Below are 288,358 nucleotides of genomic sequence, written 5' to 3'. Positions count from 1 at the left end.
CTGCCACATGTCTGCTCTGTGACCTTGGGCAAGTTACTTAACTTCTCTGTGACTCAGTTACCTCATCAGAAAAATGGGGATTAAGACAGTGAGCCCCATGTGGGACAGGGACTGTGTCCAACCTGAATATCTTGTATCTACCCCAGCGCTTATAACAATCCTTGGCACATAGTAAGTGCTTAACAAATACCACAGTTATCTTTATTACTGGGTGCAGAGTACTGTGCTAAGCTCTTGGGAGAGTACAATACAACAGAGTTGATGGACATGTTCTTGGCCCATAATGAACTTACAGTCTATAGATCGCTTGTCCTTGGTGTATCCAGCCCATTACAGTGTTCTGCACACAGTAAGCACTTAATAAAGGCAAATTATTACTGCTACTATTACTACTGCTGCTGTTAGATGATAAATGCCAACATTCACTTCTAAGGAGGACCTTGGCATTTCCAGTGCCATCTGGGCCCCAAACTCCTAGACAGCCTGCCAGGGATCTGAAAGGAGGAGATGGAAGCTAGGAGTTCCCAGCCCAGCTATGGGATGAAGGCCTGGTGGTAGACTCCTGTAGCTTCACCCCCCACCATAGCTCTTGGAGCTCTGGAATGAGGAGGTGAGGTCAGAAAAGCTCCACGGCCTACTACCTGATACTGTTTGGGAATGTGCTGCTAGGTGCCCATCGACCACTAGAGGGCCCCAGTCCCAGAGACAATACTTTGGGATTGGGACAACAGAGCCTGTCTCCTCTCCTGGAGATGTGCAATCTAATAATAATGATGGCATGTGTTAAGCACTTACTATGTGCCAAGCACTGTTCTAAGTGCTGGGGTAGATACAAGGTTATGAGGTTGTCCCACGTGGGGCTCACAGTCTTAATCCCCATTTTACAGATGAGGTAACTGAGGCACAGAGAAATGAAATGACTTGCCCAAAGTCACACAGCTGGCAAGTGGAGGAGATGAGATTCGAACCCATGACCTCTGACTCTCAAGCCTGGGCTCTTTCCACTAAGCCATGCTGCTTCTCTATGACCTGGAGTGGAAGGATCTCTTGAACATCTTGAGTCTCTTCGGAAACCAAAATGCCATGTCACAATTTGCAACTCTCTGCCTTCCAACTGACCGTTCCTAACTGAATAGCAAGTTTCCCTTCCATCCACCACCATCTGGTTCACCTCCAGCCGACCATTCCAAAAGTAGCTCCGTCCCTTTTCCCCATTGGAAGATGTGCAGAGTTTGCAGTAAAAGTATAGTGAGCTCTGGCAGAGGAGGGTAGTCAACAGAGGATGTACAGGAAGGGGGTGATGGGAAATAGGAGTTTAGATTTTTCAGCTCTGGGACTCCCAAAGTTGACCTTGCAGCTTCCCTCCTTACCCACTCTCCCCCCAGCAACCCCTGCACTGAATGGTGTTACTCCGAGGAAGGCACAAGATTGGGTCTGAAAGGACATGCACTCCAGAGAGAGAAAAACTAACTTTGGGGTCAGAACAACAGAAGAACTTGGTTTTGAATGGGTGCCACTACTGAGCACCGATGTTCTCAGCATCAGTCTGCTCTTTGTGCTAGGAGAAGAGAAGACCCATTCTCTCCTTCTGCCCCTTTCTCTCTCTCCACAGTGAAGCAATGTGACTTCTAAGATCAAGACATCTGCTGGGTACATTTCCCCATTTGCACCTGCCCCTCATTTTAAGCGTGTGATGGAAAAGTCTTCTGAGGATGGATAATCTTGGAAGGGCTCTTTAGAAGGGCTGTTCCACCCGCTCTGGCCACAACAGCAAATCTCTGGAGTCAGCCAGGGAACAAGCAATGCTGTTTTGCTGAGCAATCAGGAAGTTGGTGAGAGACCCAAATCCAGCTGCTGGGAAAAAAAAAGTCTGCCTCACTACAGGCCTTCACAAGTGTACTGTCCAGCTGACAAGGTCACCTCGTGGGTGGTCAGAGACAAGGGCCTGCCAAGATGCTTCGGAAGTGCAATGCTGTCTTTGGGAGCCCAACTCAGACCCCACAAACAGTTTATACCCAGAGAACTAGTGGTTTATGGAAATAGGTGCCCTCTGCCCTGCCCTCAAGACCTAATTTTAGACTCTTTGGGTCTCTCAAAGTGTAAAGTGGAAGAGAAGGTTTACATACGAGTTAGGAAATGTGTGGGTTTGGGGCCCATCTGTGGCACTGGAATTACATTCTTGTGTGACACAACAACCAAAAAATTCAAACACACAGTAATTTCTCGGCCAGGATTCAATTCTGCTTTTTACCAAACTTCTTTGAAACAATGCGTGCAAAGTCTTGTCCCCCAGAAGTGGTTTTAAGAAAGAATGGGTTGTTTCTCTTTGTCAAATGGAACAACTCTTTCCATTCTGGTTGGTGTTCCCCATCTCCTGAGGTTCCTGCCTGGGCTGCATGAAGCTGCCTCCTTGAGGCATGCTGGGATTATCAGAAACACGATCTGACCAGGGTGAGGTTCATTATTCCAACTCCCCACTGAGATCTGCCACCTTCCCCCTCCTAAGACTAGCAACTCCATGGTAATCGCTTTCCTCCTCAGCTGTTCACATTTACTGAGCACTTTTCCCTGTGTTTACCTCTTTCCTGTCTCTTTTCTAGCCTCCCTACCCTTGGCACTGCTCTCTCCGGGCAATCACAAATGCAGCAATATTAAGGTGACCATTTTTCAGGGAAGCTCAAAGTGGGTCAGGAGGTGGAGCTTCTATGGGAGGGGCCCAAAGGCAGGAAAAGAATTGAGAAGACAAAAAGTGGAAGTTGGAGATCACAGAGAAAAATACAAAGAGAGAAAGAAAGTAGGGGGTGGACAGATTGAAGGAGAGAGGTGGAAAAGCAAGCAGAGAGGAGTAGAGTGAGGAACAAGGGCAATGGACAATGAAAATACACACCCATGAGCAAACACATACGTACACACACAGCAACATTCATCCGATCCCTGTTACTTCTTCCATTCATTCATTCATTCATTCAATCGTATTTATTGAGCACTTACTGTGTGCAGAGCACTGTACTAAGCGCTCGGGAAGTACAAATCGGCAACATACAGACACGGTCCCTACCCAACAATGGGCTCACAGTCTAGAAGGGGGAGACAGAAAACAAAACAAAATAAGTAGACAGGTGTCAATACCATCAGAATAAATAGAATTATAGCTATATACACATCATTAATAAAATAGAGTAATAAATATGTACAAATATACACAAGTGCTGTGGGGAGGGGGGGGGTTAGGGTAGAGGGAGGGAGGGGGTCAATGGGGAGGGGAGGAGGAGGAGAGGAAAAGGGGGGCTCAGTCTGGGAAGGCTTCCTGGAGGAGATGAGCTCTCGGTAGGGCTTTGAAGGGAGGAAGAGAGCTAGTTTGGCGGATGTGTGGAGGGAGGGCATTCCAGGCCAGAGGCAGAGTGTGGGCCAAGGGTCGATGGCAGGACAGGTGAGAAGGAGGCTCAGTGAGGAGGTTAGCAGCAGAGGACTGGTGTTTTCAGGCTGGGCTGTAGAAGGAGAGAAGGGAGGTGAGGTAGGAGGGGGCGAGGTGATGAAGAGCTTTGAAGCCGAGAGTGAGGAGTTTTTGCTTCATGCGAAGGCCGCAGATTCCATGGCTTGCTTGGGCTACAGTTGCCAACTCTGGCTGCTTCAGGGCTGTTCCCAGAATGACTGCCCTGATGCAGCTCTGGCCATGCTAGAAACTTCCAGGAAATAGTACAGAAGCATCCAGGTCTGTCATGGAGGAGGAGAAATCAAGGCAGCATATCCTCCACTCCCTCTGCTCTTGCCTCCTGCTCCCATCACCACCAAGATATTCGCATCCCTTACCACTACCCCAGCAGAAAATGGGACTTTATGGAGTCCTGGTAGCCATTTTGGGGGCTGGCAGGATGGGATCACATAATTTAAGCCATCCTCTTCTTTGGCCATAGTCAATGCCTTCCCCACTTAATTCATTACCTTCCTAATTAATGACAAGCTCCTTACTTTCTGCTTCTAAACCTTTTACAGGTTTCTCCAAAGTACATAACTTCCCTGCCTATTCCCATCAACCAATCAGTCAATAATGGTATTTATTAAGAGTTTACCATGTGCAGAGCATTGCACTAAGCACTTGGGGGAGTGCAATAATAATAATAATTGTGGCATTTGTTAAGCTCTTATTATGTCCCAGGCACTGTACTAAGCACTGGGGTGGATACGAGCAAATTGGTTTGGACACAATCCCTGTCCAACATGGGGCTCACAGTCTTAATCCCCATTTTACAGATGAGGGAACTGAGGCACAGAGAAATGAAGTGACTTGCCCAAGGTCACAGCAGATAAGTGGCAGAGCAGGGATTAGAAGCCAGGTCCTTCTGACTCTCAGGCCCGTGCTCTATCCACTAGGCCACGCTGCTTCCTACAGAGTTGGTAGATGTGCTCCCTGCCCACTATGAGCTTACAGTCTAGAGGTGGAGCTCACTTCTGCCAGGCCTGCTCTGCCTAGATGAATGTATTCAAAGCTCCCTTGTTGGGATCTTTCTACTCAAGACTAAGGGCCTTCTTTCACACTGCCTTCACACATCTCCCACATCTCTATATGCCAAGCACCTTGTCTTCTTTTTTCAAAATCTTCAAGTCCCACTCCTCTCTCTTCTTGACTTTAGTCAGCACCAACATCAATGGTATTGACCGAGTGCTTCTGTGTGCTTGAGGGAACACACTGAAGAATTAAGTTTAAGATGTCATTCCCACCTTGAGCAAATTCATTGCCCATTGCACGTGAAGAAGGTACTACCTTTGGGTCCCTGTGTGACTGAAAAGAGCAATGTCGGATGTACGGTCTCAACCACACTGTATTCACAGAAAGAATGTCCCCTTCTTTGCTGTGAAGATTAAGGCACAGATTCTTCTACTACGTTTGCTTTGACTATGGGTTTAGACAGCCTAGGGTGGGTTTTTGTTTTTTGGTTTGGGTGGATGGGAGGTAGGCGGTTATGGTATTTGTTAAGCTCTTACTGTGTCCCCGGCACTGTACTCAGTAAGCACTGGGGTAGGTACAAATTAATTAGAAGTTAAGTGACTTTCCCAAGGCCACACAACAGACAAGTGACAGAGTCGAGATTAGAATTCAAGTCATCCAACTCCCAAGCCCATGCTCTTTCCACTAGGCCATGCTGCTTCTCTCTCCTTCTGTCTCCTTCTCTATCCTGATGATATCCTTCCCCTGTTATGACATGGGGGTGAGGGGTGGAGGAAGAGAGCAGTAGGGTGGGGTATGAACCATCCCCTCGGAACCAGACTGATATGAAACCCAAATTTTATCTCAGTGGTTCCTTTTCCCTTTGTTTTCCTTTTTCCTCCACCTCCCGTTTGAGTAACCTGACAAATTCCAAATCAGTGGAAGGCTTCGCTGGTAACCAGGAATCAATAAAAATCAGTGAGCATGGCCAGACTGTATCCTTGCAATAGGTCAGTCAACCGACCCTTCTATTCAGTCCAGTGAACCGAACCAGGTTAGGTGCCATTCAAAGCTATTCAATTATTGGTGAGCTGGCTCAAAGGGCCACATGGGAGGGGCTGTTATTAGTCAGAAGTATCAAGGGTTTTTTTTTTTTTCAAGGCTGGGGGTCACTGCTGAAGTTAATCAGGCCCTGAGGTGATCAGTGGTGGATTTATCCCCTTGTACCTTTGGTTGTATTTCAGTAATAAGATGGGAAGCTGGTGGGGAACTTAACACTAGGGTTAATACACTCAGCCAGCTGGAACTAACATAGCCATACCAATTGCATCTGATTCTATAGACCTCAGGGCAGCTTCCTGTGAAACTGCCCTTGCTTTTGTCCAAGGCAGGTTAGAGGTATCCTGCCTGAGTACAAAAGGCAGAGAAAGAGCTTTACTCTTCCCTTTGGATCCACATGAAATGATAGTATTATTTAGCACTTATCAGGTCATCAGGTAGGACACAGTTCCTGCAACACAAGGGTTCACAATTTATCTCATCCCTGTTACCCAGAGACCCAAAGAGGTTACGGTACCTGTCTAAGTTCATGAAGCAGGCTAGTGGCAGAGCTGGGGCTAGAACCCGGGATTCCATATTCTTTCCACTAGACCACACTACCGATAATCATCATATCACTACCAGCTTCAGCATCAGCATCCACAATGTGCAGAGCACTGCTGTAGGCACTAGGGGATTGTAAGAGAAATGTAAGACAAGATAATGTCCTCGAGGAGCTTTCAATATAATGAGAAAATGAGTAGACATAAATTGATGAATATATGCTACTTAAAATATCATGAGAGTAAATATTTAAAAAGTGAATAAGTGGTAACTAAGTTATTATTATTAATAATGATAATGTTGGCATTTGTTAAGTTCTTAGTATGTGCCAAGCATTGTTCTAAGTCCTGGGGTAGATACAAGGTAATCAGGTTGTCCCACGTGGGGCTTACAATCTTCATCCCCATTTTACAGATGAGGTAATGGAGGCACAGAGAAGTAACTAGACTTGCCCAAGGTCACACAGCTGACAAGTGTGGAGAGAAGCAGCGTGGCTAAGTGGAGAGAGCATGGGCTTGGGAGTCAGAGGTCATGGGTTCAAATCCTGGCTCCACCACTTGTCAGCTGTGTAACTTTGGGCAAGCCACTTGACTTCTCTGTGCCTCAGTTCCCTCATCTGTAAAATGGGGATTAAGACTGTGAGCCCCACGTGGGACAACCTGATCACCTTGTATCCTCCCCAGCACTTAAAACAGTGCTTTGCACATAGGAAACGCTTAACAAATGCCATCATTATTATTATTATGTGGCAGAGCCAGGATTAGAACCTATGACCTCTGACTCCCAAACTCTTTCCACTAAGCTAAGTTAAGCTGTTAAATGGTGAAAATGCTAAGGAGCTCATTGTGGGCAGGTAATGTGTCCACCAACTCTGATATATTGTACTCTCCCAAGGACTTTGTACATGCTCTGCACATAGTAAGCACTTAATAAATAAGGTTGATTGAGGCAGAGGGGACGGTGTGACTTAAAAGTCGGGTTGATTCCTTGGGTAACACCTCCAGGAGGAATGACTTTGTAGAAGGGCTTCAATGTGGTGGAGAGGGCATGTGTGATTTGGCACATCTGAGAAGGGAAAGTGTTCCAGGAGTAATGGGTCAGAGGTAGGAGAATGACAACTAAGGGATGGTTCGGAGATCTGCTTAGGAGGAACAGAGAATTCCTCCAGGAATTAGTTATCCCTTGACTAAACTATTTCAGCCTTGTTCTCTTTATTGTGTCTTTTTGGTTTTCAATTCCCCCCCTTCATCCTGAGGAAGACAGATTCCTTGGGTGAGGAGGAGGGAAGTGTGGCTACTTAGCATTAGGTTTTTTTTTTATGGAAATTGAATCATTTGAATCAAAACCCAGAGAAAATAAACAGCTGAGAAACACAAAATTACTTAAACACTTAGCCTTGGTTTTCAGCTAATAACGAAGAAACAGAACAAAAAGCCCCCTTAACCTAGAAATTTAGATATAAACCAGCCAGCCTGTTTTAGGTGAAATGATCCAATCACAAGGATTGTATTCAAACTAATTAGCCCAGCATCCAGCAGGAAAGCAAAATCATTTGTTTAAACAATAACTTTACAAAAAAACAACTACTTTCAGATGACTGGAAGGGTTTTTTACTCCCTTTATTGTCAGTGACCCACTCTCAGTGCTTTCACACATCGACTAGCTCACCCAGCAGCCGCCTGCTGTTGGCACTCTCTCGTTGAATTCTCATTGAGTTTGTGGTGCATCTCTCCAAGCTCCGGGAATATCTTGAGTGAGGTTTTCCTGGCTGGTTTTCTGAGATCGACTAGATCTCAACTGCCAAAACAAAGAGCAGAACTGAGGCAATTATCTGAATAAGTCAGGCAAGAAAACCTCTTTTCTTGCCTGAATTACCCAGGTCACTGGGGAAAAAGTAAATGTCCTCTCGATTCAGGTCATTGCTGTAATTTTCCTTTTTTTCTTTGGTTGTGGAGACCCTGCCTCAGTAGATGATCTCTATGGAATATGTGCCAAAATGGTTAGTATTTGTGGTTGGAAAAGCAGGCCAAAAAAATAAACGAAGTGAATATGAAGACTAGGGAAAACACTTATGTGTAGAGGATGTTATTAATAACTCATTTTGGTCTCCCTGAAATTTGGCCCTCCTATCTCTACAAAGTGCTTTATTTGTTAGCATCAGAACAAAAGGAAATGAGTTTTAGGATTGAACATAACGAAGGGTTTCCTGAGAGTGAAGGTTGTCACACCCTGGAATGGATGAGTTCTCCTTCTCTGAAAGTCTTCAAACTCAGAGAGAGTTTGGTCTAGAATTCTCTGAACTGTGAAGAATACCAATATATCACCCACCCACCCCCAACCCCCACCCCACCAAGAACACTCACCCATTCAGGATTACTAGAGGAAAAGGGAGGAAAAGGGATGCTCAGTGGGGAGAGACTTGGGTTAGCAGCACTCTGATTTCCCTGTGATAGACTGGGTTTTGTGGGTCTTTAGAGGGCAGGGATGGGAAATGTCCCCAAATGAGCTCTGCTCCTATTTACAGCCTGTGTGATGAACAGATTTATTGGTCTGCTTGTATAGGAACTCTGGCAGAATTCCCAAGATCCTGAATTCAGAGATTAATTCTACACAGCAGACCCATCTGAGCACTGTGAACTCCCCCAAAGTCCGGGATATTTCAGTTCCTCTAACTGTTTCCACTCTTACATAATCCTTTCTCTTCTTCCTCCTGGCAGAATACATTCCTCTTCACTTTTTTCCCCCATCCCTAGCATTTTTAGGAGTTTCCTGAGTGTGTTTGTGTCTGAGCTTTTGTGTGGTGTGATGGGGAGGAGTCCCAAACACACATACACAGTCTCCTGATCATCACAAGGCACACTTTTTGTTTGATTTTGGCAGGAACAAAGGGACTAAAAAGATTCAAAGTTGCTCCAGTGTCAGGGACCATTCCTCTCCAGACAAGATGGTGAATTGAACCAGATGACTTCCACCATGTTTAATTTGAACAGGAGCTATTTTTTTGCAAGGAGGAGGTCTGAAAATCAGTTCATTCAGGAGAATCTTCTGGGATCTATTTACACTTTTCATTTCTATTGGAGCAGTATTATTGTGGTGAGATTAGCACATTGTTTTCAACCCCTGAGCCATTTAAATATAGCAGCAGGAAAAAGAAGTTTGTGGAGAGCGGAGTCCACCCCTGCAGCTCTAAAACAATCAGAAACAGGAAAAAGTCATCAAGAGGGAGTTTCAATGAGTTATAGAGCCATTGTTTACTAGGGAGGCCTGAAAAGCTGAAGCCCAAATTTCCAGACCTCTTTGACCCTGCACTGCCTCTTGGTGGCAAAATATTTGCCTGAAGTTACGTCAAGACAACACAATATGTGTAGCTGAAGGCCAAAAAAAAAAGTGGAGAAAAATACTGGAAATTCCCTGTGTCTGAACATTCGAGAGGCTTTTCTTGAAAAACAAGAAAGTAAACAGCAGCTGTATTTACACACACACAGATTCAAGCACCACTCTTGAAAACACGAGTTGCAGGGTTTATCTGGCAGAGAAACCCAAAAACATATTTCTAAACCTTTGTTTTGATCTTCCATTTTCCCAAAGAATAACTATAAAAGATGCAGTTTAACCTGGGATGATGAAAAAATTAAAGGCCCGGCCCAGTGGCAGCGATTTATTTGCTCCACAATTCCAGCTGGGCTACTGTCATTCACAGTGGGCTACAAAAGCCGAAGTGTACTGGGCAGTGAATTTCTGGGGATCTGGTGCTGTGAAATAGTCTGAGGGTAATTGGATCCGAATAGAACATACAAGCTCAAAGTGAGTGATTTTCTCAGTGCTCCTGAAACCATGCTCAGAACTTTTGAGAAAAAGGCATCATCCACTCCATACTTCAACTTCGTACTTCACATTTGAGAAGCAGCATAGCCTAGTGGAAGGAGACTGGGCCTGGGAGTCAGAGGGTCTGGGTATTAATCCCAGCTCCGCCACTTGTCTGCTGTGTGATCTTAGTCAGGTCACTTCACTTCTCTGTGCCTTAGTTCCCTCTTCTGTATAAGGAGGATTCAATATCTGTTCTCCTTCCTTCTTAGACTGTGAGCCCCATGTGGGACCTGATGATCTTGTATCTTCCCCAGTGCTTAGTACAGTGCTTGGCACATAGTAAGTGCTTAACAAATACTACAGTCATTATTATTATTATATTTATTCATGTCTACCACGGGCAGATGCATCATTCCTAGTCACACAGGTACGACATGGCAGAGCTGGGATTGGAACCCAGGTCCTCTGACTCTCAGGCCCCCACTCTTTCCACTAAGCCATAATCTTTTACAGATTTTACAGATGAGGAAATTGAGGCCCAGGAAACTTGTCCAAGGTCAACCAGCTGGCAAGTGGTGGAACCAGGATTAGAATCCAGGTCCTCTTGATGCCCAACCCTCCTTATAAATCACATTATGATCTTGGATAGAGAATTTGAAGGAGAATCTCTGGAAGCTTCCCTGTATTACTGTTACAACATTGACCTAACAGGTGGGAAGAAGAGATCCTGAACATCCTCCTTCACTCAGTTTACCTGCTGAAGTATGAAATGAGAAGCCAGAGAGAGCTCAAACAGACAGAAACTCGTCCTTGAGATAAGCTAGCTCCAAGAGGCAACAATGACTGTTGTTCCTGGGTTCTTATGCCTCATACAGGAATTACTCTGATATCATGGAGCTACTTGCAGCAAAGCAAGGTAGCGGAGCCTCACAAGTCGGCCATGAGAGATGTTTATCAAAACCTACATTGTGAACTATGGAACAAACTAGAGCACGGGTCTGGGAGTCAGAGGACTGGGTTCTAATCCCTGCTCCACCACTTGCCTTCATTCATTCATTCAACCATATTTATTGAGCATTTACTGTGTGCAAAGTACGGTACTTAGCGCTTGGGAGAGTACAATATGACAATAAACAGGCACATTTCCTGCCCACAGTCTAGAGGGGGAGACAGATATTAATATGAATATACAAACAAATAAATAAATAATTTACAGATACGCACATACCTGCTAGGTGACCTTGGGTAAGTCACTTCACTTCCCTGCTTCAGTTTCCTCATTTGCAAAATGGGGATTCAATGCCTGTTCTCTTACCAAATTAGATTTGGGATCTAATTACCTTGAATCTACCCCAGAACTTAGTACAGGGCTTGGCACATAGTAAGCACTTCACAATCATTGTTATTATTATTATTATTTAGAAGTGTGTGTGTAACAAGTGGTGGGATGCCAAGGCTGAAGGGATCAAAGCACTGTAGTTCAAAACCAAAATCCAGGAACTCTCTGCCTCTCTGCAGCCTGTGTATGGACCCCCTCAACCCCCAACATACATTCTACCACTGCACCACTGAAGTGATTGTACTCTCCCAAGTGGTTAGTACAGTGCTTTGCACACAGTAAGCACTCAATTAATATGACTGAATGAATGAATTCCACTTTCATCCCATCCAAAGGAGAAATCTTAAAGAGCTGAAACCAACTCTTCAGTGAGTTCCTTAATACCTCGTCCACTATTGAAGATGACAGCTCTTTGTAGAATAGTTTGCCTGCCTAAATTTGAAGAGTTGGCTCTTGCCCCAACATTTGATGAAGTCACAAGATGATCAGAACCAAGAAGAATAGTAAAATTCCTAGATCTGATCGCTTATCAGCTGAGATCCACAAGCAAGGAGTCAGGTTGCTTTGTGATTTGCTAAAGCCCTTCTTCGACATAATGGAACATCGAGGAAATGCCACAGAATTTCAAAGTCACCATCGCTTTCAAGAAGAAAGAGGAATGAGCTGACTTGGGAGCTCATTACTGTCCATTTCTGGCATTATCCTAGCCAGCATCCTCCTGAACTTCCTCCATCTAGACTGTAAGGTCCTTGTGGGCAGGGAATGTGTTATATTTTACTCTCCCAAGTGCTCAGTACAGTGCTCTGCACACAGTAAGCACTCGATAAATATGATAAAATATGATCGATTGAATGGTTGACTATTGGAAAGTATCGTTAACCACATGCTCCCAGAATGGCTTTCAGACCATAGCTGAGCATGTCAGAAACAAGAGAAACACAGGGAACACAATCAAGACCTCTTTTGGAATAATTTAACACCATCATTTGACCTGGACTCTGGCAACTTCTGAAAAAATTTGGCTGCCCTGAAGAGTTTATTAAGATCCTAAAGAGATCTCATGATGACATGGCTGGCCACTTCAGAATCGAAGGGACTTTGCCGATCCCCATCACTAATTCAGGACATTCTCATTCCTCCTCCCAAATCATGACTTGTAAAATTGTTTTCTCATATCTCCATGACTCCTTGGTGACCTCTGATCACCTCTACCCTCGAATCCATACCCAATCCCAACAACACCCCCTCTTCTTAGTTGTAATAGTAGTAATAGTATTTGCTGAACACCTACTGTGTGTAATGTACTGTACTATGCTCTTGGGAAGTGCAAAACACAGAAGCTACATATTCCCTGACCACAAGGGGCTTCTATTTTAGTAGGAGAGACAGATGTAAAAAATATTTACAAATAGAGTAATCAAAGTAAGTAAAAGTGGGGTAATCAAAACTGACTCAATTCAGGGTGTAGCATAAGTATTTTTTAAATAATGACTCTACACCACTGATGCATATTCTGCTTGCTGTCCATTATAACTCAATTTGTGACCCAATGGATGAGTGGCTTACAGTTTGAGTAAGCATAAGTGAGCTTAATAATTCATTTATGACTGTTGCTTATTTCTTTGTAAAAACAAATCTATGTCTAGACTAGGATATGCAGATTCTGGAGTTCTCCACTAGAGTTTACAGAAATCCTCCTTATGCTTCCAACTTCTAGATGGAAAAATCACAAAAACAATCAGACTCTTGGGGGCCAGCTTTTCATTTTGAGTGTAGGGGGTGAAGAAGACGGGAGTGTTTTGAGGGAAAATATGGTCTTGGAGGTGAAACTTCTGCCCTGTCTCTCAGAAGAGACACAAAAAGCTACTGTCTTGGTTCTGGATCCTGGGGGGACATTTAAGGCTCCCAAGTAGGCCCTGGAGTTGGTGGGATTACATAAAGACCCCAGCTAAGCCTAGAAGCTTTGTGAGGACTTGAAGATCTCTGACCTGGCCTGACCTAAGAGCATGATGAAAGCAAGACCCTCTTTGGCACCAGAGTCTAGAGTGGGGAGGACAAAACCTTACTCCAGTCCCAGAGGCAAACTGAAAATGGAGCAACCATCTAGAAGCAGCATGGCCTAGTGTAAAAAGCATAGGCCTGGGAGCCAAAGGAGCTCGGTTCTAAAATTGGCTCTGCCAATTGTCTGGGCAAGACACTTAACTCTCTGTGCTTCAGTGCCACACTCAGTGCCCCTCTCTGTACCTCCACCCCTCAAGAACCTCCAGTGTTTGCCCATCCACCTCCGCATCAAAAAGAAACTCCTCACCATTGGCTTTAAAGCACTCCATCACTTTGCCCCCTCCTACCTCAACTCACTACTGTCCTACTACAACCCAGCCCACACATTTTGCTCCTCTAATGCTAACCTTCTCACCATACCTCAATCTAATCTATCTGACCACCAACCTCTCACCCACATCCTACCTCTGGCCTGGAATGCCCTCCCTCTTCGTATCCGACAGATAATTTACACCCCCCAGATTCAAAGCTTTATTGACGGCATATCTCCTCCAAGAGGCCTTCCCTGACTAAACCCTTCTTTCCTCTTCTCCCACTCCCTTCTGTGTCACCCTGATTTGTTCTCTTTATGCATCCCCCTCACCAACCCCACAACACTTATGTACATATCTGTAGTTTATTTATATTACTGTCTGCCTCCCCCTCTAGACTGTAAGCTCACTGTGGCCAGGGAATGTGTCTGTTATATTGCTATACTGTACTCTCCCAAGTGGTTAGTACAGTTCTATGCACAGAGTAAGCTCTCAATAAATATCATTTACTAAATGACTCAGTTTCCTCATCTGTAAAGTGGAGATTCAATGCCTGTTCCCCCTCCTATTTAGACCATGAGCCCCATGTGGGACAGGGGCTATGCCCTACCTGATTATGTTGTATCTGTCCCAGGGCTTAGTGCAGTGCTTGGCACATAGCTTAACAAATGACATCATTATTATTTATTTTTAAGTTCCATTTCTGGCTTTCCTTCATCCCTTTTCGAGGAGCTACAACCACCGGCTCTAGAAGCTGGGTGAATTAAGGTCCTACAGTCCCAATTCCAGGCAGGGGTTGGTGGGGGGTGATTACCTGCCCTGTTCCCCTGGAGTTGATGCCCTTGACTACTCAATCTACTTAGATGGAGTCATAGTAATAACAATAATAATAATAATAATAATAATGTTGGTATTTGTTAAGTGCTTACTATGTGCCAAGCACTGTTCTAAGCGCTGGAGTAGATACAAGATAATCAGGTTGTCCCACGTGGGGCTCACAGTCTTCATCCCCATTTTACAGATGAGGTAACTGAGGCACAGAGAAATTAAGTGACTTGCCCAAGGTCACACATCTGACAAGTGGCAGGGGCGGGATTAGAACCCTTGACCTCTGACTCCCAAGCCCATGCTCTTTCCACTAAGCCACGCTGCTTCTACCCCACCTATCCTATTGATTCTTCTTATTGGGGCCTCAAATAATGCTGGTATCTCTTTAAAGATATATTCAGAATGAAAGCAAATTCTCAGGACTCCTTTTCATTAAAGCAACACAAGAATTAGCAGGCAAAATAACAAGGCTTAATTGCTCAATAGCACCAGGCCAATGTTTAGGATACAATCGCTCTGATGATCAACCAGACACTCCTGCAGCCAAGGATTGAACATTTTTCATTCTGACAGCTTCAAAAAACAGCAACAAGATCAAATCCAAAAGTGATGAATGCTGCCTTTTTTGAATCCAGATATCTCCCACTGAGCTGAAAGATCTCTGGCAAGGCAAATTCAGATCTGAAATGCTCATACCCTTCTGAAGCAAATTTCCCCATGCTTAAGTTGCCCCAGTTATCTGGGCAGTGTTACTCAGTGCCCATGAAACTGGAGAAAAGTAAAAATGGAGGGCCGAAGTATCGGCAAAGAGAACATATGTCCAGAGAACAGAGAGCATTAAAAAAAATCTCCGAAGAAAAGCCCCAATGTTGCACCTGCTAATAGAGGTTGAATTGAAAAAAAAATTCGAGCCACTGATTGTTCCTGAAGTAACACACAAAGGAGTGTGTGTTTTAAACAGTTGATTGTATCAAATCAACCTTCATTAAAAGGCAAATGGACACTGATAACAAGGCCCTGGTCCTAGCAAATAATATTAGCTTGCCAAAGAAACTGACTTGAGGGAATATTTTTTCCAGCCTTGCAGATTTGTAGGAAAAACTACTCTTCTCTTCCTAAATCTGTACCAGTGCACACCTGGAAACCCAGAGACACCTGAACATACTGACTTCCAAACTCTACTATTTAAGAATGTCCTTTTCCAGCTTTTCTTTTCTCTTCTTCCCCTTACCTGTGAATCATTTTGTGTCTATCTTTCCCATTGGATTGTAAACTCCTTAAGGGCAGGTATCTTCTACCATTACTGAACAATCCAAACATTTAGACCAGAGCTCTGTGCATGGCAGGCACTCAGAAAGTATTATTGATTGATTGTATGTTCATACTAATAAATAATAGTGGGATTTGTTAAGCACTTTCTATGTGTCGAACCTTGTACTAAGTGCTGGGTCCCACATGGGGCTCACAACCTATGTAGGAGAGAGAACAGGTAGTGAATCCCTGTTTTGCAGATGAGGGAAGTGAGGCCCAGAGAGGTTAAGTGACTTGCCTGAGGTCACACAGGAGTTAGGTGGCAGAGGCAGGAATAAACTCTGACTCCCAGGTCCGTGCTTTTTCCATTAGGCCATGCTGCTTCTCTATGATCATTAAATCATTTTCATATCACTCACTGATTTGGAGCCAAGTGGTCCAAAAACTATATTGCTTTACAGTCCCTCCCTTCTCCTCTCCCTATTCTGCATACTCAGAAATGGGAGCCCTGTGTGCTGATGGATATTCTTTTCATGTAGTGAAATTAAATTTTGACAACTCACCATTGAGAACTTCCCCAATCAGACTATTGTTCATTTCTAAACATTGCTACTCTCCCAGAACTCTTCGAGAAGCAGTTCTGGCCCGTGGAAAGAGTGTGGGCCTGGGAGACAGAGGACCTGGTCTTCTAGCACCAGCTCCACCATGTGCCTGCTCTGTGACTTTGGGGAAGTCAGTTAACTTCTCTGTGCCTCAGTTACCTCTTCTGTAAATTAGGGATTAAGACTGCGAGCCCTATGTGGGACAAGGACTGTCCAACCTGATTATCTTGTCTCCAGCACTCCAGCACTGATTATCTCCAGCACTTAGTACAGTACTTGGCATATAGTAAGTGCTCAATGAATACTATTAAAAGAAAAAAATACAGGTTGAAGTAGAAGATCTTCATTCTCCTCAAAATGACTCAGGGCAATTATTCTGACTTATTCCCCCCCCCTGCCCAGAGACTTTATCCATGTTTTCATGGCAGGTGAAGGGATTTCTGAGGCTCTGTTCTGGAGTAATTTCAAACAAGGGAGGTAGAGTCTAAAAATAGGCCTAGATCCAGCTCGCCCGTTCCTAAAGTTCAATTATGAGATTCGGGGAAAGAAAAGTAGTAATTAAACATGACTCAAAGCAGTAATGACCAATATTATTATAATATAAAATGGGATAATGGGAGACTAATAACACTCTTGTGAATGCCTTTCCACTCAATCACTTTCTCTGGCATTTTCTAGTTTTGACATGAAACACCAGTTCATCTTTCAGAAAAGGCAGAGGAAAATCTCACTGTGTCCTTTCATGTACTTTCGTCTTCAAAGTGGGAAGGCTAGAGAAAGAGAATGATTAAAATTTTTAGGTCTTCCTAAATTAACTAATTTGGGGATTGTTTCTTGTTATCTTTAAAGCAACATGCCCATCCTGGGGCAAAAAGAAGAAAACCCTCTCCCATTGTCCTGCTCCGAAACAGGGCCAGCAAGGTAAACAACTGCATCAAGACATGGCAGAAGTAGCCGAATGGTGGGGCGGGTGGTTAACAATTTGAAAGAGCCCAGTCTTCTTCTGCCGTGGCAGCATCAATGTTCACAGGGACCTGCTGTATTGGAGCAATGGGGGCAGGTCAGGGGTCTCCCCAGAGAAACACTTTTGGTTTGAAGGGTCAAAAGGGCTTCCACCTGACATTATAACATTATGTCCTACATAACACTGCTCACACACATCGTAACTTGACGATAGTGTCTGGAAAAGGAATGAGGAGTAAATGTGTCCCTGCCTTGGGCAGCCAAATGTCTGAAGCTGGCTATGCCCTTATATTGTAATAATAATAATAATAATAATAATAATAATAATAATAATAATAATAACGGTATTTGTTAAGCATTTACTATGTGCCAGGCACTGTACTAAGAGCTGGGGTGGATACAAGCAAATCGAGTTGGACACGGTCCCCGTCCCATGTGGGGTTCACAGCCTCAATCCCCATTTTACAGATGAGGTAACTGAGGCACAGAGAAGTGAAGTGACTTGCCCAAGGTCACACAGCAGACAAGCAGAAGAGCTGGGATTAGAACCCATGACCTTCTGACTCCGAGGCTCATGCGCTATCCACTATGTCGTGATACTTCTCTATATAATATTCATTTACTTCTGCAGGCCACTCCCGGCTTCACAGTGCCTCTCCTGGCACCCTAGTGACTTGCTTCTGCTCTGGACTGAAGAGACAGCTGCTGTTCCTTTATGAAGTTTCTGGGTTCTATGAACCTCTCTGTATGCAATCCCCTCATGCCAGAAACTCAGAAGAGAAGCAGCAACTCTTTTAACAGTGAGCCAGGTTACTGCTGAAGACAGGGAGAGGGCAGCCTCAGCTACATCTTCCTCTTGCTGTTGCTAGTTTCCAAGGGTAAAATCAATTTTTTTAGCATTTATTAAGGGCTTACTATGTGCAAAGCACTGTTGTAAGCACTGGGGAGGTTACAAGGTGATCAGATTGTCCCACATGGAGCTCACAGCCTTAATCCCCATTTTACAGATGAGGTAACTGAGGCACGGAGAAGTGAAGTGACTTGCCCAAAGTCACACAGCTGACAATTGGTGGAGGCTGGATTTGAACCCATGACCTCTGACTCCAAAGCCCATGCGTGTGTATATGTGAGAAAGAAAGAGAGAAAATGTGTGTGTGTGTGTGTGTGCGCGTGTGTGTGTGTGATGAAGGATGTGTGTGCCATTCTTTTTCTGACTGTGTCTGAGACTCTGTGTTTGTCTCTTTCTCCTGTAGTTACAGGTGCCAACTCCATGGTAGGGCATAGGGGCCATTGCTGCCATGGATTTGGCACTGTGGGGTTGGCACTATGAGTTCACCCCCATGGCCTTTTGGGCTAGCTCGTCCTGCCTGTCGGAGCCGGAAAAGGACCGAAGGTGAAGGACATGATGGCTCTACTCCCTGCCTTCCACCAGTGAGGTGTGACCCCTGGCCCGGGGACCCGTGGGGGTGAGCCGCCCACTTGACCATCCGCTCCCATGGCAGCAGCAAGTGATAGTGGCGTCGGGAGTGGGCCAGCTGAAGTAGGAGCCACCCTGCATGTGTGTGTATGTGTGTTTGGCGTGGGGTGGGGGGGCATTTCCCGGAGATGTGGGGGAGGTCCAGAGAATGCTGTTGCTGTTCTTGGGGTGTCCTCCAGGACTGGAGGCTAGCCGGTCTCTCCAAGAGCAACACCATCTCCCTGTCTTGTCCCACCCCCTCCGGGTGGCACGGGGGTCCGGCGCACCAGGGAAAGACCCATAGTTGCAGCGTAGGGTCACTTCTGCAGCAGCCGGGGCCACAAAGCCACGCGGCCAAGTAGTACTTGGGCTCCTCAGTTGGACACCTGCACTGTGCTGGCTCCTGCCACATCCCCTGGGGCAGATGGCTTCTCCCTGAGGAAATTTGATAAGTTTAACCTGTCTGACCTAGAAACTGTTCAACAAACTGAGACATGATGTAACAGAAAAAGCCAAGCTCTTAAATAAATGAAAAGGGCAATTATTTGAATAATGCAGTCCGAAAAAACAGCTTAACCACAGTGATACAGATAATTGTCAGTTCTCTTCTTCATTTTTCCAGGGTGTGTGGATGTATATGCTCCCCCAAAGAAACTGCATTCAGAATTGGTGGCAAATTTTTGAATGAATACTAATATTTCAGTTATTATCAATTAATGATATTTGTATGCAGCATGTGAGTCTCTCGTGGAACAGGGAGTGTGTTCGATCTGATTATCTTGTATCTACCCCAGCGCTTAGTACAGTGCTTGGCACAAAGTAAGTATTTAACAAATACCACAGCTATTATTATGATTAGTATCCAGGTCTGTTGTAACCACTGGACAATGGCTTAGGTGCAACTATCCTCAAGATAATAATAATAATAATAATAATAATAATAATAATAATAATAACAATAATAATAATGGCATTTATTAAGTGCTTACTATGTGCTTAATAGTAAGCTTACTATGTGCTGTTCTAACTGCTGGGGAGGTTACAAGGTGATCAGGTTGTCCTATGGGGGACTCACAGTCTTAATCCTCATTTTACAGATGAGGTAACTGAGGCCCAGAGAAGTTAAGTGACTTGCCCAAAGTCACACAGCTGACAATTGGTGGAGCCGGCATTTGAACCCATGACCTCTGACTCCAAAGCCTGTGCTGTTTCCACTGAGCCACGCTGCCTCTCAGGGGTACCTATCATATTTTTCAGGGGAATCCACGGTGATCAATCCAAAAGCATCTCACTCTAATCCCTCCCCCTTGCCCTGTGCTCTTAGTTTCTGGGCTAAAAATGCAGAATTCTGAGCCACAGACACACACACTCCAAGGACCTAGGAAACTCTGCAGGTGTCCATCGCCAAGGAATCAGAGACTTAAACAAAGCCTTTGAGTTTAGGATAATGTAGGCAAATTATCATGATTTTTTTCAGCTTATAATAATAATAATAATGATGGCATTTGTTAAGCGCTTACTATGTGCAGAGCACTGTTCTAAGCGCTGGTGGGGATACAAGGTGATCAAGTTGTCCCACGTGGGGCTCACAGTCTTAATCCCCATTTTACAGATGAGGTAACTGAGGCTCAGAGAAGTTAAGTGACTTGCCCAAGGTCACACAGCAGACATGTGGCGGAGTTGGGATTCGAACCCATGACCTCTGACTCCAAAGCCCGTGCTCTTTCCACTGAGCCACGCTGCTTATGAGGATATTAGGTCTAGATTTTCCAGAACACTTGCTAACACAGACTTTGAAAAGCTAGCACACACCTTCAGCTCAATTCTACCTTGAACCCAATACAACCCTGGTAGTAAGGTAGCTCCTCTGAGAGGAGCCGAAACTCAGACGATTAGAAAACCATTTATTGCCCAGCTGCCATGTTGTTGAATACAGATGGTGAGATATATTTTTTTTGTATTGGTTTGTGTCTTCTGCAGGTCAGGTGAGTGTGTGTGGCAAGCTCATCTGCAATTTGGGTGAGTAAACCTTACCCCTTGCTGCACTTTTGTAATGCTACCTGCAGTGCCTGGTGATTTCTTATCTTCCCTTTGACCATCAGCCCAGTTATCACATTTGTGACTGTTGTAAACCGATTCTCACTCATCTCCCTCCTATTTAGACTGTGAGCCCCATGCAGCACAGGGACTGTCTCCCACTAATTGACTTGAATTTATTCCAGTGCTTAGAGCAGTGTCTGAAACATAGTAAGTAATTAACAAGTACCATAAAATAAACAATAGAATGATGTTAGAATCTTGATGGGCTCTTTTTCAGAAGGTGTTACCAGAGCCCAAATCTACTGGTGGGGTCAAATATAGAGCTTTTGATATTATTCTATGAATTTCTACTGCATCAAAAACCACGTCAGCTGAGCCCCACTGTGGTCTGAAGCTGTATTATGATTCTGGGAGGGCATACTTAACAATGTTCTTCTGTAATCAGTCTAAGAGGACTCTGGCTACCATCTTGCCAGAAATGGAGAACAGTGAGCTCTCGTGACAGTTTTCACACTTAACTCTCTCTCCCCATTTTTTCTGCTGTTGGTGAAGCTGCCACTCTTGAAGTCCCATGGCACTGCCTTAAAGTTGCATATGTTGAGGAAGAGGTCTTGAAGGGAACTTATGGCACATCCCCACTTTGATGGTAATATAATAATTGTGGTATTTGTTAAGTGCTTACTCTGAGTCAGAGAAGTGCAGTGAGTTGCCCAGGGTCACACAGCAGACAAATGACAGAGCAGGGATTAGAACCCAGGTCCTTCTGACTCCTAGGCCCATACTCTATCCACTAGACCATGCTGCTTCTCGGTACAGCTCAGCTGGTAGGTCATTTGACCTAGGAGCTTTGCCGCTCTCTCCCTGTGCAGTGGCAACTTCATTTTAATGATCTGCAGCCAAGTGGAAGCGGCTACGGTGCCCAACCCAGGGTGGGCTAGCTGAGCCAGTGTCGCTGTTGCTCAGACAGTAGCAGCAGCAGAAAACGGTGACTCCAACCCTGCATGGCGGGAGCCAGGAAGTGGCTCTGCAAATCGGCCACTTGACATTTGCAGACTTATCTAAACAGCTTTTAAAACCAGGTCAGGGGTAAGAGGATTCTCCAACCCGACCCTGGTGCTCAGCAAGGATAAGAGGAACCTTATCAGGTTCCAGAACCAGCTGAGGAGCTGCAACCTGTTGGCAAAGAGCAAAACACAGAGCTGCCACCCTTGGTCCCCCATCCAGGCTCCTTCTGGCTGTGAGTGGAACAGGATATGCTAGTTTCCACTGTCCACCGTCCCTAAAAGGATAGAGCCACAGCTAATTACTTCCCTCCTGCAGAAGCAATCCCATGGGGGCAATGCCCTTCACTTGCCTCCATGAAGTTGGTGCTGTTGTCATAGAAGTGCTTAGAACAGTACTTGGCACGTAATAAGCGCTTAACAAATACCATTGTTGTTGTAGAATTTCCTTGTTCCTTTCACAGTCTCCCACATGTTCCAGGGTTCTGCATCAGAATGGAGAAACCGAACACTTTCATTCTGGTGACGGTGAGAGTTTTGACAGAGGCAAGGTGCTAGAAACCTGTTGGGACAAACCAACCTACTGATAGATTGCCCTACTCTGGAGGGCTTCCTCGAGAATGTATTTTGGTAAACAGAAACGTCCAGAGATCAGAGAATTATTTGCTACCAATAATGCTACAAATGAAGGGGCAGAATATGTCTTACACAGAACCCTGGGGAAAACATACACATTGGGCCCCCCGCACCTAGACACTGGAGAGCATATGCTTGAAAGGAGAGATGCCGAATCAAGGGATTCATTCATTCATTCATTCAATCATATTTATTGAGTACTTACTGTATGCAGAGCACGGTTCTAAGCACTTGGGAAGTACAAGTTGGCAACAAAAGGGACGGGGGTTAGGGCAGTGGGGAGAAGGAGATGAAGGGAGAAAAATAAAGACTCAGGTACTTCTGGCACTTGTAGTCCTGGGCCTAACTGCCAGTGAACACGTTCTAAGTCCCAGGATGACAAGTTCCAGAAATAGCTAAGTTTTAAGCAGCACGCAAATTAGTACTCCCGTGACCTTTTGTAGGGATTTCATTTTTCTAAACCACTTTCACAATAACATCCCTGTGTGGTGGAGAGAAGCAGAAATGATTATGTCCATTTTACAATTAAGGAAAACTGAAGCATAGAGAGGTTAAGTGACTTGCTGGAGGTTCACATGGCAGCCAGGTCTCCTGTCTCCCAAACCTGAACTTTTTCTTCTCGACCAGGCTACCTTCAGATACTCTCAGAAACATGGAAAAAATATATTTCACGGCAGGAGTATCAAAGGGCTGTGACTAGTCCCTCCACAAGGAAAGAATCTGCCTATCGGGATGAATGAGTCCCCTCAAGATCCTCTCCCCTTATAAAAGTGGTACTCCCTCTCTGCAAGCACTTGCTTTTTCTGGGCCATCTAAATTGATAATCTAATGAGCTAATGACCACACCATTGTCTTGATGGACTATCTAGGATGAAAAGCTCTTTCAGCATTATTTTTGATGCTCAGTTTTAAAAGAAATCTATGTCATCTTTACTGTTTTTACGACCGGAGAACTCGAATATTTATTATCTTCCCAGCTCAACAGTCCAACAGTATCATCTCTGATCAGCCTCGGCCTCCCTGGATATCCATCAAATAAAGCTATCACTAAGACTCGTGGGTGAAGATGAGGATAGTCGCAGAATGGTGTCTGTAATTTACATTGTTTAAGAGAAATGACAGTGCAGCACTGACTACCAAACAGGCTGTAGGAAGTTGGAGTTGGGAGACCCCTTGCTGAAACCTGTCCATCCAGGATTATTTCCCTAGTTCTGATATATGCCATCCTGAGAATTCCCGTGGTTCTGAAGTGAATTACTCCTGCCATCTTAATAATGAAGCTGGTGGGTGGGCCTCATTAATTTAAACACTGGACAAAAAGTAGTGCTGAAATAAGACCAGTAATTTGCTTTCTTTAATTGCAAAAAATTGCTTTCTATAATGACTTCATATATAGGCAGAGTGCATGAGCATGAAGATCTGGGCCCTTTAGGGATGCACACACACATTATACATTTGCATATTATTTATATGTATACATGTGTATATATATATATATATATGTATATATATCAAAATAATAGAATAGTCATTCTCTGGGGTGCAACTCAATGGCTTCAGACTGACAGACTGCTATGTGTCTTCCTGGACTTGGCTTCAAAGCTCTCCATCACCTTGCCCCCTCCTACCTCACCTCCCTTATCTCCTACAGCCCTCCCTGTACACTCTGCTCCTCTGCCGCTAACCTCCTCACTGTGCCTTGTTCTTGCCTGTTCCACTGTCGTCCCCTGGCCCACATCCTACCTCTGGCCTGGAATGCTCTCCATCCACACATCCGCCAAACTAGCTCTCTTCCTCCCTTCAAAGCCCTACTCCAGGAGGCCTTCCCAGACTGAGTCCCCCCTTTTCCTCTGCTCCTCCTCCCCTCCCCATCACCCCCACTCCCTCCCTCTGCCCTACCCCCTTCCCCTTCCCACAGCACTTGTGTTTCTTTGTACATATTTATTACTCTGTGTATTTTATTAATGATGTGAACATATCTATAATTCTATTTGTCTATTTTGATGGTATTGACACCTGTCTACTTGTTTCGTTTTGTTGTCTGTCTCCCCCTTCTATAATAATAATAATGATGGCATTTATTAAGCACTTACTATGTGCAAAGCACTGTAGACTGTGAGCCCATTGTTGGGTAGGGATTGTCTCTATCTGTTGCCAAATTCCAAGTGCTTAGTACAGTGCTCTGCACACAGTAAGCACTCAGTAAATATGATTGAATGACTGAATGACTGAAATTGGCTGTGTAAATGGGATCTTATCAGTGTGTCCTCACTGTACCCTAAGGGAGAAGATCCCAGAACCAAGTCGGGTCAGGACCAGGGCCAAGGAGGTAGTTACACCCCTGAGAAGTTCCTCCTGCCACTGCTGCCAACAGCTCTTCCAGGGAGCCCTGCCTTGCAACAGAAAATGGTGAGAGCAGTGCTGACTAAGTAGGGGAGACATACAAGAGCAGGGAGGGTCCCAGCTGGAGGAAAATGGTGGAAGCAGAGAGGAACCTTAGGAAGGAGAGGCAGCTCAGAGAAAGAGGCAGCCAAGCTGGGACACAAGGGAAGAAAAGGGGGACAGTGCAGCTGAGAGAAAATGGTGGGAGAAAGGGACAGTCCAGCTGAAGCAGGGCAGGTGGAATTGAGCAAGGGCTGGCCCAGCAAGGGAGGATAGCGGGGTCCACATATTCAATTTGGGTGGTGATCAGCTAGGTCTGCTAGGATATATCAATCAAGTCATCAAAATAGCATTCCCAGGAAAAAGAGGTCAGACTTTTCAATCAGTCTTTTTAAAGAAAAATCACCTCAATAGAGCTTTATAAAGTGAACATGATGTTACCTTGGTTGCTATGGTTGTCAACAACGTATGTGTTGAAAAGGTAGAACACAGATGGAAATTTCTTCTGCTATACAACTACTTCTGTTGCCTGGCCAGCAGAATATAGCATACTGAGCTGTGAATCCCAGGGAAGAGAAATGGTCAGCCAGATTCATATGGTCTTAGTTATGCTGGGAGAAACTGACAGGAAAAGAAGGGGTGCCTAGTAGCTTTCAACCCCTCATAGCATTCAAATGATGTAACAAGAATCCAGTAAAGTTCCCAGAGTAAATCATTTCTCATTTCCTCCTGGTCCTTGTAAGGGTTTAAGGGTAAAGACAAAATGAAGCAGCCTGGAGTAGTGGACAGAGCACAGCCCTGGGAGTCAGAAGGTTCTAATCCCAGCTCCGCCACTTGTCTGCCGTGTGGCCTTGGGCAAGTCACTTCCCTTCCCTGGGCCTTAGTTCCCTCATCTGGACAATGGGAATTGAGACTGTGAGCCCACATGGGACATGGACTGTGTCCAACACAATTTATTTGTCTCCACCCCAATGCTAAGTACAGTGCCTGGCACATATTAAGTGCTTAACAAATTATTATTATTATTGTTATTAAAATGCTTGGCCTGCAGGGGCAATGTGACATAGCAGAGAATGCCAGAGAGGCAAATGACAATGCCAAATCCCTGTAGCTTTCTATCTTTCTCTACCCGCCACCTTTTCCCCACCCTTGACACACACCAACCAATGATCTACAGAGGTTGGATACAGTCTGGTCAAGAGCCACACTGGTAAAGCCAATCTCAAAATACCTGGCAAGGTCTGAGAAGATGGGTCAGCTTCCAGACTGAACCACCCCAGCTTGGACTCATCCTCTGGGAGAAGAGAAAGAGCATCATCCTGGCACCTTAACAGGCAATGTGTGTGGTTACAGAACTAAGAAATGCCTGCCTCTACTTCTAGTCAGTCATTAAAAATACATGAAAAATGCATGAAAAATACAGTTTCTTAGAGAAGTGTAGTGACTTGCCCAAGGTCACATAGCAGACAAGCAGTGGAGCCAGAATTAGGACCTTCTGACTCCCAGACCCATGCTCTATCCACTACTCCAGGCTGCTTCCTTTTGTCTTTACCTTTAAACCCTTACAGGGACCAGGAAGGAATGAGAAATGATTTACTCTGGTAACTTGACTGGATTTGTGTTAACTAATTTAACTCCTGATCGTCAGTCACTATTCTGGTCTACACTATTCCCCTACATTCCATGGAAACTGCCCTCTCAAAGGTCACCAATGACCTCCTGCTTGCCAAATCCAATGGCTCATACTCTATCCTAATCCTCCTCGACCTCTCATCTGCCTTCAACACTGTGGACCACCCCCTTCTCCTCAACATGCTATCCAACCTTGGCTTCACAGACTCCGTCCTCTCCTGGTTCTCCTCTTATCTCTCTGGTCATTCATTCTCAGTCTCTTTTGCAGGCTCCTCCTCCTCCTCCCATCCCCTTACTGTGGGGGTTCCTCAAGGTTCAGTTCTTGGTCCCCTTCTGTTCTCTATCTACACTCACTCCCTTGGTGACCTCATTCGCTCCCATGGCTTCAATTATCATCTCTACGCTGATGACACCCAAATCTACATCTCTGCCCCTGCTCTCTCCCCCTCCCTCCAGGCTCGCAGATCCTCCTGCCTTCAGGACATCTCCATCTGGATGTCTGCCCGCCACCTAAAACTCAACATGTCCAAGACTGAACTCCTTGTCTTCCCTCCCAAACCCTGCACTCTCCCTGACTTTCCCATCACTGTTGACGGCACTACCATCCTTCCCATCTCACAGGCCCACAAACTTGGTGTCATCCTCGACTCTGCTCTCTCGTTCACCCCTCACATCCAAGCCATCACCAAAACCTGCCGGTCTCAGCTCCGCAACATTGCCAAGATCCGCCCTTTCCTCTCCATCCAAACCGCTACCCTGCTCGTTCAAGCTCTCATCCTATCCCATCTGGACTACTGTATCAGCCTCCTCTCTGATCTCCCATCCTCGTGTCTCTCCCCACTTCAATCCATACTTCACGCCGCTGCCCGGATTGTCTTTGTCCAGAAACGCTCTGGGCATGTTACTCCCCTCCTCAAAAATCTCCAGTGGCTACCAATCAATCTGCACATCAGGCAGAAACTCCTCACCCTAGGCTTCAAGGCTCTCCATCACCTCGCCCCCTCCTACCTCACCTCCCTTCTCTCCTTCTACAGCCCAGCCCGCACCCTCGGTTCCTCTGCCGCTAATCTCCTCACCGTGCCTCATTCTCGCCTGTCCCGCTGTCGGCCCCCGGCCCACGTCATCCCCCTGGCCTGGAGTGCCCTCTCTCCCAACATCCGCCAAGCTAGCTCTCTTCCTCCCTTCAAGGCCCTACTGAGAGCTCACCTCCTCCAGGAGGCCTTCCCAGACTGAGCCCCCTCCTTCCTCTCCCCCTCGTCTCCCTCTCATTCCCCCGTCTTACCTCCTTCCCTTCCCCACAGCACCTGTATATATGTATATATGTTTGTACATATTTATTACTCTATTCATTTATTTATTTTACTTGTGCATATCTATTCTATTTATTTTATTTTGTTAATACGTTTGGTTTTGTTCCTGTCTCCCCCTTCTAGACTGTGAGCCCACTGTTGGGTAGGGACCGTCTCTATATGTTGCCAACTTGTACTTCCCAAGCACTTAGTACAGTGCTCTGCACACAGTAAGCGCTCAATAAATGCGATTGATTGATTGGTCCAGCCCTTTGTGGCATACACCCTTGTCCACCAACAAGAATAAGAGTAACTGGAGCTTTTTATTGTGTTTTTTTTTCCAAAGGTCTCAAGGTTCAGGATGGCAGTTCAGGACCACTAATTCAGTTTGCAGCAAATACAGGGTGGATAACAACACTTACCAATCCAGTTAAGATTCCAAAAATAATCCTAAAGACAGAAGTGGGGCAGTCTGCTTTGACCCTCTCTGAACCTACAAGCATGTAGTGTCCCAGGAAGCACTAAGTAGCACAGAAAGACTCCGCTTTTCATGTAAAACACGAGCTGGTTTCATTTTCCTAACTAACGCTAAGTGTTGTATAAATTGCCATCAATAAAGATTTGACAGAGAGAGCTTCATCCAGATTATCTCCATTAAAGACAGTGAAGATGAAAGTCAGAGGCACAAGTAAGTGGCCAGGAAAGAGAACAGAGGACAGTTTTATGGACACCGTGAATTACCGGAGTGAGAAATCACATTTGTCACTTACACTGGGAAAGTTAACTCTCGCTTATTAGCACTAAATGTTTATTATTCACATTGATCATTGGGAGCCGGCAGGCCACCTCACCATTGCATACTTTTTTAGTCAAATGGTTATTGTATTACTGACAGCCTGGTTTATTTAGAACCATCCACACAGAAAAGCAGCTCAGTGTCCATGGATTAAAACAATATACACTGGCAGCATGCCATTTTTAGGGTAAATGCTCATTTTAAACTGTGAGCCCTATGTGGGACAGGGACTGTGTCCAACCTGATTAATTTGTATCTACTCCAGTGCTTAGAACAGTGTTTAGCAAATTCCATAATCATCATCTAGGGTTACAGAGAAACACAAGTCATAGAATTTAGCCCCCCCCCCCCAACATTTACATTACTATCATATATAATCCAAAAAGGCCTCTCATCTTTAGGAGGTTATGTGGCTAGGCAAGGGGGCTAAAGACCTGGAGTCTTGACATAGAGCTTACAATCTAGTGTGGGAGACAGATCCTAAAATAAATTACAGGTAGGAGAAAGCAATAGAGTGTACAGATACATACGTAAATGTTATGGTAGAGAGAGGCAGGGTGAGTACCTAAGTGTTTAGTGGGTGAGGACTAAAATGTAGAGATGATCCAGTGGTGTGGAAAATAGGGTGGGGGAGATGAGAGATTGGTTAGAGAAGGAGAAGTGATTTGAATAGGGCTTTGGGAAGGGGAGAGTTGTTGCCCAGCAGATGTGAAGGAGGAGGGAGTTCCAGGCGGGAGAGGAGGGCATGAGCAAGAGGTCAACAGCAGGTGAGGCAAGAACATGGGACTGTGAGTAGGTTGGTGTTAGAGGAACGAAGCATATGGACTAGGTTGCAGTGGGAGAGGAGTGAGGAGAAGTAGGAGAAGAGAGCTGAGTACCTTAAATCTGATGGTCCGGAGTTTCTGCTGGATGTTCAAAGGAATGGTCAACGATTGATTGATTAATTGATTGACCCATTGGAAGAATTTGAGGAGAGGGGAGGCTGAGCAGCTTTTTTGGAAAAATGATCCGGAAAGCAGAGTGAAGTATGGACCGGAGAGGGGAAAGGCTGGAGGCAGGAAGTAAGGAGCAGTGTGTATTAATGAATTTCCCTCCTTCCTCTCCTCCTCCCCCCACCCCCGCCTTACCTCCTTCCCTTCCCCACAGCACCTGTATATATGTATATATGTTTGTACGTATTTATTACTCTATTTATTTATTTTACTTGTACATATCTATTCTATTAATTTTATTTTGTTAATATGTTTTGTTTTGTTCTCTGTCTCCCCTTTCTAGACTGTGAGCCCACTGTTGGGTAGGGACCGTCTCTATATGTTGCCAACTTGTACTTCCCAATTGCTTAGTACAGTGCTCTGCACACAGTAAGCGCTCAATAAATATGATTGATTGATTGATTGATTGAATGGATCATCCAGGAGCATCCAAAATGTATGCTCCTGTTTACTCCAGGCATCATTCATTCATTCAGTCGTATTTATTGAGTGCTTACTGTGTGCAGAACACTGTACTAAGCGCATCACTTTTCCATGGGTTCCATTCATGCACATTTTCTCCCCAAACCTCTATGATCCTTCATAGAACAACTCTTGGTCTATGACAAGACTGGTCATAGTGTGACAAGCACTTGGACCAGTGTGGTGGCAGTTGGAATGGAGAGAGGAAAGGGGCATCTCTGAGGAAATGAATCAGGGTTTTCAGAAACCCACCTAACATGGCCTTTCCTCCAGTTCTCCATGAATCCAGTTCTCCATGAATCATAGAACAACTCTATGAAGGATCATAGAAGCAGCATGGCTCAGTGAAAAGAGCACGGGCTTTGGAGTCATGGGTTCATATCCCGGCTCCACCAACTGTCAGCTGTGTGACTTTGGGCAAGTCACCTAACTTCTCTGTGCCTCAGTTACCTCATTTGTAAAATAGGGATTAAGGCTGTGAGCCCCACGAGGGACAACCTGATCACCTTATAACCTCCCCAGTGCTTAGGACAGTGCTTTGCACATAGTAAGCATTTAATAAATGCCATTATTATTATTATTATTAACTCTTGGTGGACACAATTTCCCTGAAGGAGCCTCATTTCCCATTCTTCAGGTGGCCCAAATTCAATCCCAGTGATGTTTGAAGCCCAACCACTAAACTCTTAGTAATTTTGTTTTTAGGAAAGATTTTGGAAGACAGAAAAATCTTAGAAGGAAAAGATTATTCAAACCCAATGCCAAACCCCAAATCCTAAACTCATGATTCAAACTGCGTTCAGTCTGGGGTTTCAAAATGAAACTCTCAGAGAGTACTATCTAGAGGAGCAGCATGGCGCAGTGGATAGAGCATGGGCCTGGGAGTCAGAAGGTCTTGGGTTCTAATCCCGCCTCTGCCACTTGTCTGTTGTGTGGCCTTAGGCAAGTCACTTCACTTCTCTGTGCCTCAGTTCCCTTATCTATTAAATGGGGATTAAGACTGTGAGCCCCACATGGGACAGGGACTGTGTCCAATCTGATTTGCTTGTATCCACCCCACCGCTCAGTACAGTGTCTGGCATATAGTAAGCACTTAACAAATACCATTATTACTATTATTGTTTTTAGCGAATAAGGCCTCAGGTAAGCAAAACCAGAAGAATATTGGCAGAAACTCATTGTGGGCAGGGAATGTGTCTATCGACTCTGTTGCATTTTACTCTCCCAAGCACTCAGTACAGTGCTCTGCACACAGTAAGTGCTCAGCAAATACCATTAATTTCTTTGAAACAAAATTCCTAGGGGCTATTCCTCTCCCACAGTTATATGGCCTATCACTTTCTGTAGCTTACGCAGTGACCGACTACATTGACTGCCAATGACTGTAGAAATCAAATTAAATAGCACCAAATAATCCTATGGAAAAAGAAACCTATTAGATAATGTCCTTGGGAAATAATTATAGTTTCAATCTAAAGCCCAGTGAGGCAGAATCATCTCACTTTTAGGACTTAGAGGTCAAGAAACCCGGGATGGGTCGACTGAGAGGCCTCTAAGAGCTCACCCCCAGGGACCTCTAGCAGCTACTCTTGCCCACTGGAGAGGGTTTTTTCCATCCTCTCGCAATTCCAGGTGTGCGGCTGGAATGGGGCCTCCTGACCAAGGGAAGGATCTACAAAAGCAGGACAATAGGTGAGGTAATCTTTGATGATAATTTTCTTGGACCAGTGACCAGGCCATGGTGGTAAGGTGAGTGATCAGCTGACTTTTTAGAAATGCTGATCTAATGGACAGAATGTTGGACTGGGGGAAGAGACTGCCCAGACTCTGCCAAGGGCTCGCTGCAAAGTTACTTGACAGCTCAGTTTCATCACTAAATGTGAACAAAGTGCTCTACTCACAACAAGTGCTCAAGAAATACCACCGATTGATCGGTGGATTGATTGATTGATCATCACCGAAATGGCATTCATAACACCTACCACTTCCCGACCCCTCTTGTGGGTCTTTTTTAAAGAGATTTCCATGAGCTTAAAGGATAATATGTAACAGGAACACGATTCCTTGAAATGGATCTTGGTCTCTGGTGGCAGCAGCGGCGAGGACACACTGGGAAAGGTTAATGTGTGTTTAAATATTCTTCTCCCAAACAGAACATTTAAACACACATTTAGCTTCCTTCCTCCATCTCCCCTTTACTGCTAAGTTGGGCAGTGGGCAGGCAGCAGAGGATGGGAGGCTGTTCAAGCCTGCACAAATTCAGCTGGATTTAGGCCAGCTGTGTGCTGGCCAGATCTGGCCTCCAAGTCCAGAACCAATAAGCTGGGCCTGGCCAATGCAGGACTCTCTGTGGCATTAAATGTTATTTAAACCTTCCTAAATGCTTAATGCACTTCTGAAACATGACCGTACCTCCCAGGGGTCAGGATCTCTCAAGGGCTTTTTCTTTGGAGAAAGCCACCACATCATCATGTCAATCATGACAGGACCCCCAGGAGAAGTTACACGCTTAAGACTGTGAGCCCCATGTGGGAAAGGGACTGGGACTGTGTCCAATCTGATTTGCTTCTATCTACCCCAGCGTTTAGTAAAGTGCCTGGCACAGAGTAAGCACTTAAAAAATACCACAATTATTACACACGCACACTTCTATAAACACTCCGAGTCTGATCCAGACCATAAGTAATCTCTGGAGGGGGAGGAAGAAATTTTAAGCAGCCAAACAATAAATAAAAAGAACTGATTTCCTTTCAAGGTGAAGAAAAACATGTTTTGCAGTGGCTCAAGAGTATAAGCACAAGGATGGAAAAAATAACCAAGGTAAAAGTCACAACCACCCCACGCTTTCCTTGTTACTCCAGATCGTCTACCATTGTGGTGTACAGTGAGGAAGCTGAGAGCTGATAGAGCAAAACATGTTTTCCCTTTTTGCAGGACATCTGTAGGAACTGTTTGAATCAATTATTGGAAAACATGAAAATAAAATAAACTTTAGTCTCCACTAAAACACTACCCCCTTTTTTCTGAGAAAGAAGAAGGGCAAAGTTGAAATGCTTTGCTTTTTCCCTTTGTGAGTTTCAGGCTCAGAATACTTCATATTAAAGCAGTGTGCTTTATTGACTAACCTTCCAAAAGCCCGGGGAAGCAGATGAGAGGGCAAGAATTATTCTCCTTTATTAATTTCCACCCAGGCACAGAGAGGTTAAGTGACTTGCCCAAGATCACACAGAGAGTCAGTAGCCATCAAGCAAGAGGGTAATCAATGTGCTATTTGTTAAGTGCTTATTGTGTGCCCAAACACAGTAATAAACATTGAGGTAGATACAGTACAATCCGATCAGATACAGTCTCTGTCCCCCATAGGGCTCACTGTCTAAAAGAATCTTTAATGCTCAGAATCATGCCTACTGAACTCTGCCTCCGAAGGGAAAATTGGGGAGGTTTCTAATACTTTCATCCATTTTCAGAGGGACTGATTGGCTCACAAAAGGCTGTGGAGCTCACCCTGGTGTTCCACTGCTTTGAAATATCCTTGTAAGAATCAGACAATTTACTCGGTTTGTAGGCATTGTACACCTTATAAATGCCCCCAGAGCACTGTAAATCAGTGACAATCTGAGACCCAAGACCCTGTCCAAGATTTTTATCTCCCCTAGGAGGCCTTCCCTGAGTAATCTCTAACTTCCTCACTTTGTAACCAACCCCCAAATTTCACTTCTGCACCACCTAAACACTAAAGCTCCCACAGTCCTGGTAGCGCTTATATATACGCCTCATATACTCTACTTCTCCCCCTAACTATAATTTAAGTATATGTCTCCCTCCCCCACTAGATTGGAAGCTCTTTGAGAGCAGAGATCCTGTCTACAAAGCATATTGTAGTGAACTCTCCAAAGCACTTAGTACAGTGCCTGGCACATAGTAAGTGCTTAACAAATACCACAGCTATAATAATAATAATTATTATTATTATTACAGTACTCTGTAATAATCATAATAGCAATAACAATTGTAGTATTTGTTTAGCTCTTACTATGTGCCATGTGTCTCACTCATGCTCATGTAGCCGCAATTAAATGTTAGCTGAAGCTCAGTTTACTGAGCCTATTTCAGCATTTCAACCTGATTGACAAGACAGCTCAGACTTTTCCACCTCCATCATCTCCGCCCCTGCACCTTGCTGCCACTCTGGATGACCCCAGGAAAGACCCCAGAATCCATCAGTGTGGCAGGAAAGAAGGACCTTTAGACATCATTACTAATCATGAATACTCCCAGGCAAATTGAAATATTCACAAGAAAGCTAGACCATAGCCATGCTACCCTATCTTCGCAGCCCAATCTAAATTCTCAGATGAACCGTGCAGAACAGTGACAAACAACAAAAAAAAAATTACAAGTTTCCAATCCCCCGTCAGTTGAATTGAAAATGAGTCTGGAAATAACCATGATTATTAAGCACCAGATGGGATCTGTTTAGCTCCTTTTCATTTTTTTTTTTCAAAATGCTAGGCAACATGCTGCTGTGCGTCACTAGACAGTTCACCTGTTGCAGTACAATAGCAGAATTACTTGGTCAAAATCACTGCCACATTGCAATCTTCTCCTAAACCATTCCATATATGATCAAAGCTCCTTTCAGACCCTGTCTCACTGAACAAGTTTCACAGATAGTATGTGGCGGAGGTTTGAGAAAACATCAGTTGAATTTGACCTGTGTTCACAATTAGACCAAAAGAGATGCCATTTTCTCATTTTCAGGGGGTTCGCCACCCCAGTTTCCCACTTTATCCCATTAGTGCCTATCTGGTCTTGAAAGGTTTTCATAGAGAAGGCTTTCACATTACCCTCCACATATATCCGCAAGAGTATGATTACCCTGACTCAGGTGAAGTCTTCTCTGATCCATAATTTCTCACTAGAATGGTAAACTGCAGTCAACCTCTCCCCTGGTTGTGGGACCTTACTGTGCCTAAATCCTAAAGACACCTAGAACTCATCATTCTGTCTATAAATTATGGCCTAAGCAGCAGCAAAATCGATGGCAGAGCACGTGTGAAGAATTGGCCAGTGTGTGAAGTGGGCAAATTAAGTCAACCTCTCTGAGGCTCAACTCCTCCATTTGCAAACTGGAGAAAATACCAGCCAATTCTCCCTTGCTTCATAAGGTTGGAGTGTGACTATTTATAGGGGAAAACAAAATACTTGAGCTTTAGGATTTTGGCAGCGGGGATGGTATGTACAAAATGTGATATATGCAAAATATTAAAAAAAGGAAGTGGGCTAATTTGAGAAGATAAGAATCAATATCAGATTAATTAAAAATGTAAAATGCTTTTGTGGCTGCTTTTCATTTTTGTACTACACTTCTGATACTAACTAAATAACATTTGTGCAGGGTCAGGGCAGTATCACATGAAGGGCTGAGATAATAATAGTACTAATAATCATAATAATGGCAATAATTAATCTATCAATGGCATTCAATGAGCACTTACTGTGTACAGATCACTGTACTGAACACTTGGGAAATAACAATATAATAAAGAACAAGGAGCTCACAGTCCACAGGGGGAGAACGGCATTAAAATAAATTACAGTTAAATAGAGGATGAGGATATTTAAATAAGTGCTGTGGGGCTGGGATGAGTACAGAAGTGCTCAAGGAGTACATAGTTGAGTCCATATTCAACACAGAAGGGAGAGCGGATGGGGAAATTAGGGGTTAGTCAGTAATAATAATTCAGTGGCATTGAATAAGCGCATATTATGTGCTAAGCTCTGCAGTGGATACAAGGCTATTCATTTATTCATTCAATCGTATTTATTGAGCACTTACTGTGTGCAGAGCACTGTACTAAGCGCTTGGGAAGTACAAATCAGCAACATATAGAGATGGTCCCTAACCAACAATGGGCTCATATTGGACACAGTCCCTGCCCCACACGGGGCTCCTAATCTATCTTGGGATCACTTTGGAAGAAGAATACAATGGAATCACCAGATTCAGGTCAGTCAGTAAGAATAGGTGTTTCTGATGGGGAGGCTGTCTTCTAAGCAATGCTCACAGGTTTCTGAGCTGAGAGAGGGGCAAATATGTGAGAGAGCAGCACTGCTTATAGTTTCAAAGGCCATAGAAGGGAGAGAAGAGGAGGGTAATAATTATAATGATGGTATTTGTTAAGCACTTACTAGGTGCCAAGCACTGTTCTAAGCACTGGGATAGATACAAGGTAATCAGGTTGTCCTATGTGGGTCTCACAGACTTAATCCCCATTTTACATATGAGGTAACTGAGGCACAGAGAAGTTAAGTGACTTTCCCAAAATCACGCAGCTGATAAGTGGCGGAGCCAGGATTAGAACCCATGACCTCTGGCTCCCAAGCCCGGGATCTTTCCACTAAGCCATGAGCTGGTCAATGGTCCAATTTTATAATTGACAGTCCAATTTCCAGCCGGTCTAGCCCAGGTCCACTTCTGATATGACACCGGACACCATTAAGTCCATTATTTTTATTTTAAATACCTCAGTTCCTGCTGCTTGGAAGTAGCACTCACATTCAAGGGCCCTGGGAGGGGATCATAAAAACTCTGGAGTAAGTAGTAGTAGAAATAGTAGAAGTAATAGGACCATTAGGTCTTAACTGTGTGCAGAACACTGTATTAAAAGCTGGGAAAGAATACACAGGTGGGAAGTTAGTCCCTCTCCCTCAGGGAACTTACAATCAAAGAATGTAAGTTAGAAAGAGGGGTCTGGAGATAGAAACAACAAGGGATGATGAAACAATAAAACATCAGAACAGAATAAAACACAAGGATAAATATACAAAGTAGAAACAAAAATCAGTAGGATGCCATTGCTGAAGGAGAAGAATTTCAGGCTCCTAGTGTCTCAGAGCCCCAAGCACACAGCCACAGCAGCCACCAGTCTTAATAAAAATTTTGGTATTTGTAGATATACAAATGTACAGCCAAGCACTGTAGATATGAGATAAACAGGTCCCACATGGGGCTCACAGCCTAAGTAGGAGGAAGAACAAGTATTGAATCTCTATTTTGCAGATGAGGGAACTGAGGAACAGAGATGTTGTGTCCTTCCCAAGATCAGACAGCAGACAAGTGGTATAGCTGGGATTAGAACCCAGGTCCTCTGGTACCCAGGCCCATGCTCTTTCCATTCATTAGGCCATGCTGCTTCAATCAATCACATATATTGAGCACTTACTGTGCGCAAGGCACTGTACTAAGGGCTTGGGAGACTACAGAACAACAATATAACACACGTATTCTCTACCCACAATGAGTTTACAGTCATTAATGAGGAGACAGACATTAATATAAATAAATAAATATGGACATTCATTCGTTCATTCATTCAATCATATTTATTGAACGCTTACTGTGTGCAGAGCACTTTACTAAGCGCTTGGGAAGTACAAGTTGGCAACATATAGAGACAGTCCCTACCCAACAGTGGGCTCACAGTCTAGAAGGGGGAGACAGACAACAAAACAAAACATATTAACAAAATAAAATAGAATAGTAAATATGTACAAGTAAAATAGAGTAATAAATCTGTACAAACATATATACAGGTACTGTGGGGAGGGGAAGGAGGTAGGGTGGGGGGATGGGGGAGGGAGAGGAAGGAGGGAGCTCAGTCTGGGAAGGCCTCCTGGAGGAGGTGAGCTCTCAGTAGGGCTTTGAAGGGAGAAAGAGAGCTAACTTGGCGGATGTGTGGAGGGAGGGCATTCCAGGCCAGGGGGAGAATGTGGGCCGGGGTTCGATGGCGGGACAGCCGAGAATGAGGCACAGTGAGGAGGTTAGTGGCAGAGGAGTGGAGGGTGTGGGCTGGGCTGTAGAAGGAAAGAAGGGAGGTGAGGTGGGAGGGGGCGAGGTGATGGAGAGCCTTGAAGCCGAGCGTGAGGAGTTATTGCCTGATGCGTAGCTTGATTGGTAGCCACTGGAGATTTTTGAGGAGGGGAGTCACATGCCCAGAGCATTTCTGCACAGAGATGATCTGGGCATTCATTCAATCATATTTCAATCATATTTATTGAGCGCTTACTGTGTGCAGAGCACTGTACTAAGCACTGTACGGGCAGCAGCGTGAAGTACAGATTGAAGTGGGGAGAGACAGGAGGATGGGAGATCAGAGAGGAGGCTGATGCAGTAAATCAGTCATGAGAGGATGAGAGATTGAACCAACAGGGTAGCGGTTTGGATGGAGAGGAAAGGGCAGATCTTGGCAATGTTGCGGAGGTGAGACCGGCAGTTTTTGGTGACGGATTGGATATGAGGGGTGAACGAGAGAGCAGAGTTGAGGATGACACCAAGGTTGCGGGCTTGTGAGGCGGGAAGGATGGTAGTGCCGTCTACAGTGATGGGAAAGTCAGGAAGAGGGCAGGGTTTGGGAGGGAAGATAAGGAGTTCAGTCTTGGACATATAGAGTTTTAGGTGGTGGGCAGACATCCAGATGGAGATGTCTTGAAGGCAGGAGGAGACACGAGCCTGAAGGGAGGGAGAGAGAGCAGGGGCAGAGATGTAGGTTTGGGTGTCATCAGTGTAGAGATGATAGTTGAAGCTGTGGGAGCGAATGAGTTCACCAAGGGAGTGAGTGTAGATAGAGAACAGAAGGGGACCAAGAACTGACCTTTGAGGAACCCCTACAGTAAGGGGATGGGAGGGGGAGGAGGAGCCCGCAAAAGAGACTGAGAATGAACAGCCGGAGAGAAAAGAGGAGAACCAGGAGAGGACAGAGTCTGTGAAGCCAAGGTTGGATAGCGTGTTGAGGAGAAGGGGGTGGTCCACAGTGTTGAAGGCAGCCGAGAGGTTGAGGAGGATTCGGATAGAGTAGGAGCCATTGGATTTGGCAAGCAGGGGGTCATTGGTGACCTTTGAGAGGGCAGTTTCAGTGGAATGTAGGAGACGGAAGCCAGATTGGAGGGGGTCGAGGAGAGAGTTGGTGTTGAGGAATTCAAGACAGCGCGTGTAGATGACTCGTTCAAGGAGTTTGGAAAGGAATGGTAGGAGGGAGATATGGCAATAACTAGAAGGGGAGGTGGGGTCAAGAGAGGGTTTTTTTTAGGATGGGGGAGACGTGGGCATGTTTGAAGGCAGAGGGGAAGGAACCAGTGGAGAGTGAGTGGTTGAAGATGGAAGTTAAGGAGGGGAGGAGGGACGGGGCGAGAGATTTCATAAGATGAGACATGCACATAAGTGCTGTGGGGTGAGAGGGGTGAGTGCTTCTCCACAAAACCCCAGGAAAACTTGGGCTTGGCAGAGGCCTCATGTTCTCTCCAGGGTAGTAGAAGGCAGGACAGGATGGAGGCTCCACGGTGGTGCAGAGGAGAGAAGGTGCCAGTTCCCAGGGAGGCAATACGGTGGTCTGTGGCCCTTGGTGGTGACAGAAGGTGGTTACCAGTTACTTCGCTCAGCCATGGCGGAGAGGGTTTGAGAGCAATCAGGAAGTGCAGAGGTCAGAGCCCCCACTAGTGATACATTCTAAGGTTCTTCATCATGATAGCTTGCTTAACCTGCACAATGCATATAATGTGACAATAGGTCTGTTCTGTCCATCAGCAAAGGGGCATATGGTGTCTGAGCACCATCAGTGTCCACATTAGAGAAGGGACAAGTGGAACACGTGAAACTCCTGGGAGATCAAGGAGACACCTGTGAGAAGACATTAAAGCCCACTTTTCTCTTCTTTCCCTTCTGTATTCAAGCACCTCCTGAAGGCTGTTCTCCTGGCTATCCATTGCTCTCCAACACCACTCTTCATCCTCCCCACTTCAAAATCCTGCTCAAAACAGACCTCGGCCATGAAGTCTTCTCAGATTAATCCCACCCGCTTTCATCACATGAAGCAGCATGGCATAACGGATAGAGCACGGGCCGGGGAGTCAGAAGGTCATGGGTTCTAAACCCAGCTCTGCCACTTTTCTGTTGTGTGACCTTGGGCAAGTTGCTTCACTTCTCTGGATGTCAGTTACCTCATCTGTAAAATGGGGCTTGAGACTGTGAGCCCCACATAGTACAGGAACTGTATCCAACCCGATTAGCTTGTATCAATCCCAATGCTCAGTACTTGCTTGCCTGGCAAATAGTAAGCGTCTATCAAATACCACAAAAATACCGCAATCACTCCTGTCACTCCCATCTTCCTTCTTCTTTCCTCCTCCCTAAATAGGTCTGGGTCTACCACTGAGCGATTGTAGTTGGTAGTAAATATATGTATAATGTTCAATATTTGCAAATATGTGTCTATACTACTCTCCCCTATCCCCCTGAAAATTGTGTCTTCTGCTTCCTCTGCAATTCCCTCCAGGACCTAATAGTATTCTGTACCCAGTAGACACTCAGTACATGTAGGTGTCTGACTCCATTCGGGTAATCAATCAATGGCATTTATTGAATTCTTACTATGTGCAGAGCACTACCGAGCACTTGACAGAGTATAATACAGCAGAATTAGCAGACATGTCCCCTGCCCCTAATGGGTCTACAGTCTAGAGGACTGTATTAATCCCCATAACAGGTAACTCCTGAAGGACCTGCCCAGTGGCAGGACAATTTTATTTCAGATTTTGTTTTCTCTTGCTTCTCACTCAAACACTGGGAGGTCAGAAATACTGTTCCCTGCTTCAGTACAGGCTGTAAATTATCAGTAAATTATCAGTTTGGCTAAGGGCAATACTGGGTTCTGGAAGTAAGTTTGCCTTGGAATCACTCTGCTCCCACTACCCATACAAACTTTTTATTTCACCTCTTGTTATCAGAATACAAGCCTTTCCCCTTTCTGAGGAAATAGAGAGTGCTACCTTGGTTTATATGTCTAAAAACTGCCATGCCCTGAATTGCAATGACTTCCACAAAGAGATGGGGAAATTGGAAAGCCCTGCCACTGTGAGTCAGAACTGTACAGGGTTGGTGAAAAGTGATTTCATAAGCAGATACATGAGCAGGACAAAAACTAACTTTACATTTGGAGGGCCTGTAGAACTTTAAATCTGGGGCCTCCTTTACCTTACATTCTTGTGAGAAAAGGTGAGAGCAGGCTTTTGAAGCCCCATTTTACAGATGGGGAAACTGGGCATTTAAAAGATTAATCCTAGTTAATTGAATCATCTCTCCCTAACTCCTAGACCAACATTCTAGGTGGAACACGTTGTCTCCACATCTAACATTTTTCATGATGCAGACTGATCAATACCATCTCTCTAAAATAGGGCTTGGCAACCGTTGCCCAGTGCAAGGGTGGGATCCAGCTTGATTCACTTGGGCTTTGTGGTATTCTTGGTTTCTGAGCCGTTTGGCAAAGGGTCCACCCTGGTCTACCTTGATGAACTGCAGGAGAGACAGTGGAGAAGAACAACCCTGTTCCCTCCCTCCTCACCTCCCCACTTCTCCCCAGTCAGAAATAGGATCTGGAATTCCCACCGTACCTCTCTCGGCTACTGAAAATGCTTGCTGTCATTCACCTTCCCTCTCTTTCAACATCTCACCCATCCACTGGATTCTTCCATTCTGTCAAATTTGCCCAAGTTTCCCTCATACTTTAAACACGATCCCTTGACTCAGCACACCCTCCAGCTATGGCACCATTTCTCATTCTCTCTCTTCTGTGTAAACTCCTAGAGCAGGCTGGTAAACATATGATGCCTTCGCTATCTCTCTGCTGAATCTCTTCTCAACCCCCTTAAAATCTGGATTTTCCCCTCCTGATTGAGGCCATACTGACTAAGGTCTTAAATGACATACGTCAGGTGAAATTTAATGCCACTTCTCTTGTCCTTGAGTTGTCTGCCACTTTCAACATGGTCAACCATCCTCTCCTCTTAGGAACTTTCTCTGGTCTTGGTTTTACAGGCACAGTATTCTGGTTCTCTTCCCTCTGATTTTTCCTTCACAGTCCCCTTTTCTGCCTCTCTGTCCTCTCTAAGGGAATTTGGCAGGTTTAGGGTCCCCTACTCACCTCACTTTACCAGCCACTCTCTTAGGCAGCTCATCTACTAGAGAAGCAGCATGGCTCAGTGGAAAGAGCCCGGGCTTGGGAGTCAGAGGTCATGGGTTCTAATCCCAGCTCCACCACCTGTCTGCTGTGTGACCTTGGGCAAGTCACTTGACATCTCTGAGCCTCAGTTACCTCATCTGTAAAATGGGGATTAAGACTGTGAGCCCCACGTGGCACAATCTCATCACCTTGTATCCCCCCAGCGCTGAGAACAGTGCTTTGCACATAGTAAGTGCTTAACAAATGCCATTATTATTATTATTATCTACTCAAATGGTTTCAACTACAGCACTACCTCACACAGACTCCCAAATTCTGATATCCAACCCTGAACTTTCTCCTGCTCTACAATCTCATATTTCTTCCTGCCTTCAAGACAGTTCTATTTTTATGAGTCACTGGTCTCTGAAAGTTAATATGTCCAAAACTAAACTCCTCATCTTCCCTCCTTCCTAAACCTTCTCTTCTCCCTAACTTTCCCATCAAAAACCTCCACTGATTCTCCGTTGTTTTTCATATAAAACGAAACCTCCTGACCATCAAGCTTCTCCTATCTGCTCTACTCTCCTTTTACACCCCACCTTGTGCTCTTCCTTTTTTTAACAGCATTTTTTAAGAGCTTACTATGTGACCAGGCACTGTATTAAGCACTGGGGTAGGTACAAGTTAATCAGTTTGGACACAGTCCATGTTCCACCTGGGACTCACAGCTTATCCCCATTTTATAGATGAGGTAACTGAGGCACAGAGAGGTTAAGTGACTCACATAAAGTCACAAAGAAGACAAGTAGCAGAGCTGGGGTTAGAACCCAGGTCCTCTGACTCCCTGGCCCGTGTTCTCTCCACTAGGCTATGCTGCTTCTTTTCAAACTAACCTCACAACTGACCCATACTCTGGATTCTACCATCACCCATCCATTGCTTATGTCCTTTCCCCTGCCTCGAGTCAATCAGCCAATCAGTGGTACTTACTGAGTGCATACTATGGGCAGATCACTGTACTAAGCTCTTGGTAGAATACAATCCTTCCCCTGTCCTGGAATGCCCTCCCTCCACACATCCACCAAGCTAGCTCTCTTCTTCCCTTCAAAGCCCTACTGAGAGCTCACCTCTTCCAGGAGGCCTTCCCAGACTGAGCCCCCTTTTTCCTCTCCTCCTCTCCACCCCCCCCACCCTACCTCCTTCCCCTCCCCACAGCACTTGTATATATTTGTACATATTTATTACTCTATTCATTTTACTTGTACATATTTACTATTCTATTTATTTTGTTAATGATGTGCATGTAGCTACAATTCTATTTGTTCTGATGATTTTGACACCTGTCTACATGTTTTGTTTTGTTGTCTATCTCCCGCTTCTAGACTGTGAACCCGTTGTTGGGTAGGGACCATCTCTATATGTTGCCGACTTGTACTTCCCAAGCACTTAGTACAGTGCTCTGCACACAGTAAGCGCTCAATAAATATGATCGAATAAATGAATGAATACAATAGAAGTGGCCTGCAGTTTCTGTTTTTTGCATCAACCTCTGATTTTACCTTTGGTAAAGAAGCGGTCCCCTGAGGGACAGGGAATACATGTAATTCCCACCTCTATATGCTTTTCCAGTGAGTGCTGTGCACAGAGTAAGCACTTTATAACTACTATGACTACTACCAGTACTACTCCTACTGGAAAATGTGGTATTTCCACATTCTTTAAGTTATATACTATAAATTATTTACTCATATTAATGTCCCTCTTCCCCTCTAGACCATAAACTCATTAAGGGCAGGTAACATATCAGTTAATTCTGTCGAATTGTGCTCTCCCAAGTGCTTAAGACAGTGCTCTGCACATAGTAAGCACTCAAAAAATAACATTGATTGATTATTACAGGTGCATATATGCTATAACTTTATACTGTGGTCAAATTATGACTTTGGCTTTGCTATCTTTTTACAATATTTGTGAAGTGCTTACTATGTGGCAGGCACTGTATTAAACACTAGGGAAGATACAAGATAATGAGATTTGGCACAGTCCACATCCCATGTGAAGTTCACAGTCTTAATCCTCATTTTACAGATCTATCCTTGTCCTCTATCACAGTAGAGGACAAGAGGAAAAACTTTTCAAAAATAAATTAATTAGTTTAATATGGGTATATGCATTTATATGAGGAGAGGGGAGAAAGGGGAAAAAGAGAACCCATGCTTGTTGATTGCTTCAGTAATATGGGGTTAAGTCTGTCAGACTCCTGCTTGTAAATTTAAACACTTATAGAAATGAAATGGGGCCTAATAAGAAAACTTAATTAAATAGCTTGGCTTCTTTCTCTTTGCATCAATCACTCAGGTGGGCAGCATCCCCTCTGCCCCAAGATTACATACCCACAATAAATATTAAGCCATAGCATCAAGTCACATTGATTATTCTCTTTCTCCTCCTACTTTGCTAGAGTCCCTTCCTGAGAAACTCACCTAAACCCTGCAGCTTTTCCCCTGGACTGGGAGAGTGGGTTGTGCACAATGGGAACTGATCCCCAGAACATCAGTGGAAGCCATAGGAATGGCTGAAGGGTAAACAGCCTTTTGGTTTCCTTGGCCCCTCCTCCTACCGGCTGGCCAGAAATCCAACACAGATGCTCTGGATTCTTGATTGGGAGGCCAACAGCATCAAGCCTATCAAACATTAAAGTTTAGTCCAGGAGCTCAGCCGTTCAGACCTTAGGGTTTTAAGGAATAAAAGAGAGGAGCAGGACTGGGGGGAGGGAACAACCAGTGGATGGGAGACATTGAGGTAAAGTGGGACACTGAAGGGAAGAAGAATGAAAAAGGCAATGGGAAGAGGAAGGGTGTAAAAGCAAAAACCAATCTCTGGGTTTATGTCTGGCTCCTGATTTTTTCTGTTAAGAGCTCTTTGGGTGCTGACTAAGTGTCTGTGGGTTGTGTTCTTCTGAGCACTCACTGAGTGCAATGCATTGTACTAAGTGCTTGAAAAACAATAATGTATTGCTGAGAGGAAAAACAAGGTCCTTGGCCTGAATTAACTATACTGGCTACTCTGGCTAGATGGCTTATCGTCTCATTTTGCCTATGCAGCCGATAGCAGACTCCCACACAAATTATCTGTGTAATTATGACCCCAAATCATACTTGAATTGCATCTATGTATTTCAGGACCAAAGAGCCCATGTACCTAACATGCTATCTAGATAATTGAGGCTTAAATGTATTTGTATTTGCCCACTCTCTGTGCACTCAAGAAATAATTTTTGATGATGATGGTGCAGATCTTGTGACTTGAGTTATCCAGAGAATTTGCATGGACAGAAACAGCAACAGCCACAACTTCAGCACACAGAAATATCAAGGCAGTTTGTCTTCATTCTGGTAGCAAACAAATGTCTACCTCTGATGCATTCATGAAGGAATTTGTTTACTGATGTATTGAAAAAGAGATCACACCTCCAATAAAGTGAGACCATCAATGCTGTGCTGGTGTTTTCATCTCTCACCTTGATCAATGTTAATATGATTTCATTATTGATGCCCTGCTGCAATTTGAAAATTACTAAGGAAAGGGTGGATTATGAATCGACATCCTTGGAATTCTCCACGGCCTACAATCTGCTACTCACTTGCCCTTCAACTATACCAGGCTGCCTTGCCCAGTGGAATTGCCTTTCCTCTGACAATCACCTGTAGAGTTCACTCTGCCCCTGAAAAGGGCCCATTAGAGAAAGCAGCTTGGACTTTCATTTTACTGGCATTTTTAATAGTAGTAGTAGATTTATTACTATGTGCAGAGCACTGTACTAAGCACTGGGGAAGAATGCACAGGTGAGAATTAAAAATTGAGAAGCAGCATGGCATAGTGGATAGAGCATGGGCTTGGTGGTCAGAAGGATGAAGGTTCTATTCCCAACTCTGTTACTTGTCTGCTGTGTGACCTTGAGCAAGTCACTTAACTTCAGTGCTTAGAACAATGGTTTGCACATAGTAAGCGCTTAACATTATTTTTTTATCTGTGCCTCTATTACTTCATCAGTAAAATGAAGATTAAGTCTGTGAACCCCATGTGGGACATGGACTGTGTCTAACCTGATTGTTTTGTATCTACCCCAACACTTGGTACAGTGTCTGGCACACAGTAAGCACTTAACAAATGCCATTAAATTTTTTTAAAAAAATTAGACATGGTCCCTGGTCCATAGGGGTGTTCACAGTCTAAAGAACTAAATTTTGAGAATGACTTATCCTCCCTTCAATCCCAACCCCTGCTAGGTTGGTCGGTAGCCTTGTTTTGCCTTGGGAGGAAACTGAATACAAATGTTAAGTGATTTATCCCAAGTCAGCAGTGGAATCTGGATTCAAATTCCCCACTTCCATTTTCCAATTCATACTTTCTCAGCTAGGCCAGGATTCCTCCACTGATGAAATTGAAAAACAAAAGTCAGCAGTAAAAATGGATTTCTTTGGTGGGGAAGAAGGAGTGCTTCTAGACTGTAATCTCACTGTGGGCAGGGAAAATGTCTACCAACTCTGTTATATTTGTACTCTCTCAAGTGCTTAGTACAGTGCTCTGCACACTGTAAATTCTCAATAAATATGATTGATTGATTGAGTCCCTGATTTCTTTGTAGAAAAATAAAATTAGCATGAGCTGTTTTTTCAAGGAGTGCTTTTTTTAACAGCAGTGAAAGGAATAGGGTTTAGGGGCTTTGATAAGAAGGTAGAAAGCAAACATGCTTAGAGGGGAAGAAGAGGAAATTGTCTTGGGGAGTGGAATCAGAGATAGTATGGTTAGGGGATGAGACAAGTCTGGCAAGTTTAAATACCAACCTTTTAACTAAGTCATGATTAAGAAGGTAGAGTTTCTTACATATGAAGAAAATGTCATCTAGTGGAACTAGTGTGAGCAAGGGATTCAGCAGACCTGGGTCCTACTCCTAGCAGTGTTACTGTCCTGCTCTGTAATCTTGAGTGAGTCATATCTACGTGTATGTCCACTTTATTTATTTTTTGTGGACTTCTTGTGGGCAGGGAAGGTGTCATTTTGTTACTCTGTACTTCCCAAGCATCTAGTACAGTGCACTATAGGACACTCAGTAAATGCTGCTACTACTACTTAACCACATTGTGCCTCATTCTCCCAATCTGTGAAATGGGGATAAAAATCATACCAACCACTTCCTAAATCACAGGGATGATGGGAGTATAAATGCAGTCAATAATGTGAAAGCTTTTGTTTCAAAAAGTTCAAATCCCTATATCAGTTAAAAGTAGTAATTTATACTCTTCTTACTCTGGGCATTGTCTGTAACTACCAGAGGCTAAGAACACTGAATGACAAGATAAAATAGCTTAGCTTTGTCTAAGACCAAGAGAAAGGCCAGGAGAGGCAAGCATACTTTAAAATAAGGAGTTCAAAAATTAAGTATATATATATATATATATATATATATATATATATATATATATAAAACTATGGCTCAGTGGAAGAGTTGTGATGGAAATGAGAATGCAAAGAAATGCAGTTCTGTCCTCTGCATTCAATTTCAGATTCCTTATAAAGTTAACCCACCAGTTCAAGGACCCTGGAGAGAAACCCATCAGGTAAGTGTTTTAAGACCCAGAGAAATCAAATCCTAAAGGACCCTGTTTAGAGTCATCCAATGCCCACCAGGACAAAGTTTGTAAAAATTGCCCCGAAGCAGAATGAACCCATCCACAATTCTACTCAAATTGGGCAGGAAAAAAATATTGATGTGGCAAAGCATTTTAGCTATCTGGTTGATAACTCTGTGTGGTTTTTGGAAAGATAACAAATACATACAAGAAGCCCATTGCAGCCTTAAGGTTGAAATAAGGGGCTCTGACTGGACCTCTAATGGCAGTCAAGGGTTAAACTAGTCCTCTTTGTCTAGCAGTTGCTGAGGCAACCGTTCCTGTACTTCAGGAAGCAGGGAGAGCAGTTTCCTGTTTTGAAGAAGGTTTAAGAACTATTTTCCTCCAATCAGACAGCAGATGTATGAACAGGAAATGAAGAGCAGGACTCGCTGCCCCTCTTAGTTGCTCAACAATTGTAATCCATTAAGGCGAAGTGCACAAAGCTGAACCATTTCTAGTTATGTGCATTACATAACTCAGAGAAGGACTTGCTGTGGGAATGAGACCCCAGAAACGAGGAAAACTAGACCAAGACACACACACACACACACACACACACACACTCTCTCTATCTCTCACTCTCTCTCTCTCTCTCACTCCCCCCCCCCCCCCCGGCCCCTGTCCAGGAGATAGGAGGAAGTGCATGTACCTTCTTGTTTCCTGCTTAGTAAAGCCCAAGAGCTTTAGAGTTCTTCCAAAATATAAGATAAGGTACCAGCATCCCTAGTTTTGTAGAAGTCTAGCCACAGCCAACTCTTCACTCTCAAATATTTTTGATAATGCCAAGGATAATGAAAAAACATAGAAAACCCAAAAACATGATTCAAGCTATGAGCAAAATGAAATGACTCATATCCTTTCCTCTTCTTACTCACTCTTCGGAGGAGTGGAATGGCTAAAAGCAAAAGAGGCCTGGATAAACCACAGAAGTAGGTAATTTGACCCCTGAATATTTGAGAGTTGACTTCAGCAAAATGCTGAAGATAGACTACCTTCTATGTTAGCTAACATAAATGCCAGCAGTTTTTCTTGCGACGAATTCTAGACCGTGAGCCCCTTGTTGGGTAGGGACTGTCTCCTTATGTTGCCAACTTGTACTTCCCAAGCGCTTAGTACAGTGCTCTGCACACAGTAAGTGCTCAATAAATACAATTGAATGAATGAATTTCCTCTTCAGCAACCATAACTAGTGAAGAATTCTAGTGGGGGTCTTGTTTTCAACACAAAACAAAACATGAAAATGAAATGAGAAGGCATCATTCAATAACATTAGGGGTAAGAGTTGGATTTTAGAATTGCTACACTGGGGAACAAAACAGAAACTGTGTGTGGATGGTGAGTGAGAATATAACTGGTTTAGTGTTACAGTTTTTCTTTTAGTCAGCTTGCATAAAAAGACTCAGGAAAAAAAAGACAACAGTTGAATAAGCAGACCCCAATTCCTGAGGAGGGGGTGAGGATTCAGTTCCTTCAGAACTTTGACTAAAATTTACTCGCATACCATTAGCTTAGAGATATGTCTCTAGCAGAAAACTTCAGTGACTTTAAGTGTCATTTATTAAGGGCAGGTAAGGACACTCAACTACATGTTCTTTGACTTGCCTGTCCACATTTGGTATGTAGAATGCTCTTTGTCAAGCTTGAAGTTTGCTTAGAAACTGAAACAGGGAATGGATTTTCTGGGAACTCATCAAGTACTTTTCTTTCACGCTTCCCTGAAATCCTATTTAGGAAGCACCTCTTCATTATTATTTAAAAATAATTTATTTTCAGGTTGCAATATTATCAGACGTGGGTCAGAGAGGCCGAGGCAGCCATTGAAAGCTGTCTGATGTTGGCAAGATTGACTCGCCGATAGATAAAGTTCATAAACAGGGGTGCACTGCACCAACACTGAGTTTCATTGAGCTGAGAGGCTAACTCTATTACATTCAATTGAAAGATAAGCCCACAATCCTGGATAAAGTCAAAGCAATAATTCACTATTCTATCCATTCAGAATAATCTATGGCTTTGAGAATTGAAGGGGTCAGAGGTCTGAGCAGTGGATTCAATATGCAACCCTATCGTTAAAACAAGAAATGCATTGTTTAGGGTAAAAGCTCCAGTTGGGCAGGAATGTCGAGAAAGTAGAAAAAATCAAATGGAAAGTAGCCTGTGGAAGTAGGCCTAAACTTCACCAGCTCGTCAAGGAGGGACTTAAGAGGGGTAAAAGGGACAATTAAGACAGTCTCAAGTGATCAATGGAGGAATCTCGAACATCATTAAAACAGCAAGTTGGACAAATAGTCCATAGACACATTCAAGAGACTTAAAGCTCCAGCATATTTTATGACTAAAAGCGGCAAACTTACTGAAATGCTCACGTAGACAGAATTTTATTTTAAGTTGGAGCCTATTCCAGTGCTACTCTGCTTACTACTTGCTCAATTACTGCATCAGCCTCCTCTCTGATCTCCCGTCCTCCTGTCTCTCCCCACTTCAGTCTATACTTCACTCTGCTGCCTGGATTATCTTTGTACAGAAACGCTCTGGGTATGTCACTCCCCTCCTCAAAAATCTCCAGTAGTTGCCTGTCAACCTAAGAATCAAGCAAAAACTCCTCACCCTTGGTTTCAAGGCCCTCCATCCCTCGCTCCCTCCTACCTCACCTCCCTTCTCTCCTTCTACAGCCCATCTCGCACCCTCTGCTCCTCTGCCGCTAACCTCCTCACAGTGCCTCATTCTCGCCTGTCCCGCCGTCGACCCCCGGCCCACATCCTTCCCCTGGCCTGGAATGCCCTCCCTCCACACATCCACCAAACTAGCTCTCTTCCTCCCTTCGAAGCCCTACTGAGAGCTCACCACCTCCAGGAGGCCTTCCCAGATTGAGCCCCCCTTTTCCTCTCCTCCTCCCCATCCCACCCGCCCTACCTCCTTCCCCTCCCCACAGCACTTGTATATATTTGTACAGATTTATTACTCTATTTATTTTACTTGTACATATTTACTATTCTATTTTGTTAATCATGTGCATATAGCTACAATTCAATTTATTCTGATGATTTTGACACCTGTCTACATATTTTGTTTTGTTGCCTGTCTCCCCCTTCTAGACTGTGAGCCCGTTGTTGGGTAGAGACCGTCTCTATATGTTGCTGACTTGTACTTCCCAAGTGCTTAGTACATAGTAAGCACTCAGTAAATATGATTGACTGAATGAATGAACAAATTCATTCATGTCTGGAGGGCAAAAGGAAAAAAATACAAACAAATTTCAACAACTTTTGTGCTTCTTATTTGCATGTTGTCATAAAATTCCAAATGCTTTTCACTGTTTCCCTTATAGGTAATTACACCCCAGATTGATGATAAAATGACTGTAAGTCATTTGCTTATTGTGAGCATTCAGAGCTCTTAAGGAGGCCACTGCAATATTTCCATGGGGGTTTCTGAGAATAGTGTACTAATTGTCCATTAAGGGGAACTTCTGATTCAAGAATTAAACTGCTAAAGAATAAAATCATTGGTAAACTCATCGTGTCTGGCATGCAGTTGGGGTTTGGATTATGTTTTAACTTGATATGAACAGCTCTGATTTGTCGGTCACCTATTGACTCTACTGAGTTCAGTGCTCAGGTTTCTGCAGGAGTCTAAGTGCTATATATAATCGTTAATGGGATGTGTATTTTTCGTCAAGCCTGGGCCTGGGGCTCTCTGACCCCCATGTGTGTAGAAGCCATAGATGGGTAGGAAAGCTTAGGGCTTGTGGGGTAGGCTGGTGAGCATGGGAATGGGTAGGCCACTGACTCACAGTTGGCCACCAAGGGCCTGTCAGCCTCTAGACCACATGGCCCAAATGCCAGAACTCCCTGTCCCCAAATCACAGAACCCCTAGGTAAACTGAAAAAGGTGGCAATGACCAGGGCTACACTACTTGAACAGCCTGTGTCAACTGCAGACATGTGATTCTAGTCATTATGCATTTGTGTATGTTTTTCATCTCTTTACAAATTATACAGCTTTGAGAGTGGAATACTCATCTGTCATTTCGATGGGACAAAGCCATGTGATAATTACCCAGTTAACATGTGACCTCCCAAACCCACGCCAATCATTGTTTTGGGGTTTTCAGAATAGCCTGTCAAAAGACCAAGTCCTGGGATATCCTGTCCTCTCTATAGACCCCTAATAGAGTTCATGCACATATTTAGTTATATCTGTCTTTCATTTTCAGTGCTTGACACTACTGATGGTGGGAAGCTATCCATGCATGCAGGATAATTGAAAAGAACCAGAGTGACCAACCCTTCTTTCCAGTTTCTTGCTGCCTTAATGGTTTGTACTCATTTAGATCCTGTCTCTGTTTTCAAGCCTACTTCTAGGTATCCTGTGAAGCTTTTTGCTCAAGGACAGCAACTCCTTTCTCTATTTCTGCCCATCAGGCTGGCCTATCTGTTGCAGTCCACTGTTATGTCATACTGTTCAAAGCTTTGCTTCACTATATCTTCAAATCACTTCAAATCACTTCTACCTTTCCTTTCCTTCTAGTGTTTGCCCCCTTTCAATTCACCACACAACAGATGCTTGGAGATATTATACTCATCTGTAAGCTCCTGGTGGGCAGGAATCCAGGAATCACATCCAACAACTCTACTGTGCTCTCCTAAGCACTTAGTACAGTGCTCTGCACACAGTAAGCACTCAATAAATACCACTGATTGATTAATTAATTGATTAATCCAGTTTTCTCTCCTGCCTCACCCAATAAAACTGCTGTTGTTTGTGAGCATTGGCTCCATGCTCGTGAGCTAACTGGGCTCCAGGGCCTCATAATTGGTAATTTTGTCCTGCTATTTGATGTTCAACAGTGTGTTCTAGTGGAAATTGCATAGATCTCGGGGGGCAGTCAGAGGACCTGGGTTCTAATCCCAGCTCTGTCACTGGCCTACTTATGTGACCTTGGACAAGTCACTTAATTGCTCTGTGCTTTAGTTTTCCCATCTGACAAATGGAGAGTCAGTACCTGTTCTCTTTCTCCCTTACACTGTGGGACAGGGACTATGTCTGGCTATCTTTCATCTTCCTCGGTGCTTAGTACAGTGCTTGGCCCATGGTAAAGATTTAAAAATGGGCCCATTGGGTAGGGATTGTCTCTATTTGTTGCCAAATTGTACTTTCCAAGCACTTAGTACAGTGCTCTGCACACAGTAAGCACTCAATAAATACGATTGAATGAAAACTACCACTATTATTAATAATGATAATAGTAATAATAATAATAATAATAGGTGCTGCTTGTGAAACTGCTCCAGACGTTATAGTAGATCTAAGTCACCCAGCTATAAAGAAAGTAGTTGTATGCCTCAACTGTTTTATACACTTTCAACTTGGCATGATGCTTGATAAATCATTGTTATCCTACCTTGTCTGCCCACACACTCACATGCACATATCTCCTTGCCCCAGTCCCAACTCAGGTCACCTTTATCCAGGTCCTGCCATTTCTGTTTCTAAGGATTATGAGCCCAAACCAGGAGAAATTTGAAATGGGCAAAGGGGTTGGTAGTGTCAGGGTCTTGCTAGGGGCAGCAAAGGAAAGGGTTGGGTTGCAGGAATGAACCATAGAAACATATGCAATGCCTTTATTGGATTAGACAATTAGTCCATCCAGCTCACTATTCTTCTCCTACATTCAAATATGATATTTAGGGGAACTGTGCAATGTTTGTCCTTCTTAATATCAACCATATTGTTTAGGAGGTGTACCATTGAACTGCCCTCATTTCCCCCTTCTGCATCCCTTATGTTCTCTTAGCAGCCTATTTTAAATTGGTCATCCATGATTTATCCAAATCCCTCTTGAACCTATTGATATGTTTTTGTTTGCACAATTTCCTGAGGTAACACATTACATATGTTTACACCACTGTGTGAAGAAGGCTTACTTTTGTTTGATTTAAACCTACCACACTCAAGTTTCAGTGAATGTCCTCTTGTTCTGGTGCTGTGAGATTTGTGAACAATTCTAGGTTCACCCTGTCCAAACCCATCATGATTTTGTAAAATTCACCATGTTCCCTCTCAGGCTGCATCTTTCCAGATCCAAGAGCACTTACTCTAGCAGTCTCTCCTCATAAAGATGCTTTTCTATTTCCCTTCTCATCTTGCTTGCCTATCTCTCAGTTCCTTCTCTAGTCTATTATGTCCGTCCTAAACTGCATGCCCTGATTCTTTCTTATGGTATTTGTTGAATGCTTACTATGTGCCAGGAATTGTTCTAAGATATGCATGCAACTATGAGCATAAGCTGATTTTATATAGATACGAAACTGCTTTTTGTTTTGTTTTCTATCTCTTTCCAGATGATGTCCAAATATCTGGGTCCTTTTTCAAGCTTGCAGTATGTTGACCTGATGATATAAAAGATAAAACCTCCCTACCATGGCAGGGTGAAGATAAGTGGCCGCCCAACACCTTCCCGCTCCCCTGTTACAGGAATGAAATCCCCGCTGCCTGGAAGACACTTTACAGCTGCCATTCCCTGGGACATGTCAGGGTGGGAAGGAAGTTGCAGCTTGCCTTATTTAGAACACTGGGGTTCTTATGGCAGTGGCTGTCACGACTGTTCGGTTTTTTGCTTCACCTTTCTTGTGTGTCTGTCACCGACCCCCCAGCCTCCGCCCCCGCCTCTTATTTTTAAGATTGTAAACCCTTTAATAACAATTGTGGCATTTGTTAAGTGCCTATTATATGCCAAGCGCTGTACTAAGTGCCGGGGTAGATGCAAGATCATCAGGTCCCACATTGGGCTCGCAGTCTAAGTAGAAGGGCGAACAGGACCAAGGACCTTGTCCATTTTTAATCTGTATATTTTTTCCTAGCAGTTAGTACAGGGCTTTGAGAAGCAGCATGGCTCAGTGGAAAGAGCCTGGGCTTTGGAGTCAGAGGTCATGGGTTCAAATCCCAGCTCTGCCAATTGTCAGCTGTGTGACTTTGGGCAAGTCACTTCACTTCTCTGGGCCTCAGTTACCTCATCTGTAAAATGGGGTTGAAGACTGTGAGCCCCCCGTGGGACAACCTGATCACCCTGTAACCTCCCCAGCGCTTAGAACAGTGCTTTGCACATAGTAAGCACTTAACAAATACCAACATTATTATTATTATAAGCACTTGATGAATACTATTACTTAACATCTCTGTACACAGTAAGCACTCAATAAATACAACTAATTGATTAACTTCAAAATCTCTTTCCTGAGTTGAGACTGATAGCTCTGAGCCCATCATGGATTTGGAATTTGGATTATTTCACCTTAGGTGAATTATTTTGCACTTGCTCACATTGAAGCTTATCTGCCATTTTCAGCACACTCACTTAACTTTATGAGGTTTTCCTGGAGTTTATCCCTATCTTTATGGCATTTCACCACCCAGGAGACCTCAGTGTCATCTGCAAACTTCAACTCCCTCTTGCAGAGTATTTACAAAGATTTAAAAACAAACAAAAACAGGTTCTTGCAAAGATCCCTGGGGATCACCCCTATTTACACTTCTCCATCCTGAAAAATGGGCACTAGATTCAGTCCCCACCCAGAAAAGAGTTTCTTTGCTTGCAAGGAAATGTAGCCCAAACTACAGGAAACTGGCCCCCTTTGCTTCACTGGTTAATGTGGTCCAAACTCCTGCAATTCTTTAGCCCCCTTTCCAACAAGAGATTGCCCATAAGATACTGATTAATCATTTGGTAATAAAACACCTCCTCAACATACCAGGATTCTCTTACCTGGGATCCTACAGAAAAGCAGCATGGCTTCGTGGAAAGATCCTGGGCTGTGGAGTCAGAGGTCATGGGTTCAAATCTCAGCTCTGCCAACTGTCAGCTGTGTGACTTTGGGCAAGTCACTTAACTTCTCTGGGCCTCAGTTATCTCACCTGTAAAATGGGTATTAAGACTGTGAGCCCCTCGTGGGACAATCTGATCACCTTGTAACCTCCCCAGCACTTAAAACAGTGCTTTGCACTTAGTAAGTGCTTAATAAATGCCATCATCATTATTATTATTACAGCATTATGGCATCGGATCAGACTTTTTCATTAATTCATTCAATATTTATTGAGCGCTTACTGTGTGCAGAGCACTGTACTAAGCACTTGGAAAGTACAATTCAGCAACAATAGAGAGAATCCCTGCTCACAACAGGCTCACAGTCTAGAAAAGGGGGAGACAGACATCAAAACAAGTATACAGGCATCAATATAAATAAATAGAATTATAGATATATGCATATTATTAATATAATAAGTACATATATACACAAGTGCTGTGGGGGCATAGAGCAAAGGGAGCGAGTCGAGGTGATGGGGCGGGGAGGGGGAGCAGAGGAAAAGGGGGGCTTAGTCTGGGAAGGCCTGGAGGAGGTGTGCCTTCAGTAGGGCTTTGAAGAGCAGGGGCGGACTTTTTGAGACTGAAGAGGCAGTGTGGGATCCCCCAAGAAGCAAGTGGTATGGCCACCCCTGATAGCTGGTACCAAGACAGAGCAGTTTGCCTTGCAAACCAGTCTCTACAACCACACAGCCCCCAGCCTAGAGCGTCTAGAGTACGTGCTCCACCAGGCTGGCTTGTTAGAGAGAACTAGGGGCCATATGGTGGAGGATGGCCACTTTGGCTGAGATGATGGGCATGTGCGTGTGTAGGAGTGGCTTCTTGGCTCATGGCCAGATAGGCCACAAAGTGCAGACTTTAGGACCATGTTGTCTGTCAAAACAGCCAGTAATAGTGGCTTTCCATGTGCCAAGCGCCAGAGTAGATAAAAGACCATCAGGTCTGACACAACTCAATCAATCAATCAGTGGTATTTATTGAGCACTTACTGTGTGCAGAGCATTGTACTAAGCATTTGGGAGAGGGCAATATAACAGAGTTGGTAGACATCTTCTCCGCCCACAACCTGTCCCACATGGGGCTCACAGGCTAAGTGGCAGGGGGTAGTAAAAATTGAATCCTCTTTCTTGGATGAGGAAAGGGAGGCACAGGGGAGTAAAGCAATTTGCCCAATGTGACCTAACAGGCAAATGGCAGAAACAGGTTTAGGACCCAAGCCTCTGACTCTCAGTCCTGGGCTATTTTCACTATATCTCACAGGGCTAAGGAACTGAAGGAAAAAGGAGTTTGGACTACGGCTCCCAACAAGCAAAGAGGCAGATTTTCTGTAGTTTGCCTACTATTCCCTAAGAGTAAAGGGGCTGTTTCCTGGGCGGGGTCAGGCTCTATTTCCTGGAGAGGGATTGCCTCTCAGAGCCCCCTTGGAGGGTTCCTGCGTGAGGTTGCTCCAGCCTCTTCTCTGCTGTCTGGAGAGACACAACTGCCTGGTAAGCCCATTTACCATCTTGTGAATGCTTTGTTGGGAATTGGGTGATATCAAGCAAATAAGGCTTTGGGCTTCTCTCTAAGAAACTTTTCTAAGTCTGATCAATACACCAATTCCTCTCGAGTTGGGTTACTGATACTTGTATAAGATATTTTAACAAGATCACCTGAATCCAACAGCCCATCAGTTCCCTTAGCACTTACACGCTATCTGTTTGTCTTTTATTGATTTATTTACTTCCTTTTGTTTGCGTCATTTATATCTACACTCTGTCTCATTTATCTGCTGTATGTTTGGTGATTTATGACTGTTTGTCTCCCCGTTAGACTGTAAGCTCTTCAAGAGCAGGAACCTTGGTCTTTTACTTTTGTGTAAGAGTCAGTGGTGGGTTTTTTTGTTTTTGATTTTATTTTTTTTTGGCACCAGCAGGGCCGGGTGAAATAGCCAAATTAATAATTGAATGTACTGATGAATATACATAGTGCTGCAGAGGGATATGAATACATGAATGCTATGTTGGATATATGCATAAAGTCTGTGTTCCTAAGCACCACTAATACTTTTACAATGATGAGGCTTGGGGCTAAATGGAAAACTTGGTTGCTCGTGTATACTAGAGGTTTGTGCCGTAGTGTGTCTTTGTAGGGTTGTTCAAGAGGAGAACACCTAACTGATTTCTTTTAAAAGTATAACTGAAGTGCTTGAAACAAATGAGTTGCTGAATCAAACTGTACCTTAAATTAGCAGGGAACATGTCTACCAACTCTGTTGTATTCTTCCAAGCACTTAGTACAGGGCTCTGCACACAGTAAGCACTCTATTAATGATTGTTAATCAATCTTTTTTTACTTTATTAGTTTTGTTTATTTGTTATTATTTTAATAATATAGGCCACAACAACTTGCTTCCAAGTTCTCACTCTAACTAAAAAAATAAGCATTTTGCCCAAGAGGAGAGGCCTGTTTATGAACCAACCCCATCCCTGGGTTTAGGAACAAATATGTGCGAAATTGTGGGTATGACCCAGAGATTGGGTAGGATAGAATATCTGGGAAATTTGTGTGACAGAAATGGGGTGTGTCAGGGATGGTGTGTGAGTGAAGTGTTTATGTGCATGAAAGGTAGTATGAGTCTGCCACTAAGCCTGTTTCCATAAACAAAGGTACACTGCTTCACACCCTAATTTGCAGTAGGGTGTGCAGCTGTACACTACACACCCTAATTTACTGCAGCTGGACTTACCATCAAGTACAGAATCTTCACCATGCATGATTGATTTACTGTATCAGCCTCCTTGCTGACCTCCCGGCCCCCTGTCTCTCCCCACTCTAGTCCATGCTATACTCTGCTGCCCAGTTCATTTTTCTACAAAAGCATTCAGGATGTGTTTTTCCCATGGCTCAAGAACCCCCAGTGGTTGCCCATCCACCTCCGCAACAAACAGAAACTCCTTACCATTGACTTTGAGGTCCTCAATCACCTTGCCCCCTCCTACCTCAACCCCCTACTCTCCTACTACAACCCAGCCCGCACACTTCGCTCCTCTAATGCTAACTTTCTCACTGTACCTCCGTATCGTCTATCTCACCACTAACCTCTCGCCCTCATCCTGCCTCTGACCTGGAACCCCCTCCCTCCTCATATCCGACAATTACTCTCCCCCTACCCAAAGCCTTATTGAACACACATCTCCTCCAAGAGGCTTTCCCTGGCTAAGCCTGCCTTTCTTCTTGTCCCACTCCCTTCTGTGTCACCCTGACTTGCTCCCTTTATCTCCCACCCTGCCCCACAGCACTTATGTACATGGCTGTAATGTATTCATTTATATTAATGTCTGTCTCCCTCTCTAGACTGTGAGCTCAGTGTGGGCAGGGAATGTGTCTGTTATGTTGTTTTGTTGTCCCCTCCCAAGTGCTTAGTACAGTGTTCTGCACACAGTAAGCGCTCAACAAATACGATTGACTTGACTGACAATTGGGGAGGTCGGGTCTGAGTGTCAGTGTAAAAGAAAGGGAAAAATGAAAAAGAAGTTAATCTCCACCTCCTGATCATGGCATCCCAACAGGCACCTTAGTATTCATGTGTACAGTAAATCTGTTTAATCCATTCAATTATTTACTATTTTTTGCTTGCCCACATCCTGCCTTTGGCCTGGAATAACCTCCCTCTTCATATATGACAGATGATTACTCTCTCCACCTTCAAAACCTTATTAAAAGTAAATCTCCTCTGAGGCCTTCCCTGATTAAGCCCTCATTTCCTCTTCTCCCTCTCCCTCCTGTATTGCCCTTGCACTTGGATTTGCACCCTTTATTCACCCTTCCCTCAGCCCCACAGTGTTTATGTACAAATCCATGATTTATTTATTATTTGTAATTATCAGGGGCCAGGGAACGTTTCTGCCAACCCTGTTATATAGTAATAATAATAATAATGGCATTTATTAAGTGCTTACTATGTGCAAAGCACTGTTATAAGTGCTGGGGAGGTTACACGGTGATCAGGTTGTCCCATGGGGGCTCACAGTCTTAATCCCCATTTTACAGATGAGGTAACTTGAGGCCCAGAGAAGTTAAGTGATTTGCCCAAAGTCACACAGCTGACAATTGGCAGAGCTGGGATTTGAACCCATGACCTCTGACTCCAAAGCCCGTGCTTTCCACTGAGCCATGCTGCTTGTACTCTACCAAGTGCTTAGTACAGTGCTCTGCACACAGTATGTGCTCAATAATTGTGATTGATTACTTATTTTTATTTTACTATTGTTCCCATTTGAAGTATGCAGTTCATGTTTCTCTCCTCCATTGGATTGTAAAATAGAGGGTGGAGACATAGTAATTGTAGTATTTGTTATGCACTTACTATGTGCCAAGCCCTATATTAAGCACTGGGGTAGGGTCAGACACAGTCCCTGTCCCACATGGGGTTCACATTTTAAGGGGGAGGGAGAACAGGTATTCCATCTCCCATTTTACAGTCAAGGAAACCAAGGCACAGAAGTTGTCCAAGGCCACCAGCGAAAAATTACAGAATTTGGGATTAGAACCCAGGTCCTCTACCTCCCAGGCCCATGCTCTTGCCGCTAGACCATGTCACTTATTATTTTGTCTTGTAGAGAAGCAGTGTGGCCTAGTGGATAGAGCATGGGCCTGGGAGTAGAAGGACCTGGGTTCTGATCCCGTCTCTGCCCCTTGTCTGCTGTGTGACTTTGGGCAAATCACTTAACTTCTCTGGGCCTCAGTTCTCCTGTTTGCCCTCCTTTTGGATTGGGACCCCCAGTTGGGACAGGGATTGGGTCCAAACCAATTATCTTATATCAACCCCAGTGCTTAGAATAGTGCCTGGCACATAGTAAGCACATAACAAGTACCACAATTATTGTCACTATTATTATTATTGTACTTCTGTTGTACATTCCCAAGCGCTGTGCTCTGCACAATCACTGTAGTTAATCAAAAGTACTGATGAAGACCATGACATGAAAGGAAAGAGGTGAGAACAATGTCATAAATAAGAAAAAAATCCTGCACTTATGACTGGAGGCAGCTAATAATAATAATAATAATGGCATTTAAGCACTTACTATGTGCATAGCACTGTTCTAAGCACTGGGGGGATACAAGGTGATCAGGTTGTCCCACGTGGGGCTCACAGTCTTAATCCCCATTTTACAGATGAGGTAATTGAGGCACAGAGAAGTTAAGTGACTTGCCCAAAGTCACACAGCTGACAAGTGGCAGAGCTGGGATTTGAACCCATGAACTCTGACTCCCAAGCCCGGGCTCTTTCCACTGAGCCACGCTGCTTCTCAACTTCACAATTAAAAGTCAAAGGGGAGGCAAACACAGAGGAAAGTCTACACTGTAACGTTACTCCTACCTCACAGGGATGTTTTTACATTACTCCCTACCAGTCAGATGTAGAGGTCATGAGCATCAGGCACACAGCCAATCTCCACATTGTCCCCCAGTTCATGGGGAAGCACACTAAAAGTACCTGGTTTTTGGCATAATGCTTTTATGTTTCCTAAGTGCTAACATCCCTGTGAGATAGAGGCAAGTATCATTATCCCTGTTTTACAGATGAAGAAACTGAGGCACAGTGACTTGCCCAAGGTCATAGAGCAGGCTAGTGGCAGAACTGGGACTAGAATCTCCTGACTCTCAGGCTTTACACACTTTCCACTTAATCATGCTGCCTCAAGTCCAAGCTGGAGACTGTGTGTAGAGAATACATTCCTCTGCTACGGTGAAATGTGTGATATCCCAAACCCATGCTGAGAAACGGAGTCTAGCAAGGATAAGGAATAATAGTAATGATTGACTGTGGTATTTGTTGAGCACAGTTCATGTGCCAAGCCATGAACTAAGTTCTGGGGTAGATACAAGATCATTAGGTTCCACAAGGGGCTCACAGTCTTAGTAGGAGGGATTGATTCACCATTTTGCAGATGAGGGAACCAAGAACCAGAGAAGTTAGGTGACTGGCCTAGGGTCACACAGCAGACAAATGGCAGAACTGGGATTAGAACCCTGTCCTCTGACTCCCAGGCCCATGCTCTTTTCATTAGGCCACATTGCTTCTTGTGAAGTTAGAGAAGTTAGGCTGAATCCTGCTTAGAGGGTAACTAAAACATTAAAACCGAAAAGACAATTGAAGTAATCTTTTCCCTTAGCTTTGTTTTTTGATTTACAGAAACAAACCAGTCATGGATCTCAGAAAGAAAAGTAGTTTGGTTGTATTTCTCAGTTAGTTTTATTAGACCTTCTACTCAAATCTCCTTGGATGAAATCAAATGTCCATGCAGTAAGTGCTCCAGGGAAATGTGATGCTGATGATAATGTTTTTAAAAATTATTTGGTCCCCTCTTCACAGCCTACACATTTACCTGTGTCAGGGAATTTCTGCAAAATGGGAAACATGGGTTCCAACAGTTGCCACGAAAGCCCTGGGATTCACCCTGGGAGTCAGAAGGTCATGGGTTCTAATCCTGGCTCTGCCACTTGCCTGCTTTGTGGCCTTGGGCAAGTCACTTCAGTTTTCTGTGCCTCAGCTACTTCATCTGTTAAATGAGGATTAAGACTGTGAACCCATGTGGGACAGGAACTGTGTCCAACCCGATTTGCTTGTATCCACCCCAGCGTTTAGTACAGTGCTTGGCACATAGTAAGTGCTTAATGCCATTTTGTACTTGTGGGAGAGTGTGTGGCTAAACTCAAGATGAATAAAAAAAAATCCCAGTTTGGGCACCTACTTTTTTTTTTAATGGTACCTATTAAGTGCTTATTGTGTGCAAAGCACTGTACTAAGCACTGGGGTAGATGCATGACAATCAGGTTGGATTCAGTCCCTGTCCCACGTGGGACTCGTAACCTAAGTAGGAGGAAGGAGGATTTAATCCCCATTTTACAGATGAGGAAACTGAGCCCAGTGAAGTGACTTGCCCGAGGTCATGCAGTGGCAAGTGGCCGAGCTGGGATTGGAATCCAGGTCCCTCTGACTCCCAGGCCCGTGCCCTTGCCACTAGACCATGTTGCTTCCCGATGTACTGGTACCAGTCTATGACTCGTCTGAGCCTCATTTGGTTCAGCGACTTAATTACCGCGGGAGGCTGGCGGGGGGTGGATGGTGGCGTGAGTGTGGTGGAGGAGGAGTTTAGCCTTCAGAATAGGGAGAGATCTCCCCTGCTAAAGTTCCTAGTAGAGGTGGGCAGGTAGAGTGGCCAAGTTATTTGCATCTTCAGGGAGCATGGAAGGAGGTGGGCCCAGACCCACTGGACCTCACTGAGTGATCAAACCTTCAGACCAGGATCCCCCAGTGTATGGTTAGATCGATCATTGGTATTTATTGAACACTTATTATGTGCAGAGCATTGTACTAAGTGCTTGGGAGAGTACAGTGTAATAGAGTAGGTAGATGTGATTCCCTAGATGTGATTCCTGCTCACAAGGATTTTAGTCTACGGCCTGCAGATCCTCTGCAGTTCCGTTCTACTCTTCCCTTGACCTATGTCTTCCATTTTGGGATAATGTTGTCGTCGTCCCCAACCCAGAAAAAGGACAGGCTTGGTAGTCACATACTACTGATGTGTCCATGCATGGAGGGAGGCAGAAAGGACAGAATTACATTGGGGCAAGTGGGAAACTGCCTCAAGGTTCATGATAAGTTGTTTCTCCCATGCTGTCATGTAATCCCCAACAATCACACCAGTGAGTGGACTCCCCCAGCCCATTTGCCCTGAGTACAAGGTTGGAAAACTCAGGTCTTATGTCTTCTAGGCATATAATTCACAGTTTGGAGGTCCATCAAAGACATGCTCAAAGAAAAATTATTCAAAGTGTTGTTCATTCACTCAATCATATTTGAGTGCTTACTGTGTGCAGAGCACTGTACTAAGCGCTTGAAGTACAAATCAGCAATATATAGAGACGGTCCCTACCCAACAGTGGGTTCACATTCTAGAAGGGGGAGACAGACAACAAAACAAAACAAGTAGACAGGTGTCAATACTGTTGTTGTTGTTTTAGGGTATTTTTAAAGCAGTTACTACAGGTCAAGCACTGTTTTAAGCACTGGGTAAATACAGGTTAATCAGTCCAGATACAGTCCCTGGCCCACATGGGCCTCACAGTCTAAGTGGGAGGGAGAGCAGATACTTAATTCCCATTTTGCAGTGGAGAAAACTGCAAAAGGTACAGAGAAATTAAGTGACTTGCCCAAGATCACACAGCCGGCAAGTGGTAGAGCTGGGATTGGAACCCAGGTCCTCTGGCTCCCCAGGCCCATGCTTTATTCACTAGGCCATACTGCTTCTGTTCTGCTTCTGTTCACACTGCTCTCAAGGAGTTTGAAACCAAACAAGGACTTCTTAAACTGCTCATGAATTCAATCATGGTCTCTCCTTCAGGCATGTGCTGGTTTATTATTGTAAGGTGGCCTATAAATTGGTCACTGATGGTACATAATAATTATAATAATAGTACTCATTAAGCATTTATTATGTGCCATGCACTGTTGTAAGCACTGGGGTAGATACTAGTCAATCAGGTTGGACACAGTCCCTGACCCACATGGAGTTCACACTCTTAATCCCCATTTTACAGATGAGGTAACTGAGGCCCAGAGAAGTTGTGACTTGCCCAAAGTCCCACAGCAGACATGTGGCAGAGGCAGCATTAGAACCCAAGTCCTTCTAACTCCAAGACCTGTGCTCTATTCCAGATACCCCTTTGCCAATCGCCCCCACTAAAATATTCTGCACACAGAAAAGTACTCAATAAATACCATTGATTGACATATTCAGTCAGAGGGCAGAGCAGCTGAAAACCAGACCGTTTGGTATAATAACAATCAGCCACCCTCGTTACCAATAAATGCTATGCCAAACACAATGGCTATGTATTTCAATACCATTGCTTACGAAGCATGGGGTTGAATTGAACAGCTTTTTGGCTCCTCATGCAACCTAGGGGTGGCTTATTTTAGTAGAGTTGCTCGCAAGGGGCTAATCGATTCCTTTTTCAAAAAAAAAGCAGGAAGGAGGTTGAAAATTAGAACAAAATGGGTTTTGCTGAACAAAATCCATAGCTTTAAGTCTGGGCCCGGCAGCCTGCCTCCAAGTTTCTGCTTTCAAGTTTAAGAAATAATTTTTTTGCCACTAGGAGACAATCTGTTTTTGGCTTGCTTGAAGAAACTTGGAGAGAGACCCATTTCTGAGCTGTCCCCACCCTGGCTCGACTCTCTACGGCAGCAACCACAACAACAAAAGGAAAACAAAAGATTTCCACGACGACTCACTGAAATGGCTCATACATTGGTTCTTCAGGTGTGGAACAAAGACCCGTGCCCAGGCTGCCCGTCGTTTCAGCTGGCAGTTCCCTTCTTGTGATTTTTGTGGCTTAGCTATAGCCATGCCCCGAAGGGAAAAAATACATTTAAAAAAAGGCTCCTTCAAAACCCAGATGATTTGAACCAGCCTGCACCTCAACCATCAGCTTTCAATTATGAATTAATCCCCCCTCTGGGTGTCTAACCCCAGTAGGGATTTGACATCCTACAGGGAAGATGCCTTCCTTGATCTCTAAGCGTTTGCAATCTCTCCAGACCTTCGGGCCATAGTTTGGGCAGAATGCAATTGCAGGAACACCCCAAGAAAGGAATATTGCTCTTGAATGAATAAAACATGCAACACAAAGAAATTGGATCAATAAAATGATTAAGCTGACTCTGTATCAATTAGTTGGCAAAAATCAATAGGGTAAAGCCCTTTTTAAATGAGTAGGCACAGGAGGCAGTGTGAGCTAGTGGGTAGAGCAATAGATTAAGCGGCAAAGGGGTCCTTAGATCTGGCTCCACTGCTGACTCATAACTTTCCAAGCAAAGGTACAATTTTTCCAACATTAAAGAGCCATAAATAGTATTGACCTCTCATGCAGGGGTGTGACAAGAAGCAAGGAAATAATACCTTTTAAGTGCTTTAAAATCTTCCATTGAAAGGTATTCTAATCAAGAAGAAAGTGTTATTACTGAATTATAAATACCTGCTACAAAAAAAGCAGACTTACCACAGGCCCTTAGCTTTAATGCCTACTTGAATGCAGTTTCTCTTTATGTGTGTTTGAATCCTGCCGTTTCTTGCCACCTTTAATTCGTTGAAAATTGCCAAGCATATTTTGACCTCAGCTACAGTCCAGCTCAGTATTTCTGAATAGGGGGAAAATTAAGTTATCTTCTTTTAAATATAAACATGGTTGTAGAGCAAATTATGCGGCACATTTCCATGTTTCACAACACATTGTTACACCATCTCAGGACTGTTATATCTGTCTCCCAGAAAAAAAAAATCTTTATTCAATTTTGTATCAGATTTTCTAAAGGAGAATGCCAAGGAGTCGGAATCATCATTTTACTGCACACACCTTTGCACGTTGGTTCAGATACAATGAAATGAATTTGCTTTTCCACTTGTTTTTGTGTTCTTTTTCAATAGACTCTATTTAGCATTGAAGTCCAAATCAGAAGTCTGTGCAAAGGGTTTTTGAATGCCCCTTTTCTCTCCCTCCCCTCCTCTACTCTTTATATCCCACAGTGACTGGTAATGACATTTGTTATTAGTCTGTCAGTCAGTCAAGAAGTACTGTATTAACTGAATGCCCACAGGGCACCCAGCCCTGAACTAGACTCTAGGGGGACACTTTAAAAAGAGACCCACAGCAACTATCTTTTGCTCCAGATAGGTCAGGGGAACTCGATCGGATCGTGGTGACCACAATGTTTTAGACCAAATGATAAACTAGCTGTAAACAAATCACTGGGACCTGGTGGCATCCACCTAAGATTTCAGAAGGGAAGCTGCAGAAGTCTTGGTGAGAGTGTGTATGTTAGTACAGTGCTCTGCACACAGAAAGCGCTCAATAAATACCGTTGACTGATTATATCCTTCTAGACTGTAAGATCGTTGTAGGCAGGGAATGTGTCTACCAACTCTGTTGTACTCTCAACCCACATATCCAATCCATCACCAAATCCAGTCAGTTTCACTTTCACAGCATCACTAAAATCCACCCTTTCCTCTCCATCCAAACTGCTACCATGTTAGTACAGTCACTCATCCTAACCCACCTGGATTACTGCATCAGCCTCCTTTCTGATCTCCCAACCTCCTGCCTCTCCCCACTCTAGTCCATACTTCACTCCGCTGCCCAGATTATCTTTCTACAGAAACGTTCAGGCCATGTCACCTGCCTCCTCAGAAATCTCCAGTGGTTGCCTATCCACCTCCGTATCAAACAAAAACTCCTCACCATTGGCTTTTAAAGCACTCAATCACCTCGCTTCTCTCCTTCTACAAGCCAGCCTGCACACTTTGTTCCTCTGGTGCTAACCTTCTCACTGTGCCCATGTCTTATGTTGCCAATTTGTACTTCCCAAGCACTTAGTACAGTGCTCTGCACACAGTAAGCGCTCAATAAATATGATTGATGATGATGTCTTACCTCCGGCCTGGAACGCCCTCTCTTCTCAAATCCGCCAGACTCTTCCCCCCACTTCAAAGCCTTACTGAAGGCACATTTCTTCCAAGAGGCCTTCCCATACTGAACCCCACTTTTCCTCATCTCCCACTCCCTTCCGTTTCACCCTGACTTGCTCCCTTTGCTCTCCCCTTGCCACCCAACAGCACTTATGTATAGAGCTGAATTTTATTTAGATTGATGTCTGTTTATTTATATTGATGTCTGTTCCCCCCACCCCCCTAGACAGTGAGTTTATGGGAAGGGATTGTATCTCTATTGCTGTATTGTACTTTCCTAAGCGCTTAGTACAGTGCTCTGCACACAGTAAGCAGTTAAATAGAGAAGCAGCGTGGCTCAGTGGAAAGAGCCTGGGCTTGGGAGCCAGAGGTCATGGGTTCTAATCCCGGCTCCGCCACTTGTCAGCTGTGTGACTTTGGGCAAGTCACTTAACTTTCTGGGCCTCAGTTGCCTCATCTGTAAAATGGGGATTAAGACTGTGAGCCCCATGTGGAACAACCTGATCACCTTGTATCCCCCCCAGCACTTAAAACAGTGCTTCACACACAGTAAGCGCTTAACAAATGCCATTATTATTATTAAATACAATTGAAGTGCTTAGTATAGTGCTCTGCACACAGTAAGTGCTCAACAAATGCCATTGATTGGTTCATTGATTATATCCCGACTGCCATTTCAACATATTAGTGCCACCTAAGCTCTTAAGAGCTTACAACCCTCTCACCCCATGGCCATAGCACTTAATGTACAGATCTTTATACTCTGCTACTCCCTCCTATTTGTAGTTTATTTTAGTGCTGCCTCCCCTGCTACATCTTAAGGTCCTTGAGAGCAAGGATCACAACAGCTAACTTTTTTTTATACTCTCCAAAACACTCTGCACACACTGAGTACTTGATAAACCCTATTGATTGATCAACCAAACTGGATTTGGTGACAGATTGGATATGTGGTTTGAGAGTACAATACAACAGAGTTGGTAGACACATTCCCTGCCTAGATGTACAGGAGTCCATGTGGATTATCAGTGTGGCTCCCGTCTATTAAAAGGTTTCCAGGGAGAAGTGGTGTAATTTAATGGAAAGAGTACAGGCCTGGGAGTCAGACGATCTGGGTTCTAATTCCGTTCTGCCACTTCAATTCAATTGTATTTATTGAGTGATTACTGTGTGCAAAGCACTGTACTTAGCACTTGGGAGAGTACAATATAACATCAGACACATTCCCTGCCCATAATGAGCTCACGGTCCACAGGGGGAGACAGATATTAATGTAAATAGATACATAAATTACAGACATATACATATGTGCTGTAGGGAAGGGAGGAAAGATGAATGAGGCAGCAAGTATGAGCAATGCAGAAGGGAGTAGGAGAAGAGAAGATGGGTCAGTCAGGGAAGGTGTCCTGGAGGAGATGTGCCTTCAATAAGGATTTGAAGTGGGAGAGAGCAATTCTCAGTCTATGAGGGAGGGCATTCCAGGCCAGAGATAGGATGTGGGCAAAAGGTTGGCGGCGAGGTAGCACCAGAGGAACGAAGTGTGCTGGCTGGGTTGAAGTAGGAGAGTAGCTAGGTGAAGTAGGAGAGGGAAAGGTGATTAAATGCTTTAAAGCCAATGGTGAGGAGTTTTTTTGCTTGATGTGGAGGTTCATTCATTCATTCAATTGTATTTATTGAGCGCTTACTGTGTGTGGAGCACTGTACTAAGCGCTTGGAAGGTACAATTTGGCAATATATAGAGATAGTCCCTACCCAACAATGAGCTCAGTCTTGAAGGGGGAGACAGACAGCAAAACAAAACAAGTAGACAGGTATCAATGCCATCAAAATAAATAGAATTATAGATATATACACATCATTAATAAAATAGAGTAATAAATATGTAAAGATATGCACAAGTGCTGTGGGGAGGTGAAGGGGGTAGAGCAGAGGGAGGGAGGGGAGCGATGGGGAGGGGAGGAGGAGCAGAGGATAAGGGGGGGAGGGGCTCAGTTTGGGTAGGTCTCCTGGAGGCAGTGAGCTCTCAGTAGGGCTTTGAAGGGAGGAAGAGAGCTGGTTTGGCGGATGTGTGGAGGGAGGGCATTCCAGGCCAGAGGTAGGACATGGGCCGGGGGTCGATGGCGGGACAGGTGAGAACGAGGCCTAGTTAGGAGGTTAGCAGCAGAGGAGTGGAGGGTGTGGGCTGGGTTGTAGAAGGAGAGAAGGGAGGTAAGGTAGGAGGGGGTGAGGCGATGGAGAGCTTTGAAGCTGAGAGTGAGGAGTTTTTGCTTCATTCGAATGTTGATAGGCAACCACTGGAGATTTTTGAGGAGGGGAGTGACATGCCTAGAACGTTTCTGTACAAAGATAATCCAGGCAGCAGAGTGAAGTATAGACTGAAGCGGGGAGAGACAGAAGGATGGGAGATCAGAAAGGAGGCTGATGCAGTAATCCAGTCGGGTTAAAATGAGAGATTGAGCCAGCAAAGTAGCAGTTTGGGTGGAGAGGAAAGGGCAGATCTTGGAGATGTTGTGGAGGTGAGAACGGGATGGGCAACCCCTGTAGTTTCCTGAGGAGTAGGGGAAAATGGTCTGAATGTTTTTGAAGGAAAAACCTGTCTGCAGTGTGACCCTGGGCAAGTCACAGAGAAGCAGCGTGGCTCATTGGAAAGAGCACGGGCTTTGGAGTCAGAGGTCGTGGGTTCGAATCCTGGCTTCATCACATGTCTGCTGTGTGACCTTGGGCAAGTCACTTAACTTCTCGGAGCCTCAGTTACCTCATCTGTAAAATGGTGATGATGACTGTGAGCCCCACATGGGACAACCTTGTATCCCCCCAGTGCTTAGAACAGTGCTTTGCACATAGTAAGCGCTTAACAAATGCCAAAAAAAAGTCACAACTTCTCTGGACTTCAGTTACCTTATCTGTAAAACGGGGATTAAATATCCCTTCTCCCTCCAGGGACTGTGTCTGATCTGATTGTACTGTATCTACTCCAGCACTTAGAGCAGTACTTGGCATGGAATAAGCGCTTAACAAATTCCATTATTATTTGAGGTGATTCTGGGAATTCTAGTCTGATAAACCTCACTTTTAAAACTGGAAAATTAGAAGAATCAATAATTAATCATATGATCAGTGAATGCTTAAGAAAACCCAAGCTGTTAAGGAAAAGACAATGGGGTTTCTCTAAGGGGAAGCCATGCCTTGGTAATCGGTTGGTGTTCTTTGAAGGGGTCAACAAGCATAAGGAGAGAGGGGAACTAGTGGCTATAATCTGTTTAGATTTTCAAAAGATCTTTGACAAGATTCCATACCAAAGACCTTTTACCAAAAAGAGCAGCCATAGGATTGAAGGGAATATTTTCATGAATAGAGAACTGGCTCTAAGATGGGAATCAAAAGGCAGGAATAGGGTGACCAATTGTTCAATTTTGTACTGAAGAGTCTAATTTTCAACTGGTCTTCCCCTTGCTGATATAGTAGTGGATGTCTCTATGTTCAGTATTTTTATTTTTAAGGACCTCTTTATGCCTCAGGTCATGGTGGTGAGCCCCACAGCTCAGAAGCAGCACCTGTGTTTAAAAGAGATCCAGAAGGGGAACAAAATGGCACTGGAGCAATGGGGGGATGGTCAAAGTTGGTCATTCAGCAGTATTTATTGAGCACTTACTGCATGCAGAGCACTGTACTATGCACTTGGGAGAGTATGATATAACAATAGACACATTCCCTGCCCACAGTGAATGCCCACAGTCTAGAGGGGGAGAAAGTCCGAGGTCCATCTGAGCAACTCTGTAGGTTTTCTGAACTTCTGCAAAAACATTTTTGTATATGTCCTTTTGATATCATTACATTGTTCTTTTGTAATGTCAGTTATGTTGAGATAATAATAATGGTGTTTGTTAAGCACCTACTATGTGTTATGCACTGTTATAAGCGCAGGGGCAGATACAAGTTAATCAGGCCAGTTGCAGCCCCTTTCCCACAGGGGCTCAATCAATCATATTTATTGAATGCTTACTGTGTGCAGAGCACTGTACTTAGTGCTTGGGAGAGAACAAGCTTACAGCCTAGAGATCTAGTAGGAGGGTCCCTTTTACAGATGAGGTAACTGAAGCACAGAGAAGTTAAGTGACTTTCCTAAGCTCACACAGCAGACAAGTTGCAGAGCCAGGATTGGAACCCAGGTTATCTGACTCCCAGGCCCATGTTCTTTCCACTAGACCACACTGCTTCTCAGTAGCATAGGGTGGTCAGAAGAGTGCCCAATTTCTTTAATGCCGTCATTGGCTACCCTTTGCAGGAATGACCATCCACCTTTCGGGATGGAGAAGTGGAAATGTTGGGGATCCCCAGGGACCAAATCTTGGGCTGGTTTTTCTTAACCTCTTCATAAATGATGCAGAAGAGAGTGTGTTCAGTGAAAACTCAAAATTTGTAGATGACACTAAGCTCTCCAGGTGGTGATAGTAAGGACAGACTCCAGGAAGACCTGTAAAGCTGAGTCAGATAAGCCTCCAGATGAGCAAGTGCAAAGTAGTGCACTTGGGGAAAAAATAACCTGAATTACAAAGACATGATGATGGGATCAAAACTATCACTCATGACTCAGGAAAGAGATCTCAGAGTCATTGTTGACTGTTCTTTTACATCATTGATTCCATATTTGGCAGCTGCCAAAAAGGCCAATCAAAGGGGGGTCATTATTAGGGAAGGTATAAGAAAAATTAAAACAAAAGATATAGTTTTGCCACTCTATTAAACATGGTCAACCACAAAGATGCAATGATAGGCAACCAGGATGAGGATAGAATGGAAAGATTAGTATTCTCCCATCTGGCAAGATGCAACCTGAGAGACAATACGATTGAAGCCTATCAATTTACCAATGGCATTTATTAATCAAGTAATTGTATTTACTGAGCGTTTACTATTGTGCAGAGCACTGTACTAAATTCATTCATTCAATTGTATTTATTGAGCACTTACTGTGTGAGCTCTTACTGTGTGCAGAGCACTGTACTAAGCACTTGGAAAGTACAATTCAACAATAAATAGACATAATCCCTGCCCTCACCGTGTTTACAGTCTGGGGGGGGTGGGGTGGGGAGAAAGACATCAAAACAAGTAAAAAGGCATCAATATAAATAAATAGAATTATAGATATATACATAAGTGCTGTGTGGCAGGGAGAGAGGGGAAGAGCAAAGGGAGCGAGTCTAGGTGATGGAAGGGAGGGGGAGCTGAGGAAAAGGGGAGCTTAGTCTGGGAAGGCCTCTTGGAGGAGGTGCACCTTCAGTAGGACTTTGAAGAGGGGAAGAGTGATTGGCAGATTTGAGGAGGGAGGGTGTTCCAGTTCAGAGGTAGGTCGTGGGCCAGGGGTTGACAGCGGGACAGGCGAGATTGAGGCACAGTGAGAAGGTTAGTACCAGAGGACCGGAGTGTGCAGGCTGGGATGGAGAAGGAGAGAAGGGAGGTGAGGTAGGAGGGGACAAGGTGATGGAGAGCTTTGAAGCCAACAGTGAGGAGTTTTTCTTTCATGCAAAGGTTGATAGGCAACCACTGGAGATTTTTGAGGAGCGGAGTGACATGCCCTGAACGTATCTGTAGAAAGATAATCTGGGCGGCAGAGTGAAGTATGGACTGAAGTGGGGAGAGGCAGGAGGTTGGGAGATCAGAAAGGAGGCTGATGCAGAAATCCAGTCGGGATAGGATGAGTGATTGTACTAACGTGGTAGCAGTTTCAATGGAGAGGAAAGGGATCTTGGTGATGTGGTGAAGGTGAGACTGGCAGGATTTGGTGACAGACAGGCTATGCAGGGTGAATGAGAGAGTGGTGTCAAGGATGACACCAAGGTTATGGGCTTGTGAGACGGGAAGGGTGGTTGTGCCACCACAATGATGGGAAGGTTCGGGAGAGGACACGGTTTGGGAGGGAAGATAAGGAACTCTGTCTTCGACATGTTGAGTTTTAGGTGGCGGGAGGACATCCAAGTAGAGATGTCCTGAAGGCAGGAGGAGATGCGAGCCTGGAAGGAGGGAGAGAGATCAGGGGAAGAGATATAGATTTGGGTGTCATCCGCCCAATCCTCCACAATACTGTTTGGAAGAGTACAATATAACAGAGTTGGTAATAATAATCATAAATAATAATGGCATTTATTAAGTGCTTACTAGACTGTGAGCCCACCTTCTAGACTGTGAGCCCACTGATGGGTAGGGACTGTCTCTATATGTTGCCAACTTGTACTTCCCAAGCGCTTAGTACAGTGCTCTGCACACAGTAAGTGCTCAATAAATACGATTGATTGATTGATTGCAAAGCACTGTTCTAAGTGCTGGGGAGGTTTCAAGGTGATCAGGTTGTCCCAAGGGGGCTCACAGTCTTCATCCCCATTTTACAGATGAGGGAACTGAGGCCCAGAGAAGCAGCGTGGCTCGGTGGAAAGAGCCCGGGCTTTGGAATCAGAGGTCATGGGTTCAAATCCCTGCTCTGCCAATTGTCAGCTGGGTGACATTGGGCAAGTCACTTCACTTCTCTGCACCTGAGTTACCTCGTCTGTAAAGTGGGGATGAAGACTGAGCCCCCCGTGGGACAACCTGATCACCTTGTAACTTCCCCAGTGCTTAGAACAGTGCTTTGCCCATAGTAAGCGCTTAATAAATGCCATTAAAAAAAATTTTAAAAAAGCGACTTGCCCAAAGTCACACAGCTGACAAGTGGTGGAGCCAAGATTTGAACCCATGACCTTTGACTCCAAAGGTCATGCTCTTTCCATTGAGCCATGCTGCTTCTCTGGTAGACACGTTCCTGCCCACAATGAACTTGCAGTCTAAAGGAGATGGACATTAATATAAATAAATAATGGATTTGTGCAGATGACACGGTCTCTTCTGCTGCTCTCTCCAGTGGAGGCCTCTTCTTCTCCCACTCCCCCAGACTCACCGGAAAAGGAGGGGGTGTCGGTTTCCTTCTTGCCCTCCAGTGTCGCTTTCACACTATCCCTCCGCCCCCTTCCCTTTCCTTCCCTTCCTTTGAAGCCCACATTATTCACCTCTACCACCCCCTCCAGATTCTTGTAGCCATCATCTACCGCCCCCATGGCCCCACCTCCAAGTTCTTTAACGATTTTGACCCCTTCCTCACCTTCCTTCTCTCCTTTTCCATGCCCACTCTGATCCTCGGAGACTTCAACATCCACATGGATATCCCTGGTGACTCCTCTGCCGCCCGCCTTCTATCTCTCCTTGATGCTGCCAACCTCTTGCTCCACCCCACCTCGCCCACTCACCAACTTGGTCATAACCTCGACCTCATCATCTCCTACCACTGCACTGTGTCCACCCTCACCAACTCTGAAATCCCTCTCTCTGATCATAATCTTCTCACCTGCCTCCTCACTCACACTCCTTTCCCCTGTAAATCTATATTACTCCCTCACAGAGATCTCCACTCTCTTGACCCCATCCATCTTTCTGAGCGTCTCACACCCCACCTCGCCTCCCTCTCCTCTCTACTCAACTTTGATGATCAGATTACTGCTCTCAACTCTACCCTTTCTACTCACTCGCTCCCCTTTCCCTTCACTGCTCTCGTACCACTAACCCACAGCCCTGGATCACCGCCACTGTCCGCCTCCTTCGCTCTTATGCTCGAGCTGCCGAACGCTGCTGGCAAAAGTCTAAACACCATGCCAACCTCGTTCACTTCAAGTTTATCCTTTCCTGCCTTAACTCAGCCCTCTCCTCTGCCAGACAAAACTATTTCTCCTCCCTTATTGACACCCATGCCCATCATCCCCGTCAGCTCTTCCGTACATTCAACTCCCTTCTCAAGCCCCCGGTTTCTCCCCCTCCTCCTTCCCTCACCCCCAACGATCTGGCCTCCTACTTCATTAATAAAATTAAATCCATCAGGTCTGACCTCCCCAAAGTCACTCCCCCCACTTCTCCAACCCCCCGACTCTCAACACTCTCCACTACTCTCCCATCCTTCCCAGCGGTATTCTCAGAGGGGCTCTCCTCCCTCCTCTCAAGTGCTACTCCGGCCACCTGTGCTTCTGACCCCATTCCCTCTCATCTCATGAAATCTCTCGCTCCGTCCCTTCCCTCCTTAACTTCCATCTTCAACCGCTCACTCTCCACTGGTTCCTTCACCTCTGCCTTCAAACATGCCCATGTCTCTCCCATCCTAAAAAAACCCTCTCTGGACCCCACCTCACCTTCTAGTTATCGCCCCATCTCCCTCCTACCATTCCTTTCCAAACTCCTTGAACGAGTCATCTACACGCGCTGCCTCGAATTCCTCAACACCAACTCTCTCCTCGATCCCCTCCAGTCTGGCTTCCGTCCCCTACATTCTATGGAAACTGCCCTCTCAAAGGTCACCAGTGACCTCCTGCTTGCCAAATCCAATGGCTCATACTCTATCCTAATCCTCCTCGACCTCTCAGCTGCCTTCGACACTGTGAACCACCCCCTTCTCCTCAACACACTATCCAACCTTGGCTTCACTGACTCCGTCCTCTCCTGGTTCTCCTCTCATCTCTCCGGTCATTCATTCTCAGTCTCTTTTGCAGGCTCCTCCTCCTCCTCCCATCCCCTTACTGTGGGGGTTCCTCAAAGTTCAGTTCTTGGTCCCCTTCTGTTCTCGATCTACACTCACTCCCTTGGTGACCTCATTCACTCCCACGGCTTCAACTATCATCTCTATGCTGATGACACCCAAATCTACATCTCTGCCCCTGCTCTCTCCCCCTCCCTCCAGGCTCGCATCTCCTCCTGCCTTCAGGACGTCTCCATCTGGATGTCTGCCCACCACCTAAAACTCAACATGTCCAGAACTGAACTCCTTGTCTTCCCTCCCAAACCCTGCCCTCTCCCTGACTTTCCCATCACTGTTGATGGCACTACCATCCTTCCCATCTCACAAGCCCGCAACCTTGGTGTCATCCTCGACTCTGCTCTCTCGTTCACCCCTCACATCCAAGCCATCACCAAAAACTGCTGGTCTCACCTCTGCAATATTGCCAAGATCCGCCCTTTCCTCTCCATCCAAACCGCTACCCTGCTCGTTCAAGCTCTCACCCTAGGCCGTCTGGACTACTGTATCAGCCTTCTCTCCGATCTCCCATCCTCTTGTCTCTCCCCACTTCAATCCATACTTCACGCCGCTGCCCAGATTGTCTTTGTCCAGAAACGCTCTGGGCATGTTACTCCCCTCCTCAAAAATCTCCAGTGGCTACCAATCAACCTACGCATCAGGCAGAAACTCCTCACCCTTGGCTTCAAGGCTCTCCATCACTTCACCCCCTCCTACCTCTCCTCCCTTCTCTCCTTCTACAGCCCAGCCCGCACCCTCCTCTCCTCTGCCGCTACTCTCCTCATTGTGCCTCGTTCTCGCCTATCCCGCCGTCGACCCCCGGCCCATGTCGTCCCCCTGGCCTGGAATGCCCTCTCTCCCCACATCCGCCAAGCTCTTCCTCCCTTCAAGGCCCTACTGAGAGCTCACCTCCTCCAGGAGGCCTTCCCAGACTGAGCCCCCTCCTTCCTCTCCCCCTCCTCCCCTTCTCCATCCCCCCCAGCCTTACCTCCTTCCCTTCCCCACAGCACCTGTATATATGTATATATGTTTGCACGTATTTCTTACTCTATTTATTTTACTTGTACATATCTATTCTATTTTGTTAATATGTTTGGTTTTGTTCTCTGTCTTCCCCTTCTAGACTGTGAGCCCACTGTTGGTTAGGGACTGTCTCTATATGTTGCCAACTTGTACTTCCCAAGCGCTTAGTACAGTGCTCTGCACACAGTAAGTGCTCAATAAATACGATTGATTGGTTGATTGTACGTATTTATTCTATTTATTTTATTTTGTTAATATGTTTTGTTTTGTTCTCTGTCTCCCCCTTCTAGACTGTGAGCCCACTGTTGGGTAGGGACCATCTCTATATGTTGCCGACTTGTACTTCCCAAGTGCTTAGTACAGTGCTCTGCACACAGTAAGCACTCAATAAATACGATTGATTGATTGATTGTTAAGTGCTGAGTGCTGAGGCTGCAAATACAAGTTCAAGGTGACAGAAGGGAGTTGGAGAAAAGGAAATGAGGAGATTAGTTGAGGAAGTTATCTTGAAGGAGATGTGCTTTTAATAAGGTTTTGAAGGTGGGGAGAGTAGTCATCAATTATTGAGCATTCATTATGTGTGGAGCACTGTACTAAGCACTTGGGAGAGTACAGTTCAACAGAATTGGTATACATGCTCACAGAATGGTGGACACATTCCATGCTCACGTAATCGTGAAGGGTGTGGACAGAGAGCAAACCTGGAATTGTTCATTAAATCTCACAGCACCAGGATGAGAGGACAGCTGTTAAAATTTGAGGTTATTTTCCCATCAAATGAAACCCTTTTTCACACAGATAGTGGTAAGCATTTGAAATTTACCACAAAAAAGATGGGCAGGCCAAACCTGTTAGTTGGTTCAAGAAAGGCTTGGGTAGATCCATGGTTGAGCAGTCCATAATGGGTTACTAGAGGAAAGTTAGAGCTGTAGAAAGGAAGACTTAGGGATAGGGCTCATCCCTAGACACCCTTAACATAAGGAAGCTGCTTTTGCTTATGGACAGAAAAATAACTGGCTAATGGAGAGAATCCAGGAGGCAGTTGAAGAAAAGATTTTCTCTTTTCCATGTTCCACAGGGTGTGTTGCTAGCACTATACTGGACCCAGAAAGAAGAACAAGATACAATAAGCTTGTGTTCTTGGGGGAAAGGAATCACTTCTTATACTTTAAACGCAGGGGTAATGTAAAACTTCATTTTAACCAGTTTCAACTCCACTGCCTTTACAAGTAGCAAAATCGACAGGTTTGAGTCACCTCCTCTTCCCGCCTCTCCTACCTGCCAAAAGAGCTTGGGGACTGATTGGCGGAAGGGGAAGAAGGCAAGAGCCTGTTTGTCTGTTCTTTTATTTCTCCGTCCTGAATCATTTGTGATCTGGGTTTGGCTTTCTTTACTGTTAAACTCTAGCAGGGACATCACAAACATTTGCTCCATATGCCTGGGCTCTCCATCCTGGATACCATTCCTACCCAACCTTTTATTTAATCACAGTAATTTAATCAAGTGGTGTCTAAAAGCAATAGCTCCTGTACTCTGTGCTAGAGGCTTTTTTAAGTGGTAAGAGAAATGGAAGAAAAACAAGTGAAATCACGATGGCAAGAGGAAGAGTGGAGAAAGAATGAGAGGCATCAACGTTTCAACATGTAGGTGAAAAATGCACTATTCTTGGGACTGAACAATGAGTGTACTTTGGATTTGAGGAATTTAAACTAGGGTACAGAATATGATCTAATCTTCTTACAAAAACGTTCAGAACATGTCACCCCCCCCAAAAAAAAAATCTCCAGTGGTTGCCCATCAACCTCCATATCATCATCATCATCATCAATCGTATTTATTGAGTGCTTACTGTGTGCAGAGCACTGTACTAAGCGCTTGGGAAGTACAAATTGGCAACATATAGAGACAGTCCCTACCCAACAGTGGGCTCACAGTCTAAAAGAGGGAGACAAAACCAAACATACTAACAAAATAAAATAAATAGAATAGATATGTACAAGTAAAATAAATAAATACATAAATAGAGTAATAAATTTGTACAAACATATATGCATATATACAGGTGCTGTGGGAAAGGGAAGAGGTAAGATGGGGGATGGAGAGGGAGACGAGGGGGAGGGGAAGGAAGGGGCTCAGTCTGGGAAGGCCTCCTGGAGGAGGTGAGCTCTCAGTAGGGCCTTGAAGGGAGGAAGAGAGCCAGCTTGGCGGATGGGCAGAGGGAGGGCATTCCAGGCCCGGGGGATGACATGGGCCGGGGGTCAATGGCGGGACAGGCGAGAGCGAGGTACGGTGAGGAGATTAGCGGCAGAGGAGCGGAGGGTGCGGGGTGGGCTGTAGAAGGAGAGAAGGGAGGTGAGGTAGGAGGGGGCGAGGTGATGGAGAGCCTTGAAAGCCAGGGTGAGGAGTTTCTGCCTGATGCGCAGATTGAGTGGTAGCCACTGGAGATTTTTGGAGACTTTTTCCATATCAAACAAAAACTCCTCACCATTGGCTTTAAAGTACTCCATCACCTCACCCCCTCCTACCTCACCGTGCTTCTCTCCTTCTATGACTCAGCCTGCATACTTTGCTCCTCTAGTGCTAACCTTCTCACTGTGCCTAGATCTTGCCCATCTCGCTGCCGCCCTGGCCTGCATCCTGCCCCTTGTCCATAATGCTCTCCCTCATATCCGACAATTACTCTCCTGCCCCGCCTCCCTGCCCCCCCCCCCCCAGCCCCAAGCCTTATTGAAGGCACATCTTTTCCAAGAGGCATTCCCTGACTAAGCCCTCCTTTCTTCTTCTCCCAGTCCTTTATGCATTACCCTTGCTTGCTCCCTTTGTTCATCCCCAGCCCAGCTCCACAGCACTTATGTACATATCTGTAGTGTATTTATGTATATTAATGTCTGTCTCCCTCTCTAGACTGTGAGTATGTTGTGGGCAGGGAATGTGTCTGTTATATCAAGAAGCAGTGTGGCTCAGTGGAAAGAGCATGGGCTTTGGAGTCAGAGGTCATGGGTTCAAATCCCAGCTCCACCACTTGTCAGCTGTGACTTTGAGCAAGTCACTTCACTTCTCTGTGCCTGTTACCTCATCTGTAAAATGGGGATGAAGACTGTGAGCCCCACCTGGGACAACCTGATCACCTTGTATCCTCCCCAGCACTTAGAACAGTGCTTTGCATGTGGAAAGCACTTAATAAATGCCATTATTATTATTATTGTTATTGTTTCACTGTACTCTCCCAAGTGCTTAGTACAGTGCTCTGCCTACAGTAAGTGCTTACTACAGTTGAATGAATGATTGTCATAACCTGCAGAATCTGGAGTATGCTTAGTGCATAATCTATTCTACGTTTGATGTATATGTAAATATATATTTTATATTATATCTGGACTTCTCAAATATTCATCGGTATGCCTCTGTGATAGACTGGGTTTCTGATATTTGTGGATATTTGATATATGGATGTTTGATCTTCTGTAATCTGAAATGGGTAAAAGAGATGAAAAGCACTTTATACTATGCAAATAATAGCCACCCCCCGCCCATCTGCTATAGCTTCTATAAAGGAAAATTGCCCTCTAAAGGGGATATCTTCCATCCCCCTATCAGGAAGAATGGAACAAATAGTAGTAGTAGTATTTATTAAGTTCTTACTGTGTGCAAAACGTTGTATAAGCTCTGGGAAAGACTGCATGGGTGAGAATTAGACAGGGCCTCTGGTCTTCCGGGGCCTTACAATGGAAGAAGATAGATGACGATGTTATTTTTGAGGTACTTTGGGTTTTCTGTTATGTGCTAGACATTTACGGCAGTTTCAGTCTCAGAGATTTCGTTGCCTGCGGGGCAAATGCTGCTGGGCCAAAACTCCTGGCTTAGAGGGTGCTGATGGCAGGTTTATGCAGGCAGGCAGGCGTCAGGCAGATCCTCCCAGGGCTGGGTACAGGCGACTCAGGAGGGGGAGCACTTTCTTTAGGAAGGGAAACCAGGCAGCACGTGCCCTGCCGCTTTGAATTCCGAAGTGTTGTCTTCTCTTACCTTTCAACCTTTGGTTTGGCTATTCGCTCATTGTTTCTCGTCTTTTTATGCCAGCCCGGGGGTGGGAGGAGAGAGGAGAGCTACTGCGACCTCTGCCTGTCCGAGCCCCAAACTTCCCCATCCCTGTCCCCGGGTCCCTCACCTCTACTGGCCAAAAAGGTAGATGCACAAATCTGTGTCTATCTCTTTAAATCTCCCCGTGCTCAGCGAGCACCATTCACAATTTGCGGGCGTGTGTTAATTCCCAGAGAGGGAGTGTGAGTGGAAGGGGGGGGGGCGGGCGGGGGCTTGGGGGATATAAGAGAGCAGCGACTGTCCCTTTAAATCTCGGCTTGCTTGGCTGCCGCTAGCCCCCTTTGGTTTTCCCTGCTGACTTCAATCCCTGACTGAGCAAAAAAGGGCTTCCTCTGCAGGAAAGGAAGGGAAATGTCTGGGAGCCGGGAGGAGGAGGAAAGCCGGGGCCACCAGAGCTCGGCGATCAGAGGGGGACGTGGGGAGCTGACCGCAACTCTGCGCTAGAATCGGGCTTGGGGAAGGAGCATAGGTTCAAGTAGTCACCTCCACAGCCAATGAGTCCCTGCTGACCACCCCCCCCCCACAACCCGCGCAACCTCTTGCGCGCACAACTGCCTCCTACATCCACCGCCCCCCCCCCCTTGATTCACACTCAACTTATCGTCCCCCACCCTGGCCCCGCTGGCTCGGGGGTGCCTTCCTTGGCTGGCCTGGGATCCAGAGGGTGTATTTGTGCGTGTATGTGTATGCGCGCGAGTGTGTGTGTGTGTGTGTGTGTGTGTGTGTGTGTGTGTGTGTGTTGGGGGGGGATTGAGAGAGCTGGAGAGCGAGCTTTCTAGCAAGAGAGAAGATCCAGTAGGACGATGATCTGAAAAGAGGGCGCGAGTCCAGAGGAGAGTTGTGTATCCGCTCTTTGGAAGATGAACAACGCAGGTAGGTGTGTCCGGAGGTCAGGGGCGCGTAGCTGGAGGGAAAAGGTGGGTAGAAAGGAAGGAGGGAACGGACCTGGCGAAGGGAAGCTGCCGTGCGGCTGCCTCTGGGGCAGAGCCGGGCGAGTGAAGTTGCAGTTACATCTTCCCCCAAACCCCGTTTTTGTAGTAAAACTGGTCTGTGGCTCCCGGGGAGAAAGGGGAGAAGGAGCCCCCCGGCCCCAGTCCAGGAGACTAGGAATCCAGCGAGCGGGGCGGCGCGGGGTTGCGGGGTGCTCTTGGGGAGGAAAGCATCCCGCGTGGGGGGAGAGACGGGAGCCGGGGAACTTTTCAGTTTCGAGAGATCAAGGAGAAGGGAGCGGCAGGGTAGGAGAAATGTAGCCCGAGGAGGGTAGGGATGAGACATCTTAAACCGCCGCTTTAAACCAACATAAAAAGATAAATAAACAAGCCCGGCCCCAGGGAGGGGCTGTCCAAGCGGAGCAACTGGTGAGCTTCGGAGACGAGCCGGAAAGTTGACATCCCGGTTTCCTGGGGATTTAGGGGGTTTGGGCGCGCCCGGACAGAGGTAGAGCCATCGGACCCTAACAGCGGGACGTCCAGCCCGGGGGGAAAGAGGAAGTTGGGGGCTGCTGCTCCCGGAGCGCCCCTCCAATGTAGTACCCGCTGGCACTGCGGGCTCCGGATCGCCCAGCCCGGTTTGGCGGCTGCAGTTTATTTTGCGGTTTGATTTAGAGCGGATTTGCGGTCTCGGTTTGGAGCGCGGAGTTGGATGGTGGGGAGGTGGGTGGGGAAAGCGGGTGCTCCAGCTCTGCCCCCTCTGGGACTGGTCGTGGAGTTGGCTAAATATAAAGACAGCCGGAGCCCGCGATTGGGGCTTTGGGGCGGAATACCGACAATCAATGAATCTGAGCTATCCCTAGCTCATTTGTTACAGGCGGAAGATTTACGAGTTCATCGGTGTCGAACAACCGATGTTTGCCAAGGTGTGCGTCCCACCACCACTTTTTAAAGGGCGGATTTTTAAGTGCCAGATAGAGAAGGGCTTGTGTGTCACACGGATTCAGTGCTTCTCCTATCCTCGAAGCCTGACTGCGGGGGTCCCGCCGCCCGGAGTCGGTGCTCAAAATGAACCTGGCCGGCAGGGGGCAGCAGCGCCACCCCTCGGGAAGGAGGTGCATGGGGTGGGGGTGGGGGGCGCGGGACTCACCCTAGGGAATAAAAATCAGAGCCCCCGTCATTCCCTTACCACCTCTTCCCTTATCCTGCTCCCCCATCCTGCACCCTATCCCCTCTCCCACCACCCCTCCATCCTCACCTGCTGCCTCCCAGGCCGCACCGAGTGCTGGAACTCGGGCCTTTCCCTCAGCAGCGCTCCATGCTCACCCCCCAACCTTGGTGCAACTCTTCCCATTGACTACCGCAAGGAATGACATATTAGAATTTTATTCAGTAACATTTCTGCTACCTCCCATCCTGCTGTTTTTGGCTTTGGGCCCCTTTTGTCTCTCTTCTGGTGACTTCATGCGAAAGGGACACAGTTGCAGTTCAACAACCAGGACCCCACACATTGGCCCTGAAACCACGCCTCAACCCCTTATTTTTCAGGGATATGGATGGGTCCACAGCCCCTTGGAGCTTGGGCAGGGCCAAGACCCTAAAGGGTTTCCTCCCGACCTCTCTTACCCCACTGGAAGAGGCCTCACACCTTAAGACTATCTTGTTGCTTTATTTCTCTCAAACCTAAATGTCCTCACTTGCCGATGCCCCCCTGAAGTTCTCACCTAGAGGCATTAATGATTTTGCAGCAGTTACCGTTAAATCACTCCTCGTGTCTCCATCACCTTTAAGGTTTATTCCCTAAAAAAAGTGAAAAATATACCTTTTTAAAAAAAATAATGAGTAAATATTCACTATTCTAAACTGCACATCACTCAAGGAACAGGAAGCCTCCATTTTCTCTATCTTGGAACCGTATCCTGCTGCTGCCATTTTTTTTTTTTCCTTTAATGCAAAAAAACTCACATTGTCTGCATTGGGAGCTTAATGCAGGCTGATGGCAAAAAGCAGGACTGAGCCCAGAGATTATGACAAAAGAAAGGTTGCTGGAGTTTAAGGGCTGGGGGCTTGGGTGTTTTCAGGATCAGTCGGAAGAGGGTTTAGTTTACCTCCGTGTATTGGAATATCCCCTTTGTCATTATATACTATGTGTTCCAATAACACGGGGTTCATGCATCCTTCTGAATATTTCTGGGGCTCGGGGGGAGAGGAAAGAGGGCAACTTAATTAGCACCATTTCTCAAAGAAGCTCTACATCAAAAGGTCTGGCTCATGACCCTGCAACAGAAACCAGATCCCCGAATTCGGGTCTTCCATTTAAACCAAGGGGCATATTCTGCCCTGTTAGCAACATGATGGGTCCATTTTTTTTCTTTTCCATGGTAAAACTCAGTTTAAAACAATGGTGAGAGAGTTTCCAGCTTTCCCCTCATGTTCATTTGTGGAGCAGCTCAGATAATGGGCCACATGCATGTGGAGTTCCCTTCTGTAAGACCATGGGAGGGGTATGCCAAAGTTACTCACCGGTTGAGGGTATTGACTAGTAATACTGACCAGACTGTGGCAGTAAATGGACAGTGGTCAAGGACACCACAGCAGTCATTCATTCATTCATTCAATCATTTATTGAGTGCTCACTGTGTGCAGAACACTCTACTAAGCGTCCCCAAGATTGTCCCCAAGATTGTCTTGGGGACAATCATAGTAACAATTTCTTAGAAATACTAAATTAAAACTCATTAAAGTTGCATTAAGTATTTTTCATATTTTATGTTCACTCTAGAACAATGATTGGGTTAATTATGTCTTAGTTATAGGACTTATGTCTCGCTTGAACTTATAGTCTCCTAATAATGAAAGCTCAATGAAAATCATATTGAAAGATGAAGGGAAGAATAATTCATTTTTAACATTTGAGTGTGTGAGTTTTGTGGGACCTAGAGTTGTGATACATTGCAGTTAATTCCAATTCTGAACTTTTACTGCAAGTAGTTTGGGACTTGATATTATTTCTTTCATGCATTTTGCATTTCTTTCAACTTGAGAAAAGCAGTGAGTTCCGACAATTCTTGAGACTCGATTTAAATGGGGACTTTGTGAGGGGGACTGAACCAATGGTGTGACAGATGAGATATGGCGAAGGTGGGAGAGCAAGGGTTGGGTGGGGGGGGATATAGGTAAAATGGTGCAACCTATAGGTCTAGGTGACCACATGTCCCACATTAGGCAGGACAGTCTTTTAATTTGGGGAGGAGAGGTCCATCCCTACCACCCAACAATCCCCTGGTGGAGCCCATTAAGTCCTATTTTCAGTCAGAGGCATGGGAGGGGACCCAGCAACTATAGTGGCAACACCGAAGGGCCAGGAAGATGGAAGAGTAGAGAAAGAGGTCTCTCAACCTCATTTTCCTCTTCCTCTCCAGCACCAACCATCAACCACTGTTGCCTCCACTGCCAAACTGCAGATAAACTAGCCCTTTCCTGGCTGTAGCTTAGCGGTTTCTGGCACCACTGCTGTGATGTGTTTCCGGCTATACCAGAAAGCTCCAGAATTCAGGATCCTTTTCCAGGTCACCACTGCCACTCCCATGTGTTCAGAGGGGAGGGGCGCAAGTCCAAACAATTGCTCTTGCCACACCCTGTAAGAACAAAGTTAAGCAGCTCAAGAGGGAAGTTGTGGGAGCCGGGCTGCACCACAGGTACAATTCCCAGTTGGGAAGGATGGCTTAGGAATTGTGTCCTATCTGGTTATCTTGTATCCACCCCAGCACTTAGCACGGTGCTTGGCTAACATTAAAAACGGAATAAATGCTTACTGGGAAGCAGTGGAAAAGAGCACGGGCCTGAAGGTCAGAGGACCTGGGTTCTAATTTTACCCCTGCCACTTGTCTCTGAACTTGGGCAAATCACTTAACTTCTCTGTGCCTCAGTTACCTCATCTGTAAAATGGGGATTGAGACTGTGAGTCCCTCATGGGACAGGGACAGTGTCCAACCTGATTTGCTTGTATCTTCCCCTGCACTTAGTAGAGTGCCTGGTACATAGTAAGCATTTAACAAATACCATAATTATTATTGTTATTATTAGCTTGTACCTATTCCAGCACTTAGTACAGACATATAGTAAGTGCTTAAAAAATACAATCAATCAATCAATACACAAAATACTCAAGAAGCCTCACCTCTACAATCTCCATCCAGTGGTCTGGAATCCTGGGAATTTGCCCGACTTGCTGGCTGGAGTTGATTCAGTCCTGGAAAATATTATCCCCATTTGATAGATGGGCAAACAGGAACAAGGAGTTCATTACTCAAAGTAGCCAAAATGAGACAGCGAACAGTAATGTGTCAAGACCAGCCCAACTGTCCACTGATTCCAGCAATATCTTAGAATTATGCATGATATGAAACTAACAGTGAGGTTCTGCTTGAGGGGAGAAAAAAAGCAGAGCTGAGACAAAAAGTGAAACAGCTATGTTTTTGAGGCAACTTCCAGGGTGGTTAGAGCAGAGAAGGCCTATGAGGGAGAGGAACTCTCCTTAATCAACCATACAAATCCCTGAGTATTTGCTAACTCCTAGGACCACCTTGGAGATTCAGATTAGCCTGAGGGCAGCCAGAATTGTGGGCAGGGGTCAGCAAACAACTCCATTGTAGTTGGGGGCAGGTGTGGTCAGGGAATGCCTCCCCAGTCCAACTGTCAACAAGGGAGCACCTCTAGCTTCTAGTCGTGCTTCCCTGATATTTGGTGGCCACTTCTGGGTTTTTCATCTCATAAAATGTGCAGAAACATGGAGAAGATTCACCCTTAGAGATGATTGATGGGTCAGAGATCAGTTCCTTGAGAAGAGCTGGGGGTTTTCAGACTGGAGAAAAGAGGGCTGAGTGTGGACTCAGCGGTGTTCTTCAGTATGTGCAGGGTTATTACAAGAAAGAGTCCATCTGCACTTAACACTGAATCAGAGGAAGTGGGCTTAGCCTTCAGAAATAATTTAGATCTGATATCAAGCCCTGGTGGATTTTTCCATTTATCCAATGAAGTCCATGGTATAGGATGATGATAATAATAATAATAATTAATTGTGGTACTTGTTAAGCACTTACTATTTGCTAAGCACTGTTCTAAGTGCTGGGATAGATACAAGATAATCAGGTTGGACATAGTTCCTGTCCCACATGGGGCTTACGGTCTTAATTCCCATTTTACACATGAGGGAACTGAGGCACAGAGAAGTGAAGCGACTTACCCGAGGTCACACAGCAGACGTGTGGCAGAGCTGGGATTAGAACCCAGGACCTTCTTATTCCTAGGTGCGTGCTCTATCCACTAGGCCACACTACAGGAGGGGGCAAATGTTGTTAACTTTGCCCTGGACTGTTTCATGGCCTACTTGGTAGAACGCAGGACTGGGAGTCAGGAGACTTAGGTTCTAGTCCCAGCTCGACTGCTGGCTTGCTATGGGACTTTGGGAAAGTCATTTCACCTTTCTGGGCCTCAGTTCCCTCATCTGTAAAATGGGGAGAAGGTAGATTGTGGGCCCTCCCCTTCTAGACAAGACTGTAAGCTCATTGCAGGAAGGTAATAGGTCTACCAACTCTTTTGTACTGTATTCTCCCAAGCGTTTAATATAGTGCTATTCACACCATAACAGCTCAACAAATGTCATTGATTGACAGTAGTTGTATCTGACTTTATAATCTGTATCCACCCCCAACACTTAGCACATAGTGTTTAATAAGTACTGTAATTATCATTGCCAAATTGTACTTTCCAAGCGCATAGTACGGTGCTCTGCCCACAGTAAGTGCTCAATAAATGCGATTGATTGAATGAACAAATGAATGATCAGGATTTTTTTGTTATCTTGGCCTGCGGCTGCACCTGAGTACACTGCACTCAAGGGAGCTATAGACTGTATGCACTCCTCACCCTCTGCTCTCATGCAGTCAATCAATCCATAGTATTGATTGACCACCTTTGTATGCAGAGCATGTACTTGGGAACATACAGTAAAAATAGAAGACCTGGTCTCTGCCCTCAGAGATCTTAGTTTAATGAGGGAAATAGGTTTACAAATGGTACAGATAGAGTAGGAGGAAAGATAACTTAACTGTAGTGCAGAGGTTTATCTATCTAGTGTGCATATATATATAGATAGATATAGAGATGTGTGAGTGTGTGTGTTTGTGCTGAGGATGTCTACCTAGACATAATTTCTAAGAGTGGTTTTTGGAATGACGTGACCGAGGGTGGAGGCCACTAATTAGAGGCCGCTAATTACAGAAAGCTCCTTGGAGGAGGTAGGACGAAGGTCTGCTTACCTAGAAATGGCAGGAGCATAGTCTTCTGCTGCTCAGAGGCAGAACATCCTGATGGCAAGGGCTGTTAAATACTAGAATGGGTCTCCAAAAGAGAATGAAGAATCTCCTTCCCAGCAGTCTGGGTAGGCCCTACAGGGGTCTCTGGAGACTGTGTCATTCTGCCTGAAGGCTGGAAGATCAACTACAGCTTTATAATGTCATTCTGACACTCCCTGGCTGATGGCCATTTGACCACTTGCCCAAGGCCAGGAACATTTTCACTGCCAGGTGGAAGGGAGGGTGGGCTTCAACAGCATTGTAAGCTGCTAAGCGTTTTGTACTTCTTCCCAAATCAGTGTGCAGTGTGCAGGTTCAGCAGAGTGGTTAGGTGCCCATTCTGAATTTGATTAATGCAGCAGGACCTCAAGGGACCTTTGGAAGGGCAGGCCTTGACAAGTCTATTCTTAGTATCTCTGGTTTGGCTGTGGCCTGAGCTTCCATGAGCCCAGTTCAATAGGTCATTCTGGGAGCTGTAGTTGTTGAGTCAGCCTTCTGGTCAGCTGGGATTTTCTATCTGCATCACTGATGGTGTTGAAAATGCAAATATTTTCCTTTCGCCCTTGTCTAGCCAGAGGGCACTGTTTTAGAATCAAGAACTTCAATCCTTGCCTTGGCACTGCCATTGACTCACTCTTTGACCTTGGCTAATGTACTTGAGTGCTCAGTTTCCCCATCTAACAATGACCCACCTCTCTGCCTCACCTCTCAGGGATGCTTTGAGCTCCTCAGAATAAGGGTGCCAGATTTCACATTCAATTCTCATTTCGACTTTCATATTTTTAGGGGCCCGTAAGCTCAGGTTTTTGGGATTCGGGAACATAGTGGTGATTTAACATACTTTTGCCCTTGCAGAATCGTAGAACGGAATTTATATGCCCTTCAAAACATGCCCTTGTTTTTCCACAGCTGAGTTTGGGAAGCCTGAAATTAGTACCCTGACACTGTTCTTTTATCTTGTGAAATAATAACTCAGACACCTAGCTAACCTTTCCTTACAAGCACATCACCATCAGATCAATAAGACAACTTTTCTGTGAAAAATGGGTGTAAAGGAAGGATGGGGGAGTTTATGAGATGACACCCATTTTTCATGGCCCTATATTTCCACTTGTCTTGCCATCCACGAAAGGCTATCTGTTAAACACAGATGAAAAATGAGGTTTCCCCCCTCAGAATAATTTTACACAAATGGTTAATATCTGACATTGCATGCCTGAAGCTAATATAAAGTAACCCATAGTGCAGGATTCTCCTGACCCTGAATCCCGCCTGCCAGGTTGTGCTGGGAACGATCCTCATTCATTGCCTTTTGAAAGGACTTTGAATCCTTCTTGTTTTAAAGTTTTCTTTAGTTGCTATTCTACACAGTCATAAGACAAGCCCAACAGGTTTCTTCCTAGTACAGGCATTCCTCACTTTAAGATGTTTTGAGTTAAAGTGAATGGCACTTTCAAAGTTTCTGAATTTACATCCTGTTTCATCTTGACAATACATTGGTTTTGATTTTATAACACTAGCCTCCTTTATGGTTTTTAGCTCTGGGGATGTGGGCAGTAGAGGGAGGCTCCTGGGAGCTACAGAAAAATTAGAGAATAATTTCAAAGCTGCAATAGAGAAGGGAAGGAAAAGGAGGGAAAGTTTAGAAATGGCAGGAGGGGCAGGCAAAGTGGGAGAAACTGAGGGGCAGGAGTTGTGAGGAGATTATCTGATCACTAGGCTGAGCCACCAGGGAAGGGGAAAGGAAGGACATGTGTCTATTTTGTTTGCTTTTAAACATTCCCCTATCCTAAAAAAAACCTCTCTTGACCCCACAGCTCCCTGCAGTTATCGTCCCATCTCCCTCTTTCCATTCCTCTCCAAACTCCTTGAGCGAGCTGTCTACACCCGCCACCTCAAGTTCCTCTCCTCCAAGTCTCTCCTTAACCCTCTCCAGTTTGGCTTCCGTCCCCTTCACTCCACAAAATCCACACTCTCAAAGGTCACCAGTGATCTCCATCTTACCAAATCCAACAGCCTCTACTCCATCCTAATTCTCCTCGACCTCTCTGCTGCCTTTACCACTCCCTTCTGGAGGCATTATCCAACCTCGGCTTCACTGACACTGTCCTCTCCTGGTCCTCCTCCTATCTTTCTGGCATCTCATTTTCAATCTCTTTTGCAAGCTCTTCCTCTGCCTCCCATCCCCTAACTGTGGATGTCCATCAAGGTTCAGTTCTGGGTCCCCTTCTTTTCTCCATCTACAACCACTCCCTTGGAGAACTCATTTGCTCACATGACTTCAGCTACCACCTCTATGCTGATGATGCCCAAATCTACATCTCCAGCCCTGATCTCTCTCTCTTCTCTGCAGTCTCACATTTCCTACTGCCTTCAATACATCTCTACTTGGATGCCCTCCTGTCACCTCAAATTTAATTTGGCTAAAACTGAACTTCTTATCTTCCCACCCAAACCCTGCCCTCCTGCTCACTTTCCCATCACTCTTGGTGGCACCACCATCCTTCCAGTATCGTAGCCCATAAGCCTTGACTCCTCCCTCTCGTTCAACTCATATATTCAAGCCTTCACTAAATCCTGTCAGTTCTACCTTCACATCACCAAAATCAGTCCCTTTCTCTCCACCCAAGCTGCTGCCACAATAGTGCAAGCACTTATCCTCTCCCACCTTGATTATTGTATGAGTATCCTTGCTGACATCCTTGCCTCCTATCTCTTCCCCACTCCAGTACATACGTCATTCCCCCACCTGGTTCATTTTCCCTCAAAAACATTCAGACCATGTACGTTTCCCCACTCCTCAAGAAACCCCAGTGGTTGCCCATCCACCTCCGCATCAGACACAAACTCCTCACCATTGGCTTTAAAGCACTCGATCACCTTGTCCCCTCTTACCTCACCTCGCCACTCTCCTACTACAACCCAGTCAGCACACTTCATTCCTCTAATACTAACCTCCTCACTGTACCTCGATCTCATCTATCTCACTGCCGACCTCTCTCCCACATCCTACCTCTGGCCCTTATGCCCTCCCTCCTCGTATCAGACAGATAACTGCTCTTCCCCACTTCATTCATTCATTCATTCAATCGTATTTATTGAGCGCTTACTCAGTACAGTGCAGAGCACTGTACTAAGCGCTTGGGAAGCACTTCAAAGCCTTAGTGAAGGCACATCTCCTCTAAGAAGCCTTCCCTAAACTAAGCCCTCCTCTCTTCTTCTCCCACTCCCTTTCGCGTCACCCTGACTTGCTCCCTTTATTCATCCTCCTCCCACCCCACAGCACAGCACATATGTATATATCTGTAATTTATTTATTTATGCATATTAATGTCTGTTTGCCCCTTTAGACTGTGTACTCGTTGTGGGCATGGAATGAGTCTGTTGTTATATTGTACTGTCCCAAGCGCTTTGCACAGTGCTTTCCTCACTGTAAGTGCCCAATAAATACGATTGAATGAATGAATGAATTTCCAACAAAGTGACAAGTAAATGATAATTGTGATATTAAGTGCTTTCTATGTGGTAAGCACTGTACTAAGTTCTGGGGTAGAGACAAGATAATCAGGTCAAACACAGTCCCTGTCCCATACGGGGCTCCCAGTCCAAAGAGGCGAGAGAACAGGCATTGAATCCCCATTTTACCAATGAGGAAACTGAGGCAAAGAGAAGTTCATTGTCTTGCTCAAGTTCACAGAAAAGGCAAACGTTGGAGCAAATTAGGTCAACTACTTCCCTGAAAGTCAGCTATCCCATCGTGGAACCTCTGACTCATAATTACCTGGATGTAGCAGCAGTCTGTAATCTAGCGCTTAGTACAGTGCTCTGCACACAGCAAGCACTCAATAAATACGATTGAATGAATGAATGATTGTGTACACAACTCTGGACAATTTTGATGAAAATGGGTTCTTCAGCCTTTGTTCAGGAACCAAGCCACCATTTATGGCATTGTTCCTATGAGAAAATTGGTGTGACAGAATGTTTTGACTTAAAAATGCGGTTTTCAGGAACAAATTATGTAATAATTCTGAAGATTGACTGTAACTCAAAGCACATTTCATGATGTTGTAGTCTGTAACATCCCTGTGAGGGAGGTGTGGGAGTCATATTCCTCATTAATAGGAGGGGAAACTGAGGCACAGTGTGGTATTAAATGACTCAAGCAATTAAAGAGGGGTGGACTCGGGATTAAAGCTCATGCCATCATCAGTTCACCTTTCCTCCCACTAGGTTCAGGTGCTATTTCTCTTGAGCTGCCTCCCTTGTGTATTGGTCTCTTGTTTTCCTCTGTGTTCCCAATCTGGAAATTTGCCAGGACCTGCTGTAGAAAAGATTTCTTGAGGCCACCTTAAAAACTTTTTTCACTCTGCCATTGTTTTTTTGACCTAAGGTTTTGCAGCCCTCTGTCCAAAGGCAGGGATAGCCAACAGAGAAATTGCCTTACCTTCTTGAGTATTTTAAAGTCATAAAAATAGCAGCAATTCTTAAACTTGAATTGCTTTCTGCAATGTATATTCTCCCTGGCTTTTTCCCAACCTACTTTTTAGAGGTATTAAACTTGATTTGGTTGATAAAACCTGAAATGGTTCTACGGTAACACAGTGTGGCTGCACTGGGAACCCCTGCCCTCTAAAAAGGCGGTCAATAAATGTGATACAGATTGAGGCCGGAACAAAGCATGCTCAATCAGTAATGGTTTTGCTGGTGTGAACTTTAGCCTGGGCCTGATTGGTGGTGAGCTATGAGAAGAAAACTTCTTTCTGGAAATTAAGGGCTGCCCTTGAGAAGGCAACACGTTTTTGGGGCCTTGGATGCATGGGTGAATCCTTAATACACAGAAAGATGGTCCTGGTTCTCTGTGGGATGGGATCAGTTTATGGGTATTTTTTCAGGGTAGGAGGATTCCAGTGGCCAAAATTCATGCCTAGCTACTATGCAGGAGAGAGAGCAGAGTTGGACAAAAACAATCCATAAAACAATCAGTGGTATTGAGTTCTTACTGTGTGCAGAACACTGTACTAAGCACTTGGGAAAGTACAACACAACAGAGCCGTAGACGTGTTCTCTGCCCACAGAGAGTCTACAGTCTAGAGGAGGAGACAGACCTTAATAGACGGGCCTTACGGATATGTACATAAATGCTGTGGAGATGAAGGGTGGGGTGAATATCAAATGCCTAATTGGTAGAGGTCCAAGTAGAATGGCTGATGGTCTGATTTCTTTCCTCAATCATTCTTCTTTTTCATACTCAAACATAAGGGTGCTCCAAGCTCTGAGCCTGGTGAAACAGCAGAATGGGGAAAGATAAGTTTAGTGCAAGTCAGCACTTTTGGATAGAGTGACCAGATGGGTAGGCTAGTCATGTTTTGAGGGGATTCAGTCCTGCTACCTTGAAGGCCTAAGATGAACTCCAGTACGGTTCCACTTTAGGCCAGAATTTGTCCTCAGCGGCCCCTCCTCTTCCACGGAAGCGGTAGCCACCGCTGCTGACTGTACCATCACCCTTGAACTGGTCATTCTGGGCCATGGATGGAAGTTGTCAACATGGCCAGAATCAATCATAACATCCAGCTGTGCCAGAAGCTCTTATCTACTGCCTTGAAGGACCAGTTTTGATGTGGCTGTGATGGTTATTATTAGTAGTAATAATAATTGTGGTATTTATTCAGCACCTACTTTGTGCCAAGGCACTATACTGAGCGCTGGGATACATACAAAATCAGTGGGTTGGACATACTTCCTGTCCCACATAGGGCTCACGGTCTTATGGCCATCGACTGCCCACCACTGCCTGCTGTCACATGCCACTCCCTGCCTATTTGGTGGTGCCAGAGCTTTTGGCTCTGTAGGAGCTGAGTGGAGGTATTTGTCGCACCAGGGGTAGCAGAGGTGGAGGAGGGAAATTCCTACTCCATCCCACCCCATCACTCACCCTTCTCCCCTTGTCTATTTCCTTTCCCTTCTCCGTGTGTTTTCTTCCTCTCCTCTTAACTTCTTTCCTTTTCCTTTCTCTCCCTGTCTCTTTTCCCATCCCATCTCACTGCCTCACCCCTCTGGCCCTACTCACTTTAGGCCTCCCCTCCAACTGCCAATGAGCAATCAGAAATCTGGTCACCTTACTTTTGTGTATTTGGGCAAAGAGAAATGGAGAGTTTACCAGCTAATTTGAGCATTTAAGCACACGTCCCATCAGGATTTACCAGCCCAAAGAACTCCTTTTTATTCTCAATAGCAAATTCTGTTTTTTGTTTTTTAACTCGTGTTATCTGGTTAATTAGCTCAACAATCTTGTCTATTGTAAGCCCAGCCTAACTCACCTTAGCACTACCATGCCTGGTATGGTTAGTAAGCCTTCTCAGTGGCTTGCCCTGAAGAAGCAGTGTTCATTCCAACTGTGTTATATTTCCAACTGTGCAGTCCTTTGTTTTCTTCAGACAGCTTCCTTGCTTTATTATAACTGCTCACTGAGCAGTTAGCCTTGCCTTAATAAAGACATTTTAATGCTTTGCTCAATGTTTGTTTTTAAAGCGACTCTTGAAATAAAAGAGAATCTTTCCCAGCACAGTGCATTCCCACAATCCTTTGATAATCAGGACAATCACATATTTGGCCTGCTCCTGCTTCCACTGGGGAACCCGCCAGCTAAACAGGACTCTGCTGGGCGTCTCAAAGTTCTCTTCATCTTTTATATGCATAACACTTTCACATTTGTTATGTGCATTTTGAGATCCACGTTTCTTTTGCTGGTACAAAAAGGACGTACTTTTCCTTAAAGGAAAGGCGTTCTGGCCAATGATTGCCAGGACTTCTTCCTGGCACTACTTGTTTGAGGTTCCCAGTCTTCCACTGATGCTGCTGCTTGTTCTCTTTCCCTTTAGATCCATCATGCCTTCCAAAGGGACAGTATGTACTTCTGCAGAGTACATCTTAATCGGCTACAATCTAGAGAACACTCATGTGGTGTCTACATGGAATATTGCTTTCTGCCAAATGGCTGTTGCAGTTCCAATCTTATTTCCAAACCAACAAAAGTGGGGGTTGGTGATTAGTACTTTGTTGCAATTTGGCACAGTTCACCTTGAGAATGCCAGGCTAGGCTCATAGAGGCAAGGCATTACATCCATGGCAGCTTCCTTGTGCCTTCTGAATAGGCCAGGAGATTACACAGTTGGCAGCTATTGTCCTTATTGCCAGCCCGGGGTTCTGAGATCGTCCCAGGATGGCAGTGAGGTTGGGAGGCAGGGATGGAGGATCGGAAAGCCTAAAATGCTCTGTCCGTCAAAGCAACGTTGAGAAATTAAGGTTCCTGGGGTTGATGCAGAGATGAGACTAGTAGGGTATACCTCCCTAACAGAGAATTGGGTCTAACACTTTAAAACCTATCAGCGCTATATGGGCTGTGCCGTTGCACTTTTCCTATGTGGAGCTACACCTAGAAAGGAGCTTTCTATTGATGCATTATTGTTATTCATACTAATATTGATGATGATGATAGCATTATTCCTCAGTCCTTATCAGCTTCCATGCCCATTGCCTGCACCAGACCTGGTGTTTCAGACCTGGTCACGTAAGTTTATTGATAAAATTGAAACCATCAGGCAGGATCTTCCTAAAATCTCCCCTCCTCCTCTGCAGTCCCTTCCTCCTCCTGTCCCATCTGTGACTTTCCCATCTTTCGCAGCAGTACCTCAAGAGGAACTCTCTCACCTCCTCTCAAAATCTACCCCTTCCACCAATCTACCCTCTTCACTCCATTGAAACCACCCTTTCTAAGGTCACCAGTGACCTCCTTGCCAAATCTGACAGCCTCTACTCCATCCTAATCCTCCTAGACTTCTCACCTGCCTTTGACACTGTGGATCACCCCCTTCTCCCAGAAACCTTAGCTAATCTGGACTTAACTCACACTGTCCTCTCGTGGTTCTCTATTCTGACAGTTTATTCTCTGTCTCTTTCACCGGCTCCTCCTCTGCCTCCCACCCCCTAACTAAAGGAGTCCCTCGAGGCTCAGTTCTGGGTCCTCTTTTATTTTCCATCTACATCCATGCTCCTGGAGAACTCATTCACTCCCAAAGCTTCAGTTACCAATACTATGTTGGTGATTCCCAAATCTACCTCTCTAGCCCTTACTTTTCTTCTTCTCTGAAGTTTTGAGTCATCTGCCTGTATGTCCTGCCAACACCTCAAACTAAAACATGTCCAAAATGGAACTCCTCATTTCCCACCATGTTGTCTTTCTCAAAACTGTAAACAACACCAGTATCCTCTCTATCTCACAAGCCCATAACCTGGATGTTATCCTCAACCCATCTCTTTCATTCAACCCACATATTCAATCTGTCACCAAATCCTGTTGGTTCAATTTTCACAGCATTGCTGGGATTCACTCTTTTCTCTCCATCAAAACTGCTAGTACGCTGATCCACGAACATATCATATCCCGCTTTGAGTACTGCTTCACCCTCCTTGCTGACCTCCCTGCCTCCTCTCTCCTCACTCCAGTCATTATGCTACCCAGATCATTTTTCTAAAAAAAATTCAGTCCATGTCTCCCCACCTCTCAATAACCTCCAGTGTTTGTCCATCCACTCTGCATCAAACAAAAACTCCTTTACCATCAGCTTCAAAGCACTCAATAAGCTCACTCCCTCCTACCTTACCTCGCTGATTTCTTACTATAACCCAAGTCACACACTTCTCTCCTCTAACACCAACTTTCTCACTCTACCTCGATCTCATCTATCTCTCCTGACCCATAGTCCCCAATCTGCCTCTGGCCTGGAACTCCCTCCACCTTCATATAAAATAGACCACAGACTCTCCCCACGTTCAAATCCTTATTAAAATCACATCTCCTCTGAGAGGCCTTCCCTGATTGAGACCTCTCTTCCTGCACTCCCTCTCCCTAATGTGTTGCCTTGGATCTGTACATTTTAAGCACTTGATAATCACCCTACCCTCAGCCCTACAGCACTTCTGTACGTATCTGTAATTTATTTTATTTTCTCTCTCCCCCTCTAGGCTTTAAGCTCCTTGTGGGCAGGAAATATGTCTACCAGTTCTATTGCACTGTACTCTCCCAAGTGATCTGCACACAGTCAGGGCTCAATAAATACCATGGTGGACTGATTGGAAACATTATATAACCTTGCCTTCATTCATTCAATCATATTGAGTGCTTACTGTGTGCAGAGCACTGTACTAAGCGCTTAGGAAGTACAAGTAGGCAACATAATAGAGGCAGTCCCTACCCAGCAACAGGCTCACAGTCTAGAAACACCACCAACACTTTCCTGTTTCTCCTTTTGTCTCTCTGCTCTTTTGCAAGCTCCTCCTCTGCCTCCCACCTCCAACTATTGGAGTGCCTCAAGGCTTAATTCTGGGTCCCCTTCTATTCTCCATCTACACCCAATCCCTTGGAGAACTCATTCACTTCAACTACCAACTCTACGTGGATGATTCCCAAATCTACATCTCCAGCCCTGATCTTTCTCCTTCTCTGCAGTCTGGCATTTTCTCCTGCCTTCAGGACATCTCTATTTGGATGTCCCACTGACTCCTCAAACTAAACATGTCTAAAACAGAACTCCTCATCTTCCCACCCAAACCCTGTCATCCCCCTGACTTTTCCATCACTGTAGAATGTAAACTCATTATGGGCAGGGAACGTGTCTTCTAATTCTGTTGTATTGTAGTCTCCCAGGCGCTTAGTACAGCTCTGCACATAGTAAGCATTCAATAAATACCATTGATTGATTGTAGACAGCACTACCATCCTCCCTCTCACAAGCCTGTGACCTTGGCATTACCCTCAAGTCATGTCTCTCATTCAATCCACATATTCATTCTGTGATGAAATCCTGTCAGTTATACTTTCATAACATCTCTATAATCTGCCCTTTCCTTTCCATCCAAACTGCTACCATGTTGATCCAAGCACTTATCATTTCCTGCCTTTTTTTTTTTACCAGTGGTACTTCGTTAAATGCTTACCAGGTACCAGGCACCGTACTAAGCACTGATAGTTGCTAAGCAAAGTACTAAGCAATTGATAGTTGTAGTATTTAAGTGCTTATTATATGCCAAGCAGTATACTAAGCGCTGAGAAAAATTCAAGCTAATCAGGTTGGACACAGTCGTTGTCCCACATGAGTAGGAGGGAGTAGGATTAAATCTGATGAGGTAACTGAGGCACAGAGAAGTTAAGTGACTTGCTCAGGGTCACACAGCAGGCAGAGCCAGGATGCCTTGACTAGTTTATCAGCCTCCTTACTGACCTCCCTGCCTCCTGTCTCTACCCACTCCACTTCATACTTCACTCTACTGCTCAGATCATTTTTCTAAAAAAAAAAAAAAAGTTCAGTCCATGTTTCTCCACTCCTCAAGACCCTCCAATGATTGCCCATCCACCTGTACCTCAATAGAAACTCCTTACCATTGGCTTTAAAGGACTCAATCAGCTCACTCCCTCCTATCTTCCCTTTCTCACCCACCACGTTCACTCCTCTAACACTAGCCTACCTGGTGTACCTCAGTCCTCTCTACCTCACCATCAGCCTCTTGCCCATGTGCTGCCTCTGGCCTGGAACTCCATCCCCCTTCATATACGACAGACCATCACTCTCCCCATCTTCAAAACCTTATTAAAATCACATCTTCTCCAAGAGGCCTTCCCTGACTAAGCGTTTTATTTCCTCTACCCACTCCCCCCTTTACGTTGACTATGAACTCAGCTGTGTACCCCTTAAGCACTTTGATACTCACCAGCTCCATGCTACTTATGTTAATATTCTTATACTGTATTTCCCCTACCCCTAATCTATTTTAATGTACATCTCCCCTTGTAGACTCTAAGCTCCCTGTGGGCAGGGATGGTGCCCACCAACTCTGTGTATTGTAATTTCAAGTGCTTAGTACAGTGCTCTGCCCACAGTAAGCACTCAATAAATGCCATTGACTGATAATAATAATAATTGCGGTACTTGTTAAGCACTCACTATGGGTCAGGTACTGGGGTAGATGTAGGATAATCAAGTCAGACACAATCTCTGTTGCACATGAGTCTCACAGACTAGAGGAGAGGGAATCCCTGTTTTTCAAATAAGGAAACAGAGGTACGGTCCGGCTGGCCCCCACACATGGGAGGGGGAAGAGGAAGCCTGGAGAGTCACTCCATGGTGCCCTTCCCTGAGGGAAGTGTAATCACTTAGCTGAGTCAGTCAGAGCGAAGGATTGGGGGAGAAAGTAGGGGGACAGGGTAGCTGAAGAAGACCCATGGCCATGTTGGAGGTGGGAGAATGCGAGCTGTATTCCTGGGAGAGGTAACGCTGTGACCCTGGACAGATGACACAGGGCACAGAGGAAGATCAGAGATGATCCCCAGTGAGGGTCAGGAAATCCTGGAGGTTTAGGGTTCAGAGTTAGGACTCCGGAGGAATGAGGTTCCTGCTCATGAGGGGGGAGGGAGGATACTGAGAGCCCCTGCTTCTGAAGGACTTGGAGAGGGTGAGACTGGAACCCAGGATACTCCGAGAGAAGAGGGGGAAGGAGCAGGGGAGTGTGAATCCTCAGGATGCCTACAGGGAAGTACAGAAGGTCTGGGGGCGGACAGGGGTAATTAGATTTAGGAAAATATGGTTTGAACCGCAATTGTTTTCATGGTTACCAAATTAAGAAAATATTAAACATTCTGGAGATTGCAGATCTTGGCGTCTTGCTTGCGATAGGGGCTGGAGGAGAAGATCCTGCTGCTGGGGAGACATGTGGATGTGGGGACCTGCGGGAGGGAAAAGGAGTGCTTTCTCTGTGAGTTTCCTGTAGTCAGACCCAGGAGGAGAGTGGAAGACGAGTCCCTGATGACCCCTTCGTCTTTGGGAAGATACCTTGGCTTCAGTTGAATGATGGTGGCAGCAGTAGGGGTATAGGGACTTGAGATGCACTGAACAGAAATGATCCCCAAACCTGTGTTAGAAGAATGGTAGTCTGGAGGGCTTTAGGACCCAGCAGTGGCTGACTGGGGCTCCAAAACAGTGACAACAGGGGCTCCTCTGGCCAGAATTTAGTGCTGAGAACCCCAGGTAATGTCACAATAGAGAAGTGAAGTGACACGCCCAAGGTCACCCAGCAGACAAGTGACAGAGCTGTGATTAGAAATCAGGTCCTCTGACTTCCAGGCCCATGCTTGTTCCACTTAGGCCACACTGCTTCCCTGTTAGGACTCGGTGATGCCAGTTCCTGCTGTAGACGTAGTCACTGTGTGCTTGCCACTGTACTTAATACCGTACAGCTTGGCTCAGTGGAAAGAGCCCGGGCTATGGAGGCAGAGGTCATGGGTTCAAATCCCAGCTCCGCCAATTGTCAGCTGTGTGACCTTGGGCAAGTCACTTTACTTCTCTGGGCCTCAGTTACCTCGTCTGTAAAATGGGGTTTAAGACTGTGAGCCCCCCCGTGGGACAACCCAATCACCTTGTAACCTCCCCAGCGCTTAGAACAGTGCTTTGCACATAGTAAGCACTTAATAAATGCCATTATTATTATTATTATTATTATTATCATTATTATTACAGACTCCCTTATTCCAATAGCCCTGGCTGAGTTTGGGCCAGGATGATCCAGGGCTGTCCAGGCTGTATCCAGGCCAAGGACAAGAACCACACTAGCCTCCAAGGCTGAGGGACATTCACCCAAGGGAATTCTTTTCAATGTCCAATTTCCTTTCCAAACAGTGAGCTCATCTGGTGGCTTTCCTGTATTTTGTAGTCAGATTTGGAGGGGGGCTTCTGAGTGGCTTATTTCAGAGAGTCACAGGACTGGGGAGGAGCACCTTTTCCCTTGTCATGGCAGCATTCACATGCCTTAGTCAACAAAAATAATAACTGGGGTAGATAAAAAATTATCAGGTCCTAGATCGGCCTCACAGGCTAAGTAGGAGGGAGGACACGTATTGAATCACCAACTTGCAGATAAGGAAACTGAGGCACAGAGAGGTTAAGTGACTTGACCAAGGTCACACAGCAGGTAAGTGGCAGAGCCAGGATAAGAACCCAGGTCCTCTGACTCTGAAGCCTGTACTCTTTCCACTAGATGACACTGCTTCCGTGGCTTCCGGTGGCCCAAGGAAGATATGACAGAGAATCATTGACAGTGCCCTCTGAAATGAGCTGGTCACCTGATTCAGAGAGAGTCCTTCAAGTGTTCATGCTTTGGAAGCCACTAATATCAATGTTTTCTGAATCCCTGTCCAAGATTTGCTCAAATGATCCTTTGAGCCAATTCCTCACATATTGTATTGTCATTAGCAACAGCGTATGCTTCTCAGATTCATTCCTGGACTCTGCTTTGATATTGTCTCTTTTATGATATTTATTAAAGCTCTTACTGTGTGTCAAGCACTGATCTAAGTGCTGGGGTAGATACAAGTTAATCAGTTCAAACACATTCTCTGCCCCACATGGTGCTCACAGTAGGAGGGAAAACAGGTATTGAATCCCTATTTTGCAGTTGAGGAAACTGAGGCACAGAGAAGTTAAGTGACTTGCCCCAGGTCAGATAGCAGGGAAGTGGTAGATCTGGGATTAGAACCCGGGTCCTCTGACTCCCAGGCCTGTGCTCTATCCACTAGGCCCCACTGCTTAAATGATAGTGTCATTTAAGACTATCTGGATTTATATTGGCCAAGCTCTTCTAAGCTTTCAAATCCAGTACCTTTTTTGAAAGTCGCAGGGGGAGGGGAGGAGGGCATAGCTCTCTCCCTGAGATACACCTACACAAACACATCCCTGGAATTACTGTCTGACACATGTCTTTTTTGCCCCTCCAGTAACTTGAGGAAAGTCCCTAGTTCAGATGAAAGTAAGATCTGTTAAGATGCTGGTCATAAGAATTGATCAGTGGTATATATTGAGCACTTAAAAAAATCTTCAGAACGCCATTTCTGGTGCTAGTATGCAACCCTTCTATCAGACACAGGTAAATCTATTGTTTTATGACATTTTCAATTTTATATTTAATAACAATTGTTCTTCCATGCAATATTTGGGGGTTTGACTAATATGCCTGAGGTTAGAGCACTTGCCTCAGAGTCAGGTGGCCTGGGATCTATTCTTGGTAACTCACAGACTCCTTTGAGTTGCAAGTTACTCAGTCTACTGGTCCTTGGTCTTCCAATCTGTAAAATGGGGATAATAATACCAGCCCTTCCCTATCTCCCAGGGCTACAAGGAATACTGAGATAATGGGTAAAGCACAGAACTTATGCAAACCAAAGTTGTGTTTATTGAATGCCACGGCATGGGATAAACTTAAAATACTGCTGTATCTTGATTCATTTCTGAGAATAAACAAAGTTCTCCATCTAACGCCTTCCCTCAAGATTTGCTTTTTCAAATATGATATAATTGGTGGCAAAGGGGACTTTTAAATATTTTGTGTCACCAAAAAAAACTCAAGGAAAATGTACACATTTAAAGCTGTTTGGAGGTTGGCAATTACTGTGGTAAGTTTCGTTTCCTTACTGTAGGTTACCAGGTATTTCATTCAGAAGGAGTGTTGGATGTCGGCAGCAGAGTAACCAAAGCTAGCTCCTTGCTTAGAGGAAGGGGGAAGGAGGAACTCTAGAGGTTGGTAGAGGAGGAGGAAACTCTCCCTTGAAGACCCCCTCCCTGAGGGGAGACTAATTGGTTTAACTATGAGGGACCCATCAGATGCCATCAACTGGAACATAGCCAATCACAAGGGAGGCTGGGGGAAGGAGGAACGGGGGAAAAAGAGCTGGGTAAGACAGCCCTTGGTCATTTTGAAAGGAGGATCTGAGATGTGATCAAGACACATAAGGTTATGGGGTTGGGTATGTTACCCGAGGAGTGTGTGGGCCTGCAACAGTAGCTCTGCCCTGGCACCCTGTGATCCTGAGGGAAGGATTAGGAGGTAGTGAAACTGGAACCTGGGACGCCTCAAGAGAAGAAGCAAAAGGACCAGAACAGCGTGTGCACCGGAATGCTGATAGGAAAGTAGAAGGGGTCCTGGGGAAAGATGAAAAGTGTTAGGGGAAAACCAGAAATGCATTTAGGATCGGAATTCTCTTCTATTACCTGACTTACTTGTAAGCAATACCTTCAATTGGCCTATTAAAAACCACCTGAGCTCTCTAACCTTAGGGTCTGCCTGGGGTATGGGCTCAGGTTCCTTCTGGGAGCCGAGGAGACACATTTGCCTGGGAAGTTGAGGAGGAGGGAGGGAGCCCTTTCTTCCCCAGTTTTCCTGCAGCCACCCTCTGGGAGAAGTAAAACTGGCTAGACTCCAGTTAATCTCCTTACCATTTGGAGGGTCGCTTGCTTGAGAGGCAAGGGGTGGTGGGAAAAGGGGTGCAGGAGTGGGAACCCCAATCTTATCCATCCTAGGAAAGGAAGAACTGAAGGGCTTTAGGACCCTATCAGAGTTAGAGGTGAGTGTCCTTTATTAAAGCACGCATCTTTGTTGGAAAGAGTTTTGTCTGGCAGTCTGCTGAGGGCAGTATCACCTGAACTCAACTTGTCTTACCTTTCGATGCCTCTTACCATTGAATGAAGTTCAGTTGTGGTGGGGAAAACCCCTGGATGCTGTCTAACTTAGACAGGTATTTGTTGGAACTTGAAGGGCCAGTAGTTAACTGTTCTTTCCTTTTTTTTCCTCCTCTTTTGTTTTAGATTTGCCAAAGCCACCACTAGCACCAAAGCCAAAGATTACTGGTCATCTTTCTCCAGTAGCTGTCTCTAAGCTTCCCTCATTACCACGGCCTGATATTCTTCAGAGTCCAAACTCTATGTCTAGAGGACCGAAACCACCCATAGCCCCCAAGCCCAAACTGGCAGCAGAGGAAGGGAGATGCAGCGTATACATGAATAATAATCTAAACAAATGCAGTAATGGGAAATTAATATGTCCTGATGGAGAAATATATGAAAGAAATCAGTGCAACACAAAGTGCTCAGAACCTGAGGTTGACGATGAGTATATTGTGGTTCCTGGATCTCATCTGGTAGAGAAAGACTACAAGGTCCTTGCACATGAACAGCACAAATGTTATGTAGAGAACGAGAGCGCGGCAGCTCCAGAAGCATTGGAAGAGGAAAAAGAAGAGGAGGACCCCAGCACTGCTAATGAGGGGGACGACTGTAATATCAAAGCAACGGAAGCTGAAGAGGACCCATTGGGAGTGCCCAGTGCTTCCGAGGAGCAGGCTCAAACTGCAGTCGCTGATGGGACTGACAGACCTAGCCAAGGCTCCCTGGTAGCGTGTGAAGACCCAGGGAATGTGGCTTGTGAAGATGACCCAGGTCAGAAAGAAGAGGAGAATCTGGTCACGGACAACAATGAGTCCAACCTAGAAAACGAGAAGATTTTGAATGGTAGCGAAGATCTGAAGGATAGTGTCTGTGAAGATATTATTTTAACACCAATAGCAATAGATGAAACAGAATCTAATGTAGAGAAACCAGGCAATGAACAACACCTGTCAAATGTTGAAGATGCCAACGGAGAAGAGAATGCTGAACCCATAGCATTGGAAAATTGCGATCTTACTTGTTTGGACGAACCGCCCGCTGAAGAAGAAACCCAAGTCGGGGTAGACAGGCACGTAAATGAACCTAGTGAAGTCTTAGAAATCACCAATGAGATGGTTCCAAAGGATGATGAAGCAGCCTCAACCAAGTTGGATCCCGAAATCCCAGAGAGGGAGAATGAAGTCAACCTGGCAGAGGGAGACGATGAAGATGGTGGCTACCAAAACATTGAGGTGAAAAATAGCGAAGTAACAGACACAAACCTTGACTTGAAGGAAGATGCTCAAGTGGATGAAGATGCAATGAGGGAAGAAACTGCTGATGACAGCTGTCAAATTATTCCTTTTGAGAATGAAGGGAGTGATGATCTTGTGGAAAATTCCTATGAGTTTTTCCAAACTGAAAGTACTTCTTTCTGTAGTGATAATTACTCATCTTTTCTAGATTCAGGGGCCAAGTCCGGAGCTTTTCCTCAAGGTGACTGTGAAACTGAAGATTCTCTGAAGGAAAACCGTAAGGTTGTTGAATCTGAAGAGGAGGTGGCTATGTCCAAAGAACACGTGAACTGTGAAGTGGCGGGTGTGGGGAGTGGTGGAGGCGAGACTCAAGAAAATGAGGGCTGTGAGACCCTATTAATTCCCAACGTCGTAGTTGTGTCAGAGGGAGTTAACAAAAATGAAACAGTCGAAATGACATTCACTAAGACCTACGGGATGGGCAGTAGTTTAATCTGCCAGGCTGAGAATCCTCTTCTTGGAGACTTCGGGCATCCTGAAACAGGAGAGAACTTGGCTGGTTCTTACAATGTAAAAGAAGAAATAAATGTTGATGCCGACAGTACCTTGCTGCCCACTGATCGAAAAAGTATCATCACCAGGTCCCGATCTCACTCTGGAAAGGTTCCTGGGTATGTCCCTGAAACGGTTCCTGAAGAAACTGGACCAGAAGTTGACCTGCCAGTCTTAAACCATGAGCATGTGGCTGGAGAGATAAGCAAGAACCTCCTGCCAGTTGAGGGCAAACCATTAGAAATCAGTAGGGCCTTGCCAGCCAAGCCCAGGCGCTTCATTTTATACCCTAGATCTTTCTCGGTGGAAGGCAGGGATATCCCAGTCTCTGTGTATAGGGAAGGTGATGGGTCTCTGCTGGATGAGAACCGAATCAAGAGGAAAGAGGACAATCTTTCCCTGCCTTGTGTTATTGGCTCTTCAGGGAGCTTCTCCCAGAGAAGCCATCTACCCTCTAGTGGCATGTCAACTCCATCTTCAGTGGTTGATATCCCACCTCCTTTTGAGCTGGCTTGCATCACCAAAAAACCCATAACAAAGAGTTCTCCCTCACTCCTTATAGAGAATGAGTCCCCCGATAAGTATACCAAGAAGAAGAAGTCCTCTTTTAAGAGATTCCTGGCCCTGACATTCAAAAAGAGGACCGAAAGTAAAGTTCACGTGGATGTCAATGTTTCTTCTTCCCGGTCCTCTTCAGAATCCAGCTACCATGGGCCATCGAGACTCATGGACATGGACAGGAGGAGCTTGAGTAACTCTCCTCAGCTGAAGACACGGTCCGGGAAGCTCCGAGCTTCTGAATCGCCTTCTGCTATCATATTTTACAAAGACGGCAAGAGGAAAGCGACACCTTTAAGCAGAAGTGTGTCACGAGTGGAGTCATTCGAGGATCGCTCCAGGCCCCCTTTCATGCCCCTTCCCCTCACAAAACCTCGGTCCATTTCATTTCCCAATGCTGACACTTCTGATTATGAGAACATCCCAGCTATGAACTCAGACTATGAAAATATTCAGATTCCCCCTCGCAGGCCCACCAGGGCAGGAACCTTTACAGAGTTCTTTGAAGATCCCAGCAGAGCACTCTCCACAGCAAATGAAAACGACGGCTATGTGGACATGAGCAGCTTTAATGCATTTGAGAGCAAACAGCAAGCTTCAGACCAGGAAACAGAAAGGTATCGTAAAATATGCCATGTCCAACTGGTTAGCTTTAACTGACTGGGGGAATGTGTGTCATTTAATCTCTGTCCTCCTCCTCCCTCCTCCCCCCCACCCCGCCCAATGGACCCTTGGGTGTGCTGGGCAAATGCATTGTTTGGCTTAAATACTCTCTTTTGAAGAAGACATTATGGAAGAAGGCACAGTGAGACATTTTTTGCTACTAAAAAGGGCTCTAAATTAAAACAGGCCTCTTTCCTGTAACAGTAGAAAAATGAAGTGGGGATTGGAGAAAGTTGAGTAAACAAGAGAAACAAATTCAGGTGGTTGTAGAATTCTGACAGCATGGAAGGTCCCAGAGTTCCATTAGCTAAGTTTATATGTTTGTTTTGAATGAAACTTGTTTTGAGGGACAGTACATTCCTCACCTGATTGAATTTTTATTGGGAGGAAGTGAAAATTAAACACAAAAGTTAGCCAAAGAAATGGATAAAGTAGGTATAATACAACTAAAGATCATTTTGGTCAAGGAAAGCTTTGGCTTTATCCAGAAGAGCTGTTTTTGAACCACCTTTTGCAAGAAGGGACAAGACATCAAATCTGACCTTTGTTGTAATTTGAAGCCTTGGCTTGCACCTCTCAGGCCTGTCCAACTTTTTTCCACTCTGTTTCACTTATCAGGATCCTGAAAACTAAAATCATTAAACAAGGTGGGTGAGCAGGGGAGGGGAACAAGAGAACTCATCTGACGATTTGTTTCTGCATTCACCAAAGGAAGAAAAAGAGGAAATAAGTTACATTTCCATAAGGATGTTTTAGGTTATGCTCAAGGAAAGGATTATTGTCACCACTGGAACTGCTCCTTCTCTAGACTGTAGGCTCCTTGTGAGCAGGGACTTAGTCTATCAACTCTTTTGCGCTTTCTCAAGTGCTTAGTATGGTGCTCTGCGCATGGTAAGCTCTCAAAAAATATTGATTGATTGAAGGACAGAAACATCACTACAAGCTGAATGCCAAGAGTCCATATGGCTTTTTAGGGCAGGTTTGGTGCTGATGAGGCCCCTTGGTAGCTTGAGACTGTACAAGCCTGGAACTACCTTGGTAGAGGTCCATTCTCATTACCAATGACCATAAGAAATCCTGGGCCATCCCCAGTCCTGAGGAGCTTGGAAAGACTAAAACTGTTCTGGAGATCCCTCCCAGATTCCGTAGTGGTAATAGTAGTCTTTAATGAATGCTGATTGGCCAGTCCGAGGAAGCCCCAGGAAAGCCCAGAGGAAACTAAACTCCTGAGCTTGCCAGAAAGTGACCAAAACTCCAGAGGTCCACAGTTCAACTTGCAGCATTAGACCTGCTTGCTGTCAGACAGCGGAAAGATCTTTACAAAAAAGAACACACAACTATCTGTTGTGGATGAATTTAGTTAAGTCTTATCTGTAAACAGGACAGATAGGACAGGTTGTTACATACATAGAAAGCAGAGAGTTTGTAGCCTCTACTCCAGTAAAATGGGAGTTGTTACTTATTTCACCCCAATAGGGATTTTTGAGTTGGAAGTTTGTTGGAGAAGAACTGTCTATACTGCTAGTATAGTTGCTATACTAGCACAGTCAGGGGGCAGGGGGGGTGCTGCAGGGATTGGAAGTTTATACTCAAGTTAGGACACTAGCATATTGTTTATAACTGGGGCCTGAGTCTATAAGATCATACAGTATATGGTATTTGTTAAGCGTTTCCTATGTGTCCAGCACAGTACTAAGCGCTTGGGTAGATACAAGATAAGTTGGACAACAGTCCATGTCCCATGTGGGGTTCACAGTCTTAATCCCCATTTTACAGATGAGGTAACTGAGGCGCAGAGAAGTTTAGGGAAGTTCCCAAGGTCACACAGCAGACAATGTGGTGGAGCTGGTATTCAAACTCAGGTCCTCTGACTCCCAGGCCCATGCTCTATCCACTAGGCCACGCTGCTTCTATTTTATTGGTATTTATTTCAGTAGCCTTGTATTTTTGCTATCCCTGAGCCTCCATCATTAGTTCTGTTGTGTTTTCAGCTGGCCCTTATTCCTTCTCCTCATAAGACCTCACAGTGAACAGCCACCCACCATCTACTGCAACAACTTAGATTTCAGTTGTTTATTTATAATGGCATTTATTAAGTGCTTACTATGTGCAAAGCGCTGTTCTAAGCGCCGGGGAGGTTACAAGGTGATCAGGTTGTCCCAGAGGAGGCTCACAGTCTTAATCCCCATTTAACAGATGAGGGAACTGAGGCCCAGAGAAGTGAAGTGACTTGCCCAAAGTCACACAGCTGACAATTGGCAGAGCTGGGATGCCAGTTGTTGATCAGATACCTCTGGAAAACTCAGAGTTCTTCTTGCTACCTCTCCAGAGGCATTCTGAATACAGTGAGCCTGTTTCTCTTTATCAATCAATCCATGATATTTTTTGAGTACTGACTGTACTAAGCTCCAGTGAGAGTAGAATGCAACAGAGTTGGTAGATGTGTTACCTTCCCACAAGGAGCGTACAGTCTAGAGGGGGAGACAAACAAAATAAATTACGTATATGTGCATAAGTGCCGTGGGGCTGAGGGTGGGGTGAATATCAAGAGGTTGAAAAGTACAGATCCTAATGCAAGGGCAACACAAGAAGGGAGGGGACTAGGGGAAATGAGTTGCTTAGTCGGGGAAGGCCGCTTGGAGGGGATGTGATTTTAATAGGACTTGGAAGCTAGGGAGAGGTGTATTCTGTCATATACAAAGTGGGAGGGAGGTCCAGGCCAGAGGGAGGATGTGGGCAAGGGGTCAGCCGTAAGATCACAGCAAGGTACAGCAAGTAGGCCAGTGCTATAGGAGTGAAATGCATAGACTGGGTTGAAGTAGAAAATCAGTGAGTCAAGGTGACAAAGGTGAGTTGATTGAGTGCTTCAAAGCCAGTGGTAAGGAGTTTCTGTTTGCAGAGATGATGGGCAACCACTGGAGCTTTCCGAGGAGAGGGGAGATGTGGACTGAACGATTTTTTAGAAAGTTGATCTGGACAGCACAATGAAGTAAGGACTGGATTGGGGAGAGACTGGAGGCAGAGAGGTCAGCAAGGAGGTTGAGGCAGTAGTCAAGGGAGGATAAGATAAGTGTTTAGATGCAGAGGACAGGGCAGGTCCCAGGGATGTTGTGGACGTAAATACGATTGATGATGACATAGAACAGACAGAAGTTGGTGATGGATTGAATATGGGGGTTGAATGAGAGAGATGATTTAAGCCTAATGCCAACAAAGTTTAGTGGCTTTTTCCCTCAACGTTTTCAATCATGCTCGTGTCTCCCTTCTAAAAAAAAAAAAAACCTCCCATGACCCCACAGTTTCCTCCAGTTATCACCCTATCTCCCTCCTACCATTCCTCTCCAAACTCCTCAAGCAAGTTGTCTACACCTGCTGTTTCCACTTTCCTCCAATTCTTTCCTCGACCCCCTCCAATCTGGCTTCCAACGCCTTCACTCCATAGATACTGCCTTATTAAAGGTCACCAATGATCTCCTTTTTCTAAGTCCAACAGCCTCTACTCCTTCCTAATCCTCCTTGACCGCTCAGCTACCTTCAATACTGTTGACCACCCCCTTCTCGAAACAGCGGCATGGCATAGTCGATAAAGCACAGACCTGGGAGTCAGAAGGTTCTAATCCCAGCTCTGCCACTTGTCTGCTATGTGACCTTGGGCAAGTCACTTCACTTCTCTTGGCCTCAGTTTCCTCATCTGTAAAATGGGGATTGAGGCTGTAAGCCCCACATGGGACAGAGACTGTGTCCAACCCTATTTCCTTGTATCCACCCCAGCACTTAGTACAGTGCCTGGTACACAGTAAGTGCTTAACAAATACCAGAATTATTATTATTATTAATTATTATTATCATTATTATTATCCAACCTTGGCTTCACTCACACTGTCTCTCCTAGTTCTCCTATCTCTCTGGCCGGTCATGCTCAGTCTCTTTTGTGGACCCCTCCTCTGCTTCCCACCCCCTAACTGTGGGAGTTCCTCAAGGCTTAGTTCTGGGTCCCCTTCTATTCTCCATCTACACTCAGTCCCTTAGAGAACTCACTCACTCCCGTGGCTTTAACTACCATCTTGATGTGGATGTTTCCCAAATCTACCTCTCCAAACCTGACCTCTCTCCATCTCTGCAGTCTTCAGGGCATCTCTACCTAGATGTCCCACCGACACCTCAAAGCTTAAATGTCCAAAACAGAGCTCCTTATCTTCCCACCCAAACCCTGTCCTTTCCCTGACTGTCCCATCGCTGTAGACAGCACCACCATCCTCCCTGTCTCACAAGCCTGTAAACTTGGCGTTATCCTTGACTCATCTCTCTCATTCAACCCACACATTTGATCTTTCACCAAATCCTATCGGTCCAACCTTCATTCTTGTCTTGTCTTATGCTGTCGAGTCGTCTCAAAGCATCACTACATCTGCCTTTTCCTCTCCATCCAAATTGCTGCCACATTAATTGAAGAACTTATACTATCCTGCCTTGATTACCACATCAGCTTTCTTGCTGACCTCCCTCCCTCTGTCTCTCCCCACTACAGTCCATACTTCACTCGGCTGCCTGGATCATTTATCTACAAAATCATTCAGTCCACATTTCCCCACTCCCCAACAACTTCCAGTGGTTGCCCATCCACCTCTGCATCAAACAGAAACTCCTTACCATAGGCTTTAAAGCATTCAATTATCTTGCCCCCTTCCTACCTTACCTCCCTGATTTCCTACTACAACCCAACACATAAAATTTGCTTCTCTAATCCCAGCCTAATCACTGTACCTCGATCTCATCTATTTCACTGCCCGATCTCATCTATTTCACCGCCAACCTCTTGCCCGCATTCTGCCTCTGGCCTGAAACATCTTTCCTCTTCTTACCCAACAGACGATCACTCTCCCCACCTTCGAAGCCTTACTAAAAGCACAGCTCCTCCAAGAGGCCTTACCTGACTCAACCCTCATTTTCCTCTTTTCCCACTCCCTTTTGTGTCACCCTAGCACTAGGATTTGCACCCTTTATTCATCCCTCCCTCAGGCCCCCAAGACTTATGTACATACCTGTAATTTATATTAATGACCCTCATTCATTGTGGTCAGGGAAAATGACTCTATTTTATTGTACTCTCCCAAGTGCTTAGTATAGTGCTCTGCACACAGTAAGTGTTCAAAAAATGTGATTGATTTAGAAACTTCTTATTGCCCCTCCTATGTTCAACTGAGGTGTAGAGGACCTGTAATGACAGATTCTGGTAAACCTCACTTCCAGTATCCTGACATCTAAATCAGGCCAACAAAAGAGAGTCAGGTGTATGGGTTATATGCTGTCAAATGTTTAGGATTATGTTGATAGTTCAGGGTACTCTAAGGCTATTAAAACCACATGAATGCTTTGAATTTCAGCATGTTTATGACCTTCCTGTGGAAGTCTGTTATTTCTAGGGGAAGGCCAATCAATACTGGTTCAGGAAGTCTCAAGGTCAGGTTTGAACATGCTATTTCAGAAAGGTCCTATGCATGCTGTTTCTTCTGTTGAGGGAAATCTTGAGTAATTGAGACACATTCCCTTACCCTTTCCCTCATCCTCTTCCCTTGCCCTCTTTTTCTCCTTTCTCGTTCTTATGTCATCACCTGAATCCTTGCTCTTTCCCTCCTGCTGTTCCTCATCCTCTTCCTTTCCCAATTTGAGACAACTGTACATTTTATGGAGTCGTACTTGGAATGCATGACTGAGTTAACTGTTGATGTTGCATTGAATGAAAACCATGATGTGGTGGTCCGAAGCACGCAATCAAAAGTCAATCTAGAGAGGAAAAACAAGAAAGCCCAGGGTAGAAGTCCCTTGTAGCATAAAACCCTGACAATGTCCTCTTCCTAACAGATTTTGAACTACTGAAATGAAGCTGCAATAAACTGCCAATTATCTGGCTGTGGTTTATCTGTGTTGAGAATTATCCGTATCCTTCCTGCTGCGAAGGTGGGAAAAGGCACCAAGCCGAGAGGTGATTAGACTTTGCCGTGCAGATCTTGTGGGAAAGGTATGAGGTTTTTTGGCTTGGGCACGCCACCTGAGTGGCAAACACAGTGGCATGCCTGAAATGAAAATCCTCCAACCTTTCCCGTGAGAGGCATTTTTTGATTACGTATGCTTTTTGGTTTTCTGATTCACCTGAGCCAGGTGTTGATCCGGATAATTGAGGGTTTATTGTCCTGAAATTTCATTTGTTAAATTACTCTGCCCCTTTTTCATAACCTTATAGGATGGGTGTGGGTGTGAATGGAAGATGGAAAATCCAAGCTTCCAAAATCCTCAGGCACCCCAAATTCATGACCCAGTGCAGAGTCCAACTGTGGGCTCAGAGCCCCCGCTCCAAATTCCTAATCTGAGTCAGGGATGCTGCTCCCCTAAATGGATCCTCCTGTCCTTCATTTCCAGGTAAGGTGGGCATTCATCCATTTTCGTTCAATCTGGTTTTCCAGGCTGGTTTTTGGCTCTTCATTCAGCTTTATTCTGGAAAGCCCGATTGTTAGCTGTTGTGTCTTTTGGTATGACTATGGCACTGGATGGTTTTATGGCTATTAAAAACAATTTCAGCACCCATTCTCCCTCCACCACAGCTCCTGTGAGTCGAGGCCTGTGGCTCGGAAGCAGTGCCCTGGCTTGGAGGGATATAGGAGGGGAACACAAAGGCACGTATGATATCATTATGTAATATTGCATGCCCAGTGTGATGTATGTGACATCACTTGCATCTCTGTGTCTGGTATTTTTGAATGCCATTTGTCTCCCAGCAACCAACCTCCTCAGATCACCCTCATCCCATCATTGGCTCATCAGCATTTAACCCAGAATCTATGTATGCCCACCTATCCCCAGAAATCTGTGTGTCTGTATCCATGTTCCAAGAACTTCGTTACCCTGAAAAACACACTAAAATGGAGTTTCAATACCCACCATGGGCAAATGTCAGTGACACGTATTGTTCCTCACAAAAATGATGGCAGCTTGCACTCAAGCCTTTCGCGAATACATATGTCTAGAACTGTAGACTTCCTAATGAGCTGGTGGGCAACTTCAATTTCTCCCCATTGGTTTTTCAGCTTGATTGTTCAGCATATCCTGGCTTCAATATTCATTCCTTCACTGTTGATATCTTTATATCTATCTGTAGCTTGGGAGACTGCCTATATTTTTTTTTTTGATGAATGAACCAGTTCAAAGCTTTCATTAAGTTTCAAGGAATGGAATTGGAAAATTCCAGAAATTATTAACATCTTGAAACCATCACTGTTTAATGTGTGTGATTACTGTGCTCATTGAAATTGACTGATGAGTAGATTCACTTTTTAATTTTCTAGCTTAAGAAAAGGCCATCTGCAGAAATTTTAAACCAATAAATTTTAATTAAATGCAATAAAGTTTATAGAAAGGGAACCAAAGTATAAAAGCATGTTAGAAGTACATCTTATTTTACGATTACTGTGGTGAGGACTGGGCTTGGAATATTTGTCCTTTTAGGGCAGTAATGGAGACAGTCCCCCAAATTTAGTATTAGCACATTAGAGCCTCGTCCGAAAAACTCCAGGGTTTTGGGGGCATGTAGAAGTATTAAGAGTAATAGCATTTATTGAGCACCCACATGGTACAGTGCATTGTATTAAGCTCTATAGCAAAGAAGTGACACATTTGACTCCCCACAAGGAGCTTACACTCAATGGTAGACAGACATAAAAATATTTCTAAATAGGGGAAACAAAATAATTAAATGTACAGTTGAAAAAGAGAATATGCATAAGTACTGAGGATGAACATAAGCAGATATATGTGCTGGAGGTGGCTAATGAGTTTATATGACATGGGATGCTGAGAATTAGGACTGGGGTCATAACCTTGGGGGAGGACGAGGTTTCGGTGGGAAGATAAGGAGCTCCGTTTTGGACATGTCACAGAGACAATACAACTGAGTTGATAGACACATTAGTCTCTCAAGAGGACTTACAGTCTAGAGGGCTTTGAAGGTAAAGAGAGTGGTGGTCTGTCTTATGACAGGGGAGGGAATTTCAGGGCAGAAGGAGGACATGGGCAAAGGATCAGCAGTGAGGTACACGAGATCAAGGTACAGTGAGTAGGGTGGTGTGACCAGAGCAGGGTGGGTTGGGTTGTAGTAGAACAGCGAGTTAAGATCCTCTTTACCCCAGTCCTAATTCTGCACTGGAAACATCAGCATGTTCTTCCAGAGATGGACATCGATTACAGTGGAATAAACTATCCTTTTGTTTTGTATTTTTTTCTTGGTCTTGGCTTTTTTTAATAATATGAATCCATGGTCCACACTGAGCTCAGTAAAAATAAATGTTTTCTGCCTCATGGAGAAGGACTTGAAACAGGGTGTATGGATTGGTTCTATGGAAGAATGTATTAGCAAAGAGGAGGGGCAGGCTTACTCATCGAGGGAAAGGGACTAAACATAGCCCACTTAGTGCTTAAAAGAAAGGACTGACCGACCAACACTACCAAGAGTATGCAGTTTGGGTTCTGCTATGGAAATGGAAACTCCTGACCAGTGACTTCAAGGTTATTCTCATCTTATATATTTCGTCTCTTTACCTTCCAATTACCAGCTCACACTCTTCTCTCCCTGCACCCCAAAAGTTCACTTTCTAAATATACCTCACACCCAGCTCTCTTGTCTCCAATTTCTTGATCATACAGTTCCCCCTTTCTGGAAGAAGTTAAAATCCTCCAAGTCACAGATCTCCCTGATCTTCAAAGTCCTCCTTAATTCCCCCCTCCTCCAAGAAGTCTCCATTCCCACCCCTCCCCACCCCCAAGACATGTCAACAGAATGGACACCTTTAGCTCTATTAATAAATTAATAATATTTAATGAAAGTTTAGTCTATGTAGCATACTGAACTAACCACTTGGGAGGTACAATGAAAGTAGAGGACATGATTTCTGCTCACAAAGCGCTAACAATCTAAAGGGGGAGACAGGCATAAAATTTAAAAATAGAAGGAAGAAATGTCCTAGCATTATACACATTCTCAGCCTTCAACTGTATATTCAGTTATTTATTTTAGCTCTCATCCTGATATATTTGTGCATATATATCTGCTGGATCTTTGTTCTTCCTCTTGTTCCCACTATTTGTGAGTAATTTGTCTGTCTGTCTTCCCATTAAATTGTAATCCCCAAGAGGATAGGAACAATGCTTCTTTTTAATTCCACCAAGCACTTAAAACAGTACTCTGCATGCATTTATTTATCATAATCAATCAATGGTATTCCTTTCTACTCTATGCAGAGCACTCTACTGGGCACTTGGGGGGGTACAGTAGAATGAGTAGACCTAATGCCTGCCCTAAAATAAATTACAGATAAAAAGAAGGCAAAGTACCCACTTGGTGGGTGGGGGGGGGGGGGGGAAATACGAGGTAATGAGGTTGTCCCACATGGGGCTCACAGTCTTCATCCCCATTTTACAGATGAGGGAACTGAGGCCCAGAGAAGTTAAGCGACTTGCCTAAAGTCACACAGCAGACCAGTGGTGGAGACAGGATTAGAACCCACTACCTCTGCCTCCCAAGCCCAGGCTCTTTCCACTGAGCCACGCTGCTGGCAGTTGGAGGATTACAAAGTGGGGAAATGAGAGATATGAATCAGGGAAGTCCTTCTACAAGAGATGTGATTTCCAAAGAGTTTTGAAGATGGGGAGAGCCGTGGTCTGTCAGATTGAATGGGAAATGAGTTCCAATCAATACCATTTTTTGAGTGCCTACTCTGTGTGGAGCAATCTGTGATGGTATTTATTGAGCACTCACTGTGCAGAGCACTGTACTTAGTTTACATCATCAGTAAATATTGTCAATAATGTTGATGACAATGAGGTGAGTTTGAAGGGAAGGGGACGATTTGTCATGGTTTCAGAAGTGAGACAAGATGAATGCAGAGGAATGATAAAGGAATGTCCTGTTTGCTCTTTTGCATAAAACAAATGAAGTGGCTGCATTTGAAGGAATCTGAAGTTCCTCCTTATCACTGCCACTGTCCGTAAGACGTTTGAATTAGAGGTGCCTTTAAGTTGTTGTTGATTTCTGAGACATTAGAAATGTGAATAAAGCAATTGTTTTGAGTAATCAACTCCCTTTGGCGTGTCCTCTGTTTCCTGTTCCAGTGTTTTACTACCGGGAAGTTCTTCCTGATGTCTCAGTTAAGTCCTTTCTGATGGAAACGTTTCTCATTTCCTCATTATTCTGTCCTTGGAGAGATGGAAAACACCTTAACGATCAGCCTTCTGACATGTGATGAGGATTCACTCCCACCACAGCTTGTAGCTGCTCTTGTGTTCCCCAAGTCACTCTCCACACTGCCTTCTCCTGGAGGGGCCCAGGGGCAGCCTGTTGCTCTGTCTCATGCCGAGCTCTGACCCTTTTGTGCTGTTTCTGTCCTGTGGGCAAGGACCCTGTCTACCAACTATTAAATTTTACTCTCCCAAGCACTTTGCACACAGTAAGTGCTCAGTAAATACGATTGAGGGTGGGAGCCCTCACCTCCATCTTTGCCACTGGTTTTCTTAGCTGGCTTGCTGTCATCAAGACTCGGTCTGCCACTCAGTCAGTCTCTTCGAGGAGGTTGTGTGAAGAGCTCGGGATGAAGTATCTGTTTTTGTTTTTAAGTTGTAATGGCATTTTTAAGAGGTTACTACATACCAAGCACTGTACTAAGCACTGGGGTGGATAAAGGTAATCAGTTGGACACAGTCTCTGTCTGTCACGGAGCTTACAGTTGAAATAAGAGGAAGAACAGGCTGTGAATCCCCATTTTACAGTTGAAGAAACCAAGGTCCAGAAATGTGAAGTGACTCTCCCAAGGTCACACAGAAAGCAACTGGCAGAGCTGGCATTAGAACCCAGGTCCTCTGTGGTTTTTTCCACCAGGCCACGCTGCTTCTGCTACCTAGTGATCTCTGAAAGATGGCTGCAAAGTCAGTCTGGCCTGCACAGGGTATCAAACCGCACTGGGCAGTAGACTTCACCTCCTGAACCAGTAGCACCAGGGAGGGTAGGTTTTCTTCTGAGTGCTGATGGCCAGAATTCCCAGAAAGGGGTGTCATTGCACAGGGACACACGTCTCTGAGAGATGGCTCATTCACTACGGGAGAGGGTCAGACTGAGCTCTTAGCCCTAGCTGCTTGGTCTCCAACATCTGCTGCACCAAGCAAGCTGTACTCACTTTTTCTTTGGTACCATCCTGATCCTTTTCCCTCAGTACCAAACCAAAATGCTCTCCCTTCTGGCCTCTCAGAAGGAACCTGCTCTGAGATGCTTCCCAAGGGAAGTCAGTGCAGGGATCAGCTTTGGGTGAGTGGGTAGAGGTTTCCCACAGATAGGCACGGAATAGAAATTTGGGTGCTTCTCAAACCCGGGGCCAGGCTCCACTCATGGATCCTTCCTTTTCTAGAATGTATTGAGAGAGAAATGGTATGTTTGAGGTTCAGAAACTCCCCTCTTGGCCTTTCCCATTTAACAAGACTCTGTAATGCTGCCAAGACCAATAAAGGCACAACTGCTTCTATGACTTAGAAAGGGGAAAGTTGCAAATCAAATCCCCTACTTTATGCTTTGCTGTCCATTCCAAGTTGCTTGTGCTGTACGATGCACTCGCTCTCGTTCTTGTTGCTAGAGTCAGGCTTTCAGAGAGCCAGTGAGGGTTAATGTAAAGCTGCCTTAATATTGGCTTCTCTGTGACGGGCACAAATCAGTTGCATTTTACGGACCAATTAATGATCCATTAGATGGGGATGGTGTATTTAAGGCATATTGTCCATAGGCCAGGTCACCTCTAAAAAGGACAGCAAATAAGAGCTCCTTTTCAGTTTATTTGTATTAATTCAGTGCTGTCTTCCTTCGAAAGCTTCAATCAGGACACATGCCCTCCTGGGCACATTTTCACAGTACTAGAATATTAAGCAGGGCTCCTGGGGAGATCTTCAGTGACTTATTCTTCCATATACAATTAACATCTGAATCAGAATAGGTTCTCCTCTCTGCCAACTCCGACCTTTTGTGAAATTGCTTGCTTGGGCATGTTACTTAATGTCTTTGTGCCTCAGTTTCCTCAATTGTAAAGTGGGGATTAAATCCTACTCCCTCCTACTTAGACTGTGAGCCACAAGTGGGACAGGGACTGTGTCCAACCTGATGAACTTGTATTTACCCCAGAGTTTAGAACAGTGCTCGACACACAGTAAGCACTTAACAAATACCATTAAGAAAAAATCTGGGTTTGCCAATTCTCCCCATTAGACTGTAAGTTCCTCAAGGACAGGGAACATACTTTCTATTTAAATTGTATAGCCTGCCAGTAGGGGGCTCAAATTAACACAGATAACGGTGATGGTGAGATGTTCTTGGTGGTCCCCTAGAATTCAGAGACCTGGGTGAAAGGCTGGGTATTTGGGAGCAGCCCTCTATTTTTAGTATTGATGTGGCTTTCAGGGGCAACACAAACATTTAAAAGACTACCTGATCAGTGTGACCAGGCATCCCAGTTTTCTAGGACTGCCTGATTGGGGGGGAAAACAAGTTATTGTTGCCAACGGAGCTCCATTGAAACTATCTAGGCAGTGTGGCCTAGTGGAAAGAGCATGGGTCTGGGAGTCAGAGGACCTGGGATCTAATCCCAGCTTCGACGTTTTCCTGTTGTATGACTGTAGGCAAGTGGCTTAACTTCCCTGTGCCTCAGTTTCCTCATCTGTAAAATGAGGGCTCAGTGCCTGTATTCTCTCTCTCTTAGATTGTGAGCCCCATGTAGGGCAGAGAGAGTATCTAACCTTAATATCTTGTATCTACCCCAGTGCTTAGTACAGTGCTTGGCACATAGTAAGTGCTTAACCCACAAATATTATTATTACTATTATTGCTATTAATAGTGCTCTTATTATTATTACTATTATTATTATTAGGCAGGTGTTTTCCTCTTCCATTGAGCCAACAATTCTCAAACGTTGTAGTCTCTTGATCTATTCAAGAGTTCTCCTTTCTCAGTCTTCTGGGGACCCCTGTTGCCAATGGCATGTCACATACACTGCCTCACACACATACATCTTCAGGCATAGCCTCACTTGGTTTCCATTACTTATATTAGCCATATCTTTAAATGACAAACTCCTCTATGGCATTAAGATGGCTTGGAATTGTCAGTTTTAGGGCTTCATTTCTCCCTAGGTGGCTAGGGAGCATGCACGTGTATACACGCACACACGCACACACACGTTATGGGGAACGCTGGAGGGGTCTATTGCTCCCATTTTCAGCTTGAGTTGGGACCACTGAGGCCAAGGCCAAGAGAGAGAGCCATGGCTAAGAGCTCTGTCATCAGCCCCCTTCTGAGAAGGGTGGGGCCAAAAAGCTGTGGGGGAGGCGCTAATGGTTTTGCCTCCACTGTTCCAGTTCCATGGGGATGATAACCCTCTTTGTCCCTTTAGATTTGGCAGCCCTGTGTGTGGGGGAAGTTGTGGAGTGACCTATTCTAGAGATAGTTAAGAATGGGATGTCTCTCTGGAAGGTGGTGCCATCCTGCCTGAAGAGAGATGGACAAGAAGGCTAATTCTAGAGGTGATGAAAGCCCTGTGATTCTATTTCTTTGTTCCCTTGTATTGATGGATCATCCCTAACCATGCCTCGGGTAAAATGTTCTTTTCCCTAGTTTCTTGGGGTGACTGCCAAGTGTCCTAGTGGGCAGCATTTAGTAGAGTGTTGGTTCATATGTGCTGATTTGTCGTGGATAAACTGCCGTATCCCCTAGTAACTGCGGTGGGTACTGGGCAATTACTCAGTTTGCCCAATAGTTAAAGCACCCTGAATGATGGGTGATGCAACTGCAAGCAAGTTGCCTCAGTTATCTTTTTGGTAAAGTCGGGGTGAGGATATTGATCTAAGTCAAAAGTATGGTGAAAATGCTTGCAAAGGTGTATAGAGATCTCTTCTGTAAGTGGTCAAAGAAAAATGGCTGTTGTGATGGGCCATTTACAACATAAATATTTGTCCCTTCAAAGTTGCGGGTACGTTATGGATGTGCTATCACCCTACTTCAGATCACTCTCAAAGGGAGCCTGTATGCTTTAGAGTTAAATGAAGCTAGGGCTTCATTATTAAATTACAGCGTATGGAGGAGTAAAATGTGATAATGTGAATAATTCAAAGCTTTCAGCCAGATAACAGAAGGAAATTAACTGGCTTACTCAAGGAGAGAGTTATGGTCAAAGATAAGATTTCTCAAAAGATAGTGAGGGATGCTGGGAGGATTGTGAATATTCTCCATTCCTAGTTAGCCAGAGGAGAAAAGATTCTAAGGGCTTATTTTTTTAATTTTTCATGAGATCAGAAGAGTCATAGTGAGTGCTAAGGCTGGGTAGAGGCTTTTTTGTTAACCTTTCAGCACTGACTTCACCATCCCAATCCTCTCCTCAACAGTCCTGAAGCAGAGCGCACCTTTCTGGAGAGTACTTATTCAGTTGGCTGAGCAAGTCTTCTCTGTCAGTATTTCTTTCTGTCAATGAGAAAAGTTTCAGTGCTAGGCGCACCTAGAGCCTGACACAATTCTCAATCCCAGTTCCACCATAGGTCTGCTATGTGACCTGGGGCAACTCAACTTCTCTGGGCCTCAGTTACGTCATCTATAAAGTGGGGATTAAGAGTGTGAGCCCCATGTGAGACAGGGACGGTGTCCAACCTGATTAACTTGTATTTGCCCCGGCGCTTACAACAGAGCTTGGCACATAGTAAGCCCTGAACAAGTACCATTAATTATTAAGAATTGGGAGAGTGGAGAGGGGTTGGTGGTGGGGAGCGGGGGGATGGAAAGAGATTCCAACCTTTTCTACCCCTTTCCACACTTTCTCTTGATGCACACATCCACACCCTCAACTCCACCCTCCTCACTGAACTCATCTCCCTCGCTCTCCTGTCCCTCTGTCGACCTCCTACCACCAAATTGCAGCCATGAATCACCTCCACAGTATGTTTCCTCTGTTCTTGTTCTTAAGCTGTGAAGCGCTGCTGGTGGAAATCCAGATTCCAGGCTGACCTCATCCATCTCAAACTCATCCTCACCTGCTATAACTCTGCCCTCTCCTCTTCCCAGCAACAATACTTCTCCATCCTTATTAAATTCCATGCTCATTGCCTATGTCAGCTGTTTCACACTTTTACCTCCCTCCTCAAAACCCCAGCTTCCCCCATCTCTTGGCCCTAATAACTTGGCTTCTTATTTCATCGAAATAAATGAAATTATCAGGCGTGAGCTCACTAAAATCTGCCCAAAGCCACACAGCTGTTAAGTGGCACAGCCGGGATTAGAACCCATTACCACTCACCACTCTCCTCCTCCTCCCATTCTGGTTCCCTCATGCTCTTGTTTCTTTTTTCCATCCACCCCCTCCCCACCCTCTGTTACCTTGAACCCACCGGCCTTTTTTGAAAAAAAAAAATCTCGTGTCCCCTCTGTCCTTGCTTCCATTCCCATCCTTTCAGCTCCAACCATGTTTCTTACTTGCCTCTCTCCACTGGCCCGTAGCTTTAAGGAATGGATGTGGTGCAGGAGGAAGGAGGCAGGATCAGGGCATAAGGAGACAGGGTAGGGGATTAGGACTAGCACCACAAGGATGAGGACAAAGGGAAGGAAGGACAAGTTTTAAACATAAAGGCAGATGTGTCCATGATTCAGTATTGGGGGACAGGCAAGGCACATTTGGGGAGATGGGGGGTGGTGTGGTGGAGTCTCTCCAAAGCCTAAGAGGGAAGGCATGTTTTCAAAGAAGATGGGCAGGGCAATGGGGTCAGGGGGAATGTGGGGGAAGTAAAGAAAAAACTGCTTTTCTGGATGCCAGCCAACCGCCTTTCTTACCAAAAGTGGCAGCAACACCTGACCAGTGTGTTCGTCTGACTCGTGTGTTCCTCACCAAGTCCCAGAGAAGTGGGAAGGGAACCAAGATTACATTTCCCATCTTACCCAGAGAGGGAAAGAGCCTTTCCCTGTGTCACAGAGCAAGTCCTTGGCACAGCCTATCCTCTCCATGTTTAGCTGCCAGACCAGAAAATAGTGAGTGGTTGAAACAATTCTCTTGGCAGATATCCAGCAGGCATGGCCAACTAGGGTAGGGATGTAAGCATTTCTGTTTGCCACCCAGATCGGGGCCAACATATCGCCAAAATCCAACTGCATTATCATTCAGGATGTAGGAGGAAATTCATCCCAGCCTGCGAATTGGCCATGCTTTGGAACACCCGTGGGCAATGCTTCCACCCTGAAGATGAATGCTGATCCATACTTCATGCTGCTGCCTGGATTATCTTTGTCCAGAAACGCTCTGGACATATTACTCCCCTCCTCAAAAACCTCCAATGGCTACCGATCAATCTGCGCATCAGGCAGAAACTCCTCACCCTGGGCTTCAAGGCTCTCCATCACCTCGCCCCCTCCTACCTCACCTCCCTTCTCTCCTTCTACTGCCCAGCCCGCACCCTCCGCTCCTCCACCACTAATCTCCTCACTGTACCTCGCTCTCGCCTGTCCCGCCATCGACCCCCGGCCCACGTCATCCCCCGGGCCTGGAATGCCCTCCCTCTGCCCATCCGCCAAGCTAGCTCTCTTCCTCCCTTCAAGGCCCTGCTGAGAGCTCACCTCCTCCAGGAGGCCTTCCCAGACTGAGCCCCTTCTTTCCTCTCCCCCTCGTCCCCCTCTCCATCCCCCCGTCTTACCTCCTTCCCTTCCACACAGCACCTGTATATATGTATATATGGTTGTATATATTTATTACTCTATTTATTTATTTATTTATTTATTTTACTTGTACATTTCTATCCTACTTATTTTATTTTGTTGGTATGTTTGGTTCTGTTCTCTGTCTCCCCCTTTTAGACTGTGAGCCCACTGTTGGGTAGGGACTGTCTCTATGTGATGCCAATTTGTACTTCCCAAGCGCTTAGTACAGTGCTCTGCACATAGTAAGCGCTCAATAAATACGATTGATTGATTGATTGATTGATTGCTGATCAATGCTCTTGCAGGCATGAGCAAGTAATGGCCTTTTAATTAGGAAAAATAGACTTGCCATGTTTTCAGGGTTCCACAGAGAAATCCCATCTCCCAAAGACTCCCTTGGGTTTGGGTTCAGCAGCTGTATGCCCAGACCAAATAATGATGCTGGCTCTGGATTTGAGTCTACGATGCTTGGGGAACAGTGCCTCCCTGTTCTCGGCTGGAGTCAAGTGGGTTGGGTTGCACTTGAAAACCCTTTCCAAGGCCAGGGGGAATAGCACATTGACATGAAACCATGAAACCTCACATCATTTTTTTTTCAGTTTTGCTGCAGCCTTCTTTTTTTCAAGAATCCATGTCTTAGTGATTGAGTCGTTTCCAAAAGGAAACAAAGAAGAAGTCATCCCCTTGGCCAAAAAGAGAAACAAAAGGCTATTGGGGACTCTACACAAGGTCCCAGCTTTATACCCTGTGGGCCTTGTTATCAGTGAGTTGGCCTTTGAACACAACGATAATGTTTTGTCTTCTCAGCTGTGAGAGCCAGGGCTTCGAACCAGTAACCCGGGCATGAGGGAGGGTGGTTGAGGGGTGGAAAAAGGGCCTCAAACAAACTTTGGGAGGGAACTGTTATTCATAACCTTTCAATGACTTCCAGATCCAGTTGGCAGGACTTCCTTGGACAAAAGAGGCCATGGTCTGCCTTCCAGGGTTGCTTTCTCAGCCAGCTTTGACTCAAAAGTGGCATTCTTACCAAGAGGGGAAACTTCAGCATTGGTGCCCAGCTGATGGGGTGGGATTTCTTTCTTTTGCTATAGAGGGAGAGATCATCATCTCTGACTGGGTTGGTCCTTCAAGAAGTAGTGGGGATAATTGGGGTCATTTTTTTAAAAAAACAGCCCCCAGGAATCCAAGATCAGGAGGGAGCAGATGGAGAAGGCATCCCTTTTGCAGGGTTCCTCAGCTGGATCTCACTAATTGGGAGCTCATTGGGTTTCCTTTCCTCATGCTATCCCCATTGTTGGACATGTTATTGGCAGAGTTTGTCCTTTGGAGTCAGACTGTGATGTGATCCATCGCACCAAGTCTGCATTTCATGTACCAACACTTCATGTTCTCCAAATCAGAAGAAAGCAGCTTTAGCTTATTTCTTCAGCTCTAGATCTCCATTTGATAACACAGTGGGCAGGGAACGTGCCTACCAACTCTGTTGTACTGTGCCTTCCTAAGTGCTTAATACAGTGATCTGCATGCACATAGCAAGTGCTCAATAATATCCTTGATGATGATGTTTGCTCAGGGGTTCTCTCATCAGCAGCAACATTATTAAGCATCTATCTGAACATGGCATTGTTTCAGGTGTTGCAGAAAGTGAATTAGAGAGATAGGATCCTTGGCCTCTAGCAGGTTACATTTTAAGAGAGATAACAAAGACTCACACAGACATAAAGAGGGCTTACCGACATCTTAATCAATTTGAGAAAATACAGGAGTGAATAAAGTGGTGGTCAAATGGAGAGTAGATAAGAGAGATTGGAATTTGCATATCGAGATAAGGTGAAGTCGCTAACTCTCGTCCAGTCAAAAGGGAAGTCTTCCTATAGGAGGTGGGCTTTAAGGAGCTCTTTGTCAGAGAAACAGTAGTACTAATTGAGTACTCTCTCTGGTCTGTGGAAGGACATTGAATGTAGAAAGGGAGAGGTCCTGGCAAGTTTAGGGTAAAAGTCCAAGCATAAGGTACAATTTGAGAGAAGGTTCAGAGATGGGAGTGGGTTGATCATTGGAGATTTATCCACGGAGAGCAGAAGGGAAGATTTGAGATCAATGAATCAATCAGCAGGATTTCTTGAGTGTTTACTGTGTGCAGAGTACTCTACTAAATACTTGGGAAAGTACAGCATAACTGAACTAGTTGGTAGACATGATCCCCACCTACAAGGAGCTTACAGTGTACAGGGAGAGACAGATTAGGAGATGTGGAAGATACAGTGCAGGGCAGCCTGCTGAAGGACTTTGTGTGTTAGAAGGGGAGGATCTTGTCCTTATCTCATCCTCTTCAGGGGTATTTATTGAGAGCTTACTGTATGCAGACACTGAACTAGGTGCTTGGGAGAATGCAATACAAACAGGGTTGGTAGACGTGTTCCCTGCCCACAATGAGCTTACGGTCTAGAGGGGGAGAAAGACATTAATATAAATAAATAGGGAGGTCAGCCCAGTCCTGAGACGACCTGCTGGAGTTGCTGAGGCCCAGGACAAGTTCCCTGGATCTGCCTCAGTACACGCAACCCCAGTGTTTTCCTCTGAGCCCACAAAGCCGCCAAAGGCATGGAGATCCCTGGTTAAGGCTGCCAGGCTCCTCCCCAACTCATAGTTCACTTGGCATGTTTATGAAATTTAGAAATATTTATGAACATCAGAAATTCAGATGGTGAATGTTAGGTAGTGCTACATTATGGGCAGAACAGAACCTTCTGAAAAATTGAGAAAAGAAAAAAGCATTAGATTTTGAAGCAGAGTTCCATATTTTTCTGGCATCAGTGTTTTCCTTACCCACAATGCACAAAGAAGTCTGGGGCCTCCAGGGAGAAAACCAGGCTCTGTTGGCCAGATTTCACTGATGTCACCCTGACCATCATTTCTTTTTGGCTCACCAGGCCAAACCCCACCTCTCCTCATTGTTCCCTTCCTGTCAGGACTCTGGAGCTGGAACTGGGTAACAAAGAGTTTCAACACTCCACAATGCCCAGGAGTGTTCATCATCCGCTGCTGAGAGAGAGGAGCTGGGGTTTGCATGTGAAATGCCATCTGGATGCCATGCAAACAAACTCTTCCTCTGAAATGCCAAATGAGGAGCTCTGGATGTCCCCTTTCCCCCAGCCCACACCCAGTGAGACCACAAGAAGCCTTCAACCATAGCAGGAATCCTCCTTTCCCCCTACTTCAAGTGTTTCCTGGGGAACTAGGAATTCTGAGGTTAGGATCTCTCGGGGGGGCCAGAGAGGAACGAATTTAGGGACCCAGTTGAACTTCTTTCATTTATATGAAGGGTTTTGGGTGGGGGGTGCAGGAGGGAGGCATTGAAGATAATTAACTTCAGCGGATTAACCAGCATGTAAGGACAAACACGGTCAAAGAATCACAGGATATGGCATGGGAAATCTTCTTGCCGTTTTTTATAGTGAGAAAAAAAGCTTGAAGTGTCTCTGGAACTCCATCCAGATCCTTTGCTGTAGCCAATCTCAACCATGTGGCCTTCAGAAACATGGTTGGTTTCTTTTTCTTGAAAACTTTTTGGGGTGACTATGTTGAAGCGCAAGGCCAGGGGATTGCCTCTTTTCAAAGGTACAGACATTAAAACTGTAACCACATTCAAAGCTATGGAGTAGATAATCGAAATGGTTGTAGAGTGCTCTGTTAGGTTAGGTTAGGTTTTTGGGGGGTTCTTGGGGGGTTTTGGTATTTTTTTTTATGCAACTGGTTGTAAAAATGCTGCAGAACCAAACCAAAGTTCCCAATCTTCTACAGGTTGTCATCATTAATTACAGTAATAGAGCAATATGATACTAGTGTTAGCAATATCACTTAATGGGAGCTGAATTAAAGAACCTGTGCTGGTGAGTGGGGCTTAACTCCCATGAGAGCTCCCATCTAGCCCTTTCTAGAAGGATGCTAGACAAAGTCCCTGAATCTGTGATGATGGTATTTACTAAGTGCTTACTATGTGCTATGTGTGAGATAGATACAAGATAACCCAGTCCACAAGAGGCTCACAGCATAAGAGGGAGGGAAAGAGAACAGATATTTTAGCCCCACTTTTCAGAAGGGGAAAATGTAAAGTCACCGGAAAGTTAACTGATTTGCTACACTAAAATATTAATGAATGATGTTGATGAAGAAATGGGACGTGTGCAATGAGGAGCAGTAGATCTCATTTTTTATACTTTTTAAAATCTTGTTTGTGGCTCTTAGAGGGTTCTCTTTGGCTTTTGTTCCCATGGAGGCTTAAAGTCTTGGGGATAGGATCAGTTTCCAATTTGACACCCTCATCTTAAGACTTGTAGTCTTCTTGACTTCCTGCCTGGATTCCCTTTCTTCTTACCTGGAACAAACCATTCTGTGTTCAGTTAAGTAGCCACTGAGTTTGGAGGGTTAATAAATACCATTGATGATGGTGATGATGATCATGATAAGGGAGGGATATGTTGCCAACTTGTACTTCCCAAGAGCTTAGTACAGTGCTCTGCACACAGTAAGCGCTCAATAAATATGATTGAATGAATGAGGGAGTAGGTGGGAATAAGATGGTTTGACTTTCTGGAAACCAGAATAGACTTCAGTTGATCCAGCCCAAGTTTCCCCCAAGTCACTGCAACCCAGTTAATTGTAATCCTCTAATTCCATTCCTCTCAGCACTTGGATATTTCCTGCCCATGGAATGCCTGGAGCTCACATTTTTCTCTGTTATTTGTGCATTAAAGGAAATTCTTTTGACCTGCTTATCACAGAGGGCATCTCAATTACAGGATTGGTCATGGCAAACTAGGGATTGTCTAATGAAGTGCATTTCTTGAACAGATTGACTGTATTGGTCTGAATACAAGTCGTAAACTTCGGTTGGGTTGGGGGTGTAATCCAAAAAGGTTCTGCAGTCGTCTTTGACTTAGTGACAGAATTAACTTGTAAAGTTTTTTCCTGGAAATGAGACCTAAAAGTTGAGTCAATTTATAGGCAGATTGACTTATACTCAGTACAATGTGACCCTTTCTGAATTCCCCTTTGAATCCCTCTCCACAGCTAGAACAGCCCATGCTTTTCATAGAAAGCAATGAATAACCGTGTCTCAACTCATCATACTGATTACATCTGACTGTCCACAGGAATTAAGTGTTATGGGGTGTCATTGTAGATTGGTGGGTGGGAGAAGAGAATGGTGCACATGTGTCAAACTGGGAATATTTAACCCATTCTCTAAATTTAGCCCAGATTCAACTGTGATGAGAAGTTGAGACGTACTCTAGTGTTGACCATAGAAGTAGGGTGGATCTAGGACTGCAGAGGGCAGGATTTATTGAATTAGGGTTGCAAAAGGGCCTGGCTGTCCCAAGTTAAGCCATATCAATCAATCAATCAATCAATGATACTCATTGAGTGCTTACTATGTGCAGAGCACTGTACTAAGCACTTGGAAGAGTACAATACAACAGAATTAGCAGACACAAGTTTACTAATTGGATATTTGGTCTCTGTCTTTCCATTTCCATCTCTCCTCATCCAGGAGAGGAGGGAAACTGACCATACGCTTTGTGTGCATCTACCCTGAGTATTGAATTGAAATACAGTTGTAGGGGGAATGCCCAGAGTCATTGAATTTTATTTTCATACATGGATTTAGGGCTGTTGAACTAAAGAGGAAATAGTAGCTGGTTGGAAAAACAAATCACAGCGAAATTGTGGAAATTGTGGAATACAGCCTTTCTAGGTTGTATACCAAAGCAGTCAGGGGCCTATAATATGTGAACTCACCTAAAACAAGCCACCTTCCAGTGTGGACTGAACTCTGTTGGCAGCATCTTGAAAATTCTGAGTTACCTGGAGGTCTGCTTGATGGACAAAAGAACCCTACACAGGCTGGATATCTGGGGCCCAGCCTGCCCCTGTCCTGCCCCAACCCAAAACCGGTTCAGGCCCCTAGTACCCAGCCTGGAAGTGGTGCCAGGCCAAACAATAAGTAGAATCACAAGGTAGGGATGTGAGTGCCAACTGCTTGCTGTGTAACCTTGGGCGAGTCACTTCACTTCTCTGTGCCACAGTTTTCTCGACTGTAAAATGAGGATTCAGTACCTGCTCTCCCTCCTACTCAGACTGTGAGCCCCACATGGGATGGAAACCGTGTCCAACCTGATGAACTTGTACCTACCCCAGGGTGAAGAAAAGTGTTTGACACACAGTAAGTGCTTAGCAGACTCAGTAGGCACTGATACCAATAATGTAATAATTTGAAAAAGTATGGGCCAGGTCATATTATTTGATTGGGTGTTACCATTCATTTGAGGTTGCCCTCGAGGCTGCTGAAAGTTGTGGTACCTCAGCGCTCATGGGCAACTCCTACACCTGGGCAGTGGCATTTCTGATTGCAACAACCGTGATTCATCCAGCCTGAAACCCCCTGCCCCCTGCCCCGCCCGCAGTGGGTTGGGCTGTTGGGTTTGGTGGGATGACATTCTGACCCAATCCTGCATTCTACAGGACCCATGGCCCAGACTCTGCCATAGCCAGGCCCTAATGGACACTTCCTAGCACTCCAGTTCAATGTTTCCCTCTCTGGCCACTGACCACCTGGAGACTGCTGCTCCAGGTAACCCCTGATCCCAAACTGCACTGCCCTTTCTATCTCGCCTTCTTGGGGGACAGTGATATGAAGACACACACAGGACCTAACTGGGCAGGCAAGCGTGAGGTGTCAATGTAAATGCCACATTAGGTTCACATGAAAGATTTTCTTTCTTACTATGATGCAATGTACTGGGCTCCTCAATGCTCCCCACAAACATCATTTTCCTAATTTTGAATTTGAATTATACATGCAATTGTGCTTTGTAAATTTTTCCTTGGTTGTTTCCATTGTCCTGAGTGTATGTGTGTTGAAAGCATCATGCCAATTGGCTATTGAAAGGAATTCTCAGAACTCATAATTCAAAGCAGTTCCTTTGACATAAAGCAGAAAGATTGGCAATGCAGTACTTAAATAGTTCCAGATACCTTTTCACGGCCCCGAAAAACTTAAAATCCACAGGGTAATCAACAAGCCCATCTTTGTGCTAAAAATTAAGATTCAAAGTGGTTTTCATTTTCTCCTTCCATCTGCACATCTGGATCATACTTTTCCATGTGAACCAAATAGTCTTCAGAAGGTACCATCCAGGAGATTGACTCCAGTCATTTTGAGGGGGAAAGAGATTTTGTAAAACAGATCAGAGTTGCCTGTGCTTCTTTATGGTCATGGAGAATATTTGACTGTCTGGCGTGCCCAGCTCCATTCAGATCAACAAGACCTCATTCCCATCTGAGCTTAAAGTGGGCCAGAGCTCCTGGAGCAGTGTGGTATCCCATAGATTAGGCTATTGAGAATCATCATTTTGTCTCACAGTTCACTGTGTGTCTTATTCTTGGTTAGAAGAAAAATACTGCAAATAAGGTGAAAGTGTGGAGTCAAACCAAAAACGGTGAAGGAAGACCCTGGGCAGGGCTGTGAACAGGAGGTGGGTTGACTCTGCTCTGAATCTCTCTGAGCTGCGTTGAGCCGTAAGTTTCCTCTGACAAGTCTGTCCCTGGAGATCTCTGTCATGTTTATATCCAAGCCCATGCCTATGTACTCCTCCATAAACCTTTCAGGTGTGCATCTTGGAGCTCAGGGAAGCTAAGACACACAGCAATCTAATGAGAGCCAACATTAGAAGTCAGAATCCAATAATTTTCAGTTTTTTCACTTAGTCCCTGAGTCAGGCGAGCAGTCAAAGAGGAAGGGGTGGGAATCCTGTATCTCCTCCTCATCATCACTACCATCTTTGTCATCATCATCATCATCATCTCATCTTCCACTTCATCATTATCTCCATTAACATCATCATCATCTTCGTCATGCCTATTTCTTGAGATCAGCCAAAAGAATAGGATGGGACTTTTACCCACTTGAAAAAAAAATGGAAGTTCAGCGGGGTGGTTGCAATAAACCACCCCGGACCTGGCTTACCCCTCGATCTTTCGCAGCCAAAGCAAATGCTGGATTATGTGGACACTAAAGCTGTGTGGTTGCAGAAGCATGATGTAAATAGTGCCCACTGAGAAGTCTATAAAAGACCCAGTAGACGCTAATAAGCTATTATGTCCTGTCCGCCAGCCATTGTACCTCTTGGCACAGTGGGATGCTGGGTGTGGTGCCTCCTAACATCAGTCATAGTTAGTTCATTGCCAGGTCATCTCTGGGGAGGAAGTGTTCCCTGTTTACAGGAAATGCAAGACAAGGGCCTCAGAGGCAGGCAGTTGAAGGCAAAGGGCTGTGGCTGCTGGAAGCCCTGTTAAAGCATTTGTGAAGCTGTGGGTGTGTGCAGATTTTCAGGATCCCAAGGACATTACCTTTTTGTTTTGCTTTAAAAGGGAAACCCAAAACAAACCGGACCCTTCCCCCCCATCCCCGCTCCAATTCTCCCCACCCCATCAAGGCCATGGGAACTTGGGGCTTTGCCTTTGCAAATTGAGTGTGGTCTCTTGGTCTGAGGAGGCCAAGAGAGTCAATCCATCAATCGGTGGTGTTTACTGAGTGCTTACTGTATGCAGAGCACTGTAGTAAGCACTTGGGAGAGTACAACAGACAATGAGTTCCCTGCCCACAGTGCACTTACAGTCTGGAAGATCACAATAGTATCTGAGTGCTCTGCTGGATGCTTACACCGAATGACCAAAAAAGGACTGAGTATCTGCCTTGAGGAATGTTCCTTCCCAGCTAGATAATTGACATAGAAGAAACCATGTAAGTGATTTTAAAAATAGCTTTTGGTGTCCATCAAAGTGTTTTCTTCCTTGCTTCCAGGGAAAAAAGTGTGTGTGTGTGTGTGTGTGTGTGTGTGTGTGTGTGTGTGTGTGTTGGGGGGAAAAGGGAGTCTGTATGCATTAATTGCATCTTGACCACTGCAAGCTCCAAGCTCCAGTTACTTTGTCATTCTCTCAGCATTAGAATTTGTAGTTTTCAATAATAAAATTGTCCAGACCTTCATGACACAACTTTGCTTTCTGGCCTTGACCTCCTGTGGGTGTGGTCATTTTTTTTCCTCACTGAGGGACAACTATCCTGCTCTCTCACCCCACTGCCAGTTACATAGAGGAGAAATTCATTCATTCAATCGTATTTATTGAGCGCTTACTGTGTACAGAGCACTGTACTAAGTGCTTGGGAAGTACAAGTTGGCAACATATAGAGATGGTCCCTACCCAGCAACGGGCTCACAGTATAGAAGGGGAAGACTGACAACAAAACAAAATATGTAGACTGGTGTCAAAATCTAGTAGTGGCCCAAGAGAGAATTGTGGGAATTTAGGATCAATGTGGTAGGATTGGTAGGTGGGGGATTTTCTTGGTCTTGTCCACCATGCTTTTGGGAGGTGACAGGCACTACTGACAGGCACTATTGTCCGTATCCTACACATGGGGAAAATGGAGAAATCCAGTGATTTTCCAGTATCCCACAGGGAATGAGCCACCAAGCCTGGAACAGAACCTCCCAATTTCCAGTTGGCAGTTCCCAAGGCCATGTAAGTAATAAATTGAGAAGATGATTTGTGGGCTTCATTCTTTTATGTTGACATTATTAGGTCACCCATCGCAAGGTTGGCATTGAACCCAGTGCCTGCCATAATGATTGGAGTTGCTTTTGTCCCATAAAAAATAGACACAATGGAAGATATTGTGAGTCACGCAAGTTGACCATTGTCCCTATTGTCTTCTCATCTCACAATAATAATAATAGCAATAATAATGATAATAATAATGGCATTTATTAAGTGCTTACTATGTGTAATGCACTGTTCTAAGCGCTGGGGAGGTTACAAGGTGATCAGGTTGTCCCACAGTGGGCTCACAGTCTTAATCCCCATTTTACAGATGAGGTAACTGAGGCCCAGAGAAGTTAAGTGTTAAGTTTAGACTGTGAGCCCACTGTTGGGTAGGGACTGTCTCTATATGTTGCCAACTTGTACTTCCCAAGTGCTTAGTACAGTGCTCTGCACACAGTAAGTGCTCAGTAAATACGATTGATTGATTGATTAAGTGACTTGCCCAAAGTCACACAGCTGACAATTGGCAGAGCTGGGAGTGAGTTGATTACTTGAGCCTCCTTCTTAAGATTCACTGATGCTTCCAAAAAGCTTCTTTGGTCCTTATATCTTAGGCTAATACAAATCTGGCAAGGAAAGGGTCTCAAGGAGTTGGGAAGGAGAGAATACCATGACTGAAAGCCTGAGACCTTGGCATCAAACCCTAAAGAACCTCATGAGATCTACTGAGTTGTTAAAGAAAATTAACGGTTGAAATCATCTTTGGATATTGTGAAATGTGTTGTAATAAAGATCAGAAAGTTAAGGTACCCCACAAAATGTTTCTCTCATATGCGTGTGTGTGTGTGTGTGTGTGTGTGTGTTTGTACAGATATATATAGATATGCATATATATATATACAGAGAGAGAGAGAGAATGGTATTTATTGAGTGTTTGCTGTGTGCAGAGCACTATACTAAGTACCTGGGAGAGTACAACACAACAAGAGTATATTGGGGATTATATTTATGGGTTTTCAACCCCCATGTCCAAAGTGTGGGAGTATTGGGTATCTTTCTGTCACATTTGCTCCCTTCCCTGGCAAAAAGCCAGTTCCAAGGTCTGCAAGCATGATGAAAGTGTTGCAGTATATAATCTGCCTTGGGTGTGACCAACCAAACTAAATTCCAATATTCAAATTATTGCTGGCGATGTAGAGACAGGAAGGGTACTTAAAGTTTGTGTCTATCTGACAATGTGCTTACATAAACCTACCCACGTGTCATAAGTGGCTTCAAAAACTGTTGACAAAGACCACATAAAATTCCCTTCTCAAATTTAGTTTCACCCTTGAAAAAGCAAACAACCAAAAAACTCAAATATCTGTATGTGCTTTTCCTTCTTTGTGGGTTAAAATTTCATAAGGGCATGATTTTTTTTCCAGATCCCAGGTAGAGTGTTTGATCACAATTCAAATTTTTATCTAAATGATCTGTTAAAATGACACCTTTTGATTGGCTTTTAGTTTTTCTGGGAAAATAGTGGATTTTATGTTTTAAAAAGGACTAGGCAGAAGGCTAGAACTTTATTGGTAAATATTCTTAAATATTAACTATATTTCTGTGTGTGCGGAGACCCATAACTGATATCCAAAGCTAACTTTTGTTTTTGCTTAATTAGTGAAAAATTGAAACAGTATTAAAAAACAAGCATCCCCTTTAGATCAAGATTCTGGGAATCGTTACAGAAAGTATCACTTGGCTGACCTCTGAGCATTAGCCAGCAGCATCTTTTAGTTTGTAACTCAAAGTGACAAATGATGGGCTCTGTCCAAGTGTGAAGGAAGTGGAGAATTTTGTAGTGAAGCCCTTCTTTATGTCTCTCTGCAGATTGGAAAATGGATCAAGCAATCAGAATTCAACAGGGGGTGGGTTGGGGGGTGTTTCTCCTAATGAAATGTAGTGAGATCATGATCATCAATCGTATTTATTGAGTGCTTACTGTATGCAGAGCACTGTACTAAGCACTTGGTAGTTGGTAGACTCCTTCCCTGACCACGAGTATACCGGAGAGATCTCTTGGGTAGCGTTCACATCATGTGAGATCAGTTTCTGACTCTATCACCATCATAGTTCACAACCTGAGAAAGTCCCGGAACCACTTAAGCTGGACTTCACTTTGTTCATCTGTAGAATGAGAATACTTTCTTCCTCCACCCTACTTCGTAAAGATTTTGAGAAGAAGAGTGAGGTTTATCTATCAAGGGCTTTTGGTTACACAATGCAGAGATTGAAGGCTGTGTCTACACTAGCAAAGGGTAGTTAGGATAGTTATTAGGATAGTTTTTTAGCTTCTTGGAGCAGGAATCAAAAGCTGTGTCTACACTAACAAACCAATTGAGATAGTCAGTAGTCAGTATAAGTAATTCAGACCCCAGATTCAGCAATTGAAAATTTGTGGCTTGAAGTATCAGGTTAAATTGCCTCCACTATGTCCTTCAGTTTGCCCTTGAGTGCACAACTTCTGCGAATACAAGAAATTATGATAATTGCTTGGTAGGCTACCTGCACCCTGAGTCTTACCAATCCCTCAGCTTGGTCTTGGAATTATGTACTTATGCCTGTCTTCAGCAATTGTGTATATATGTGATATTCATTTAGAATATATGTATATATATTTTCATTTATTCTGACTCTGCTGCTTCTGTATATTTATATATATATCCCTGCCCCCATAAGAATGTAAGCTCTTTGTGGACAGAGAATGTGCCTTGTGTGTCAGTTCTGTTTCTGAAGTTTTTAGTACAGTGCATTGGGCTCAATAAATACCATTACTACTACAACTACTACTACTACCACTAGAATACTACTATATTCTACTTCTACAACTACTATACTACTTCTAGACCACTCTGTGGGCTCAGCTGAGCACACAAGTCCCATGAGTCCTTAGTTCCTGGGGCAAAGTTGTGCCCTACCAGCAAAGCCAAACCCAATCAAAAGTGAACAGTGCCTCTCAAGCCCCATTTTGAGTGGGGGAGAGGTGGACCAGAGGCTGGACTTGTGACTAGACTGGAAGAGAGCTCAGGACCCGGTCTAACATTTCCAGGGATGGGCTGCCACACATATGTGCCATTATTATCATTATTATTACATGTGGCTGCTCATGGAGTGCTAGGATTACAACTCCCCAAATCATAATGAAGTTGCAGCACTTCTTCACCGCATACCCAGAGGTGAATCCCAGACAACTTTTGGTTCATCTTGGGGTCACTTTTGGGTTGGCTCAGCACTCAGTATGCACCACATGGTACCAGTATTGATGCAGGACCATCACCAAGGTGAATCAGATCCTGGATGGTCGATTGAACGAGTTGTCTACACGCGCTGCCTCGAATTCCTCAACACCAACTCTCTCCTCGACCTCCTCCAGTCTGGCTTCCGTCCCCTACATTCCATAGAAACTGCCCTCTCAAAGGTCACCAATGACCTCATGCTTGCCAAATCCAACGGCTCATACTCTATCCTAATCCTCCTCGACCTCTCAGCTGCCTTCGACACTGTGGACCACCCCCTTCTCCTCAAAATGCTATCCGACCGTGGCTTCACAGACTCCGTCCTCTCCTGGTTCTCCTCTTATCGCTCCGGTCATTCACTCTCAGTCTATTTTGACTCCTCCTCCCCCTCCCATCCCCTTACTGTGGGGGTTCCCCAAGGTTCAGTGCTTGGTCCCCGTCTGTTCTCGATCTACATTCACTCCCTTGGTGACCTCATTCGCTCCCACGGATTCAACTATCATCTCTACGCTGATGACACCCAAATCTACATCTCTGCCCCTGCTCTCTCCCCCTCTCTCCAGGCTCGCATCTCCTCCTGCCTTCAGGACATCGCCATCTGGATGTCTGCCCGCCACCTAAAACTCAACATGTCCAAGACTGAACTCCTTGTCTTCCCTCCCAAACCCTGCCGTCTCCCTGACTTTCGCATCTCTGTTGACAGCACTACCATCCTTCCCGTCTCACAAGCCCGCAACCTTGGTGTCATCCTCGACTCAGCTCTCTCATTCACCCCTCACATCCAAGCCGTCACCAAAACCTGCCGGTCTCAGCTCCACAACATTGCCAAGATCCACCCTTTCCTCTCCATCCAAACTGCTACCCTGCTCGTTCAAGCTCTCATCCTATCCCGTCTGGACTACTGCATCAGCCTTCTCTCTGATCTCCCATCCTCGTGTCTCTCCCCACTTCAATCCATATTTCATGCTGCTGCCCCGGTTGTCTTTGTCCAGAAACACTCTGGCCATGTTCCTCCCCTCCTCAAAAATCTCCAGTGGCTACCAATCAATCTGTGCATCAGGCAGAAACTCCTCACCCTCGGCTTCAAGGCTCTCCATCACCTCGCCCCCTCCTACCTCACCTCCCTTCTCTCCTTCTACAGCCTACCCCACACCTTCCACTCCTCTGCTGCTAATCTCCTCACCGTGCCTCGTTCACATCTGTCCCGCCATCGACCCCCGGCCCACGTCATCCCCCGGGCCTGGAATGCCCTCCCTCTGCCAGTCCACCAAGCTAGCTCTCTTCCTCCCTTCAAGGCCCTACTGAGAGCTCACCTCCTCCAGGAGGCCTTCCCAGACTGAGCCCCTTCCTTCCTCCCCCCCTCGTCCCCCCTCTCCATCCCCCCATCTTACCTCCTTCCCTTCCCCGCAGCACCTGTATATATGTATATATGTTTGTACATATTTATTACTCTATTTATTTATTTTACTTGTACATATCTATTCTATTTATTTCCTTAGTATGTTTGGTTTTGTTCTCTGTCTCCCCCTTTTAATAATAATAATAATAATGGCATTTGTTAAGCGCTTACTATGTGCACTGTTCTAAGCACTGGGGGGGGATACAAGGTGATCAAGTTGTCCCACGTGGGGCTCACAGTCTTACTCCCCATTTTACAGATGAGGTAACTGAGGCTCAGAGAAGTTAAGTGACTTGCCCAAGGTCACACAGCAGACATGTGGCAGAGCTGGGATTCGAACCCATGACCCCTGACTACAAAGCCCGGACTCTTTCCACTGAGCCACGCTGCTTCTTTTAGACTGTGAGCCCACTGTTGGGTAGGGACTGTCTCTATATGTTGCCAACTTGTACTTCCCAAGCGCTTAGTACAGTGCTCTGCACGCAGTAAGCGCTCAATAAATACAATTGATTGATTGATTGATTCCTGGCCTGTTCTAGAGCTTATAATTTGTTCATTTCTCTAACAATATTTTTAGCCCTTCTTCTATATCAGTAGTTTTCCCATAATGCATGACTTTACAACGTAGTTTGGAGAGAACTCTGTTGGGGAATTAGGGAAGGATCATCAGACAGTGCACATCTATCTGAGTATAGCACGATGCCAAATTGGAAGATTAGTTGTGCACACGTACATAGTGTTGATCAAGACCGAAACCACCCTCTGTCTTGCCAAATCAAACAGCCTTTACTCCATCCTAGCCTTCCTCGACCTCAAAGCTGTTTTCAACACTGCCGACCACCCCTCTGCCCTGGAAACATCCAACCTCAGCTTCACTGACCCTGTCCTCTCCTTGTTCTTCTCCTATCTCTCTGGCCACTCATTCTCAGTCTCTTTCATGGACTCATCCTCTGCCTCCCACCCCCTAATTGGTTGTCCATCAAGGTTCACTTCTGGGTCCCCTTCTATTGTCTGTCTACACCACTCCCTTGGATAACTCATTCGCTCCCATGGCTTCAACCACCACCTCTATGCGGATGATTCTCAAATCTACATCTCTGGCCTTGGTCTCTCTTCCTCTCCATAGTCTTACATTTCCTCCTGCCTTGAAGGCATCTCTACTTGATTGTCCTCCCATCACCTCAAACCTAACATGTCCAAAATGGAACTTCTTATCTTCCCACCCAAACCTGTACTCCCCCTGACCTTCCCATTACTGTCAAGCCCATAACCTTGACATTACCCTTTACTCCTTTCACTCATTCAACCCATATAATAATCAATCCATCACTAAATCCTGACAGTTCAATCTTCACAATATCGCTAAAATCCGCCCTTTCCCCTTGGTCCAAACTGCTACCATGTTAATCCTATCACTTATCCTATCCTGCCTAGAGTAGTGTATCAGCCTCCTCATTGACCTCCTTGCCTCCTGTCCCTCCCCACTCCAGCCTATGCTTCATTCTGACACCTGGATCACTTTTCTATGAAAACGTTCTGGCCATGTTTCCCTCTCCTCAGGAACCTCCAATGGTTGCCCATCCATCTCCACATCAAACAGAAACTCCTCACCATTAGCTTTAAAGTACTCAATCATCTTGCCCCCTCCTACCTCACCTCGCTACTCTCCTACTACAACCCAGCCCGCGCACTTCACTCCTCTAATGCTAACCTTCTCACTGTTCCTCAATCTCATCTGTCTTACCTCTGACCTCTGGCCCACATCCTGTCTCTGGCCTGGAATGCCCTCCCTCTTCAAATAATAATAATAATAACGGCATTTTTTAAGCACTTACTATGTGCAAAGCGATGTTCTAAGAACTGGGGAGGTTACAAGGTGATCAGCCTGTCCCACGGGGGGCTCACTGTCTTAATCCCCATTTCACAGATGAGGTAACTGAGGCACAGAGAAGTTAAGTGACTTGCCCAAAGTCACACAGCTGACGATTGGTGGAGCCAGGATTTAAACCCATGACATCTGACTCCAAAGCCCGTGCTCTTTTCCACTGAGCCACCCTGCTTCATATCCGACAATACTCTCCTCAACTTCAAATCCTTATTGAAGGCACATCTCCTCCAAGAGGTCTTTCCTCACTAAGCCCTCTTTTACTCGTTTTTCCACTCCCTTCTGCATCACCCTGACTTGCTCCTTTTATTCATCTCCTCCCCCAGACCCACAGCACTTATGTACATATCTGCAATTTATTAATTTATATTAATGTCTGTCTCCCCCTCTAAATTTAAGTTCATTGTGGGCAGGGAGTGTGTCTGTTATATTGTTATATTGTACTCTCCCAAACACTTAGTACAGTGCTCTGCACACAGTAAGCACTCAATAGAAATGATTGACTGACTCCTATAATGTGAGTTTTCTTAATGTGGGACTCTTCAAGAACGTAAACCCTGCTTTATAGGTGACTTGGAGAAATATTCTCATGCTGTCAGCTTATTCAAATCCATTTGGAAGCTCTTCTTACCGTACTTCTCAACTGCTTGGCTAATTCTGATATAAATGTTCCTATCGCAAATCACTTTTGTGGCAGTGTCTCCTCCTGTATCGATTCAGTCAGTTGTAAGGATAACTTTCTCCCTAAAGGCCCATTGCTTCCTCTGTTGTGCTGGCTAACTCTCAGAATGATTACAGGGAATCCCTGGAGGAGCCGTAAGGTAATGTGTCTGCAATCTGGTCTTGTTCATCCATATCATTGCTACAAGCAAGAGAATGAGTTTGGGATTAGAACATCAACTGAGAGATTGTTGGCTGGGGAAATTGTTCTATTAACATCCTTAGCTGCATTAAAGTTTATTGCTGGCAGTAAGTTTTACATAGGACAGATTTTTGTGAGGAAAAGTGAACTAGCATGTAGCTGAATTTTAAAAAATATCAGTAGTCTCAGATTAAAGCTTTTGCAATTTTATGACTGCGGACTGCTTGAAAATATGAGACTCGTAGCAGGGATAGTTTAAGGTGATGAGGTTGGGACAGCTCCACTTTCAAACCCTTAAAACATATATTGGCTTTAATTCTAGGAGCCTGTCTCTTTGCATTCTGGCAGTGAGATGGTAACATGCAAGTTGACCGATGCCAGAGACTCTCACACCTCACCACACCCTTTGACTGGCTCCTCTGAGTTTGGAATTGATCATTCCAAGAGTGGACTGACTTGGTGAGCATAGCCTTTTCAGTCCATTTGTTTTCTCAGGAGATGGACTGTTTTGGTCTTCAGTAGAAGGTCCATCCCACACATGTGTGCATATTAGAGGGTCTGTGGCTAGGAGTTTTTAAAACTTGATTTCTCCAGGTACATTAGTAGGTCTCTATTTAGGTACACATGCCAAGGTTTGCTCCCTAGAAGTACAAAAGAGGAGAAAACAGGTATGGTGGAGTTGGATGCTCAGAAGTAATTAATTAACCCAAAATTCATCTACATGAACCTTGTTCATCTTCCCTGCACCTCAAGGCCAAGGACCACATCTCCTGAAAACCTACGGGTACTCAAAAAAGGTGGATACCAGTGCACCCTTTCTAACTCTCTAGGGACTTTATTACCCCTCCGAGACAATGGAACAAAGCCCACTTCCATATCCTCTGTACAAACTGGGTTTGGAATTAACTTGAGTCCATCTGAGGATAATTCCCCTGAAATCTGTACAAAGTAATAGGAAGCAGCAGGATTGTACCCCTGGTAATACCCAATGGAAGGAAAGTCTTTTCTCCCCACAGAATATCTTCTCCCAAGTGGGCTTAATCCGATTCATATTTTTCCCATCAAGAGGGAGGAATTGTGCTCCTCAGTCGGTCATTCATCGACAAACATCTTCTGAGTCCATAGACTGTGTGCAACTCTGGGTCAGTAGTTGAGTAGAAGTGAGAAGAGAGACATGAAGGCAGTCAACCTATTTTATTGGATAGATAAAACACTTTAAAAGTGAGTGGAAGGGTTTGTGTGTGTGTGTGTGTGTGGTGGGGACTTGGGTTGGGTGGATGGGTTGGAGAATAGGTTGGGTTCATCGTGGAAAGCTATGATTCAAAAGAGGGGTAGGAGAGGATATAGTAGCCAAGAGCTGAGAGGTCGATTCATGCTTAAGAGACAACTTGGGTGAAGGCTTGGAGGCTGGAATGAAAGGACAGGGTATGAGGGACTTCACTTAGGCCAGTTTGGCTGGATTGGAGAGGTCATGCTAGGAAGGATTCTAATTCTGTTGTATTGTACTCCCCCAAGTACCTAGTCCAGTACATAGTAAGCGCTCAGTAAATATGATTGATTGACTGGATCAGCAGATAAGAGCAAATAGGGAGGAGCCACCTGCTGGGAAGATTTGAAAACACTATGGAGTAGTGAGCTGGGTGTGTCACAGTGACATGAAACAGCAGATATGGAAGGTGAATTTTTAGCTGCTATGTACAGAATGCATTGGAGCAGGGCTTGCAGACCAGCTGCTTATCTGCTGATCCATCAGTCAATCAATCAGCCAAATAAACAATATGAAACTGAATACACAAAAATATAAGTTTATGTACACCAAGGATGGGAATGAAATACATAAATGCCAAGGGTGGTGTTGGGTTGCATGACTAGGATATTGTGACTTAATCGGGGAAAGCTTCCTGGAGGAGGTGAGATTTTTAGGACGGCTCTTAAGGTGAGAAGGGCTGTAGTCTGGGTGTCAGGACACCTGGATTCGAGTTCCAGCTGGGCCATTGACCTGCTGGGTGACCTTGCAAGTCACTTAACCTCTCTGAGCTTCAGTTCTTTCATCTTCTAAAATGGGGAGGATCTAGACTATCAGCCCCATGTGGGACCAGAACTGTGTCTGAACTGACAATCTTGTATCTACTCCAGCACTTTTCAAATAGTAAGCATTGAATAAAAGCCAAAATTATTAATTGCTAAAATTTTATTTGGTGGGGAGAAAGGAGTTCCAGGTGGGGGAAGCAGCCTGATTGAGTGATGGGAGAGTTGAAAGCAAGGTATAATAAGCATTCAATAAATACCATTGACAGTACTATTATTATGCAATGACTCTTACTATCCTACCCTACCACTTAATTCCAAGTCCAGGTCCTGGTCTTTCGTGCTCAGACCAGCATGTATTTCATTCCCATCCTCGTTGTGTCTGAATCTATATTTTTATTTGTGTATTCATTTTCATATTGTTTATTTGGCTGTTTCCTCCTGATACATTTATACTAAACTCTGTTATCCTCCTGCTCCCTCAATTTGTGAATATTTTTTGTCTATCTCCCCCATTAGATTGTAAACTCAGGGTGGGCAAGGAATGTATGTAATCCTTCTGCTGTCCTTTCCCAAATGTTTAGCACAGTGCTCAGTAAGCCATTCAATAAATGCCATTGTTGATTAAGATGATGATGATTTGAGGATGTGAATTACCATCCATTGGGAACTAAACTAAGAACGATCAGTTGAATAGGAAATAACGTACTGTCCACTTAATTGGGTACCGGATGCTAAAAGTCCCTTCCTCACTTAAAGGATATGTGGTGACCAACAGAAATACTTTCAGGTGACTGGAATAGTTCAGGATCAGGCAACATGGAATAACCTAAGCACTTCTTTTTAGCAACCACTCTCCTTACATGCAGAAATCTGGTATTTATGGGTGATGATGGTGGTAATTTCAGTGGGGTCCACAAAGTAGAAAACTGGCTGTTAAGAAAAGGTGGAACCATCAGCATACCATGAAACCTTGACTGTGCTGGATGGCATTCATGTCATTTTTATTCCATAGGATTTTCGTGAATGCTGTCAGTATACTATGCACAGATAATTTGATGTGGTATTTATTAAGTACCTACTATATGCCAGGAACTATACTAAGTGCAAGATAATCAGGGTGGACACAGCCCATGTCCCACATGGGGCTTACAGTCTCAATCCCATTTTCCAGATGAGGTCACTGAGGCACTGAGGAGTTAAGCGACTTGCCCAAGGTCACAAAGCAGATAAGTGGTGGAGCAATGGATTAGAACCCAGATCCTTCTGACACTCAGGCCCATGCTCTATCCCACAGACCATCCTGCTTCTCACTCAGCCATGCTTCTTCCCATTTAACTACCACACACACACATGCACACTACCCCCCACCCCCACCCCCCCTTTGTGTTTGATATTGAGGCTGCTGACTGTGAAAGTCTAACCATGTGGGTGAGGGGAGGAGACCAATATGCAGCTGAAATCTATTCTACACTATGTGCCCATAAAGAGAGCCCCCTTTCCATGCTGTTCTGTTTACTATTTGCAGTGCCTGTCACTGTTTCCATATCTGCCTCTTGATATCCCAATCACCCTGAAATCTCTCCTTGAAGAGAGCAATCCCTCCTCTAATTGCTGTATGGCCACTGCTGCTCTGTACAGTTCTCTGCACTATCATGTAGTTTGAGAATAGATTCCACTATGTCTTTAAAATAATTAGTTCTGCTCTTCCTGCTTGCAAAAGCTTCCTTTCAGTTCACTCTAAAGTACCTACTTGGAAAGCCAGCAATCTTCCATTCTCTTCACCGTTCCATCCAGTGAAGCTGAGTTGTAATGAGCACTGCCTTGATGATGGTGGACTGACTCATTGCTGGTGATTTTATCTCTTTAGCTGATGTTGTTTTCCTCGTGTGAGATTACAGGAACCAAATATGCTACCTGTGTTAGGTCAGCCCTTGCAGCCACATGAGCCCACTGTTGGGTAGGGACCGTCTCTATATGTTGCCAACTTGTACTTCCCAAGCGCTTAGTACAGTGCTCTGCACACAGTAAGCACTCAATAAATACGATTGAATGAATGAATAGGAAGCATGACATAGTGGATAGAGCATGAGTCTGGGAGTCAGAAGGTCATAGGTTCTAATCCCATCCCAGCCACTTATCTGCTGTGTGACCTTGGGCAAGTCACTTTACTTCTCTGGGCCTTAATTACCTCATTTGTAAAATGGGGTTTGAGACGGGGAGTCCCATGTGGGACAGTGACTGCATCCAACCCAATTTGCTTGTATCTACCCCCACTTAATACAGTGCCTGGCACACAATAAGTGCTTAACAAATACCACAATTATTATTACTATCATTATCACTACTTCAACTGTATAATCTCCTAGTTTGGAGTAAAACTTAATATCCCTTTGTCCCCACTTTCCCAAAGTGCATGCTGGCCTTCGGGGTTAAATCTTCCACTTCTTTCTCTATCCTTGCCTCATTGGGCATTGTATTGCCTATGTAGCAGAATTCAGTAACAGCCTTCATTTCTGCGCTGCTAATGAAAATCTAGGGTTTTCCTGGTGCAGGATGGTACGTAATTTCATTCTTCCTCAGGCTATTGTCAGTCTGTAGTGCTGTGCTGATTCAAAGCGATTCATAATCACCTACATATCCTTTTGTTTATGTGCATCCAGAGGACAGTCATCAGCATATAACAGCTCCTGGGTAACTGTGTCAGAAACTTTCAGTGATACTTATAGACTATTGAAGAGAGAGAGGTTTTCCAGGGCTTCAGAAGTGGCATATTCCTTGTCACACCTTCAAGCAGGGTAGCGTAGACTATGTTAAGACCGTGACTACCACGTAATAATAATAATAATAATAATAATAATAATAATAATAATAATAATAATATTTGTTAAGCGCTTACTATGTGCCAAGCACTGTTCTAAGCACTGGGGTAGATCCAAGGTAATCCGGTTGTCCCATGTGGGGCTCACAGTCTTCATCCCCATTTTACAGATAAGGTAACTGAGGCACAGAGAACTGAAGTGACTTGCCCAAGGCCACACAGCAGACAAGTGGAGGAGGCTTAATCCCACATGATGGGGAAAGGATCAGACACCTCCAGCTCAGAGCCAGTTGGCCATGTCAACATAGAATACCCATAAGATCTTGGTGAACTTCTCAGGGCAGACAGATTTACTGTAATTTATTTTAGTCTCTGTCTCTCCCTCTGGACTGTTCCCTGAGGTCAGGGAACATATCTACCACCTCTGTTCTATTGTACTCTCCCAAGTGCTTAGTACAGTGCTCTGCATGCAGTAAGCGCTCAATAAATATGATTGATTGATTGATTTACATAGTAGCTGCCAGACCCAGGATTGTTGATGGTGTTAAGTGCTTTTGTACCATCTGCAAAAGCCACACAGGGGTCTTGAGGTGCTCCATATATTTCTTCAGTGTCTGCCAGGTTGGAAAGATCATGTTGGCTGTGCTGAGCTGCAATCCAAAGCCACATTGTGATTGGGTGAGTGAATGTTCTACAAAGACTGATTAAGATCTTCCGGGCAATGGAAATTAGTGAGATGCCCCAGTACTTTCTGCAGCCAGCTATCTCCCACCACCACCACCAATCAGTGGTATTTATTGTGAATATTACGGTGACATCTCTGAAGTCCTGAAGCCTTTTCTTGGGGTTCCATACATTGAGGAAAGAACTCATGCAGAGGTAATAATAATAACGATGGTATTTGTTAAGCTCTTGCTATGTGCCAAGCACTGTTCTAAGTACTGGGGGAGATACAAGGTAATCAGGTTGTCCCAGGTGGGGCTCACAGTCTTAATCCCCATTTTACAGATGAGATAAGGCCCAGAGAAGTTAAGTGACTTGCCCAAAGTCACACAGCAGACAAGTAACGGAGTCAGGATTAGAACCCATGACCTCTGACTCCCAAGCCTGTGCTCTTTCCGTTGGACCACGCGGTTTAGTAAGTCCCTTCCTTGTCGATTTCTGCAGGAGTGCCATGAAATCCAGGTGCCATTTCTTATGGTTTTGACTATAGTTGTGACGTCTGCAAAAGTTGGGGTGAAGGACATTCTTTAACACTGTGGCAGGTGCTCAATGCTTCACAGGACCTCATCCTCAATACTGGAAGTCAGAAGATCATTGAAAAGTTGATGCCATCACCACCAATTTCTCCTCCCCCTCTCCCCACTTTTATAATGATGGCTGAGCTATCTACATGCCCTTTTAGACTGTGAGCCCACTGTTGGGTAGGGACTGTCTCTATGTGTTGCCAATTTGTACTTCCCAAGCGCTTAGTACAGTGCTCTGCACATAGTATGCGCTCAATAAATACGATTGATTTTTTGATTTGCATTCCTCAGACGTGCTGTGATCGTGTGTACAGAGCCTTATAGCTTTTTCGCTAATGAGTAAAATTCCATGGTTTAGTGGCCACCAGAACAGATCTGGATCTCCTTCAGTCTTGTCTTCTCTCCAGTGGTCACAAGAAGTTGTGAGGGAATGACAATTAATTATTATTATTATTATTATTATTATGCACTTTCTGTGTGCCAAGGACTGTTCTAAGTACTGGGGTAGATACAAGTTAATCAGGTTGGACCCAGTCCAAGTCCCACATGGGGCTCATAGTCTTGATCCCCATTTTACAGATGAGGTAACTGAGGCACAGAGAAGTGAAGTGACTTGCCCAAGGTCATAGCAGACATGTGGCAGAGCCGGGATTAGAACTCATGACTTTCTGACTCCCAGGCCCGTGCTGTATCCACTATGCAATACTGCTTCTCTTGTGGAAAACAGCTTCTTAATCTGAGTTTTCCTCATTGTACCTGTATACCCACCTGTATAATCTTTCCCAGCACTTACTACAGTGCTGTGCATTCATTAATTCATTCATTCAATCGAATTTATTGAGTGCTTATTGTGTGCAGAGCACTGTACTAAGCGTTTGGGAAGTACAAGTCGGCAACATATAGAGATGGTCCCTACCCAACAACAAGTCCACAGTCTAGAAGGGGGAGACAGACAAAAAAACAAAACAGGTGACAAAACCGTCAGAATAAATAGAATTATAGCTATATGCACATCGTTAATAAAATAAATAGGGTAGTAAATATGTACGAGTAAAATACAGTAATAAATATGTACAAATATATACAAGTGCTATGGGGAGAGGAAGGAGGTAGGGCGGGGGGGCGATGGGGAGGGGCGGAGGAGAGGAAAAAAGGGGCTCAGTCTGGGAAGGCCTCCTGGAGGAGGTGAGCTCCCAGTAGGGCTTTGAAGGGAGGAAGAGAGCTAGTTTGGCAGATGTGTGGAGGGAGGGCATTCCAGACCAGGGAAAGGATGTGGGCCAGGGGTCGACAACAGGACAGGCGAGAATGAGGCATAGTGAGGAGGTTAGCAGCAGAGGAGCGGAATGTGCAGGCTGGGCTGTAGAAGGAGAGAAGGGAGGTGAATGAGTGGGTGAGGTGATGGAGAGCCTTGAAGCCGAGAGTGAGGAGTTTTTGCTTGATTCGTATGTTGACAGGCAACCACTGGAGATTTTTGAGGAGGGGAATGACATGCCCTGAGCGTTTCTGTACAAAGATAATCAGGGCAGCAGGGTGAAGTATAGATTGAAGCAGGGAGAGACAGGAGAATGGGAGATCAGAGAGGAGGCTGATGCAGTGGGATAGGATGAGAGATTGAACCAGCAAGGTAGCAGTTTGGATGGAGAGGAAAGGGCGGATCTTGGCAATGTTGTGGAGGTGAGACCGGCAGGTTTTGATGACAGATTGGATGTGTGGGGTGAATGAGAGAGCGGAGTCAAGGATCACACCAAGGTTGTGGGCTTGTGAGACGGGAAGGATGGTAGTGCCATCTACAGTGACGGGAAAGTCAGGGAGAGGACAGGGTTTGGAAGGGAAGATAAGGAACTCAGTCTTGGACATGCTGAGTTTTAGATGATGGGCAGATATCCAGATGGAGATGTCCTAAAGGCAGAAGGAGATACGAGCCTGGAGGGAGGAAGAGAGAGCAGGGGTGGAGATGTATATTTGGGTGTCATCAGCATAGAGATGATAGTTGAAACTGTGGGAGTGAATGAGTTCACCAAGGGAGTGAGTATAGATAGACAACAGAATGGGACCAAGATCTGACCCTTGAGGAACCCCTACAATAAGGGGATGGGGGTGGGGGGACCCCACAAAGGAGACTGAGAATGAACGGCCAGAGAGATAAGAGGAGAACCAGGAGAGGACGAAGTCTGTGAAGCCAAGGTTGGATAACATGTTGAGGAGAAGGGGGTGGTCCACAGTGTCGAAGGCAACTGAGAGGTCAAGGAGGATTAGGATAGAGTAAGAGCCATTGGATTTGGCCAGAAGGAGGTCATTGGTGACCTATGAGAGGGCAGTTTCGATGGAGCGAAGGGGACAGAAGCCAGATTGGAGGGGGTCTAGGAGAGAGTTGGAATTGAGGATTTCGAGGCAGCGAGTGTAGATGACTCGTTCTAGGATTTTGGAAAGGAAGGGTAGGAGGGAGATAGGGCGATAACTAGAAGGTGCGTACAGTAAGCATTTAGTAAATATTATTACTACTACTGAACCAATCTTGGTAGTGTTACCCAGCGTCTTGATGATGGTCTGGAGGGCAGAATCTCAGAGAAGCACAATCTTAGGGAAGCACTGTTCAAGCTGCTTCTTGTAGATATGATTCCTTGCCCCCATCGGGTTTATTTTGTTGTCTCGAAACTCTTTGTAGGTGTCTTCATTCTCCAGGGGCTTGGCCCTGAAATGTCTTAATGATTTGGGTGCCATTTATGGTTACGTTAACTGTACTGCTGTCATGAGCTTGGCGTGTAACAGGTGACAGTTAATCCAGCAGCTGGTATCAGCCTTTACCTTTGAAGAACAGACATTTCCCTACTAGAATGTGATCGGTTAACATCAAAGCTGGGTGGCAGTGTGACCCTGTGACTATGAAAGAGGAACCAGTAGAAAGCAGAAAGGCAATATTGCGATACTGGCTCATGTGTACTATTTTAATGGATGCAGCCATAACAATTACTGTGGTAATATACTGAGGCATGCTCACCAAATTATAACATGCTCCTATATGAACTTAATGTAGTCATTTATCTTTGGGGGTGCAGTGTGGGAGAGACACTTAATTCCACATCTGCTGGGACAATTACAAATTGCAGCAAAACCGTCTCTAGGAGAAGGCAGAGAAACATGCTAAAATGTTTAGTAAGACTTAGATCCATTTGCCAGCTCCTTTGCATTAAAATATAAGTATTTGAACATATGTGCACCCATTTAAAAACTTTTGCCCTGCCAAGTGGCAGGGTGAGCTAAGAAGGGGTAAGGTGATGGAGTGCTTTGAAGCCAATAGTGAGGAGTTTTTGTTTGATATGGAGGTTGATAGGTAACCATTGGAGATTTTTGAGGAGGGTGGTGACATGCCCAGAACGTTTCTGTAGAAGGATAATCCAGGCAGCAGAGTGAAGTGTGGACTGAAATGGGGAGAGACAGGAGGTTGGGAGGTCATAAAGAAGGCTGATGCAGTAATCTAGTTAGGTTAGGATGAGTGATTGTACTAATGTGGTAGCGGTTTGGATGGAGTAGAAAAGGGTGCATCTTGGCCATGTTGTGAAGGTGAGATTAACAGGATTTGGTGATGGATTGGATATTTGGGATGAATGAGAGGGCAGAGTCAAGGATGACACTAAGGTTGCTGGCTTGTGAGACAGGAAGGATGGTTGTGCCATCCTAAGCACTTGAAAGAATACAGAAAGCAAGAAAATGGAGAAAAACACACCTCATGAACCACCAACTGTTACTACCTGAGAAGGTCAAGGAGTTCCCCTCCACTCCAATGTCTAAAACTTCTATTCAGGCAAATGCTGAAGTCAAGAGGAGTCCCAGCTATGCTTCCAGGTAGCATTGGTCCAGTGGACCTCGTATCTGTTGGGTCTGGGTTCCCTCTCCATAGATGGGCAATACCTTCCTACCAGAGTTCTACCATAATTGCCATTTTCCCAGCTCCCTCTGTCCTCTTTGCCCAGCTGTCCCTGATATGACATAATGTCAAACTCTTCATTTAACAAGTCAGTAAAATTCAATGTGGGAAGTTAGGGGGTTCAAGGGAGGGCGGGAGAGAGGGATGCGTATTCTCGGCTATTAATCCCACAGCCCAATTAGCAAAGGAGGAGGGAGTGTGAAGTCCTGTACAAGACGGTGTCACCTGGACAGTGTAGCGGTTGTCTACTGAACCATTAGCCTCCTGAAATCTACCATTACATGATTCCCATGGCTAGAGATGTCAGGAGGATTTCTGTGGACTATATAGTCCATTTCACTGTTTCCATTCAATCGATCAATTATGTATTATCAATTATCAGTTGTTATTTAGCATTAATTGAGAATCTTCTGTGTGCAAAGCACTGTACTAAGCACTCCTACAGTAGTTAGAAAACACAATCATTGCTTTCAAAGAGCTTATAGTCAAGCAGTGGAAATGGTTACACAGAAAAACAGGAGGAAGTTATTATAATTATTATTATTGTATTAAGTGCATATTATGGATCAAGCACTGTTCTAAGCACTCGGGTTATCAGGTCAGACACAGTCCCTGTCCTGCACAGGGCTTGCAGTCTAGGTGGGAGGGAATAGGATTTAATCCCCATTTTACACATGAGGAAACTGGGACACAGAGAAATTAAGTGACTTGCCCAAGGTCACACAACAGACAAGTGACAGAACTGGAATTAGAACCCAAATCCTCCGACTCCCAGGCCCGTGCTCTTTCCACTAGGCCATATTAGTTATGAACACAAGTGCCTCAGGGAACTGTGAATCTTTTCATATTTAGGTGATGCAGAAATCCTGGAGTGGCAGTTAGGGGATATAAAGTGGGAAGATTAGAGATTAATTGGGGAAGGCCTCCTGGAGGAGATGTGATTTTCAAAGGTGGGTGGTGTGGCTTAGCGGAAAGAGCACAGGATTAGGAATCCAGAGACCCAGGTTTGAGTTGCAGCTATTCCTTTGGCCTGCTGTGTGACAACCTCTCTGGAACTCATTTTTTTCTCATCAGTAAAATGGGGGTTAGGTAGATTGTCAGTCCCCTGTAGGACAGGGACTGTGTCTGATCTTATAACCTAGTATCTATCCCAATGTTCAGCACAGAGTAAGCACATAGTAAATGCCATCATGATATTATTATTACTATTATTATCATTGTTATTAGTATTAGTATTGAGAGGGCTACAGACTGTCAGATATGAAAGGGGAGGGAGCCCCAGGCAGAGGGTGGGAGAGAAGAAAACGAGGTACAGGGAGTAGGTTAGCATGAGAGGAATAAAGAGTGTGAGCTTGGAAAAGAGTGGCTAAATATGAGAGAGCTGATTTAGTATCTTAAAAGCCAATGGTCAGGAATTTCTGTTTGATGCGGAGAGGAGTGGGCAACCATTGGAGGGTTTTAAGGAGTGAGGAGATGAAGGCAGCTAGCCTACTTGTAAATCATCCTGGTCAGATGGACATGTAACTCAGATTAGCTCTGGAACAAGTTTCACAAAGCCTTCTTAAAGCTGCTTATGGTGGTGATCAACTTCAGATGCTTTTACCTTCGAAGTGTGAGGAAGGCAGCCTCTAAGCCCCACCCGGACCACCACACCACCTTCATTCCATCTGTAATACCTCCAGAATGATTTGCCGACCATGTCTGGGCACAGGGTAGAGTGTCAGATCTCTTCCAGGGAAGGCTGCCTGGGACCAGATGGATGTTAATGTTTAAGTTCCCAGGGACTTGCATTTCAGCCGTGCCCTTAGAAGAGGCCCGGGAGGTTACTGTGCTCTCCTTCTCTCTGTTCCCCTCCAATGCTTTCTGCTGACTTAGCTAGCAGTGTTTCCTCAGGATGTTCATTCTCCTCCCCACTCCTCCTTCCCTCCCCATACCTGCCCTCCCCAGTTTGCTATTTGCTGGACCAGAGCACTAAAGGGAATCAGCTTCTGAGTCTCCCAGCCCAGCTTCGATTAAAACTGGCCCCACTGGAGTTATTCTCCAGCTGATGAGGCGGGGTGTAGGGTACAGTTTGTCAGGATTCTTAGACAAGGTTGTAGGGGTGATGGCATCCTAAAGAGCTAATCCTGGGGTGCTTCCTGACTTAGTGAATCTGCAGATCAGGGTCTGGGGCAAAAATGGCAGGTACACTTTAGCACAGCCATTAGTCTTGGACCTGATGTGGCTGGCCTGTTTGGCAGCTGGATGGTAAGGGAGGGGACATTTGAGCCAGTCATGCTCCAGGTTGCCCAGAACCCCCAAGGAAGAAGCCCCGACATTCTGCCCTGGAGGATGTGGATGCTCTTTGAGCTCTCCATAGGGGAATGAAACCACCCAAGTTCTAGAGCAATTTGGATAGCAAAATCAGAAGGCTTGGGAAAAGGGCCAAACCCACCTTGGACGTAAAGGCGGTGGTGGAGTTGGGGTTTCCTGTCTGAATGTTAGGACTGTTTCTCAAGGGGCTCAGGAAAATTGAACCCCGAGGGAGTTTTTGCCATGTGAGAATCTGAGTTTCTGAGCTGAGGCCTGGGGTGGTCCAAGTCCCAATTTGACCAGCTGCTTTTGCCGTTTTTCACGTGACTGCCTCTGGGCTTGAGAGTACAGTTAGAGAAACCCTGTCTCCAGTTGGGCCCCCTGAGAGGGGGAATTCAAGAGAACAGAAAGATATACGACTGTGCAAGACCACTATTGTAGAGGGAGGAGAGAGGAAGTGGTGGGTTAAAGGACTTACCGAGGGTGGAGTTGAGCAAGACAGAGTCTAGAAAGTGCTGTGAGTGAGGCAGAGCACTCAGAGAGAACAGCCCAAGCTTTTTGTTTTACTGTTCCGACTTCAGGACGCAGTGTCCAGCTGATTTCCCACCTTTCGTATTTTATGAGGGTTCCTCAAGCAGTCAGCCGGCGCCACCATCCATTAATTGCACAGATCAGCTTGTAGGAGAAAGTGAGAGTCCTCTCCCCTTCCTCCCACCTCCTCCAAGGTCTGGGGCCGAGCCCTTGACTCAGCCAATTTAAAAAGCACTAGGTCTCTATTTCTGCCCTGCTGGTCCCAGGCTGGTGTCTTAGAGTGAGAAAGACTGTTCAGAAAGACTCCCATACCCGCTTCCCCAGTCCTTTCCAAGACCAGTTGTGCTTAACATTCTAGTCTTGGGGAAATGATAACCTTTCTGGAAAGGACAGAGAAATTGCTCAGCATCAATAATCCAGGCCAAGTGCAAACAGCCTCCAAAAGGGGATCCTGCTGTAATCACACTGCTCATGTGTGTGTTGAATGCTTATGGTCCTTAAGTCACAGCATATTCATATTTCTTTCCAATATTTCTCTGAGAGGTTGATATTCCCATGTAACTTGTCAGGTTTGAAATATGGAATGGAATGAATAAAGTTCAAATTTTTTTTTCAACCCTTCTTTAAGAAGTTTGAGATTGCCAAGGATTTTTCCCCGCTCATAACCTTTCCAAGATTCCATTTGTCGTCTCCTGGAGGAAACTTCCTAGATTCAGGAGAAAGAGGCAAGTAGGGCAGGGGTGAGGCAATTCCTGTCTGTCATCTCCAAAGCAGAAATGAAGCCAATTCTGCCCTGGGGTATTTGTTGAAAATAAATAGATTTTCAGCAAAGACTCTAGGATTCTTCTCTCTTTGGAAAATGAGGTAGTAAACTGAGAGAGTCCTGGAATTAGAATCACTCCCACAAAGATCATCCAGTTGGGTGAAATTCCAGGGAGAAACTGGACCCAGAGGTCCTCAATTAAAACATCTGTCCCCAACTCAAATCGGACTTCCCACGGGATCGAAAACGTTTTGTAGATTTCCACCTCTCTCACCTGCCACCCCCACACTGCACCCACCCAATACCCTGGTTTCCCAGGAGTGTTTCAAGATGGTGATCACAGGTCAGACATGGTGGTAACGGATCCAAAGCGGTGCAGTCAAAATGAGGCAGGGAAGGGTCCCTGACTCTAATCTGTCTTTGTGTCTTTCCTTCACAGTGCCTACACAGAGCCCTACAAGGTTTGTCCCATTTCCGTGTTCCCTGTGGAAGATATCACATCAGACGAGGAACAGAAAAGCTCAGAAGAGGAGGAGAGCTGCCAGAGAGATCCCAGCCTCATCCCCAAGGTAGGATGGGGTGAGGGGACTGGTTTTCCAGAAAAGAAGGTTTTGGAGGGGAGTGTCACTGTGCAGTATGCTGTCCCCCAAAACATTTTAGGCTTCTGAACACTCAGTGTTTCATTGACAATTTTGCAGACCCTGAATGCTGGTAGACCTGGGTAGCCATGGAGGATTCCTGATAATAGAGCAGTCTTTAGGTCTGAAGGGGTATGCCCATACGACCTGCTAGGGAACTCAGTGGGAGCTGGGAAGGACAATATTTAGCAGCCCCCAGTGCGGTGGAAATCTAGATGGTAGGGCTACTTGTTGCTCACAATAGCAAACCAGGCATATGGGTCACAAGAGGAGACCTTTCACAGGGAGGAAAAGATATGGTAACCAAGGCGACCTGAAATTCTTTCAGTATTCCTTCTCTCGGAAGAGTTGATCCGAACTGAAAACTAAATGTTTGTTGTGGACTTTCTTCCTTTTATAAATGAACCTATGATGGATTCTTTAAAGAGCCCACAAACTTCACTCCTCTAATGCCAACCTACTCACCGTACCTCGATTTCATCTATTTCACTGCTGCCCTCTCACCCATATCATGCTTCTGGCCTGGAACACCCTCCCTTTTCGTATCCTATAGATAATTACTCTCCCCACCTTCAAAACCTTATTGAAGGCACATCTCTTCCAAGAGGCCTTCCCTGACTTTCCTCTTATCCTACTCCCTTCTGCATCACCCTGACTTGCTCCCTTCATTCACCACCCCGACCCCAGCCCCACAGCACTTATGTACATATCCATAATTTATTTATTTCTATTATCTGTCTCCCCCTCTAGACTGTAAGCTCACTGTGGGCAGAGAATGTGTCTGTTATATTGCTGTGTACTGTACTCTCGCCAGTGCTTAGTGAAGTGCTCTGCAAACAGTAAGCACTCAATAAATACAGTTGATTGATTGGAGGAGTGGAAACTTCCTCTGCTCTTATGCCCACCCAAGTCAAACCCAGCAGCCTAGGATTTAATGTGAGTGACTGCAAGAAAGCAAAAATGAATCAAGACAGAAAGTGAAAGTGACCCATTGATTTTCCAAGTCATTACTGAGGGGGGAGTCAAGACAAAACCAGCCAGTGGAAATTGCAAAATGTAAATTTCATTCTAAAAACTATTTTGGTTTAAGAAGCCTGTGATAGCATGAGTAACTCAGAGAACTTTCCGTGGTCTTGCTCTACCTCTTGCCCGGGTTTCTTGGGAGTTGATTAATTATAATGAAGCACTAACTCATTTGGCATTTCCAGACCAGTACTGAGTACTCCAGACCTGAATATATTTAGCAGGTGACGTGATGTCTCTCTGGTCTCAAATGGAATTTTTTCCAGGTTGGAAGATGCTAGTCACTAAAGTATCTAGCATCTCACGAGCACCTACCTGAAAGCTCTCTGGAGCCAAAGCATTTTTTTGGAAGGAGGGGCCCAAGAACACACGTTCAAATAAGTTCCCATCTTTGAGACTATGTCCCAACCACATCCGTTCCCTACTCAAAACCCTGCTGGAGCTCAATGACAAGTCAAGGGACTCCTAGCTGTTTTACTGGCCAGAAAAGCCTCAAAGCCTTCTCCAAGAGGGCTTAGACTCTCAGAAGTACCTGAGGGTCCTAAAGCCCTCAGTTTCTTCCTTATGAGCTGGCAAGCTGGGATTTTTAGGGCTCACTGAAAAGCAGCCCCAGAAATTCACCCTTCACTTTGCCACCACCTTCAGATAAGCACCAGAAATGATTTGAGAATAATCTGGAGTCTAGCCAGCCAGTTCTTCAGGAACACTGGTTGCTCGTGGTTTTGAGAGGATTCACTCCTTCCCTTTCCCCTCCACTTTCATGTAACGTGTCTTCAGGCAAGCACAAGCCTGCTTGGAGCTTGTGACAGTTACAAGTGACAGTGACAGCTAATCCCTCTGCTGATCCCAGACTCTGAAGTTAGTAATCTTAACCAGCTTTTATCAACTAGTGCACTTAACCGAAATGTTCTTAATTAGGTGATTTCTGTAAATAAAATCCAGATTCCAGAACTTCCTTTCCCTCAAACAGATATATTCACCCCAGGGGTAACCGCCCCTGTCCCCAGGACCTTCTTACTCCCCTACAAGTAGTTCTGATTAATTTCTTCTGGTATATTTCCCCCAGTTGCTGCTTTCAGCCTCTCTCAGGAAACCTCAGTTTTCATGTTCACCCCCTCTGGTCTTCCCCTCTGGATTTCATTCATTCATTCATTCAATCATATTTATTGAGCACTTACTGTATGCAGAGCACTGTACTAAGCGCTTGGGAAGTACAAGTTGGCAACATATAGAGAAGGTCTCTACCCAACACGGGCTCATTTCCAGACAAGACAGGTTGAACACTGCTGCTGATCCTCTTGATTGCTTCCTCCACACTAACTTAAAAAGGCCTTGGAACTACTTCTCCAATTAGCTAGCCCCCCTCCCTCTTTTCCTTAATCCTCCCTCTGATTGGCCCTGTTCCAGGTGACACACTCAGATAAGTGATTGACCTCTTCTGCAGATAGCTTTCCTTTTAGGAGGAGGTACTCAGGAGGGAGTGGCTTCATCTAGCAGAAACTTCTGAGCTTCTTTCCCTGTCTCCAGGTATGGGGCTAAGTAAAGTAACTGTCACAAGCTCCAAGTCATCCCTTGTGTCAGTTCAAAACTTTTAACATGTGGTTATTGTGGTAATAATATTTATTAAGTGTGGAGCACCTGGATGGACAATTAGACATGGCCTCAGTCCCTCTAGGGGGACTCACAATCTTAGGCCCTCAATGAACTGTCTCTCTCTGCCATCTTGTTGCCCACTGACAGTCTAGAGAAAGTCAGTTCCAAGCCTCCGGTAAAGGCTAAGAATAGTTTATTCACTATGGATTCCTTTCTCATCCACCCCTGTTTCTCCTAGAAATCTGTTAGCAATAGGCCTCATAGACTTGCTTGTGGGCCAGGTGGTTCCCAAGATGTCAGGAAGCCTCTTGTGACTGACATTTAATAACTAGAAGTCATAAAGAGCCCCGACTTACCAGACACCTTTCTCATACTCTTTCTTTGTTCCCATACTTTCCTTTTCTTCTACCTTCCTTACACTCACACTCTTAGCAGATTCAGGAATGCGATCTAGATCAGCAACTTTGGTGTGGCCACATAGGGCCCAGGAGTAGCTGAAGAGACAAGCTCCCGTTCTGTAATCTCTAAGTTCCCTTCTGGATCCATACCCTACCACTCTGTCTCTTTCATCAGCTGGCCACTCGTGGCCTGTCTTGGTCAGGTGCAGCTAGAGTTACCTGGGCAGTCTTGCACACTCCGACTTGGAGTCTTGCCTGAGCTGTCTGGCTGTTCAGGAAGGCTCCTGCCACGTGAGTAAGTGGAGTCTGAGTTCCTCCAGAAAAATGGCTGGCCATCTGCCCACAGCTCCCTGCCAGGACCACAGCAACCGTTGCTGCCCTGCAATGGGCAACTGATCGCAAAAACAACAGCTGAGAACCCAGATTGGGCTTTCTGAGCCTTGTGGGAAACAAGATGGGAGGGTAGGCATAGGGAAACTGGGACATTAATATTTCTGAAGCACTTTCCGAAACCACTGACCACTTTTTCCCACCAGTTGGACCTCCACCCCCCGAGCTCTCTCTTTCTCTCCTCCCATCTTGCCCTCCCATTCTTCTCTTTTTTTTCTCCCTTTCCCTCTTCTTCTCCTTCACTCTTCCTCTGCACTGCCTTCAGCCCCTCAGCCTATTCTCCTGAAGTAGTCAATGTAGTACTCGCTGATGTGCCCTAAAGCCCTGCCGGTGTCCCTTAGCACTAAAAACCTGGAAGGTTGAAAATAAGAGGAGTCTTAGGTCCAGATCCCCAGCTATGCCATGCCTCAGTACAGAGAACAGACTGAGAACTGAGTCCTGGAACTGACCTTTATCACCTTGGAGAATGAAAGTTGAGGAAATAGAGAGATTTATAAGGCTTGTACTTCCCAAGCACTTAGTACAGGGCTCTGCACACAGTTAAGTGCTCAATAAATACGACTGAATGAAATGAATGAAGTAGCAAAAGGTTCTGGGCCCTTCCCCACTCTGCAGCTCAAGATGGATAACTTCTAGCAGGGGGTCTCTTCTCTGGAGTCCTTTGTCTGAGATGGAGAGGGACGGGGCGCCCCCCATCTTACAAACTACACTCTGTAATCATCTCTTGGTGGCAAGACCTTTATGGCTTTGTATTTTTTTTTCTTTTTTAAGGCATTTGTTAAGCACTTACTATGTGCCTGGCACTATACTGAGTGCTTGGATGGATACAGGGTAATCTGGTTGGACACAGTCCCTTTCACACATAGGGCTCACAGTCCTAAACCCCATTTTACAGATGAAGTAACCGAGGCACAGAGAAATTAAATGGCTTGCCCAAGGTCACACAGCAGACAAGTGGTGGAGCCAGGATTAGAACTCAGGTCCTCTGACTCCCAGGCCCATGTCCTTTACACTAGATCTCACTGCTTCAGAGCCACCATGATATGCAGCCTCGTCTCTGTTCACATTCTGAGGACTAAGAGTGTACTCTTAGAATCTGAACATATTCATATTAGAGAAGCAGCCTGGCTTAGTGGAAAGAGCCTGGGCTTGGGAGTTAGAGGTCATGGGTTCTAATCCCGGCTCCGCCAATTGTCAGCTGTGTGACTTTGGGCACGTTACTTCACTTCTCTGGGCCTTGGTTACCTCATCTGTAAAATGGGGATTAAGATTGTGAGCCCCATGTGGGACAACCTGATTTCCTTGTATCTACCCCCAGCGCTTAGAACAGTGCTTGGCACATAGGAAGCGCTTAACAAATACCATCATTATTATTATTATTCAATTTATCACCAAATCCTGTCAGCTCAACCTTTACAATATCACAAAAATCCACCCTTTATTCTCCATATGAACTGCTACCATGTCAATCCAAGGATTTATCCCACCTCTCTAGACTGTAAACTTGTTATGGGCAGGGAACATATCTGGTCATTCGGTTGTATTATACTCTCCCAAGCACTTAGTACAACGCTCTGCACATAGTAAATGCTCAATAAATACCATTGATTGATTGATCCCACCTTGGTTACTGCATTATAATCGATCAACCTCCTTGTATCAGCCTCCTTGCTGACCTCCCAGCCTGCTGTCTCTCCTCACTTCAGTCCATACTTCACTCTGCTGCCCAGATCATTTTTCTACAAAAACATTCAGTCCATGTTTCCCCACTCATCAAGAACCTCCAGTGGTTTTCCATCCACCTCTGCATCGAACAGAAACTCCTTAGTGTGGGCTTTAAAGCACTCAATTTGCCTTGCCCTCTCCAACCTTACTTCTTGGATTTCCAACTACACCCCAGCCTGCACACTTCGTTCCTCTAATGCCAATCCCTATCTCACCACTGACCTTTCACCCACATTTGCCTGTGGCCTGGAACTCACTCCCCCATCCTATCCATCAGATGATCCCTCTCCCCACCTTCAAAGCCTTATTAAAAGCACATCTCCTCCAAGAGGCCTTCCCCGATTAGGCCCTCATTTCCTCTTCTCCCACTTCCCTTCTGTGTTGCCCTGGCACTTGGATTTGCACCCTGTATTCACCCCCACCCTCAGACCCACAGCACGTAATTTATTCATATCATTATCTGTCTCCCCCTGTAGATTGTAAGTTCATTGTGGACACAGAACATGTTTGCCAACTCTGCTGTATTGTATTCTCCCAAGCGCACAGTACAGTGCTCTGCTCATGGTAGACACTCAGTAAATATGATTGATTAATTGATCTAACACCTTCCAACCGGTATTCTTCTAAAAGAGTGGGGACCCACAGTCCAACTGAGTTAGGGAGATTGGTCAAACCAAGAAAACTCAGGGGAAAAGGTGAAAAAAATAAATTTTCCTGCTCCCATTATGGAGAAAATAGGGGCTTTATGGCTCTCTGAAAAAAAAATATACTAAAAGACCATTCAAATGCTTTGACAAGAAGTCTAAAGGGAGAAGGGGGTGACTCTGGGGAATCATCCAGGGAAATTGCCACACTGAAAATGATGGTGATTCCTTATGCCCTTCTGGCACTCCTTGATCCCCTTCCCCCCATTCCCCTCCCCTCCCCCCGTGGCCTATGTACGGTGGCAGCTGTTGCCAGACACAGGGTGTGGAGCTGTTCTGGCTTGGCTTATGTCTTTAAAGAATCCTGGCATTGGGTTACATTTTCCTCCCTAACCCTTCTCTCCTTCCCTCCTCCCTTCCTCCTGGGCTTTGAACACAAATCTTCTAGGCACCACAGGATCATTGGCTCTTGTGTCAAAGAGTAACGTTACTGTGATGAAGTGCGGAAGAATTGTCAAGAAGTGATGCATTCTCTTTGTAGCAAAATCCAGGCCGTCAAGTCTTCCGTGCGGCGCTAGACAGCTCCTGAGCACGGAAGAGTCTCGAGGCACTGTCACTTGGGGAGAGTTGGCGGCAGTCAGCACCTGAAATAGCAGCATGGCTTTGGAAACGAGATCAGCTCATTTTGTGCCGCCCAGAGTCTGGGGGCTTTCCCCGGAGGAGCTGGAGCTGGGACAGTAAACAAAAGGGGAGGGTCGGTTGGGGTGGGTTTTGTTCTCCATTTGTTTTTACCTGGAAGAAGATTTGCTGGGGAGAGACATCCAACCATCTATTAGATAAGGTCCTCTTGCTTCAGCTGAAAAGTGTGATGCTGGCTGGCCCTGGCAGTGCTGAATGGATTGTTAACCCCCTGAGAAAAGCAGCTTATGACTTAGGAAGGAGAGAGAAAAGAGTGAGGGCAAATCCTTGCTCTCTCTGTTCTTTTCATCAGAAGTTGTTTAGGCTTCTGACGTTTCTCTCTTTAACCCTTTCCCTTTGGCTACGTTTCCCCTTGACTCTCTTTCTTTACCTTAGACAGATGATTGGCAGGGGAGAGCTAGCTGTCCCAGGTGAGGCAGCTATCATTTAACATCCACAGTTCCAGCCAGTCCAGCCTTTACTCCCCCTTCCCTTCCCCCACCCCCCGCCACAACCATCAGAGAGTTACCCTTGACCCCCTCACCCCATGAGCAGAGGCTTCTCTGCTTTCTGCTAAACTAGTTAGAGGTTTCTCTGGGGCCGTCCCTCATGTGCACGTCTGGTGCATATGTACTTATTTCATTAGCTTGGCCCCGGAAGCTGATGGTCTGCTCTGCAGCCCAGAGCCCAATGTTAGGTGGTGGACTCATAGTCTTGATTTGGCCTTCTTCCCAACCCCAATATTTTCAATCTTAAATCCCATTTGGGGATCGTCAGGAAAAACCCTAAACTTGGCTTGGCCTGGACGAGAACTTAGTCTGAGTTCCAGTTTTTCCAGCTCTGGGGCCTCCATCAAGACTCAACTTGTTTCCTTTGGTAGGTGATGAGTGAACTATTTCTCCCAGAAACTAGTAAGTCCTCCTTGCCTTGCTGACTTTGATCCTCTGTTCTGGCTTTATCTAAATATGAAGCTTCCGGAAGCTCCCGGAAGCCTCATGGCAATTCCCCATACATGAAATCCCTCGCCTTTACACTCTCCGGGTTTCTGCCTCCCCAGCTGTAACAGAGTTGGTGCTTCCTGTCTCATAAAGGTACACCGAGAGATTTCACAGAGCACAACGGTGTGGTCCTGCATCTGTAAGATGCTCTGATTCCTGTAGGAGATAGAGGTTGTTAGCGGGGTGGGGAGAGCAGTGGAAAAACTTTGGTTCAGTGCTTTGCAAGGGAACCAGTAGAACGGAGTCAGGTTCATCTGCCTCTGAGGACCCTCTGGTCCAGTAGTACTTTCAGCATACCACTGGCCTGTTGGGTGGTGTGCTAAGAAAAGTACCAAGGAGGGAATGCTATTCAGATTAACACCTTAACCTTCCTCACCTACTGAAGACCCTGGGGAAAGGGCAACCACATCCAGAAGTCTTGCACAGGAGGCCCAAAATAAGCTGTTCTGCTCCCGGGATCCTGGTCCTTGTATTTACAGCCATTGAAGTGAGGAAGATGGGCAGAAGGACATTCAGAACAGTGACCACTGCTTAGAACAGTGCTTGACAAATACCATCATTATTATGAAAGACGTGGGAGTGCCTGTTGGGAGTTGCCTGATGAAGTGATTCTGCAAGTCTGAGTGATCCAGCCTGTGTGTGTGTGTGTGTGTGTGTGTGTGTGTGTGTCTGTGTCTGTGTCTGTGTCTGTGTCTATCTCTCTCTTTTTCCCATCGTGCACACACACAAAGTTTAAGTTAAAGAAAAAAGCAACAGGCTTAAAAATAGACCCAGCCGTAAATGGAGGTATTCATAGCTCTGCTGCCAAGTCGTCCCTCTGCTGAGAATGAGTCTGGCTTTCCTGTCCTTGGGGGCTTGTGAAGGATGTAGTAGCAGAAGAGCAAATATCAGCTCCCCAAGGATCATAGCAGCGGCAGCAGCCACCACCCTGTCTGTGCCTTGGTCACTGAGGCCAAAGTATCTGGCCCAGTTACCACCCCCCAAGAGCTCAGCCTTCATATCACATGACTGGAAAGTTGTAGTGGGTTGGAATAGGAGAAAATGCTCAGAGACTCTAAGAAACAAGTTCTACCCCTTCTCTGCCTGCCTCTGTTGCATTGAAACCGAGGCTGTTTCCCATTCTGAAAGTCCCAGATCAAACAGTGAATCAATCAGTCGTTGTGTGCAGAGCACTATACTAAGCACTTGGGAGAGTACAACAGACTGGGTAGACCGGTTCCCTGCCCACCAGCAGCTTATGAGAAGCAGCATGGCTTAGTGGAAAGCGTATGGGCTTGGGAGTCAGAGGTCGTGGTTTCTAATCCCGCCTCTGCCACTTAGCTGCTGTGTGACTTTGGGCAAGTCACTTAGCTTCTGTGTGCCTCAGTTACATCATCTGTAAAATGGGGATTAAAAGTGTGAGGCCCAAGTGGGACAACCCAATTACCCTGTATCTACTCCAGCGCTTAGAACAGTGCTTGGCACATAGTAAGCGCTTAGCAAATACTATAATTTTTGTTACAGTGTGCGTTGACATGAAACAGGCAACTGAGGCAGTCACTTGATGCATTGGGCTGGCCTCTTGGTCCCTCCAGAGGTCTTAATCTGATGATCCCTGGAGTGACAGCTGTCAGGATAGAGCCCTCCAAATGACACCCAAATCTACATCTCTGCCCCTGCTCTCTCTCCCTCCCTCCAGGCTCGTATCTCCTCCTGCCTTCGGGACATCTCCATCTGGATGTCTGCCCGCCATCTAAAGCTCAGTGTGTCCAAGACTGAGAAGTTCCTTATCTTCCCTTCCAAACGCTGTCCTCTCCCTGACTTTCCCGTCACTGTAGACGGCACTACCATCCTTCCCATCTCACAAGCCCACAACGTTGGTGTCATCCTCGACCCCGTTCTCTCATTCACCCCACACATCCAATCTGTCACCAAAACCTGCCGGTCTCACCTCCACAACATCGCCAAGATCTGCCCTTTCCTCTCCATCCAAACCGCTACCTTGCTGGTTCAATCTCTCATCCTATCCCGACTAGATTACTGCATCAGCCTCCTCTCTGATCTCCCATCCTCCTGTCTCTCCCCGCTTCAGTCTATACTTCACTCTGCTGCCCGGATTATCTTTGTACAGAAACGCTCTGGGCATGTTACTCCCTTCCTAAAAAATCTCCAGTGGTTGCCTGTCAACCTACGAATCAAGCAAAAACTCCTCATTCTCGGCTTCAAGGCTCTCCATCACCTCACCCCCTCCTACCTCACTTCCCTTCTCTCCTTCTACAGCCCAGCCCGCACCCTCTGCTCCTCTGCCGCTAACCTCCTCAATGTGCCTCGTTCTTGCCTGTCCCACCATCGACTCTTGGCCCACGAACTTCCCCTGGCCTGGAATGCCCTCCCTCCACACATCCGCCAAACTAGCTCTCTTTCTCCCTTCGAAACCCTACTGAGAGCTCACCTCCTCCAGGAGGCCTTTCCAGACTAAGCCCCCTTTTTCCTCTCCTCCTCCCCATCCCCCTACCTCTGCTGTACCTCCTTCCCCTCCCCACAGCACTTCTATATATTTGTACATATTTACTACTATTTACTACTATTCTATTTATTTTACTTGTACATATTTACTACTCTGCTTATTTTGTTAATGATGTGCATATAACTATAACTCTATTTATTCTGATGGATTTGACACCTGTCTACATGTTTTGTTTTGTTGTCTGTCTCCCCCTTCTAGACTGTGAGCCCATTGATGGGTAGGGAACCATCTCTATATGTTGCCGACTTGTATTTCCCAAGCACTTAATACAGTGCTCTACACATAGTAAGCGCTCAATAAATACAATTGACTGAATGAATGAATGACTAAAAGATCCCCAGTCACTTCCTCAGTGCTTCCCCCTATTTCTCAGGAGGCTCTTACCTTTGGAAATGTACCAAACTCAGTCTGAGTGATCTCAAATGTCTCTACTGCCATCCCCAACAGCTCCCAACTTCCAATTTTTCCACTCTGGGCTCAGAATAGTTACTGGGTTAATTGAAATCCTGCCAGCCATGTCTTTCCTGGCCTTAGGGGCTTCTGCTGCCCTAGCTCCTACTCTCTCTTTCTCCTTGTTGATAAGCGGGGATGGAATTCTGGTGATAAATCACCATCAATAAAACTCATTCTCTTGACATTTTCTTATTGACCCCATGAAATCATTATCCTCACTTCACCAAGGAGGAAACTGAGTCCCCCAGACATTCAGTAGATTGCTTCAAGTTGTAAAGAGATCAAGTATCGGAGGTAAACCTAGGACTCATGGTTCCAGAATATCAGGTGTAATAATAACCACTGTGGTATTTGTTAAGCCCTTACTATGTACCAAGAACTGTACTAAGTGCTGGGGTAGATACAAGATTTTCTGGTCCCATCTGTGGCTCACAGGTGCTGCCTCTCACCCCATTGGATACAATGGTAACTGTCCCGAGTCCAACCTTGAACCTTTAGCTCTTGGGCGGAATCTGGGTTCTGAAGCAAATAAATAAGGCAGCAAATAAACTAGGAGGCCTGAACCCCCACCCAGCTCTGTACCCAGTACATGAAAACTGTGCAGTTCCTTTGCACAGAGGGGTCCATGAAAAGACCAAAGGGATTTCCAACTAGGTGGTAGGATGAAGACTCAACAGGCTGCAGCGCTTCCGAGGAGATGGATAGGATCCAGAGAGCCAACCCCTGTGAGACACAGCTCCAGGTGGAGGAAGGTCCCATCCAGAACAGCATGATACAACACGGCATAGCACAACATAGCCCAGGACAGAACCCCTTGCCACCACAGGTTCACTGCACGGACAGATTTTTGCCCTTTCTTATCTCTTTCTGCTGGGTGGGATTGGTTTCCAGGCCCCATTAATCATTCTGTTTGGCAAACCTCTAACCCCCAAGAATCGAAAGAGAAGCCAAAACAATTGTGAATTGGGTTTGGGAAGAGAAAAAAATGATATGTGCCTTTTTTGAAAGCAGCAGATTTTGACCACTGAGACAGGAAAGGGAGTCCTTGAGTTGTGGGGGCTCAAGGTTAGGTTTCAGAAGTGGCCTTGATTCAGAGAATATCACTTTCCCCCTCAGGAACCCATTTTGCCAGTCCCTAAAATGGACTCCTAAACCTACCCCCTAAGGAAATTAGAGCCTGGTTCAGTGTGGAGCTTTAGAAGACAAGTCCCCAGATTGCCACCTTCTTTCTTGTACCCTCGGAAACAGCTCTGAGTCCTTTTCCTAATGCACTGAACCTAATAGAGGAGGAGAGGAACATGATCTGAGAACTAGCCCAATTTCCACTCTGCTGCTGCCCCAGGGAAGCAACTTCCAGTCACCCCCTGGGGAACTGGACCTCAAATGTGTATGTGGGAAAACCGTCATCCATCGTCTAAAGTTACATTCCCTGGCCTCCGGAGAGGGGTCAGAGTCAGGACCCAACCATTTGGCCCAGCTGTTGGCTAGTCCTAGGTGTCCATCTAGACAATAATAATAGTAATAATGGCATTTGTTAAGCACTTACTATGTGCCAGGCACTGTACTAAGTGCAACAACCCCACCTCCCCCTCTTCTTCAGAGCTCCCACAAATTAACATCACAGGTAGTTCTCTTGGTGAGGACTGACTTACGGAGCCCTCCTAGCTTCATTTCCAGGAGTATGTGCCCCTCCCCCTAACCCTTACTTCCAAGAGTTCTGAGCCCTGATATGGCTTGCTGATAGGACCCCAAAAGACAGATGGGGTTTAGTTGGGCCATAATGCTAAGCACTAGCCAATAGTTTTCATTTTCTAATTTTTGTCATAGGTACTCCTCTCTGGCTGGCAGTGAGATGAGATCAACAAATTACATAAGACCAGAAGCTGCCAATGTAGTTTCACTGCTTGACCTTTCCTGATCTATATATTGAGCCACCTGAACCACATAGTGTTTCAGAGAAGTCTGTTCCTCAGAGTGGGAAAGGACAAAGAGAAAGGACACTGAGTTTTGGACACCTCCTTCCCTCCCTTGTGTCAATGTTGGATTCTTGTACTTCCCCAGATGGACCTCACTCTTCCGTTTCTTTTAGGTAGTTGTAGATAGCAGGGTTTGGTGATGAAAACTGACATCTGTTCTTCTTCTTCTGGTTCTGAAATCCGAAACCGTCCCTGACTCTATGTACCCAGGTCTGAATTCAAAGAAAGAGGGTGTGGAGTCTTCCAGACAGAAAGTGGTCTGAAAAAACTGGAAAAAGTGTTCTTGGCTCTACCATTGGAATGGAAGTCAGGCTGACCTCCAAGCTTCAGTTGTTGTTCTTGCTCTTTTCATCTCTTTCTCCTTGTTCTCCTTCTCTTCCTCCTGATTCTCCTACTCCTCTTCCACCCCTTCTTCCTCTTCTTTACCTCCTTTCTCTTCTTCCACATCTCAAGTTGTAACAACTTCCTATTGGGGTTGAGAGGTTGGGGGCTGGGCTTTGGAAGCATAAAATTAGTCCCTGGGGCTGATTCTACCCTCACACTTGCTGGAGGTGCCTCAACTTCCAGAGCCCTCGAGTAGCCCTAGACTTGGACCGAAAGAGTGATGCCCTACTGGGAGCTGAGCTAGTCATGGTAGGGTCAGCCCATCAGTCCTGGAGGAGTTCTGAATTTAGAGGAGCAAATCCAAATAACACCTACCATGAAGGCTGGAGTTTATTTCACACGAGAAATATATTCTCCTATCACTTGTGGAAACCAGGCATCTCATTGCAGGATCATACCACTTCTGGTATCAACCAAGAGTTTTCGACTGGGGCTTTTTGGCTAGGGAGAGAGGAATAGCTTTTATTGGATATGGATAGTGTTTTATCTTTACAATTGTTTTGGCCATCCTTTTGCTGATTCCTCAGCAAAAGGGACAAAGGGACAATAGCCCTATTTTGCAGATGGCACTAAGAAGGGCAACACCTCCCTCCAGGTAACACAGAGAGCCAAGGGCAGTAGTGGAGTTAGAATAGGGAGCTTCAGGGTACATCCCCACCCTGTCCCTCTGATCCTGCTGGACCTGGGGAATTGGCATCTGAAACATAAGGGTTTAGATCACTGAGGCACAAAAGGCCTACCCCAACCCAGCACCCTGGAGGAGACAGCCTCCGCCATGGTCAGTTGTATGTTTTTCTAAATGCAGAAAAGTGAGTCGGCTGAGCAACAGAAAATAACAAAGCTTCATGCTGAGAGCTGGGTTGGCTGACGTAGACACCCATCCTCTCCTTCTCTCTGCATGAAAATGCACCGAGAGGATACATTCCACAGGATGCAGAGGATTCACAGTGAAAGGGATGTCAGTGTGAATCACGGATCAGAGGGAATTGATCAGTAGCTAAAAGGAATAGAAACCAAGGTGCTGTGGGGTGAGCAGCAGGGTAGGGTTTGTTGGGGGTGGAAGGTGGAGAGCAGGGAGCATCATTCAGACAGCAGTCCCCTTGCCCCAGGCTGGAAAGGCAAAGAAACTCAGCTGAGCGAGGCCATGAGAAAAGATGCCAACCAGTTTACCATAGGAATGCTATAGGGAAGAGCTTTTGTACTTCCCAAGCGCTTAGTACAGTGCTCTGCACACAGTAAGCACTCAATAAATATGATTGAATGAATGAATGAATGCATGTAAGGCCACGTAGGGGGGTAGGCTGGGTTCTCCTGCCAGGATGTCCTGGAAGGAGGCTGACAATCCTTTCCGAGTTGGAGTGTAGGGTTGGGGGAGGGTGGGGCCAGGAAACAATGAGGACAGTGCCTATTAGGAAAGTGCACCCTTTGAACAAGGATCTTGCAGGCCTGGCATTCGGAATCTCAAAATCAGAGCAGCCCTGAAGCCATTAGGGGCAACTGATCACCAAGTGCCCTCCCTCCAGACCAAAATATTGGCATGAAGTATCAGAGCTTCCCCACAGGAACATGTCTCCCTCCTTCCCACTTTAGCTCTTCACTTTCAGTAAGCTGTGCTCCAAGGGGAATATTGGCCTTCCCCATCATTGGACATTTTCAAATGTGGCCTGGGTCCAGTATTGGCTGTGGGATCAGAGCCCCATGACAGCGACCTTAGCTGCTGCAGTTGGAGTCTAGTTCTTACCGGAAGGTTTTCCTCTTGGGGAACAGACCGAGGTGATTCCTTCTGAAGCTCAGAATTGGGAGGGAAGCCCGTCAAAGGCTGTCGTTTGCTGCTAGGAGGATGGGGCTGGGGGAGGGGAGAGGCTGAGATCCCTGTTCTTCTACTTGAATTGCCACTACTGTGGTGTAAGAAGAACCTGTTTGGGGGCCATATATCAGCTTCATTCTGGGGCATCCTATGCGCTGGCAGAGGAGTGGGGGGCGAATTGGCCACCCAGCAAGGAGACCCTGCCCTGCACAAGTCTCCTGGAGAAGACTGAGACTTCACCCCTCTGCTCCAGCTGGTTACAGAGGTCAAAGGGTCAGGCCCCTCAGCATTGATCCGCTGCCACAGAGCCCAGCAGCAGAAGCCTGGGAAGGAAATGTGGGAATAGGCTGGCCGCCTGGGACAAAAAGGAGATAATAAAGATCAGACCCATGAAAAGAGGTGGCCACTTGATCTGATTTTAATATACCACTTGGGCTTTGTTTTAGAAACCTGATAGTGGAGGGACTGCATGCCCCCTCCCTTCTGGACGGGGAGGAGGCCCCGTTATTCCCAGAAGTCTGTCTCTGGACACTGTCGTCAGCCTCCAAGTTCATTTCCTGGTTAAACAAACAGCAATTAAATAACGCAAGGAGGGCAACGCCCAGAGACAGTGTCTCAGAACTCGCCTGAGACGGCTCACGTGACCCCAGGGGCCCCCGGGGTTTTGTCTCTCTCCTGGTGAAGACGTATTAATCATCACCGAAGTTACAAAAGCGCGACACTTCGTATACAAGAATTGAGAGCAGAGCCTGGCAGGAACGACCCAGAGCACGCCTCATTTTGGCAATGCCGGCCTTGGCAAGGAAGGACCCTGGCCGTAGGGGACGTGCAGAGTGGCCAGTCCTGAGGCCACGCCATCCAGAAATAAAACGTCTTTCTCAACGGCTTTGTTATGACTGCTGGTGGAAGGGTGGTGGAAAGAAAAAGCAGAATGCATCCTGCACTGATGCTCTGGGAGGGGCTGGTATCTCTAGTACAGGCCAAGGATCACATGCTGTTTGCCTGGGCCTCTCTGCCATTGGCCAGGTTCCAGAGTACTTGCCCCTTGGGTAGTCAACCTCTTAGGTAGCTAGGTCCCGCATGTCTGAGTAGAAGGCACTGAAGCAGGAAAGTGCCAAGTTCCTTAACACCAGATACACATGCTCTGCTCCTTTCCCAAGTGTGGTGTGCTTGGTACAGTGTGGTTTTCACTGATCAGGGAGAGCACGTTTCTCCCTGAGCATGCAGCTCCCTAAGTAATTAACTAATTAATTCATGATTCATAAGTACTTCCTGTGGGCCAGGCACTGTACTGAGCGTTGGGGTGGATTCAGTGTAAGCAGGTTGGATGGTCCCTATCCCACATGGGGCCCCCATTTTAAGTCAGAGGGAGGAGGATTTAATCCCCATTTGATAGATGAGGTAACTGAGGCATAGAGAAGTGAAGTGATTTGCCCAAGGTCACACAGCAGACGAGTGAATACGATTGAATGAATGAATGAGTGGCAGAGCCGGGATTAGAAACTAGGTCCTCTGGCTCCAAGGCTCAGGATTTTTCTGTTAGGCCACACTGCCATTTCCCGATGCCATTTCCTCACCTCAGCATCCACCGGATTGATTGACCCGTGCTCTATGTAGAACACAGCACTAGGTACCTGGGAGAATTACTAAAAGGAAAATATAGTTCCTGCCCTCAAGGAGCTTGTGATCTAATGGGTGAGATGGTTTAATCACAAAAGCACAACAATACAAGCGGATCAAAAAGTGCAGCTCCAAAGGCACGAAACTGACCAGAGTGAATGTTCAAATTTTATTCATTCATTCATTCAATCGTACTTATTGAGTGCTTACTGTGTGCAGAGCATTGTACTAAGCACTTAATAAGCTGCACTTGCTAAATACTTACTTACTAAGCTGTACTTACCCCGACAGCTTTCATGTGGCATTTTGGAATGATGTGTCGATATCCAAAAAATGAATAGGTACAAATGATCCTTAAAAATCTATTTGAAATACACCTTCAATCCATCCCATCAGTTGGCATTAACAGCAGTGATCTGTTTCACAGCCCAGTCATTCCTGTCTCCCATTTGTGGAATGCAGCACTCTCTAATGCCTGTGGTTTCTGGTTGTTATATGTTTTTTCAACAGAAGGATGGACAGTCCAGAGCTTATATCATCGCTCAGGAGCTAGTGTCCTCGGAGAAAACGTGAGTCCACAGCAATAGCCTGGCTTTGCACTTGTAAATAAAATGTCATTTCATCCTCAGTCTGTTCCACGTGGACTTAATGGCAACTAACGAAACTCCTGTCTCCTTCTACAGATATGTGGAGATGCTCCAGCGCTTGCATATGGTGAGTAAATCATTTTAATAATTAAAATATAATTGTCCTTTTGCTAGGTGGTGATCTAGGAAGCAGAAAAACCCTGAGGAGACAGAGGTGAATTCTATTAGGAGTGTTTTACAATGGCAAAGGTTTCACAGAAGCATTTAGCTAAAATCTGCCTTCTGATAAACTCTTTCTGGAGGGGAGGGATGCTGTTGGTGCCTCTTCTCTAGACATTCTTCTAGGGGGAAAATTGTTCTTCCCTTCCGAACCCGATGATTTGGGTGGAGAAAGCACACGCACCGCTCTGTCAAGGAGATGTTTGCTGGGCCTAGTCGCTGGTACAGTCAGTCAATGAATCAATGGTATTTATTGAGCGCTTAGTGTGCAGAGTGCTGTACTAAGCGCTCGGCAGAGTATAGTACGATGGAGTCGGTAGACATGATCCCTGCCCATGAGGAGCTTACAGTCTACAGCGGGGAAGATAGACATTAAGAGGTGAAGGTAGTCAAGCAGGCAAAGTGAGCCCTGGAGCAGAGTAAGCTAATAGAGCATCTAGAGGGGTCAGGGAGAGGATGTCAGAAAAGACTCTTAAGGCGGAGGGGGGCATTGTGGAGAGCATCTCAGTCTTGGGGATCAGGATGCCTGGGTTCTGACTCTGCCACTGACTCAGTGGGTGGCACTGGGCACAACACTTCGGGTTTCTGTGCTTTGGTTTCACCTTTCAGGGAACAAAGCCACCCATCTCCCTCTGTTCCTCTCCGGAGACATTGTGGGGATTACTGCCTCTGAGAGGCTTTTCACTCCTTGCAGAAAGGACAGAGAAGAGATTGTTAGGCCCATTGGATGGGAAATACCCCTCTGAGAGAGTGATATGGTAGAATATGGGGGAACAACAGAAGGTACTCTGATGCTGCTTCTGCTGCTGCTTAGCCTAGTTTACTCCTCTCTCCAGGAAGTCCTCCATAGACCCTAATTGAAAGGAAGAGCCATCACCCCTTTAGGGGCAGGGCAAAGCACTCTGTTCCAAAAACTTTGCTGACCAGCTTTTGGGTGGACTGTACTGCAGGTGGGGCTCAAATGAAAGACCCTCCTGTTTTGGAGGCCATGACTTCCCCAAAGATCCCAAAGAAAGTCCTAGCCCAGGAATTGTACACCCCGGGGCCAAGGCTTCTCTCTGCTGGAAGTTGCTGTCTGCAAATCTTGTAGCTGGATGACACCCCCTGAAACCAGAAAGATTTTCTTGACCAGAATTCCCCCGCTGAGTAAGAGGCTCTAGCTGCGAGACTGCTAGGAAGGGGGAGTGCCTGGGTCAGAGAAAGCAAATTAGCAGCCAGGATGGAGTGCTTTAGTAACAAGGAAGGACCACCTCAGCAATGGGGAGATAATGAGGAGGGAGCTTCTCATTAACCAGCAAAAAAATCCTAACAAGGACAGATCATGTCAGGAGAAAGAACCCGACCTTATCCGGGCTGTAACGGGGATGGGACACAGCAGCGACCAAGGCAAAAGGACCAAATGGATTAGTTGTGACTCATTAGGTGAGAGGCTTGATTACGTCAAGGCATCAAGGATGAGGACCCTGGGTATCCAGGTAACCAGGATGAAGCTCCTTGATTAAATGGGGAACAGAGACGGCAAATAATCCTTAGGTGGCTAATACTTTGGGCATTTTTCCGGCCTGCATTTGCAATCAGCAAGGCACACAGAAAGCTGTCTGTGACCATAGGCTGCACCCTGACCTTCTTTGCTTCCCATGGGATCATGGGGTTTTGGAGAAGAGGCTATGGATTATACCGTGCAACTGTCACATCAAACACCAATTCAAGTTTCAAGACTTGGGATCGGGGAAGCGCGGCATACCCAACCAGCTCATCAGGCAAGTCCGCTTCAAATCAGGAAGAGATTGTCAGTCTAGGGGCCTATTGGAAAGAGATCCTAACAAGGATAGGCTTCATCTGAAATGAGGACAGTATCCTTTTGCTGTCACTCAGCCATGACCACATGGTTTTTCTCTTTAAAAAGCAAGTTTTATGTAGAGGGTTTGATTTGAGGGGAAATTGCCAGGTATTGAGCCTCCAGGCGTCCCCTGTTCCTGCCTGGAAGATCTATTTGGTAAAGCCAGGAAATGGCATTCTCTCTTTCCTTCTCACATTTGCTTCTGAGCTGGCAACTGGATCCAGGGGACAGGGCTTTTGTTTTATGAGTTTGCTAAGAGGGTTTTAACTGAGAAACTTCCATGTGTGTGTGCACCACTTCCTGCCAGTTGGAAAGCATCCTAAACCACTGGTAATCCATAATAATACAATAAAAAGAGAGAGCCCCATAAAACTCACAACTCATAAACTAGTTACGGGAAATTCTGGTCCAGAGCTATATTTATCAACTTCAGAGCTTAAAAGCTACCTTGTAGAATTAAAGAAATAAAATTATAAGGGTCCCCGTACCTGACCCTGGAAAGTTAATGTGGATTGACTATCTCCCCAAAGGTAAATTCATCACAGGTGAGGTTTTGGCAGAGACATACGCACCGAGGCATCCCTTAGCCTGTGACAAGGACTGTACAGGATTTCTTAGACGTTCCCTGACCCAACTCATTCCTCCACCCAGGCTCTAAGTCCCCCTGACCATCAAGTCTGGGGTGACCACATCTTCTGTCTCACTCATCCCCTGGGCAGGGCCAAAGTTTTCAACAATTGGGGTCACACCTGGATTTCAACTCTAGGTGGCCATATTTGAGTTCCATGCTCCTATATGAGGAATCTGCTCTCTGTTTCCTGATGCTTACCACGTTCATTCAATCGTATTTATTGAGCGCATACTGTGTGCAGAGCACTGTACTAAGTACTTGGGAAGTATAAGTTGGCAACATATAGAGATGGTCCCTACCCAACAGCGGGCTCACAGTCTAGAAGGGGGAGACAGACAACAAAACAAAACATATTAACAAAATAAAATATTTATTATTCTATTTAGAATAAATAGGTACAAATAAAATAAATAGAGTAATAAATACATACAAACATATATACATATATACAGGTGCTGTGGGGAGGGGAAGGAGGTAAGGCTGGGGGGTGGGGAGGGGGAAGAGGGAGAGAGGAAGGAGAGGCTCAGTATAGGAAGGCCTCCTCCTCCTCATCATCATCATCATCAATCGTATTTATTGAGCGCTTACTATGTGCAGAGCACTGTACTAAGCCCTTGGGAAGTACAAATTGGCAAGATATAGAGACAGTCCCTACCCAACAGTGGGCTCACAGTCTAAAAGGGGGAGACAGAGAACAAAACCAAACATACTAACAAAATAAAATAAATAGGATAGATATGTACAAGTAAAATAAATAAATAAATAAATAGAGTAATAAATATGTACAACCATATATACATATATACAGGTGCTGTGGGGAAGGGAAGGAGGTAAGATGGGGGGGTTGGAGAGGGGGACGAGGGGGAGAGGAAGGAAGGGGCTCAGTCTGGAAAGGCCTCCTGGAGGAGGTGAGCTCTCAGCAGGGCCTTGAAGGGAGGAAGAGAGCTAGCTTGGCGGATGGGCAGAGGGAGGGCATTCCAGGCCCGGGGGATGACGTGGGCTGGGGGTCGATGGCGGGACAGGCGAGAACGAGGTACGGTGAGGAGATTAGCAGCGGGGGAGCGGAGGGTGCGGGCTGGGCAGTAGAAGGAGAGAAGGGAGGTTAGGTAGGAGGGGGCAAGGTGATGGAGAGCCTTGAAGCCCAGGGTGAGGAGTTTTTCCCTGATGTGTAGGTTGATTGGTAGCCACTGGAGATTTTTGAGGAGGGGAGTAACATGCCCAGAGCATTTCTGCACAAAGACGATCTGGGCAGCGGGGTGAACTATGGATTGAAGTGGGGAGAGACAAGAGGATGGGATATCGGAGAGGAGGCTGATGCAGTAATCCCATCGGGATAGGAAGAGAGATTGAATGAGCAGAGTAGCGGTTTGGATGGAGAGGAAAGGGCAGATCTTGGGAATGTTGCGGAGGTGAGACCGGCAGGTTTTGGTGACGGATTGGATGTGAGGGGTGAACAAGAGAGCAGAGTCGAGGATGACACCAAGGTTGCGGGCTTGTGAGACGGGAAGGATGGTAGTGCTGTCAACAGTGATGGAAAAGTCAGGGAAAGGGCAGGGTTTGGGAGGGAAGATAAGGAGTTCAGTCTTGGACATGTTGAGTTTTAGATGGCGGGCAGACATCCAGATGGAGATGTCCTGAAGGCAGGAGGAGATACAAGCCTGGAGGGAGGGAGAGAGAGCAGGGGCAGAGATGTAGATTTGGGTGTCATCGGCATAGAGATGATAGTTGAAGCCGTGAGAACGAATGAGTTCACCAAGGGAGTGAGTGTAGATAGAGAACAGAAGGGGACCAAGAACTGACCCTCGAGGAACCCCTACAGTAAGGGGATGGGAGGGGGAGGAGGAGCCCGCAAAAGAGACTGAGAATGAACGGCGGGAGAGATAAGAGGAGAACCAGGAGAGGACGGAGTCTGTGAAGCCAAGGTTGGATAGCGTGTTGAGGAGAAGGGGGTGGTCCAATGAGGCTGGGATTAACAGGGGGTGCTTTTGCCAGTGGGTGAACAACACCTGGAGTTTCTGTTTGGTGTCATGGTGCAAAGTTACCATGACAGGACATTCAGGATAGTGCCCATCAGGATTCTAATTAGATGTCTGGCTTGAGAGAAGCAGAGTAGCCCAGTGAAAAGAACACAGAATTGGGAATCAGGAGACTCGGGAGGTTCTAGTCTGCTGATGTGACCTTGAGCAAGCCACATGACTTCCCTGTGCCTCAATTTCCTCATCTGTAATGTGGGCATAAAATATCTATTCTCTCTCCCTCTTAGAATATGAGCCCCATATGGGACAAAGACTGGGTCTGATCTGATTATTTTGTATATACCCCATGCTTGGCACATAGTAAATGCTTAACAAATACCACAGCTATTAAGGCGAGAGGCCTTAATTATTCAGCTAAATGAACTATGGTTATTGTTTCACCAGCACATTTTGTCAGGACAATTTTAATTTTCCTGATTCTTGACCCTAAATAAGCAACCCTACCAAGATTTCTGTGTGTGTATATATGCGTGTGCATGTGTGTATGTTTGGTCGGGGGGCTCAGGGAGAGACAAGAGAGGAGGGCAGTGTTCATCACTTTCTGTGGCCATGGTTTTCCAGTACTAGCAACAAGACTCAAGTCCTATATAGTCTCCCTATAAAGACACATACTTATCCACTTCCTAGGCCTCTCACCCCTTCCCCATTACTCCATTGCATTGATCCTGGAGGATGGAGTGAACTGCACCCTTTGTGAAGCAGCATAGTCTAATGGAAAGAGCACAGGCTCTGGAGTCAGAGGATCTGGGTTCTAATTCTGGCTCTGCCACTTCTTCTGTGACCTTGGGTGAGTCACTTGACTTCTCTGTGCCTCAGTTTCCTCATCTGAAAAATGGGGATTCAAAACCTGTTTCATGTGGGACAGGGACTGTGTCTGAACTGATTATCTTAGTTCTTGGCACATACCAAAATGATCATTATTATATTATCAATCAGCTAAAAGAGGGTTCTGCTGACAACCGCCAGATGTAACTTTTTGTTTCTCCTTTTCAGATTGTACTCCCCCAGTGAGCATTCCTTTGGGAACCATTCCCAGGGTCTACCGGGTTCAGGAAATACCAGACCAGCAGGGTCTTACAAGTGGCCACCCTCAGAGCCAGCACATTCTAAACCTGGCCATCACTGGGCCCAGTGAAGTAGAAATCGATACGCGAAGCAGCTCTTGCTACTCAATCGTATGCCGAATCTCTGAGCATCTCACTTGGGATTGAGTGCTGTTGCTTTAAGAAAGGTAGCTCTCAGGTTGATGCTGGCATTCACATCACCTCTAGGCAGAGCTCTGAATTTCCCCCCATTTGCTTATCATCGTGTGGGAGTTGAATTTGGCTGTGGAAGTAGTGCCAATTTGTTGAAGGAGACTATGAGATTTCAATAGATTTGTTAGGGCTATTTTATAAATCCAGAGATGGGTTTATGCATCTGTTTTCCAAAATCAGGCGTGTGAGCTCAAGTTTCATCACTTTAATCCTTGAATCCTCTTCTTCCCCTCTTTCCAATCCAGCTCATCGTTGTTCAAAAAAAAGATACTATTAAGAAAAAAGTTGCATTTGGAGCTAAAATTCCTGTCACAACTGCCTTTTTCAGTTAAATCAAAAAGAGTTTTAACTACAATCAACCTTAGCAATCAATCAGTGATATTTATTGAGTGCTTTCTGTGTGCAGAGCACTGTACTTGGTGCTTAGGAGAATACAACAATAGAGTTGGTAGACCCTATCCCTGCCCTTGAGGAGCTTACTACCTAGCAGGGGAGACAGATGCTAAAATAAATTACAGATAGGGGGGAAGTAACACGTGTATATAGGTTAAGGATATGTACATAAGGATATGTACATTCCCCCTTTTTTGTGCTGCGTTTTCCTCACTGCACTCATACAGGTTGTGAGAAGGGCTCTTAATGTCTGACGGGCTAGCTGGAGCTAGCCAGGCTGAAGAAATGGTGAAAATCTTTCATAGAAATGACTTTTTTCTCTTCTTTGGAAGGAGGGTGGAGGAGGTGGGGAGAAATAAAACAAAAAGTCCCAAATGTTTCTGAGTGTTAAGGAGTTCATGGCCTAGTGTTCAGTTCACACCACTGGGCCCTGACCCACTGGCCATATCGATCACTCTCACTTACTCTTTGTGTTTGTTTGCCTTGACTCTGTAAAGTGCCCTGAGGCTGCCCACCGTGGGACAAGAGAGTGAGAAGCTTTGAGGTGTAATTGTCGCATCATGAGGATTCCTGGGAAGGACTCAGAAAGAGAGGTGTAGTGTCCTTCATTTCAAGGCTGGACATAAAGACAGCCCACTCACTGTTAAGAATTAGCAGCTGAGCATGTGTCTTGTTCCTCACCAATATGTAACTCCCGGCCATCACCATAACCTGCCGGTCTCAGCTTCACGACATTGCCAAGATCCGCCCTTTCCTCTCCATCCAAACCGCTACTCTGCTTGTTCAAGCTCTCATCCTATCCCGTCTGTACTACTGCATCAGCCTCCTCTCTGATCTCCCATCCTCGTGTCTCTCCCCACTTCAATCCATACTTCACGCCGCTGCCCGAATTGTCTTTGTCCAGAAACGCTCTGGGCATGTTACTCCCCTCCTCAAAAATCTCCAGTGGCTACCTATCAATCTGCACATCAGGCAGAAACTCCTCACCCTCGGCTTCAAGGCTCTCCATCACCTCGCCCCCTCCTACCTCACCTCCCTTCTCTCCTTCTACAGCCCAGCCCACACCCTCCGCTCCTCTGCCGCTAATCTCCTCACCGTGCCTCGTTCTCACCTGTCCCGTCATCAACCCCGGCCCACATCATCCCCCTAGCCTGGAATGCCCTCCCTCTGCCCATCCGCCAAGCTAGCTCTCTTCCTCCCTTCAAGGCCCTACTGAGAGCTCACCTCCTCCAGGAGGCCTTCCCAGACTGAGCCCCCTCCTTCCTCTCCCCCTCGTCCCCCTCTCCATTCCCCCGTCTTACCTCCTTCCCTTCCCCACAGCACCTGTATATATGTATATATGTTTGTACATATTTATTACTCTATTTATTCATTTTACTTGTACATATCTATTCTATTTATTTTATTTTGTTTATATGTTTGGTTTTGTTCTCTGTCTCCCCCTTCTAGACTGTGAGCCCACTGTTGGGTAGAGACTGTCTCTATATGTTGCCAACTTGTACTTCCCATGCACTTAGTACAGTGCTCTGCACACAGTAAGTGCTCAATAAATACGATTGATTGATTGTCAGCTGTGTGACCTTGGGCAAGTCACTTAGCTTCTCTGTGCCTCAATTACCTCATCTGTAAGATGGGAATTAAGACTGTGAGCCCCATGGGGGACAACCTGATCACCTTGTATCCTCCCCAGCGCTTAGAACAGTGCTCTGCACATAGTAAGCACTTAACAAATGCCATCATCATCATCAAGGCAAACCCGTCAGCTGAAAATTGGGCTCTGACTGAACAGATTTGCCTGGTATAGACATGATATCGGTGTCCTCTTTGCTATGGAGTATGTATTTTTCCAGTCTTCATTTTGGTTATGGTAGGCTGGTCTGGAGTCACACCGTTTTCAGAATAAGTAAAGCGCAGACAAAAATGGCCTTTATTGAAAGCCATGAGAGAATATGGAATTTCCAATATGCATGATCAGTTTTCCATTGCAAGTGCTCATTCCCTTGGATGAAAATTCTCATAGTTTGGATGAATTTCAACATTATTGTCTCCAGTATTTGATGATGACGATGGTATTTGTTAATCACTTACTATGTGTCAAGTACTGTTCTATGTGCTGGGGTAGATAAAAGTTAGTCAAGTTGGACACCATCCCTTTCCCTCTAGGGTTTACAGTCTTAATCCCCATTTTACAGATAAGGTAACTGAGGCACAGAGAAATTAAGTGACTTGCTCAGGATCACACATTAGGCAAGTGGCAGAGCCGGGATTAGAACACAGGTCCTTCTGTCTCCCAGGCCTGTGCTCTATCCACTAGGTGATACTGCTCTGTGCAGAACACTGTACTAAGCCCTTAGGAGAGTACAATAGAGTTAGTAGACATAATCCTTGTGCTCAAGAAACTTACTGTCGGATAAATCAATTGTCAAAGTATTCACAAATTTTTATTTAAAGCAAAAATATTTTGAACAGCCTAGTGCCAAGTCCTATGTCTGTATACCAGTGTGAGTTGTAGAGTAACCTGGCTCCCTTTACTCGGATTATTTTTCTAAAGTATCAATCTGAGTGTGTGTCTCCACTCATCAAACACCTCCAGTAGTAGTCCATCCACATCTGCCTCAAATGGAAACTCCTTAACATTGATTTTAAGGCAGTCAATCAGCTCTGTCCTCCCTACCTATCTTTGCTTAGCTCCCGCTACAATCTAGCCACACACTCAGCTCCTCTAACGCCAACCTACTCACCATGCCTCACTCTCACCCTTCTCACTGTCGACCCCTTGCTCATACCTTTCCCCCTGCCTGGTCCTCCTTCACCCTACATATCTGACAGAACACTACTCTCCCCATCTTCAGATCCTACTAAAATCCATTTCCTCCAGGAAGTCTTCACTCACTAATCCATCTATTCTATTTATTTTATTTTGTTAGTATGTTTGGTTTTGTTCTCTGTCTCCCCCTATTAGACTGTGAGCCCACTGTTGGGTAGGGACTGTCTCTATATGTTGCCAATTTGTACTTCCCAAGCACTTAGTACAGTGCTTTGCACACAGTAAGCGCTCAATAAATACGATTGATGATGATGATGATGATCCCCCTCTCCTCTGACCTCCCCCTACCTTCACATCACTGTCGATGGCACCACCATCCTTCCTGTCTCACAAGCCTGTAACCTTGGCATTATCCTCGACTCCCCTCTCTCATTCAACCCACATATTCAATCCATCACCAAATCCTGTCGATTCAACCTTCACAAAATCGCTAAAATTTGTCCTTTTCTTTCCATCCAAACTGCTACCATGTTAATCCAATGGCTTATCCTATCCCGCCATGATTACTGTATCAGCTGACCTCCCTGCCTCCTGTCTCTCCCCAATCCAGTCCATACTTCACTCTGCTGCCCCATTCATTTTTCTACAGAAGCATTCAGGACATATTTTCCCACTTTTCAAGAACCCCCAGTGGTTGCCCATCCACCTCCACATCAAACAGAAACTCCTCACCATTGGCTTTAAAGCACTCTGTCACCTTGCCCCATCCTACCTCACCTCACTACTCTCTTACCACAACCCAGCCCACACACTTCGTTTCTCTAGTGCTAACCTTCTCACTGTACGTCGATATCATCTATCTCACCACTGACCTCTCGCCCACGTCCTACCTCTGGCCTGGAATGCCCTCCCTCGTCATGGCCAGCAAACAATTACTCTCCTCAGCTTCAAAGCCTTATTGAAAGCACATCTCCTCCAAGAGGCCTTTCCTGGTTTAAGCCCTCCTTTCCTCTTCTTCCACTCCATTCTGCATCGCCCCGACTTGCTCCCTTTATTTATCTCCCCTCCTGGCCCCACTGCGCTTATTTACATATCTATAATTTTATTCATTTATAGTAATGACTGTCTCCCCCCTAGACTGTAAGCTTGTTGTGGGCAGGTAATGTGTTTGTTAGATTGTTGTATTGTACTCTCCCAAATGCTTAGTACAGTGCTCTGCACACAGTAAGCACTCAATAAATATGACTGGCTGACTGACTAATCTCTCATCTCCCTATCCTATTTTCTCTCCCTCCTGGGTGACTATGCACTCCCCTTCCCCACTGTGGGCAGGGATTGCCTCTATTTGTTGAATTGTACTTTCCAAGCACTTAGTACAGTGCTCTGCACACAGTAAGCACTCAATATGACAGTCAAAATATGACTGACTGACTGAATGAATGAGTCTATGCCACCTAAGAACCTAGGTACTCGCCCCCAACTCCCACCCCTGCAGCATGTATGTACTTTATATTTTATACTCAGTTGCCTCCCCTACTTCTAATTTATTTTGTTGTCGGCCTCCCCTGCCAGACTGTAAGATCCTCAAGGGCAGGGAGCATGTCAGCGTACTCTGTTGTACCTTCCCAAGAGCTTAGTAGAGTGCTCTGTACATGGCAGGTGCTCAATAAATATCAGTGATTGATTGATTGATTATCATGATGTGCAGTGTCTGCTCTTGCAAGGGCTTACAGTGTGGTTTGAAAACTTCAACCCCAGGTAGACGTCTACTCTTCTCAAGGTGGACAAACTGGCCTTTCAAACTTCCCCAATCCCCAGCAGGTTCAGAGTTACCTTCTATTTCAAGACACAGCCTGGTCAGCTTCACGCCACCCCAGGCTTAGCTGCCACTTCTCTGTTAAAATCCAAACAGAAATACTAATGGAAAACTGGCACTCCGTCTAGGCAACAGCAAAGCCGCCCATGTCCTGGTTTAAAACAGAAGCTGCTGCCGCGGATTGAAGGACTGAGGGAGCAGCCCTAGATAGTCCTTGACAGCAACCAGAGGTGCGATCGCCGACCACCGAAAGGCTAAGCCAGGAGGGGAGTCAGAGTTTTGGGGAGAGAAGTTTAAGCCATGTGGGTTTTATTGGTGTGGCTGTGCCTAGGCACGGATCAGTCTGTGGCCCTGGGTATATGTACCCAGCACTTAGAACAGTGCTTTGCACATAGTGCTTAACAAATGCCATTATTATTATGTGCTTGTATGTGTGAGTGGGTGTGTGAGCAGAGGCTGTGACCAGAAAAGACTGGGAGAAAGAGAAGAATGTGTATCAGAGTTGGAGTTAGAATATTTCCGCCAAGTGGATGTGAAAAGAAGGAGATACGGGTGTGTGATAGTGTGTTTCTATGACTAAGGATGGAAGAAGAGGGGAAAATGAGAAGAGACAGGCTTGTGTGTACTGTACATTGTAAGGGGATGAGGGAGTGAAATAAAGCCAGAAATATATATATATATATATATATATATATATATATATTCATATTCAAAGAAGACACCATGATGGTGAAGTTCACCTATGAGTGTGTGTGCGGCTGAAAAGGCCAATGCAGGATCCAGTCTCAGTTACATTGTACACACTAAAAAGTTTGTCCCTTGTTGTGTTGTATATAATGTTTGCAGTGCCTGGCGCCGTTTTCTTTTTCCTCTTCATCTCACTTTCCATTTTGCTCAAAGAAAGCCACCCCCTTCTTAATGGCAGCATGCTATGCAAAACTGTCCTCAGCAAGCAACTGACTCCCAGTTTTCAACTGGGATGCAGTATTTTCTGGGTTTTATTATCAGCTGTAGAGTACAGTGCTGTGCACACAGTAAGTGCTCAATAAATACAATTGACTGACTAGAGTTTTATGATTCAACAGTGTAAAAGTTTTAAATTCAAGTGTTAACTTATTCTTAACAAGATTTTTGGGTGAAAAGGATACTGCATCAGCCTCCTCACTGACCTTCCTGCCTCCTGCCTCTCCTCTACCCAGTCCAAACTTCACTCTGGTGCCTGGATCATTTTTCTAAATTGTCATACCGCACACATCTCCCCACTCCTCAAAAACCTCAAATGGGTGCCCATTCGACTTTGCATCAAGCAGAAACTCCTGACCGTCAACTTTAAGGCACTCAATCAACTCTCTCCCCACTACCAATCCGGTCTCTTCTCCCACAACATCTCTCGAGCTAACCTACTCACTCTGCCCGGTTCTTGACTCTCCCACCCCCAATCTCTTGCCCACATCCTCCTCTCTGCCTAGAACTCCCTCCCCCTTCATATTTAACAGACCACAGCTCTCCCCATCTTCGAAGACCTTCTAAGATCACATCTTCTCTAGGAAGCCATCTCCATTTAATCTCCACTACTTCCACTTCAGCACTTCCACACCATTTGGGTAATCACATAAACACACCGTTTATGTACATATCTTTATACTCTATTATTTACTACTATCTGTGATTTATTTAAGCATCTATCTTCCCCAATGGATCGTAAGTGCCCTAGGGGCAGGGATCATATCTACTAACTCTCTTCTATTCTTCAAAACACTTAGTACAATGCTCTTCACACAGTAGGCTCTCAATAAGTACTTTTTAGAGTGTAGTGTAAAATGTGATTTGTCTATAGACTACTTTAGACAAATATGAAGATTTTGTGTTCTTCAGGTCTTGAATTTTTGAGCCTGATCATATTTGGCTTGGAAGGGTCCAGCAGAAGAAAAGGAAATAATTTTTTCAAATGGAGGTTCAGCCAAATTTCTTCTAATGAAAGTTTTATGATCTCTTCCCAGATGAAAGAGACTCAGTAGATTTAAGGCACAGGATAAGTTTAATGGGAAGGGATCATGCTTTATTTCACATCAGTTGTCCTTAAAACCAAATCTGAGACCAACAAGGACATTTATCTCAATAATACGCTTCAGATTGTCAGAATAGCAAAGCCAATAAGACAGGGATCCACTCTTCCAATATACTAAGCAACACTAAACTAATGCTAAGCTGTTACTGAGCAAATAACTTCCATATCTTAGCCCCAACTACTTGCACAATTATTTTGTTCAGTCGAATACTTACAGTTCTTGCTGAAATATAGGGAGGAGAGAGAAAGTATTGGTGGGGTGGGGGGGAAGAAGAGGGGGGTGGGAGAGAGAGAGAAAAAAATATGCCAGATATCTTTTCTTGCCATTTTTAAAGTACTTTGGTTTCGATACTGTGATTAGATGGGTTCCAATGCTCATTCTGCCTTGACACTGAATCCCCTTCCTTCGCCCCCAAGTACACCAGCTTCCGTTCTGTCCATATCTACTGGGAAGGGAACGGGAGAAGGGGAGAGTTTCTTGGACTGGTAAATATTATCCTGGCAACAGCATATTTTTTTGCCCATTTGGACAGGGTCCCCCTGCATGTCTTCATCTGGCATCCACTCCTATTTGCCTCCAAAGCCGGCCCCAGAGTGCCCTCTTGCAGACTCAGAAGTCAGGCTCCTCACCTCAGGCTGGTGTAAACAACTCCATTGTGTTCACCAGCCGTCCAGCCACTGCCAGCAGAGAGAGAGGTGAAAGGGTGGGGTCCCAGGAGGCAGGGTGGGACGTTCCTTTCCTGGACCCCACCTCTCACCCTTAGGCTCAGAGAGCTATTTTTAAACTTCCAAGTCTTCTCTGCTCCAAAGCCGGAGCTCCGTAACTAGACCTGGGCAGGAACGAAGCCACACCCTGCCCAGATTTGGGAAATGCCCTTTTTTTTTGTTCCAATTGTGGTGTTGGTGGTGGTGGGTAGTGGCGGCAGTGGCACGCAGCAGCAGCGACAGCTGGATCAGCAGCAGCAAAGGGTCTTGCATTTTTCATCTGCTCTCCAGGCCTGGCCGGAGGAGCAGTGCGTTCAGCCTAACGGAATCTGTTTGGCCTTTTCTCCAGCGACTTTAATGGTTTGATTGATTGCCAAAATGATGACATTTCCATCCACCCACTTTGCTATTGAACTGAAAGAGTGGAAACATTGTGTTAGTACTGAAACTCTGTATAAGTTGGTGTGGCGTGTTTTTTTTTTTAAAGAAGCCGAGGAACCTTGTGATAAATGTCTAAATACAGTATGTGGATGCTGAGCAGGGTGTGAACTGGGATGTGAAGGTAGCTAGATGACTGGCGCGAGTCACCTGGGTCCCTACAGCAAGTATGAGAGAAGGCAAGTATGGCACCTGCATGAGACCTGGCAGTTCTGGTCCACCTCCTCTCCATCCCATAGAGTTTCATTTCCCTCCAAATTCACATGGCCAAAGCCAGAGCTGGAAGAATGCCGGCGCATTGTATCCAGCCCCGATATGTTTCCTGCTGGCTTCAGAGGATGAGCCCTGGATCAGGAAGAAGAGACCAGTGTCCTTATTCCATAGGTGTGGCTAATTGGGAGCCCATGGGGCCAACTATGTGACCGGCCCATTTGTATGATGAAAATGAAACTCGCCTTAGAAGAGTTTCTAAGCCTTAGCCCATCTGGAGCCAGTGAGGGGATTGTATTGAAGGTCTGGGTTTCAATTGATTTCCCCTAGGGTGGCTAACCCCTCCCACTAACTGAATCTTTTGGAGTTGAGACTTCCAAGAGAAATCCTCCTGTGCCACTAATAGGAGCAGGGAGAGGGGAGCAGCTAGCTCTCTGTAGGGCTCTGGTTTGAGGGATTGAAGGTTCTTTTCATGAGATTTCCCAGTCCCTCCCTTTCCTGGGCACTTCCATGTGAGCTACAGCTCCAAGAGAAGCACAATTGTTGAGAGCTAAGGCAAAACTCCTGAATTTTACATCTGATTCCCCCATATAATAAGCCTTCCCCAGAAAGTGAAGTGTGAATCATGCCATGATGTCAAGGTATCTCTGGCATGCTGACATCAAGTCCAACACCATCTCTTTTTTTTCTTGTGGTACTGGTTAAACGCTTACTATGTGCCAGGCATTGTTCTAAGCACTGAGTTAGATACAAGGTAATCAGGTTGGACATAGCCCATGTCCCACATGGGGCTCACAGTCTAAATTCCCATTTTACAGATGAGGTAACGGAGGCCTAGAGAACTGAAATGAAGTAACTTGCCCAAGATCACACAGCAGACAAGTGGCAGAGTGGGATTAGAACCCAGGTCCTTCTGACTCCTAGGCCCATGCTCTATTCACTAGGCCATGCTGTTTCCCAGAAATACATGAAGCAACACAACCCTGAACATTTGCCATATCCCAGATGGGTCACATGGAAAGCATGCATTTCCGGGACTGTTCCAGCCAATCTGGGATATATAGTTGTCACTCTATCCTTCAATCAGTTTAACTAATCTTTTGTGATTACATACAACCCAGAGCCTGCATGCTAAATGCAGAGGGCCTCAATCATTGGCTGCACATGTTATAGACATCAAGCTATTGCACTGGAAATTCTTTGGACATTCCTTTCAGCAGATGGACCTCATCTGGAAAGTTGGTTTGGCCAGAAAAATTTAACTTTTAAATTTCCTCTGTGCATTTTAATCCCACACCCAAACACTAAGGTGAGAGTCAAATCCGTGCCACAGCTAACAAGGGGCCAATCAACGAGCTCCATCCTAGCCCAGTCAGCTGCCAGGAGAGCAACCTGCTCTCTGCTATCTGGCCAGCTGTTGGCCAGCTATTGATAGCTACTACAGCGTGCCTGCCCACCTTGTTTATGTGGGACTTAAAGTAAACAAAAATGGCTTTTGTTCCTTTATCGTGCTAGGTATTATTGGATCGGTTCCAGAAATGAATACTTGGGGGTGGGGGGGAATTGTGAAGTGAAATTGGTTTGGCAGGAATCCAGCCTTCAAGGTAATTAGCAATTTGTGCCTTAAACCAGCACGTGCCAACCCTCCTGTAAATCTTGGCTAAATGACAGCAGCTGTGAGAGATAATCTGGGCCGTGGTCATCCAGACAGGCCAGTTAATGGCCAAGGGGTGGGGAGGGGGCTATCCCTGCCTGCACATCTCTGAATGAGGGGAACAGCAAGCCTCAATCAAATTTCACAGCAGGAACAGAAACAAGAGCAAGATGCAGGGATAGGTGGAGAGGATTAGGAATAGCTGCCTATAAAGCTGAGGCTTGCATGTATTTGCATATGTGTGAGTGATAGCAATTGAGAACAGAGGGACAAATGTTCAGATGTAACACAAGCTATGACCTGTGAAGCCTCTTTCCTAAACCTTGCCCCTCCTCATCTTCTTGATGTCAATAGGGCAGTATAGGTTTGGCCAGAGGCAAGTTAATGAGTGTGCCACTCAGCCATGCACCAGAGGAGGCAAAGAGCAAATTCTTCAAATAAATTGGTATTTTGCCTAGAAAGTAACAAGATTGGTTGATGGAGCCCAGTGAATTGCTAGAAACTCCCCATGCACAAACAGATTCCATAGACATCTGTTAAAAACAGCTCCAGCTGCTGCAAAGGTGAAGTGCCCCCAGCTGTCACCTGATGTTCTGAAGGGCAGGAATTGCCTTTGCTTGCTCTGTTGTATTCTTCCGAGCACTCAGTGCAGTGCTCTGCACACGGTAAGTATTTGTAAATGCTACTGATATTATTTACTGATACATAAATAATGCATCCTCTTTCCTGACTGGACTGACATTAGGGAAGCAGCATGACCTAGTGGATAAAGCACAGGGTCCGGGAGCCAGAAGGACCTGGGTTCTAATTTTGACACAGCCATTTGCCTTTTGTGTGATCTTGGGCAAGTCACTTAACTTCATTGTGCGTCAGTTACTTCATCTCTAAAACAGGGATTAATGCTGTGAACCGACCACATTCAACCTTAGTCTGTATCTACCCCAGTGCTTAGTATAGTGCCTGCCACACAGTAAATGCTTAACAAATACCATTATAAAAATAAAGGCCTGGGTAGTTTGGGGAGGTTTGCTACTACTACTAAGAATAATAATAATAATAATGTTGGTATTTGTTAAGCGCTTACTATGTGCAAAGCACTGTTCTAAGCACTGGGGTAGATACAAGGTAATCAGGTTGTCCCACGTGGGGCTCACAGTCTTCATCCCCATTTGACAGATGAGGGAACTGAGGCCCAGAGAAGTGAAGTGACTTGCCCAAAGTCACACAGCTGACAAGTGGCGGAGCCGGGATTTGAACCCCTGACCTCTGACTCCAAAGCTCGGGCTCTTTCCCACTGAGCCACACTGCTTCTCTAAACTAATAATAATAATACTAATAGTACTAATACTAGTAGTATTAATACTAATACTAATAGTACTAATAATTACTTGTTGGCTGTATGACCTTGGCTAAGTCACTTCACTTCTCTGTGCCTCAGTTACCTCATCTGTAAAATGCAAATTAAGACTGCAAGCCCCGTGTGGGACAGGGACTCTGTCCAACCTGATAAACTTGTATCTACCCAGTGCTTAGTTCAGGGCCTGGCACGTAGTAAATGCTTATCAAATACCATAAAAAAGGAAGGATATTGAGCCTCCACCATATAATCAGAACCTGGTTGGCCATTTCAAGCTGACCCAGCTCCACTGTCTTTTACTGGTGAGAAAAAGGAATCCTGGAAGGCAGGAGGAGTAACAGTGATGATATTTATTCATTCAGTCATATTTATTGAGCGCTTACTGTGTGCAGAGTACTGTACTAAGCACTTGGAAAGTACAATTCAGCAACAAATAGAGATAATCTCTGCCCACAGTGGGCTCACAGTCTAGAAGTGGGGAGACAGACATCAAAACAAGTAAACAGGCATCAGCAGCATCATTATAAACAAATAGAATTATAGATATATACACATCATTAATAAAAAGAAATATAATTATAATTATATGTACATATATACACATATATACATTATATTGTATATTATATATATTGAGTTCCCACAGGATGCAATGCACTGTACTAGGGGATCCTGACCTACAAAGAGACTCTGCAGTGGTTTTGCTTAAGCAGGAAACGATGTCTTAACCTGGATTCTGCCTACATCCTCTGGCGGATCAGGATATGCCCACTGTGGCTTTCTCCTTTTCCTTGGGAAAGACTAGTCCTCTCAATATTAAGCAACTTTAGGCTTTGCATTCTTTGGCTGATGGATTTGGAGTCCTTCAGGTGCCTTGATGGATTGGAATTATTGAGAAGGCACAAGCACTTCAGCTGGTGATGGATGGTTTCCCCAGCACTCAGCACTTCCAGCTGCTGCATAATTTTTGAAAAAAGGTGTTTATGACAATTACTATTATACCTCAATTTTTGAAATTAATCATCATGATAACAGCTATCCAGACAGTTGGGATTAAACCAGTTCGATGGGAATTAATTATGAGTGAGAAACCATCGTGCCGAACAATTAATAATTAAGTTCTCTGGGGCATGATGAAAAAACAATGATTTTTTTTCTTTACTTCAATCGTGAAGTGGTCTGTATTTACCTTTGGGGATTGATGATTTGGGGTGAGTGACTGCTTCTGTTCGGACCTATTGCAGGCAGCTTGGTGGGGTGGATAGAGCTAAAACTGAGTTTTGTCAGTTCCCTGCTTCAGTGAATGAATATTTCCTGTGTGCCTTTGAGGTGGTCACTTTCCCTTCCTGTGCCTTGTTTCTTTTTTTTTTTCACTTGTGGAAAGGGAGATAGTTGATGCCCTGACTCTGAGATGCAGGATGAAAACTAACAAGTGGAAGTTTTATCAACTGAAGGAAGGCATGGAATGGAGTTCCAATCCCTCTGTTAAGGAGGCAATGAAAAGCTCAGCAAAGATCTTTAATGAATGTTACAGTTATAGGAAGAGACCAAACCCTCAGGCTAGGAAGCCCTGACCCTGCTACTACTAAATGCTTTATGGAGCTCATTCATTCATTCAATTGTATTTATTGAGTTCTTACTGCATGCAGAGCACTGTACTAAGTCGGCAACATATAGAGACGGTCCCTACCCAACAGTGGGCTCACAGTCTAGAAGGGGGAGACAGACAACAAAACAAAACAAGTAGACAGGTGTTAATACATCAGAATAGACAAATAGAATTATAGCTATATACTCCTATCCCACCTGCAGCTCTGGTCTCTAAGATCAAAATTATTAAGAAATCTCCACCCCTTGTCTTGAAGTCAGGCTTGGATGTGGAAGTTTGTATTATTCTTGGTATTTATTATTATTATATTTGTCAAGCGCTTACTGTGTGTCAAGCACTTTTCTAAGCACTGGGGTAGATACAAGTTGACAGTTATGGGATATTTTTGGTAGGAGAAAAGCCCTCTTTTTTGTGGTATACGTTAAGCACTTACTATTTGCCAGGCACTGTACTAAGCACTGGGGTAGATACAAGGTTATCAGGTTGAACCCACTCCATGTCCCATACTGGGCTCACAATCTAAATCTCAATTTTACAGATGAGGTAACCGAGGTACAGAAAACTTAAGTGACTTGCCCAAGGTCACACAGCAAACAAGTGGCGGAGCCGGGATCAGAACCCAGGTCCTTCTGACTCCCAGGCCTGTGCTCTATCCACTAGGCCATGCTGCTTCTCCTTAATGGTCAGATACTAGGAAAACAATTAGCCTGGGCTGAGCATAAGCACAGCCACTCAGTAGGAGTTCAGCAGGATTTGGGCAGAATCAATCGCCTTCAATGTCTCTAGGCTCTGTGTGACTCAGTATCCTCCTCCCTACCCCTTGATCACCTTTCCACGTGGCTCCTTTATTCCCCTCACCGATGACGGCATCAGCTCAGTCACTGTGATTGACTTTCCAATCGGTATCTCTCTAAAATGAGAACCTACAGCCTACCTCACTCCAGTAAGTGGTGAGGAACATATCGTCTCTCCTGCAATTTTGGGTACCATGGGGGAGCTCTCTGTCTGCTCCTGTGGGGCTCTGCAAAGCCACTACTGGGAGCAGATTGCAGGCATTAAGCCGTCCACAGAAGACTAGCCTGGCTTGGGAAAGCGCTGTAGAAATCACTGTGATCAAGTCCTTACTGCCTTCTTCATTTCTTATATGGCACCTTCACTTCCTTCTTCCAGTGTTTCCACCATATCTTATACAATAGGGCAGTGGGCCCAGGAATGGAAAATACCTGCTGCCATTTCTATTAACTCGCCTGGCGGCGTCACCTTCCTGTAGATCGTTAAAGCAGCTGACTTTGCTCAAGAAGCAAGCTTGTTTAGGTAGGAGGCAGAGGGTTTTGAAGTCTCATAAACACTCTCTCCCCCGAATATGTTGTTTGTAATCATAACTCCCTGTTTGCACAGTAGCAGTTCCACCCCCTGCCCCCACCACCAAAAAAAATCAAAAACCCAATGCCCAAAACTCTGCTTCCAACACAAGCTCTATCTCTCTGTGAAGGCCCTAGCCCATGACTGTCTGGATGGGCTCAGTTTGAAGTGGTGAGTAGCTAAGCAGCTTGAGGGCTGGGGAAATAGCTGCCCTGAGGGGATTCCATTGGTCATGTAAGGTTATAAAAGAACTGAGGAGTATGTTGGTCCTGCCCCTCCCCTCTGGAATCTATAGGGGTGAGGGGCAGGTAAGAATTTTGGGGAGCCATGTCAGGCCTTTACCTGAGCCACAACATGAAAATGCTGATGGAAACTCTGTGTGGTGATATAAACCTCAAAGTAAACTCCTAGTGGGCAGGGAGCATGTCTCGTGCTTTCCGACATACTTTCCCAGGTGCTTAATACAGTGCATTGCACCCAGTGGATACTCAGTACATACCCTGACTTCTACAACCACCTGTACTTTGAAGAAGAACCGTGGTTTCAGGGGCCAGAAATCCACCCAGAGTTAAAAAGCCTTTTCATTATCTCATTGGGATTTGGCAGGGCTAGACTGGTTATTTCAGAATTTGTGTGTATATTTTTGCAGTGATGAGGCTGAATCTTCTCATGTAAAATCACCTAATGCGTAGCTGGTTTCAAATTTGTATCTATCCCCATAGCTTATCACTTATCACAGCTTATTTTATCCTGGCCAGAAGTCTTAGGAAATACCTTTCCTCCTAAAACTAGTTTACCATCTCACTGAGCCCAGAGCAGGGATCAAAGCAGAGCAAGGAAGAATCTACCATAGCGGGAACTACTGTACAAACAGATCAGCTGCCTTGCTTACAACAGGGAACATTATATTGTTCTTCTGGCCAGGTTGGGGTCTACTGCTGGTTTCAGTCAAGAGATGAGCTCATTTTTCATTTTTCCTGTGATTAGAGCTAATACTGTTTCTCCTCCCTCCCCCCTTCAGAGCATCATTCCACAGAAAGCAAAAGAAGGTCAGATAGGGACAGAATAGTCTGTTTGTAAAGCAGGAAGCTTTATAACCTCCACATCTGCTTGGACCCCGCATGACATCATTGGGAACTTTGATTTCAAAGTCTACAGGAGAGGGAGTTCTCTGTGTGCCTTTGTGTCTGTCTCTTTTCTCTCTTTGTCTCTTTCTCTCCCTCTCCCTCCCTCTCTCTCATTTTCTGGCTTTTCAATTAACTTCTGTCTCTGTCTCCCTTGTGCTCTCTGCCCTACCCAAGGACAATAAAAGGACAATAAAAACTCAGACATTTCCTGAGGTAGTGGGATGCGAAGATTGGGTTGAGACAAACTCTCTATGGCTTTTTAAGTGTTCCCGCATGCTGCCTCTAAGCCCCAAGACCCAGCTGCACTCCACATGCTGGAATTCCTGTGTCCCGTCTCTCCACCACGTATTTATTTTCAGAGACGTCGCAGTATCCAGTCATTTCACCCTACAGCAGCAATCAGCGGAAAACAGGAAATACAGCCAAAAGAGCCTGGCCAGTTCCACACCAAGGCACACCCAGCTGCTGGGGTAGAGCGCCTCTCCTAGCAGAGCCATTTCAGGAGCAGTTATTGCTCTGAACAGAAAACGTCAGAATATCAGTGCAGGAGTCTTAATCCTTTCTCCGTGGCCAATACTATGGTGGAACAAGACCTGGGGAGGCCATTAATATGGGGCCCATTGGCCTTGAGGAGGCAGGGGCTAGTAGCTCCTGAGCATTTCTTGGAGTTTCAGTCCCAGGAACATTCAAACTGATGGCAGTCATAACTGGGCAGCAGCTGATGTGTGGAAACTTCATGTCCTTAACAGGGATATTGAGGGCTGCAGTAGTGGCAGAGAGTTGTCTCAGCTGCTTCCTGCCCCACTTCATTCTCCTCCACTACCTGCCTCCCCACCTACTTCCTGCTACTCTGGTTACTCCTGACCCCTATCCTCTGTCCTCACCTGTTCCGTCCTGTGGAATCTTATTCTCTAAGCTTAGTGACTTGTGGCTGAGCTAATACTGGAGAATTAGAACCGAAGAAATTAAGGTTACCCGAAGAATATAGTTGCTGGAGTGCAGTGGTTTAAAGAACTGTGGTGACATTTTTGATCCCCAAAATTCACAAAAGCCAAGGAAGATTCACGTGTCAATTGTTTTGTAAATCAAAGTAATGAAAAAGTATCAAGGTCATACAGCAGGCAAGTGGCAGAGATGGGAATTTGAGCCCAGGTAATAATAATTATTATTATTAAGGTACTTGTTAAGTGCTTACTATGTGCCAAGCACTTTTCTAAGCACAGGGGTAGATACAAGCTAAGAATGCTGGAAAGAGTCCCTGTCCCACATGGGGCTCACAATCTTAATCCCTATTTTGCAGATGAGGTAAGTGAGGCACAGAGAAGTGAAGTGACTTGCCATAGGTGAAGTGACTTGAGAAGCAGCGTGGCTCAGTGGAAGGAGAGCGGGCTTGGGAGTCAGAAGTCATGGGTTCGAATCCCACCTCCCCCAGATGTCTGCTGTGTGACCTTGGGCAAGTCACTTCACTTCTCTGTGCCTCAGTAATCTCATCTGTATAATGGGGATGAAGACTGTGAGCCCCACGTGGGACAACCTGATCACCTTGTAACCTCCCCAGTGCTTAGAACAGTGCTTTGCACATAGTAAGTGCTTAATAAATGCCATTATTATTATTATTATAGGTCACACATCAGGCACATGACAGAGCCGGGATTAGAGCCCAGATCCTTCTGACTACCGGGCCCTGTTCTAACCACTAAACCATGCTGTCCTCTGACTCCCAGGCCCATGTTCTTTCTGCTAGGCCACCTGCTCTTTTGGTTTACAAAATTTCCCTCTCAGAATTGGGAAGTATGATCAAACCCCTGAGCATGTGGGCTGCTTTGCTGGAGCTGCTTTTAATGCACTGTTGCCAGGAGCTGTAGCTTTGGTGTAACGAAGAAAGTACTTAAGATGGGTCATAGGGGGCTTTGAAAGAACAGAATCTGGGAATTAGGTCACTTCAGACTGGTTGACTGAAGGCAATCCTCTGGCAGGGGAAAGGGGTTTCATTCGGTTGGTTGGGGTGTATCGGAGCCCCCTTCGTAAGATTCAGCTGAAAGATAAACCTGTGTCATGAGGCAGATAATAGTAATAATGGTGGTATTTGTTAAGCACTTATTATGTGCCAAGCACTGGGGAAGATATAAAATAATCAGATCAGACCCAGCCCCCATCCCACGTGGGGCTCACGGTCTAAGGGGTAGGGATCAAGGGTACTGAATCCCCATTTTATGGATGAGATAACTGAGGCATGGATAAGTGAAGGGACTTGTCTGTGGTCACACAGCTGGCAAGTGGACAATCTGGGATTAGAACCCAGGCTTCCTGACTCCCAGCCCTGCCTGTGCTCTATCCAGGTGGAGTCGAGCCTGTCCAGACTTTGCTCTCCATCCAAACCGCTACCATGCTGGTCCAAGCACTTGTCTTAGCCCACTCTGACCACTGCATTAGCTCCTCATGGACTTCCCTGCTTCCAGCCTCTCCCCCTCCAACCCATATGTCACTCCATTGCCCGTATCATTTTTCTAAAAAAAATTATTCTGCTCACATCTCCTCACTCCTCATATATGTCCAGTGCCCACCCATCTCCACATCAAACAAAAATGCTATTCCATTGGCTTTAAGGCACTCATTAATCTCTCTCCCTCCTACCTGTCTTCATTTCTCTTCCACTACAAACCAGCCCCCACACTTCACTCTAACACCAAACTACTCACTGTACCTCAGTCTCATCTATCTCATCGCCAACCCCTTGCGCACGTCCTCCCTCCAGCCTGGAACTCCCTCCCTCTTCATCTCTGACATTCCACCACTCCCTCCATCTTCAAAACCATCCTAAAATGATATGCTCTCCAAGGAGCCTTCTCTGAATAACCGCTCATCTCTCCACTCTCTTCTGCCTCCCTTCTGCTTTGCACTTGGGTACATAGTCACTAAGCACTTAGATAATCATCCCTACCCCACCCCTCCACAAGACATACATATCCTTATATTCTTATACTCTGTTGCTTCCCCTATCTGTAATTTATTTTCATGTCTGTCTCCACAGTTAGCATATAACCTCTTTAAGGGCAGGGGTCATGATTGCCAACTGCCAAGAAGCAGCATGGCTTAGTGGATAGACCACGGGGCCTATCCACTAAGGACCTGCATTCTAATCCTGGCTCTGCCCCTTTTCTGCTGTTTGACCTTTGGCAAGTCACTTCACTTCAGTCTGTGTCAGTTCCCTCATCTGTAAAATGGGGATTAAACTGTGAGCCCCATGTGGGACATGAACTATGCCCAACCTGATAACCTTGTATCTACCCCAGTGCTTAGAACAGTTCTTGGCACATGGTAAATGCTTAACAAATACCATTAAAAATACCCTCCATTGTATTATACTGTCCCAAGCACTAAGGTACAGTGCTCTGCACCCAGTAAGTGCTCAATAAATCCCAATAAATCGATTTATTGATTTTGTGGGAGACCTTTATGGATGCATGAAGAGGAATTCATGAGGCCCTTGGTGAATCAGATATTGAGTCTCAGCACTGACCACTCACCATCTCTATCATGTCACCCATGGAGCACCCAGGGTCTTCATAAAGTGGAATACAGATTAAGCTTGCTTGGTCCTTGTTGCCTCAGTATCGGGCTGTTCCCTGGACCTCAGCATTGATGAAGGTGCAGCACCTAGTCTCCTTCAACCGAATGAGTCCTCCATCAAGTCCTTAAAGAGCCCTCAATCCTTCCCTTTCCTGCAGAACCAAGGCATCCACTTTAGAGCCAACTATGGGTAAAGAATGTTTTGCTTTCTGAAATTGGCCCCCCACAATTAAGTCAAATCCAGTGCCTTATATGGAGTTGAGGATTGTTACCAACTCTGTTGTATTCTCCCAGGTGATCTGCAGTGATCTGCACAGTGTAAGCACTCAATAGATATCATTGATTGAGTGATTTATTGATTGACCTGTAGCTGTGTTCCATCCCAGAAGGGGATGCTTTTGAAGTTGAAGTTGTTTTACTTTTAATAATCATGTCATTTATTCATCCAGTGCCTTTCTACCCAGGACTTAACTTTTCCCAAACATAATTAGAGACCCCCTGAGAGGTTGGAAGGGAGTGATCCCATATCACAGATGGAAAAACCAATGTACAGAATGGTTCAGTAACTCTCCCCAGAGTAGAAACTGGAACCCAGGCCTTTTAACCCCGGGGCCAGAGCTCATTCAATTACTATTAAAGAACATGGAGTCGGGTGGGGTTTTTTTCTAACTCCTAAGTAAATTTTGCTCTGTTGAGCAGCAAGTTGATAATCAGACATCTTGATTTTAGGAGTTCTGTGATGCTGTCCTAAAAGTACTGGGTGAGGAAAACGAGGAGGACGAAGGTGTGCCCGGAACGGGGAATATGAAGTGGGGCTTGAAGGAGCTCTCCAGCATCTATGAACTGCACCAGGAGATCCTGGATGAGCTAGAGGCCAGAATACTGCACTGGTAAGCAGCCACCTAGCTTTATGGTGTGGTCCTCTTCTCGGTGGGGGGTCATGACAGAGTGACAAGCAGGTAAAAGGTTAATGATAAATGCAGAAGGACATTGTTGAGTTGGGCAGAACCAAATAAGAGTGTTTTAAACCTTAAAATGAGAGATTTGGTGCTTTTCATAATGTCGCAGGCCTAGACTATAAACTCATCCTATAGACTGGAAGTTCGTTGTCGGCAGGGAACATCTCCCTACTCTGCCATATTGTACTGTCCCCTGCACTTAGCACAACACTCGGCACACTGTAAGTGCTCAATAAATATGATTGATTGAGGTCAATGAGTAATCTTCAGTTATAGTGTCCATTAATAACTGTAAGGTAATAAATATGGTGCAGGGACCTGGAAGAGGAGAAAAATCTTAGCAAAGGTTTCAGATTGTCCACACTGATAAGTAGGTGTATTTGGATGGAGAGAGATAAGGAAATGAAATGTGAATTGTCAGTTCTCCTTTAATAAACAAAATCTAAATCTTATAATTACTTGTATGCTAATGGCATAAGGGCTGAAGACAACCATGGAAGGGATCAATAGCCATTTTTTAGGAACCTGTCGGTTGAGTATTTCTGCTCAAGAATCCCTGGCCAGACCATAGGTCCTATGATACCATAATTCCTGGGATTCTTATCCAGAACCACAGCTGTTAAGTCAAGCAAAGGTGACTTCAGCTCTGACTCTTTCTCTTAGTGGTTCCTCTGTGGTCATCCAGTAGAATCAGAAGTTTCAAGCAGCAACTGAGTAATGGAAATGCAGAGGGTGAAAGGGGAGAGACTTTACAAATGGAAGAAGAGGTAGGATTCGACTCCCTTCCCATGGAGGCCACGGCTTAGAGAGGAGGTTTCTCATTCAGCCTAGCATGTGGAAAGTCAGCTCAGGGAAAACAGGAGTCTGCACCACCACTACCATCTCCTCAGCCTCCTACCCGACGTGCGAGTCAGCAGAGATCCAGGCCGTGATGTATTTGTAAGTAGTTTCGTTATTTAGCAGTGTGTGGGATTGCCAGTTCCTTACCAGATAAACCCTGGATAGCTCATGGAGAGGCTGGTAGGTCTGTTCATTCAATCATATTTATTGTGATAGGTAAGGGATAGGTGACTGAAATTTTTGTGATGTACTCTTCATTTTTCACCATTTTCTGGTTCTCTCTTGTTTCCACCCATGTCCATTTGCCCTCATGCCTCCTTCATGTGACTTCAGGGAAGAACAACCGAAGCTGACTGATGTTTTCCTCACCAGAGCATCAAGGTTCAACCACCACACAGCATACATTTTGCAGTTTGACAAGAATTTGGCTTTGCTAGATGAAAACTGTCTTAAATATTCCCAACTGGCTACCACCATCCGGGAGTTTGAGGTAAGGTGCCCCCTTCTGTTCTTTGGCCATCTTAATTTATGTCATGCTGGATGTTCCTCTTTGAGATAACCCTTTCTGAGGTCCAGGCAGAAAAGGAAGGAAATATAACAAGTTACCCAATCCCTCCTCTCCCCACAACACAAAAACTTCTCTTCTCCCATCTTTGGTCCCTGTAAAAGCAAACAGGTTGACTCATATGAGTTTGGAGACTGGAAGGATTACCCACAGGAACCCACCCCAGTTCTCTCTGTTTTTATCTCTTTCACCTCCCCACCCATTTTTCCTTCTTATCTTGTGGTCTCCTTTAATAATAATTAATTGTGGTATTCATTAAGTACTTACTGTGTGTCAAGCACTGTTCTGAACACCACTGTTCTAGCACTAGGGATGCATGTTAATCAGATGGGGCACTTTTCCTTCTTGGGGCTGTCTCTCCAGGCTGGGGCTCTGTGGGAAAGGCCAACAGTGCTTTTGAGCTTGAGAGCTGGGGTAGTGATGATGGGGAATTGGTGGGGGTTCGAGTTGGGAGAGGTGGTGTTCATCTGGGGTCTGATGGAGGTGTCCCTTTGCTCTTCTCTTGAGAACAGCAGACTTCCACTAGCGGAGGCCAGAGTGTGAAGCACCAACTCCTGAAGGTTGTCCAGCGCATCTTCCAGTATCATGTGCTCTTCACAGGTGAGATGGAAATAGCAATCATCTGGAGCAAACCTAAGCTGGAGCGGGAGAGGTGGCTGCTAGAGGGTGGGTAGGAATTGAGTGCATAGCCACTTTTCCCCATGGTTGGGGTTAAGATTGGCCCTAAGAACAAGAAGGTGCTTGCCACCTCTGGTGTAAATGGTGAGCAGTATTAGAGTCCTTTCTGGGGTGGGAGAGGTGGGGCTCAAGAACTCAGGCTTAAGAAGAGAGAGCCATTGGCTATGTTCCCACCAGGATATTTTAATATCCCCAGTCTGATCCTATGTGGGTCACGAGGGGTGGGCTGCCTTCCTTTAGGGCATCCCTACCACCTAGCGAAAAACCCTGACATCTGGATTAGCAGGAGTGGGGAGAATGCCAGAGATATACTGCCTGCTATGGACACAGAGTGCCAGTGAAATGGCATTTCTACAGCATTTTTCTTTCAGTGTTTTTAGGCCATTTCACATCAGTCAGCAGCCTCAGCCTCATCCAGCCCTTTAAAGGTAGAGGGGATGCTGGGATTATCCTCCCCATTTTTCAGGAAGTGTGACTAAGGCACAAGTAGGTCAAGTGATTGACTCGGTATCATCCAACAGTATTAGATTCACATCCTGCTCCCCCCTTGCAGTATCCTGATTTCTAGTTCAGTGCTCTTGCTGGGATTCCTCCGTTACAGTCAATCAATACAAACCACTCTCTGTGGTGTTAACCAGACAGCTGTTCAGAATCCATGCCACGGCAGGGATTTGTGGGGCTGGCAAAGAAGCAATCACGACAGGGAGCCCTTCCCGCGGTTCTGGGGAAAGTCTTGAGCCCCAGTTTTCCAGAAGTGCCCAGCCAGCTTCTAAGACACCTGCCCCTGGCCAGATTGGCATTCTCACTCGAGTGGAACTTCATATAAATGCTTTAATCCCGGCCCCTCCTGACACTCCTGAGAAGCAGCGTGGCTCAGTGGGAAAGAGCCCGGGCTTTGGAGTCAGAGTTCATGGGTTCAAATCCCGGCTCCGCCAATTGTCAGCTGTGTGACTCTGGGCAAGTCACTTAACTTCTCTGTGCCTCAGTTCCTTCATCTGTAAAATGGGTATGAAGACTGTGAGCCCCCCGTGGGACAGCCTGATCACCTTGTAACCTCCCCAGCGCTTAGAACAGTGCTTTGCACCTAGTAAGAGCTTAATAAATGCCATTATTATTATTATTATTATTACTGTTCTCAGTGGAACTGAGCTAGGAAGGGATTGCAGCCTGGGAGGGAATCCTTACAGAGTCCCCTAAGAAAAGTCAGGCCAAGTGCCACATTTCCCAGCATATCTTCACTTTTTTCCTTCTGCTTTCCATAAATGATCCCAACCTTCTCAGTGGGGACTGGGAAGAGCCCAGAGGAACCTACAGGAGTCAGTGGTAACAGCTCCTGGAAGGAAACGGAGGACCAGCAGGGGAAACCTAAACCTACTTTTCTACTCTCTAGCTATGCTAGGCACCTTAGGAGAGAAAAATAAAGTCAGGGCCGAAAGGAGGGACCTCTACTGCCCTAAAGGTTCCTTACAGGGGAGGAGAAGAGATTGAGGAGCATCTAAGGAGCCCCCAGTGGGCTTGCTCATCCCTCAACCCCTTCTGAGCCCTGCAAAATAAAAGAAGTTCCAAACCAAAGCAGCGCCAGACTCGTTGAAGGTTATGGGTCATACAGATTGAATTCAACTTTTTATTGTGCTCTTTTTAATCAAGCGTTCTGATTATCTTCCTCTGGGAGCAGCAAAGGAGAAAGCTGTACCAAAAAAACTTAGTTTGGGGCATATGAATGAGATTGCTAAGTTCTGGATCCCCAAGACAGTGTGTGAACAGAAAGACCCTCAAAAGGCAAGGGACTAGTGAAGGGTCATAAGCAGACCAGCCCCTCCTAAGCCTTTTCCCAAATCGAGGTCTTAAACTGAGTGCCCGAGAGACTTTGAGACTCAGGAACAGATAGCACAGCACAGGCTGTTCCGATAACATGGCTGGATGAGCCAGGAAGCAGAAAGGCCAGGATAATTTAACCCCTAGAATAGTGCTGCTCACACAGGAGGTCCTCAGTTCTTGGCTTTTGATGATTATAAGAATGATATGATGCTGCTGCTAGCGGTAGTGGTGGTCATAGTAAGGTCTTGGGCCAAGGCTAGTCTTCATGACAAGTAAATGTAGAGTGATTGAAATTCTGCTTTGTGTTGAGCTTTGCTCCCCAATTTTTTTGTACCAGAAAATGCTGACTGATATGTTGCTGTGTATATCATCTCTCTAAGTAAAGGATTGGGGTTGCCAGGCCTGTACCAGCAAGGATGGTCTGGCCCGGGAATTCACTCTGTCTCCTGTCTCTGCTCCTGACAGATTACTTGAATAATCTTTGTCCAGACTCAGCAGAGTATGAAGGCACACAAGGTAAGGAACTGAAGAACTGCATGTACCAACATTAAGAACAATCTCAGCTAGTTCCCCTAACATTCACCAGTCAGATAAAAGGCTTGCTTATTTATCCTTTCCCAATTGCATATGGTGTCCTAAGTGATTACACGGTTACCTAACAGGCATCTAAGAGTGTTCCTGGCCTAAAAATTTCTGTCCTCTTCCCTCAGTAATTTAGAGCAGGACTATTTTCATTTCCAGGGTGTTCTAAGGAGGTGTTCAAAGTCAGTTCTGAGGAAAGCCACTTGACTAGGGGAAGTTTTGAAATCTTAAAGAGACTATGAAGAGAGAAGGAGGAGAAAATTCCGTTTTCGAAAGAGGAGAAAATTCTGGTCAGGGATATTCTTTGTCCATGAAGAAAGGCCCTGTGGTTCTGAAAAAGCCAAGCGTTTCACTCTGGGCACAGGCCTAGTGCAGACCTCTTGGGAAGAACTTTGTGTTGGAGTTGAAACAAGTCTGGCAGTTACAGTGGCGTATCGACAACTGTGGAGTGCTGTTGACCATGAGATGGATTTTGGAGTCTTAGGGGAGCTGGAGCTGCCCTTCCCTCCTGGACCCCTTGAAACAGAATGGGTCTCACCTTTCCGCGGAGCCTTTCAGTTTCAAAAAGCTAAACTAAGCCAAACCTTTCTTTCACGACAATGGTGTTGAACCCTGTCATCTTCAGAGACACGGCCATAAGCTTCCCTGGCCAGGACCCTGCCACTTCACTGCAGCTTCCCAAGGTGCCCTGGGGAGCTTTCATGGAAAGCTAGTAGAATGGCTTCAGATCACGGAGAGGGCGGCCCAGCCCTCAGGGGCTATTTTGAATGTGGAGGTGGAAACTCGTCAGCCATTGATAATCTGTTACCTCTTCTCTCCTTTGCTTCATTCCTCAGCTGCTTTGGTCATTGTCTCCGAAGTTGCAGACAGAGCCAACGACAGCATGGAGCAGGGGGTAAGACCCATGGGGGTCTCTTCTTCTTCTTCTTCTTCTTGACTAACTGACATTCCCTGGGTTTAAAAAGAGCGGCTGGATCGTTCTGATGTGCAGGCCCTAGACCTGCAGTTCAGCCCTCCAGCTGAGCTCAAACGTCTGCAGGTGTTCTCCTCTGGCTCTGAACTCTGCTTAGAAATGTATCTTGTGCAGATATCCAGAGGGCACCTATGAACAGTTGATATTGCTCTTGCTAGGAGTATCCCAAAGACCTTGTGGGCCTGGCACAGATAACAGAGCTGAAATTCAGAAACCCGGGAGGCAGGAGCTGCTTTGTCCTCTTCTTCCCAAAATAACATGTCTCTTTAGTACATTTGAATAGCGATATTAAGTTGTGGCACGCTAATAGTATTGCTAGACAAGTCAAACCATTCACTAACTTGTACTGAAGGCCAATTGTTGATGTGCAATCTTAAGAACTGTATTACTCCGGTTGGCATAATCAACAGCAGCCAAGGTAATTCAGTCAATCCTTCAATTACATGGTCTAATGGCTTGTTAATCATCTGTTCCTATCGTCAACCCGTACCAACAGTATCAACACACGGCCTACTGTGTGCAGAACTAGGTGCTTAGAGAGCCGACGCAGAACTAAAAAATGCAATCCTTGCCTTTGCGGGGCTTACAATTGAACGAGGGAGGCAGTAGATAAATTTAGGAATATACCATAGCGAGAGAAAGAGAATAGGTGAAAATAATAGGTGCAAGTGGAAAGTAAATGAACAGATCAGTACAGGAGTGCTGAAGTAGCTGATGAGATGGCATGACTGGAAAGCAAATTTTATTTCAGAATATACTCGTATTGATTTTTGGTGTCATTCATTCTGTTCTGACACAACAACCACTTCAGTATGATTATATTCTTGTTCCTCAGATTAATCTGGTTTTAACATACGGTTAAAACCGTGGTTCCAGCCTACAAGGAGTTTACAGTCTGACAAAGGCATTTACTCTCTATCATGTCGTGTTGTTGTTGACAGTAACACTGAGCCATAGATTATTTAAAAAGAAATCTTGAGAAGCCGCAGAGATTATGCAAACCCAGATAAAAGAATCCACATATGTATATATGTTGGGAAAATGACACTATTCATGATGCAACCAGCAATTCCTTCCACTTCGCACTGATGTACTTGCTATTTAGAGCAAGTCTATCTGTTGCTGTCCTCCAGTCTTCCTCTTGGTATTCTGATCTTCCCGAAGCCTTTGCTCAAGGAGGGCAATCCCTCTCCTGATTGCTGCATGCCGGATCAGAGGCTACACCACTGTCTTCTCCCAAGAGTCCATTGCTACATACCATTGTTTGACACTGTGAGTTGGTCCTTCCCTTCTTGCTTGTGTTTACCTCATTTCATCTTGCAGTACAGCAGCCATATGGGTCTTCTACTCTATTCTCCTCACATATCCTGCCCAGCCAAGCTATGCTGCCTTGCGCATCATCTCGAGCTTGGTGGACTGACAGTGTTCCAAGACCTTGTTGGTGGTGATCCTACCTCGGGCATCCATGTACAGACATGCTTACCCAGACCAGACATGCTTCAGTTCCTCTCAGACAGGTTGAGGGAAGGCAGAGGAGGTGTCAGACAGCAGCTGCCCATCATTTCGAGTAGTAAAAACTACAGAGTAGTGGCCGCATTGGAACACTTTGTTTCAACGGTTAATTTTTTTTTTCTTTTTGAAATCCCAATATCCTGCCTCCAAGTGACCACAACGGCAATAACTTCTTTGCTGGTCACCTTGCTCGGAACCCAAGAGTTCCCGCTCCAGGATGGCTGAGCAGGTGTCCAACTGGGCAGAGCTGACCTGTCAGTCACCTAAACGTCAAGAGATCAGCAGTGGTGGGGGAGGACAGAAGGGCTCCTTGAGACCCACGGAAAGTGGGTTGCGGGGAGAGCGGTGGAAAAGATGAGACTGCTGCAAAAACCCAGGCTGTTCTCACTCTTTCAGGAGACAGAATCAGTAATGTGGTTGTTAAAAACCTGACTCCTGTAGGTTGTGCTTAGGAGGAAGCAGGGAGTGGAAGCAGCCGGGTGGAATGTACATGTCTTGGGAAGCAGAGATGTCAATGTCTGCTCACATCTGCCAATGGCAGGGGTTCACCTTGAGCCTCCCTGTCTCTGATCCCCGGGCCAGTGCCTGTAAGCTACCAGCAGGCTCACAAGCTGACTTTCAGCTAAAACCTCCACAGGATCGTCTCCACCTACCTCAGAGAAAGAGGCGATCTTGTTAGGATTGAAGACAGCCAGATCTGGTTTCTTCCTCCGAGAAGCATCCAAGGCCGTGAGCAATTTAGCAGCTTGGACAAAAGCATATATCACAAAAGCAGATACCTCTCTGCAGATTTTGATTTTTGACCTCTAAGATCTCCTATTAGTTTTCTTTGTTACCGAGTAACATACCGATGGCGCTTTTCACCCCGGATCCCAACATTGGAAATGTCCAATCATGGGGTTGAGGAGTTTCACACACCCCTTCCTCTCATCTTTTCTTGTCTTCGCCCAACTGGCTGCCTAGATTTATAAAGGCAAAGTCCAGCAGAGTACCAGTCTGCTGTTGAATTGTACATTCTGTCTTGGCATTAGAAGAATAAATAGGCCTCTCTGTGTGTTTCCATATGTACCCAAGCAATCCCCCCAGTTTATATGTGTATGATGCCTTTCTTCTTAAGAGCTTGAAAGGGCTGTAAAAAGTAGACTAGCAGTGTTAAAATCCTATGGGAATAGTGTCCCTGAGGACTGGAGTATCATTCTTGAGCCAGGGCAGAAAAGGCAATTACCAAACGAGAGCATCGACCAGTAGCTCATCCTGTCTCTCTTTTCTGCTGAATCTGACCTGCGTAGTGTTTGAGCCTCTCTGTTATTGACCAGTTGGGGCTGGGACAGTTTGCATGTTTCTTTCTAAGTAAAATGGTAAATCCACTGTGCTGTGGATTGAGAAAAATATTCCAAAACCTTTGCATCCCTCCCTCCCTCAGCTCTGTGCTTAGAGGTTGGCTGGTGACAAGTAGTGTTGATTTGGCTGATGGAAGGTTTTTTTATCCGATGAAGGGAGCTGTGTGGCAGGGGAGGTGTGTGAGTAACCTGGATGTCAGATAATTCCTTCATTCATTCAATCGTATTTATTCATTCATTCAATCGTATTTATTGAGCGCTTACTATGTGCAGAGCACTGTATTAAGCGCTTGGGAAGTACAAGTTGGCAACATATAGAGATGGTCCCTACCCAACAGCGGGCTCACAGTCTAGAAGGGGGAAACAGACAACAAAACAAAACATATTAACAAAATAAAATAAATAGAATAAATATGTACAAGTAAAATAGAGTAATAAATATCACCCACCCAAACCCCACTGCATTTCCTATCAATCAGTCATATTTATTGAGTGCTTACTGTGTGCAGAGCAATGGACTAAGCACAAGAGAGAGTACAGTATAACTGAGTTGGTAGACGTGTTCCCTGCCCACAAGGAGCTCACAGTCTAGAGGGGGAGACAGACATTAACGTTAAGTATAGATATATACAGAAGTGCTGTGGGGCTGAGCAGGTGGCAAATATCAAGTGCTCAAAGGGTATAGATCCAAGTGCCAGGGCAATGCAGAAGAGAGAGGGAGCAGGGGGAATGGGAGCTTAGTCAGGGAAGTCACCTTGGAGGAAATATGATTTTAATAAGGCTTTGAAGGTGGGGAGAGTGATCGTCTGTCATATATCATGGGGGAGGGAGTACCAGGCCGGAGGCAGGATGTAGGCCAGCGGTCAGTGTTTGTACCTAGACCAGAAGTGCACAGGCAGTCAATAGCCAAAGGAAGTGGACGTTTTATTTTCAGAATCCATGTTGTTCTGTGTTTGTCTGGACAAGCGGAGTTTTTGCTTCGCTCACCTCAAGAAGTCCCTTTGGGACAAGTGCCAGGATCTAGTAGGTTTAGCCAGAGTTGCAGTTTGATATTCCACTGGGCCCACAGAAGGGGAACAATGTAGCCTCCTGGCCTAGCCCAGAGCACACAGAGCCTAGTGCTTTTTGCACAGTTGGAGCAGATGTGGCATATCTAACATACTCGCATTAACTCACGAATCAGCCCTGCCTTTGCGATCCATGTGGGTTTCCGGTCTAAAAAGCTAGATCAAAGTAATTTCTTCCCTATTGCAAGTGAATTAGCACACATCAGGGGGCTCCCTCCAATGAAAAACACAGAAGCCACTCTACTGGAACAGCCTGGTGACTTCACTGGTATCTTATCACCAGCGGTGGCTGAGATTTGAAACTTCTCAGAGAAGCAAAAGTCTCCCATTGTCCTCACAGTCAGCTGTACCCAGCTGTACAAGTTCAATTGCTTTCACTCTGATGATCCATTCCCCTTGGAGCTTTTGGATCTCTCAGCAAATACTGGGCCTTGGTGATTGGGATTTTTCTTTTTTTGGGGGGGTGGGGGGTGGTTACTGCTAAACCAGTTGTCTGTGTGGTTTTCTGTTTTTTGAAAGGCCAAAGGCAAAATTGCTCATACTTGATCTGTCAGTTGTTTCTGGGGACTGGGAGTTAGGACACTTGGGTTCTGTTCCTGACCACAATGGTCTATGAGTGATTGAGAAAATGACTTTCCTCCTATGGGTCTCACTTTCCCCAGCTGTAAAATAGAGTTAATAATGTGGACAGGGAGCATGTCTACCGACTGTTTCGAATTGTACCCTCCCAAGCACTTAGTGCAGTGTTCTGCACACAGAAAGCACTTGATAAATAACCTCTATTGATTAATGCCCAGCTCCTAGGAGGTTTGGGGAAAAGTCATCTGAGTAAAATAGTTTCTGATTGTCAGGTAGAGGCAGTATTCCCATGCACTAGCTGGAATAATCAGAAGATTTCATCTATGTACAAAGGTGGAATAATCAGAGGGTTTCTTCAATGCAGAGTCTCCAAGGAGAGCAGCTTTGCCTCAATTTCTCCAATTAAACTCTCACTCCAGGGCCACCTGCTGTGGTGCCTAGGCCACAGGCATCTTTTCAAATTCTTGTCCCTGGGGACAAACTCACCTTGGAACCTCAACTTAAATACAGTGGCAGGGTTGTTGAGTAACTGGCTTCTGCTGCCTCATCTACTCTATTTTACTCTTTCCCAGAAATTCTCTGGGGGCATTCTGATTTCCTGGAAGAAACAGTGGTTGTGTTGGGGGTGGGGGGTAGGGGGTATATGGAGCAGTCACCCCAGGAGGCTTATCAAACAGGGACAGCAGTCAGCCTCTATTTGAATGTGTGAGGGAGTTTTTGTGAGGGTACAGTAGAATTAGAAGACATGATCCCTGCTTCGAGGAATTTTCAATCTAAGCAGAGGTGAAAGATACTAAATTAAAGTACAAATAGGAGGTAAAAGAGAAGGGGGTATATGTGCACAAGTTAGTGCTTAAGTGATGGGCTAAGTAAGATATGTATATAAGTGCTATGGGAGGTTGAGGCTACTTAAGTGTTTAGGTGGCACAGATTAGAAATTAATATCAGGAAAGGCCTCCTGGAGGAGATGTGATTTTTAGAAGGGCTTTGAAGATGGAGACAGCTGTGTGGACTGTCACATATGAAATGGGAGGGGGGTACGAGGTAGAGGGGAGGATGTAAAAAAGCAGCCAGCAATAGGAGAGACGAGAACAAGCCATAGTGAGTAGGTAGGTTAACTTGAGAGGCATGAAGAGTGCAAGCTGGGGTGTAGTGGGAGAAGAGGGTAGATAAGTAGGAGAGAGAGAGGACTAATTGAGTGCCTTTAAAACCACAATCAAGAGTTTCTGCTTGATGCAGAGAGGAATAGGCAACCATTTGAGATATTCGAGGAGCGGAGAGATGGGTGCAGAACGATGTTTTAGAAAAGTGATCCGGGCAGCAGAGTAAAGTATGGACCGGAGAAGGGAGAGACAAGAGCCCCAGAGATCAGCGAGGAGGCTGATGGAGGGGTCAAAATAAGATATAACAAGTGCCCGGATCAGGGTGGTGGCCATTTGGATGGAGAGGAAGGGGAAGGTCCTGAAATGTTGTGGGGGAAAAAAAAACTGACAGGATTTGGCAACACAATGAAAATTGGGGTTGGGAGAAAAGGAGGAGTCAAGGATAATGCCAAGGTCACTGGCTTCGGAAACTGGGAGGATGGCAGTGCTATCGACTGTGCTGCAAATGATAGGTCTGGGAGAGGATTTGGGAGGAAAGGTGGAGGCAGCTAAGCACTCTCAGGCTTAAAGTTTAAAGAGCTATTAAATTTACTTTTTAAGAGCTGTATCATCATCATCATCATCATCATCATCATCAATCGTATTGAGCGCTTACTATGTGCAGAGCACTGTACTAAGTGCTTGGGAAGTACAAATTGGCAACATATAGAGACAGTTCCTACCCAACAGTGGGCTCACAGTCTAAAAGGGGGAGACAGAGAACAAAACCAAACATACTAACAAAATAAAATAAATAGAATAGATATGTACAAATAAAATAAATAAATAAGTAGAGTAATAAATATGTACAAACATATATACATATATACAGGTGCTGTGGGGAAGGGAAGGAGGTAAAATGGGGGGGATGGAGAGGGGGACGAGGGGGAGAGGAAGGAAGGGGCTCAGTCTGGGAAGGCCTCCTGGAGGAAGTGAGCTCTCAGCAGGGCCTTGAAGGGAGGAAGAGAGCTAGCTTGGCGGATGGGCAGAGGAAGGGCATTCCAGGCCTGGGGGATGACGTGAGACGGGGGTCGATGGCGGGACAGGCGAGAGCGAGGTACGGTGAGGAGATTAGCGGCGGAAGAGCGGAGGGTGCGGGCTGGGCTGTAGAAGGAGAGAAGGGAGGTGAGGTAGGAGGGGGCGAGGTGATGGACAGCCTTGAAGCCCAGGGTGAGGAGTTTCTGCCTGATGCGCAGATTGATTGGTAGCCACTGGAGATTTTTGAGGAGGGGAGTGATATGCCCAGAACGTTTCTGGACAAAGATAATCCGGGCAGCAGCATGAAGTATGGATTGAAGTGGAGAGAGACACGAGGATGGGAGATCAGAGAGAAGGCTGGTGCAGCAGTCCAGACGGGATAGGATGAGAGCTTGAATGAGCAGGGTAGCGGTTGGGATGGAGAGGAAAGGGCGGATCTTGGCAATGTATGTGTTTGAGCAACGAACTAAGCACTTAGTACAGTGCTCTAAACACAGTAAGTGTTCAATAAATGCAATTGAATGAATTAACTTCTCAATTCCTATTCATGGTTGATTAGCATGAGCTAATTTTATTTAGGATTTGGGTTACTTGTTTAAACTAAGTCCCTCCCTCCAGGTTAAAAGGACGGTTGGTTGTTAGCAATAAGGGCTAGTTAATGAATTTTTAAAGTAATTTCATTTTGTAGTTTTAAATGGGTTTCTGAATGGTGTATCTAGAGAAGTTTGCAATGTTATCCTCCCTCATTTGATAGATGTTTGGAGCTCTTTCTAATCATTCTTCTCAGCTGAAATAATTTCTCATGGATTCTTTCCAATCACCATTGACAGTACAACCTACCATTCTAATAGTAGTAGTGGTAGTAAATAATAATTGTGGTATTTAAGTGCTTACTATGTGCCAGGCACTGTACTAAGCGCTGGGGTGGATAAAAGCAAATTGGGTAGGAGTAGTAGCAGTGATGATATTCGTGAAGCATGGGGATAGCTTTTCAATCTAGTAGAAGTGGCATGGCTTACTAAAGAGTTTGTTAATATGTCTGCTTTAGTTAACTCTGGGGGCTTTTAATTATGAAAGGCTATATACTCATAAAGCCTGCTGTATTCTTGAAGATGTAGGTTTCTATTTTGTTCCTAATATACATGTTGCTTTAGCCCTGCATTCTTAGTCTGAATCCCCTTTCCTAACAGAGAGCCTCCAGGGATACAGGATCATTCAACCAATCAATAATAATAATAATGGTATTTGTTAAGCGCTTACTATGTGCCAAGCACTGTTCTAAGCACTGGGGCTCACAGTCTTAATCCCCATTTTACAGATGAGGTAGCTGAGGCACAGAGAAGTTAAGTGACTTGCCCAAAGTCACACAGCTGATAAGTGGCGGAGCCGGAATTAGAACCCATGACCTCTGACTCCCAAGCCCGCGCTCTTTCCACTAAGCCACACTGCTTCTTAATGGTATTTATTGAGCAACTACTGTGTGCAGAGACTAAGCACTTGTGGGAGTACAGTATAACAGAGTTGGTAGGCATGTTCCCTGCCCATAAGGAGCTTATGGTCTTATAGGGTAGAGACCAGAATGCCCTGAGTGGTGCTCTAAAATAACAAGGTGGGAAAACTCTAATCTAGGGGCTTAGAGAACATTTCAAAGATAAGGTCTCCACCTTCATGGAGCCTCCTTCTAAAGAAATGACACTTCTGGCCACCTAATATTTTCCTTTGGGTGCCCGGCAGAGTGATAACAATCAAGTTGACAATTCACACAGCTCAACATTGCAACTGGATTTATTGTTATTATTATTATATTTGTTGAGCACTTTGTGCCGTGGACTGTATTAAGCACTGAGGTAAATACAATGTAAACACTCATTCAGTTGTACTTTTTGAGCACTTACTGTGTGCAAAGCACTTGGGAGAGTACAGTAGAACAATAAACAGATACATTCCCTGTCCACAACGAATTTATTGGACCCAGCCCCTGCTCTCCATAGACTAAGAGGTTTGACCTGGTTCCTTCTGACTCCTAGGCCCATGCTTTATCTACCAAGCCACATGGATTCTCATTTCTCTCTGCTGGAGCCAGTCAGCTGTGAGAGTAGTACAACAATCCAATATGCGGTGTCTGATTCTTACTACTTCTTTCTGTTAACGACAAAGTAACCCACAAAATAATAGAGGCTTAATGGAGGCCTAAGTCTCAACTGTCTCCTGCACTGAGAGATAGCTGCTCTTATTCCTAGAGACCATGAGGGTTTGGGTATTATCATGCCCCACACTCCTGTCCTGTCAGAGTGTGGCAAAGGTATTACAGCCATCTACATTGCCAGGCTGCTCCTAGACCAACACAAGTGCCAGATCTGGTGAAAGTGGTTGGCAGCAGCTCCAAACCCTTCACTCTCTGGGCATTGTGGCCTAGAAGGGAGGGAGCCTACTGAGGGAGCATTTCATTCAAATTTTCTGATAATAATAATAATTTGGTACTTGTTAAGCACTTACTATGTGCCACACACTGTTCTAAGCGCTGGGGTAGATACAGATTAAGCAGGTTGGACAGAGTCCGCATCTCATATGGTACTCTCAGTAGGAGGGAGTAGGATTAATCCACACATTACAGATGAGGAAACTGAGGCACAGAGAAGTTAAGTGACTTGCCCAAGGTCACACAGCAGACCCGTGGCAGAGCCGGGATTAGAACCCACGTCCTCGGACTCCCAGGCCTGTGCTCTTGCCACTAGGCCACACTGTTAGTACACACTGAGTCTGAAATGGTGACCTGTTGATGATGATGGTATTTGTTAAGCTCTTAATATGCGCCAAGCACTGTTCTAAGCACTGGAATGGATACAAAGTAATTAGGTTGTCCCACGTGGGGCTCACAGTCTTAATCCCCATTTTACAAATGAGGTAACTGAGGCACAGAGAAGTTAAGTGACTTGCCCAAAGTCACACAGCTGATAAGTGACAGAGCCAGAATTAGAACCCACAACCTCTGATTTCCAAGCCTGGGTTCTTTCCACTAAGCCACACTGCTTCTATTCTGACACTGCACAGGACACTGGAGAAGTAAATTCTCCTCTGACCACTTCTTTAAAAGGCAGTGTGGTCTAGTGGATAGAGCACAGGAGTGGAATTCAGGAGGCCTGGGTCCTAATCCTGGCTCCATTACTTGTCTGCTGTGTGACCTTGGGCAAGTCATTAACTTCTCTGTGCCTCAATTTCCTCATCTGTAAAATGGGGATTCAGTACCTGTTTGCCCACGCTTTAGACTGTGAACCTCGGGTGGGACGTGGACTGTGTCTACCCCAGGGCTTAGCACAGTGCTTAACATATAGTAAGCACCTAAAACCCACCCCAGTTGTTGTAATGTCAATTTTTCCATGTGTGTAATTGGAAAAGAGGCCAGGAAAGATAGAGTTCAATGGACTGGTATTTTGATTCATTCATTCAATCGTATTTATTGAGTGCTTACTGTGTGCAGAGCACTGTACTAAGCGCTTGGGAAGTACAAGTTGGCAACATATAGAGATGGTCCCTACCCAACAACGGGCTCACAGTCTAGAAGGGGGAGACAGACAACAAAACATATTAACAAAATAAAATAAACAGAATAGTAACTGCCCTCCTGCCATGGAGCTGCTGTCAAAGGTGCGGAGAGATGCACGCACTGTTTTTCCTATGAAACAGTCCCCAGTGAGTTAGATTCCCTAACCACAACTACTCAGGATTCAGTAGTACCTTACCAACCTGACAAGTAGAGCTGTTGTGAAATCAGGAATTACTGTTGAGGTTTGGGATGCCAGCTCTTCAGACAGCATGGGCAGCACTGAGAGCAGCTGTGAATTACAACAAAAATTATCCAGGTTTCTCCATGGGCTCATTTTTTAGTCTTGAGTTATCATCAGAGGGAGGCGGCTGGGTTTTTTCACCGGCATTTGACCTCCTGGTGGCCTCATTTGTCATATCACTTAGAGACCCTGAAAACAAAAATACCAACATCCTTTCCCTCCCCTCCCCCAGCTGTTCACAATGTTGAACCAGCAGAAAAAGTCTTTAGCAGTCTTCTGAGGTTCCACACACTGCTACCCAGGAATGTAATCCTCCAGAGTTCCCAACTGCAACTGCTGATAGCATGTGGGAATTTCTGTCCTCAGGGAGTTTTCATGCCAAAATGCCAAACATCAAAATCCTTAACAAAGGGGATAGTAGAGAGTCCCAGATGGGTCTTGGCCTTGCAAGACTTCTTCAGGGCAAGTTGTTTGAATTCGATTTTTCTTTTTCCCCTTTGTTCCCTGTGTGCTGACTTGTGAATTGAAGGAAAATGCAGAAGGATTTCCAGACTTTGGAAGCTGCTTCAGAAATTTGGAAATGGATCACAGAAACTCCAGTCTCTGGATACCATCTTTGATTAATTCGGGGTTGGGGGCTATTAGTAGTAGTAGTAATGGTAGTGACAGTAATAATATTCTCCCCTATGTTAAAGGGTTTGTAAATTTACCCTGGTGGAATGTCCCCAGACCAAACAAATGGGTTGTAAACATACTGATATCACCCCTTAATTCTATTTTGTGAAACCTGGCCCCCTCAGCCTTTCACATACCTCAGTTTATATGTCCCTTCAAAGAAGAACTAAGGCATTCTATCAATCAGTAATATCTATTAAGTGCCTGTTGTGTGTAGAGCACTGTACTAACTGCATAGGAGATAGTATACAGTAAGTAGAGGCAGTCCTTACTCTCCAGGAGTTTACAAGCTAGCGGGGAAGACAGTAAAATGAACTATAGATAGGAGGAAGATGGGAAAAGGAGGGATGTGTACCTGAGTTGGTGCTTAAGTAATGGAGTATGTGAGGTAGATACATAAGTGCTACAGGAGGTTGTGAGTACTTAGGTGACAGGGAAGTGCTCAAGTTGTGGGGGCTATAATCAATCAATCGTATTTATTGAGTGCTTACTGTGTGCAGAGCACTGTACTAAGTGCTTGGGAAGTACAAGTTGGCAACATATAGAGACACTCCCTACCCAACAGTGGGCTCACAGTCTAGAAGGGGAGATTTCTAAACTGAGGAGATTAGAAATGTATTAGAAATGTATTAGAGATTAGAAATGTAGAAATGTATTGGGGAGGGCCCCCTGGAGATGTGATTTTGTAAGGTCTTTGAAGAAGGGAAGAGCTATGGACTGTCAGAATTGTGGGGGGAAGGAGTGCCAACCCACCAATCAATTACTGGTATTTATTGAGTGCTTTCTTTGTGCAGAGCACTGTCAAGGAAATGACATGAGCAAGAGGTCAGAGGAAGGAGAGAATGAGGCTCAGTGAGTAGGCTAGCTTGAGAGGAATGAAGAGCATGCCCTGAGATGTAGTAGGAAAAGAGAGTGGATAAATGGGAGGGAGAGTGCTGGCAGAGTGTCTTTGATCACTTCGATCAGGGGTTACTGATCATTGCCTTAAAGCCCAAATTAATAAAATCTTTCCCCTCATCTACTTCAAAAGAATTCTCAGCCTTTTAGGGTGGCTACCAAGTTGATCTGCAAGCCATTCCCTGTGAAGACAATAAATGGGGAAACTGGGGCCCAAAAAGGTCAACTGACTTACCCGGAGTCACCCTGCAAGTCACCGGCACAGCAACAACTAGAATCCAGGTCTCTTGACTCCCGTTCTTATGTAATATTGTGGTTGGAACATAAGAACAGTTGTAAACCATTCACTATTGTTGTAAATCTCTTCAATCCAGAAATGTTTCTTTGTAGTTCCAGTATCCATGACTGTGAGATTTTGGAGGATCCCTTCCTTTTCCCAACTTTCAAATGCAGATCGCTGGCTTTTTACTCCTTCACTGCAAAAGAGAGAGTTGCAGAGAAACAGCGTGGCCCTGTGAATAGAGCCCGGGCCTGGGAGTCAGAAGGACCTGGGGTCTAATCCCAGCTCCGCCACTTCCTGCAATGAGACCTTGGGCAAGTCCCTTAATTTCTCTGTGCCTCAGGTACCTCATCTGTAAAATGGGGACTAAGACTGTGAGTCCCATGTGGCACGTGGGCTCTGTCCAACCTGATTACCTTGTATCTACCCCAGCACTTAGAACAGTGCCTGGCACATAGTAAGTACTATGTTGTTTACAGGAGGTGAACAGATGCCAACCCCGATTCCTTGCTTAGATTCACAACTTTCCTCTAGAAAATATAAGCTGCTTAAAACTGCTAGACCAATACAATGTCAGTGGTATTTATTGAGTGCTTCCTGTGTGCAGAGCAATGTACTAAGCGCTTGGGAGAGTACAATATAACAGAGTTGGTAGACACATTCCCTGCCCACAGGGAGCTTACAGTCTAGAGAGGAGCTTAAGAGAATGCAAATTCAAGAAGCAAACCAAATCCAGGGATATGTACTGCATAGGCTTCAGTTTTTTGTTTGTTTTTAATGGCATTTGTTAAGCACTTACTATGTGCCAGACACTGGCACTGGGGTCGATACAAGATAAAAAGGCCCTAGGTCACACAGCAGACAAGTGGCAGAGCAGGATTAAAACCCAGATCCAGTTCCTCACACTGACTCGGTGGCTGCCTGATCAGTCCTGCTGTTTACAAATGAGATGCAATATTTATTTTTTCAGGGATCAGGCCACTAATTATTTGCACTTCTTCAGGGTATGGTTCCCCAGAAGAACCTTAAACATATTTGTCATTTTAATTTGTTTATTCAATCATATTTATTGTGCGCTTACTGCATACAGAGCACTGTACTAAGCGCTTGGGAGAGTACAATAGAACAATAAACAGACATATTCCCTGCCCACAGCGAGCAAGACCTCTCCCAGACAGAGCAGAGGTTCACAATCTGAGATGCATTGGTGTTTCTGGGCTGTAGCAGGCTCAAGCCATGTCACAACACCCCAGCTTGTCGAAACATAAGGTTGCTCATTTTGTCAGCAATGGGAGTACAGGGCTTAAATGGGGCAAAACGTGATGTGAAAGCTAGCATGATTTTGAGGGGACTCCTGCCACAAATCTAGACACCCTCACAGCTCCTGTCTTGTTTGCCCCAGGGCCAGACACATCCCCCAGCGACAGGCAAGGATCTGCCAAAATACTAATATCTGCTCCTGCACCAGTGTCTAAAATCCAACCAGTTCTCAGGGTTGAGAGGTCAGGGTGGCAAGGTGATGGAGCCGGCTGTGGGGAAGAGTTTGGGAGTATATGTAACTGAGTGTAGCATAGCATGCCTGGTGCCAATCTACTACTTTATTGATTGTAGATATGAAGCACTGATTCTTCCTATATACGATGCTAAGGTCTTTCAGAGCAAGTTGAATGTTAGTCATAGAATCTTCCCCCAATCACAGTTTCTTCAGTCCTCCACATCTCTCTAGGCTGTTCATAATGCCCCACCCCTCCAACACACACACACACACACACACACACACACACACACACACACTCACTCACTCACTCACTCACTCACTTCTCCCCCATGCATATCCCTCTTCTATGAGCCAACAGGTAGAAATACCCAATCTGCTCTGAGGACTCCCTGCTCTCTTGTATCTAGTCTCTGCATCCTCCTCTGCTCCTGCCCTCTCCCTGACTCTGTTCCTGGGAGTTTTTCTACTACCTCAGCAATCTCTGTCCCTGCTCCAGCTCACTCTGCTGCTGCTGAACTTTCCTCAGAGAGCAGCTCTGTCAGTCTTCTCTCCCTGAGTTGTCCTATTGAATCCAGGCTCTCAGGCCTCAATCTTCCTTCCTTCTCAGCATCCCTGTCTTTCCTCTTCCTTCCCCAGCCCTTTCCCCTGACTGGATCAGTCAGTCAATCAACCAGCAGTATTTATTGGAGCACTTACTTTATCTAGAGCACTGTACTAAGTGTTTGAGAGAGTATAATATAACAGAGTTGTTGGATGTATTCCTTGCCGATCCTGCTTCCGCTCCTCCCGTGGCCCTACCCTCCTAGTCTGAAAGCCATCTCTGAGCCGATCAGAGTACTCCTAAGGGGTGACCCCAATTTCCTATGTCTATATCTTTATCTCTAGATATTCAGAGAGAGGGAAAGATTAATCCCTGCCGTTGTGGTCATGCCGTTCCTCTTGAACACCTGTGAATATTTGTTTACTATTTCTTCATTAATGTAATTGTCTGCTTTTCTTTTTATCATTCATATCTTGGCTCTTACTCTTTAACCGATTGTATGTTGGGCAATTGTGTCCACTTGTCTTTCCCTCAGATTGTAAGCTCCTTGACTCCAGGGACTGTATTATTTACTTCCATCGTATGTTCTCAAGTGCTTAATGTAGTACTCTGCACACAGTAGGCTGTGTCAATAGTGACAGTAGATAGATCCTTCACTAATAATTCCAAACTCTCTCTTCATTTGGAGGTTCGGTTGTGTTGAAAGAACTTGCTGCACACCCTTCTCTCTTTCCCCATATTTTCTTGCTCCCTTTCTCTCTCTCCACCTTCCTCTCACTTCACCAGTCTCCAAACCCCCACTCTCTCTCCCTCCCCTGTCTGCTTCCCACTTTCCCAAAACCAAGTCCCTTGTCACTAGAAACTCCGGCCTCTGGGACTTCTGGGTTTTACTCTATTTTCCAGCCTGCATAGCTCATTCCCTATGGCAAGCCTCTCTTCTGGCTCAGAGAGGCACGGGTGCAGCCCTGAGCCAGGTCGGCCCTTAATAAAGAGTAGCCGGGGTGAAGGAGAAGGCCCGCTCCCCCTTCTCTGGCCACTCTTAACTCCTGCCTTTTCATTCTGTCTCTCTCAGGAAAACTTGCAGAAGTTGGTACACATTGAACACAGTGTCAGGGGGCAGAGCAATCTCCTCCAGCCAGGAAGGGTGAGTGCAGTAGCTGAGTCTCTGATAAGGACATTGTTTTCGGCCAGTTTTATTTCTGTCTGTGCATGGGGTGAGATTTCAGACCGCCTGGCTACAGGTGGTGTTTACGGCCCGGGCCTGGGCTGGGCTGGCTTTGGCCAGAGCCATGGTGAGGAGGGAAAGGCTGGGAGCCCTTGTTCTGTCTGGCAAAATGCCTTGAGTAGAGGGGAAAGGGCCCTGGGTTGTGACTTGTATAATTCCCCGGGGTCAGGGCTGGTACCACTTAGTTTGCGTAATGTTTTCATATGAACAGAAACCAGCGCCCTGCGGGCTGGTTCTCCATTTTAAAAGAATAGTTTTCTTTTTTTCACCAGGCTTGATTTAAGCTAACTTCTCACCTCTTCTAGGGGAACATAAATCATTTTCAGAAGGCCAGCTGTTTGGTTTGCTGGGGGGAAAGGGGCGGTAAACTTAGGTGTTGGGGCTTCCAGGACTCTAATGAGCGCCCCAGTGTTGTGGGGTAGGGGAAAGTTAATGCTCTTCCCAAAGTGCCTGTCTGACTATTGGGACCTGGACGATGTGGAGAGAATCTTTGCCCACATCCCTCTCCCCCATTATCTGGTCTTCACAGGCAGGTCAGCTGCATGAGAGGGGAGACCATCCCATGTGGAGACTGTGGTATTTATTGTGCGCTTACTATGTGCAGAGCATTGTACTAAGCTCTTGGAAGAGGACAATACAGCAGAACTAGCAGACACGTTCCCTGCCCCTAACGCTCCCCTGTTTCTTTCCCCAGGAATTCCTGAAAGAAGGCACACTGATGAAAGTGACAGGGAAGAACCAACACCCTCGGCATTTGTTCTTGGTAAGGACGCTGGCGCTTTCTCAGAGCATAACAGAGGCCGCAGCCAAAAGCAGCTGTGAGACCCAAGGAATTAGGCAGACGCTCTGCGGGTAGCAACACTGTCCATGCAGTGAGTATCCCTGCCAAGGTTAAATGGCAGGAACAAAGAAGGCTGGGGAGAAATTCATTTCCTCTTTTGCACAATGACCTGGTACTCTAGGGGTAAGAAGTAGTCTGAAGTGGCTGCCTCCTCGATCCCGCTTCCGCTGCCCTCACAGAATGGTAGCAACTTTACGTCAGTTGTGGGTGATATGAGAGAGCCTCGTAGACACAGGACATGTGTTTGTTTTTGAGCCCAATGGGAAGCAAAGTGTCAGAGTTGAGCAACGTATCTCAGGATTTGCCTGCCTTGGCCAAATGGCATCAGGAAGCGGGTAGAAGCAATGTGGCCTGGTGAAAAGAGCTTAGGTCTAGGAGTCAGAGGGCCTGAGTTCTAATCCTGGCTTCATCATGGACATGCTGTATGACCTTGGGCAAGTCACTTAACTTCTCTGTGCTGCGGTTCCCTCATCTGCAAAAATGGAGTTTCAGTACCTCTTCTCCCTCCTACTTAGACTGTGAGCCTCATATGGGACCTGATTATCTTGTACCTTACCCCAGCGCTTAGTACAGTGTTCGGCACATAGTAAGTGCTTAATGAATACCACAATCATTATTATTATTATCATTATGATTATTACAAATCAAGACAAAAGGCATGGTTTTGTCTCTGTGTAAAACCACGGTGCGCCCACACACCGTGTAAACTTCTGGTCATAAGGATGAACATAATAGAGCTGGAGAAAGTACAGAGAATGGCAACTAAGGTGATACCCTCTAAGAAGATGAAGAAGCTGTAATATAACTGTGGTATTTGTTAAGGCTTACTGTGTGCCAGGCACTGTATTAAGCGCTGGGGTGGATACAAGTAAATCGGGGTCCTACCTGGGGCTCACAGTCTCAATCTGTATTTTACGGATGAGGTAACTGAGGCCCAGAGAAGTGAGGTGACTTGCCCAAGGTCACACAGCAGATGCGTGGCAGAGCCAGGATTAGAACCCCTGACCTTCTGACTCCCAGGCCCATGCTCTATCCATTAAGCCATGGGAATAGTCTAAAAGTATTAAGACTCTTCCATATGAAAGACAAAGACTGAAAAGGGACTATGATTGTAGTTTATAAAATAATGAAGGGCATGCACAGGGCAAACCCAGAAGAATTATTGTTCATAAGATCCCATTGGTGGCGGGAGGGGGGGCAACTATTGCAACGTAAAGGTGGTAGTTTCAAACCGAGCACAAGGAAAAACTCTTCACACAGATGTAAAGATGTAATTTGTTAAAATAAATTGTGGAGGCAGTAGGTTCAATAGAAGTTTGGATAAATTCATGGACAGGATGTCCATAATAGGTGACTCGAGGTAAAAGATGCTAGATAGTAATAATAATAATGGTATTTGTTAAGCGCTTACTATGTGCCGAGCACTGTTCTAAGTGCTGGGATAGATGCAAGGTTATCAGGTTGTCCCATGTGGGACTCACAGTCTTAATCCAAATTTTACAGGTGAGGTAATTGAGGCGCAGAGAAGTTAACTGACTTGCCCAAAGTCACACAGCTGAGAAGTGGCAGAGCCGGAATTAGAACCCACGACCTCTGACTCCCAAGCCCGTGCTCTTTCGACTAAGCCACGCTGCTTCTCTAACAACCCTAAGCCTAGGGAGGATGAATGTTGAGGAAACTATCATGACTCCTCTAAGCATCCCGTTGTCATTTTTGGTGACAGAACCCTGGGCCAGATAATAATAATGATGACATTTCTTAAGCGCTTACTATGTGTGAAGCACTGTTCTAAGCACTGGGGGGGATACAAGGTGATCAGGCTGTCCCACGTGGGGCTCACAGTCTTAATCCCCATTTTACAGATGAGGCAACTGAGGCACAGAAAAGTTGTGACTTACCCAAAGTCACACAGCTGACAGGCCGTTGGTCTTATTCACTGATGGCCTGGCTCATGCCCTTATGTTCCTAAGAGCACTGCTGTTGGTCCAGTGGAAAGAACACCACTCTGGGAATCGGAAGACCTGGGTCCTAGTCTCAGGTCTGCCCACAACAGGTTGAAATGGGCAAAGACCGCACATATCTTTTGTAATGTGCTGCAATCCCGCTCACCGCACTCAGTGCCCCAGCAGGAACATGACCTGAGGGATGATAAGAGTGCAGCATGGCCTAGTAGAAAGAGCACGGGCCTGGGAGTCAGAAGGACCTGGGTTCTAATCCCGGCTCTGCCGCTTGTCCGCCGTGTGACCTTGGGCAAGTCACTCCACTTCTCTGGGCCTCAGTTCCCTCGTCTGTAAAATGAGATTAAGACTGTGAGCCCTATGTGGGATAGGGACTGTGTCCAACCCGATTTGCCTGCTTCCCCCGCCCCCCCCCCCCCCCAACCAGTGCTTAGTACAGTGCCTGGAACATAGTAAGCACTTAACAAATACCACAGTCATTATTTATTATAAAGGCACTAGCACTAGAATCAATTATGTGCAAGTTCCTGGTCCTGAAGCTTCAGGGCTGAGGTTCATCTCTTGTTCCTGATGGGAGACTCCATCATGTGCTCTTCTGGGATGCCACACTTAATGAGGGCTAGGGGTTCAGATAGGACCTTTCACTTCCTACTCGTTCATCTTGCCTCACATCTTTGGATCTCAAAGGGATCCTGGTTCTATCCTGGTTCTATCCTTCTATTCTGGTTCTGGTTCTCACCAGTCATATTGAATTTAGCGATGGCCAATTCAGAATAGGACAAGAGTAGGTTTTGAAAGGATATTTTCACAGAGAACTTCCTTTTCTCTTCGAGAAATGTACAGGGCACATCCAACACTTGGTACCAACGTACAGTTTGCAGGGAGGGTGTCATGCAGAAGGGGGTGACGTCTAAAGAACTTTGAATTCTTAATCCTGCTCCAGGACCTTCTCTCCCCAGGAACCTTGGACATCAGCACCAGTGCCCTACCCCTTTATCCCAAGCCACCAAGAAGAGTCTCCTGGCTAGCCCCAGAGACTAGGTGGACTTGTAAAATGCTAATAGGAGTAGGGCAGGCACCCTGGGCTGCCGCCGTCAATCAGGCAGGTTCTTGAACCAATCAAGAGGCATATGTGAGCAAGTGAACACTCAAGCCAAAAATCTATGCCTGCATAAACTCAAACTAATGGCTTTCAGCTGATCCAGAAAAATAACAATAAAAAGATCTGGTCCCTAATTCCCCTTTTGTTGGATTGAAAATGTGACTGTTTGCATTTGGTCCCATCAGAAACATGTGGCTTTGGGATTTTATTTTTTTTCCAATAAACTTTGGTTTTTCCCTGTGCAAACTCAGCCATTTGTTCAACATGTGAATAATTTTCCCTCCAGATTCATGTTTAAAAAATCAGTCTGGACTTCTTATCCCTCCAGTCCTTCCCCAAAGCCCCATTAAGCTGCCAAATCCTTGCTCTCCAAGAGAATCCATTTAACCCTGTCATTTAACACCCTTTTCTGACCCCGAACTTCCACCCAGTTTGGCTTCTTGTTGCTCACTGTTTAGTTCGAGTGGAGAGATGAGTCCGGGCTCCATGAGCCTGAGAAGGTAGCCTCTCCCCCCTACCCCTCCTGGCCCCTGAGACCCGTAGGAAATTTCCTGGGAACGCACAAACCAAAGGGATATGAGCAGCTGGAGAAATGAAACCCATTGTGTCTCTTTTCCAGACTGGGAATGGAGGCACCAGCAATGGAATTGCTGTGTCTCTAGGTCAGGCTGTCAATCAGGAAAAGAGCCCAGGCCTCTGCCTTTGGCTTCCTTTCATCTCACTCTCCATTGCCCTCCCTTCCACCCGGAGCATGAGTTGGAGGCCATCCTGAAATGAAGGAAGAAAGGAAGCATTGACGTGGCCATCATTTTGCCCAGTGGCTAAATGACCGACTAGTCTTCAAAGAAGCCCAACTTTCTACCAATAGATATGTTGCCCCTATTCAAAACCGACGTTGGCTGTAGACCCTAGATTGGCTTCCCCAACTCCTTCCCCCACCTCGCCCCCCACAGTAGCTGGAAACCCAACTGAACAGAACATTCAGGGCTTAACACACAGTAATTTTACTGTAAAAGGAGTTTGCTTCTCTCTCTCTCTAGTATCTCATTCATCTTCATTCCAGAGATGGGGCCTGACAGGGTCATTACCATGGTGAGATCTAGGGAGAGCCAAAAAATGTCCCCTTTCTAGAAATCAAACAGTCCTGTTCCAAAGTCAGGGAGTGTGAAGGATACTGGAGGGTATGCCCACAGCAGAATATGTTAGCTATGTGAACATCTGCTGGCCTTTCATGACTATAAAATCCCCAACTTACTGATAGTTCAGTTTCCCATATTTTGCCTGCAGCTTCCCAGATGAGATTCTAGACCAGAACAAGAAACTTAAGGGTCTCCAACACTACCTGAGTTAAGTGTTGGATTTAGAACATTCCCGTGATCTGCAGGTCGAGCTTCAAAATGTCAGTAAATGGGTGGGGATGGACACCTTGTCTTTATTGTTAAAAGAAGGAGGAATTTTAGCTGATCAAACCACGATTGTGTTGAACCAAATTATCATTTGTAATTTGTGTGTGTGTGTGTGTGTGTGTGTGTGTTCAGAATAAGTGCTGGGGTGTGTGTGTGTGTGTGTGTGTGAAAGTTCTTGTGTTTCTGCAGAACTGGGTCTGTTATGTGTTGTATGTGGGTGTATTAACTAAGAGCTACTTGTCAAGGTTCTGGAGTCAGCAGTCTTCTACTGGCCAATGATATTGTTGAATCTGGTGCTTCCTGGCAGGATGTTTGGTGTGCTTTGCTGGGCGCCTGTTTCCTGAGGGCCGTCTGTGTTGGAGGCTTTTTGCACAGAGCACAGAATGGGCTGCTAAACTTGGCAGCCCCTTCCCGCCTACGAGACTCTTCCAGTCAGACACTATCTCTTATCTCATATTTCCAAGAATTTCTCTACAAAGCCTGCTTGTGTTGGAAGGGAGGGGGAGAAATAGCCATGGCTGGGAGTTTGGGGTTAGCCCTCTGAACAACAATCCAGGCTTCTGCTGGATTTAGGAGAACCCAAGCTATGTAGTGTGTTTGCAGGTGTGGGTGTGCATGCAGGTGTACACACATGGCAATCTAATTATCACACAAAAAAGAAAAAAAAACATAAAGGAGAGATTTGAAAAAGAACTGAGGTCCTTGGATGAAGGTTAGAGGCGCAGTAAAAATTACCATTCGTTTACCAAACTAATTATCCAAAGCAAAAAGCAGCGTGTGGCTTTTGATTAATATGAGGTCTCTTAACTCTTCAAAATTTCCCTCTTCTGAGTCTACTGGTTCCTGCGGCCGCTTTCTTCACCTGCTTGGTTTTCTGGGGTAATGATGGATGTCTGGAGAGCAGCAGGGCGGATGATAAATTCTTTCCCTGGATTCGACCCAGGACCAGCCCTTGAGCTTCTCTGGGCCTCCACTGCCACACCAGTGAAATGGGGAGATTGACAATGACCTTCTTCAGTAGGAGCGAATATGGAGTGCTTTATACTCTATGTATCAATATTGAGCGCTTCCTATATGCATAATACTAAGCTCTTAAGATATTAAGGTACCGATATCTTAATGGCAATCACCCTGCTGAGGACTTTCCCCCCATAATCAGCGTCCTTCCTTTAGAGAGCTGTTTTCCTGCCCCACCTCCCTCAGGAGCTCTTCAGCAGAGCAGGGCACCTGATTGGCCTTTCAAATGGGGATTCAACACCTGTTCTCCCTTTCACTTGGACCGTGATCCTCATGTGAGACAGGGACTGTGTCTTATCTGATTATCTCGTTGCTACCCTAGTGCTTAGTACAATGCTTGGTGCATAGTGAGTGCTTAACAAGCACTATTATTATTATTGTCATCATCATCATCATTACTACTACTACTACCTGACCTTAAGTAAAGAAACCCATCAGAGAGGGGCAGGAGCCTGGCTGTGAGTGGGGGGCAGTGTGCTGACCATAGGAGTTCTGTGGTGAATTTGCAGTGGGCTTATGCTATAAAAATCACCTAAGGTGGCATTTCCTGACCTGAGCTGGTGGGATGCTTAGGGGCCAAGTTTAAGTCTCAGGAGATAGCCTCTAAGATCTAAGATCCTGCCATTTTGGTGGGTAGTCATCAATCAATTACTGGTATTTATTGAGTGTTTACTGTGTGCAGAGCATGGTACTTAGCACTTGGGAAAGTACAAGATAACAGAGTTGATAGACACGTTTTCTGCCCACAGGGCTCTTACAGTCTAGAGTTCATAGTCCTGGGCAAAAAAGGTTGGGAAATGTGCCCTCACAGGACAAAAGAAGTTTGAGGTCCTACAGAAGACATCTTCTCAGTCTGGAAAGTCCAGTCCCTGTGACCTCGTTGCCAATAAGTTTCAGTAATCGGGGGGTTTTCAGGCAGGGCTTTCCATTGATTACTTGTTCGTAAGGAAAGCCAAGAAATATTTCTCTTCCCTTCTCTGTGGCAAAATCACGACAAACACACTGCTATTGGAGATTAATAGCTAATTTTTCCCCTTGTGTGCAGTATGGAAAAGGAAAAAGAAAATATCTCGATGGGCAATTAGGAAACAAAGCCTTCCTTAATGTTTAATAAAATCTTGGGATGCTAATCACGGTTGCCATGGCAGCACTATGCGCTAGAGGCAGCTTAAAAAAAGAGAGAGAGAAAGAGAGTGGAGGGAGAGATATGAAAATACGTCCATTATTGATAAATAAAAATAAACCAGCTTTGGAGACAAAGGCAAGGTGGTGCATGCTGGGAAGATCCTGGTGGAGCCTTTTATGAGCTAATCTTTGTGACCTTGATTACTTATTCTTTGTGAAGGGTTTTTGTCCTGGATACTGCCCAGGAACAGCTGATGTCTCCTCTCTGACAAGGAGCTTGGTGGATTTAGCGGGCACATCAATGGTGTCCACACGCCGACTCTATCTAGGGAGGTCAAAACCACAGGGGTGAAGCATTGCTTTTGTTGCTAGTGACAGAAGGAGTTCTCCCCTCACCAGAGGGTTGGATTTGGACAGTGACTTCTACTGGGTTCCCTTCACTACTGGACTTCTATCTGAACTCTCCAGCCTGGGAGATCAGATTGCCCTCCCTTGGATTCTGGGTGCTTCCCAGCCAATCGCTTTCAGTGGATTCACTGACCGTGACCCTGATTCTGTTGGGGCCAGGTTGAATCTCTCTTTCTGCAGGAAGATCTGCCCAGTGGCCCAAATGAACCGGGAATCCGAGTGGGATAGCACAACTGAGTTGTACTAATGTGAGCGTGGAGGGTGGATTATAGAGCAATACAAAAACTGGTTGAAAAGGCGGTGATGAGCCCTTGCCCCACTAGTTAACTGGGGAGAAAGATGACGAGCGTCTTCGGAAGAGGCAAATAGAAAGTCCTGGGCAGCTCTAGAATGCTATGTTGGCGATGGAAATTCCAGGTATTTCTGGGAAGGAACAAAGGTAGATAATCTCACCCCTTCCCCACCCACTAACCCCTAAAGTATTTTCTTCCTTCTCAAGGTTGTGTCCTTAAATATAATAGAAACAACTTGTGTATCTGAAACAGCTTCCAGATCTCAAAACACTAGTACACTTCAGGAATTCCCAGAAAGTTGATCCATTTTGCAGTTAGGAGAATAGAGGCTCCAAAATTTGAAAAGATCCTATTTCCAAGCGGGGATGCGTTAGTGGATGGGATAGTAAATGGCTCGCCCAGTGGGCTGGGAATCCAAGCCTTGGCCACCTGCTCCCTGCCACACCAGGACCCCCTTACAGGAAGGATGAAGGAGACAACATCTGCTCTGGTCTTTGAAACCCTCAGGAGAGAGGCTCTGGTCTCATTAAACAGAAACAGGGTCTGCGCTAACACCTTGGTCTTCCTCAGCAAAGCAGCATTTTGCAGCTCTGATGGGAGGAAGAGGGGACTAGTAAGGGGAGAACCACGTGAGCGGAAAGTAGCTCCCCTCTATCCCTCCAGCCTGGGTCCATGAAATGCCGACTTCCCTGGGGCTGTCCAGTTCTCTTGGCACGGGACAATTATGAGCTAATGCTCACTCGTGTTGAGCGTTAGCACAAATTTGGCAGCCTTTTAAAATTGAGGCCCCCATCCCTAAATACAAATCATTTGCATTCCTGAGCCAATGGCGGGGGGAGGGGGAGAAGGGGGAAAATTCCTTCTCGAGTAAACTGCTCACCAATTAACCAGGTCTGGACGGAGCTAGGTGTGTTTTGGGAGAGGATTTTTCTATCGGAAAATTCCTTTTGTGACTTGCGTGTCCACAGAGCGAGTTTCATTCTCAGTGTCAATCAGTCAATCACTGGTATTTATTGAGCACTTACTGTGTGCAGAGCATTGTACTAATCGCTTGGTAGAGTACAATACAATGGAGCTGGTCAAAATTTTTCTTCGCCAGAAGAAGGCCGCACAGGCTTTTAGAACCCCGTATCACATATCGTTGCCAGTCCCCTTTTGGTTTATGTGAAGAGGGAGCAGGAAACCGCTAAGGAATATGTGGGTTTGGGACTTTTTTGTTTTGTTTTTAATGGATGTGGGTTTTGCCTTGTGCACATGGCCGCCAACACAAGCAAGGCTGACTGGGAGAAGAGTTTCCTTCCAGAAAGAATCGTTTGCATCCTTGAGATGTTTACCTCCTGAAATTTGAGCTTAGTGGAAATGTCTATAGCTGGAGAGGACCCTCTGTTCCCAAGAGTGTAGAGGTGCAGCATGGAGTAGTGGATAGCACACAGGCCTGGGGTCATGGGTTCCAATCCCAGCTCCGCCACTTGTCTGCTATGTGACCTTGGGCAAGTCACTTCACTTCTCTGGGCCTCAGTTACCTCATCTGTAAAATAGGGATTGAGACTGTGCGCCCCATATGGGACAGGAACTGTGTCCAACCCGATTTGTTGTATCCACCCCAGCGCTTAGTACAGTGCCTGGCACATAGTAAGCACTTAACAAATACCATAATAATAATAATAATAATGGTAGTCTCCAAATCCCTGAACTGCATACGGTTACTGTTCCAGAAACCCCACCGGTGTCCCAAGGATACAGAGCTTCCTTTCCCGCCCCTGCCCCAGGACAGTTCTGTACCTGGTTTGATTCCAGTTGATTCTCCAGGTAGCAAACTCCAGCCCCACTCTGAAGCGGCCTAATGTCCTCCACTGCTTATCTGTTTAAGAGGAGATCCGAGAATGGATTAGTAGAGGGATCCCAGCTAGCAGGTCAGAATTAGACTCCCATTCGAAGCTCACCCAGCACCCATCTGCATCCGCTCGGGCTCTTCCCAGCCCTTGCTGTGTCACTGCCACTAGCGCTGAATAGCACCCCTTCACCCTCCGCCTACACTTATCCCATGAAGAGGAATCCCCGCCCCTCTGGTTCCCACACACTTTAAAGAGACACTGTCAAGTGGTTTTGTTAACAACTTTTGGTCTCATGCAAACAGTCCCAAATACCCTCTGAAATGCTAACAGACGTGCTATTATTTGTTATGCCTAAAAGGCGCTTTTGTCTCTTTGACGTCTTCCTCCTGTGATGCCAAAAAATCTAAGAAAAGGCAACAGGATTTCTTGTCCTTGTGCCTGAGAGATCAGGATGTGGAAACGAATTAGTAACAGAAAGTGAAAAATGATTCAGTGGGACCAAATTGAACCTTGGAGCCCCCAGGACATGGAGGAAAGGAAAGCTCTACTCTTTCCTATTAAAGAATTAACCCCCCTCCCCCCCCCCCCTCGCCGCAGGAACCCGTAGTCTTGAGGTAGGAGTGTTTTGGGGGTCGGAACGCTAAGCTAGGTGGTGTCTCTTTAAACCATGTCAATTTCCCAGCTTCAAATGAGAATCTCAAGTGAATGCCTTCCCTGTCGGGTGTGGAACCTCCACTGCCCCTGCTTTCGTGGTTAGGTTGCAGAGTACGTGATGGAAGGGAAGTTGATTTTTGGCTGTTCCTCCACTAGATGAATGATGTCCTCCTGTACACATATCCCCAAAAGGATGGCAAATACCGGCTGAAGAACACGTTGACGGTTTCTGGCATGAAGGTAATTCCAGCTCGTGGTGGAATCTTAAATCGAAGAGTCAGAGAATCCTAGAGTAGAAAGGGGCCTCGATAGGTCATCTAGACCTGTCCCCTGCCTCCAATCCCCATGTCCTCTAGTTCATTCCATCAACAATCTATGTGCCATTTTCTTAGAACGAAAAGCCCATTGCATTGGGCTTGCCACTAGTGAATCTCACTGCCACGTCCTGGAGGGGTGGGTCTCTCCTCAGCAGATCCCAGAGAAGGAAAGAAAAGGCAGGGAGGGGATTTTTCTCAGCCCAGGTTTGAGTCCTCCATTTGAGTTAGGGGAGACAGGGCAACCTACAGGAGGTTGGGTGGAAGGGGAGTTTTACAGATCCATCGTGTAGGTGCCCTCTGCAGGGAGGCAGTGCAGCCTAGTGGAAAAGGCATGGTACTGGGAGTGGACCACTGTGTGACCTTGAGCGAGTTTCTTAATCACTCTGTGCCTCAGTTTTCTCATCTGAGAATGGGGATGAGACACCTGCTTCCTCTCCCTTAGATTCTGAGTCCAGTGAGGGAAGAGGACTGTGTCCGACCTGATGATTATCTTGTGTCTACCACCGCTTAGCAAGGCGCATGGTACATGGTACGTGCTTAATAAATACCGTAACTAGCTAGGGCAAGGGAGAAGTGACCGGGCTTTGTAGGTTTATCCAGCCCCCAACTCACATCCATCCGTAACTGGTCCTACAAAAGTTCCCCGTATTGTAGTTAGTGAAGAGATGAAGGAGGCGTTTTGATTTGACTATCATCCTCCCACTTTTCCCCCTCCCCCCCAACTTCAAGTTCACGGGACCTTCTAGGACGCCTCCTGCTCGTGAACCAACCGGCCTCTCATTGGAGTGTCTTTGCTTTGCAGGTCAGCCGCCCTGTGCTGGAAAAAGTCCAATACGTGCTGAAGATTGAGTCTGCGGAGGGCTGTCTGACCCTTTCCGCCAGGTACTGCTCCCCCTCGGCCGTCACCCCGGCCACCATGGTACCTGTGGCTGGAAAGAAGTTCTGAGAGTGAGAAGACCAGGGTTCGCTTCCCAGGGCTGCCATCACCTCCCTGTGGCACTCTGAACAAGTTCCTTCCCCTCTCTCTCTGCCTTAGTGTCCCGAGCTGTAGGAGAGTAGGACCAGTACCTGACTCCTGATAACCTTCAAAAATTGTTCCCAGGTGGAACGTGCTATATAATCACCATGTATTATTAATGGCATCTCAAGACCAGTCAGGCTGCTTTGGGGACTTAATTAGCGTCTCACTGCATTTAAATTTCATTTTGAGAGCCATCCTGCTGTGGCAGTTAGCAGCCGGGTGCTTCTTTATGAAGGGGGCATTCATTCTGAGCATCAGGCTCATAAACTCTGACTCACTCTGCCCGCATAATGACTGAGCTCTGCACCACAACACTCGATAACATTTCAGAGAGTGAAGGGAAAGCCAAACATCCATTCCTCACGAATCCAGGATGATTCTTTTATCTGTTCTAACTTCTCTCCAGGCTGGGGTGTTAGGCCTAGTCTCCTCTCAGAGGTTGTGTTCATCTCTCTTGTGGGCTCCAGTCAGCAAGGTTACCCACAGGCTGGTGAACAGTAGTGATCAGCCAAAGCCAGCCAATTAATTTAGAGCATTTAAAGTGTTTAGATGACAAGTCAAACAGAGATGAAATCATCCTGGCAGCATAATGTGTTTTTAGAGGAATTTTCTTCAGGAGTTGAAGGGAAATGAGTTTTGACCCTACATGAGAAGTGTCACCATCACCTGGTGCTCCCACAAAAGCACAAGGAGCAAGGAAAGACTGTTCACTGACAGAGTGGCAGCAAGGGAGAGGGTGAGTGGAGTCAAGCAATCCCAGAAAGGCATCTTGGCTGCTGCCCCCAGCCTTCTGTCTTTCGGAATGAGGGGCAGAGCTTGTTATAAGAGTCCTTCACTGTTTGATGGAGGGAGTTGGTCTCTGGGTCTTCCTTTCTCACACCCCCAACACTGCCACTGTAATTCCCCCACCCCACCTCATCTAGGAGGGGGGTTGACCCCTGAGAACTGGGTCCTTGGAGCCCAACAGGCTCCTCAGTTCACCTGCTTCCCAACCTGTGGGCATTCTCGTAGGCCCCTAGCTGTACCTTCTAGACTGGGTTGGCAACCTTTTTGTGTAGGACAGCCAAGCCAAATGAGACCTGTGAGCGGCTTTTGTACAAAGGGCCATACACTCTAGGGCCACTATGTGATGTATGAGATCATACACAATGCAACATGATGGTATGATTGCACCACATGGGTGCTTCATAGACACAGCTGTTGCTGCCAGCAGGGATGGGAAAGGGGAGGGGATGAGAGGGGAAGTAGGAGGAGAAAGGAAAGGTGGGAGAAGAAGAGGAGGCAGAGGGAATGAGTAGAAGGGAAAAGAGGAGAGGGAAAAGAAGGAAAGGTGGGAAAAGGGACAAGGGGCAGGGGAGGCTGCAGGCCGGCTTTTGCCCTGCTCCTATTCCGCAGCTCCCTGGATCCAGGAGGGAAGGAAGGAGGCGAGAGTTTGTGGGCTGGCCTGCAGGGCAATTTACTCTGATTCAGAGGAAATTCTCGGACCCTGTAAACGAAAGCAGGAGAAGCTGAGCAAGGAAGGGGTGGGACAACTTGGTAAGGCTGGCTTGTTCCCTGGTAAATAAAGGAAAAGGGGGGTGAGAGGGAGAGACAAAAGAGAGAATGAGAGAGGGAGGGAGAGAGAGAGAGAAAGAAAGAAAATATGAAATTACATCTGGATGTTTTCTTCCTCCACCGCTGCTTAACTGCTTCCAGTCCTGGTGTGGGAGCAGTGATAAGTGCTTGTGGATCCCGCCACAGCAGCTGAACTCTTCCACTACTCCAGCCCGGTTTGACTGGCATGGGTGGGCAGGCGAGGCGCACAGTGATTTGGGGAGTCAAAAACAGCTTGAGCTCACCCTGCCATCTGGAGGGGCATGGAGCTGCCATCTTGGCTTCCCCTCAGCCCCTTTCTGGCTCAGGGGGCAGGGCGGCCTAGCTATTTCCTGACCGGCTTCCTGAATAGCTCTTTGCTCTGGAGTCGAAGCTAATGGCACCGCCCTTCCGGTGCCAAGTCCGTGGGTAGGCGCCCGTATTCGAGAGCCACATTTGATTGCAAAAAGAGCCTCGTGTGACTGGCGAGTCGTAGGGTCCAGTCCCCTGTTCTAGCCAAATCCTGTGGCCTCTAGACAGACGGTTTAATACAGCTGGGATTCGAGATTGGGTCCTGCCAAGTTTAAGCTGATGGGCAGTCAAAGCTTTGACCCCCATTTGCCTGTCTGTGGTACCTGTTCACAAACCCTGAATAAAGGGTGCCTGTCTTAGGGAGAAATTTTCTGTCTGTGCCCCACACATGAAGCCCTTTCAGGCCTCCCATTCAATACCATTCCCAGCCAAGGAAATCAGAATTGTTTGAGATTCTGGTTCTCCCAGCTGGATGCAAATTGGATGCTTCAGAAGGTTGAATGGCACTTCTGAGCAGCTCAGAGCCAATAGCAGGAAAGATTTATCTGTGTCTGTACTCGGGGAGGGCACAGCTAGACTTCTGCGGGGGAAGCCACTGCATTTGCTTCTAACTTTGGGAGGCAAAAGAAGCTCGAAGATAGGGGTTTGTCTGGGCTAGGATTGCCTCGCTCTCTGTAGGGGAAATAAATAATTATGGTATTTGTTAAGTGCTTACTATGTGCCAGGCACTGTACTAAGCACTGGAAAGACATGTGAAGTTACAGCTTTAGATCTTTGGACCAAGACTGTAACACTTTTTGAGGATCGGGCCCATCCCTGCCCCTGATACTCCAGGCTGACTGACTTTCAGAGCTTCATCCTGGAAGGGGTTCTCACAGAATCCTAAATCAGCAAAGTTTGGTGGAGCAGAACAGAGCTGTCCAGAAGGAATGTGGGGGTGGCATGGGACGGTGACCCACTGGACACAGGGCCACACTTATATCCCCTGCTAGCTCTGGTCAGGTTGTGACCGTTCAGGCTGGTTCCAGCCACCCGCTTGGCAGAAATCATTGTTCATCCAACCGACTGCCCTTGAAGGCTAACTAAGGCGAGCGCGAACAGACATTCAACAGACTTCTTCCTTGGGTTATGATTCTTACTACTGGAGTTCAGCCCGATTCTTGTCCTGGTTTGAGCATCTGAGCTCTTTGGAGGGGAGGTGCTCCATTAATGCAAGATGATATTCATTTGTCACTTCTCTGATCCTGGGTGTTAGCCAAGTACATCACAGTCATCTTTTGTTGAAATAAAACCATCCTTCCCAGTATATGACAGGAATCCAGGAAGACAGCCCTCTGAATTGAGGCCAGTGTGCAGTGACTCCCGGGATCATTTACCTCATTGAGTGTGGGAAGAACGGTTGACTGTAATTTGCTGTACTTTGGTCACCGAGTTTTTTCGGCTCTTCAACCAAACACCCATTCGCATTTATTTTCCCCGAGTACATTCCCGGGAGGGGAGATTTTCTTTTTAATTATCTACCCTAGAAGTGCAACAAGGATGTTGGTTGATTATCAGACACTCCTCCTTATGCATCAGATCAATCTGATCAGCCAACATCCATCCTGCTGCTGACCCCAAGGGGTGGAAGATGAGTCAAGGAAAGAGCCAGCCTGGTCAGGCAGGGGACAGGGAGAGACTTCATTCTAGGGAATAATAATGATAACAATAATAATAACAATGATAATATTGATGGTATTTGTTAAGCACTTACTACATGCCAAGCACTGTTCTAAGCACTGGGGTAGATATGACGTAATCAGGTTGTCCCCACGTGGGGCTCACAGTCTTAATCCCTATTTTACAGATGATGTAACTGAGGTGCAAAGAAGCTAAGTGACTTGCCCAGGGTCACACAGCAGATGTGGCAGAACTGGGATTAGAACCCACATCTTCTGACTTCCAAGCCTGTGCACTTGCCACTAGGCCATGCTAGAGGCAGGCCGCAGGGGGCCCACCACAGCTGGGCCTCTCCCTGGCCTTCCTGCGACCCTCTCCCAAGCTCTCCTGGGCCTTCACTCTCCAACCTCGCTTTCAAAGTTGCCCCTTCAGGCCCACCTGAATTGTAGCTTAAAGTCACCACTTCATCACCTGATGCGACCCTTGGCCTAGTTGTTGTTGTTGTTGCTCCAAGCTTGGACAGGTACCAGGTTTTCTTCTTCTACGCGACTGGTGCCAAGTTTGCTGCCTGCCCTCAGCCAGTAAGAATTGGTGACATAGGGTGGGGTCCCAGGAGCCTGGAAGTCTCCCATCCCCACAAACTCCAGAGCCTGTGGCCAATTCCAAACTTGTGTATAGAGCCTCTTTCAGCCTTTCCCACCCACTGTGTCATCGGAGAGCCAGTGAGCTAGTTGATTGGTACAAAGCCAGTGCCAGCCGACATCATTTATCTTCCAAGCCAGCAGCCTTGTGTTCTCTCCACATTCACCCCACGGAAATGCGGGCGACGATTGCCTGGAGGCGGTTAATGGAGTGGAGTCTGGGTGAAGAGGGGCCTGTTAGAGATTAGGTTTTTATGGGGGGAACGAGCCCCAGATCAGTTGTCCTTGCCAAGAGGTTTCCCATTTGCCCCATTCACAGGGAGCGGTCATTGAGGTTCTGTCACAGGGGGCTCCAGAACAGAGAAGGGATTGAGTCCTGGAGCAGGCCCAAAGGGTTAACAGGAGGCAAGCTAATGGTGCTGCTTTCTGTTAACCCTTTTTTGGGCCACGACCATCCCTCCCCCCCAAAAAAACACCATTCCTCTCCCTGGTTCTGGCAGGGGCTTCACATGCCGAAGGCTTTAATGAGCTTTCCATTGGAGGAGGAGAAGTTTCCCACGGAAACGACATGCTGGGAACGTCAGAATGTGGCGGGGGGGGGGGGGGGGGGGGGGAGGAGAGGAGGGAAGTGTTTCCATAGTGGGGGCACTGCTTGATTCTCAGGTCTTGGCAAAGGAAAGCTAGACAATGTGTTCCTCCCCAAGCCACACGTGGAGTAACTAGAGAAACGCTACACCTGTCTTGGAATGGTTCCCCTACAGCACAGTAGGTGAGTTGGACAGGAGGCAGCGTTTCCACAGCTCAGTGGCTCTACTGTAGGGATCCCCAGCTTGGGGCTGTGGATCGGCCACCCTCTTGCTTTTCTTTTCTCTTCCTTTTTCTTGGAAAGACACAAAGGAGAGATTGTTCTCTGATGCCCTGCTTAGTGGCCTGTTGCCCCCAGAGCAGCAGACACTGGGACTAGAGCAGCCACCACTGCTGCCAGTGCTAATGGAACAGGAAACCTGGAAAGGGCCCTTCAGGTTGAACGGGCTGTCCAAGCCACTTAAGTAGTGGGCAGGAGTGGTTTGGAATATTGTTAGGATTGGAGGAATGAGCCGGCCCCAGGGTTGTTTGACTTTGGTGTCAGACTGGAAAAACATAGCTCTGAATCTGCAAAGGCACGGGGCATTCTTGGGGTTTGCATTTTGTCAGGTGACCCTGAGGCTTGACAAGAGCCTCTCTCTCTCTCTCTGCTCTGTTGCTCTCTTTCGAGCCCAACAGTCACCCTCAGCTCACCCCCCACCCTCCCCCATTCCTTCCTAACGACCAGTTCCATACCCCACTACAGAGACCACCTGCTGATAGAGGATGGTGGCCTTGGGCAAGTCACTTCATTTCTCTGGGCCCCAGTTACCTCAGCTGTAAAATGGGGATTGAGACTGTGACCCCCAGGCAGGACAGGGACTGTGTCCAACCTGATTAACTTGTACTTACCCCAGCGCTTAAAACAGTGCTTGGCACATAGTGCTTAATGAGTACCATAACTATTATTATATTGTTATCCCCTTACCTCCAGGCAGGCCTGCCCCTAGGCCGTCCTGGACACTGGAGAAGGAGAATCCAGGCTGTGTGGAAATGGAGATTACACATCTTCCTTCAGTTACCTGTGCTATTTGTGTCACAAACCTGACCATCACCTTACTGTTCACCTAGCCCAGGACCTTTCTGCTGGAGCGTAGGTGCCTGTGGAGAAGTTGAGGACCCGAATGGGGATGACCTCCTTCCCCAGTTTGTCTGGAGCTGTACCAATTTGGGAACCATTGCTGGGGCCAGCTCATCCTTGCCCCATGTTCCTTACAGTTCTCTACATTCTCCATCTTCTAGAAAGCAGCCAGGAGAAGATGGGTTGAACACCATTCAAGATGAGGGAGCAACTACGATTTTCTGAATGCCAGGACTGTCCTAGCACACCCACTTGCCAGTCAATATTCCTTAGGAGTAGACCTGCAGCTCTTTCTACCAGCTGAGCAGGCTCAATTTTCCTGATAAGAGAACACTTTTAGTCTTTTCCGGGTCCACAGGGAATTCGGCACAGAGTGAGCGACATCTAGTGGACGGTGCAAGAACTCCACCCTTCCCCCTCCCTCAGGGCTCTCCAAATCACTCCACCATCATTTGCCCTGGGCCACCTTCCCAAGGGAATCAATCAATCAATCGTATTTATTGAGCGCTTACTGTGTGCAGAGCACTGTACTAAGCGCTTGGGAAGCTCAGTTTCCTCCCTTCCCCCTCCCCCACACCCCCCACCCACCAAGTTCACACCATTACAGACTGGTGGGGAAGTGGGTGGTGTGACACCCCTCCCCCCATGGCACAGAGTGAGGAGGGGGCTTGCTGAAGGTCCCACAGCAGGAGAAATACAGACTTCAACTGATCCTCTGCTTTGGGCTCAGGGAGCACTTATGCCACTACTGGTACTGCATGAGGTTCCCTGTTTGACTCCCCAGCTCCTGTTCTGAAAGAGATGAGTGGTACAGCTGTATCAGCAGAGCTCTACCGGATGACTACAAAATCCACACCTTGGCCGCCTTCCACAACAGCGTCGAGGTCAGTGTGGGGCAGGGGTGGGGGGAGCGACGGGCATCGGGTCGAATCGTTTGGAAAGGAAAAAGATCTGCTCTGTTTCGGCCCATGAGTCGGCTGGGACATATCAACTTGCCAGGAAGGCCAAGCCTAAGCCCAGGCTTTCACCTGCATGGCCTAAAGGGAAGACACCGAGCCCAACCCAGTTGCACTGCAGGGGGAATAGCTGCGCTTTGCAATCAATCAGTAGTATTTACTGAGTGCTTACTGTGTGCCAAGCTTGTGTCAGGTGCTTCAGTACTAGAGATGGATGCAGCTGCCTGGCACAGCCTGTAAAAGGGTCTCACACTGGGAGACTTTTGGAGGCCCAGCCCTTGGCTTGGCTGCAGGGGAGGACAGAGGCTCTCTAGCCAAACCCAGTAAGGATGTGTGTGATTGATGTGTGCACTTTCTTTCCCCGTTTTCCTTTTCTTTAGATTAGGGAAAGGCTGGGAATCTGTCTGGGGGAGAGGCCCCCAACCTTGGTACCTGTGTCCCATGTCATGATGTGTATGAACTGTGGCTGCGATTTCTCCCTCACCTTGAGACGTCATCACTGTCATGCATGTGGGAAGGTAGGTGTGGCCCACCGGGTTGCCTGACCTCCCCCCATCCACCCCCACCCGCTAGCGCCTCTCTGGCTCATGTCAGGTAGGGTGGACCGGGGGAAGTTCCGTTACCCTGAACGAGTCCTGGGGAAGCAGCTTAGTGCTGGAGGTAGGTTCAGGGCAGCACAGTGGTGGGAAGACCCTGCCCTGCAATTTAGGGCTCTGATCATCCTGGCCAGGAGAGACTTTTGTTGTTGTGGTTTTATGATACGTGTTAAGTGTTTACTTTGTGCCAAGTACTGTACCAAACACTGAAGTAGATCCAAGATCATTAGGTTGGACACAGTCCCGATCCCACATGGGGCTCACAGTCAAAGTAGGAGGGAGTAGGATTTAATACCCATTTTACAGATGAGGAAACAGAGGCCCAGAGAAGTAAAGTGATTTGCCCCAGGCCACAGAACAGTCAAGTGGCATTAGAAGGGAAGCAGCGTGGCTCAGTGGGAAGAGCAAGGGCTTTGGAGTCAGAGGTCATGGGTTCAATTCCCGGCTCCACCAATTGTCAGCTGTGTGACTTTGGGCAAGTCACTTAACTTCTCTGTTCCTCAATTACCTCATCTGTAAAATGGGGATTAAGACTGTGAGCCCCATGTGGGACAACCTGATCACCTTGTAACCTCACCAGCACTTAGAACAGTGATTTGCACATAGTAAGCACTTAATAAATGCCATTATTATTATTATTAGAACCCAGGCTCTACGACTCCCAGGCCGCACTACATCTCAAGACTGTCAAATGTCCCTGACAACCCATGACGCTAGCTGCTGGCTCTCATGACTCCACAGATGTGCTTGGAGAGGGCCACGTATTCAAGACCATTTGGGGTTATTTTAAAATTGTTAATTCTTCTAGTTAATGGGTGGAAGAGGTGGCCGGGGGATTAGTATAGGGAGAAGAGAACAGAGCACGTTTTGTTGAATTTACCCACTAAGGCCCCACACCCAATGCATTGTCGTATACCCTGAGCCCAAGGTGAGGTGAGATACAAGGTCCTTGACTGTATTTCTTTGGTACAGATTGTGTGTCGGAACTGCTCAAGAAACAAGTACCCTCTGAAGTACCTCAAGGACCGTCTGGCCAAAGTTTGTGATGGTTGTTATGCAGAACTGAAGAAACGAGGCGGGGATGTCCCAATTCTGTTAAGAGGTAATTTCCAAGGTCTCTTCATGGTTTAATGTATATAGAAAGCCACGAGTTCCCAGGCTGAAATTACAGGTCCTGACCTGTAATTACCTGACCTGTACAGGTCCTGAGTCCAATGAGTGTGGGACCCAAATCTCTGCTTGGCATTTACTTTTCTTTTGGTTGGGCCTTCCTGGGACAGGAAGAGGGGAGGGGAGAAGGGGACCAGGTAGCTATGCACAGGTTTGGGGATTAGAATCAATCAAACAATCAATCAATCGTATTTATTGAGCGCTTGCTGTGTGCAGAGCACTGTACTAAGTGCTTGGGAAGTACAAGTTGGCAACATATAGAGATGGTCCCTACCCAACAGTGGGCTCACAGTCTAGAAGGGGGAGACAGAGAACAAAACCAAACATATTAACAAAATAAAATAAATAGAATAGATATGTACAAGTAAAATAAATAAATAGAGTAATAAATATGTACAAACATATATACATATATACAGGTGCTGTGGGGAAGGGAAGGAGGGATGGGGGGATGGAGAGGGGGAGGAGGGGTGGAGAGGGAGAGGAGGGGCCAGTAAGCACTCCAAGAACTTCTACATATATAGTTAGCCACCAAGCTTGCCAGTGTCCTCATTCCTTCCCTGGCCCAAGGCAGCATGACATTTTTGTTATAGGGAGAGAGAGAGACACGGAGAATATCCTGGCTATAGCCCAAATCGATCTGCCTAGCCTGTCTCTGAATTGGTTAAACCTCTGCCTTTTTCCTGCTGGAATCCAACATAGATCGTGCTGTCAGTGGGAATGGGCTGAAGGGAACTTGTTAGAAATTTGGTTGGAAGTTGCCCGTAGAGAGGGCTCTCCAGCATATGCCTCCTCGCTCTAGTGACCAAAGTCTTTCCTCATTGTGAGAGCTTTTGAGACTCCATACAGTTAAAGAAAAGCAGGTCCCACAAACCTTGAGACCTTCAAAGACCTCAAGGCACTCTTTTTTTTTTAATGGCATTTATTAAGCACTTACTATGTGCAAAGCACTGTTCTAAGCGCCACCCTTGGCCTTTTCATGCATGCCTGTACTCAAATGACAATGCCATGAGGACTGTTCTTTCCAGATTTCTTCAGACTGTCTGATGGCTTGTTTCCAACATGTCTTATGGCAGTTGAAAATCCATTTTCTGGTTAATTTAGCACCGACTGTAAGATTCAAAATAATGAAGACTCCCCATCTCCTTACCTAGGGTTTTAGTCTTTCATCATTGTCATCCAAGTATTTTCTTATCACTTTCTGTGTGTGAAGCACTGTATTAGGTAATTGGGGACAGTCAATAGAAATAAAAGCTGTGGTCCCTGGCCTCAAGGTGTTTACAGTATTATGGGGGTGGGGCTGACAAGCAGAACCAAATAGCCAAATATACATACAATACTTAAAAGAGTAAGAGAATAGATACCAATGAAAGAGAAAAAGAACTGAAAAAAACCCCAACTAACTCAATGAGTGTAAGGTAGCTGGTGGGGTGGCCCTGACCAAATCACATCAATCAAAAGGTGGAAGATGAGTCAGGAAATGCCTGGAAGACCTGAATCTTTAGGAGGGCTTTAAAAGAGCAGAGTGGGGAGAGCATTCCCTATGGGTGGAAAAGCCTAAGTGGTGGGTCAGAGACAGTTCAGGCATAAGTTCAGGCATAAGGTACAGTTAGGTTTGGTTGGAAGGAGCGAAAGTGAGAGCTGGAGTGTAGTGGGAAAAGGTAGTCAGAAAGGGAAGAGGGAGAGTACTGATGGAGAGGCTTGAAGCCAGTGATCATTCAATCAGAGCATTGTACTAAGCGTTTGGGAAGTACAAGTTGGCAACATATAGAGATGGTCCCTACCCAACAACGGGCTCACAGTCTAGAAGGGGGAGACAGACAACAAAACAAAACATGTAGACAGGTGTCAAAATAATCAGAACAAATAGAATTATAGCTATATGCACATCATTAACAAAATAGAGTAATAAATATGTACAAGTAAAATATAGTAATAAATATGTACAAATATATACAAGTGCTATGGGGAGGGGGAAGGAGGTAGGGCAGAGGGAGGGGATGGGGAGGAGGAGAGGGAAAAGGGGGGCTCAGTCTGGGAAGGCCTCCTGGAGGAGGTGAGTTCTCAGTAGGGCTTTGAAGGGAGGAAGAGAGCTAGTTTGGCAGATGTGTGGAGGGAAGGAATTCCAGGCCAGGGTAAGGACGTGGGCCGGGGGTCGACGGCAGGACAGGCGAGAACCAGGCACAGTGAGGAGGGTAGCGGCAGAGGAGCAGATGGTGCGGGCTGGGCTAGAGAAGGGAGGTGAGGTAGGAGGGGGCGAGGTGATGGAGAGCCTTGAAGCCGAGAGTGAGGAGTTTTTGCTTGATTTGTAGGTTGACAGGCAACCACTGGAGATTTTTGAGGAGGGGGGTAACATGCCCAGAGTGTTTCTGTACAAAGATAATCCGGGCAGCAGAGTGAAGTATAGACTGAAGTGGGGAGGGACAGGAGGATGGGAGATCAGAGAGGAGGCTGATGCAGTAATCCAGTCGGGATAGGATGAGAGATTGAACCAGCAAGGTAGCGGTTTGGATGGAGAGGAAAGGGCAGATCTTGGAGATGTTGTGAAGGTGAGACCGGCAGGTTTTGGTGATGGATTGGATGTGTGGGGTGAATGAAAGAGCAGAGTCGAGGATGACACCAAGGTTGCAGGCTTGTGAGATGGGAAGGATGGTAGTGCCGTCTCTAGTGACAGGAAGGTCAGGGAGAGAGGACAGAGTTTGGGAGGGAAGATAAGGAGTTCAATCTTGTACATATTGAGTTTTAGATGGTGGGCAGACAGCCAGATGGAGATGTCCTGAAGGCAGGAGGAGATATGAGCCTGGAGGGAGAGAGAGAGAGCAGGGGCAGAGATGTAGATTTGGGTGTCATCTGCGTAGAGATGATCGTTGAAGCCGTGGGAGCAAATGATTTCACCAAGGGAATGAGTGTAGATAGAGAACAGAAGGGGGTCAAGAACTGACCCTTGGGGAACCCCTACAGTAAGGGGATGGGAGAGGGAGGAGGAGCCCGCCAAGGAGACTGAGAATGAACGGCCGGAGAGATAAGAGGAGAACCAGGAGTGGACGGAGTCTGTGAAGCCAAGGTTGGATAGCCTGTTGAGGAGAAGGGGGTGATCCACAGTGTCAAAGCCAGCTGAGAGGTCGAGGAGGATTAGGATAGAGTAGAGAGGTCGAGGAGGATTAGGATAGAGTAGGAGCCGTTGGATTTGACAATAAGGGGGTAATTGGTGACCTTTGAGAGGGCAGTTTCGGTGGCATTTAGGGGATGGAAGCCAGATTGGAGGGGGTCAGGGAGAGAGTTAACATTGAGGAATTTGAGGCAGCGAGTGTAGACGACTCGCTGTAAGAGTTTGGAAAGGAAGGGTAGGAGGGAGATAGGGCGATAAGTAGAAGGAGCTTTTGTTTTTTTGCAAGAAGAAATACATAACCCTGGAAGTTAAGCTGTTGAAGGCAGTGATAGATTCCAGTCGCCGTTTTAGAAAGTTGATTCGGGCAGTTGAATATAGGATGGACTGAAGAGGGGAGAAGATAGAGGCAGGGAGACCAGCCCAGAGTTGAACTCGGGTGGTAGTTGTGTGGGTGAGAGGAAAGGACGGATTTGTAAAATATTCCAGAAGGACAGACTGGCAGGAGCAAGGAACAGACTGAATGTAGGAGCTAACTAACATAGAGGAACCAGCAGTGACAAACCTCATTAAGAGTATTAATGTATGTTGGGGACATATTTCCCAGGCTGGCGGTCTAGGCTCCTTGGCTCTGCTAGGGTGCTTAGGGAATTTCACAAGTCAAGTGGAGAGGGTGAAGTGGAGTGTAAGTGGAGTGTTCTCCAGGGACAAAAAAAGTACAGGAGAAAGTGTTTATTTGGGAGAGCATGACGGCAAAGATGACTGATTATTTGGAGCAAGAAGGAAGGCAGATTTTTTTATAAGAAATGAATTATGAAATCCAATCAGTAGACAAAGAAATCCTGGGCAGAGAATACATTATTTAGGAACCTGGGTGGTGGATTCATTCATTCATTCAGTTGTATTTATTGAGTGCTTACTGTGCTTGAGTGCTTAGTACAAAGCACTGTACTAAGTGCTTGGAAAGTACAATTCAACAATAAAGAGAGACAATCCCTGTCCACACCATGTTTACAGTCTAGAAGGGAGGAGACAGACATCAAAATAAGTAAACAGGCATCAATATAAATAAATTGAATTATGGATGTACGCATATATACATAAGTGCTGTGGGGAGGGGAGGAGAGCAAAAAGAGCAAATCTAGGACACGTGGAAGGGAGGGGGAGCTGAGGAAAAGGGGGGCTTAGTCTGGGAAGGCCTCTTGGAGGAGGTGCACCTTCAGTAGGACTTTGAAGGGGGGAAGAGTGGATTGGCGGTTTGGCAGATTTGAGGAGGGAGGGTGTTCCAGGCCAGAGGTCTGGGCCAGGAGTCGATGGCGGGACAGGTGAGATCGAGGTTAGCACCAGAGGAGCAGAGTTTGCAGGCTGGAGTGTACAGTGAGAGAGTGAGGTGAGGTAAGAAGGGGAAAGATGATGGAGAGCTTTGAAGCCAATAGTGAGGAGATTTTGTTTGATATGGAGGTTGGTAGGCAACCACTAGAGATTTTTGAAGAGCAGGGTGACGTGCCCAGAACATTTCTATAGAAAGATAATCTGGGCAGCGGAGTGAAGTTGGGGGAGACTGGAGGTTGTGAGGTCAGAAAGGAGGCTGATGCAGTAATCCAGTCAGGATAGAATGAGTGATTGTACTAACGTGGTAGCGGTTTGGATGGAGAGGAAAGGGAGGATCTTGGCGATGTTGTGAAGGTGAGACTGGCAGGATTTGGTGACGGATTGGATCATGCAATCCAACCCAGTTGGTAATTGAAGTTGAAGCTCTGCCCTCCTTGATCCCATGTTTACATTAGCCTCATTTCCTGCCAATTCCTATCCTAGGGATTTCACTTGATCCTCCATGTCCATTAATTATTTTTCTTCTTTCCCCTCCCATTTCTCTCAACGTTGCAGAACGGCCAGTAAGCATGAGTTTCCCTATGTCTTCATCCAGGTTTTCAGGCAGCACCTTCTCCTCTGTCTTCCACAGCATTCACCCCTCAACCTTCAAGAAACAGAAGAAAATCCCTTCAGCTCTTATGGAGGTAGGACCAAGGCTGCCTGAACAAAGGCAAGGAGAACAGTACTAGGGGTTATTCATCTATGCTGACAGTCTGCCCACTTGCTCTGATGATAGCACCGTTTGCCTGGTGTGATTGAAGGAAACCGTACTGCAGTTGGAGACCAATCCAGATAATCACTGTTCATGGTTCCCCAGACCTCTTAGCCTTTCTTCCCCCAAAACAGGCATTTTGACCAGGTCAAGTCTTGGGAGCCCAAAGCCCTGGGCTGACTGCAGACCGGTTTACAGTCATTTGCATGTGTGCCTTCTTGGGTGTGTGCCCCTAGGGCCCAGTCATCCACATAGAGCAATTCCGGAATAATAATAATAATGACATTTTAATAATAATAATAATGACATTTATTAAGCGCTTACTTCATGCAAAGCACTGTTCTAAGCACTGAGGAGGTTATAAGGTGATCAAGTTGTCCCACGTGGGGCTCACAGTCTTCATCCCCATTTTACAGATGAGGTAACTGAGGCACAGAGAAATTAAGTGACTTGCCCAAAGTCACACAGCTGACAAGTGGCGGAGCCAGGATTTGAACCCATAACCTCTGACTCCAAAACCCGTGTTCTTTCCACTTAGCCACGCTGCTTCTCTGACCATTTCTAGGGCTCTGGATGGTGCCTATAGGTAACATCTAACCAGGGTCTTGCAGGATAACTAGAAGAGGCTTCTAGTCATAACCTAAGCCTTTGTCCTTCATATTAAAAGAGGATACAACTGTTCTCTTCTTGTTATCCTGCAAGACTCTGGTTAGATGTTACCTACAGAAAGTTGTGCAAGGAAAAATATCAGGGGGTTCATAAAGAGTTTGGATAAATTCATGGACAATTCATAATAGGCTACTATAGGGACAAAAGGATGTCAATGGGAAAAAGTTAGGGTTGATAGATGGTACAACCCTAAACCATGGGATGGGTGTCAGAGGGTAACCGTTACATGGGTCTCTCATGCGCAGTTGGCTGTCACTCTGAAAACAGGAAGTTCTGAGCTGGATGAACCATTGGCCTGACCCAGATGTGACATTGCTTATGGTCTTATGCAGTATTAAGAAGTTCCTGACAATTGTTACAGAATAAGGTGGTGGAATCTTTTTGCTTGGAGATTTTTAAAACCACCTACCTGAGATGATTTGGGTAAAGTTATGTGGAGTCAAGTGAAAAAAGTGTCTCTGTTGCTGAATTGTACTTTCCAAGCACTTAGTACAGTGCTCTGCATACAGTAAGTGCGCTATAAATATGATTAAATGAATGAATAAAGGAGCTGGTCTCCTTTCAGTTCAGGAGTCTGTACCTAAGAGAACTGACAGTGACTTTAAGGAGAGTTAATTTCAAAGCATTTTGAAGCCAGCTCAAGTAGTGAGGGGAGTTTGGTGCTTATCCCACATTTGCTCACTAATAGTAGTAGTAATGGTATTTATTAAATGCCTACTGGGTGCGAAGCATTGTATTTAATACTAAGTACAGAAGCAGCATGGCCTACTGGAAAGAGCATGAGCCTGGAAGTCAGAAGACCTGGGTTCTAATCCTAGCTCTGCCACTTGCCTGCTGTGTGACCTTGGGCAAATCACTTAACTTCTCTGTGCCTCAATTACCTTGTCTGTAAAATGGGGATTCAATACCTGTTCTCCTTCCTACTTAGATTGTGAGCCCTGTGTAGGACGGGGACTGTGTCTGACCTGATTAACTTTTATCTTATCCCAGCGCTTAGTGCAGTGCTTGACACAGAATAAGCGCTTAACAAATACCACAATTATGATTATTATTATTATTATGTACTTGTGAGGTAAGCCATTGCTGTTTGCCCAAAACCAGGACTCAGGGTTCCCTCTGGCACTGTGCTTGAAAGGATCATGCGATGTCAAGTAGCAGAGATGTAGGGAAAGTGGTTTCACCCTCCTCAATTAGAGAACCTTCCAGAGCTTCAGGGCATTCCGAATCTTTGGAAAACAAGTGAAGGGGCAACTATCTCGGGTTGTCGGGCCAGAGAAAAGGAACCAGGATTGTTGGCCAAATCCAAGAACATCTCTTAAGTCATGAAGAGTTCCTGCTCTCAGTGAGATGGTCACTCTGTGACAAGAGAAAGTTAATTTCAAATCTAGATTGAGATTTGTTGGTAAGGGGTATAGTTCATGGTAGCTTTTATATGAACCTGTGTTAGTTTACTACTTCCTTTCGCAATTAATCAATTCTATTAAACATTTCCCCAAATTAAATATGCAATGTAGTAGTAGTAGTAGTAATAGTATTTATTAATCAATCAGTCAATCAGTAAATAATAAATTGATAAATAAATTTATCAGTAAATACGATTGAATTTATTAAGTGCTTACTGTGCACAGAGTACTGTCCTAAAGACTGGGAATTAGACACGGACCCTTTGAGGGGATCATAATCTATGAAGATTTAACTGCATAAATATAGCCCATGAAATGCATTCAATCATATTTATTAAGCACATACTGTGTGCAGAGCACTATACTAAGCGCTTGGGAAAGTACAACACAGCAATGAACAGTGGCAATCCCTGCCCACAATGAGTTCTTAGCAGAGAGCCTTGTAATCATTTCAGTTTCTCCCAAATGAGGTTGAATGGGGCCTCAAATTACATACAGGTAAAACTGAAGTGAAAAACTGTGGATAAAAAAGGTAAGAACTAGTATAGCCACAGCATTGAAAAGAAAAGCTTTCAGCCCCTTGAACTAGGGAAAAATATATATTTGTGCCACAAGGGGGCAGCACATTTCTGAAGACTAACTTTCATCAGGCTGTCCAAACCTATGCTGTACTAATTCCTTGCTTTAGTCTGAGCTTTAGCCTTACTTTATTGTGACCCTTTGCTAATTTGTTGAGGCGTTGATTCTGAGCGGTTTCTTGAAGATTATTCAAGTGTCATTTTTAAAGCAGCAAACCAGCCAAGATCATTTATATAGTAAACCAATTCCATAGTCCCATTTGTTCTCAAATTGGTAATAACTTCCGCATTGAAGTTTCAAATTCTCTTCCTGGTCGAGGGACTGTATGCTTGGATATCATGACAACCTTAAACATTAAACAACTAGGGAAGCAAGGTGGCCTAGTGGAAAGAGTTCAGGCCTGGGAGCCAGAGGACTTCTAGACTGTAAACTCACTGTGGGAAGGGAATGTGTCTGTTTATTGTTATGTGGTACTCTTCCATGCACTTAGTACAGTGCTCTGCACACAGTAAGCACTCAGTATGATTGAGTGAACGAATGACCTGAGTTCTAATTCCAGCTCTGCTACTTACTTGTTGTGTGACTTGGGCAAGTGACTTAACTTCTCTGTGCCTCAGTTCCCACATCTGTAAAATGGGGATTTAATACTTGTTCTCCCTCCTACTTAGACTGTGAGCCCCATGTTGGAGAGGCTCCAGCCTGACTATCTTGTATCTACTCCAGTGCTTAGAACAGTGCCTGACACACAAAAAGTGCTCAGAAAGTACCATTTAAAAAATAAACCCTCCTTGGCTTTGGGAGGTAGTTGAGGTAACTGGTCTTATTTTTGGAGGAAAAACATCTAATGCTATGAATTTTTTGGTTAAACTTTTAACAGGTGGCAGCATCAGGAGAAGGCTCTGCAATCAGTGGATATCTCAGCCGGTGCAAAAAAGGCAAGAGGCATTGGAAGAAGCTCTGGTTTGTCATCAAAGGCAAAGTCCTCTACACCTACATGGCGAGTGAGGTACTTATCTGTTCAAATAGAGGATATAGAGGCATCTTTCTGTTTTTCCCTTCCTCGCTGAGTTCTCAGGCTAAACCCACGTGACATCAGGGCCGTTCTAACCACTGGAACCAAGAGAATAGCTGTCCCAAATCCACTGTTGTCAGGGAGTCCTCCTTGGCGTTCACAAGGCAGAGTGGGGAGGAGATCACTCCAGCCTTCTCCTCAACTTTTCCCTCTCCTGTAACTGCTATTAGGCTAAAAATAGCCCTGATGGTGTCACCCTAGGGAAATAGGTGCCTTGGCATGGGGAATTCACACTCATTTGGGGCTGGGCAGAAGGGAGCAAACTTTTTTTTGGGTCGTCTCTGTCTTTGCCTCTACCAAAGCCTTAGACTGGCCCCGGTTGTTGCTCTCCCCACCCAATGGCGTTTGGAAATTAAATGGTGCTGAGTTTGCATTGTCCAGGTAGGAGTTAGGACTAAATCTTAGTGCTGTTCTTTCTTTCCTCTGCCTTTCACCGTTCCCCACTCCTGTTTTCCCAGTTCCCTTTCCTCACTAGGGGCATTTTGGGTTAGACTACAAACATTGCAACAGTTCATAGTACCTTCATGGTTAAAAGCCTCAGTGGTTTTGACTTACTTTGGCCTGATGCAGAATAACAGCCCAGATTGTTCTGATGGATGACAAATCATCATGTGTCAAATGTCTCATAGACAGTGGGGAAGGCTGGTGTTGGGTGGGAGGATGGAGACTGGGTGAGGTGACAGCTCTTCTTTGCCCACTGGCCTTTTCCTAACTCACAGCTAGTACCCTGACTGGGCTGGACTCAGCCCTGGGATCCCACAGACACTGAACTCATCTCACTTGGGTTCAGGCCAGACTCGGGTAACCCCCATAACCCCCACTCCATTCCCTCACTGCCAGACTGTGCATTCAGGAGGAGGGAAAAATGGAGCTAAGTGAATATAGCAACTGCTTCTTTAGCAAATCCTCTGGAAACAGAACTCCTTTATAACAAAGTCAGGTTTTTTGTTTTTGTGTTTTTTGCTGTTGTTGTTCCTTTCTTTCTGCATTGAAAAATAACTGTAGATTTTTTTTGGAGGTGCAAGGAGCTGAGGGAAGAGAACTAGAATGCATCCCTGGTGTCTCCTAAATGCTTTCTACTTTGGCTAATTTGACATCAGGAAATTAACCAGCATGGCCTAGTGGATAGAGCATGGGCCTGGGTTCTAATTCCAGCTCAGCCACTTGTCTGCTGTGTGACCTTGGGCAAGTCACTTCACTTCTCTGGACCTCATCTATAAAAATGGGAATTAATGCTGTGAGCTCCATGTGGGACAGGGACTGTGTCCAACCTGATTAGCTTATATCTAACCCAGCGCTTAGAACAGTGCCTGGCACATAGTAAATGCTTAACAAATGCCATCATTATTATTATTATTATTTAACCAAGATATCATTGGATTTAAATGGTTGGGCTTTCCCAGAGTCATTCAAAAGCGAATCGATCCTGACTCCTCCTGCGCTTGTTACCTGAGCTCTGGGCAACCAGAGCCTGTTCAGACCTTTAAAAGGGTCACTGCTCCTGACCACCAAGGTTTGTTTACCCAGCCAGGAAATCATTTTTTAAAACCTTTGTAATGGCCGCTAGGCTTGAACTGGGCTTAAACTGGGGAGGTTTGGGTCAGGGCCAGAAAATCTGACCAGGGCAGAATCCACCCTCCTCCGCCTCACCTCTTCCCTTCCCATTTGCCACTCACAGACATGTAGAGGCTCAGCAATTTGTTACTTGTTCTTTCATACTGCTTTTTAATTGTTCCCGTTGACTTTCACTTTCCACCTAGTGAATCGATGTGCCTTAGGCAGCCGTTAACTTTAAATTCTACTGGATAAAAGATCAAAAAGCAACCGGATCCTTTCTCTCTAACCAATTCCAGTCAAATTCCTATTTCCTGATTCTTTCTTTTCCTAGTTAAAAAAGAATAATAGTAATAATAAAAGGCATCAGGGGACCCTATCATCCCTGTCTTACAGTTGGAGAAACTAGAGCACAGAAAGATGAAGAAGTGTCTCAAGGTCACAGCCAATGGGGGAGCTATGACTTGAAACGTTGGGTCCTGTTTTGCTGCCGAAAATATCCAAATGATGGTGCTTATAATTGACTAATAATAATAATGGCATTTGTTAAGCGCTTATTATGTGCAAAGCACTATTGAGGTTGAGCTGTGACCTCTTTTGATACCCATTTCCTTTTGCTCAATATAATTAAAGAATCTTGAGGCCATCGTAGTAGTAATAATGTTTATTAAGTGCTTACTGTGTGCAGAGCACTATGCTAAGCACTGGGAAAGAATACACAGGTGGGAATTGGACAGTGGTATTCCAAGAGCACCTTGTTCATGTACAGGTAGTAGTACAAGAATGTCATGAGGACGTAGCTGAAAAAATAAATTGAATATACAAGTATACATATGTACATAAGTGCTTAGGTAGGAATAAAGTATGTAAACTAAGGCGGCTGTTGGGTTGATAATAATAGTAATAATTATGGTATTTGTTAAGCGCTTACTGTGTGTGAAGCACTGTTTTAAGCGCTGGAGTATATACAGAGTAATCAGGTTGTCCCATGTGGGGCTCACAGTCTTAATCCCCATTTTTACAGATGAGGTAACTGAGGCACAGAGAAGTGAAGTGGCTTGCCCAAGGTGACACAGCAGACAAGTGGCGGAGCTGGGATTAGAACCCATGTCCTCTGACTCCCAAGCCCGTGCTCTTTCCACTAAGCCACGCTGCTTCTCATGATGCAACTAGGGTGTTGTGAACTGATTGGGGAAGCTCTCTTTTACAGGCAAGAATTTTCCATTGGCAGGAATAGACTGTAGAAACTAATCTGCTTCTCACACATAAATATTCCCTGAAGAGAATAGGTTTGAGGGGATGACTGGGGGAAAATTAGCCTGAGAAGCTTGGCTTGAACTATTTTGTTTGAAGCTACCCTCTGCTATGTTTCCAGGCATTGAAAAAGGTCTGTTGAGTGCAGTTTACTGGATTACAGAATGTTGCGTATTTAGGCATCAATATTGAGATGACTTCAGCGTTAGTTGTTAACAGAAATGGTGGAACGCCTACTGGGTTTATTTTCAGTCAATCAGTGGTATTTATTGAACACTTACTTTGTGCTGAGCACTCTATTAGACACTTGGAAGAGTACAGTACACCAGAATTAGCAGATACGTTCCCTGCCCATAAGGAGCTTACAGTCTAGAAAGGTTTTTCCAGAAAAAAATTTCACTAAGTAGCAAAAATCACCCAAGCAATTGAAATTTGACCTAAATCATAGCATCCCTTACCCACCCAGGAAAATAGGTAGAACAAATTTTACTTAACCACTAAAGGTAAAATAGTCTCAGATTTCCAGATTGGAACAATCCAAATCCTCAAAATCCCAGGATGTTTTCCCTCATGAAAATGCTTGTAGATGTTGTAGGTGCATGTATATTTTAAAGCTTTCTGTTCATTATCCCGTTGATATTGTGTATAGTGCATAGCAGGTCTATTACACTGCCATGTAGTGGATGCTTACTAAATATCACAATTGATGATGATGGTAGGGTTTGAAGACCGGTTTGAACTAAGTTTGTTAATGTCTCTTCCTTTCCATCCTTGTTTCATTCAGGATAAAGTAGCCACAGAGAGTATGCCTCTTTTGGGTTTCACCATTTCCCCAGAAAAAGAGGAAGGAAGCAGCGAAGTAGGACCAATTTTTCATCTTTACCACAAGCAGACTCTATTTTATAGCTTCAGAGCGGAAGATTCCAATTCATCGCAGAGGTACAGAGAATTCATTTGTCCATAATTCAACCTGCTTCCATCCTTTTGCCTCTCCTGTCCCTTCTTTTCACCCCAAGATGCCTGGTGTAGGGTGAAAGCAAAAAGTGGGCTGGTATTAATAATAATAATAATAATAATAATAGTATTTGTTAAGCATTTTCTAAGTGCCAAGCACCGTTCTCAGTGCTGGGGTAGATACAAGGTAATCAGGTTGTCCCATGTGGGGCTCCCAGTCTTAATCCCCATTTTACAGATGAGGTAACTGAGGCACAGAGAAGTGCCCAAAGTCACACTGCTAAGTGGCAGAGCCAGGATTAGAACCCACGACCTCTGACTCCCAAGCCCGTGCTCTTTCCACTAAGCCACGCTGCTTCTCACTGATGGGGAGCGAAGGGAAGAGCAGAACTGCCAATACCCCCAGGCAGCAGCTGTCAATCCAGTGGATTTAATTTTCTGGGCCAATTAAAAGACACCTAGGAGGATCCAATCCAATGGGGAAGAAACCCTGCATAACCTCCACTTTGCCCTTTTCAGCCATGGCAGGCTGAATTGCTCCAGATTGTGAGCTCGTTGTGTGCAGGGAATGTGTCTCCCAACTCTGTTGTAGTCTCCCAAGTGCTTAGCACAGTGCTTTGGACCTATAAAGACCACTGATTGATTGATTTGCTATTTAGTTCCCCAGACATTACCAGCATGACCAAATGGAGGCAACCCAGGGAGGCAGTGTGGCCTAATAGAAAGAGCATTGGTCTGGGAGACAGGAGACACAGGTTATAATCCCATGTCTGCCTTGGACTTCCATTCATCCAGTCAATGGTATTTATTGAGCGCTTATTGTGTGCAAAGCACAGTACTAAGCGCTTGGAAGAGTACAATATAACAGTAAACAACAAGCTCACAGTTTAGAGGGGGAGACAGACATTAACATAAATAAATTACAGACACGTACATAAGATAAATGTACATAAGATATATACATGGACCTGCTGCGTAACCTTTCACTGGTCCCTCAACCTCTCTCTGTGTCTCAGTTTCCTCATCTACAAAATGGAGATAAGATGCCTGCTCTCCTTCCCTTCTTAGAGTGGAAGCCCCGTGTGGGACAGAGGCCCTGCCTGATCTTGGTTATCTGTATCTGCCCTGGCACTTAGAATGCTGCTTGGCTCTTAGTAAGTGCATAATAAATACTATAACTAAGTAAACATGTGCCATCAGGACCACAATCATTAATTTTATTTTATTTTATTTATGATGTGCATTTAGCTTTAATTCTATTTGTTCTGACGACTTGACGCCTGTCTACATGTTTTGCTTTGTTGTCTGTCTCCCCCTTCTAGACTTTAAGCCCACTGTTGGGTAGGGACCATCTCTATATGTTGCCAACTTGTACTTCCCAAGTGCTTAGTACAGTGCTCTGCACACAGTAAGCACTCAATAAATACGATTGAATGAATGAATGAATCTGACATTTTTGCAAACTGCAATGCAGTGAGCCATGCAGTAAGTCCCAGTAACGGTAACTCCCTTTCATCTCACAGAACTCTGAAACGTAACTGAGTTGGGGAAAACCCTGTTCTTGTTTTTTGAATATTTTCATAGTCTTTGGCTTGTACTTTTAGTTGGTTGGGTTGTATCTACCAAATCAAGTGTCCTCTCTGCTTCTGTACTTTGCAGGTGGATTGAAGCTATGGAAGAAGCAGCTGTATTATAGCAGTTATCGCTCAAGTGGACTCAGAATAAACTCTGACTTATATACATTCCCAACAGACACTTTGTATTTCCAGAAGCAGAGCAGTGTATTTCAGTCCATCCGGATGTACGCGCGGGATTAAAATTGACTCTGGATCTCTTTCTTTCTCTCTCTCCCTCTCTTTTTCTTCCAACCCCTTTGCTCCACAATTTCACAAGTGGAAAATTTAATATAAGGAATATTTATGGCTTTCTCCTTTATGTCTATGTGTTTGTGCATATGTGTGTGTGTGTGTTTGTTTTCAACTTGTACTATAACCTATTCCCATATCTGACAGTAAGTTAAGTTTTAATATCTTGAAGACTTTAAAAGCAAGTTGATATGCAATATTATTTTTAAACACCAGCCAGATACATTAACAAGAGTAGGACTGGACATTTAGTAGAAAACGGGCCTTCAATTTTACTTGTTGTAAAACACTGTCAACTTTCGTTGGGTTGATTTTGGTGCCTCCGCTATTCTCATTTAAAGCACTTTATTGTTTTTCTGAACTAGTCTCTTTTTTCATGTTTTCCAAGTAATTTACTTAAGTAAATGACAGACGGGGGTCCTGTGGACTACTTTACCACCAGTACTGCGGCAAGTACTAGCAAAAGTAAATTGCTTTCCCGTGCAGTGAGTGAATAAAAACATGTAGTGCCCAGTTTACAGTAGGTTACCCGTACTTCAGTGGCAAGGAATTGGAACCGTTTCTCTCCCCCAATTTATGTTAAGTGTATAATTGTATAATTTATTGAATGAGAGAATCCATCCTTTCCACTTGAGTACTTAGCATTGCACTAGCCCTGAAAACTCAAATGTTGGCTAACTCTGCCTCCCTAAAGATTATGTCCAAGCCGCTGAGGAATTGAAAGGACTTTTTTATTTATTTTCTATCTTTCTACAGTTTACATGTGATACCACTCTCATTGTTAGTGTTGATTATATTTAATAGAATCCATACTTACTTTACAGATCCTAATCCTACAGCTTTATAACTGTAGTGTAGTTTATTGTTTTAAAGAGCGAGAGAGAGAGAAACATCAAAAGGTTAATTCATTTTGAGACATGTTGAGAGAGCCAAAAGCACTTGTCTGAGGATGTTGCTTCTGAATGAACTTCTCTGGCTAAATGCATTTTATTCTGACTGCTGGTGTTCATTAGCCTTTACGATTTTTATATAAAGCAGAATGGGGGGTGGGGAGGGAAGTTCATGTTATACTCATTGCAATAAAAACAATCTTGTGTGTTAACTTTTAATACTTGTCCAGAAACAACAATGACGAAAAGGCATTTACAGCTAAACCTTTATATAAAAGACCAGCTTACATTACACATCTTCAGGGGACATCTTTCTTGTCTAATTTGCATTTATTCCTTAAAAGATTTGCATTAAAAGTTGAATTACTGATTCCAATATGACTGGTTAAAAATGTTTTTGTTTGTTTTTTTTTTGAAGGTACCAAACTCATATGATATCATTCATGGGTGGATCATTTGATGAATTTATTTCAATATTAAAGCTAAGTGGTTTAAGAACAAATGGTTGTTTTACTGTCAAGTCAGTGGGCCACAGTCTCAGAATGCTGTGGATTTTGACACAAACGGGTTCAGATCTAGAAGAAGCTGACTACGCAATGTGGCGTAAGAAATTCTCATTACACGTTTTGTTGATTTAGGGTTTTCAGTGTCTTGTACTCTGGAAAAAATAATAGCCGCATGCAGAGAGAAACTAATTATACAAATAGTGTTATATTCCAAATGAGGAAAGCTTCCTTGTTAACATGGTGACAAGCATTTCAGTGGCTTCACTTCTTGCCCGGTCTGCAGATTTTTTCAAGTGTTCGGTTGGACCTGCCTAAAAGGAACTTTGGTTGCTCATAACTGAAAGGAAAAGTGCAAAATGCAAAAGTGCAAAAATGCAATAAAATTAAATTGCAATTTTGGTTAGTGTGAAGCATATAATAAGGGTGGTATTTGTTAAGCGCTTACTATGTGCCAAGCACTGTTGATAAGCAACAAAACTGCTAGTAAGTACCATCAATATTACCTAGCTGTGAGTGTTTCATTATGTTAGATGAGGTGTTCAGGAAAGGAAAATCCTGGAAAAACTTTCCAAGTGAAAATCAAAATAGTGCTGCTACACTTCAGCTGGTGAGAAGTGAGACCACTAGTGGAAATGTGATGTTCTGCTTGATCTGGCTAACCTCTACTGATAAGGGTTTGTCTCCTTTTCTCCATTAATTTTAGTCTCTTAACTTTCAATTACAGCTTTTCCCTCAAAACACAGCATATCTACAGGGAATGTGTATTGGTTCACCCAAAGCCACAGCACACGTGCAGGGGATTTATTTTAAAGAAAAGGGGGCTACGAATTTTACCAGGACTAAAATTTATGGGATTGGTAAACAACATGCAAAGAACATAGCCTTTAACCGGTGCAGAATTCTGACAGTTCCACTAAACAGCAGCACATCAACCTAATGAGGCATAAATATTCTGGTTAAAAAACACTACCTTTCCCTTTTCTAAACTTCATCCGAAACTACGATTTTACAGTCTTAATAGCCTAAAAAGTTTAGCCACCCACCCACCCTCTTCTTCTCCCAATGGCTTTTCCAGGCTTTTCTTCTGGTGCTCCCTAGGTGTTTTCAGCAAGCCATGCCCAGCCAAAACACAGTTGACTTTCTGCCTGCCATCTATGTAAACTTGTCTTGGTCCCAACTCCAGCCCCAGTTCCCAAACTGGTATTGGTTCAATCACCCGCAATGTCATCCAGCTGGAGAAGAAGCCCCGCCCCGTCAGGGGGTGATTATGGCTCTCAGCAGCCTCTTTATTTGCCACAGGCAGAAGGTTGGAGCCTGCATATTGGCAAATTACTTTCTCCGCAAGATGCTTAAAATTAGCGTATTTTTTGTCGACACCTTTATAAAAGGTTTATAGAAACCCACATTTTCCAGGACAAAGATTCTGGAAAAAAAACCTATATATGGAAGAAAAATTCTAGATTAAAGGCTTATTCCCACCAACAGAGTTGCATTCAAGGATATCTTGGCCAACTCACTCGACAGGTGATAAAATGGACTGAGCTGAAATCTATGGTAGGAATGGTGAGCTGAAACCTTAAATACCCCGAGGAAGAGCCAACTGTACCCAACCTTATGATATTAATCAATCAATCAGTGGTATTAATTGAGCCTGTGTGCAGAGCACCGTACTAAGTGCTTGAGAGAGTGCAAAATTGTTGTCAGGCATGACCTCTACCCACAAGGAGCTTACAATCTAGCCGGGGAGACAGACATTAAAATCAATTATAGGTAGGGTAAATGACAGAGTATAAGATTATGCACATCAGTGCTGTGGGGCGGGAGGTGTGGTGAGTATCAAACTGCTTAGAAGACATAAACCCATGTGCATGAGCAATGCAGAAGAGAGGGATAATAGGGTGGGCAACTGAGGCATTAGGGAAGACCTCCTGGAAGAGATGTGATTTTAGGAGGGCTTTGAAAATGGGGAGAGTGGTTGTCTATTGGATAAGAACAGGGAGGGAGTTCCAGGCCAAGAGGAGGAAATCAGCAAGGGTTGATGGTGAGGAAAATGAAATAGAGCACAGTGAGTAGGTTGGTGTTAACGGAGTGGAGTCTGCAGGCTGGGTTGTAGTGGAAGAGGAGCGAGAATAAAGCGAGAATGAGAAGCAGCATAGCCTACTGGAAAGAGCATGGGCCTAGGAGTCAAAGGACCTGGGTTTTAACCCTGGCTCTGCCAATTGCTTGCTGTGTGACCTTGGGCAAGTCACTTAGCTTCTCTGTGCCTCAGTTCCCTCAGCTCTAAAATGGGGTTAAATAGGGTTAGATACCTGTTCTCCCACCTATTTAGGCTGTGAGCCCCATGTGGAACAGGGACTGTGTCTGACTTAATTAACCTGTACCTACCCCAGCGCTTAGAACAGTGTTTGACACACAGTAAGTGCTTGAAAAAATACCATGTATTGATATATGTGTATATATCTATATCTTATCCATCTTTCTATATCTAGCTATAGATATATATAAAAAGGATAAGTAGGAGAGAGTTGGTTGAGTACCTGAAAGTTGATGGTCAGGAGGTTCTGCTTGATGTTTAGGGGGATGGGCAGCCAGTAGAAGTTTATGAGGAATGGGGAGATGTGTGCAAAACAGTGTTTTAGAAAAATGATCCATGAAGTCTGGACTGGAGAGGGGAGAGGCTGGAGGCAGGGAGGTCACCAAGGAGGTTAATGCAGTAGTAGAGATGAGATATATAACATGTCCTGAGACCAGTGTGGTAGCAATTTGAATCGAGAGGAAGGGGCAGATTCTAGAGGTACCGTGTTGGTAGAACCGACAGGATCTGCTGACTGACTGAAGCAGCACCTTGAAAGAGAGCGATAATTTCAGTGATGATGCCAAGGTTGTGGGCTTGTGAAATGGAGGCTGGCGGTGTTGTCTACACAATACCAGGAGTGGAAGGCACCTATTAAAGTTTGTGGGATGTGAAGAACAATTATTCTGTGGTTGTCCTAGCCACACTCTTCATGGTTTTATACACTTCAACCATGCCTCTCTGAGCCTGAGTCTTTCCAAACTGAAGAATCCTAATCTTTTCAATATACTCCTCTAGACTTGGATGTGTTGGATGTGTCTACCATTCATTCATTCACTCAATCGTATTTATTGAGCACTTGCCGTGTGCAGAGCATCGTACTAAGCACTTGGGAAGTACAAGTCGGTAACATATAAAGGTGGTCCCTACCCAACAACGGGCTCACAGTCTAGAAGAGGGAGACAGACAACAAAACATGTAGACGGGTCAAAATCGTCAGAACAAATAGAATTATAGCTATATGGACATCATTAACAAAATAGATAGAATAGTAAATATGTACAAGTAAAATAAATCTGTACAAATATATACAAATGCTGTGGGGAGGGGAAGGAAGTAGGGCAGAGGGGAGGATGGGGAGGAGGAGAGGAAAAAGGGGGCTCAGTCTGGGAAGGCCTCCTGGAGGAGGTGAGCTCTCAGGAGGGCTTTGAAGGAAGAGAGCTAGCTTGGCGGATGTGTGGAGGGAGGGCATTCTAGCCTGTCTCGCCGTCAGCCCCCGGCCCACGTCCTTCCCCTGGCCTGGAATGCCCTCCCTCCACACATCCGCCAAACTAGCTCTCTTCCTCCATTCAAAGCCCTACTGAGAGCTCACCTCCTCCAGGAGGCCTTCCCAAATTGAGCCCCCTTTTTCCTCTCCTCCTCCCCATCCCACATGACTTGTATATATTTGTACAGATGTATTACTCTACTTGTACATATTTACTATTCTATTTATTTTGTTAATGATGTGCATATAGCTATAATTCTATTTATTCTGACGATTTTGACACCTGTCTACATGTTTTGTTGTCTGTCTCCCCCTTCTAGACTGTGAGCCCGTTGTTGGGTAGGGACTGTCTCTAAATGTTGCCGACGTGTACTTCCCAAGTGCTTAGTACAGTGCTCTGCACACAAGAAGTGCTCAATAAATACAATTGATTGAATGGGAGTAAGGGGTTCAGGTTCTAATCCTACCACTGTCTGTGTGACCTTGGGTTAGTCATTTAACTGCTCTGTACCTCCGTTTCCCCATCTGTAAAATAGGGAAATAGGGACAATACCTCTTCTCCCTCCCTCCTTGTCCATTTGCGACTGAGTGGGTCTGATCTAATTATATTTTATCCATTCCAGTCCTTGGCAAAATAAATACCATAATTATTATTTTTAACTATTGTGTGCTTATCCAACAGTTTTGTCTACACAAACCAAAGACAACCAGCATTAGATTGGTTCTGGGCATCTTATCTGCCCTGAGGAGAAAATGAATAAAAAGACAACTTCTACTGAAAAATTCAGGTGGGAATGATACCACTTTTTAGTGTAAACATAGTAGTCCCCTTTATAAGTAATGATTGTCTACCAAGAATACCTAAATGTTTCTGGTTTTTCTTATTTCTCAAACACTTTGGTAATCTGTATATTATAATGGAAAGAAAAATCAACTTGCATGTTTGAAGTAGAGCTGCTGGTGGATTTCATAACTGAGCATAAAGAAAAAAACACACCTGAATGGCTCTCAACTATTTCTTAGTGATGGGAGGATTCACAACCTCATTTTCACACTAACAGTGTGTGGCTTGAAAACTAGAATGTCTCATCACAGTTGAGATGCCTTGAAATCCTTTGTAGGGACAAAGCAGCCAGTCTGTGGAATTGCTCCCTGGTTGTCCTTTGGGCATTTACAACTGTATCCTGTCCTTCCCCTGACATTCCCATCACTGTAGACAGCACCACCATCCTTCCTGTCTCCAAGTTTGTAACCTTGGCACCGTCCTTAACTCGGCCCTCTCATTCAACCCACATATTCAATATATCACTAAATCCTGTCGGTACAATCTTCACGCATCACTAAGATCCACCCTTTCCTCTCCATCCAAATTGCGACCATGTTAATCCAGGCATTTTCCTATCCCGCCTTGACTACTGTATCAGCCTCCGTGCTGATCTCCCTGCCTCTTGCCTCTCCCCACTCCAGTTCATACTTCACTCTGCTGCCCAGATCACTTTTCTATAAAAATGTTCAGTCTATGTTTCCCCACTCCTCAAGAACCTCCAGTGGTTGCCTATCCACCTCTGCTTCAAATAGAAATTCGTTACCATCGGTTTTAAAGCCCTCGATCACCTTGCCCCCTCCTATCTCACCTCGCTACTCTCCTACAACAACCCAGACCACACACTTCACTCGCCCACATCCTGCCTCTGGCCTGTAACATCCTCCCTCTTCGTATCCAACGGACAATTACTCTCCCCTCCTCAAAGCCTTATTGAAGGCACATCCCCTCCAAGAGGCCTTCCCTGACTAAGCCCTCTTTTCTTTTTCTTCCACTCCCTTCTGTGTCACCCTGACTTGCTCTCTTTATTCACCCCCTCTGCCCAACCCATGTCTGTAATTTATTTATTTATATTAATGTCTGTCTCCCCCTCTAGACTCTAAGCTCACTGTGGGCAGGGAATGTGCCTGTTGTACTGTATTCTCCCAAGTGCTTAGTACAGTGCCCTGCACACAGTAAGCACTCAATAAATGATTGACCGATTGATTGGTAACCTCTGACAATAATAATGATGGTATTTGTTAAGCGCTTACTATGTGCCAGACACTGTACTAAGCGCTGGGGTGGAAACAAGCAAACCGAGTAGGACGCAGCCCCTGTCCCATGTGGGGCTCACAGTCTCAATCCCCATTTTACAGATGAGGGAACTGAGGCCCAGAGAAGTGAAGTGACTTGCCCAAGGTCACACAGCAAAACCCATGACAAGCTGATTCCCAGGCCCGTTCTCTATCCACTAAAGTCATCCCAAGTCAATTATCCTGTACAATAAATCTATACTACAGGTTTCTCATTTTAAGTTTGGGGGCAAATATTTGGGCTGGGGGATTTTGGTAAGCATTTGAAAGTCACACACATAAAATAATTAACGTTCATGATACCTGAAAATAAACTTGTTACGGTACTTATTCACTGGATCAAGAACACTTCCATTCATTTCCAAACACATTTATAATCCCTATAAACTTGTTACAGGAATGCTCATGTGCAGTGATGCTAGAAAGATCTTCACTTGCTGCTGGAAGTAGAGGTGGGCCACAGAGAATCAATGGGTGGATGGAATGCAGTCCTCAGGCGGCACGTTGCCCACCTTTGGTACACACAAACCCGGTTTCATATTTTGTGTAGGCATCCCATATGGACTGCTCCATATCGAGCTGCTTTGTTTGACACTTCAACCGGGCATTAATCAATCCATCTGTGCTGTTTTTTTGAGTGTATACTGTGTGCATGGCACTGGATGACACACTTGGGAAACAGTACATCATCAGAGAGTTGGTAGACACTTGATCCCTAATTACAATCTAGAGGGGACTATAGGCTTCAATGAATACGTTCAAGTACCGTGAACCGTTCTGAAGATAATTGATAAGACTGGGTAAATACCGTCCTTTAAAAAATACCTGTTCATTCAAATCATATTGGTTAAGAGTTGAACCGCCAAGGAGTTCTTAATTCGCTAACAACCTCCCTCCACTCTTTCCTCGTTCTTTCCAATCAATCAATCAATCAATCAATCGTATTTATTGAGCGCTTACTATGTGCAGAGCACTGTACTAAGCGCTTGGGAAGTACAAATTGGCAACACATAGAGACAGTCCCTACCCAACAGTGGGCTCACAGTCTAAAAGGGGGAGACAGAGAACAGAACCAAACATACCAACAAAATAAAATAAATAGGATAGAAATGTACAAGTGAAATAAATAAATAAATAAATAGAGTAATAAATATGTAGAAATATACAGCTTTCCAGAAAGCTGTATCGCTCCACTGGCAGCAGCTGTCGACACCAATCAACCGTATTTACTGAGCAGTTACTTTATGCAGACCACTACACTGAGCACTTGGGAGAGTACAAAATAACAGAATCGGTAGACCCATTCCCTGCCCACGAGCTTACAGTCTAGAGGACAACTGCCAATTCCATCTCTCCCAAGTGCCTCTCAGGGGCACTGAGCTATCAGAGGGAATACGTGGCAGTGTGTTGGGAGCTGTGCTGGAATGGGTAGGGCCATAAAAGTGCTCTCTGCAGGCTGACTGTGACTTCTGATGGGCGGTCTGGGAATTGCCTGCTGACAACAGCAGGACTGGAGATAAAGATCTGGGGGGTGGGGGAAGGGTAAAGAGGGTCAGGAAAGGTGGGCGAGCCCGATGTACTGTCTGTATAATATCTTCAGTACAATACAAGCACTTTGTACAGTGTTCAATAAGTGCTCAATAAATACCATTCATCGATTGATACAATCATGTGGGCACAGGGAGGGCTCCTGGAACCACCTCAAAAGAGAAATTAGTGGTGTGAGCCTCCTGAGCACTTTGGGAGACTCCACCGTGCTCCAATAATGTTTTATAGGCTCTAGACATTGGATTGATCTTCTGTGGAAAAGGCAAAAAGAACATACTAACTGAAATATTTCATTCCTGAAAAGCACTCCCTTCCGGAGACATAATGAATGGCTTCCAAATTAGATTGTAAGCTCCTTGTGGGCAGGGATTGTGTCCACTTACTCTATTGTACTCTCCCAAGTACTTAGTACAGAGATATACCACTGATTGATTTATTGATTGATTGGTAGGTGAATGTGTCCTACTTGACGTTTAAGGAGCTTCAGGATTATAGTGGCTTGGTGAAGTTAATTGTGAAAAAGATCCCAACTATCTATTGCCCTTTGGCAAATAACTCTTCACTTCCCTCACAAAAAAACCCCAACAGTATACTGTGTCCTAAATATTTTCTTTCAATCCTCAATCTTTATATTCCTGACATTAAAATGTGACTCCAGCCCCAGAATAGCAGTTAACCATGGAATAGGTGGAGGATTACATCTCAGGATAACTAAGCCAAATCAGATTTTTAGCAAGGACTACTTAGACTATAAGGTCCCCTCTAGACCGAAAACTCCTTGTGGGTGGAGCATCTGTCTACCAACTCTATTATATTGTATTCTCCCAGGGCTTAGTACAGTGCTCTGCACACCAAAAGCTCTCAATAAAGACAATTGATTGATTAGTGAAATCACTTGGTATATTGATCTTGATTTGATTAGCATTTGGAAAGATTTAATAGACTTTCATTTCTGATGTATGAGAGCTATTGTTCAAAGTTTTGTTCATAACATAAAGGTAAATATAATCCTGATTGGTGGTTTCATTATAATACTGATAATAATAATAACATTATTCATAGTATTTCTTAAGAGTTTACTGTGTGCCAAGCACTATACTAAGCACTGGGGTACTGTCCCGAGGTGACCCTTGGGTACTGGCCATCTCAAGGTCAAAAGCTATCTCGTGACCACCTGAGCCAGCAGGCGGAACTCGGAAGTGAGGGTGGGATACCGCCCCCACGTCCAAATCTGCTAGATTGACAGCCCAAGCCGGGAATACAGAAGGTGTCCCTCGCCCCCGTGCCAATCAAATTAGGTATGGAGGAGGGGGGAGGGCAGAGATTGGATAGACTGAGGCAGGAAGCTGGAATGGCCTAGGGGCACAGGCAATAAATACCTGTCGCCTCTGACCTTCGGGGTCAGAACCCAGGACACGCAGGAGCAGCAGCCCACGTGTCTCTCCCTGCCCAGAAGGCCAGATGCCCGCTCTACAACCAGAACCAACACACTGAGGCAAGGGCCGCAGGACGGGTGAGTGTCTCATGGGTGGGACCCAGGTACCCCGCTGCTGATGGGAATCATGAGTGGATTCCTCCCATGTAGGGAGAGCACATTGTGAGAGCTAGCCGCCCACCACGTGCGTGGGTAATGTAATGAATTCTTCCCATGTGGGAAAGTAAGTGGATTCTTCCAAAGTGTGAAGTGCACATGGGTGAGAGCTAGCCGCCTCACCCACGCGTGATTAACGTATGATTGTGTTCCTCCCGTGTAGGGAAGCTCTAATATTGCTAATTGATTATATTCCTCCCGAAAGGGAAGTTCAATCCATTGCGCCTAAACAATTACATAAATTCAATTCGCCTCACTGAATAAATTTTATATAAACTCAGGCTTTCCGTCCCCGGCCTCTCTCTCTCTCGCCTATCACTGAATGAACCCGTCCCCGGACGACGGGTGACAGGTACATACAAGATAATCAGGTCAGACACAATCCCTATCCCACACAAGGCTCAGAGCCTAAGTGGGAAGGAGAACAGGCATTTACCAAAGAGGAAACTGAGGCCAAGAAGTTTAGTGACTTGCCCTAGGTCACACAGCAGGCAGTGGCAGAGCCAGGATTAGTACGCAGGTCCTCTGATTCCCAGGCCCTTGCTCTTTCCACTAGGTCACGCTGTTTCTACTGCTATAAGACAATTAAAATATAAGAACATCAGAAAAATATCGTGTCATAGTTGGCAGCTGAAGTTCTTGTTGGTTTATAGCTCCCTCCATTTTTGAAGATGATAATACAATATGTGCAGGTGTGACTAAAATGACAGTTGCACAAATGGCAATTCAGTCTATAAAAACATTTCCTTTCTGTGATGATGCATTTGTCGCTTAAAAGTAATGTGGCTATTTTGTAGGCTGCCTCTTGCTAGCTTGCTCATCTCACCCTCAGCCCCACAGCATTTATGCACACTATTTATTCATTCATATTAATGTCTGTCTCCCCTTCTAGACTGTAAACTCATTGTAGGCAGAGAATGTGTCTACCAACTGTTTTATATTGTATGCTCCCAAATGCTTAGTACAGTGCTCTGCCCACAGTAAACACTCAATAAATACCATTGATTGACTGATTCTGTGCTTCTCTCCAAACGGTCCACTGCTATAGCAGACTGTTTAAAATGACTGCACTGTCTTTTAAATGCTTTCTTTGCTCTTCCTACTTGTGCATGCCCCCTTTCAGTTCACCAGCTCCTTGGAAATCCTGCTGTTTTTCATTCTTTTCACATGCTCTGAGAAAATCTGGGTTGCGATGAACACTTAACTGAAGTAGCTTAGAGAAAAAAAAGCAAACAAAAAAAAACCTACTAGAAGCTGCAGGCTTTTAAAAACCCCATTGTCGTCAAAGCCCAAGTAAAACTGTACACCTCAGGACAGCAAAAACAACAAAAGACAACAAAACAGAAACTCTGTATAGCTGAATGGCAAAACTAAAAGAGGTCATCAGAGGGAAAAATAGTCCATGTTAAAAAAAAAATTGGAAAGCTCATATGAGCCAAAACAGAAAAGCCCATAAAGAGTGATAGATTTGTCCAAACAGAAAATTACATGGCCAAAAAGGAATGGACAAGCACCTTCTAAGGGATGCCAAGGATGAGAGCAAAAGATATTTCAATCAATAAATGTAGTTATAGAGCACTTACTGTGTGAGAGTACAGTATAACAGAGTTGGGAGATGTGTTCTCTGCCCACGACGAGCAAACAAATGTACCAAAAGGAGGCTAGGGAATTGCAGGGAGTCAAGGTGATCATGGGGTAACAGGGATGAAAAGTAGAACAGTAATAAACTGGTGAATCATTCAGTCAAGTCTTTACTGAGGAAGATGTTAAAGAGATTCACGCCCCTATGTTGTTTTTTGGTTTTGTTGTCGGAAGGAGTTCAGGCAAACTGGATTAAACTGTGCTGGCCATCCAAGAAGGTTTAGATACAATTCATAAAAAAGGTACAGACAAATCACAGAGACCAGCTGGTATCCACCTGAGAGATTTTAAGGAAGATTTTCTAGAGGCTTTGACTATGTTCCACATTAAAAGGTTTTTTTTTTAAAAAAAAGACAGATAAATCATGGTTTGGAAACAATGTTCTGTCAGAATGAAAATTAGTTCATAGATAGGAAAAAAAGGGTAAGGATGAACAGTGTTCTCTAGAAGAGGGAATGCTTAGTGAAATCTCCAGGTTTGGAGATAATATAATAATAACGGCATTTATTAAGTGCTTACTATGTGCAAAGCACTGTTCTAAGCGCTGGGGAGGTTACAAGGTGATCATATTGTCCCACGGGGGGCTCACAGTCTTAGTCCCCATTTTACAGATGAGGTAACTGAGGCACAGAGAAGTTAAGTGACTTGCCCAAAGTCACACAGCTGACAATAGTTCTTGGCACATGGTAAGCACCTACCAAATATTACAATTTTTTTTTATTATTTACAGCAGGAAAGAAAGGTATTTGACCTCAGAATATGTTCAGTGTACTGCACTGATCATGATTATTATTAAGGTATTTGTTAAGCACTTACTATGTTCCAGTCCCTGTTGTAAGCGCTGGGGTAGATACAAGATAATCGGGTTGGGCACAGTCCTGGTCCCACATAAGGGCTCACACTCTTAATTGCCATTTTACAGAAGAGGGAATTGAGGCACAGAGAAGTTAAGTGACTTGCCCAAGGTCACAGAGCAGTCAAATGGTGGAGCCAGCACATGGGAAAGTACAACAGAAGCACAAAGAACTTACATTCTGATGGAGAAGATCAATCAATTGTACTTATTGAATGCTTACTGTGTGCAGAGTACTGTACTAAGCACTTGAGAGAGTACAACACAGTATAACAGACACATTCCTTGCCCACAACGAGCATACAGACTAGATGGCAGACATACAATATGTTTACAAAAAGAGGATACAGAATAAATCATTGAATATTCAACTGAATATAATGATTATGGTATTTAAGCACTTACTATGTGCCAGGCATTAACTAAGTGCTGTATGACTATACATACATGCAATTGTTGGGGTTGGGTATAAATAGATATGAGAGTGTTAGAAGTAGCTATTGGTTGACTCAGGGCGCTGGCATTTAATCAGGGAAGGTTTGTTGGAAGAGGTGGGATTTTTAGGAGAGCTTTCAATCAATCAATCAATCAATCATTCATATTTATTGAGCACTTACTGTGTGCAGAGCACTGTACTAAGCGCTTGGGAAGTACAAGTTGGCAACATATAGAGACGGTCCCTACCCAACAGTGGGCTCACAGACTAGAAGGGGGAGATAGAGAACAAAACCAAACATATTAACAAAATAAAATAAATAGAATAGATATGTACAAGTAAAATCAATAAATAGAGTAATAAATATGTACAAATATATATACATATATACAGGTGCTGTGGGGAAGGGAAGGAGGTAAGACAGGGGGATGGAGAGGGGAACGGGGGGGAGAGGAAGGAGGGGCTCAGTCTGAGAAGGCCTCCTGGAGGAGGTGAGCTCTCAGTAGGGCCTTGAAGGGAGGAAGAGAGCTAGCTTGGCGGTTGTGTGGAGGGAGGGCATTCCAGGCCAGGGGGATGACGTGGGCTGGGGGTCGATGGCGGGACAGGCGAGAACGAGGCACGGTGAGGAGATTAGCGGCAGAGGAGCGGAGGGTGCGGGCTGGGCTGTAGAAGGAGAGAAGGGAGGTGAGGCAGGAGGGGGCTAGGTGATGGAGAGCCTTCAAGCCGATGGTGAGGAGTTTCTGCCTGATGTGCAGATTGATTGGTAGCCACTGGAGATTTTTGAGGAGGAGAGTAACATGCCCAGAGCGTTTCTGGACAAAGACGATCCGGGCAGCGGCGTGAAGTATGGATTGAAGTGGGAAGAGACACGAGGATGGGAGATTGGAAAGGAGGCTGATAACAGTAGTCCAGACAGGATAGGATGAGAGCTTGAACGAGCAGGGTAGCGGTTTGGATGGAGAGGAAAGGGCGGATCTTGACATGACAATGTTGTGGAGCTGAGACCAGCAGGTTTTGGTGACGGCTTGGATGTGAAGGTGGGGAGGGCTAATGATCTGACAGATTCAGCTGTGGGAGGGAGTTACGAGCAGGAGAAACAGCATGAGTGTGTGTGTCTGGGGCGGGGATGACACGCAAACAAGCCAGACAAAAGCAGGGCACGGTTAGGAGCAAGGCCAGCATTCTGCATGACATCACATCACACTAAGCACACAACGAAGCATAACGTTTTGCAGAAAAGCCTCTCAGCTACGTGTGAATGTCCATATGAGCATGTGCAAAGTAATGCATCTAGGGTAAAACGATCCAAACTTCAAGGGCATAGTGCTTGGTGCTGAGCTATCAGACAGGATGTAGGAAAGAGATCTCAAAATCATCCCTCGAATCATCAGTTCAATACGCAGAATCAGAGAAAAAGGTCAACAAAATGCTGAGTGTTATCAGAAGCAGCAGCATGGCCTAGTGGGTAGAGCGCAGGCCTGGGAGTTGGATGTTGGACAGTGCTGTGGTGCCTCAGTTACCTCATCTGTAAAATGGGGATTAAGACTGCGAGCCCAATGTGGGATATGGACTGTGTCCAATCTGACTAGCTTGTTTCTATCTCAGCGCTTAGAACAGTCCCTGGCCACACAGTAAGCACTTAAGAAATACCTTAAAAAAGAGACAGTGTTCCTAGTGGAAAGAGTACAGGCTTGGGAGTCAGGGGACTTGGATTCTAATCCTGTCTCTGCCATTTGTCTGCTGTGTGACCTTGGGCAAGTCATTTCACTTCTCTGTGCCTCATCTGTAAAATGAGGATTAAGACTGTGAGCCCTATATGAGATTAAGGACTGTGTCCAACCTGATTATACCATTTTAAAAAGGGGGTGGGGGCACAGAAAACAGAATACAGCTTTGACATTTTATAAAAGTCATGACACCCCAACACCTGAATAATAATTATGGTTTTTGGTAAGTGCTTACTATGTGCCAGGCATTGTACTTAAGCACTGGAGTAGACACAAGCAAATCAGGTTGGACACTGTCCCTGTCCCATGTGGAGCTCACAGTCTCAATCCCCATTTTACAGATGAGGTAACTGAGGCACAAAGAAGTGAAGTGACTTACGAAAGGTCACACAGCAGACAGGTGGAGGAGCAGGGATTAGAACCCAGGTCCTTCTGACTCCCAGGACCATCCTCTGTCCCCTAGGTTACACTGCTTCTTCTGATGCTTCTCTCATTTCTTATGCTCCTGGGGGTACAAAAAAAAGCTCTAAGACCAATCAACAGCAAAGGCTTACTTTGTGTGGAGCTCTGTACTAGGCAGGTACCAAGGAGAGTACAATGCAGTTGGAAGACGTGATCCCTGCCCTTGAGGGTCTTACAGTCTAGCAAGCAGCATGGCGTAGTGGGTAGAGCACGGGCCTGGGAGTCAGAAGGTCATGGGTTCTAATCCCAGCTCCGCTTGTCTGCCGAGTGACCTAGGGTAAGTCACTTTACTTCTCTGTGCCTCAGTTACCACATCTGTAAAATGGTGATTGAGACGGTGAGCCCCATATGGGACAGGGACTGTGTCCATCCCGATTTGCTTGCGTCTACCCCATTGCTTAGTATAGTTCCTGGCACATAGTAAGCACTTAACTAATACCACTATTATTATTATTATTGCATTATTATCGTGAGAAACACACAAAAGAATTTCCAGATAGATGTGTGACAGTGCTTTGGTGCTACTCAGACATCAGCAACTTACATCCGCTTCAGTTAGTAAGTAGTCCTTGCTGGTGAGGAGCAATCAGGAGAGTTTACTCTTCTGGAGTGGAGACCTTATCTATGTTGGGCTAAGGAGAACAAGCTGGAAAATGGGACGAATCATTAGCAAGGCATACAAGGCAGAAGGGAGGGATTCCAGGTAGTTGGCAAAGCAGAGTCCCAGTCTCCCTTGCTTTATGACTCTGCAGCTGCTGTGCTCTAGGCTGGATCGCTATGGCGCCTGCCCAGGTTTCCCTCCTCCACCGGCTCCTTTGAGTTTTCTGACAAAACGTCCAAGTAGCCAGTGACCTTGGTTGCTGCACTCAGCTGTAACTTCTCCTTCCTTTCTCCTGTGACTGCTCTGCTCAGCAATGAGCTACCTGACTTGGTAAGTATAAAGAAGCACATGTTTTAGAGAAGCAGCATGGTGTAGTGGATAGAGCATGGGCCTGGGAGGCAGAAGGTCATGGGTTCTAATCCCAGCTCTGCCACTTGTCTGCTGTGTGACCTTGGGCAAGTCACTTCACTTCTCTGGGCCTCAGTTACCTCATCTGTAAAATGGGGACTAAGACTGTGAGCCCCATGTGGGACAATCTGATTACCTTGTAATAATAATAATAATGATGATGATGGCATTTATTAAGCGCTTACTATGTGCAAAGCACTGTTCTAAGCACTGGGGTGGTTACAAGGTGATGATCAGGTTGTCCCACGGGGGGCTCACAGTCTTAATCCCCATTTTACAGATGAGGTAAGTGAAGCACAGAGAAGTTAAGTGACTTGCCCTAAGTCACATAGCTGACAATTTGTGGAGTCAGGATTTGAACCCATGACCTCTGACTCCAAAGCCCATGCTCTTTCCACTGAGCCACACTGCTTCTCTACCCCAGTGCTTAGAACAGTGCTTGGCACATAGTAAGCACTTAACAAATACCATAATTATCATTGTGGCTCCTTGGTGGATGATCGGCAGGTGGATGGTAGAGGAGGGGTGGTTTTGGTAGTTTGTTTTCCCTTTTCTGGGATTTAGCCCATCCTCTCCCTGTGCAGCTCAGCACAGAGTAAGTGCTCAATAAATACCACTGATTGATTGATTGATAATTGTGCTCCTTCTCTTCTTCCCCACCTAGGGCCTACTCCTCCAGATGAATCAGTCAATAAATGGTACTAATTAAGTGCTTACTGTGTGTGCAGAGCACTGTATTCAGCACTTGGGAGACACAAGTCCTGCCCACAAGGAGCTTACAGTCTAGGCAGGGCTGTGGCAAGGGTTATGCAGGGTGTTCTCAGTCAAACCCCCTGGGATCATCCCCTGAGCCAATCAGAGCTCTGGGAAACAGGGACCCGGAGGGTGACAACTTCAAAATACGTTGGAACTGAATGGAATCGGGGATTTTTAAAAGTTACCCATAGATATAATTCTTCTACGTTTGTCTTTGTAGTTCCACCAAGTACACAGCTTCCATTAATACTAACAAGGAGGTGGAAAGAAAAGGTCATTATTTCAGAGTAGGAAAGGAAATTTAGCCATTATTTTCTAAAATGTGCAAGACACCCTGTTTCACATACATAATGTTTTCCTGGTAAGTAGCAAAGTTTTAGGCAATAAAGCATATGTTCATTAGCCGTTCTTTAAATTAATAGATATAAATTTGAATACTGAATTTAAATGAATTGTTATATAAAGTCAGACCCTGTGGCCTTCCTATTCCATAACCAATGCCTTATATTTAAAAGTACCTTAAACCTACTATAGAGGAAAATAAAAGGAGAAAGAAAAAAAAAAACCTCATGCCTGTATAATGAAGCTACCCCATTGTGCAATGCTCTACAGGATAAAATAAATTACTTCTTGATCACCACCATAATTGGCTTATGCCCTGAAGCATGAGATTTGATTACTCTGACATGTATAATTATGAAAGTTCTTATGGTTTTAAAATTATCCAGCTCTTTTTAAAAGGATAGCTACAGTACCACCTCAGTGTGACCCTTTAATCACTTTTTATGGGACAATGAGGAAAAAATTAGGTTTCACTATGTAGATCGTAACTCTGAATTCATCCTTCAATTCAGGCAAACCACCTTTTACCTATTCACTGGAGAGTCTCAATTTTTTGTGTAATTACCAAGATTCTAAACTTAGTTATGTGATAGTCACTGACTTCAGAAGATCACTAAATTGTCCCTTGCCCCCACTTTTCTTTTGCCACAAGGAGAATGAGTCCCATTTAATTAGAGAAAATAGCTTTATTCATTCAAATATGACCATTGATATAGTTAAGCCCACTGTTGGGTAGGGACTGTCTCTATGTGATGCCAATTTGTACTTCCCAAGCGCTTAGTACAGTGCTCTGCACATAGTAAGCGCTCAATAAATACGATTGATTGATTAAGATTTTTCTCCAATGTTCAGAATCTTAGGGAATACGGCTTGAGCTCTGTTTTCCCGACAACTCCTCTTAAAGAAAACTAAACTGCTAAATTGCAGACAGAATCTAGGTGCCTCAATAAATTCAACCTAACATTTATTGGAGAAGCTGGATTACTCAAGGTTACTCTACTAATTAAACAGAAGAGACCAAATAATGGGCTTTAATTAAGGAGCTGGCACTCTCAGGCAATGTTAGTTTGCAGCAAAATCTCTGTCCATACATACCATAGTTTATAGTTACTCATTTTCAATCCCCTAGGAAATTGCTTTCATCAACTGAAGACTGCACACAGTTGGCCCATCAAAAATATTGGATCTCTTTATGTAGAGAAAAATGGATAATTGGACTGTTTATAACCAAAAGAAAATCATCTTTTATAAATCAAATTTGGCTTTTATGAGTAACTAGATCACGGAAGCAATGTTCGTCTTCCCCACCACTGGTTATCTGGCCAGCGATATGGATCTTGGGCAATACTGGAAATCTTTAGCGGTTTTATTGCCATTATTTGCCACAGAAAATACTGGGGTTAACAAGTACAGATTTCTCTTTCCAACCGTAGTTTTCCCATCCACGGTATTGTCTCCGTGCTTCATTTTCTGTACTGCAGTCCTCGGCTTCATTCTGAGTTTCAGTGAAAGGCACTTACGATGTTTCAAATGTACATCCCGTTTCAGCTTTTCAACACAGGCTACGGCACTCTGTTACTGTCTACAGCGTAATACTTCGCCGGAGAAAAAATGCTGTTTGGATTCTCTCTAATGACTCTGCCTGGTGATTGGGTAGCCCCCTCCTGCCCCTCCTTAAATTTTCACCTTCTTCTAGAAGGGGAGTGCACGCCAGAGAAAAAGGTTTTAAGGCCATGAGAGAGAGTTGGGGAGGAGGCAAAGAGAGAAAAAGTTTTAAAAGAGGCCCAAGACAGGGAGTGAGGAGGAGAGTAACCTGAGTACCAAAGTAAAAGTCAGCTATCTTCTGGTGGGACCTTTCTAATCGACTCCATAACTCCACAAAGGTATCTATATTAATTGCTCACCTGTAATGGACTGTGCACACCATTCTGAGTAAATCGGGTAAAACTAGGACATCTGACCTTGGTTCGGGAACCAACTGTCCTTTCAGAGCATCATTCTGAGGGGAAAATGGGTTCCGACTTTTGTTAAAACATAAGATCAGTTTGTAGGAACCAATTCTGTCATAAATCCAAGGGCTGCCTGTAAACCATTTTGGCTACCATGTTATGTATACAGTGTAGAGTAACCATGGTTTCCAATGGGCCTGAATAATACTACTTTTCATTTCTAGTCCACTGTGCTTTGACCTTCTATTCCCAGCACTCAGGTGGTGGTAGTAGTAGTAGTAGCAGCAGCAGCATTTATTGAACTCCCACTTGGAGTGGTGTACTGAATTAAGTTCTTGGGAAGTACAGAAAAATTCATTCATTCATTCAATCGTATTTATTGAACGCTTACTGTGTGCAGAGCACTGTACTAAGTGCTTGGAAAGTACAAGTCGGCAACAGAGACAGTCCCTACGCAACAATGGGCTCACAGTCTAGAAGGGGGAGACAGACAACAGAACAAAGCATGTAGACAGGTGTCAAAATCATCAGAACAAATAGAATTAAAGCTATATGCACATCATTAACAAAATAAATAGAATAGCAAATATGTACAAGTAAAATAGAGTAATAAATCTGTACAAATATATACAAGTGCTGTGGGGAGGGGAAGGAGGTAGGGCGAGGGGGATGGGGAGGAGAAGAGTAAAAAGTGGGCTTAGTCTGGGAAGGCCTCCGGGAGGAGGTGAGCTCTCAGTAGGGCATTGAAAGGAGGAAGAGAGCTAGCTTGGCAGATGTGTGGAGGGAGGGCATTCCAAGCCAGGGGAAGGACGTGGGCCAAGGGTCGACAGCAGGACAGGTTAGAACGAGGTACACTGAGGAGGTTAGCGGCAGAGGAGTGGAAGGGTGCGGGCTGGGCTGTAGAAGGAGGGAAGGGAGGTGAGGTACGAGGGGGCGAGGTGATGGAGGGCCTTGAAGAAAAATGAAGTGATACGCTCCCTGCCACAGAGACTTAACTCCAACAGGGGAGACAAACATAAAAATGTTTAGTAATAGTATTTATTAAGCACTTACCAAGTGCCAAATACTGTACAAAGCACTGGGGTAGTTACAAGAAAATCAGGCCAGACACAGTCCCTGTCCCACACAGGGTTCACTGTCTAAGGGGGAAGGAGAACAGGTATCTAATTGCCATTTTACATTTGAAGAAACTGAAGGACAGAGAAGTTAAGAGATTTGCCCACGACACATGTCAAGCAAGTGGTGCTCAGGTCCTCAGACTCCCAAGCCCGTGCTCTTTCCACTAGGCCATGGAGCTTCCCAGCTAGAGATGTCAAAAATAAATAATGTGGTCATATATACATGGTTGCTAAGAGAGGTTTAATATGAGTACTAAGAGAATTAGAATGGCATAGGAAAAGAGCACGGGTATGGGAGTCAGAGGATCTAGGTTCTAATCCCAGCTCCACCACGTGTCTGCTGTGTGACGCTGGGCAAATCATTTTGCTTCTCTGTGCCTCGTCTACCTCGTTGGTAAAATGGGGATTAAGCCCATGAGCCCCATGGGGGACATGGACTGTGTCCAACCTCATTAGTTCATTCCTTTCCAAACTCCTTGAACGAGTTGTCTACACGCGCTGCCTCGAATTCCTCAACACCAACTCTCTCCTCGACCACCTCCAGTCTGGCTTCCGTCCCCTACATTCCACGGAAACTGCCCTCTCAAAGGTCACTAATGACCTCCTGCTTGCCAAATCCAACGGCTCCTACTCTATCCTAATCCTCCTCGACCTCTCAGCTGCCTTCGACACTGTGGACCACCCCCTTCTCCTCAACGCGCTATCTGACCTTGGCTTCACAGACTCCGTCCTCTCCTGTTTCTCCTCTTATCTCTCCGGTCGTTCATTCTCAGTCTCTTTTGCAGGTTCCTCTTCCCCCTCCCATCCCCTTACTGTGGGGGTTCGCCAAGGTTCAGTTCTTGGTCCCCTTCTGTTCTCGATCTACACTCACTCCCTTGGTGACCTCATTCGCTCCCACGGCTTCAACTACCATCTCTACGCTGATGACACCCAGATCTACGTCTCAGCCCCTGCTCTCTCCCCATCCTTCCAGGCTCGCATCTCCTCCTGCCTTCAGGACATCTCCATCTGGATGTCTGCCCGCCACCTAAAACTCAACATGTCCAAGACTGAACTCCTTGTCTTCCCTCCCAAACCCTGCCCTCTCTCTGACCATCTCTGTTGACGGCACTACCATCCTTCCCGTCTCACAAGCCCGCAACCTTGGTGTCATCCTCGACTCTGCTCTCTCATTCACCCCTCACATCCAAGCCGTCACCAAAACCTGCCGGTCTCAGCTCCGCAACATTGCCAAGATCTGCCCTTTCCTCTCCATCCAAACTGCTACCCTGCTCGTTCAAGCTCTCGTCCTATCCCGTCTGGACTACTGCATCAGCCTTCTCTCTGATCTCCCATCCTCGTGTCTCTCCCCACTTCAATCCATACTTCATGCTGCTGCCCGGATTGTCTTTATCCAGAAATGCTCTGGGCATGTTACTCCCCTCCTCAAAAATCTCCAGTGGCTACCAATCAATCTGCGCATCAGGCAGAAACTCCTCACCCTCGGCTTCAAGGCTCTCCATCACCTCACCCCCTCCTACCTCACCTCCCTTCTCTCCTTCTATAGCCCAGCCCGCACCCTCCGCTCCTCCGCCGCTAATCTCCTCACCGTGCCTCGTTCTCGCCTGTCCCGCCATCGACCCCCAGCCCACTTCCTCCCCCCGGCCTGGAATGCCCTCCCTTTGCCCAACTGCCAAGCTAGCTCTCTTCGTCCCTTCAAGGCCCTACTGAGAGCTCACCTCCTCCAGGAGGCCTTCCCAGACTGAGCCCCTTCCTTCCTCTCCCCCTCGTCCCCCTCTCCATCCCCCCATCCTTTCCTTCCCCACAGCACCTGTATATATGTATATATTTTTGTACATATTTATTACTCCATTTATTTATTTATCTTACCTGTGCACATCTATTCTATTTATTTTATTTTGTTAGTATGTTTGGTTTTGTTCTCTGTCTCCCCCTTCTAGACTGTGAGCCCGCTGTTGGGTAGGGACTGTCTCTATGTATTGCCAACTTGTAATTCCCAAGCGCTTAGTACAGTGCTCTGCACACAGTAAGCGCTCAATAAATACGATTGATTGATCGATTGATTAGCTTCTATCTACCCCAGCGTTCAGTCTATTGCCTGGCACAGAGTAAGCACTTAACAAATACCATTAAAATTGAAAAAAGAGTTTAGAAGGGTTAGATTACTTTGAGTTTCCTCATTTTGGCTTCAATAGTTCAACAGCACTACGCAGATCACTTAATTGTACTTGTGCTAAAGTTCACTTGCAGTTTTCCCTTACAATTACTGTCCCTGGTTTAATACTAATGTGGCTCTGCCACTTGTCTGCTGTGTGACGTTGGGCAAGTCACTTCACTTATCTATGCCTCAGTTACCTCATCTGCAAAATGGGGATTAAGTGTGAGCCTCACATGGGACAGGGACTGTGACCAACCCGATTTGCTTGTATCCACTCCAGCTTTTAGTACAGTGCCTGGCACATAGTGCTTAACAAATACCACAGTTATTATTATTGTTATATACTGAAGGGAGAAACAGTGTAATCAGATTGCTGAGCATCGGGTGTGGCTTGAAACAGACTTAGACTTATTTGCTTTCCATATATCTTCTTGGATTTCACCCAGCATACTGGAAACCGAGCCATCCTGAACCCCATTTATTCCGTGTCTTTGGCTGTACAAACCGAGGTTGCTTTCAGGAACCCAACCCCCGTGGTTGGCAAGGGAAATCTGTGGTTATTAGTAATTAGCAAGTCTCAGTTGAGATAAGCAGCCAAGTGATGATACGGTAACAGCATAAAGAATTAGAATGAGAATATTTAATTATAATTTTAATTATGTCTAACCACATGTGTTCAGGAGCAATATGTTGAAAACTGATCTTTAAAAAAAAATAAGTTTGGAGGGGGCAGCCTAATTGCACTGGAGACTAGAAAAATGAAATTCATTGAAAAGGCACACTGCTTTGGCAGTCTAATATTAGGGAAGCATACTAACATCCACCTCTGATATCCATTTTAGTTTTCGATTTTTTTTTGTTCAAAAGACCTTTATCACGGGCAATGGCATGATTTTCAAAGACTTGGTTTTGTGGCAACGTAGGTTTACCTGGAAGGAAAATTGACCCAACCGATTGAAAACACTTGGGATTTATTTTAACCTTTCACATCTTCCGCATCTAAAACTTGCTCATCCTGTTCTCTTTCCAACAGAAGTGGGGTAAAGGGAAGAATTACCATAACATTATCATAACTAGAAGAAAAAGAGCAGAAGAAGATAACCGACTAACTGATGGCACTTCATTCATTCAATTGTACTTATTGAGGGCTTACTGTGTGCAGAGCACTGTACTAAGTGCTTGGAAAGTACAATTCAGCAACAAATAGAGACAATTCCTGCCCAACAATGAGCAGTTAACTCTCTCCTGGAACATCTCTAGAATCTGTAAGCGTTTTCAAGTATTAATGTGCTTAAACATCCTTTTTTTTATAATTCTGGAAGTTTAAAAACAACTCTGAAAAACTAGAGAAGCAGCTTGGCTCAGTGGAAAGAGCCCGGGCTTTGGAGTCAGAGGTCATAGGTTCAAATCCCGGCTCCACCACTTGTCAGCTGTGTGACTTTGGGCAAGTCACTTCACTTCTCTGTGCCTCAGTTCCCTCATCTGTAAAATGGGGATGAAGACTGTGAGTACCCCGTGGGACAACCTGATCACCTTGTAACCTCCCCAGTGCGTAGAACAGTGCTTTGCACATAGTAAGCGCTTAATAAATGCCATTATTATAACTCTGAAGCATGAGTTAATCCTAAATTAAAAATGTAACAGTATACGTATAAAAGATTATTTTTCTTCTGATATCTAATTGTCATAAAACGTTAGCTGAAAATTAATGTTATCATTATTAGTAGAAGTATTAGTAGTACTACTACTACTAAAAATAAGCTAAGCATTGTGCTAAGTGCTGGATGGATAAAAGAGAAACAGATCAGGCACAGTCCCCATCTCATACGAGTGAAAAGAGCAGAGGCCTGGGATTTTTGAGGAACTGGGTTCTAATCCGAGCTCTACCGCCTGCCTGCCGTGTGATCGTGGGCAAATGACTTTACTTTTCTGTGCCTCCGTTTTTTCCCTCCTTAGAATGTAGGATGGCGGCTGTGTACAGCTTGAGTAAATTGCAACTACCCCAGCACTTAGTAGGGTGCTTGGCACATAATCAACCAAAGGGATTTATTGAGCTTTTACTGTGTGCAGAGCACTGTACTAAGTGTTTGGGAGAGTACAATACAACAGAATTGGTGGTTCTGTCCTCTGCCCGCATTGAGTTTACATTCCAGAAGGGGAGATGGCCATTGATATAAATAAATAATTTATAATATGTAAATGATAGCTACATGCATGCGTGCTGTGGGGCTGAGAGTGGGGGTGAATATCAAGTGTCCAGAGGCTACAGAGCCAGGTGCACAGACGAGGCAGAAGGGAGAGGGAGTCAGCGAAAACAGGGCTTCATCAGGGAAGGCCTCTTGGAGGAGATGTAATCTTAATAAGGCTTTAAAGGTGGAGAGGACGGTGGTCTAGTGTACATGGAAGGGGAAGGCATTCCAGGCCAGAAGAAGGATCTGGTAAAGGGGGTCAGTGGTGAGAAGCAGCATGGCGTAGTGGGAAGAGCACAGACCTGGGAGTCAGAAGGTCATGTGTTCTAATCCTGCCTCTGCCACTATCTGCTGTGTGACCTTGGGCAAGTCACTTCAATTCTCTGTGCCTCAGTTACCTCATCTGTAAAATGGGGATTGAGACTGCGAGCCCCACAGGGGACAGGGAGTGAGTCCAACCCAATTTGCTTGTATCCACCCCAGTGCTTAGTACAGTGCCCGGCACATGGTAAGCACTTAACGAATACCATAATAATTATTATTATAGACAAGATCAGAGCACAGTGAGCATTTTGATGCTAGAGGAGCAAAGTGTGTGGGCCGGGGGTAGGAGGCCACCGAGCAAAGGTAGGAGGGGGCGAGCTGATTGAGTGCTTTAAAGCAAATGGTAAGGAGTTTCTGTTTGATGTGGAGGTGGATGGGCAACCACTGGAAGTTCTTGAGGAGTGGGGAGATGTGGACTAAAGAGTTTTTTTTATAAAATGATCTGAGTACTAAAGTGAAGTATGGACTGGAGTGGGGAAAGACAGGAGACAGGGAGATCAGTGAGGAGGCAAGTCAAGGTGGGATTGGATCAGCCTAGTAGCAGTTTGGATGGAGAGGAAAAGGTGGATTTTAGTGATGTCGTGAAAGAAGAACTGACAGGATTTGGTGCCATTGAATATGTAGGTTGTATGAGAGAGATGAGTCAAAGACAATGCCAAGGTTAAGGGCCTGTGAGATAGGGAGGATAGTGATGTTGACTACAGTGATGGGAAAGGAAGGGAGAGGACAGGGTTTCAGTGGGAAGATAAGGAGTTCTGTTTTGGACACGTTTAGACTGAGGTATCAGCGGGACATCCAGGTAGACATATCCTGAAGGCAGGAGGAAATGCAAGGCTGCAGAGAAGAAGAGAGGTCAGGGCTGGAAATGTAGATTTGGGAATCATCTGCTTAGAGGTGGTAGTTGAAGTCATGGGAGAGAATGAGTTCTCTAAGGGAATGGGTGTAGACAGAGAATAGATGCAGGTCCAGAACTGAGCCTTCAGGGACCCTCACTGTCAGAGGGTAGGTGGCAGAAGAGATTGAGGAGCAGTCAGAGAGGCAGGAGAAGAACCAAGAGAGGACTGTGTCAGTGAAGTCAAGGTTGGAGAATGTTTCAAGGGGAAGGGGGTGGTCCACAGTGTCGACGGCAGCTGAGAAGTCTAGGAGGATGAGGCTGGAGTAGAGAAGCTTACAGTCTAGAGGGAGAGAAAGACATTAAAATAGAAATAGGGAAAAGGGCAGAGTATAAGGATGCGTACATAAGTGCTGTGGGACTGGATGTGGGGTGAGTATCAAAGGCCTTATGGGTTATGAGACCCAAGTGCATAGGCAACGCAGAAGGGTGAATGGGGGAAATGAGCGCTTATTCAGGGAAGGCCTCTTGAAAGAAATGTGATTTGAGGATGGCTCTGAAGAAGGGGAGAGTGCTGGTCAGTCAGATATGAAGGGGCAGGAAGTTCGAGGCCAGAGGGCAAGGAATGGGTGGCAAAACAGATGAGCTAGAGGTACGGTGAGTAGGCTGACGTTAAAGGAGCAGAGTACGCCGGATGAGTTGTAGTAGGAAATCAGCGATGTCAGGTAGGAGGGGGAAGCTGATCGAATGCCTTGGACCCAATGGTAAGGAGGTTCTGTGGAGTGAATGGGAAACCATTAGAGGCTTTAGGGGAGCAGAGTGATGTGGAAGGGTAGGGACTGTCCCTATATGTTGCCGACTTGTACTTCCCAAGCGCTTGGTACCATGCTCTGCACACAGTAAGCACTCAATAAATACGACTGAATGAATGGACTGAACTTTTTTTTTTTAGAATGAAGTATGGACTAGAATGGGGAGAGACTGAGGTAGGGAGGACAGTGAGGAGACTGATGCAGTAGTAGAGGCATCTAGACTTCTAGATTGTGAGCCCGTTGTTGGGTAGGGACTGTCTCTATACGTTGCCGATTTGTACTTCCCAAGTGCTTAGTACCATGCTCTGCACACAGTAAGCACTCAATAAATACGATTGAATGAATGAATGAATAGAGGCAGGATATAAGTTCTGGAACCAACTTGGGAGCAGTTTGGATGGAGAAGAAAAGGCAGATTTTAGCAATGCTGTGGAGGTAGAACTGACAGGATTCGGTGATAGATTGAGTGTCAGAGTTGAATGAGAGAGATGAGTCAAGGATAATACCAGGTTTATGGATTTGTAAAACAGGGAGGTGGTGGTGTTGCCTACAGTGATGGGAAAGCTGCAGGGAGGGGAGGACATGGGTGGGAAGATGAGTTCTGTTTTGGACCCGGTAAGTTTGAGGTGTCAATGGGTATCCAAGGAGTGATGTCCCACAGGCAGGAGGAAATAGAAGACTGCAGAGGAGAAAGGTTGGGGCTGGAGAGGTGGATTTGGGAATCGTCGTCACAGAAATGGTAGTTGAAGTCATGGGAGTGAAGGGGTTCTCCAGGGGACTGGGTGTGGATGGAAAATAGATCTGATCCCCGAGGGACCCCCAAAGTTAGAGGGTGGGAGGCAAAGGAGAAGCCAGTGAAAGAGACTGAAAATGAGTGGCCAGAGAGATTAAGAGGAGAACCAGAAGAAGACAGTGTCAGTGACACAAAGATTAGAGAACGTTACCAAGATGCACATTGTCAAAGGCAGGTGAGAAGTCGAGGACTAGGATGGAGTAGAAGACTTTGGATTTGGCAAGGAGGAGATCACTGGTGTCCTTTGAGAGGGCAGTTTCCATGGAGTGAATTTGGCGGAAGCCAGATTGGAGGATTGGAGGTAATTGGAGGTAAGGAAGTGGAGGCAGCGGGTGTAGACAACTCACTCAAGGAGTTTGGAAAGGATGTCAGGTATGAGATTGGGTAATAACTGGAGGGTGCCTTATGGTCTGGGGAGGGTTTTTGTTTTTTGGGTTGTTTTTTTTTTAAGATAGGGGATTAGTGGGCATGTTTGAAAGCACTGGAGGAGGAGTTATTGGAAAGCGAGTAGATGAAAATTGCGGTTGGGGATGGAAGAAGATAGGGGAAAGTGTTTTAATAAGTTACAAAGCAATGGGGTCGGAGACACAGATAGAGGGGGTAGGTTTTGAGAAGAGACTGTGATTTCCTCTTGAGATACTGCTGGGAAAGATGGGAGTATCGAAGCTGGGGCAGGAGGAGGATGGGCCTGGAGATGTCCAAGGGGAGATCATATAGCAAGTGCTTAACAAGCATTATTATTATTATTATAGTATTATAATAATAATAATCACAGACTTTGAAAAAAGTATTTGGTAAATTATAAACATATGAGTACCATTGACAATCCACTCTCAGGGTCACACCTGGAGAGTTTCCAGTACCCTACCAGTCTTGACTATGGGAGAGTCAAGCCGAGGCCTACCTATTCCATTCCTAGCTCGGGCAGTGGCTAGAGAATGGAAGGCGATCTGCTACAAGTCAAAACTCACCCATGCTGGGCAGCAGCGGCACGGAAGAGAGTCGAGGGCAGAGACGCAAGCTGACTGCGTGGAAGGAGGCAATGGTACACCACTTCCAGATTTTTAATCAATCAATCAATCGTATTTATTGAGCGCTTACTGTGTGCAGAGCACTGTACTAAGCGCTTGGGAAGTACAAGTTGGCAACATATAGAGACAGTCCCTACCCAACAGTGGGCTCACAGTCTAAAAGGGGGAGACAGAGAACAAAACCAAACATACTAACAAAATAAAATGAATAGAATAGATATGTACAAGTAAAATAAATAAATAAATAGAGTAATAAATATGTACAAACATATATACACATATACAGGTGCTGTGGGGAAGGGAAGGAGGTAAGATGAGGGGGATGGAGAGGGGGACGAGGGGGAGAGGAAGGAAGGGGCTTAGTCTGGGAAGGCCTCCTGGAGGAGGTGAGCTCTCAGTAGGGCCTTGAAGGGACAAAGAGAGCTAGCTTGGCGGATGGGCAGAGGGAGGGCATTCCAGGCCCGGGGGATGACGTGGGCCGGGGGTCGATGGCGGGACAGGCGAGAACGAGGCACGGTGAGGAGATTAGCGGCGGAGGAGCGGAGGGTGCGGGCTGCGCTGTAAAAGGAGAGAAGGGAGGTGAGGTAGGAGGGGGCGAAGTGATGGAGAGCCTTGAAGCTCAGGGTGAGGAGTTTCTGCCTGATGCGCAGATTGATTGGTAGCCACTGGAGATTTTTGAGGAGGGGAGTAACATGCCCAGAGCGTTTCTGGACAAAGACAATCCAGGCAGCAGCATGAAGTATGGATTGAAGTGGGGAGAGACATGAGGATGGGAGATCAGAGAGAAGGCTGATACAGTAGTCCAACCAGGATAGGATGAGAGCTTGAACAAGCAGGGTAGTGGTTTGGATGGAGAGGAAAGGGTGGATCTTGGCAATGTTGCGGAGCTGAGACCGGCAGGTTTTGGTGACGGCTTGGATGTGAGGGGTGAATGAGAGAGCGGAGTCGAGGATGACACCAAGGTTGCGGGCTTGTGAGACGGGAAGGATGGTAGTGCCGTCAACAGAGATGGGAAAGTCAGGGAGAGGGCAGGGTTTGGGAGGGAAGACAAGGAGTTCAGTCTTGGACATGTTGAGTTTTAGGTGGCGGGCAGACATCCAGATGGAGATGTCCTGAAGGCAGGAGGAGATGCAAGCCTGGAGAGAGGGGGAGAGAGCAGGGGCAGATATATAGATCTGGGTATCATCAGCATAGAGATGATAGTTGAAGCCGTGGGAGCGAATGAGGTCACCAAGGGAGTGAGTGTAGATCGAGAACAGAAGGGGACCAAGCACTGAACCTTGGGGAACCCCCCCAGTAAGGGGATGGGAGGGGGAGGAGGAGCCTGCAAAAGAGACTGAGAACGAACGACCGGAAAGATAAGAGGAGAACCAGGAGAGGACGGAGTCTGTGAAGCCAAGGTCAGATAGTGTGTTGAGGAGAAGGGGGTGGTCCACAGTGTCGAAGGCAGCTGAGAGGTCGAGAAGGATTAGGATAGAGTATGAGCCGTTGGATTTGGCAAGCAGGAGGTCATTGGTGACCTTTGAGAGGGCAGTTTCCGTGAAATGTAGGGGACGGAAGCCAGACTGGAGGGGGTCGAGGAGAGAGTAGGTGTTGAGGAACTCGAGGCAGCGCGTGTAGAGTTTGGAAAGGAGTTTCCAAGGAGTTTGGAAAGGAATGGTAGGAGGGATATGGGGCGATAACTAGAAGGTGAGGTGGGGTCAAGAGAGGGTTTTTTTAGGATGGGAGAGACATGGGCATGTTTGAAGACAGAGGGGAAGGAACCAGTGGAGAGTGAGCGGTTGAAGATGGAGGTTAAGGAGGGGAGAAGGGATGGAGCGAAAGATTTCATGAGATGAGAGGGAATGGGGTCAGAAGCACAGGTGGCGGGAGTAGCACTTGAGAGGAGGGAGGAGAGCTCCTCTGAGGATACTGCTGGGAAGGATGGGAGAGTAGCAGAGACTGTTGAGAGCCGGGGGGTTGGAGAAGTGGCGGGGAGTGACTTTGGGGAGGTCGGACCTGATGGATTTAATTTTGTTAATGAAGTAGGAGGCCAGATCATTGGGGGTGAGGGAAGGAGGAGGGGGAGGAACCGGGGGCCTGAGAAGGGAGTTAAATGTACGGAAGAGCTGGCGGGGATGATGGGCATGGGTGTCAATAAGGGAGGAGAAATAGTTTTGTCTGGCAGAGGAGAGGGCTGAGTTAAGGCAGGAAAGGATAAACTTGAAGTGAACGAGGTTGGCATGGTGTTTAGACTTTCGCCAGCAGCGTTCGGCAGCTCGAGCATAAGAGCGAAGGAGGCGGACAGTGGCAGTGATCCAGGGCTGTGGGTTAGTGGTACGAGAGCGATGAAGGGAAAGGGGAGCGAGTGAGTCTAGCTGAGTAGAAAGGGTAGAGTTGAGAGCAGTAATCTGATCGTCAAGACTGGGTAGAGAGGAAAGCGAGGCGAGGTGGGGTGTGAGGCGCTCGGAAAGATGGATGGGGTCAAGAGAGCGGAGATCTCTGTGAGGGAGTAATATGGATTTACAGGGGAAAGGAGTGTGAGTGAGGAGGCAGGTGAGAAGATTATGATCAGAGAGAGGGATTTCAGAGTTGGTGAGGGTGGACACAGTGCAGCGATAGGAGATGATGACGTCGAGAGTATGACCAAGTTACCAAGCAAACTCTATGGATACACTACCAGAACAACTGCAGATGGAGGTGGGATGTCCTGGGAGAGATGTGCCCATGGTGTTGCTACGGGTCGGAGACGACTCGGCAGCATAAGACAAATATGGGTAAATAAATACCTGCTTACCTCAGTCTTAATTATATGCAAAATTAAAATTGAATGCTCCAAAGTTAGCTTGAGTATTTTTTTCCATTTTTCTCAAAATTGGCATTTAGAGACTCTCCTCTGTGGTACAAACAAAATATTTTGTACATCTTTTATAAGGCATAAGGAATTTAGTAATCACCAAAGCACAGGGCCAACTAGAACCCAGCAGTCATGGCTGGCTGCTTGCTTGTTAATTCTAAAACAGTAATTTTAATTGAGAATCTATCTTAGGAACAAGACAGACACATTATTCCACTTGAAAGAAGGAGACAAGGCAGAAAGCTGAAAATAACGAAGCAAATTGCAACCAAACATAACATTTTCAAAAATGAAAGAGAATTTCAGCTTCTTGGCCTGCATGGACTTGAATAATGTAAGGTCACCCTGCTTATCACCAGACAGTGATATTTATTGAGCATGTACTGCGTGCAGAGCACCGTACTAAGTTCTTGGGAGAGTTTAATAGAATAGACTTGGTAGACGTGTTCCCTGCCCACATAAGCTTAAGAAGCAGCATGGCTCAGTGGAAAGAGCATGGGCTTTGGAGTCAGAGGTTATGGGTTCAAATGTCAGCTGTGTGACTTTGGGCAAGTCACTTAACTTCTCTGGGCCTCAGTTACCTCATCTGTAAAATGGGGATTAAGATTGTGAGCCCCCTGTGGGACAACCTGATCACCTTGTAACCACCCTAGCACTTAGAACAGTGCTTTGCACATAGTAAGCGCTTAATAAATGCCATTATTATTATAAGCTTACAGTCTAGAGAGGGTAGATATACATTAAAATGAATTAGGGATATGTTCAGAGATGCCGTGGGGCTGAGGATGGGGTGACTATCAGGTGCTTAAAGAGCACGGATCCAAGTACACGGGCTGCACAGAAGGGAGAGGGAGTAGGGGAAATGAGGGATTAGTTGGAGAAGTCTCCTTGGAGATGTGATTTTTAGGAGAATTTTGTTGGTGGGAGAATGGTGGTTTGTCAGATATGAAGGGGGAGGGAGTTCCAGGCCAGAGGAAGGATGTGGGTAAAGGGGCGATGGTGAGATAGATGAGATTGAAGTACAGTCAGTAGAGTGGCATTAGAAGAGCGAGGTGTGTGGGCTGGGATAGAGTAGGAAATCAGTGAGGTATGGTAGGAGGGGGCAAGCACATGGAACACCTGGAAGCCGACGGTAAGGAGTTCATTTGACGCGGGAGCAGATGGGCAACCACTGGCAGTTTTTGAGGAGTGGGGAGGCGTGGACTGAGCGTATTTTTAGAAAGATGATCCAGGCAGCAGAATGAAATATGGACTGGAGTAGGGAGAAACTGAGGAAGGGATGACAGCGAGGAGATTGCTGTGGTAGTTGAGGTGGGATTCAGCGCTTAGAAGAGTGCTTGGCACATGGAAAGCGCTTAACAAATACCATTATAATTATAAGTTCTTGAACCTGAATGGTAGCAGTTTGGTTGGAGGGGAAAGAGCAGAGAGAGATGTTATGAAGATAGAACCAACAGGATTCGGTGACATTGAATATGTGAGTTGAATGAGAGAGATGAGCCAAGGATAATGCCAAGTTTATGGGCTTGCGAGACAGGGAGGGGTATTGTCTACAGTGATGGGATAGTTGTAGGGAGGAGAGGGTTTAGGTGGGTAGATGAGGAGTTCTGTTTTGGACATGGTAAGTTTGAGGCGTAAGCGGGACATCCGAGTAGAGATATCTGCAAGGCAGGAAGAAACGTGACACTACAGAGTAGGAGAGAGGTCAAGGCTGAAGAGGAAGATTTGGGAATTCATTCATTTATTCAATCAGATTTATTGAGTGCTTACTGTGTGCAGAGCACTGTGCTAAGCGCTTGGAAAGTACAATTCAGCAACAGAGACAATCCCTGCCCACAACAGGCTCGCAGTCTAAAAGGGAATCATCCACATAGGAGAAGCAGTGTGGCTTAGTGGAAAGAGTATGGATTTAGCAGTTAGAGGTCATGGGTTCTAATCCCAACTCCGCCACTTGTCTGCTGTGTGACTTTGGGCAAGTCACTTAACTTCTCTGGGCCTCAGCTACCTCATCTGTAAAATGGGGATTAAGACTGTTAGCCCCATGTGGGACAATCTGATTACCTTGTATTCCCCCCAGCACTTAGAACAGTGTTTGGCACATAGTAAGCACTTAAATGCCATTATTATTATTATTATTGAGATGGCATTTGAAACCGTGGGAGCGAATGGGTTCTCTAAGGGAGTAGGTGTAAGATGGAGGATGGAGGGGAACCCAGAACTGAGCCCTGAGGGGACTCTCACAGTTAGGGTGGGGAGAGGCAAAGGAAGAAGCTCTGAGAACATGGTCTTGCTTTTTTCAGCTCTTCCTTATGGCTAGAAAGCCATAATCCACAAAATGAAAATCTGAAGCAATATAAAAGTAAGTTCATGACTGGAGAATCATAATTCTGTATATTAATGCAACTTGTGCCTTGTTCTGGTTAACAAAAGTGTGACAATGCTACCTAAGCAAGTTAAAGAATTGCAGTAAGGCTAAGAGTGCTGGAAATAAATGAAGAGATGACAAAAATCATAGTAATAATAATGATTATGGCATTCGTTAAGTGCTTACTATGCGCCAGGTACTTTTCTAAGCACTGGGGTAGATACAAGCTATTTGAGTTGGATACAGTCCCTGTCCCACATAGGGCTCACAGTCTTAATCCCCATTTTTACAGATAGGGAACTGAGGCACAGAGAAGTAAAGTGACTTGCCCAAGGTCACACAGCAGACAAGTGAAAAAACCCCTCAGCTCCCTCTCCCTTCCATGTCACCTAGACTCCCCTTTGCTCTTCCCCACAACACTTACGTATATCTGTATATATCTATAATTCTATTTATATTGATGCCTGTTTACTTGTTTTGATGTGTATATATTTATAATTCTATTTATTTATATTGATGCCTGTTTACTTGTTTCGATGTCTGTCTCCCCACTCTGCTCTAGACTGTAAGCCCGGTGTGGGCAGGGATTGTCTCTATTGCTGAATTGTGCTTTCCAAGCGCTTCGTACAGTGCTCTGCACACAGTAAGCACTCAATGCGATTGAATGACTGAATGAATGAACCAGGATTAGAACCCAGGTCCTTCTGACTCCCAGGCCCACATTCTATTCACTAAGCCACGCTGCTTCTCTGCTAGCCCTTCCCAAAAGTCCATCTGACTCCATGCTTCATTTTGATGGTGGTGGTAATAGGGAATGTGCCTACCAATTCCATTGGTATTATATTCTCCCAAGTGCTTAGTACAGTGCTCTGTACCCAGTAAGCGCTCAATGAATATCACTGACTGACTGACTGATGGATGGTGGGTGATGCGGGCAGAAGTTGGAGAATGCACACTGAAGGTTTCTGATCAAAGAATCACCTAGGTGTCTCAGCAGGTAGAAAGTCTTGGGCGGGAGTCCTCAAAGTAACTGGCTAAGGAAGGTGGCGAACACTGCAACAGTCTCCAAGGGGGCTACTTAGGCAGCGACCGCAGCAACTGACTGCTGGCTCTACTGTGCTACGGCACAGCATCGGCTGTATAATACAGCCATACTAGCCACAGCTGAGCATTGAATG

General features: G+C 45.5%; 1 protein-coding gene across 1 annotated transcript; it reads left to right on the top strand.

Moving 5' to 3' along the window:
* Nucleotides 1-81,283: 81,283 nt before the first annotated feature.
* On the top strand, nucleotides 81,284-254,527 carry FGD5 (FYVE, RhoGEF and PH domain containing 5). Its single transcript, XM_038740647.1, has 21 exons — nucleotides 81,284-81,448; nucleotides 103,547-106,367; nucleotides 154,232-154,361; nucleotides 171,136-171,194; nucleotides 171,309-171,339; nucleotides 197,000-197,160; nucleotides 198,403-198,559; nucleotides 199,147-199,234; nucleotides 201,596-201,646; nucleotides 202,549-202,607; nucleotides 218,052-218,123; nucleotides 218,899-218,967; nucleotides 229,000-229,083; nucleotides 229,963-230,042; nucleotides 236,855-236,954; nucleotides 237,407-237,544; nucleotides 238,595-238,724; nucleotides 243,786-243,916; nucleotides 247,513-247,641; nucleotides 251,300-251,454; nucleotides 253,129-254,527. Exons 1-21 carry the CDS (start codon nucleotides 81,436-81,438, stop codon nucleotides 253,163-253,165), a joined length of 4,695 nt encoding a protein of 1,564 aa, XP_038596575.1. The 5' UTR covers nucleotides 81,284-81,435; the 3' UTR covers nucleotides 253,166-254,527.
* The last annotated feature ends 33,831 nt before the right edge of the window (nucleotides 254,528-288,358 follow it).

This window comes from Tachyglossus aculeatus, chromosome X1, assembly GCF_015852505.1.
Source record: "Tachyglossus aculeatus isolate mTacAcu1 chromosome X1, mTacAcu1.pri, whole genome shotgun sequence".
Lineage (NCBI taxonomy): Eukaryota > Metazoa > Chordata > Mammalia > Monotremata > Tachyglossidae > Tachyglossus > Tachyglossus aculeatus.
The sequence above is the reverse complement of the archived record's forward strand: the minus strand, read 5'-3'. Positions and strand labels throughout refer to the sequence as shown.

What these genes read in the sequence shown, in the direction of transcription:
- FGD5 (XM_038740647.1), top strand. An exon ending in ATCTCCTCCAGCCAGGAAGG is followed by an intron (nt 218,124 to 218,898) that starts GTGAGTGCAGTA and finishes TTCTTTCCCCAG; the next exon opens with GAATTCCTGAAAGAAGGCAC. An exon ending in ACTGTCATGCATGTGGGAAG is followed by an intron (nt 237,545 to 238,594) that starts GTAGGTGTGGCC and finishes TCTTTGGTACAG; the next exon opens with ATTGTGTGTCGGAACTGCTC.